Source organism: Indicator indicator, chromosome 30, assembly GCF_027791375.1.
Source record: "Indicator indicator isolate 239-I01 chromosome 30, UM_Iind_1.1, whole genome shotgun sequence".
Taxonomy (NCBI): domain Eukaryota; kingdom Metazoa; phylum Chordata; class Aves; order Piciformes; family Indicatoridae; genus Indicator; species Indicator indicator.
In genome coordinates, this window is record NC_072039.1 from 13,353,508 (window position 1) to 13,634,036 (window position 280,529).

The 280,529-nt window shown below is 49.5% G+C and overlaps 6 protein-coding genes and 2 non-coding genes across 10 annotated transcripts; 2 read left to right on the forward strand and 6 right to left on the reverse strand.

The window, feature by feature from the left end:
* Positions 1-30,641: 30,641 nt before the first annotated feature.
* Positions 30,642-120,704, reverse strand: ZZEF1 (zinc finger ZZ-type and EF-hand domain containing 1). Its single transcript, XM_054394387.1, has 55 exons — positions 120,342-120,704; positions 113,830-113,974; positions 111,546-111,740; positions 109,433-109,604; positions 106,757-106,956; positions 105,169-105,379; positions 102,421-102,537; positions 101,826-102,004; positions 100,279-100,377; positions 98,487-98,578; positions 97,020-97,168; positions 95,518-95,629; positions 94,192-94,407; positions 91,805-91,905; positions 91,316-91,485; positions 89,636-89,769; positions 89,276-89,346; positions 88,743-88,857; positions 87,358-87,517; positions 86,269-86,390; positions 86,074-86,184; positions 84,002-84,168; positions 83,355-83,436; positions 82,439-82,640; positions 80,007-80,155; positions 79,091-79,331; positions 75,417-75,496; positions 74,175-74,268; positions 72,470-72,980; positions 71,061-71,225; positions 69,352-69,471; positions 67,577-67,738; positions 66,437-66,566; positions 66,048-66,186; positions 65,685-65,850; positions 62,820-63,082; positions 60,469-60,641; positions 59,333-59,477; positions 58,321-58,460; positions 57,616-57,893; positions 56,269-56,443; positions 55,051-55,183; positions 54,129-54,325; positions 53,404-53,523; positions 50,947-51,135; positions 50,211-50,311; positions 48,388-48,523; positions 46,171-46,530; positions 42,429-42,572; positions 40,480-40,648; positions 37,777-37,875; positions 36,540-36,705; positions 34,477-34,627; positions 33,911-33,982; positions 30,642-33,351 (listed from the first exon to the last, which is right to left on the reverse strand). Exons 1-55 carry the CDS (start codon positions 120,702-120,704, stop codon positions 33,277-33,279), a joined length of 8,928 nt encoding a protein of 2,975 aa, XP_054250362.1. The 3' UTR covers positions 30,642-33,276.
* A 375-nt stretch (positions 120,705-121,079) lies between these two features.
* On the forward strand, positions 121,080-125,596 carry LOC128976902 (neuferricin). The gene is made up of 4 exons (XM_054394302.1): positions 121,080-121,332; positions 121,748-121,888; positions 122,554-122,740; positions 125,326-125,596. Exons 1-4 carry the CDS (start codon positions 121,080-121,082, stop codon positions 125,537-125,539), a joined length of 795 nt encoding a protein of 264 aa, XP_054250277.1. The 3' UTR covers positions 125,540-125,596.
* A 6,568-nt stretch (positions 125,597-132,164) lies between these two features.
* ANKFY1 (ankyrin repeat and FYVE domain containing 1) lies at positions 132,165-162,642 on the reverse strand. The gene is made up of 24 exons (XM_054394246.1): positions 162,398-162,642; positions 160,675-160,793; positions 157,533-157,668; positions 156,041-156,164; positions 153,807-153,956; positions 152,156-152,321; positions 149,838-150,042; positions 148,980-149,048; positions 148,098-148,297; positions 147,584-147,681; positions 146,462-146,681; positions 145,157-145,255; positions 143,551-143,704; positions 142,578-142,746; positions 140,080-140,198; positions 139,602-139,758; positions 138,489-138,689; positions 137,047-137,223; positions 136,047-136,194; positions 135,749-135,839; positions 135,063-135,187; positions 134,602-134,748; positions 133,606-133,696; positions 132,165-132,955 (listed from the first exon to the last, which is right to left on the reverse strand). The coding sequence occupies exons 1-24, from the start codon at positions 162,640-162,642 to the stop codon at positions 132,823-132,825; spliced, it is 3,543 nt and encodes a 1,180-aa protein (XP_054250221.1). The 3' UTR covers positions 132,165-132,822.
* A 7,352-nt stretch (positions 162,643-169,994) lies between these two features.
* On the reverse strand, positions 169,995-198,959 carry UBE2G1 (ubiquitin conjugating enzyme E2 G1). 2 transcript variants are annotated; one of them, XM_054394496.1, is made up of 6 exons: positions 198,822-198,959; positions 184,613-184,715; positions 181,580-181,677; positions 180,386-180,564; positions 176,252-176,375; positions 169,995-170,495 (listed from the first exon to the last, which is right to left on the reverse strand). In XM_054394496.1, the coding sequence occupies exons 1-5, from the start codon at positions 198,865-198,867 to the stop codon at positions 176,289-176,291; spliced, it is 513 nt and encodes a 170-aa protein (XP_054250471.1). In that variant the 5' UTR covers positions 198,868-198,959; the 3' UTR covers positions 169,995-170,495; positions 176,252-176,288. The 2 variants fall into 2 exon arrangements, with proteins under 2 accessions (XP_054250471.1, XP_054250470.1); XM_054394495.1 differs by lacking the exon at positions 169,995-170,495 and adding an exon at positions 172,743-174,028.
* A 44,534-nt stretch (positions 198,960-243,493) lies between these two features.
* On the forward strand, positions 243,494-243,575 carry LOC128977120 (small nucleolar RNA SNORD45). The gene has a single exon (XR_008489402.1). It is a non-coding gene; the product is annotated as a small nucleolar RNA SNORD45 (small nucleolar RNA).
* Positions 243,576-247,204: 3,629 nt separating this feature from the next.
* LOC128977119 (small nucleolar RNA SNORD45) lies at positions 247,205-247,286 on the reverse strand. Its single transcript, XR_008489401.1, has one exon. It is a non-coding gene; the product is annotated as a small nucleolar RNA SNORD45 (small nucleolar RNA).
* Positions 247,287-248,357: 1,071 nt separating this feature from the next.
* ACADM (acyl-CoA dehydrogenase medium chain) lies at positions 248,358-255,851 on the reverse strand. 2 transcript variants are annotated; one of them, XM_054394120.1, is made up of 12 exons: positions 255,828-255,851; positions 254,893-254,992; positions 254,098-254,195; positions 253,921-253,990; positions 253,555-253,655; positions 253,389-253,469; positions 252,561-252,691; positions 251,520-251,628; positions 250,532-250,672; positions 250,334-250,429; positions 249,033-249,281; positions 248,358-248,717 (listed from the first exon to the last, which is right to left on the reverse strand). In XM_054394120.1, exons 1-12 carry the CDS (start codon positions 255,849-255,851, stop codon positions 248,646-248,648), a joined length of 1,272 nt encoding a protein of 423 aa, XP_054250095.1. In that variant the 3' UTR covers positions 248,358-248,645. The 2 variants fall into 2 exon arrangements, with proteins under 2 accessions (XP_054250095.1, XP_054250096.1); XM_054394121.1 differs by lacking the exons at positions 253,921-253,990; positions 254,098-254,195; positions 255,828-255,851 and having other exon boundaries at positions 254,893-254,901.
* An 808-nt stretch (positions 255,852-256,659) lies between these two features.
* On the reverse strand, positions 256,660-261,029 carry IMP4 (IMP U3 small nucleolar ribonucleoprotein 4). The gene is made up of 9 exons (XM_054394267.1): positions 261,005-261,029; positions 260,347-260,455; positions 259,548-259,628; positions 258,831-258,940; positions 258,461-258,593; positions 257,650-257,804; positions 257,305-257,399; positions 257,136-257,206; positions 256,660-257,030 (listed from the first exon to the last, which is right to left on the reverse strand). The coding sequence occupies exons 1-9, from the start codon at positions 261,005-261,007 to the stop codon at positions 256,918-256,920; spliced, it is 870 nt and encodes a 289-aa protein (XP_054250242.1). The 5' UTR covers positions 261,008-261,029; the 3' UTR covers positions 256,660-256,917.
* Positions 261,030-280,529: the final 19,500 nt, after the last annotated feature.

Genomic DNA, 280,529 nt, shown 5'->3' on the forward strand with positions numbered 1-280,529 from the left:
ACAAAGGGAAGCCAGAAAAATCTCCTCAGCCCCTCTGCTTTGAGGCAGAGAAGCCCACAAGGAAGGGGAAAAACATAACCCAGCAGTATTGGGTGTGAATTGGGAACATTGCTGCCCAGGGAGGCTGTGGCTGCCTCCTGCCTGGAGGTGTTCAAGGCCAGGCTGGATGAGGCCCTGAGCAGCCTGGGCTGGTGGGAGGTGTCCCTGCCCATAGCAGGGGCTTGGAGCTGGGTGAGCTTTAAGGTCCCTTCCAACCCAACCCATTCTGTGATGCTATGGATTCTGTGGGGGTGAAAGGGACTGGTTTGACTGAGCACTCAAGCTTAGAGGAAGAGGGAAAACTAAAAAGCAGCTTTGTTTGTTTGTTTGTTTGTTTAAAAGTTACCAGGTATTGTTCCAACACTTCCTTAAGAAACAACCAAAAAAGCATTTTTTCCCCTTTAAGTTGACAGAGATTCACCTTTGTTTAAGAAGAGGAGTGATCCAAATGGAAGGTTTGATTTGCTGCAGCTCCCTTTCCCCCAAATTTTAATTTATTCCATCTAAACATGAGGAGAATCTTCTGTGCTAGAGCCTGGAGCAGGCTGCCTAGGGAGGTTGTGGGGTCTCCTTCTCTGGAGAGCTTTCAAAGCCACCTGGGAATTGTGACCCTGGGCAAGCTGCTGTGGGTGCCCTGCTTTAGCAGGGCGTTGGACTGGGTGATCTCCAGAGGTCACTTCCAGCCCCTGACTGTCTGGGATTCTTTGTCCTGAAAGGCAAAATCCAGCCACCACCCCTGCAATTTAATGCTCACACCACAGAAAATTTCCCAAACACCTGGAAGTTTGCCCTGAATGACCCAGAGATACCTACAGCTCCAGGACTCCTTATTCTTCTGAGTGCACCAATACCATGAAAAGACACATCCCAGCTGATGGGATTGGCCAGACAGGTCCAGAATCCCATTCTCTTTCCCTTCAAAACAGAAAAAAACCCAGAGAATCATAAAGGTTGAGAAAGCCTCTCAAGACCACCATTAAACCATGTCCCTAAGGGCCACATCTATGCACTTTTTAACCTCTTCCAGGGATGGGGACTCCACCACTGCCCTGGCAGCGTGAGCCAGGCCTTGACAACCTTTCTGAGGAAGAAATTGTTCCTCATGTCCAACCTAAACCTCCCTGGGTGCAACTTGAGGCAGTTTCCTTTCAGAGAAGAGAAGGCTGAGAGGGGATCTAATTGCTATTGACAAATACCTTAAGGGTGGTGTCAAGAAGGGTCCAGGCACTTTGCACTGGTGCCCTGGGACAGGACAAGGGGCAGTGAGCACAGACTGGAACCCAGGAAGTTCCCCCTGCACAGGAGGAGAAAGTTGTTTGGTGTGAGGGTGCTGGCTGCCCACAGAAGTTGTGGAGTCATCTTCTGTGGAGGCTTTCAAGACACACCTGGATGTGTTTCTGCGTGACCTATTCTGGGTGGCCCTGCTCTGGGAGAAGGGGGGTTGGAATCCAAAGATCCCTTCCAACCCCTACCATTCTGTGATTCTGTGGTTCTGAGAAAACTCTGACAGCTTCCTGGCTCCAGCCTCCTCTCAGGGAGCTGTAGAGAGCAATGAGGTCTCACTCAGCCTCCTCTCCTCCACACTGAACACCCCCAGGTCCCTCAGCTGCTCCTCCCCAGCCCTGTTCTCCAGACCCTTCCCCAGCTTTGTTGTCCTTCTCTGGACACTCAATACAAAGCATTTTGATGCAAAATGTTTTGCAACACCATGCTTTGGAGAGCCGAGTGCCAGCTGCTGGTTCAGTGCCTGTTTTTACAGCTGGAGACAATGTCTGTGTTGTGGAGGTATCTGCAAGGAAGGGGACCCAGGATGAGGGGGAGCTGTGAGTGTGTTCAGCTATATTTAGCTCACACATCTATCAGCACTGCCCACACAGAGCTGTTTGCCAAACACTTAACTGGCTGCTGTCATCTTCTCTGGTGCTCATCCCTGAAAAAAAAATCCTGTATTAATCAGAAAGCAAATCTATAGGGTGTGAGGCACAGCTTTTGGCTCTGCAAAGGGAGAATCATAGAATCAACCAGGTTGGAGGAGACTTCCAAGCTCATCCAGTCCAACCTATCCCCCAGCCCTATCCAATCAACCAGACCATGGCACCAAGTGCCTCATCCAGTCTCCTCTTGAACACCTCCAGGGACGGCGACTCCACCACCTCCCTGGGCAGCACCTCCAAATGGGCAATCACCCTCTCTGTGAAGAACTTCCTCCTAACATCCAGCTTAGACCTCCCCTGGCACAGCTTGAGACTGTGTCCTCTTGTTCTGCTGCTGGTTGCCTGGGAGAAGAGCCCAACCCCCACCTGCCTACAACCTCCCCTCACGTAGTTGTAGACAGCAATGAGGTCACCCTGAGCCTCCTCTCAGGGTATAGAAGGGTTGTGACTGCTCAGCTTGCTGTGATGCTGAGCATAGAAGTGTTGCCCACACTGAAAGTGTTGGCCTTTGGGTAAAACCTTTTTTTCCACCATTTTTTTGCCTGTTTCTTTTCTCCCCAATATAAGGTATTGGGGATGGTTTCCAGGTTTAGACATCACAGCTTAGCATTGGGTGTTGGTTTCTTCTCTGAAAGAATAAGTGACAAGGCAAGAGGAAACGGCCAGGAGTTGCACCAGGAGAGGTTTAATATGGATATTAGGAAAAATTTCTCCTCTGCAAGAGTGGTCAGGGATTGGCTCAGGCTGCCCAGAGAGGTGGTGGAGTCCCCATCCCTGGAGGTGTTCAAGAAATCTGTGGCCATGGCACTTGGGGAAATAGTCTGATGGCCATGGTGGTGTTGGGCTGATGGTTGGACTGGATGATCACAGAGGGCTTTTCTAACCTTAACAATTCCATGATCCCTCCATATCAAGTGCCTTTAGTTGTTCTTGCCTTCTTGCTGGGCTTGGGTCAAGCAAGATCAGGCCATGCCCATGCCCAGAAACCAGGGCCTAAGGATTTAAAACTAAAGAAAATGACCAAAGAAAACTGAGCTCTTTGAAATTTTTCTATGTGCACAGTTGCAGGTCACTTCTGCTGCTTTTATTCACAGAATAATTTTGGCTACTAAAGCCCTCTGAGATGATTGAACCCAACCATTCTCTAACTCTGCCAAGGCTGGATCTGAACCATGGTCCTCAGCACTACATCTCTGCCTCTTGGAAACCCCTTCAGGGATGGGCATTCAAACACCTCCCTGGGCAGCCTGGGACAGTGTTTGAGAAGCCTCTCAGTGCCCTGTTCTCCAGACCCTTCACCAGCCCTTCTCTGGACCTGCTCCAGCACCTCAAGTACATTGGTTTCATGCATGGCTTGCTTTGCTCTCCACCTCTTGCCTGAGTGCAGAAGCCCATGTGGCTGCTCCATCCAGCAAGCTCACTCCATTCCAGGATTTTCCTAAGAGCTAAGTTATTTGCACACAATTCCCTGCCTTGGGAGGTAGCTCCTGAAGACCTCTGCAGGGCTGCAGCTACTGTGGCCGTGCAGGGATGACAGGAGGATGCCAGTGGCCTGGCAGAAAATTCGTCCACCTTCCCCTGGACAATCAGAGGGTTCCAAAGCAAGCTGAAATGTCCTCCCAGCTCGTTGGTCAAAAGTGAGGAGGAGCTCTGGGACGGTGGTGGGATGGAGCCAGGCTTCTCTTGCTGGCACCAGCATGGCGGCGCTGCAGTCAGATGGCAGAACCACCTTGCCTCAAAAATTGAAGCCAGGAGTCTGAAAATAAAAATACTAGAGATGATGTCAGGCTGGATGAAAGCAGGATGGACGCACTCTCGTCTTTCCTCCTGATCCTGGTGACTCAGCCCTGGCACAGCCACAGTAGCTGCTCCTGGCTCCTGCCCTCACTACATGAGTGGGAAATGCCCCCTTGGAAACACCAGCAGCACGGTGAGCCCAGCACTCGTGGGGCCACCCAACAGCTGCCAACTAAAACAGAGCTGGTGGCATGCTCCCATGCTCAGCCCAGGTGGACATAGCACTCAGTGGTGGGAAAACGTTCTGCATTGCTCTGCATTGTTGAACTTCAAACCACCAGGGCTGAGAGGGCTGAGGATGTGGAGTGGCTCTGCTGCTGGGCACGGGGATCTGGGCTGCCTGAAGGACATGGGGGTGGGAAAGCTGTGATGCTTAAATTGCTACCAGGTCGAAGTGCTGCTGCCATAGAATCATATAATGGTAGGGAATGGAAGGGACCTCTACAGATTGTGTTCAACCCCTCTGCCAAAGCAGGATCACCTAGGGCAGGTCACACAAAAATGCATACAGATGGGTCTTGAAAGTGTCCACAGAAAGAGAATCCACAACCTCTCTGGGCAGCCTGCTCCAGGCCTCCAGCACCCTCACACCAAACAAGTTCCTCCTCCTCTTCAGGTGGAACCTCCTGGCTTTCACTTTGTGCCCATGGATCCTTGACCTGTCCCTGGACACCACTGACAAGAGTCTGTCCCCAGCCTCTTGCCCCCCACAGCTCCTTTAGCTCTTGCTGAGCATTGCTCAGATGCCCTCTGGGGCTGCTCTTCTGCAGGCTCTCAGCCTTTCCTCATCAAACAGATGTCCCTTCGTCATCCTTGTAGCCCCATGGAATGTCCTCAGCTTCCAGTGATAGCTATGGGAAACATTCCCATCAGCACAACTCTGTGCTGGACTCAGCGTTCAGCAGGACCATGAGTGTGGAGGAGAGCAAAGCCCGAAGCTGAGCTGATAACTCATCTCCCACAGGCACTTTCTTTATCTGTGTGTGGAGCTGCAAAGAGCCAAAGCAAGGCAGCACCACAGGAAGCATCAGCTCTGCAGTGAGAAACTAGAAGAGAGACGGCCAAAAAGCTGAGGACAGACTCCTGAGCATGGCCTGTGGTGACAGGCAAGGGGTGATGGTTTATAAACCAAAAGAGGGAGATTCAATCTTGGTAGAAGGAGAGAGTGTTGAGAGCCTGGCCCAGGTTGCCCCGAGAGGTGGGAGATGCCCATTCCTGCAGCCACTGCAGGTCAGGGTTTTTGTGGGTCTGAGCAACCTGCTCTGGTTGCAGATATCCCTGCTGACTGGATCCCTTCCAGCCCAAACCATTCTGATTCTGATGAGCACAGCCCCAGCCTCATCCCTCCACTGCTCCATCTCCACCTCCCAGTTGTGCTTTTGCTGGGCCCTTTCTGTCCCCCTGCTCCTCCTGGGGCATCCCTCTGCCCACAGCCGCATTTCCTCACTTCTGCTACTCTGTACCTGTCCCCCAGCACTCTGGTGCAGGATCCTCAGCATCATGCTGCAACCTTGACAGCATTTGGGGTCTGCTCAGTCCCCACTGAGTGAGGGATAAGGATTTCACATGGGTCAGTGTGCTGCAAGCCTGCCTGCTGCTCCTCCTGGAAGCAGCTCTCACCGGTCTTGGCTTGGACATGAGTGTGGTACTCCATGTTTCTAGCTGCAGACATGCAGCAAGCACTCTCCAAATGTGGAACTCAGAATTTATACATTCAGATTCCAGGCATTATTTTAAAACCCTCCACATTCATTGCTCCAAGGCCCAAACTCACAGCTCTGGAGGGAGGACCACACAAGGCATCTCCTGTTGGCGGTGGGATGCAGCAGTGGCCTTGGCTTCCTTCAGCCTCCCTGAGCAGCAGTGCCTGGCTGGAGGTCAGCCCTGCTGGGAATTCCCTGTCTCTGAGGGATCACCAGGAACCTGACCTTGACTACTCTCAGCTTTACATGGTGCCAGCACAAAATCAAGCTGGAAGAGGCCCAGCTCCTGCAGGCATGGCAGAGGCTTTTCCATCATGGGTGGATTTTCCCTGTGGAGATTCAGTACAGAAAGGAGGCCAGAAGCTCTCTCCCTACACACAACCTGAAGACAAGATCGTGAGTCCTCAAGTGCACTTTCAGTAGAATACAAAGAGCCAAACTGACTCTTAAAACATCTACCCCCTTTGGTTACACCCCACCTGGAATACCATGTCCAGCTCTGGAACTCTCCAGCACAAAATGGAACCATTGGTGCAGGTCCAGAGGAGGCCACAAAGGTGGTCAGGGGGCTGGAGCACCTCTCCTACGAAGGCAGGCTGAGGGAGTTGGAGCTGTTCAGCCTGGAGAAGAGAAAGCTCCAGGGAGACCTTGTAGCAGCTTTCCAGTACTTAAAGAGGACCTAGACGAAAGATGGGGAGGGACAGGTCAAGGAGTAATGGCTTGAAACTGCAAGAAGATGGACTTAGATTAGGTATTAGGTGGAAACTATTCCCCATGAGGGTGGTGAGACACTGGAACAGGTTGCCCAGAGAAGCAGGTTGAATGAGGCCTTGAGCAGCCTGGGCTAGTAGAGGTGTCCCTGCCCATGACAAGGAAGTTGGAACTGGATGACCTTTAAGATCCCTTCCAACTCAAACCATTCTGTGATAAGCACCCAGATGCACACAAAATCTCAGGGGCTTTGCAAGCCACCCAATCTACCTCTCTCTGAAGATGCAATGGAGCTGAGTCCTCATCTCCCACTTCAGTAGCAGCCTGTGATAAAAGGAGTGTAAAGAAATAAATCACAAGAACATTTGCTGCTGGAAGGTGCTCCCGGGAAGAGCCTGCTGCCTGGGGGGAGCCTGTGCAGACAGCCTGTGCGGTGGGAGGGCACGAGAAGTGACATCCCCTGCATAGCCGCGTTCCAGGAAGGTGCAGAGAGCAACCCCTGGTTTGGGGCCACCCCAGGCTCCAATTGGGGCACTCAGAGCCCCCCACGAGCAGCCAGAGAAGCACAAACCAAAGAGCTGATCACATTTGATATGAAGATGGTGAGGAGGCGTCTCTCTGCAGATGGCATCAGCGCCTGCTCCGCTGCCAGCCCCGCATGTGTCACCCGCTCTGCTCAGCCCCCAGGGATGCAGATATGGAAAACAAAGTCATTGTTGCTAGGCTTTGGGGGCTCTGGCTGCTGACCAGGCTGAGAGAGCCTTGTGGTGCTGGAGAAGGGTGGCCATGAGGAACGGTGGTGTTTTAGATGAGTAACTTCTGCAAAGGCTCACTCATTTCGATGCACTTTGAAGCAGCTCAGCTCTCAGTTATCAGCAGAAGTTTTGGCTACTGTGGGCCTCAAGGCCATCAAAGGGTGTGTCTGCTGGCAGTGTTGGGATGGTGGCAAGAAGCACCTGAAATGACCTAATGCACTGGGCTTGCTTAGCCCCAGCCCTGAGCTCCAGACTCATGGGAACATCTCGACATGCAAAAAGACCAGAAACTGGTGTCTCTCCAGCACCAGAAATACCCATTCACCCCTGGAAGTCTCCTCCAGGCCCAGACAGGTCACAATGGCAGGGTAGCAACAAGGGGTGAAGCCCCACTGACATCCCCACATATGGCACAAGGCTTCATGTTCTACTTGCTGTCCCACAGCAGCTACCAGTGGGCAGAGCCTTCCCTGTCCAGGGGTTGCAGTGATACAACAGGCAGCCTCCAACCAGCCATCAACATCCCCCCAGCTCTGCAAAACTGTGCCAGTGAGGCCAGTGCACAGCCCTGGGTTCCAGAGACAGCAAGAACCAGAGTTTCAGGGCTCATGATGCCCCATCCTGAAGTGCTGCCAGCCCAGCCTCAGCCTGCCCTGGGCTGATCCCCAGCAGTGTCGGCAGCAGGGGCAGGGAGGGGATTCTGCCCCTCTGCTGTGCTCTGCTGAGACCTCCCCTGCAGTGCTGGGGCAGCTCTGGAGCCCTCAGCACAGCACAGACAGGGACCTGTTGGAGCAGGGCCAGAGGAGGCCACAGCAATGCTGGCAGGGCTGGAAGCTCTCTGCTGGAGCCAGGCTGAGAGAGTTGGGCTTCGGCAGCATGGAGAGAAGGCTCCAGGGAGATCTTCTGGTGGCCTTGCAGGGCTTCAAGGAGATATCAAAAAGCTGGGGACAGAGTTTTTCTCAGGGCCTGTTGTGACAGGACAAGGAGGGATGGTTTGAACTCAAAGAAGGAGATTGAGAGTGGAGAGAAGGAGAAATGTTTGATACTGAGGGTGGGGAGAGCCTGGCCCAGGCTGCCCAGAGAGGTGGGAGCTGCCCCATGGCTGGCACCATTGCAGGTCAGGTTGTGTGGGGCTGTGAGCAACCTGCTCTGGTTGGGGATGTCCCTGCTGCCTGCAGGGGGGTGGACTGGAGGAGCTTGAAAGGTCCCTTCCCAGCAAAATGATTCCATGATCCACAGCAGGTTTGGGACTTTTTGGAACCTGAAGCAGACTTGTTCCTGGCCCCATTTTTTCTGGGGAGCTGTGGGCAGCACCATCACTGCACTCAGAAGTGGGATTGCTTTTTTAGAAGCTCTGTGCCCAACAATTACTGTCTATGAAGAGCTCAGGGTAGGGGGCACACATCTCCTGGGGCTGATGCACCCTGCTCACACACCACACACTGCCAGGAGATGCCAGGAAGATTCATTCCCATCTAATCACCCACTGGTCCCTAGCATGGACTGGCAATAGGGGTCAGAGACTACTTTGGCTGGAAACTGCCAACCACTTTGCTCTGTCCATCAGCAGTGGAACACAGGACATTCCTAGTGTGGGGAAGGGGAAGGGGAAAGGGAAAGGGAAGGGGGAAGAGGAAGGGAAAAGGAAGGGGGAAGGGGAAGGGGAAGGGGAAGGGGAGGGGGAAGGGGACAGGGCATGATCGGCCTGACACAGGAAACATTTGACAACCAGCCCCAGCCCAACCAGCTTAGTGTCCCTAAAAATACTCAATCCTGACCTGTTTCCAGGGAATGCAAGTTCCCAGTTAAAAAAATCCCTGATAAATGAAGGCAAGAAACCATTTCCTCCCCATTTCCTTCCATTAGAAACCAAGGCTGCCATCAATCACCAATAAAGAAATAAATCCCCAAACACCCTGCTGGTGATGGCAGCAGCCAGGTCCCCCCCTGCAGCTCACTGCAGACCTGAGCAAGGCATGGCAGGGCTGATTCTTAACTCCCTAGTCCCAAGAAGCCATCACTCTCTCCTACCATCATGGTATGAAATAGAAATGCAGCCTTCTGGAGCTCATTCAGTCCAACCCCCCCTGCTAAAGCAAAGTCGCCCTGAGCAGGTTGCCCAGGCTCATGATGGCCAGCGGGGTGTCCAGAACGTGGCACCTGCCAGGGGTAGCTGCTGCTCATCCCTGTGTGCCCCCCTCCTGCATCACTCAGAAAATGCTCTCACTCATTTATGGGTTTAACTCCAATTTAATTTCTTTTTTTTTCCCTCCAGGAACACTTCTGTGCAAAAGATATCAGACCCCACTTCAGGGTCTTTTAATCAGAGCTGTGGTTCTGCAAAATGCTTTGACAGCCTTCAGCCACAGTGACCCTTCAATCCCAGGAACATCTGAATATAGTTAATAGCTCATTGTAGGTCTTGTTTTCCTTGGCTTGTGGTGTCGTGGTCACTCCAAGGGGTAAATCCTTGGTTCTGTTGAACAAAATCCACATATGAGATGATGAATCCATGGTGACTTCACTGGAGCAGGCTGCCCAGAGAGGCTGTAGAGTCACCTTCCCTGGAGAGATTGCATCCCCCCTGCCCATTGTGATCCTGGACAAGGTGCTGTGGGTGCCCTGCGTTAGCAGGGAGGTTGGACTGGATGATCTCCAGAGGTCCCTTCTAACCCTACCATGGTGGAATTCTGGGATCTAAAACTGAATCCCACCTCTGAAATGGCATCAAGCAACCATCTCAGTGCTGTGAGGGTGCTGCCGTGCCTGGGGAAGCAGCCAGTGCCTGGGACACGATGTGCTGGCCAAGTGCTGCCAGCAGCAGCTTGCTGGGAGCTGGAGCAATTACTTCCAGCAAGGAGGGCAGAGGCTGTTCAGTAGATTGCAGGGATTTTTCCTGCAGACTTGGCCTGGACAGAGAACTTTGGGCTGGTTTGCTTGTGTGGAGCCAAATTACGATCTCTCTTGTGCATCAAATGCCCACCTCAGACTCAGGGGCAGCTGTGCTGGGCATGGGGAGCTCCAAAGCTGGCTGAAAGAGGGTGCAGCACCAGAGACAGCTGGGGCAGAGAGGTCTTTTGCAGCCCAGCAACCACCCCCCAGAGGTTAGGGAATCCCAGAATCCCAGCATGGTGGGGTTGGAAGGGACCTCTGGAGCTCATCCAGTCCAACTCCTGCTCAAGCAGAGCACCCACAGCAGCTTGCCCAGGAGCACAATGCCCAGGGCAGGTTGGAAGCTCTCTCAAGGAGACTCCACAACCTCTCTGGGCAGCCTGCTCCAGGCTTCCAGCACCCTCACACCAAACAACTTTCTCCTCCTCTTCACATGGAGCCTCCTGGGTTCCAGTCTGTGCCCATTGCCCTTTGTGCTGTTGCTGGGCACCATTGAGAAGAGTCTGGCCCCAGCCTCTTGCCCCCCACAGCTCCTTTAGCTCTTGCTGAGCACTGCTCAGCTCCCCTCTGGGGCTGCTCTTCTGCAGGCTCTCAGCCCCAGGGCTCTCAGCCTTTGCTCCTTACAGAGCTGCTCCAGGCCCCTCAGCAGCTTTGCAGCCTCCCCTGCACTCTCTCCAGCACTTCTCTGTCTCTGCTGAACTGGGGAGCCCAGACCTGGACCCAGGACTCCAGCTGTGGCCTGACTAGGGCAGAGTAGACCTGCTGGCCACACTCTTCTCCATGCACCCCAGGAGACCACTGGCCTTCTTGGCCACCAGGGCACATTGCTGGCCCATGGGCAACTTCTTGTCTGCTCAAGTCCTATGCAAAGAGTGCAAACTACATGCAGCCTTTCCCCAGGCAGATGGCTGCCAGCAGTCCTGCCATGGGTCCTGCACACAGAGATGTCCTTTTCCCCTGCCCAATGTGGGGGACTTACCTCCCTGGGGTGTTGCAGGAGTGAGAACAGCACAGACCATGGGGTGCTTGTAGAATCATTGTTTGTGTTGGAAGAGACCTTTAAGATCAACAGGTGCACTGCCAGGTCACCACTGAACCACGTCCCACAGCACTACATCAACCCTTTTTGAGAAGAAATTGTTCCTCATGTCCAACCTAAACCTTTCCTGGTGCAACTTAGAGGCTACTTCCTCTTGTCCTAACACCATGATGCTCACGTTTTACCCACAGGGTCACAGCTGGGATTGTTACATGGCCATGGGGTGGAGGTGCTGTCAGATACTCCTGCCCAAGGTGCTGCCCTGCCTTCTCCTGCTGCCTACTCCAGTCCCACCACACCCATGCCAGGACCATTCCCAGGAGAAGATCTCATTGGAAAGCATGAGACAGACCCTGTGGCCATCCCGATCAGCACCATCTCACAGGTGGGCAGCTCCTTGTGCTGTCATCCCCAGCCCCCTCCATGCCAAGGAGCCTTTGGCTTGCTCTAGCCCAGCACAGCCTGAGCAGTTTCCTGCTCCAGTGCTTATCTCCATGGCCAGAGGGCCTCGAGGAAGCCCAACACCCTGCTGCTGCTGCTCAGTGGCTGCTGGCCAAGGGTGCACTCATGTTGGACACAAACACCGCAGGGCTGGTCGCTGCCGCTGTGGGCACAGCACTCAGGGTTCAGCTGGTGGCATCCCAGTGTGGCAGCATGTCCTCCACCAGCAGCACAGACCAAGGATTTTTGACCTGATTTCACTCCTGCATCCTGCAAACCTCCTTTGGACACCTCCTCACTGTGCACCCAGCCAGTCCAGCTCGGTGGATCCCATGCTCCCGGGGAAAAAGCCCTTTGGGAGATGTGCTCTGGGGCAGTGTGGGTCTTGTGCTTCGACACAGGCAGGTTCACAGCCCTACAGCTGTCATTTCCCTGTGCCCAGTCCCACCATGGTGACCTCCTCATGAGTGCTCCAGAGAATGCCAGCTACAGCCTGGAGTGCACACTGAGCACAAACTGCCACCACTCTGTCCCAAGTGGCAGTGAAGTCCCTAGAGATTCCCTCACCCATGGCACATGAAACCCCCAAACACTCCCCAAGAATTACATCTCTGGCTGAGGCACCCAGCACAGCACCCACTGCACATGGCTCTGCTGCATGGGGAACTTACAAGGGGCAGAAGACAACCCAGCCCACGTTGGGTCCCACTAATGAGCTCCACAACCCACTCACAAAAGTCCAGCAGCACGACCTAAAGCTTGGCCAGCTCATGGGGCACACCCACACCACTTGCTGTGGGGCACAGATGGGTTCTTCAGTGACCATGTACCTACCCTTGAGACTTGCTCTGTTGCACAGGAGCCACCTGCCTGCTGTCAGTGTCCACCCTGGGCCCCAAAACCTTCCTGAGAGGATGGAGCACGCAGCAGTGCTGGGCTGGGATACCAAATTCACCCCAAGAGAAAGAAGCACCAGGCTGTGCCTCCTGCAGCTGGGGTAGATCCACTACTAAACCCTCAGCACCACATCCCCATGGTTTTCAAATGCCTCCAGAAGTTGTTCTGCATGTCCAACCTAAACCTCCCCTGATACCACCTGAAGGCAAATTCCTGTTGTTTCACTGTTTGTTCCTTGGGGAGAAAAGACCAATCCCCACCTTCCCACAGCCTCCTTTCAGGTGGTTGTAGAGAGTGATGAGGTCTAAACACCCCAAGGTTCCTCAGATGCTCCTCCCCAGCCCTGTCCTCCAGAGCCTCCCCCAGCTTTGTTGCCCTTCTCTGGCCCCTATCCAGCAGCCATTCCTCACACTAACCAGCTGGATGTGACAGACTAAGCAGAGACCACATCCTTCCTGGGGCCAGACCTGTCAGCAGAGCATCCATTCCCCGTCTTGTGGCTTCAGGTGACCCTGCCTCACACCCACTGCCAGGCATCAATCATTCCATCACCTTGTGCACATACTTTTTCAGACATAGAATCACAGAATGGGTTGGGTTGGAAAGGACCTCAAAGCTCCTCAAGTTCCAGCCCGCTGCTGTGGGCAGGGACACCAGCCCAGGTTGCTCAGGGCCTCATCCAGCCTGGCCTTGAACACTTTGAGGGCTTGAGCCTCCACAACTTCTCTGGGCAACCTGCTCCAACCTGCCTTTGAACAGCTCCAGGGAGGGGGATGCACAACCTCCACATGCTAAGAGGCAGGGTGGGAGTGTCAGGAGGTGAGATCTGACACTTGGTGTCCCCAGGGTGTCTGAGTGATACAGGGACATATGCTGAGCTGCTGCCACAGAGCCTTCAGCAATCAAAGATAAGGAGCAAATGAGCATCAGCCCCTCAGCAAACCTTGGCTGACAGGTCATAATCACAGAATGGTTTGAAGATCATTCATTTTAACCCTTACCCCAGCACTGCCAGGTCACCACTAAACCATGGTCCCCAGCACCACATCTCCATGGCTTGGAAGCCTTTTCAGGGATGGGGGCTCCACCACTGCCCTGGGCAGCCTGGGCCAGGCTTTGACAACCCTTTGGGGGAAGAAATTGTTCTTCATGTCCAACCTAAACCTCCCCTGGGGCAACTTGAGGCCGTTTCTTCTTGCCCTGTCATTTGTTCCTAGGGAGCAGAGCCCAACCCCCACCTGGCTCCAGCCTCCTCTCAGGAGCTGTAGAGAGCAATGAGGTCTTCCCTCAGCCTCCTCTTCTCCAGGCTGAACAACCCCATGTCCTTCAGCTGCTACCTCACAGGACTCATGATTAGGAAAAGTGGGGAAGCTGCTCAGCCAGCTGTGCAGGGAGATGTTTGTCTCCGTGGCCTGCCCAGGAGCACAGGGTGCACCCCTCGGGGGGCTGGAGGCTCCACGGCAAGCACTGACACCAGTGCCAGCAGCGCTTTGCAGGGAGCAGGCCCCCAGTGGCACGGAGCCCTACCAAGAGCGTGGAGAGCCTCGATAAGGGACAGGGTAGGAAGTGGAGCTGCAGTGCTGGAGTTTCATAAGGGACTGTGACAATAGCCCTGGAGCTGCCAGCTTTCCTGTCAGGCACTGGGCGACAAGTGTGGTCAGAAACGTCAGGCTGTCTGCAGGGGAAGGAGCTGAGAGGAAAAGGAATGTTGCTGGAGGAGGCAGCTCTGAGGTGGCTTTGCTGAATTCCAGGTGATTGTGCTGGCAGATAGGGAAAAATGTCCCCTCCAGCAGGACTGAGCTGGGGTCTGCCCTTAGAATCACAGAATGTAGAGGCTGGAAAGGACCTCCAGAGATCGAGTCCAGCCCCCCTGCCAGAGCAGGAGCACCCAGGGCAGGTCAGACAGGAACACATCCAGGGGGTTTGGAAAGTCGCAAGAGAAGGAGGCTCCACAACCTTTCTGGGCAGCCTGCTCCAGGCCTCCAGCACCCTCACACCAAAGAAGTTTCTCCTCATGTTGAGGTGGAACCTCCTGGGTTCCAGCCTGTCCCTGTTGTTCCTTGAACTGTCACTGGGCACCACCACACAAAGCCTGGCCCCTTCCTCCTGACCCCCACCCCTCAGATATTGATAGACATTGATGAGGTCCTCTCTCAGCCCCAGCCCTGGAGGGAACAAAAGGAATTGATGTCCTTCCATTCAAGAGCAGAGGGAAAACAGAACTCTTCTGGAGAAAGCTTTGGGCTGGGAGGTCCCTGCTGCAGGGTCACCCAAGTCTCTTTTTGCATTTCAAAGTTGGAATTTTCAATGCAAATGTTGCTGAAGAGCCAAACCTGAGCCTGCCTGGGGGGATGTATGAGAACCCTGGGATCTGCTGGCCACCAGCCATAGGGTTTGCTCCAGGGGAAGCCCTCAGTGCTGCTGGAGCAGGGCATGGAGAAGAAACGCCTCTGAGGGCTTTGCTCAGGATGGAGCTCAGGTGAAGCCATTTCTTGTCCCTCATGGGCTGGAGAACTGATTGTACCACCCTGCTGGGGAAGAGACAGCTTTAAGCCCAGAGTCCTTATCTAGCAGCAGAAATGGGTGAAAATGCAGCACTTTGGGGAGCTGAGTTCTGCAGAGGATTGTGCCTTAACTGGGGCTGCAGAGACCCAGCTCCAAAGCTCCAGTGAAGCATTTGGTCCCCTGGGAGGATGCACAGGACACAAAATCTTCCCTGAGCTCCCACACTGGAGGCTGCGTCACCTGCTGTGACCTTGACTTTCGATCAAACCAGGAATGGCCTCAGGGTCACCAAAGGGCCACATCACCCTGCCACCCACTGTGGGGTCCCATCCTGCCACTCATCAGGGTGCAGACAGCATCCCCATCCCTGGCAATTGACATCACACAAGGCTCTGAGTTTGCAAAGCCTTTGGGATTTGCATTTGATTAAAATTAAGTGCTAGGGAAATGAGGGGCACCAGTTCCTCATGGCAGCTGGGCCAGGGCAAGGGCCAGGGGTGTGACTGAAAAACAGGGGCCAGGGAGGACAAACCCCCAAAACCGGAGGTGAAAAGGAGAGAGGGCAGGGGCTGGAGGCAGGGCTGTGCCTGGGCAGGCTGAACCACAGCCAAGGCAAGCATGGGCAGTGCTCGGGCTGGCTCCTGGGCTTTGTCCTTCCACTGCAGAGCAGAATTTGTATATGGAAAAAACATGGCAGGAACAGGACAGCAGCCCTGCTGCTCCGGATAAATAGTTAACCAGTAGTCAAAACAGCTGCTGCTACGGAACAGCTGCTGGGACAGCGGCGCTGGAAAAAGCCAGGGTGGGAGGAAGGAAGTGCTGGAGCGAGGGGATGTACTGGAGGGGAGGGGGCACGGCAGCGGCAGATGGTCCCGCACCAGCCGACAGCTCTCCAGCACTTCCAGAACATCCCAGTGCCCCCCCTGCAGCCTCCACATGGCTTTGCTGAGCCTCTTCCCTGGAGCATCCCAAAGAGAGGTGCTGGAGTGAGCTTACAGGATTTCTCCTTCTGGGCTCCCTGCTTCAAGGACAGGGAACTTCTTGAGAAGATACAGCAAAAGGCTACAAAGGTGCTGAGGGGCCTGGAATATCTGTCCTGTGAAGAAAGGCTGAGGGACTTGGGGTTGCCTAGCCAGGAGAAGACTGAGCAGGGATCTGCTCAATGCTGATCAAGAGCTAAAGGGTGGGGGACAAGAGGATGGGGTCAGACTCTTTCCAGTAGCTCCCAGTGTCAGGACAAGGCGTAATGGGCACAAACTGGAATGTAGGAACTTCCATCCAAATGTGAGGAGGAACTTTACAATGAAGGTGGTGGAGCCCTGGATCAGGCTGCCCAGAGATGTGGTGGAGTCTCCATCTCTGAAGTCCTTCAAAACCCACCCAGACACTATCCTGTGCAACGTGCTCTGGGTAACCCTGCACTGGCAGGGGTTTGGACTAGATGATCACCAGAGGTCCCTTCCAACCACTAATGTTCTGTGATTCTGTGAACCCAGCACCAGAGCAGATTCACCCAGGGCACAGTTGAACCCACCCCTGGAGGGGTGTCAAAGCCATGGAGATGTGGTGCTGAGGTGGTGACCTGGCAGTGGTAAGGGCTGGACTTGATCTTCAAGGTCTTTTCCAACCACAATGATTCTCTGGTCGTACACTCATCTATTGCTCTGTGGGAGTACAACCTGCATGCCCACCATGGGCTGGGATGTGGCCACCCAGCCCTTCCCAGGCCCCATTAATTGTGGTCATATTCCCATTGCTAATTACCCAACTCACTCCCACCCTCTGCAGTGCAGGATGACATCAGCAGTGCCCAGACATCTAGAAGGGCATCACAAATATACCCCTGCCACCTGGTGAGAGATGGGTTTGCAATAGGAAATGCTACTTGCAAGGTCTCTAGGTGCTATCTGCACTGCTCCTTTACTGGGGATTTCTGATTAATTTACAGTTTCTAATTAATTTACATCTGGAGTCTTGGGCCCAGTTCTGGGCTCCCCAGCAACCTACTGGAGAGAGTCCAGTGGAGGCTACAAAGATGCTGAGGAGCATCTCTTATGAGGAGCAAAGGCTGAGAGCCCTGGGGCTGAGAGCCTGCAGAAGAGCAGCCCCAGAGGGCATCTGAGCAATGCTCAGCAAGAGCTAAAGGAGCTGTGGGGGGCAAGAGGCTGGGGCCAGACTCTGCTCAGTGGTGCCCAGGGACAGCACAAGGGGCACAAAGTGGAAGCCAGGAGGCTCCATGTGAAGAGGAGGAGAAAGTTGTTTGTTGTGAGGGTGCTGGAAGCCTGGAGCAGGCTGCCCAGAGAGGTTGTGGAGTCTCCTTGAGAGAGCTTCCAACCTGCCCTGGACATTGTGCTCCTGGGCAAGCTGCTGTGGGTGCTCTGCTTGAGCAGGAGTTGGACTGGATGAGCTCCAGAGGTTCCTTCCAGCCCACACTGTGCTGGGATTCTGGGATTCTATGATTCCACTGATTCCTAGCAATGCTGGCACCAGGAGCAGCAGATACCCTGGGTGGGTTTAAGCACGGCAGGAGGAAATATCACAGATGGCTCCAGTCCCCAGAACCAGGCAGTGCAAGTCCCTGACGGATGCTCAGGATGGATTAAAAAAAATGTGGAAAGATTAATTAACCCTTCAAGAAGTATTATTATTGTTATTATTCTACACTGCAGGTGGAACAAACTGGAGATGAGAGATGGCTCTGAAAATTCTGAGATGGAAAAGTCCCCAAACCATCAACGTTCCCAGGGAAAATTAGGAAAAATGCTTTGGCCCAAATCTTTTTTTTTTTTTTTTTTTTGGTGGCAGCATGGCCACAGAGTGTGGTGTGAAACAAATCACTGCAGGCAGGAGCACAGCCCAGGGGAGAAATGTAAATATTTGCCCTGACAGAGGGAAAGAGGCTGCTCCAGCACTGCCAACAGCTCCCCTCACCCTTGCCTCTCTGCCCTGTGTGCTTTGCTTTAGTTTTGATGAGAAATCAACAGTTAGGAGAAAGCTTCCTTGGATTTTTCCAATGGAAAAGAGCTGGAAGGAGGCTTTTTGGTTTGTTGTGGTTTTTTTTCTTCTCTACCAGTTCCGCCAATTCGTGCCTGGCCCTGTGGCTGCTGAGAACTTTCCATAGCTGGAAACCTTAAATATGCAAAGGGACAGAGGGTGCAACAGGAGGATCTGACTGTGGGGCAGGTCAGGAGCCCCCTTGGCTCTCAGACACATCCAGCTGACCTCTTGGAGACCCTGGTGGCCTGGCCGCAGGTTGATGAGCAGCAGGAGAGCAGGGCTGTGGCCAGCACTCTGCAGCTGTTCTCTTTGCTTTTCCTGCTTGTGCACACCAACACTGCTCCATCCCTGCCCAGATGTGCTTGTGCTCCAGATGTGCAGCACCACTGGAAAGCTGGAGTAGCCCTCGTATCTCTTCCAACAGCTCTGGCATCAGGGATGTGGTTGTGTCATAACAAATCCAAAATAGCTGGAACCTGAATTCAGGGAAGATTTGACAGCTGTAAGGTGGAACCTGGAGTCAGCACAGGCATGGGGATGCCCAGGATGGGGTTGAAGGAGGTGCCAGACCTTAGTACCGAATCCCAGAATCTGAGGGACCTCTGCAGATCATCCAGTCCAACCCCCCCTGCTCCAGGCCTCCAGCACCCTCATGCCAAACAACTTTCTCCTCCTTGTCACATGGATCCTCCTGGGTTCCAGTCTGTGCCCATTGCCCCTTGTCCTGTCCCTGGGCACCATTGAGCAGAGTCTGGCCCCAGCCTCTTGCCCCCCACAGCTCCTTTAGCTCTTGCTGAGCATTGCTCAGATGCCCTCTGGGGCTGCTCTTCTGCAGGCTCTCAGCCCCAGGGCTCTCAGCCTTTGCTCCTCACAGAGCTGCTCCAGGCCCCTCAGCAGCTTTGCAGCCTCCCCTGCACTCTCTCCAGCACTTCTCTGTCTCTGCTGAACTGGGGAGCCCAGAACTGGACCCAGTGCTCCAGCTGTGGCCTCCCTAGGGCAGAGCAGAGCAGAAGTGTGTAGCAGCTGTGCTAAAGCCAATCTTGTTCCATGAAGGCTGCTGAAGGTCTGGTTTTTGGCACATGGTAGCACACCTCCCACATCCCCAGCACATCCTATTCATCACAAACACCATTTCCAGCACATTAAATATTTGGAAGCGACACCAAAGTTGCAGGACAATAAACAGTGGCAGCATTTGGGGTTGGATTCCTCATTTTGTTGCCAGGTAATGCTAAATTAGGACCAAATCCTGCAAACTGCTCCCTGCCTCCAGCCCATCCTTGTCACCAGGACCATCATGCCTTGGTATCCAGCTGGGGCTGTGTCCACCTGAGGCTTGTCCCCTCTCCTGTTCATAGCATCATGAGTTTGGCAGAGCCCTTTGAGATCACCAAGTGCAGCCCCTCACCCAGAGCTCACAGTGCCACCACTGCTGCTGAGCCACTGCCACCAAACCAGGGCACTCAGCACCAGAATCACACAGCTTTTAAACCCCTGCAGAGATGGAGACTCCACCAGCGCCCCGGGCAGCCTGGGCCAGATCACTTTGGGTCCAAGCAGAAGGGGCTGGAGCTCTGTTGCTGGGGACTGAAGCTTGCAGGCTGGGGCTGGATTTGTCTGCCTGGCTCCAGAGCTGTCCCTGTGAGTCAGCGGCAGTGGAGAGCCTGACTCAGCCGTGCCAGCCTTGGCGCCCCGGGGCAGGGAGAGCAAACACAAATGTGGTGCCATGGCCATGGGGCCAAGGACAAACCTCGGCTACTTCTGGCAGGGGAAGAAAAGAAACGCAGGAAGAGAGAAACAGGATCCTGTGGTCAGGTTGCCCCAGTAAATATCAAGATAAGCTGTGTGTGCTGATGGAACTGCTTTTGATAGCCACCATAAACCACCACCCTCGACCTGGGCAGCAGAAACACCCAGCACAAGGGCAAGGTGTGCAGGGAAGGGAATTTCCCAGGATCATTCTCATCTCTGGGTGTTTTCCTCTGGCTATACAGCAGCCATGACTCAGGAGGTTGGTATAGATGTTGGGCTTTCAATCATAGATTCAAAACATGGTTTAGAGTGCAAGGGACCTTGAAGTTCATCCAGTCTCAAACCCTTGCCATGAGCAGGGACACCTCCCACCAGCCCAGGTTGCTCAAGGCCTCATCCAGCCTGGCCCTGAACACCTCCAGGGAGGGGACATCCCTGAACACAAGCCCCTGGAAGGTTCCTGCTCCTGGAAACACCACAAGGCCAGGATGCCCCAAGTGGGAATAACCTTGATCCAGGGCAAGATCACCAAAGCACTGCTGTGGGGAAGTGTTGGGCAAGGAGGCATTCAGTGTGTCTGCAGAATTGCTCCTGACAGGCTTTGGAGCAGGCCCAGAGGAGGCCACAGCAATGCTGGCAGGGCTGGAAGCCCTCTGCTGGGAGGCCAGGCTGAGAGAGTTGGCCTTGGGCAGCCTGGAGAGGAGAAGGCTCCAGGGAGACCTTCTGGTGGCCTTGCAGTGCTTAAAGGAGAGATCAGAAAGCTGGAGACAGACTTTGGAGTAGGGCCTGTTGTGACAGGACAAGGGGGGATGGTTTGGGCTCAAAGAGGGAGATTTAGGCTAGAGAGAAGCAAGAGATTTTTTTTTACCCTGAGGATGGGGAGAGGCTGGCCCAGGGTACCCAGACAGGTGGCAGATGTCCATCCCTGACACCATTGCAGGTCAGGTTGCGTGGGGCTGTGAGCAACCTGCTCTGGTTGGGGATGTCCCTCCTGAGTGCAGGGGGTTGGGCTGGATGGCCTTGAAAGGTCCCTTCCCACCTAAACCAGTCTGGGATTCTATGACTCTGTGACCACCCTCCTGTGCCCTTCCCACAGTGTCTGCTCCACCCAGGCACCTGGCTGCAAACCAGGCTGTCCCCAGCCCCTCTCCACCACACTCATTTTAAGGGTAAAAGCCAGAAAACAAAGCTGTGCTGGGGGGTTCTGGCTGGGCAGGCTGGTTTGAAGCTGTTGCCTGCAGAAAACCAATCCTGGGGGAGTGAGGAGTTTGCTGAGCTGGGAAGGGTGAGGAGGGCACAGCAGCAGGGCAGGGCTTTTCTCAGTGTTTTTATTTAGGTGGCAGAGAAATCTGAGGGCAACAGAAAAGAGCTGGAAAAACAAACAGGTGTGGCCAGCAGCTTGGGGCTGTAGCTATAGCAATGGACAGGCCCTGTTGACAAAAGGCTGCACAAAAAGCCCTTCCTTGGAGATTGGAAGTGGTTTGTGAGCTGGCAGAGCTCCTTGGGAAGGCACCAGGGCTGCCACCATGGCCGTGGGACACAGAGATTGAAAAAGCAAAGGGGGAAAATGGGCACCAAGCACAAAGCTGCCAGCTCCAGCACTGTGACACGCTGCCCAGCAGAGGGGTTCAATCCCCATCCCTGGATGTATTTAAATGCCATCAAGATGTGGTGCTCAAGGATCATCAAATCACTGACCCATAGAGCTGTTGAGGTTGGAAGAGACCTTTGAGATCACCAAGTCCACCCCTTCACCCAGAGCTCACAGTGCCACCACTGCTGCTGAGCCACTGCCACTGAACCAGAGCCCTGAGCACCACAGCCATGCAACTTTTAAACCTCTCCAGGGATGGGGACTCCATCAGCTTCCTGGGCAGCCTGGGCCAGAGAGCCCTTGCTGGGAAGAAGTTATTCCTAATAGCCAACCTCAGCCTCCCCTGGCACAACTTGAGGCTGTTTCCTCCTGTCCTGCTACTTGTTGCATGTGAGACCAACCCCTACTCCTTTAAGGTAGCTGTAGGGGGAATGTGGTGTTGCAGTGGCCCTGGCAGAGTTAGGAAATGGTTGGACTTGTTGATCTTGCAGGTCTTGTCCAACCACAGTGGTTCTGTGATTCTGCAATGCTCATGGGTGTGCAGAGGCCTCCAAAGCTTGGGTGGGGTGTGCAGGTGCTCAGCTGGATGCCACTCTCAAGCCTCCCTGGCTCTCATATACTTGCAGTAGGAGAGGCAGGATGGTGCTGCTGGTCGTGTGGTCACTCAGAAAGCAAAGACAAGCCCTGAACTAGAGCAGGTCAGCTCAGCCCCTGAGCCATCACACTGCAGCTGGGCTGCAGCATCCCCAGCAGGCACAGGTCTTCTCCTCTTGTGTCTCCTGCAGAAAGGGGGCACATTGGCCCTCTGACCCAGTCAGGAGTTTGGCTGTGCCACCCAAAGAGAAGATCAGAGAGCCAAGCTGCAGAGCAAGGCTTTGGGAGCCAGCAGCATGCTGCTGTGGGACACAATTCCAGCCTTTGCCCAGAGAGTTCCATGCTCAGGTTGAGTTTTGCTGCAGGTGAGGCTCCTGAACACTAAACTGAGCCCCTGGAGGGCTGGAGCTGAGCTGCAGGTGGCTGTTTGGCCTCATCTGAGGTTGACCAAAAGCCCAGTTTGTGGTTACAGCCATTGACAGCTGTGACTGCACACAACCACTCGACACCAGACGAGGAGCTCATGGCTCAGAGGAGCCCGAACCTGCTCAGCAGGGGCATTTTCTATTCCAGGGTTAGTGTGGGAGCCTGGGGGACATTTGAGAGAACAAATGGAGATGGCTCTCCCTTTGGGACCTGACAGCTGGAGGACTGCCCAGAGCACAGCATATCTCAGCACCAGAAGATGCTACATGAGCAACCACAGGAACATTACAGGAACTGGTCCTGGAAATAGAAGAGGAGGAAAAGTCTGAAAGGAGAAGAATCCAAAGGCTGCCTTGAGCAGATGCCAGATGGCAGGGGCCTGCCAGTGGGGACATTGTGTGGAGGCCATCAGAGCAATGAAATGGCTGCTGGGTCACTCCTGTGCTGGCTGGGAGCCATGGCCTGAGGGTGTGATGGTTTGAAACTGTCTTTTTAATTTTTCCTTGCAAAGTTCAGAACAGAGAAAGTGAAAGAATGTAAATAAGTCACTATTGGGTGTAAGAAAGCAAAATAACGATTGTTCTAAACACTTCCATTGGATAGATAGAAATGTTTAAGAACTATTACCCAAAACAAAGTAGGCACTCTGCACATTCTGCGTTCGGCAGTGGGGGCAGTTGCTGGGCTGTCTGGCTGCTGTTTCTTCTTCTCTTCTGGCTGAAGATAACACACTGACCTTGGCAGCTAAGTTAACAACTTTCTGCTCTAACTAACTCTGCTTCTCTGTCCAGGGGGGTCTGGGGGGAAGCTCCTGGGAGAGAGAGGCCCCTTTGGGAGGGTCCCCTTGGGGGGGAAGCAAAGGGAGATCGATTGTGCTTTTCTGTTGATTGTACATATTTGTGAATGTTGTGAATTTTGTGTATTTGTACATATTCATTGCAGAGGGGAAGGAATGGGCTGGACACAAGCCCAGGTAAGGCCAGCCCTGCCCTCACCAGCCCTTGAGTGAGGTGAGGAGTGGTGGGCAGATTCTGGGGGACAACTGGGAGCAGGACTTGTCCCCAGGGAAAGGAAGTTCCTCCTGCTCAGGAGCCCAGGAACAAAACGTGCATGAGAAAGGGCAGAGCTGTCCAAGCAGTGGCACACATGAGCTTTGCAGCCTGGAGAAGCTCAGAGCTGCTTTTAGCCACGGAACCTGCTGCAGTCCAACCATTCTGCAAAGCAACAAGCCACAGGACAGGAGGAGTGGGAACAAGTTACACCTCAGGTTGGACACGAGGAACAATTTCTTCCCCAAAAGGGTTGTCAAGGCCTGGCCCAGGCTGCCCAGGGCAATGGTGGAGTCCCCATCCCTGTAGGAGTTTCAAAGCCATGGAGTCTGGTGCCAAATGACATGGGCTAGCGGTGCCCTGGCAGTGCTGGGTTAGCAGCTGGACTTGATGAGCTTAAAGTCTCCTCCCACCAGAAGGATTCTGTGTCTCTGTGATCCACAGTTGGATCCCCAGGAGCCCAGGGTGGTCTGTGGGCGGAGCTGTGGGAGCTGGACAGGGCTGGCAGCATGCCCCCAGCACTGCCAGGCTGCCGGAGGTGCTGCAGGAGCGTGGGGGCTGCCAGGGCCCTGTGCCATGGCTGTACCAGGAACAGGCTCTCTCTGGGCCTGGCGTGGGACTCGCTGTTCCCAGCTTGCAAGCATCAGAGCCTGGATGCCTGGTGAAGGCTCTGGGTGTGCCTGAGGCAATGAGCTGGGAGCCAAAGGCCTGGTGGTCTGCAGAAGAGACCCTCCAGCAGCAGCTGCTCAGTCTGCAACAGGAGATGGCACCATGGCTGCACAATGCAAGCAGCAGCCCTGCAACCTGGGCTGGCCCAGGGGGCATGAAGGGGCATTGGGCACTGGAAAGAAAGAGTCACAGAGTCCCAGACTGGCTTGGGTGGGAAGGGACCTTTCAAATTCATCCAGTCCAAACCCCTGCAGTCAGCAGGGACCTGCACTGGTGCCAGCCATGAGGCAGCTCCCACCTATCTGGGCAGCCTGGGCCAGGCTCTCCCTACCCTCAGTGTCAAACATTTCTCCTTCTCTCCACTCTCAATCTCCCTCTTTGATCCCAAACCATCCCCCCTTGTCTTGTCACAACAGGCCCTGAGAAAAACCGTTCTCAGCTTTCTGATCTCCCCTTTCAGCACTGCAAGGCCACCAGAAGGTCTCCCTGGAGCCTTCTCCTCTCCAGGCTGCCCAAGGCCAACTCTCTCAGCCTGGCTCCAGCAGAGGGCTTCCAGCCCTGCCAGCATTGCTGTGGCCTCCTCTGGCCCTGCTCCACCAGGTCCCTGTCTGTGCTGTGCTGAGGGCTCCAGAGCTGCCCCAGCACTGCAGGGGAGGTCTCAGCAGAGCAGAGCAGAGGGGCAGAATCCCCTCCCTGCTCCTGCTGCCCTCAAAAGCAGGCCAAACCCTCAAGGAACAGGATCTTTCCCCTGTCCTTCCAACACTGGTTTTGGCTGGGCTGAGACCTCCTGGAGCAGAGCAGAATCTCTAATCCCTGTCATGGTTGGTAGGCACAAGCAGAGAGGACAGGCAGTGGGACCTCTTGGACATCAGGCCACACTCCTCACCCACTGACCCACACACACCTCTGTGATGGCTTATCTAAAGCAAAGCTCTGCCCCCCCCAGAAGCAGCTCTGCTGGGTTTAAGCAGCATTAGTGGAAGATTCAGGGGGATTTGCTTTGCTCTCACAGAGCCTTTGAATTTCTGGTAAACAAAGCAGCTATTGCCAGCTCCCTGGGTCCTGCACATGGGGTTTGCCTCCCTGAGCCCAATGAAAAGGCAGAGCCAGAGCAGTGAGCTGGGCTGAGCAAAGATCTCCCCCTCTGAGATGCCATCAGCTTGGAAGGAGCAGAGACATCTTCAGAACAAAAAGAAGGTGCCAAAAGATCAAATTCATTGTGGTGTATTTTGAGACTGCAGAAGGAGTGGAGGAAAAGGCAGGTTTTTTTCCAGAGCAATGCAAGAAGGATGCTGATGGAAGGCAAAGTGATGGCATTTGAAAGCTTGAGGAGGACAGATTGAGACTGGAGGTTGGAAGAAATTCTTGACAGTGAGGGTGGGGAGACACTGGAACAGGTTGCCCAGGGAGGCTGTGGATGTCTCCTGCCTGGAGGTGTTCAAGGCCAGGCTGGATGAGGCCTTGAGCAACCTGGGCTGGTGGGAGGTGTCCCTGCCCATGGCAGGGGGTTGGAACTGGATGAGCTTTGAGGTCCCTTCCAGCCTAACCCATTCTGTGGATCTATGAACATCCATCAGTGTACCCAAAACTGCCCTCAAGGAGGATGAAATGATCTGCTCTCTTTAAAGATGAACACTCACAGTATGGACCAAAAAAAAAAAAAAATTAAAGAAAAAAAGGCCCAAGCTGCTACTGTGAGGAACATCACACCCAAGGTGTGGGCTGGGGGGGGATTGCTGTGCAGCCATTGACATTTTTGATGAAGGAGTTTTCTGTGGGAGGTTTATGTGAAGGAGATGGGGAAGAAACACAGACACAACTTGTTCTCCAGCAGCTGCTATGACTGAAGGTCTCCTGACTCAACACTTCTCTTGAGTCAAGAATTCTTCTATTTCTCTTCTGCCTTGATAGATTTTGATGGAAGAAGGAGAAAATTGTCCAATCTGTGGAGTTCCTAGCAAGATTCTTGTCTGATGGGGCTTCAAGGCAAAACCCCCCATTTTAAAACCTAATTTTAGATGCTTACCACATTTTATTAGGTATGGAATCCCACCTTAATTCCATAGCTAATTGGATCTAAGATAAGCATGGTGATGAACCACGTGACTGACAACCCCATCAGGCTGTGGTGCCATCCAGACAGCCCTGGAGAGTTCGACAGGGGGAACCTCATGAAGTTCACCAAGAGCAAGTGCAGGGTCCTGGCCCTGGGGAGGAACAACCTCCTGCAGCAGCTCCAAGGAGAAGGAGCTGGGAGTGCTGGGGGACAAGTTCCCCATGAGGCAGCAATGTGCCCTGGTGGCCAAGAAGGCCAAAGGTGTCCTGGGGTGCATGAAAATTGTGGCCAGCAGGGCAAGGGAGGTTTGGGTTGAAAGGCACCTTTGAAAGTTAAGCTCCTCCAGTCCACCCCCTGCAGTCAGCAGGAACATCCCCAACCAGAGCAAGTTGCTCACAGCCCCAAACAACCTGACCTGCAATGGTGCCAGCCATGGGGCAGCTCTCACCTCTCTGGGCAGCCTGGGCCAGGCTCTCCCCACCCTCAGTGTCGAATATTTCTCCTTCTCTCCACTCTCAATCTCCTTCTTTGAGTTCAAACCATCCCCCCTTGTCCTGTCACAACAGGCCCTGAGAAAAACTGTCCCCAGCTTTCTGATCTCCCCTTTCAGCCCTGAAAAGCCACCGGAAGGTCTCCCTGGAGCTTTCTTTTCTTGGTGAAGCTCACCACAGTTGAGCAAACCCTAGGCTTTTGCAGGTGTGGGTGGGGAGTACTCCCCAGAATGTCTGTGAAAAGAGGAGAGGGCATTGTCCACACTGTGTGTGTGGTATGGAACATCTCACCTGGCACTTGTGTAGGGTCAGCTACCTGAATGGCCTGGAGTCAGCTCAGTTGAGGTTGCAGCAGCAGCTTTGAGATGCTACCTAAGTGTTTCAGAACTAAGCTTGTGAGAGAAGCTCCCTCTGACAAATATTTGTAGGCACTGTCATTTTACATTTCTCTAGTTTTCTTAACGTGGACTTGTTCCATGCCATGGAAGCTTAAGTATTTGTTATTTGCACTGCAAATGTTCCAAACAACAAAAAACCCAACCCAAGGTAGCAAGATTCAGGGAGTCAAGCAAGTCAGGGAGTGAAGTGGGGATTGGAAGCAAGAAACCAGCTGAAAAAGAAGAAATTGTTCAAGCTGTCAGAAAAGCATCAGCAGGAGAAACTCCCTAGCAATGTGCCCAACACTTCAGTGTCTCCAAGACAGCCCAGGTAGCACAGACTGCTTTGGGTGGGAAGGGACCCTAAAGATCATCCAGTTCAAACTCCCTGCCATGGGCAGGGACACCTCCCACCAGAGCAGCTTGCTCAGAATCCCAGACAACCTGACCTGGAATGGTTCCAGGGATGTGCAGGGACACCTTCTGCTAGCCCAGGTTGCTCAAGGCCTCAAACACCTCCAGGGAGGAGGCATCCACAATCTCCCTCGGCAACTTGTTCCAGTGTCTCCCCACCCTCACCGTCCAGAATTTCTTCGTCATCTCCAGTCATCCCTGCACTTCTACTCCTATCCAGCTTGGCTAAAAGCAGAGCTTGAACCACTGTACCAGGGCAGGAAAGCCTCACAACTCTGGTATCAAAGCTCTTCTGTAGCCTCTCCTCCCGGACTCAAATACCATGAAGCCATCATACAGCATCACAGAATGCCAGGCTGGAAGGTGACCCCAAGGATCATCTGGCCTGAGTACGGTTGAACTGATCTGACCCAGCTGAGCCTTCAGCTGTCCAATGCAGGAAAATCCAGCACCTCCCCTGGGAGATGATTTCAGTGTCCAGCTCTTCCCATGGTGACAACTTTTTTCTGGAGTCCAGTGGGACTCTCCCCAGCAGTAACTTGTCCCCGTGGCCTTGTCTTTGCCATGGGACTCCTTGTCCAAAAGGGAACAAGGCAAAGTCATCATTTCTCCACTTCTCCCTACCTTCATTCTCAGCTCTTCCATATAAAGAGAACTAATCCCTGAAAGCTAAGGACCACCACAAACCTGCCAGAGGTTTCCATCTATCCACCAGGACTGCTTGCTGATGCTTCCAGCTGGAAGAAATAAGGGCTTTGGGGGTTTTGTGTTTGACCCTCCTTGCACCCCCATTTATGAGCCCTACCACCATGCTACAGCTTGGGGTTGAGCTGGGTCCCAGCTTTTTGTTACTTGTGCTTTCTTAGGCAAGATTAGTGCAGAACAGCCCTGATTAAAGGAGACCTGAGCAGCATGGAAAGAATGAGCCTTAATCTGACTTCCTTCACCTCCTACTTAATTCCTTCCCTATTCACAGTGGATTTCTCCCTTATTCACTTCAATTGGAACTCCTTTGCTCCAAGCTCAGAGATGGGCCAGATTGCTGTTTCCCCCCACAAAGCCCAGCACACTTCCTGTTTTTCCAGCCCATTTTCCCAATGCTCATTCTTTGTTCCCAGTACTGTTCTGCCCGACTTCCTCCCAACTGGCTAAGTGTTGAAAAGCAGCCTCACTGCACACAGCAATGTTCCAGAAGCTTTACCTGCAGGCCAGGGCAGGCTTTTTAAAGGCTACCTTGGCTGTGGTTCTTGCTTGTCCTGGTAGAGAGGCTCTGCAGAGGGACCTGGACAGGCTGAGGCTGATGGGATAAGATCCAATAAGGCCAAGTGGCAGGGTCTGCACTTGGGTCACACCAGGCTCGGAGCAGTGGCTGGAAACTGCCCAGTCTGACAGGAAATGTCCTATCCGAGATAGGCTGAGGAAACTCAGGGCACTGAGGCCACTTCTGTTTTGAGCACAGTGCAGCCCCCTCCAAAAGCAGGTTCAAAAAGGATCACCCACTTCTGAGGTAGCTTGCCGCCTAATTTTGGGCTCTTGAAACAAAAAGTCTTAATGACCTTAGTCTGAGATTCCCAAACAAATGGCTGTGAGCTCTGCCCCCCCTCCAGTGCTGGGACCACACTGAGCTTAACAGCAGATTAAAATGAATTTAGAGCAATGCACACTTGGAGCCAAGAAGGACAATGGGCTCCTGGAGTGCAGGCAGAAGAATGTGGCCAGCAGGACAAGGGAGGTTCTCCTCCCTTTCTACTCTGCCCTGTGGAGACCACATCTGGAGTGCTGAGTTCAGTTCTAGGCTTCCCACTTCAAGAAAGACAGGGAACTGCTGTAGAGAGTCCAGTGGGGGCTGGGAAGATGCTAAGAGGCCTGAACAGCTTGAGAGCGATCTGATCAATGCTAAGCTAAGAGCTAAGGGACCCGTGGTGGGCAAGAGGCTGGGGCCAGACTCAGTGGTGCCCAGGGGGGCAATGGGGGCAATGGACACAGACTGGAAGCCAGAAGGTTGCATGTGAAGAGGAGGTAAAAGTTGTTTGGGGTGCTGGAGGCCTGGAGCAGGCTGCCCAGAGAGGTTGTGGAGTGTCCTTGTGTGGAGAGCTTTCAGCTCCCCCTGGGCATTGTGCTCCTGGGCAAGCTGCTGTGGATGCCCTGCTCTAGCAGGGGGTTGGACTGGATGAGCTCCAGAGGTCCCTTCCAACTCCGCTCATTCTGTGATTCTTCAGGCACTTTTTCCTCAAGCCTAACCTAAGGTAACTCAGCTTTTACACTAAGACCATGGGACGAGGAAAGTACAAACAAACCCCATTCATCACCATGAGGTATGAAGAGACAAAGCTGAGATCTGAGACATCTGGGGCACCAGAAGTGTTTCAGGTCTGAAAGGAAATAAAGAGAATGAATCACAGAATGCCAGGTTGGAAGGGACCCCAAGGACCCCAGTGCTGAAATCAAAGAACATTCATGTGAAATCTTCAGTTTTAGGATAGGGCCACTGGAATGTAAAGAGCTGGGCTGGAATCTGAGAGATGACTCCAATAGAATTTCTCCTGCATACTTCCATGCAATGGCAGGGACATCCTGACAGAAAGGAAGGACTTGCTCATTGCTGGGGCAGAGGAGGCCACGAAGATGATTAGAGGGATGAAGAACCTCTCTTATGGGGACAGGCTGGGAGAGCTGGAGATATTCAGCCTGGAGAAGAGAAGGCTCCAGGGAGACCTTAGAGCAGCCTTCCAGTACCTGAAGGGGCTCCAGGAGAGCTGGGGAGGGACTTTTGAAAAGGGCTGGGAGTAACAGGCCAAGGGACAATGGCTTTGAGCTGGGAGAGGGGAGATTGAGACTGGAGAAGAAAAGAATTTCTTTAGAGTGAGGGTGGGGAGAGACTGGAACAGGTTGCCCAGGCAGGCTGTGGATGTTCCCTCCCTGGAGGTGTTCAAGGCCAGGCTGGATGAGGCCTTGAGCAACCTGGGCTGGTGGGAGGTGTCCCTGTCCATGGCAGGGGGTTGGAACTGGATGATCTTCAAGGTCCCTTCCAACCCATGATTCCATGAATCTGTGTCTCAGGAGCCTTGGAAATGCAGATTTACCAGAAAATCCCTGGGAAATCTCACTGCAAATCCTAGCATTTAAGAGCCAGTGAGGAGAGAAGCAAACAGGAACCAGACACTTGTGGAGGACTCTCTTTATAGAATTTTTACAATAGATTTCTCTCATTTGCATATTTCCCCTACAGCTGTAGCCTTACTTTTTGTTGTTGTTGTTTTTTGTGTAGGTTGTTTTGTTTTGTTTTTTGCACATGTGGAACTGACTGGGAATAAAGGGAAAGTTTTGACAGATTTTAACCAACTGATAGAAACTGCAGAGTAGCAAACATGCTAAGGAAAGAAATGATAAGCCTCTTGGTTTGCAGTGTTGGATGACAGCAGGTCAGGTGGAGCATCAGGAAGAGGAGGGTTTGGTTTCAGCACGTCAGAGGTGACTCAGGCAGGACAACTTGGTTTAGATTAGGCACATTTATTGTTTTGTTTTTCAGCATTCCTGTTTGCCAGGCAGTTTTAGGCTATCCAGTCTCATCCAATCCACCTGGAACTGCTGCAAGGTGTCTGAAGTGTGTTGAACGGGACTATTCATTACTGCCATTCTCTTTCTCTTATGTTAGCAGAAGAAAAAACAGGAAAAAAAAAAGGAAAAAGAAAAAAAATCAGTGTTTCTCTTCTCTTAAATCCATAATGAGAGCTTGAGTTGTAAGGCAGCAACAGATTCAGTGTCAGCTCAGGTCATAGTCCTGCAGTTCCATCTAGTGGGTAGAAATCACTGTGGAGTGGACACTGCTCCTAAACAGTCCCTCCAGGACAAGAGGGCTGACTCCTGAGGCCAGTTACTGCTGGTAGAGTAAGTTAGGTGGTAGGCCCAGTAAGGAACACTCCTGTGTCATCCTTGCAGCCTCAAGTCTTCCTCCAGAAAGCAAAAAGAGAGTCTGACAGAAACAGATGTGAGTGATGGAGCCAGGAGAGGTTCTGGGAAGGGCTTATTTACAGTCTTCATCCCTGATGTGAAAAGAAAAAAGCCTTCTTGGACTAAAGCAGGCAGATCTCAGCAGCATGCTACATGCCTTAACAAATCAGCCCATGGCACAGCCTTGATTGCTCAGCCATGGATCCACCCTGAGGCAGTGAAGTCCTGCTCAAGAGGAGCAAGCTCAGGATGCTCACCTCTCCCATCACCACAGCTCCCTAAAGGAGACTCAAGAATGTCTCATTTTTGATGGAGCAACTCCCTGCTCCCAGCTCTTATTCATGCTATTAGAATGCATGAAATGGCTCCTCAGGGATCCCTGCAAACTCAGAGAGGTTACTTGGATGTGGGAACAAATGGATCCATGGGTCAGAGATGAGCCCAATTCCCTTCCCATCATGATTTGGTTCAGGAATGATGAAGGGCTTTGACCTCCACCTGCAGGATGTTCATGGAGGGCTTTCAGAGCAGTCTCTCTCCACCTCCTTTCAGTCTTAGTTAAACAGCACTTTTTTTTTTTTCCCTGAAGTCTGGCATTCTCATTTGATGGCAGGGCCACTCCACTCCTGAAGGCAATGCCTTCAGCATGGTGCTTCTTGGCTTTCAGTTTGAAGTCTTTCAGGATGATCACATCCTGATTCCAATTCACCCCTGAAGCAGCATTCCCTTTGCATACACCTGGCTAAGCAGAAATCCAAACATCTTGAACCACAGCACTAGAGGCCATCTGAAATCTGGGGCATCTATAACTGCACTTTTCCCTCTCAGAGGGAAATCTGACCACTCCTAAAACTTCAGGTGCAGCCACCAGGTCCTCCAGTTCAGAGAGCATCTCCCAGAATGGTGCTCCTGTGCATGCTGCATGTTGTGATTCAGGCACCACTCAACTTTGGACCAAGCAAGGTCAGCAAGCACATTCCCTCCTGACAGAGGCACTGCATTCACACAACCACTCAGGTTCTTGGTGGCCTTTTTTGTATCTTAACACCATGGTGAGCAAGGGAAGGAGAAAATAATGAGCAGTCAAAGTTCTCTGAACTCATACTGGAGCTCAACCCTGTGTGCATACAAAATGCACCCCCAAATCCTTCCACATTCTTCTGAACTCTTTGAAAGGGAAGCCCCAGTGCAGCTGAGCAGGGAGAAAGCCAACTGACTTCAGCACAGGTCTGCAATCCATTCCCTGCTCACTCAGAGGAACATTGATATTGCTCTGAGATCAGGCTGGACTGAGCATTAACACCCACCCTGAATGCTGGGACTCCAGGTTCTCAGCACTGCCAAGAATAACTTCCAGAAGCCACTGGTGTTGAAATAATTCAAAGGAAAAGAAAGGCTTCATGAATCACTTCTTGTCAAAATGTGTTCAAGAAGCATGGAAATTCCTCAGCTCTTCCCACCAGCCCTGCTCTGTGAAGGGAAGCCCTCTGCTCTAATGGACTAGAACAACACATTGGAGATGAAGAAGGTCAGAAGAGATGCTCCAGCTGATGGGAACAGAGAACAGGAGGAACATCTTGCATGAGGATGCTCTGAAACTGGAATCCTTTAACTGGAATTTGGTTTACGGCTTGTAGCTTGGTAAGGACTCAAGTTCTTTCTCTTGAGTAGTAGCCTTCAAAAGCAAAAGCAACATGACAGGATTGAAGTGTGGCCCATTTCTGCCTCAGCCCAGCAGGTTCTGCTTGGCCTGTTCCACTTCAGTGACACCTTGGAGATGCTGCTGATGGCATTGCTCCGAGTCCAGCAGCACTTTCCAAGCTGTCACATTCCATCAACCAAAGATTCCTTGGAAGCAGATGACAGCAATGCTGGGGGCCTTCCATCTTCATCCTCCAGCTACCTTCTAGAGTTTACTTCCTCTGGATACAAAAGAAACTCTTGTTCTATTTACTCTAACATACTACAATAGGTGTATACATGACTGTAGGCGACAAATGAGTTGCTTCAGGATGTGCTTTTTCTGTTGAAGTGAGCTTTGAGTGGTACAAATTCCACATGAAGGTGGAAAGAAGGAAGGCTGCAGAGTGCTCATGATGCTGAAGGAACTTTTTCTGAAAGGAGTTAAGATGTTTGTTCTGAGGTTCCTATGGACAAACTACTCTATCCCATGTACTCCGGCCTGAGCCAGTACTAAACATTCCAGAGAGCTGTTGATTTGTTGGGGTAGTTAATGGCAAGGCTGATAGCAGCAATGTTCCTCAGGGCCTAGAAGAGTGAAGGAAAAACAAAAACTCACATCCAAGATTCTCCCCAGTTCAAAGCTGTAAAGACATCCTCCCTGTAACTAAACACAAATAGATCTTGGTTCTACCTGGGGCTACGAGGAGGAGGAGGAGGGGACTGGAACATCTTTGATGAGAAAAGGCTGAGAGAATTGGGGCTGTTTAGCCTGGAAAAGAGCAGCCTGAGGGGGATCTCCTCAATGCTTCAAGGGTGGGTGTCAGGAGGATGGGACCAGGCTATGTTCAGTGGTGTGTAGGGACAGTACAAGGGGCAATGGGCACAAAGTGGAACCCAGGAGGTTCCATCTGAACAGAAGGAGAGAGTTGTTTGGTGTGAGAGTGCTGGAGGCCTGGAGCAGGCTGCCCAGAGAGGTTGTGGCGTCATCTCCTCTGGAGAGATTCCAACCCCCACTGGCCATTGTGACCCTGGGCAAGCTGCTGTGGATCTCCAGAGGTCCTTCCAACTCTTGCTACTCTGTGCTGTCTCTGCCAGAAAAAACATGACCAAAGCCCACACCTGTGGGGTTGTGCAACCTCCTTACCTGTGCTGTGCAGCGATGAAGATGATCTTCAGTATTTAAGGCAAGCAAATACTCCTGTAGAGTTCCAAGCTCCTGCAGCCAGAAAGCATTCAATGAGCATCAACATTTCCAGCATAGATGTCATCCCTCTAATTAAGATTCAAATGCTGATGATTACAGCAAAAACCAAAGGCACCAGAGCTACATATTTAGTCTCTCCTGGGCACGGTTGGTGACCACAGGGATCAGTTCAGTAGAGACTGTTCATGTGTAATGCTCAAAATCAAATCAAGGAAAAACACATTCAAATAGCTCTGAATTAATGATGAAATCAGCATTACTCTCGTATCAAAGAGTGGCTGCAGGGCCTAATGTCTTCATTGCACAAGGAAAAGTCAGGGCTATTACTTAAGTTCCCATGATGCCGAAAGCAAGAGCTTGCCCCTCTAGACTCCAAAAGATGAAGATGTTAATGATTGTGGAGCACTGAATGTTTCCAAAGCTCTGAGGAACTTTGCTAAGATGAAGGCAAATTGTACTGTTTTAGCCCTGCACAGAGGGTGGCCAAACCCCCAGGAAGTGCTTACAGCAACTCTGTTTTCTGTCACGAAGAAGAGCTCTGCCAGTGCACGATGAAGAGGAAGGAGAATGCCAGGCTTGGCCATGTCTTGACACAAGTTGTTTTCCATATGGGTGAAAAGCTGCCAAAGTGGCTTCAACAAGGTGAGGTCACAGTCCCTGAAAAAAAAAAAAAACCAAACCGAAACAAAAAAACACACCAGAATTTGAATGAAATAGTGATGAGACAGTGAACAACCTCTATCTGATCCTGCTTCTGGGAGGGAAGATCAAACATTCAAGAGGAGATGATGACCACAGAGTTCTGACAGATGTACCAGGGAAGAAACACAAGACTTACCCAAGGACTGGCTGTGATGAGATTAGAGGCAATGGATTGAAGCTTGAGGGCAGATTGCGGCTGGAGATGAGGAAGAAATTCTTGAGAGTAAGTGTGGGGAAACACTGGAACAGGTTGCTCAGAGAGGCTGTGGATGTTCCCTCCCTGGAGGTGTTCAAGGCCAGGCTGGATGAGGCCTTGAGCAACCTGGGCTGGTGGGAGGTGTCCCAGCCCATGGCAGGGGGTTGGAACTGGATGAGCTTTAAGGTCCTTTCCAATCCCAACCACTCAGGGAATCTATGGTTCTATTTTAATATCTACATCCAGCCAAGTGTTTCAGCAAATTAAACTTCATTCTGGATGGGTGAAGAGGAGCAAACCTCATACCCATGAAGATGTCTAACTGACTTCCACAAAACTAAGCAGACTCCTGAAATGAGGCCTTGAAAATACCTGGAGACCTCACTGTGCTAAATGCTCTGGGAATGGCACAACCCTGTGCCACAGCACTGCCACACAGCAGACAGAAAAGATTGTATCTAGCTTCACAAAGAGTCCCAAGCCTGCCTCCTTCCTGCTCTTGAGCTCAAGTCAGCTAACCCAAATGTCACTTATCAGGCAGATAGGATGAGGAGGTTGTGGAGTCTCCTTCTCTGGAGACTTTCCAAACCCACCTGGGTGTGTTCCTGTGTTACCTCTCCTAGGTGATCCTGCTTTGGCAGGGGGAGTTGGACTCAATGCTTGGAGGTCCCTTCCAACCTCTGGTTCTATGATTCTGTGACAAATGAGCTGAGTGTCAGCTTCCCAGCATTCCAGTTTCTACCATTTCTGTGGAGTTCTTGGGACTGGACCCATCTGCACAGCACTAGAACAGCTCAGTGTCTGAGTGTGAATTTTCCTAAGGAACACCCCTGGCATCCCTAAGCATGGCTACACTTAGCTCTTCTACAACTGCCTTGCAGGCTGAGCGGTGGAACAACAACTGAACAGTTCTTTGCTTTACAGAGAGCCAGAGCAGCATTCCACCACTGCATGACTCCATCCTCACCTTAACTGTCAAGTCTGACTTGACAGACTATGCAAATAGGGCACAGTGTGACTGCTGGGTTCCAGTCTGTGCCCACTACCCTTGTCCTGTCCCTGGGCACCACTGACAAGAGTCTGACCCCAGCCTCTTGTCCCCCAGGCTCAACAGCCCCATGGCTCTCAGCCTTTACTCCTCACAGAGAGGAAATCTATTTTTTGTTCTGTTTCAGGGTGATTTTTTTTTTTATAGCATTTCAACTCAATGAGTCTTTTTTAAAAGCCAAGAAAGAATAGAAAATATCTTAAAAAAAACCCTCCCCTAACAACAAATTTCTGCCCTCCAAGCACTGTAAATTGAATGACAAAGCAAATTCTGTGTAACCTGCTGTGGGTGACCCTGATTTAGCAGGGGGGTTAGACTAGATGATCTCCAGAGGTTCCTTCCAAACCCCACCACACTGGGATTCTGTGTAACACCTCTTTCACAGAATCAGAATCCCAGAAGGCCACGTTGGAAGAGACCCAAAGATCATCTGGTCCAACCTTTCTAGGTCAGTGTGGTTGAAACAAGGTGACCCAGCACCCTGTCAAGCCGAGTTTTTAAACTGTCCGAGGTAGGAGAATCCAGCACTTCTTGGAAGCATGTCATGGTTTTCTGCCTTCTCACTTTTTCTTCTCCTGCCCTTTGCCTTTTTTTTAGAGCAGAAGACAGCAGGGTGCCCTTACCTCTGGGTGCTGCACTGCACTATCTTCAAGAGCAAGTGGATGGCCTTCAGCCGCTGGTGGCCGGTCTGGCGGCAGGCTACCCCCACCTGCCACTCCCAGATTCTGGCCAGGGGGAGGTGAGGAACAACCCTTTCCTCTGACAGCATCTGCTTCAGAATCTCAAACCCTGCAAAGAAAGGAAATTCAAACAGCTGTGACTTCGTAGGAAGCCATTCTGATCCTAGGTTCAGTCTTCTCCTCTCTCACTAAGTATTCTTAGAATTTTCAAGGTTGGGGAACACCTTTGAGACATCCAATCTTCTACCCAGCACCTCCATGGCCATTGGACCACGTCTTGAAGTGCCACATTTGTTTGTTTTTTGAACACCTCCATGGATGGGGACTCAGCCATCTCCCTGGGCAGGCTGTTCCAATGGCTCACCAAGAATGATGCCTCGCCTCTTGCTCTGGCAAGCAAGAAACTAGCAAAGAAAACACCAAAGAAAACTCTGAGATCATTCCAGATGACATCCTGATATCACAACTTTTTCCCAGCAAGAGTGGTCAGACATTGGCACAAGCTGCCCAGGAAGGTGGCTGAGTCCCCATCCATGGAGGTGTTTACAGGTGGTTTAGATGTGATGCTTGGGGATATGGTTTGGAGGTGAGCTTTACAGAATAGGTCAATGGTTGAAGGTGATGATCCCAGGGGCCTTTTCCAACCTGAATGATTCTATGAAAACTTGAGATAAAAATCAGGATGAATATTAGCTGAAATCAAAGTTTTGCCCAAATAAAGGCAAACAAAACCTGCTGTGTGACCAGCAGCAGAGGTTTGCTGATTGCCTATCACCCACCAGCCTCAAGCCTCAGCTTCATTAAAACTCTAAAACTAATGAACAAAACCTTCCCAGTTCTGTCTAGAGCTCAGACCCAGAACCAGCCTGTTTGAATGGATGACTTTTTTAAAAACAATTAGCAGGATTTCTGGTGCCAGTTACAGTGCTGACTAAATTCTGAGCGTGATGACTGTCACAGAATCAGGCTTTGAAGGCAAATGGCATCACTGGAACTGGAGGTTCCAAAGCTCTCTGAAGAAATTTCTAGCACAAACACACATCAATCAACTTGAACTTGAGCAAATTAATCAAACTCCAAAACACTGGAGAAAGCAAATTCTAAGTCAAAAAAAGCAAAGGGATAAGTACAAGTCAAATAAGTCCCCAAAGTCCTTTGAACACCTTCTGAGCTTGCTTACCTGTCTGGAACCTCCCCAGATGTCCTGCAGTCACTGTGAACTTGTAACCCCACTCAGTGTTGCTCATGTCAGAAGTGAACCTGTAATAGAGGGTGTCTCCTGTGTGCAAGAGAAGGAAGGAAAATCCAGTTACCACCTTGGGAGTGAGTTTTGCTGTCACAAATGTGACTGAAATGGCAACTTTGGTAGAAATGAATCCTAAATGTTGGGATTCCAGAGCAGGGATCTTGGGTTTGCAGATAACTCTGACATGCACAGAACTATGACAAACAGGAAGCTGAATGGTCCCACACCAGAAAGATATTTTCAAGGATAATGTCTCAACTACCCAGAAGAATCAAAGAGTTTCTGAATGGTAGAGGTGGGAAGGGACCTCCAGATAGAGTCAAATACCCCTGCCAAGGGAGGATCACCTAAAGAAGATCACACAGGAACATAACCAGGTGGCTTTGGAAGCTCTGCAGAGAAGGACACTCCACAACCTCTCTGGGCAGCCTGGCCCAGGCCTCCAGCACCTTCACACCACACAACTTTCTCCTCCTCTTCATATGGAACCTCCTGGGTTCCAGTCTGTGCCCACTGCCCCTTGTCCTGTCTCTGGGCACCACTGGCAGGAGTCTGGCCCCAGCCTCTTGCCCCCCACAGCTTCTTTAGCTCTTGCTGAGCATTGCTCAGATCCCCTCTGGGGCTGCTCTTCTCCAGGCTCACACCCCCGGGGCTCTCAGTTTCTGTTCCTATGGTCCAGGCTCCTCAGCAGCTTTGCAGCCTCCCCTGCACTCTCTCCAGCAGTTCCCTGTCCCTCTTGAACTGGGGAGTCCAGAACTGGATCCAGGACTACAGATGTGGCCTCCACAGGGCAGAGTAGAGAGGGATAAGGACCTCCCTTGCCCTGTTGCCCGCACTCTTCTTCATGCACCCCAGGACACCTTTGGCCTTCTTGGCCACCAGGGCATGTTGCTGGCTCATGGGGAATGTATTGTTCCCCAGCATTCCTAGGTCCTTCTCCTTGGAGCTGCTTCCCAGCAGGTCCTCCCTCACCTGTCCTGCTGCAGGAGATTGTTCCTTCCCAGGGGCAGGACACTGCACTGGCCTTTGGTGAACTCCAATGAGATTCCCTCTGCCCAGCTCTGTAGCCTGTCCAGATCAAGAACCCAAACCCAAACAGCCTTGGCTGGAAATAAAGTGTCAGAAGGTGAAACTCATGTTTCACAGCCAAGGCTGCTGAAAACAATGGGCCTCAAAGTTCAGTTTCTTGACAGACTTCTGTAGCTATTTGGGAGGAAAAGGAGGACAGAGAGGTCATAAAAATCAAAAACATTTCTTGAAAAGGCACATTTCTAATGTGCACCTTACAACCCAAACCCTTCTGCTAAACAAGTTCCTAAAAATCTATGTACAGCTCCTGACAGGACTCAAAGTGAAAAGCTACCTGTGGTGCTCAGTGTGGGTTAAAACACCGTGACAGAAGGTTAGGGTGAAGTGAGGTCCTTCAGCTCACTGCCATTTGCCACAGTGTTCACAGATTGCTTTGGGTTGGAAGCGACCCCCAAAGGTCATACAAAGGTCCAACCCCCTGCAGTCAGCAGGGACATCTCCAACTACATCAGGCTGCCCAGGGCCACATCACCTGTTCCAGTGTCTCACCATCCTCACTGTGCAGAGCTTCCTCCTGATGTCCAACCTCAATCTGCCATGCTCTAGTTTCAAACCATTGCTCCTCATCCTATCCCCACAGGCCCTTCTGAACAGTCCCTCCCCAGCCTTTCTGGAGGTCCCCTTCAGATATTGAAATTTCAGCTCTAAGGTTTCCCTGAAGCCTTCTCCTCTCCAGGTTGAACAGTCCCAGCTCTCCCAGCCTGTCCCTGTAGCAGAGGTTCTCCAGCCCTCTGATCATCTTTTTGGCCCCTTCTGGACCTGCTCCATCAGGTCCATGTCTGTCTTGTAGGGTCCCAGAGCTGGACACCATACTCCAGGCGATGTCTCACCATAGCAGAGTGGATGTTTGAGTGTTATCAAACCCCTGCAGACTGAAGCTGACAAGTCAAATGCCTGATTTCTGTTCAGCTGTGCTCTGCAGCACCAAGTGGAGCCAAGGCGCTGGCACGGGCTCTGTCTCCGCACTGGTGGAGCACAGAGGCAGGAGATAAGCCTGGCCGTTTCTTTTGTTTTGATAGAAAAAATGTGCTTCCTGTGGAAAGCAAGGCAAGGCAGAAACAATGTCAGTGAATGTTGTGCAGAGCAAGGACTGGCTTGGAACAGAATCAAGATCAAACTTTGTTTCCAGTAGCTAAGTGCCCGCTTTGAATGAGGCATGGAAAAAAAAGGTCAATCAGAGCAAGAGATAAGGAAGCTTTTAAGAAATAGAACCCCAGCATGGTGGTGGTTGTAGGGACCTCTGGAGATCATCCAGTCCAACCCCCTGCTAAAGCAGGGCATCCACAGCAGCTTGCCCAGGATCAATGCCCAGGTGGCTTTGGAAGCTCTCCAGAGAAGGAGACTCTACAACCGCTCTGGGCAGCCTGCTCCAGGACTCTGACTCATAGAACTGAGCAGCAACTCAGAGCAAACAGATGTGAAGAGAATCCTTCTCTTGCCCACGTATCTCATGGACAACCACATTGAACTCTCATCTTTCAGGAGCTTCTCTCAAGTACCAGATAGCAGCATCATCTCAACATCAGCACTTGGGGACACTGGAGTCACCTGGCAGCTCAAAGTCATTCCACTTCTGTGGGGACCCACTGAAGCTGTGCCGATCCTGCTGGAAGTCACTGCTGCTGGCCATCAGCAGCTCATCACAGCCTTCTTCTGTGTTACACTGGGAGTCAAACTTGATTGAGAGGTAGATAGCACCCGGAATGTGAACTTTGTCCTGGGAAAGAAACACATCACCTCTGGATACTGTAGCACCAAGAAGATATTTTCACCATACGAAAATAAAAGGAGGCCTAGTGAACAGCAGGAACAATTCCTTCCCAACAAGGGTTCTCAGGCACTGGCCCAGGCTGTCCAGGGAGCTGGTGGAGTCACTATCCCTGTGGGTGTTTAAAAGCTGCATGGACATGGTGCTGAGGGACATGGTTTAGTGGTGGTGACTTAGCAGCATGGCATTGTGAGCTTTGGGTGAGTGGTTGAACTTGGTGATCTCAAAGGTCTCTGCCAACCTCTGTGGTTCTATATTAAAGCATCTTCATGGGAGAAAACCTCACCCTTCAATGTTTGTATCCAGAACTAATTACTACTGAACCCCAGTACTGCATGGCCTGCTGTCTGCATTAGTTGGTGAGCATGTAGCAGTAGTTGCTAGCAAGGCTTTGGTGTTCTGAAAGCATGAATTGTGGCAGATGTTGATGTCACAGCCAAAACTCAAAGGTTTAGGTGCAGTTTACATCAATCAAACTCAGAAGCCTTAGAGCTGCAAGCACCATTAAAAATGCCAGGGCTGCCCAGAGGCAGTGGTTTACCTTCCCAGCTCCATCAGGACATCCAGCAGGGTTTAAAAACAAAAAAACAAAACTCAGAATGGTTTATGGCTGGAGAAGATGGTCCCAAATGAGAAATGCAAGAAAGATTCTACTCCTAGCTTGGGTCTAACAGCACCAGGCCAGCTGGAACAGACTAGTGGAGGAAAGGGTAGGAATATTTGCTCACTAAAGCCCTGAACCATTTCAGAAGCTGACCTGTTGCTGACAGGTGTGGAATGCACCTCTAGGTTATGCATGTTTCCAGGATCCCATTAGCACCAGACCCAGATGCCTGACAGAGCAGATTTCCTTACAGGGCAAGGCCTCAGGCATAGAACCAAATCCACAGGCTTTGGAAAAAGCCTTGAAGATCATTAAGTCCAACCTTTACCCCAGCACTGCCAGGTCACCACCAAACTATGTCCCTCAGCACCACATCTCCATGGCTTTGAAAACCTGCTGGGCAGCTTGGGCCAGGCTTTGACAAATGTTTTGGGGAAGCAATTGTTCCTCATGTCCAACTTAAACTGTCCCTGGGACAACTCAAGATAGTTTCTTCTTGTCCCATAAGTTGTTCCTTGGGAGAAGAACCCAACCCCCACCTGGCTCCAGCCTCCTTTCAGGGAGCTGCAGAGAGCAATGAGGTCTCCCCTCAGCCTCCTCTTCTCTAGACTGAATATCCCCAGCTCCCTCAGCTGCTCCTCCCCAGCCCTGTCCTCCAGATCCTTGTCCAGCTTTGTTGCACTTCTCTGGACCTGCTCCAGCCTCTGAATGTTCTTCTAGGAGTGAGGGCCCCAGAACTGATCCCAGGATTTGAGGGGTGGCCTCACCATTACCCAGCACAGGGGGACAATCGCTGCTCTGCTCCTGCTGGCCACACCATTGCTGATCCAGGCCAGGATGCTGGTAGCCTTCTTGGCCACCTGGGCACAGCCTGGCTCATTACCAGCTAGCTGCTGCTCAGCACCCCCAGCCCCTTTCCCTCTGGGCAGTTTCTAGCCACTCTGTCCCAACCCTGGAGCATTGCAGGGGACATCAACCTTTTCCACAACAAGACTGCAGAGACACTTCCCAGGTGCTCCAAGCATGAGTCCCATAGATATAGACATGGAACACAGTAAGACTTCTGCTCTGCCCACCATGATGTTTCTCCTGACCCCCCCTGCAGTGCTCAGCAGCAGAACCGACCTCAAAGTTGGTGTTGTTGTTGTAGGGGTGTTTGGATTCGCGCATCTGCACGGCCATGCCCGGCTCCTCCATGAACTGGCAGGCTGTCAGTGCCATTGTCCCCAGCATGCCCTCACTGCACCCATGCAGGACTTTCTGTAGAATCTGGGAAGAAGCAGAACATCCCATGAGTACCATCTGCTCCCAAAACAACACTTACCAGCCACGTCTGGATGACTGACGCGACTCATGTCCAGCCACACAACAGTTTGGAAGAGAGTCAAGCTATAAGTAAGAATGAGAGAGAATTGTTTGGGTTGGAGAAGAGCTCCAAGATCGAGTCCAACCATCACCCCAGCACCACCACGGCCACTAAACCATGTCCCCAAGCGTCACTGAACACCTCCAGGGATGGGGACTCCACCACCTTCCTGGGCAGCCCGTTCCAATCCCTGACCACTCCTGCAGCAGAGAAATGTTTCCACCTCTCCAACATAACCCTCCCCTGGCACAATTTCAGGTCATTTCCTTTCCTTCTATCACCTGAGACTAGGGAGAAGAGCCCAATCCCCATCTGGCTCCAACCCCCTTTCAGGGAGCTGTAGAGAGCAATAAGGTCTCCCCTCAGCCTTCTTTTCTCCAGACCGAACACCCCCAGCTCCCTCAGCTGCTCCTCCCCAGCCCTGTTCACCAGCTTTGTTGCCCTTCTAAACAAGCCCAGTTCACCAATGATGACTGCAGGTCTGCTCTGGAGATCTTCAAAACCCATCTGGACATGATCCTGTGTGGCCTGCCCTAAGTGGTCCTGCTTTGCAGGGGCTTGGACTCTATCTCTGGAGCTCCCTTCCAACCTCTAGCACTCTCAGATTCTCCCTAAGTGCAGAAGACTTTATCCTGTTGCAGATTTTCCAGTCTTTGCCTGACAAAAACATGAGAGCTGTTAGCTATATCTCTTTCCCCAAAGCAAGGGTAATGCACAACTAAAGCTGTAAACTAAAGAACCTGAACAGGCAGAACAGACACCTTCACAGACACCTACAGCTCTGGGCTGGTATAGAATTTCAGCTGGGTTAACATCCAAAACACCCGAGTCTGGGTATGAGAAGGAATGGTTGGGTTTGTTGGGTGGGGACAGTTTCTGGAAGCAGTGGATGCAAGAGCTGTGTCTTCACAAACAAACGTGTTGTGCAATCTTGCAGCACATCATCATCATCATCATCATCATCATCTATTTATTGTTCTTATTATGTTCTGATAACTCTTTTCAGTGAGGGTGGAGAGACACTGGAGCAGGTTGCCCAGGGAGGCTGTGGATGCCCTCTCCCCAGAGGTGTTCAAGACCAGTTTGGCTGAGGCCTTGAGCAACCTGAGCTAGTTGAGAGGTGTCCCTGCCCATGGCAGGGGGTTGGAACTGGATGAGCTTGAAGGTCCCTTCCAACCTCAACCATTCCATGAATCCATGAATTCAGAACAACCTGAGTTTCCCCTTTTTTCTTATTTTCCAAAGGCTCACAAAGCCTGGAGGGGCAGGATTCCAGTGTCAGGGCTTTCTCCAGGCCATTCCAGCCACCTGCTACCTCTCTTTGGCTGCCATTTCTTAACTCCTACAAAGTTCATACTACAGCAAAAGATCCATCTCCAAATCAGCCAAAAAACAAGTTATTGGGGAAAACAAGTTCCAAACCCAAAAGCAGCATGTGGCATAGCTTCTGGCTGTGCCTTCTGCCTCCACAGGCTTGCAGAGCAGCCCAAGGCTACACTTCAGTGTTTTTCTTCTATCAGCTCACCCTGCAATGTTCTCAGCCTGCACAAACACCCTGGGGCCATGTCAATGACACTGTGTCAGCACCCAGTTCTTTGGGTTTGCTTTGGACCTGCCAGTTATTACCTTAACCTGACACTCCTTTGTTTTCTTACTGGGAGGACCAGTGAATCACACTGGCTGTCAACTTTCATATGCTGCCTACTGGTTTACAAGGACATGGAAAGAGGAACAGACCTTGGCACTACCCTTCCTTCTCCCTCATTGCCCCCACAGAGCAAAGATCCAGGATGAAGAAGGCTGCTTGGTTCATAGAATCACAGAATGGGTTGGGTTGGAAGGGAATACAAAGCTCATCCAGTTTCAACCCCCTGCCATGGGTAGGGACACCTCCCACCAGCACAGGTTGCTCAAAGCCTCATCCAACCTGGCCTTGAACACCTCCAGGCAGGAGGCATCCACAACCTCCCTGGGCTACCTGTTCCAGAGTCTCCCCACACTCACTGGCAAGAATTTCTTCCTCATCCCCATTCTCAATCTCCCCTCTTCCAGTTCAAAGCCATTGACCCTGATCCTGGCACACCCAGTCCTTGCCCAAAGTCCCTCCCCAGCTCCATTCAGGATGCTCTAAAGTCTCCCTGGAGCCTTCTCTTCTCCAGGCTGAACTGCCCCAGCTCTCCCAAGCCTGTCCCAATAGCAGAGGTTCCCCAGCCCTCTGACCATCTCTGGCATCCTCTGCACCTGCTCTAGCAGCTCCTGTGCTGAGACACCAGAGGCGGACACAGTGCTGAAGGTGGGGGTCTCATAAGAGCAGAGCATGTTCCATGCTTTAATCCTCCCTGCACTCTTTTTCAGACCTCCTCCAGCTAAACTCTGTACTCCTATTTTTTTTAAGGTGAGATGTGGGAGGCAGGTCACATGTTGGGAGTCCAGAGGAGAGCAGACTGTTGGTTCAGTGCACCAGAGTGATGCCTTCTGGTTTGTTTTTAATTCCTTTTTGAAGATTCTCAGCACCTGATCTTCTTCAAATCCTGTGAAGCACTGAGCTGACATTTTCATCACAACATTCCATTGACATCCCCCATGGCAGCAGTCACCTCATCAATGGAGGAGCAAACATCACAATCTCCACATGGCTCTCACAGGAAGCAGCTTTCCAGCAGACTACCTCTGGCACCAAGTTCTCTACAAGATTTATTTCTCCATACAGCTCCCTCCTACCTGAGTTTTAATCCTAGAATCATGGAATTGTTTTGCTTGCAAAACCCTTTAAGCTCACCCAGTCCAACCATTCTGCAGCTTTGCCAAGCCTGGTGCTAAACCATGACCCTCAGCACCTCCAGGATGGGGATGCAACCACCTCCCTGGGCAGCCTGTGCCAGGCTTTGAGAACCCTTTCAGTGAAGAAGTTTCTTCTTATGTCCAACCTAAAGCTCCCCTGGGGCAACTTGAGGCCATTTCCTCTAAGTTCCTTGGGAGAAGAGCCCACCCCCACCTGTCTCCAGCCTCCTCTCAGGGAGCTGTAGAGAGCAATGAGTCTCCAGACTGAACACCCCCAGCTCCCTCAGCTGCTCCTCCCAAGCCCTGTTCTCCAAACCCTTACCAGCTTTGTTGCCCTTCTCTGGACCCCCTCCAGCCCTCAATGTCCTTGGAATGAGGGCCCTGAACTGAACTGATGTGGCCTCACCAGTGCTGAGTACAGAGAGACAATCCCTGCCCAGTCCTGCTGGCCACACCACCATGGCTGATCCAAGGCAGGATGCTGATGGCCTTTGTGGCCACCTAAGTGACAATTTGGAGCTCTCTCCACAGAGCCAGGTTTCCCATTACCCAAACCAGTCCGTCAAGGCTCTGACAGACTTCTGCTGTTTCTTTTCAGAACTCATTTAAATTTTGGAGTTCCCATTTACTTTAAAAAAGAAAGTGCAGTATTTGTGCTCAGCAGAGGCTCATGGCAACAGGCACAGGGCCTGTCCACATGGAGCAGTGAGATCCACTTACTTTTTCCCACAGCTGCTTTTCCTCCAGCTGCATAAGCATGTCCAGGATGTATGTCATGTGGGCTGGGCCACTAAGATCCAGGATTTCTTCACTGATTGCCACGTCATCTGGCCACTCAGCCAACAAGGATGCCAGCACATGCCTGGCATAGAGCACAGCAGTGGCCTCATTGACACGATACAGGTAGTCCCTGACAGCCCTTTTGCTCCTGGAGTCCAGCTCCTTGTGCAGCAGGATGGAGCTCTTGGTGCGGCGCTGCTTGGCGTAGCTGAGCTGCAGGTCGCTCTCTGTGTTGGTTATCAGCTTCTGGGCCACTGGGTTGCTTTCTTCTGTGGCTTTGTCACAGAGCACAGGCTTCGACTGCAAAAAAAAGAAGAAATGCAAGGTTGAAAATAGGCTCTCAACTTATCTCCTTACATCAGGGTACCTGACCTGTCCCTCAGGCTGCAAGCTAAACTGACAAATTAATTTGTCTTCTACACATGGAAAAATCAAATGCAAAGAACAGAGCAGTCAGAGCTCTGACACCCAGAGGGGCAGAAACCCTCAGAGAGACTGCTTCAGAGAACTATCATCATAGCAAGGCTGGAGTTGGAAGGGACCTTAAAGCTCATCCAGTTCCAACCCTTGCATGGGCAGGGACACCTCCCACCAACCCAGGTTGCTCAAGGCCTCATCCAGCCTGGCCTTGAACACCTCCTGAGAGGAGGCAGCCACAGCCTCCCTGGGAAAACTGTTTCAGTGTCTCCCCACCCTCACTACCAAGAATTTCTTCCTAATGTCCAATCTAAATTTACCCTGCTCCAGTTTCAAACCATTGTTCCTCATGCTGGCACTCCCAGCCCATGTCAAAAGTCCCTCCCCAGCTCTCCTGGAGCCCCTTCAGGTACTGGAGGCTGCTCTAAGGTCTCCCTGGAGCCTTCTTTTCTCCAGGCTGAACAGCCCCAACTCTCCCAGCCTGTCCCCATAGGAGAGGTTCTCCATCCCTTTGATAATTTTTGTAGCTTCCTCTGGAGCCCTCTCCAATAGTTCCATGTCCTTCTTGGAAAGCTGGGGGCACCAGGCACAAGACACCTGGCACTCCAGGTGGCGTGTCAGAAGAGCAGAGGGGCAGAATCCCCTCCTTGTCCTGCTGCCCACACATCTTTTGATGCAGCCCAGGCCACAGATGCCTTCTGGGCTGTTTCTGCCAACACATACATCCATGGCTCCACAGAGCAGTGGAAACAGCACTCAGAACTCCAACCAGAAGCATTGATTTAAGCTGACCTACAGGGGTAAAGCAGCCAAGTGCTCCATTTGTGACATGGAGTGAATCAGGTTGGGAGGAAACTGTGGAGATCCTCTGGTCCTTAAAGCTGAACCAACTTCAAAACCAAGGCTTTTGCCCAGGGAAGTTTGGAGAATTTCCAGAGGTAGGTATTTCACAGCCTCTCTATAAACTGTTTAAGGCCTATTTCCCATCTTGTAATTATGTGAAACTACTTCAGGAAGCCCCTGATCACTTTGCTGTGCAACTGAGAGAGCTCTGCTGGTGATAGCACACAGCCAGGAACCAGCAGCCACAATAAAGCAGAGCTGTGGGATCATGCTGGTATGCAAAACCTAAAGCGTGCAAGCGCAGGGTCTGCTCCACAAGAGACATCCTCTGCTTCCTAGTTCCTGCTGAAATTACTGCAAGATAACAACAAAATGCTAAAGCAGTAACACTGAGGAGATAAGCTTACAGGAATCAGATACAATCTCTCTTGCAGAAGGAGAGGAAATGACAGCCTGCAATCAGAGCTGACCTGAGACTCAAATTCTCTCATTTCCTTAAGGGAGAAATTCCAGAACCACAGCATGGTGGAGTTGAAAGGGACCTCTGGAGATCATCCAGTCCAATGCCCACTAAAGCAGAGCAGCTTGACCAGGATCCCAATGGCCAGGGGGGTTTGGAATCTCTGCAGAGAAGGAGACTCCGCAACCTCTCTGGGCAGCCTGATCCAGGCCTCCAGCACCCTCACCCCAAACTAGTTTCTCCTGCTCAGATGGAACCTCCTGGGTTCCAGTTTGCCTTGCCCCTTGTCCTGTCCCTGGGCACCACTGACAAGGGTCTGGCCCCAGCCTCTTGACGTCAAACGTTAAAAAAACAAATGATAATCCCAGGTTTGAAGCTGCTGAACAGAACTGACTGAATGACTACACAACTGCTCCTCTGTGTGGAGCTTCAAGTACCAGGCATGGCAAGATGATCATATCTGTGTCTACAGCTTTTGAGCTCTGCTCCTCCAGCCTCAGGCGCTTGCTGGGCTGCCATTTCTGAGCCAGTGTCCGGATCCTCTCGTCTGTTGTGATCACATCTCCATCAAACCTTCAGAGAGGCAAAAAGAAACAAACAGCAAAACCACAAATGTGTTTGGAAAGTAATGCAAACTACATTAGTCCTAAATCAGTCCAATTAAATGCAAATAAAATCTTCTGTTTCAGGATTCATTAAACTCTACCTATTTTTTTAGAACCATGTTTTAGCTGGACGAGACTTTTCTGACCATTGAGTCCAGCCACTATCTAACTTCATCAAGTCTGGTGATAAACCATGGCCCTCAGCACCACATCTCTATGGCTTCGAAACCCCTCCAGGGATGGAGACTCCACCACTGTCCTGGGCAGCCTGGGCCAATCCAGACAACCACTTTGAGGAATATATTGTTTCTCATGTCCAACCTGAACTTCCCCAGGTGCATCCTGAGGCAGTTTCCTCTCATCCTGTCTCTCAGTCCTTGGAGGAAGAAACCAGAACCTGCCTGGCTCCAGCCTCTTTTCAGGGAGCTGTAGAGAGCAATGAGCTCACACAGTAAGCAGCTTTCCAAGTAGACTGCCTCTGGCACCAAGTTCTCTACAAGATTTATTTCTCCATACAGCTCTCTCCTACCTGAAAAAGTTTAAATCCCAGAATCATGAAATTGTTTTGCTTGCAAAAGCCCTTTAAGCTCATCCAGTCCAACCATTCCCTAACTCTACTAAGGCTGGTACTAACCCATGGCCCTCAGCACCACCTCTCTGCTTCTTTAAAACCCCTCCAGGGATAGGGATCTAACTACCTCCCTGGGCAGCCTGTGCCAGGTTTTGAGAACCCTTTCAGTGACAAATTTTCTTCTAATGTCCAACCTAAAGCTCTGCTGGGGCAACTTGAGGCCATTTCCTCTAATCCTATTGCTTGTTCTTTGGGAGAAGAGTCCCACCCCCACCTGGCTCCAGACGCCTCTCAGGGAGCTGTAAAGAGCAACAAGGTCTCTCCTCAGGCTCCTCTTCTCCAGACTAAACACCCCCAGGCCCCTCAGCTGCTCTTCCCCAGCCCTGTTCTCCAGACCCTTCCCCAGCTTTGTTGCCCTTCTCTGGACCTGCTCCAGCCCTCAATGTCCTTCTTGGAGTGAGGGGAACATAACTGAACCCAGGATTCATGTTGTAGCTCACCAGTGCTGACTACAGAGGAACAGTCCCTGCCCTGCTCCTGCTGCCCACACCATTGCTGATCCAGGCCAGGATGCTGAGCACACTGCTGGCTCATCTTCAGCCTCTGTCAACCAGCACCCCAGGTCCCTTCCTGCTGGGGCAGACTTCCAGCCAGTCTGGCCCAAGCTGCACTGTTCTGCCCAGTCCATGCTGATAGTGACAGCACAGTTCTCAGGTGATGACTCCCTTCCCTGGTCTAAGGAGTCAGAGGTTTGAAGGTCAGACAGCTGCTCATTTCTGTGAGGACATGGTGGCTCCAGGACGTGCTTTGATTACTAGAAGCCCCATGTAAGCTCTCCATTCTTCTTCAGCTGGGATAATTTAGGCAGAGTGGATCTTCAGATGGGAGTCACCATCCTGACAAGAAGGTGCAGTGTTCCAGAGTGGTGGTTTCCATAAGTACACCTCAGTGGAGTTTAGTTCCTTACTTTGCCACACATAAAAAGCAAATCACACCCTTGGCACAGGTGTACAGCTCCTCTTCCATTTCAGGTTACCACCCACATCTAACGTTGACTTTCTGCTGGACCCAGTTTTGCACCTACCTCTTTTGCACTTCCAGGAAAAAGGAATCTGTCCTTTTCATCTGGAGCTCATACATGGCTCGGAGGATGTGGAGAGGTGCATTCAGTGCATCGTGTGTCATCTGAGGAAGGAGACAAGGAAACCAGATGACAGGAATCAGGAAGAGGAGTTGAAGGCTGACCCAGGTGTCATCGTCCCACTTATATACGTAAAGAATTAATGAACATCCGGACTAGTGAAAACGCAAAGTGATGGAGCAGAAAAGCTTGACAGTGATTTTGCAGTGTTAATTACTGTGGTTCCAGTTTATTTCCTTTAGGTAATCACAGAATGGCTCAGGTTGGAAGGGGCCTCAGAGATTATCCAGTTCCAAACCTCCCTGCCATGGTCAGGGACACCTCTCAACTAGACTCAGCTGCTCAAGGGCTCATCCAGCCTGGCCTTAAACATCTCCAGCAGGAGGCATCCACACCCTCCCTGGGCAACCTATTCCACAGTCTCACCACCGCTGCACTGAAGAACTTCTTCCTCAGGTCCAGTCTAACCCTGCTTCAAACCATTCCCCCTTGTCCTGTCTCTAAACACGCTCATGAAAAGTCCCTCTGCAGCCTTCCTGTAGGATCCCTTCAGCTCCCGGAACAATGAGCTATTGAAATCACAGCCCTCCCACACTGTACATTCAGAAGGAAACCAGCTTCATAAACTACATTTTATGTAAGTAGCAAATTCACAAGAGCCAAAAATAATTTTAAGTACCAAGAAGCATATTTTGGTTGCTTCATCCAAACCCTCAAGAGGATCAAGTTTGTTCTGCTCTGTATCAACAGAACCAACAACAGGTTGCTCCACATCTTGATCTTGTTCCCTTTCTTCCAGCTCAGTGTCCTCACGTTCAGCCAGGGAGCTGATCTCTTTCTTTGAGGAATACAACATGATTGACAAGATCTGCAGAGAGAAAAGACAGCACATGGTGAGACAGCTGGGGGCTATTTCTGGATCTGCAATCTGCATTTGCTAAGAACATTTTAAGACTCAGAGAGGGCCATTCTGAAAGATCCTAAGAAAAAAATAAATCCAAACCCTAAAGCCAAACCATTGCCCTCGGCACAAGAGTCACACAGCTTCACAGACTGCCTTGGGCTGGGAGGGACCCTCAAAGGTCATCCTGTCCAACCCCTCTGCAGTCAGAAGGGGCACCTCCAACTGGATCAGGCTGCCCAGGGCCACATCAAGGCTGATCTAGAATGTCTCCAGGAATGGAGCCTCAGCCACATCTCTGGGCAGCCTGTTCCAGTGTCTCCCTAGCTTCACTGTGCAGAGCTTCCTCCTGATGTCCAACCTAACTCTGCCCTGCTCCAGTTTCAAACCATTGCCTCTCACCCTATCCCCACAGGCCCTTGGGAACAGTCCCTGCCCAGCCCTCCTGTAGGTCCCCTTCAGATATTGAAATTCAGCTCTAAGGTCTCCATGGAGCCTTCTCTTCCCCAGCTCTCCCAGCCTGTTCCTGTAGCACAGGTTCTCCAGCCCTCTGATCATCTTTGTGGCCTCCTCTGGACTCACTCCATCAGGTCCATGTTTCTCTTGTGTTGGGGGTCCCACAGATGGACACAGCACTGCAGGTGAGGTCTCATTAGAGCAGAGCAGAGGGACAGAATCCCCTCTCTCAAGCTGCTGGCCACCTTCAAGGCTGCTACAAAATCAACTCATGTGATTAGATAAAAGTGTAAAAAAATGAAGAAAATAATGATTGAACCATTTCAGAACTTGGGAGGATTCTTCAACAAGTACAGAGCAGAGGTGACTATCCCCAAGAAGCTGGTCATGTCCCTACAAACTTCTCCTTTGAGAACATCCTCTGGCTCCAGCACAGCCTACAACAGCAGTGCCCAGCACAGGGTGTAAAGAATGTTGCAGACTGCCTTGGGACACAAACCCTTATGTCACTTGTGTGCTGAGGAACAAGGCAGGCACAGCTATGGCAAGAGGCTTTAGTGCTCAGGGCAGAACATCCATCTGGTATGGTGCTGCCCAAAGGGAAGGGAGGTGAAACACCTTTGAGCCAGGAAGATCCCACATCCTGCATTCAGGTCTGGGCACCACAGTGTAAGAGACACATTGAGGGGCTGGAGGGTGTCCAGAGAAGAGCAGTAAGGCTGGTGAAGGGTTTGGAGGGCATCATATGAGGAGCTGGGGATGTTCAGTCTGAAGAGGAGGCTGAGGAGAGACCGCATTGCTCTCTACAGCTCCCTGAAAGGAGGCTGGGGGCAGGTGGGGGTTCACACTGACGCACCAGGCTGAACAGCCCCAACTCTCCCATCCTGTCCCTGTAGCAGAGGTTCTCCAGGCCTCTGATCATCTTTGTGGCCTCCTCTGGACTCACTCCAGCAGTTCTTTATTAACCTGACTGCATTTGAAAGAAATTTGGAAGATGAGGCCTTAGCCTCCTGCTCAGAGGCCTTTAGGAATTTTATTTGGACTGTTCTTGAGTTTAAAAACTAGTGACTAACCTTGGAGGAGAACATCACATCCACAAGGTAGTGCTGACCTGCAGTGTGGGGAGATCTGCACATGGGCATGGCCTTTCTCAGGGTGTCTGAAGTGCTGGAGGACAAGTGTGGCTCAGCTTGGTTGTTGGTTATGTTGTATCATAGCTAAGAGTGGTGTCCTATGGGGACAGGCTGGGAGAGTTGGGGCTGCTCAGCCTGGAGAAGAGAAGGCTCCAGGGGAGACCTTAGAGCAGCCTTCCTGTACCTGAAGGGGCTCCAGGAAAGCTTAGAGGGACTTCTGACAAGGGCTGGGAGTGACAGAAAGAGGGACAATGGCTTTGAGCTGGAAAGGGGGAGACTGAGACTGGAGATGAGGAAGAAATTCTTGATAGTGAGGGTGGGGAGAGACTGGCACAGGTTGCCCAGGGAGGCTGTGGATGTCTCCTGCCTGGAGGTATTCAAGGCCAGGCTGGATGAGGCTTTGAGCAACCTCGGCTGGTCAGAGGTGTCCCTGCCCACAGCAGGGGGTTGGAACTGGATGATCTTCAAGGTCCCTTGTAGCCCAAACCATTCTACGGTTCTCTGATGATGGCCAGAGGAAGGTAGATGCAGGGATGCATTAGATGCAAGGATTCATTAGAAATACTCGAGACTTTCTTCACAGAAGGGCAGTGCAGTGCCATCACCTTTCATGCCACTGTGTCAAGCCTGACAGAAGTCTTCTTACCTCCAGGTCTCTCAGAAGCCAGGTCTTGCTGAAGCCAGTTCCTTTGCTACATTTCTTGACTAGAAGCTTGAGTAAACCAGACTGAAGAAAGGCAGCTTGGACCTCCTTAAAGCCATGAATCTACACAGAGACAGACATACAAGTGAATGAGTGAAAAGGGAACATTGCATCCCATGGCTTCAGATTAATTTCCTCCTCAGATGAATCAATGTTGGCAATATTCTCATGTCCCTAACTCCCCTCAAAATACAAATCCCCATTTCAATTACCTTGGGAGTCCCATCTCTGACATATACCTAGCAGTAACTGGGTATCTGTTGTGCTCTGATAGTTGAAGAAAGCCAAGATCCCCTCTTCCAATACGTCAGGAGTAAAAGCAGGGCCAAGTGAACTTTACTCCAGGAAGGGTTATCCCTAGAAATTTCTTCTTCAGCCTTGCTGAATGGTCAGCCCTCAGAGAGCAAAAGCAATTCAGCTCCCACCTTGGCCTCATAAATGCTCATTAAAGCTTAGAAATATTTTCAGCCCCCTACAGAGAGGGACTAGAAGGAGCCAGTTATGAGAGAAATGACTTTGTGTCAGCTTCCGAACTGGATCAGTCAATACCCAGGGTCCTGCAGTGCAAGTGGAACATGAACTTCAAATTTTGGATTCATTCTCTGGAGGTCACTTCCAACCCCCAGCATTCCATGATTTATCCACTACATTCCACGTGTCAAAGATACCTTAAGCGTCCTGTAAAGCCCTTTTAGAGCCAGTGACAAGACCCAGGTGGCTTCCACTGCCTCAGCATAGCTGCTGTCCATGGTGGTTTGCAGAAGGTGTGTGGATATAAGGACAAAGTGCTGGAGATACTGTCTGAGCTGGGTCTGGGGATCGCTGCCTTCCTGACCACACTTGTGAATTAGCTGATAGTCCTTCACTGCAGGAGAAAAACAGCATATGAGATGCCCCCTCCCCGGAGGTGTTCAAGGCCAGGCTGGACAAAGCTTTAAGCAACCTGGGCTAGTGGGAGGTGTCCCTGCCAATGGCAGGGGGTTGGAACTGGATGAGCTTTGAGGTCCCTTTCCAGCCCTGACAATTCTAAGATTCTATGATTTTAAAGCCTCCACTCCCAGAAATGCACCACAGCGAACGTGGAGCTTGGCTAACTTCAAACAAGGTGAAACACAGCAAGAAAATTCTCTCTGGTGCAATGAACAGGACCCAGGAGTCAGCATATTGCTCTGGGCTTTTATTGCTGTTTTCTGGAGTTTTGGTGCCACAAAGTAGGTTATTCTAAAATACCCAGATACATCTGCTGGAGGAGAAGAGGGAGGAGAACCTCTCTTTGCCTGCTGGCCACAGTCTTCTTTATGGACCCCAGGACACCACTAGCCTTCTTGGCCATGAGGGCACATTGCTGGCTCATGGGGAACTTCCTGTCCCCCAGCACTCACAAGGTGCTTTTCTGTGGAACTGCTTCCCCTGCTGCAGGAGGTTGTTCCTCCCCAGGGCCAGGACCCTGCACTTGCCCTTGGTGAACTTTCTGAGGTTCCCTCTGCCCAGCTCTGCAGCCTGTCCAGGTCCCAGATGTTCTCATGTATCCCTAACAACATTGCAGGAAATGCTCTGTGATTCTCTGACAAAACACAAACTTCACAGTACCTGTTTTCCTCTTTCTGGTTTTGATGTCCACCACAACTGCCCTGTTCTTCTCAGTGAAGTGCTTCAGGATGATGACGTTGTGAGGCTCGTTGGCGTTGTCCATGTACACAGAGCGAGTCCCCATACACAGCACCTGAAATCGCAGCAGAGGTTTGCTATGATTTGGAAGAGTTCTCTGCAGACACACAGGCACCTCTGACAAGGGTTACATTTGCTTCTGTTTGGGGGTGTAATTTCTTAGGTGAACAATCTGCTCACTGCCAGGGATTTGCAGATCTTCAGACAATGGCAGCTCACTTCTGCTACAAACAATCCGAGATGTGCCCTGGGTTGCATTAAGAAAAGTGAGAGCAGCAGGACAGGGAGGGGATTCTGCCCCTCTGCGTGGCTGACATCCTGCCTGGAGTCCTGTGTCCAGTTCTGGTGTCCCCAACAGAGAAGGATATGGAACAGCTGGAGAGATGATCAGAGGGCTGAAAAACCTCTCCTGTGGGGACAGACTGAGACAGCTGGGGCTGTTCAGCCTGGGGAGGGCTCCAGGGAGACCATAGAGCAGCCTAGGTTGTACAGGGGCTCCAGGAGAGCTGGGGATGGACTTTTGACAAGGGCTGGGAATGACAGGACAAGGGACAATGGCTTTGAGCTGGAAGAGGGGAGGCTGAGATGAGGAAATAATTCTTTCCAGTGAGGGTGGGGAGACACTGGCACAGGTTGCCCAGGGAGGCTGTGGGTGCCTCTTCCCTGGAGGTGTTGAAGACCAGGCTGGATGAGGCCTTCAGCAACCTGGGCTGGTGGGAGGTGTCCCTGTCCATGGAAGGGGGTTGGAACTGGATGATCTTTGTGTTCCCTTCCAACCCAACCCATTCTAGGATTCTATGAATCTAAACAGCCAGCTGCATAGGCAATGTGTCCGTTAGGACTATCAAGACTGAGCTTGGATTGCTTTGCTGGTAGAAGAAGCTCTTTTTGATACTCAGATGTACTCAACTGGTTTTCTCGTGATAGTTCTAAGCAGCACTGGAAGAAATCCAAGGCACAGCCAGTGACAGCCTTCTTCACGAAAGCTGAGTGTGCAAGTGGGGAGATGCGAACTCCGATACCACCGGCTTTGGACAGCTTAGAATGACGTCCCCAGGTGATGAAACCCAAAGTCTTTACAAACAGACGCCTCAAAGCTCTAACCATTTTCATTTCCTTGAGTATCCACAGACCACTCACCTCAGGAAAGCCCACCAGCACCAGCAGAGTGAAGATGTTGGTGTGCTTCAGCTGGAAGGGCAGCTGCTGGATGCAGTGCTTGGTGAAGGCGGCGATCACGTCGTGCCACTGCACGCAGGCGTTCAGCGCCCGGAGGATGTCTGCCATGGAGCTGGCCCAGTCCAGGCCCACCCGGCTGCAGACAACAGCAGGCTGCGTTAGGAGGGCTACAGACAGAAAGGGCCTGCAGTCCCAAATCAAAGTGTGCCTGAAGATTTGTCACCTTTCACTCCCAAATCTAGTTTAGGGCTCAGGGTTTTTCCTTTGCCCCACAGGAGCTGCTTTATTGCTCACCTGCTACCTGCTCTCCCTCACTATGTCTGCAGATGGCAGCGAGCTGGGTGGTTGTGTCCATCTGCTAGAGGGTAGGGAAGCTTTACAGTGGGTTCTGGACAGGTGAGACCTATGGGGCAAGGCTCATTGGATGAAGTTCAACAAGGCTAAGTGCCAGGTCCTGCACCTGGGTCACAACAACCCCATGGTGAGGTACAGGCATAGGGATGTGTGGGTGGCAAGGTGCAGCTTGGAGAGGGACCTGGGACTGTTGGTTGGCAGTCACTGACCATGAGCCAGCAGTGCCCAGGTGACCAAGAAAGCCAATGACATCCCGGCTTGGATCAGAAACAGGGTGGCCATCAGGGACAGGGAGGTGACCATCCCCCTGTGCTCAGCACTGCTGAGACCACACCTCAAGTGTTGTGTTCAGCTCTGGGCCCCTCACTCCAGGAAGGACACTGAGGAGGATGGAGAAGGACCTGGAGCACCTGGGCTACGAGGAGGGGCTGAGGGAGCTGGGGGTGTTCAGGCTGGAGAAGAAGCAGCTGAGGGGAGACCTCATTGCTCTCCTGAAGGGAGCTTGCAGTGAGGAGAGGGCATCCTCTTCTCCCTGGTAGCAAGTGACAGGAGCAGAGGAAATGGTTCCAAGCTGCACCAGGGGAGGCTCAGGCTGGATCTCAGGAAATATTCTGCACTGGAAGGGTTCTCAGACATTGGAATGGTCTGCCCAGGGCAGTGCTGGAGTCACCATCCCTGAAGGTGTTTAAGCAGTGTGGGGGCCTAGTGCTTAGGAACATGGTTTAGTGCTGACCCTGCAGTGACGGGTCAAAGGTTGGACTGGATGAGCTTGGAGGTCTCGTCCAACCAGATCTGTGATTCTGTGACTACACAAATAATAATCTAGAGAGATTGGCCTCCTTGCTCTAAAGTCTGAGAAAGTCCTCTGCTTCACTGATGCTCCATGCATGGGGTGAACATGAAAGAAAATGAGAGTCATCAGGGAAGAGCTAAGGGGTTAAAGAGAGGAAGCACCTGTCCAAACACACAGCCCCCAGGCTGAACAGAAGGTGAGTTGTCTTCCAGCCCTCTGGCACTGTAGATCCATCTCCCGCAGCGAACAGATTGTGCTTGGCTGAGAGGACTTTAGCCACTGCAGCATCCACTTCTGCAGGCTTCAGGCGCAGGATGAGCTGGCCCAGCAGGCCCAGTGTTAAATGGTAAGTTTCATTTAGGTGGCCAGCGTTTGAGATGACCACCTGAAACATCAGGGGAAGGATCTGTTCCAGGTTGATCAAAGACATTGTAGAGCCCTATATAGAAAAAGAAAATCTCCATTAGGTTGGGCAAGGAAAGCAGGGGTTGAGGCCAAGTCCAAGCACACACAAAGCTTCTGTCCTAATGAGACCAAAGGAAATGAGAGACTGGGACCCTGCTTCAGTGGTTGACCTGTTAAGCTGACCTAACACAAACCTAAGCTGATGATTTACACTTTGCAGATGTTGAACAGTTCAGAAAGACTGCTTCACAGGGAAATTAAAACTCCCTTTCCTCTCCCCCTGCCCAGGAACAAGCCCTCACATCCCCCAGCCATGTGAAATGCCTTAAGACTTCCCAACTTTATACTGTATAACCTGTAAGCAACAAGAACCATTCTCCCATAGTTAACTGGCTATGGATTCATTCATGTTATCTGTGACACCTAGAGACTGACCCAGACTGAAGGCAAAATGAACTAACTGATTTGAAAGGTGGTAACATAGCTGCCAGGAGTCCCAGGATCCTCTTCTGAGAGCACTCAGCAAAAACTTGTTCTTGGCTAGGTAGTAAAAGCTTCTCTGCTTGCTTCTGGGTAGAATCCTCCAAGAGGCAGTCATCTGCTTTGAAAATTCAAACAAAGGAACAAAATCCCTCAGATGCCATTAAAAATAAAAGAAAATCAGTGACAGCAAGTCTTTGTAAAAGATTATAAAAATGGACAAAGATTTACAGCTCTAATAAAAACAGAAGAAGGAAAGTGTCAGTGACAGATCCATCTCACCACCTCTACAGCGACAGAGTCACTTCTGGTTCCCAGTAGGTAAGAAAAAGTATTGTGCTACACCAAGAAGAACCAATCTCCATCCATGGATATACCTCAGAAGAACTCATGCAATGGTTTGGGTTGGAAGGGACATTGAAGACCATCCAGTTCCAACCCCCAGCCATGGGTAGGGACACCTCCCACCTGCCCAGGTTGCTCAAGACCTTATCCAGCCTGGCCTTGAACACCTCCAGGGAGGAGTCATCCACAACCTCCCTGGGCAACATGTTCCAGTGTCTCCCCACACTCGCTATGAAGAATTTCTTCCTTATGTCCAGTCTCAGTCTCCCCTCTCTCAGCTCAAAATCATTGTCCCTCATCCTGTCACTCTCAGCCCTTGTCAAAAGTCCCTCCAAATCTTCTGGAACCCCTCAGGTACTGGGAGGCTGCTCTAAGGTCTTCTCTTCTCCAGGCTGAACAGCCCCAACTCTCCCAGCCTGTCCCCATAGGGAATTCCACTCCCATTTGTAGAATACTTCAAACCAACTACAAGGTAGCAGCTGTTCAAAGCAGTACCTGTGGCAGGATTTTACAAAGCAAAGCAAAAATTTGTTTGGATTAAAAACATTTCCAAAAGGGAAAAAATGGGTTAGGACAAACACCACAGCTTGTCTGCTTTGCATGTGAATGGAGATTTGTGTGACAGGGAAAAGAAGAAATGACTTGTACCTGTTGGAGCAGCAGCATCCACAACTATGTCTGACTCTGGGCTCAGAGTATCTTTCTTTGCACAGACAGCTTTGCTTTCACTTCCTTGTTTTTCTACTTTATCCCCTGCAGGAGACTGGATTTCAATTTGAGTATCTCCTCTCCCCTAAAAACAGAACAAAGGCAATAAAAATTAAAACAAAACTGAATATCTGCAGAAACCACCACAGAAAGCAGCAGCCACTCATCTGCACTGGCCACACATTCTGCTTCCAATAGCACAGCATCGCAGAATGGTTTGGGTTGGAAGAGAACTTAAAGCTCATCCAGTTCCAACCCCCTGCCATGGGCAGGGATACCTCCCATCAGCCCAGGTTGCTCAAGGCCTCATCCAGCCTGGTTTTGAAAACTTCCACAGCTGGAGCCTCCACAACTTCCTATCAAAACTGTTTATTGGTTAAGAACTTCTTGCTCTGTCCATGTCTCAAACTCCCACACAGTGAAATGGATTTTGCTGTTTTGCCCCTGTCTCAGTGCACAAATTTATTTCACCGGAACAGTTTTATACAGTGCAGGAAACTTTCTTCTACCTAAAGTGTGCTAACAACGAGGGGAAATCACAGGACTTCCAGATAAAAAAAGTAATCTTTGTCCCTTCCTTCAAGGTTTTCATGTAGCAGTTGGAAGCACATAAAGCACCACCTGTGTCTGCGATCAGCTGGATCCAAAACATGAACCAGCCAACAACTGGGCCCTTGCCCCCCAATTTATACCTACAAATGGAATCATCACAGAATCATGGAGGTTAGAAAAGACCTTCAAGATCACTGAGTCCAACCATAACCCAACTCCCATGAGCATAAACCGTGTCCTGAAGCACCACAGCTTCTTCAACACCTCCCGGGATGGGGACTCCACCACCTCCCTGGGCTGCCTGTTCCAATCCCTGACCAGTCCTGAAGGAAAGAAACTGTTCATAACATCCAAGCTAAACCTCCCCCAGGCACTACTTAACCCCATTTCCTGTCATCCTAAGGCTAGTCACTTGACAGAAGAGAATCACTCTCCATTCTTTCAGCTACACATGGCAGGACAGGATGGTGAAGCTCTGAAGATCACTCATAGCCAGCAGGGGTCCTGTAGGTGACAGCACTTACACTGCAACACAGCAAAGAGCCTGTGCTGAGTTTCTCCTCTCTTCCCTTCACTGCTTTATCACCAGCAGGACTTTTTGGAGCAGCATCTGTGGGAGGACTGACTGAAACAGTGTCACTGTCAGAGAAGGATTCACCTTCTGGTAGCATGAAGAGGAGAGCTAAATTCTTCACACCTGAAAGTAAGAGAGTCATAAAAGCCGGTGAGCTGTGGAGTGGTGAGAGGGGCAAAAAGCAGAGTTGGAGTGTTTGAAAAGAGAACTGAAAACTTCCCTCACACTTCTGAGTATCAACTCCAGCAAAAGATTCACAGATTCATAAAACAGTTTGGGTTGGAAAGGACCTTGAAGATCAGCCACTTCCAACCCCCTGCCATGGACAGGGACACCTCCCACCAGCTCAGGTTGCTCAAGGCCTCATCCAGCCTGGCCTTGAACACCTCCAGGGAAGGGTCAGACACAGCCTCCCTGGGCAACCTGTGCCAGTGTCTCTCCACCTTCACTCTCGAGAGTTTCCTCCTCATCTCCAGTCTCAATCGCCCCTCTCCCAGCTCAAAGCCATTGTCCCTCACCCTGGCACTCCCAGTGCTTGTCCAAAGTCCCTCTCCAGCTCTCCTGGAGCCCCTTCAGGTACTGGAATGCTGCTCTAAGGTCTCCCTGGAGCCTTCTCTTCTCCAGCCCCAACTCTCCCAGCCTGTCCCCATAGGGGAGGTTCTCCAGCCCTCTGATCACCTTCATGGTCTCTCCTCTGGACCTCCACTAGACCTCCACCGGAGGCAGCTTTCCAGGAGGGGTCTCAGCAGAGCAGAGGGGCAGAATCCCCTCCCTGTGCTGCTGCTCTCCCTGTTTTGGATTCAGCTCAGCACACAGCTGCCTGCTGGGCTGCCAGTGACCACTGCTGACTCATGGAGAGTTTGTCACCAACTGACACCCCCAAGGTCTTCTCCTCCAGGTTACTCTCCAGCCACTGCTCACTCAGCCTGGATTTGTGCTTGGGATTGCCCCAACCCAGGTGCAGGACCTTGCACTTGACCTTGTTGAACTTCATGAGATTGGCTTGGGCCACCTCTGCAGCCTGTCCAGGTCCCTTTGGATGGATCCCTTCTCTCCAGTATGTCAGCCAGACCACACAGCTTGGAGTCATCTGCAAGCTTGCTGATGTCCCCTGTCATGTTAATTCTGTAGTTCCATTACATACCAGTAACATTTCCCACCTCACAAAGCTACCCCCAGGGCAGAAGTCTGAACAAAGAGTTAGAGACATCTCCAAACAGTGTAAATTATGAAAAGTAAATGAAATTTGTCTTTGCTTTTAACCTTTTGACCAGATAAATATAATCCAAACGGCTGAGATGATGAGTATACCAATGGATTTGGTGGTGGTGGCTTTTCAGCTCTATTGGAGCTGCTCAAAAAAACCGAACTGTCAGTGAAAGGACTGGAACATAAGTCTAGAATTTTTGATTCACTCAGCACAGGTCTTTGTTGTACCACCTCCTTTTCTGTAGGTTTCACAGAATGGTTGGGTTGGAAAGGTCCTCCAAAGGTCATCCAGTCCGACCTCCCTGCAGTCAGCAGGGACATCTTCCACTAGATCAGGTTGCTCAGAGCCTTGTCCAGCCTCACCTTGAATAGACTTCAGGGATGGAGCCTCAAGCACCTCCCTGGGCAACCTGTTGCAGTGTTCCAGCAGCCACATGGTGCAGAACTTGTCTCTCATATCCAATCTAAATCTGCTCTTCTCTCATTTCAAACCATTGCCTCTCATCCTGTCCATGCAGGCCTTTGCAAACAGTCCCTTGCAGCCTTCTTGTAGCCCTTTCAGGTACCGGAAGGCTGCTCTTAGGTCTTCCTGGAGCCTTCTCTTCTCCAGGCTGAACAACCACAGCTCCCTCAGCCTATCCTCCTTTCCAGACAAATAGGCATCACCCCCAGAAACTTCACCTTAGTTATAATACAGGATAAAGAATTCCTTCCAATAGATGCAGAATACAACCCCCCCAACATTTCCCACCAACTTATTTGCTTCCTTCAAGTCCTTCAGGTGTCAGCAACATGTTAGTAACAGGACACAAACCTGTACTGACCGATCCCTTTACAACATCCAAGATGGAAAAAGACCCAACCACCCAAGAGCTGCCAAGCTGTCTGCAATATTTATGTAAGCAGAAGATTCATTGTCTCAGAACCCTATTTCTCTTATTCCAGGGACCCTGAGCACCACTTGCTCTGCATCAGCTCTCTCCATAAACAGTTCTCAGTGAAGGACACAGCAGCTTCCCCTTTCCTTTGGAAATGTCACAGGGAGCAATCCCAGGCTCAAACCATTATTTTGAGAAGGAGGAGCTGACTCACCTTTTCCATGCTGTGCTTTCATCAGGCAGTCTCCAATGAGCTGTATGCACTGATGCTGCAGAACTCTGGCATGGCTGAGGAGCTGTGCCTCGAGCTTCTCTCCATCTGCCTGCTCCGCAGCGGCCAGATCCGCACTGTAGAGGGTAAGAGCCGCGAAGAGCAGCCAGGAGTAATTGTGCAGGTAGGGCTGGATGAGGCGCTGCCGGTCACTGATGCGGATGGTCACCATGGGGTACACTGTGATGCTGTGTGTGGGCAGGTGGCTGAAAGACACAGGGAGATGGTCCAGAACTGCAGCCACTCTCTTGCTAAAACACAGACCCTTACAGGAAACAAGGCAAACCCCAGTACATCCCAGAGGCTCAAACCGGGGGCCTTCAAATGCTGGAAACTGACCTGACAGGACTGGAGCAAACAGCCTCAAGTTGCCCCAGGGAAGGTTTAGGGTGGACATGGGGGACTGCTCAAAACGTTTTTTCAAGGCCTGGCCCAGGCTGCCCAAGGCAGTGGTGGAAACCCCATCCCTGAAAGGGTTTCAAAGCCATGGAGATGTGGTACTGAGTGTCATGGTTTAGTGCTGGGTTAATAGCTGGACTTGATTTTAAAGATCTCTTCCAACCCAAATGATTGCATGATTCTGTGACTTCAGCAGTGCTCATTTAACAGAGCCTGAACTGGAAATGGACCTTTTAAGAACTCTGGTGCCAAGGATCTTCCTTTTCTGAAGCCCACGTTGTCTACCCACAGCACTGTCCATTTCTTCTATCAGTCAGGGTGGGTAACTCTCCTCTGCAGTCTTCCCAGCCGTGGCTAGAACCCCAGAGCTGCTGAAGTCACCTCAGAGTCTGGGGTAGGTTTTCAAACTGCATGGATTTCTGCTGAACTGCTCCTATAGATCTGCTCTGCTTCCCCAAAGGTCACCAACTAGACGGCCTGATGTCAGATGCAGCCTTGTAGGAAGCAACATAGAATCAGAAGATCATAGAATGGTTTGGGTTGGAAGGGACCTTAAAGCTCATCCAGTTCCAACCCCCCTGCCATAGGCAGGGACACCTCCACTATACCCAGTTGCTCAAAGCCTCATCCAACCTGGCCTGCTCCACAGATGGAGCATCAATGACTTCCCTTGGCAACCTGTTCCAGTGTCTCTCACCCTCTGAGTAAAAAGGTTGGTTGGAAAGATTTTAGGACTTCTTTCCCAGATTTCTTTTTGATCAGCACTATTTTAATATTTTCTTACCACAGTAATTTAGGTTAGAAATGACCTTTGAAATGACTGAGTTCAACTACTAACCCATCACTGCTAGTCCCACCACTAAACCATGGCCCTCACCCCAACATCTACACAACTTTTAAATATCTCCAGGCATGGTGACTCAGCCATGTGTGTGAGGTGACAATCTTTGCTGTCATGCAGACTGTTAGAACTGCACTTTTTGGTCTTTTATCATAGACAGGAACACAAAGTAGGTAGAAATTCACAGATTCCCAGAATGCATTGGTTGGAAGGGACCTTAAAGATCATCCAGTTCCAACTACCTGCCATAGGCTGTGTCATGTCAGGGCCGTACCACGGCCCAGTACAAATCCAGACAAGCCTTAAGATGTCTAGACAAGGTCCCTTTCTCTCCCCTCCTTCCTGCAGAAAAACAGGGCAATGTGGGAAAAAGAACAAAGGGGACAGCACTCCTGCCTGTTCTGGTAAACAAGATGTTTATCTGGGGTGAGAGCACATAAGCTGATCACTGCTTCCCCAGATACAAGGTCTTTGCTTCTGCCTTCTATGGCTATAGCCTGGCAGAACACCTTGCCATTGGGTAGCTACATGTTAGCTTCAGTGCCCCATTGGACCAATCGATCTCTGGCAATTTGTATATATACAAGTGGCTAGGTAGTCAGCCTTGCTTTGCCTTGCTTCAAACCTTGCTTCAAGCCTACTTGGACCCATGTCGTAGAAGCTGCCTCGAGTTGCCCTGCCCTGCCTTGAGTGCCTGGTCCAGAGCCTGGGATGTAGCTATGAGCCATACACAGCAAGCTGGAGAAGCCACAAGCTTAGCAGTTGGATCTGCCCAGCCTGCTTCCCCTTGACACCAAACTCGTGCCATGCCTCAGTTTCCCCAGAAACCAAGCCCTGCCGTCCACTGCAGCCAGATCAGCCTGGGACCACACAGGAAACTAACACAGCAGCAGCAGCAGCATGCCCGTGTGGGTAAAACTAGCTGTGAGTAATTAGTTCATTGCCCTTTGGGTTTAACGGTTCTTATTGAGCCTCCCCCGCTGTAATCTAGCGCTATCTGCTCTCGGGAACTTTCTCTTTCTGAGTTGTTGCCTCCTAAATTGCATTGAACTATTTGTATTTTGCCCTAAGACTGCATATTCCTACTGTAAATATATCTTCCAACCATACAACGATCCTATTAATGAGTTTTGGCATATTTTTATTAATAAAGGGTTACTATTTTTATTAATACCCGTTTGCCATATCGTTTATTATTGTTGTGAGGGTAATTAACAAATAATTCCTCCCCTTGATAACAACAGGCAGGGACATTTTCTACTAGCCCAGGTTACTCAAGGCTTGGCCTTGAATACCCCCAGGCAGGGGACATCCACAGCCTCCCTGGGCAACCTGTTCCAGGGTCTCCCCACCCTCACTCTCATCTCCAGTCTCAATCTCCCCTCTTTCAACTCAAAGCCATTGTCCCTCATCATGATACTAGAACCCTTTCTGGCTAATGTGCACAAGTTCCACACCCAAGACTAAAACCAGCAAGTGTCTGGAACATGAGGGTGGCTGATTTGACTTAGCTGCTAGTCATCACTTTTCTGCCAAGGGACGTGGGGGACCAGCTCCCCTTTTAGTACCTGTCAGAGTATTTCTTTGCAGAGTAGCATCCATAGCAAAGGTCAAAGTCATCACACACATTGCAGTTCATCCTCCGGCCTATGATAACTCCTTGGCAGTGGTCACAGGCATACTCCATGTTAACCATTTCATGGTCATCCTCATGGCCTTCAGGTTTAACCCCACCTGTAAAGAAATATGTTCAGATTTCCTTGTCAATCTGTTTTGACCTTTCTTATTTTCCAGTTCATGCTCAGAAGGGAAAATCAGCATTTCCAAAACATCCAGAAGAAAGTATTTCACTTAATTTTGTTGTCTAATTTAAAAGACAATCTTTTTTACCCTTAAGCAGAAGGTGTGGAGGGTTTTTTTATTCCTCTTACCAAGGAAACAAGTTTTACACAGATCCATGTCGTTGCACTGCAGGCAGCGGTAGCGGTGCCACGGCGCAATCTCATCACAGCCGTCACAGGAGATGTCCACATTCAGCAGGTCACAGTACCGAGCAACAAACATGTGCATCTGGAGCAGGAGAGAGACTGCTGACCCCACTTACTGCCTTCTAACTTGGAAAAAGCTCTTTTTAGACACAAAGCAGAACATTTCCCCTGCACCAAAAGGAGCTTTTCAGCATTTCAGCCTTCTGAAGGCCTACAGGGAGCCAGGGATCCAACTCAAGAGTAATCAGCTAAAGCCTTCCTTTCTCTCTTCGTAGGCCTTCAGAAGTCCTATTTACCCCTTTTGCAGATAAATAAGCAAATCATGAGGTCACCTTTCTCTGCTTCTCTGGGTCAGCTTGAGCGATCTTTTCATACCAGGTCTCAAACATCACATCCTGACATTCATCCATCCACTCACAGTTTTGCTTGTAGTCAGCAATTTCATCTTCTTCACTCCACTGACTAAAAGAAAAACAAGCTCAAAATTAAGTTTGAGTGCACTCAGGCTTCCCTTTAATGTAATTTGGGATACTGTTCTCAGCTTTTTTTACAGAACAAAGTGCTCTAACGTGTTCATACAACCAGAAGTGTGGAACCCCAGTTTGGCTTGGGTAACACATGACCATGCAGACACCTGTTCCTCGCCTCTGTGACAAATTCAAGACACATGGGGACCAGAATGCAAAAGCAGAGAAATCTCCACTTCCAAACCTGCTTTTGGTACTGTTAGCAGAGCAGAGGGGACGTTAATAGCTTTTTGGCTCATGACCTTAGAGCTGCCTTCCTATACCTGAAGGGATCCTACAGGAAGGCTGGGGTGAGGCTTTTCATTAGGGTGTCCAGAGACAGGACAAGGGGGAATGGTTTGAAGCTGAGGGATAGCAGGGTTAGACTGGAGCTGAGGAAGTTCTTCAGTATGAAAGTAGAATGGGTTGGCCAGAGTGGCTGTGGATGCCTCTTCCCTGGAGGTATTCAAGGCCAGGCTGGATGAGGCGTTGGGCAACCTGGGCTAGTGGAAGATGTCCCTGCCCATGGCAGAGATAGGACAAGGGGGAATGGTTTGAAGCTGAGGGAGAGCAGGCCCATGGCAGGGAGGTTGGAGTAGATGATCTCCGAGGTCCCTTCCAACCTGAGCCATTCTGGGATGTGTAGGAAGTTCGGCTGCTCTACACCTGCACCATGCAGGTATTAACATTTGGTATTTATCCAGACAAGGAAGAGTATTATCTGCTTCCTCCTCCATTGCTGCACAACTCAGGTGTTCCAGCAATGATCAGGTTCCAATAACTTTTTGCACTGGTAATGCTGTGAAAAGAACCCAAACACTTCTGTGAAAGCTTTGGGTCCAAACCAGGTCACGCTTGTTAGTAGTGCTTCTACTGCTTGTTTCAGCACAAAGCTCAGGAGCCCTTCATGGTCAAAAATGCTGTTAACAGTCGGCACCACATGAAAGCTGCACCCTGCTGACTCACCAGATGACACTATCATGAATACTTATGTTCTCTTGTGATGTAGCCATGAGGAGATGTGGTAACTGAATCTCAACAAAGAAGGAAAGATCACTTGGTTCCCAACTCATATCCAAGAGGTGAAGGAGAGCTGTCTGCACACATGATAAGGCTGGAAGCAGAGATCTAAAGAAAAACACAAGACAATGTGACAGCTCTAACCTAGGATTGAAGTAGCACATCTGGGGGGCCAAGGGACAGGCGCTGCACACTTATTTCCAGGCTCTGCTCTGTGCTGCATTAACTGTGGCAGAAACTCAGTATAATGGATGCCTAAACTCCCAACATTTAGGGAGAACATAACCAAACCAATTTGAAATAAAGATGTTATCCTCTGTGGATCCCAGCACAAGCCTGAACAGAGCCTGTGCTGCAGCTTGAGCACCAGCAAGAGACTGTCTCTTCTCTACAGCACATTTTCTTGTCCTCTTTGGAACCTTTATCAGGCTCAGTTGAAACTGGATAAAGGACTTGAAAGATATTACCAGGAAAACGGATATTAGAAGCCCCACAGTCTCCTTTGTTTAGGACACCTGGCTATAAATTCCAACAACTCAAACCAGAACATTACCAAAACATGAGCTCTGACATGAAATCATGGTTGAAGGGCTCTGGTATTTATTGTGGCATTACTCTTGCCAAAGCATTTCACAGTAAGTTTGTTGTATCTGGAGAACAGGGCTGGTGTGGTGAGGAGGCACTGGGAGAAAAAGGAGGCTGAGAGAAGGCCTCACTGCTCTCTACAACTCCCTGAAAGGAGGTGGAGCCAGGTGGCGATTGGTCTCTTCTTCCTAGTAACAAGTGGCTCAGTGGAGACAATTCCAACTTATCACTTGGCCAAGAAGGCCACCAGCATCCTGACCTGGATCAGCAATGGTATGGCCAGCAGGAGCAGGGCAGGGACTGTCCTCAGCACTGGGGAGGCCACACGTTGAGTACTGGGTTCAAATTTGGGGGCCCTCACCCCAAGAAGGACATTGAAGGCTGGAGCAGGTCCAGAGAAGGGCAACAAAACTGGGGAAGGGTTTGGAGAACAGGGCTGGGGAAGAGCAGCTGAGGGAGCTAGGGATGTTTAGTGCAGAGAAGGGGAAGCTGCGGGGAGACCTCATTGCTCTCTACAGCTCCCTGAAAGGAGGCTAGAGCCAGGTGGGAGTTGGGCTCTTCTCCCAAGGAACAACTGATAGGTTGAGAGGAAGTGTCCTCAAGTTGCTCTGGGGGAGGTTTAGACTGAACATTAGAATAAACTGCTTCACTGAAAGGGTTCTCAAAGCCTGGCACAGGCTGCCCAGGGAGATGGCAGAATAGTGTTTCCAAGAGGCAGAGATGTGGTGCTGAGGGCCATGGCTTAGCACCAGCCTTGGCAGAATCAGAGAATGGTTGGAGCAGATGAGCTCAAAGGGCTTTGCAAGCCAATACGATTCTCTGATCCTACTCCAGGATGTGTGATTGTGTGTTTTACTGCTAAGCTCCAGAATCAATGCAGTGGCAGAACTGTAACTACAAAATGCAGTAAGTCAAGGTTTTAACAGTGATAAAAGCCTTCTGCTTTCCTGCACGGCATTAATACAGAGGTCCCTTGGCATTTTTCATCCCAAGATCAAGGCTCTTTACTTAGCCCTGTCAACAATGCAAAGCAGAGTCACAGGTAATTAAACAATCAGTAACAAATGACATTGCAAGAGGAAAGGAAGGACAGAGAAAAAGAATCTTGTGGGTGTCATGCAAGCAATGCACTGTACCTGTCATTTATAGCACTAAATGCCTTCACAGAGTTCACCAGGAACAAAATCAGCTGGTAGTAGGACTCTCGAATCTCTTTGTGTAGCTCAGCCCCACAGCCTTCCAGGTTTCCAAAGTAGCTAGAAATGAAGGACTCAGGTTTAGTAGTCTGGAATCCACTGCCGCATTTGTAGGTCGCATGATTTGTGCACATTTTACAGACAGAATCTTTGGAACACTCCCCATACATGGGGAAGATGTGTTCAAAATGCAGCCTGAAACTTTGACAGGAAAGGAAGCCTTGTTCAGGGGTCAGAAGTTAAACCAAAACAGGCAAAGAGAATATTCCATGGCACTGATGCTAGAACATTCCTTCAGATAATAAAAGTGTTTCACAAATTCTCAACAAGATCTTAAAAGAAATCAGGTAAGATGAACATAAAAACCTCTTGGCAAGTGAGAAGGCAGCCCACAGAGTTCAGACAGGACCTAATCAGACATAAGTTCATGAGCACAGAGTACCTCCTGCTTTGAGATGCTGCTTTCTAGTTGTGGTTCTTTCTAACTGCACATCAAAACCCTTCCTTAGAACAACAACTGCACATGCATGGTATCATCTTCCAGCTGGGTGTGGTGTCTATGGGCATGGCCTCCACATGGTGCACAGCTAACTGCACTGCAGAGCTCAGCTGGCACATCCATCACTCTAGGCTTTGGTGCATGAGTGTAGCACCCACAGGAACATTCCTCTTGGCAGGGATCACAGACAGAGGTGAGAAGATTCACGAACAAGCAAATGCTTGATCAACAAGATGGGTCATGCACTGGTCTGGGAAGGTAGCATTTCTGCCACACAGGGATTAGATTGATTTAAACACTTTGGAGGTATTTCGAAGAGGCAGAGATGTGGTGCTGAGGGCCATGGGTTAGCAGCAGCCTTGGCAGAGTCAGAGAACGGTTGGGCTGGATGAGCTGAAAGGGCTTTTGCAAGCCCAAGCCAGGCATGACTCTGGATCACAAAGTTCAGCTCACAAAAATGACCAATATGCAGTGAAGAGAGAGTGACAAGTCAAATGGTTAGATCACCAGAACTTTACTGGACAAGAAGGAAACCAACCTAGAATTAGACAGCAACTTAAACTAAAGCATTAACTGAAGACTCTTCGTCTTCTGACACCTGGTTGAATTGTAAAGGTGTTTCTAGGGATCCAGGCTGTGATTCAACTCCATGATACCCCCTGGTATCATTAATGATTATTCTTTAATGAATGCATAGCAGCCTACAAAATAATCCTCAGGTTGTATTTTTATCATCCACATGGGGACTGTAAGAAAGCTGGGGACAGACTTTGGAGCAGGGCCTGTTGGGACAGGACAAGGGGGGGTGGTTTGAACTCAAAGAGGGAGATTGAGAGTGGAGAGAAAGGAGAAATGTTTGACACTGAGGGAGGGGAGAGCCTGGCTCAGGGTGCCCAGAGAGGTAGCAGATGTCCCATGGCTGGAACCATTGCAGGTCAGGCTGTTTGGGGCTGTGAGCAACCTGCTCTGGTTGGGGATGTCCCTGCTCAGTGCAGGGGGTTGGACTGGATGAGCTTGAAAGATCTCTTCCCAACTAAATCAGTCTGGGATTCTATGACTGAAGACCGTTAACTTTATGCTGTTTTCACTCTTCATGCCTGGAGGAACACAAGCCTGACACATGAAATCACACAGCTGAGACATTACTTACTTTGTAAAATCTTTCTGACAGGCAAGAAGCTCCAGAAGGAAAAGCACACAGGGGGGATGGAAACAGTGGGGCTGCCCCAGCAAGTCTAGGCACTGGCGAGTTGTCTTGAGCACTTCCAGAATACTCTGCCCTTGGGATTTTCTCAAAGAAAGAACCTTTAAAACACTGAGAAGATAAAAAAAAAAACCAATACAAAACCACACCAAAGAAAAAAGCCCACCAAATCCCCAAAGAACAAAACCCCATCTATGAGGACTTCAAAACACAGTGCTTAAAATAACCCAAATAACATACAACTGCAGAATTACTCAAGTGGTTCAGCAAGAGTTTGCTATCTGTATTTTCAACTTTGTTTCAGCAGTGGTGTATTGCAGGTGCAGTGAGAAAGCCTCAAGCAGAATGTAGCACTTCCAGTCCAAGCCACATAGCCTAAAACAGGTGGTGAGGACTGGAAACCTCTCCTGACTTCCATTTTCAGAATGCCAGAAAATTTAATGAGGGATTCAGCCACTCTGTATTTGGTACCAAGAATTTCCAGTACTGCTAGACCATTTTTGGCTGTTTGGAGAGAAGCAGCAAAATGCCTCTGCAAACAGATCTCAAGAAACAAGACAAGAAACAGCCAAGGAAATGATTTTCACATTCTGAAGTTTTGTGTGATAGAAGTGAACCAATCTATAACCCACACACAGCTGTGAGTAACTGAAGCCTGACACACAAACCTGACAACTATTGATGTACAAAACTGTTTTTATTGCCAATTTGCAGATAAAAGTTGATTTATTCCACCTTAAAAGGTCTGAAGATATTTTAATCTTCTATATTTTAATGTATCTTGGGCTGCATCCAAAGACAGGTGACCAGGAGGAAGAGGGAGGTGATGCTCCTCCTCTACTCTGCTCTTGTGAGACACCACCTGGAACAAAGTGTCCAGCTCTAGTGCCCACAGCACAAAAAGGACATGGAACTTTTGGATGATTAGAGGGCTGAAGAACCTCTTCTATGGGGAAAAGCTGAGGTAGTTGGGGTTGTTCAGCCTGGAGAAGGGAAGGCTCCAGGGAGACCTTAGAGCAGCTTCCCAGTACCTGAAAGGGGCTTCAGGAGAGCTGGGGAAGGACTTTGGGCAAAGGCTGGGAGTGCCAGAATGAGGGACAATGGACTTGAGCTGGGAGAGGGGAGATTGAGGCTGGAGAGGAGGAAGAAATTCTTGAGAGTGAGGGTGGGGAGAGACTGGAACAGGTTTCCCAGGGAGGCTATGTCTGCCCCCTCCCTGGAGGTGTTCAAGGTGTTCAAGGCTGTGTGAGGTCTTGAGCAACCTGGGTGGGAGGTGTCCCTGCCCACAGCAGGGGGTTGGAACTGGATGAGCTTTAAAGGTCCCTTCCTGCCCAACTGATTTTCAATTTGCTCACCTTTCATGTGAGAGGGACTGATCCTTTATGAAGTCCAGGATGCTTTTCAACATAGGATATTTCTCCTTCACAGTGGGCAGAGCTCTGGGCTCCTCCATGGATCTAAAGGACAGCAGCCTCAGCCTTCCTCGGCTGAGCTGTGATTTTCGTGTGGGGGTGGAAGGAGGTGATGCCACATCTTCTTGTTGTGAAGCTGCATGCTCCACAGGCTTGCTATGAACAGCTTCCTCTGTTGGGAGGGGGTCTGGAACTTGTTTTATCTTTGTGTCAGAGTGTGTCATTTGGCTCCTGTCTTTTGAAACAGGTTGAGTGCCTCCGCTGGAAGACGGCGAGTGTGCTGCCTGGAAGTCCGTGTCCACAAGAGACCCTTTCCTTTGGCACTTCTCACTGACATCCTTTTGGATGTCATCAATATCTTGGGCTCCCAAACTGTCTGGGGCAGAATCTTCAATCTTTGCTCTTACAGGCAAAAAATTCAGCAACAAAAGGCTCTTCTGCATGCAAAGTTTTGCTGCAACACAAAAATTGGAGGAGTTAACACGATGACAATAAAAGACAAAACTTGTGAGCTTCTGTTTAGGAAGGAAGTAATTTCTCCTGTTTTCTCTGAGCTAAGTCACCTAACAAGTCCTGTGTTCCCAACTCTATTGATCATGAGACAATCAGGTACTGAAGTCTGGATTTCCAAATGCTACATTTGAACAATCCCTCTGAACCAGAGAAAGCACACAGCAGTCACTGAGAACATATTTTATTCTAAGAGCAACCATCTGCTATTCTAACATCTGTTAAGTGCAGCAATAAACATCTGCAAAAATAAAGGAAGTTCAGAACCAGGTGACCCAAGAGAGAGATCACTCCCTGCAGCAGTTTCTTGTGTGCTACTTCTGCAAAGAACAGACTTCAGTGCCAGGTAGTTCCTGGACTGTACACTGCTTTAGCCCTTAATTACACACAACAGTGGGGTTGAAAGGGACCTCTGGAGATAACCCAGTGCAACCCCCTGCTAGAGCAGGGCACCCACAGCAGCTTGCTCAGGATCACAACAGCCAGGAGGGTTGGAAGCTCTCCACACAAGGAGACTCCACAACGTCTCTGGGCAGCCTGCTCCAGGCTTCCAGCACCCTCACCCTAAACAAGTTTCTCCTGTTCATATGGAACCTCCTGGGTTCCAGCTTGTACTTGTTCCTTGTCCTGTCACTGGGCACCACTGAAAAGAGTCTGGCACCACCCACCCCTCAGGTATTTATAGATATTGATAAGGTCCCCTCTCAGCCTTCTCTTCTCCAGGCTAACGAGCCCCAGGTCCCTCAGCCTTTCCTCACAAGAGAGATGTTCTGTTCCCTTAATCATTCTTTTAGGCTCTCCTGGACTCTCTCTAGTAGTTCCCTGTCTCTCTGGCAGTGGTGAGCCAAGAGATGGACCCCATACTCCAGATGAGTCCTCACCAGGGCAGAGTAGAGGGGCTAGAGAACCTCCCTTGACCTGTGGTCACACTCCTACTGTACTGCAGGATACCATTGGCCCTCCTAGCCACAATGGCACATTGCTCTCTCATCCACAACTTCCTGTCATGGATGTGGCATTAAAGAGTGAACCCAGCTGCTGAATTACTTTTTGTAGCAAATACAATGGGCAGGATTTGCAAGGTCATGCTTCACTAAGCTCCCTGGGATGTTTATTCATCGGGAAAGGTAGCACTTACCAAGAGTTTCTGGGTTCATCTCGCTTGCTTCTGCATTCTGCTTCTCCTCAGTGTCACTGCCTCTGCTCATCAGGGACTTCTGCTTCATTTCCAACTGCAGACAGGATGTTAAAATAGAAAAATCTGACTCCCATGTATATCTCTGAAGGCTGCAGTGCACTAAATGAATTTAATCTCAGGAATAGATGACAGCACCATCCTCTAGTGCAGAACAAAACATCCAGGAGTCCAAAAAAGCTGATCCAACAGCCTTACACCAAGACACTCAAGGCTTGCAGGCTGAGACCCCTCCTTCTCTAGTGACTGGATGAGCAAGAGCCCTCCAAGAAAAAGAAGGCTTCCCCTGTACCCCCACTTCTCAGAAGAGAGAAAGCCAGCCATGAGCTAAGATTCTCCCAAAGCTGTCTGTGTGTGTTGTACAACCAGAGGGGACTGCCAGATGCAAACATCCCCCACCCTGCAGCAGGCACAGGGCAGTCACTCATCCAACCAAACACCTGCAGTCCCTGCACCCCTGCAGCATCAAGCTGCCAGGAGTTCTTGTAGGCAAGAAAAAGAAGGGAGTAGGACATAAGATACTAGAACAGTTCATTTGGCCAGCCCACATCCAAGTGGGGCACAGGAGTAGCTGAAAGATAGGCCACTGAGTTAGCTGTTCTCAGAGGCCTCCTGGTTGTGACATTCAGAATCTCCTGCAGGCTGGACAAATCTCAGTGAGCTTTGGCTCTCTGTAGCTGCAGGGGATGGCACAGCCACTTCTCACCACTGTGAGCTGCTGACACCAGCTCCTGACACGAGGCTTGCTTCAAGGAAAATTCCACGCAAAACACTCTGAGCTGAAGCCAGTCCCTTGCTCAAAGCAGCAACTTCTTCCTGTTCTCTTAGCACTGCTTTACTTAGAAGGGGCTTCAAGGCAGATTGATTCCTATGCTACACCTCAGAAGAACTCCAACTGCTATCAAAGAACCTTCCTAATTAACCATACACTCTTGCTGAAAAATAACACAAATTTAACTTATTTTGAGACAAATTGAGGCTCAAATACCCCTGATGACAAATGTGGGGCTAAGGGAAGCATTAATTCAGATATGCTCAAAGCTTAGAGGTGAGTTTATCTTCTTCCTACAACACCTGGCTTAGAATCACTGAGACAAAACCATGGTTCCACTCAACTCCTGAACCCTGCATCAGGAAATATTCAGGTAAATGCCAGGAATCAGACACCCTGCTGAGTGATCTTACCATCCAGATTCTAATGGAATCAGCCAGGGAATACACTTGTGCAAAGTCATCACTCAAAGGCACTTTGCCTCCACTGTTGACTGGAAAGAAGAAAAAGAAGAATCTTGTTTATTTACAGCTCCCTTTTCAACAGATGGACTATTTAACTACAGCTATGCTAGAGCCTGCCCTTTGTCTTTCAGTCAATACTTGAAATTACAGCTGGAAGGAAAACAGGGAATATAAAACCCTGCCAAGTTTCATATGCTTTAAATACATACACTGCACCTGGACAGAGTAATTTGCAAAGTTCAGCTATGAAATCTTTCTTGTCTCTTCCCAAAACCTGATGCCTGCAATCACCACAGAATGGTAGAGAGTTGGAAGGAACCTCCAGAGATCATTGAGTCTAACCCCCCTGCCAGATCAGGATCACCCAGGAACACATCCAGGCGCGTTGTGAAATGTCTCCAGAGAAGGAGATTCCACAACATTTTTGGGCAGCCTGCTCCAGGCTCTGGCACCCTCACAGTGACAAAGTTTTCCCTCCTGTTCCCATGGCACCTCCTCTGCTCCAGCTTGCCCCTAGTGCCCCTTGTCCTGTCCTGGGACATCCCTGAGCAGAGCCTGGCTCCATCCTCCCCACACTGCCCTGCACATCTTTATCACCAGCAGTGAAGGCACCCCTCAGGCTCCTCTGCTGCAAGCTAAAGAGCCCCAGCTCCCTCAGCCTGTCCTCACAGGGAGATGTTCCACTGCCTGCAGCAGCTTTGTGGCTTTGTGCTGGACTCTCTCAAGCGGTTCCCTGAGGTCCTTCTTGAGCTGAGGGGCCCAGAACTGGACACAATATTCCAGATGTGGCCTCACCAGGGCAGAGCAGAGGGGCAGGAGAACGTCTCTCACCCTACTCACCACAGCACTTCTAATCCACCCCACAATGCCCTTGACCCTCTTGGCCACAAGGACACTTTGCTGTCTCATGGGCATCCTTCTGGCCACCAGCACCCCAGGTCCCTTTCCCCTTCACAGCTCTCCAAAAGGTCAATCCCCAGCTTATCCTGGTCTATGGGATTGTACTTTCCCAGATGCAAGACTCTACCCTTGGCCTTGTGGGACTTCATTAATCATGAAGAATAAAACCCTCTCCCTACAGACGCAAGCATCACTAATGCAGACTGCTCCCTGAATGATCAAGACATCCTCAGTAGAAACCCAAAGCTCAACAGATCTCTTCAGTTATGAATATTTCTCCCCAGTATTGCATGCTATGTATTTCTGGAATGGACTCTCAAGATCAATTCACAAATATTAAAGTCTTGACAAAACAGTTTCATAGAATGGCCTGGGGTGGAAGGGACCTCCAAAAGTCATCTAGTCCAACTCCTCTGCAGTAAAGCAGGGGCATCCTCAACCAGACCAGGTTGGCCAGAATTGCTTGGGTTGGAAAGGACCTTAAAGATCATCCAGTTCCAACTTCCTACCATGGGCAGGGACACCTCCCACCAGCACAGGTTGCTCAAGGCCTCATCCAACATGGCCTTGAACACCTCCAGGCAGCCTCTCTGGGCAACCTGTTCCAGTCTTTCCCCACCCTCACTCTCAACAATTTCCTCCTCATCTCCAGTCTCAACCTCCCCTCTCCCAGCTCAAAGCCATTGTCCCTCATCCTGGCACTCCCAGCCCTTGTCAAAAGTCCCTCCCCAGCTCTCCTGGAGCCCCTTCAGGTACTGGAAGGTTGCTCTAAGGTCTCCCTGGAGCCTTCTCTTCTCCAAGCTGTCCCCACAGGAAAGGTTCTCCAGGCCTCTGATAATCTTTGTGGCCTCCTCTGAATCCTGTCCAGTCCTTCAGTTCTGGGGGCCCCAGAACCAGAGGCAGTGCTGCAGGTGGGGTCAGCAGAGCAGAGCAGAGGAGCAGAATCCCCTCCCTGTCCTGCTGCTCTCCCTGCTTTGGATGCAGCCCAGGACATGGTTGGTTCCTGGGCTGCTAGTGACCATTGCTGGCTCATGTTTCCATTCCAACTGGCCTGACAATGACTCTTCTTTTTAGGGTCTTCCCATTCTCTTATTTATTTATTTTTCACCAACTGTACATGCTTCACATGGCAGAGGTGAACAAGGGTCCTGAAATTAGCCTGCCCCAGCAAGCTTCATTATCAGGATGGACAGACCCTTATCCACTCAGTATTTCCCTGAGCTACCACAGCTTTCAATCTTACTCAGAAAATGGCCTCACGTTGCACCAGAGGAGGTTTAGATTGGATACCAGAAAAATTTCTTTGCTGCAAGAGTGGTCAGAGATTAGAACAGGGTCCCCAGGGAGGTAGTGAAGCCCTCATCTGGAGGTGTTCCAGAAAAGTGCGGCCATGGCACTTGGGGACATGGTTTAGTGGCCAACGTGGTGTTGGGTTGAGGGTTGGTCTGGATGACCTTAGAGGGCTTTCCCAACCCAAACAATTCTACAAGTCTACAAAACAACTACAGGCAATACCCACTGCAGTCACTGAGTCAGTCTCTGTGTCAATCATTTCACAGCTCAAAATGGAAGATGTTTAGCTCCAAAGGCATGACAGAAAGTGGAAGACTAAACTGAAACTTTTCAAAACCAAGAGACACCTTTGTTAGCTAACACCTCAAACACATCAATGAGCTTAAAGGAAAGATCTGCAAGTTCAAAAGTTGTTCACTGTCTCTATTGAAAATTAGCAAATTGTACTCCAAGGGACATCACTCAGGTTAGGAGCTAAGGCCCTTTCCACCCTAAGCAGTTCTATGACTCTATGATTTAGAAACAAATTTAAAAAAAAAATTGATCTGTTTTGAGGATACCAAGGTATGTTTCCACAGCATAATGTTTTGGGAAGTAATTTAAACCTCCTCTGCTCCCAGCATTTCAAAAAAAGTCTAAGTTGGTTCTGGCTTTTTACAAGAGAGAAAGGAAAAAGCAGAAAACGATGTAAGAATCTCTAATCACTGGGAACCACACTGAATTCAAACTCCAGAGGACATCACTACTTTCTAGGTACATTTTTCTAAGGCTTAGCCAATAGTTTATGATAGTTATGAACAGCTGTGACTATCAGAGGGCTGGAGAACCTCCCCTATGGGGACTGGGAGAGTAGGGGCTGTTCAGCCTGGAGAAGAGAAGGCTCCAGGGAGACCTCAGAGCAGCCTTCCAGTACCTGAAGGGGCTCCAGGAGAGCTGGGGAGGGACTTTTGACAAGGGCTGGGAGTGACAGGATGAGGGACAATGGTTTGAAACTGGAGCAGGGCAGAGTTAGGTTGGACATCAGGAAGAGGGTGGTGAGACACTGGAACAGGTTGCCCAGGGGTGTGATGGAGGCCACATCCCTGGAGCCATTCAAGATCAGCCTTCTTGTGGCCCTGGGCAGCCTGATCAGGTTGGAGGTGCCCCTGCCAACTGCAGGGGGGTTGGACAGGATGACCTTTGAGGGTTCCTTCCAACACAATGCCATCTGTGAAGATGTGATTAGTATTTGGACAGAGTTCTGAAGATAAATGCTTACAGTAACAAACCCCAAACCCTCCAGAAGCAAGCCTCCCCAAGCTACCTAAGGAATGACTTCATTGTACACGTTTTAAACTCTGCTGATGGTTCAAAGTTTCTAGACTGAACTCTAAGATAGCCTTTACAAGCTCTAAGCCTCCATTATTAAGATAGTCTAATATTAGAGTTACCATATTTTTGAAGCTTCTCATATAACTCTGGAGTGAGATACACCAAAGCAGCAAATGTGGAGTTCACAGCTTGATCAACAGTAGAACCAGCAACTATATCTGTCTTTGGGGTCTGTTTTTTACATGCCTGTGTAAGTCCTTTGAAAAGTTCAGATTTTTGCCCACTGAAGTCCTGGGCAGGATCTGATTTTGCAAAGTCAATAAGAAAGTGACGGCAGTCGTCTGGGAGAGGGCTCCTGGCCTGCAAAGAAGGGTAGAGAGTATTCAGGTTCATAGCAGCTGAAATGTTGTTGCAGCTCAATTCTACAATTAAGTCAACTTGCAGTGTATCTGCTGCAGCTGAGCAACCTGATCTAATGTGAGATGATCTAATGAAGGTGAAGGAAGTATCTCTGAAGGTCTCTCCCAACCATTTTATAGAATCATAGAATGGTCAGGAAGGGACCTCTGGAGATCATTGAGTCCATGAGTCTATGAAAATGGGAACTCAAAGGGCACAGACCAACAGTTCCTCTCATCCTTGGCAACTGAATGAAACAGACAACAACTTCACAGAATCCCAGAATGGTGGAGATTGGAAGGCACTGCTGAAGAGCATTCAGTCCAACCCCCTGCTAAAGAAGGGTCACTCACATGAGGCTGCCCAGGATCACAAGGGCCAGGGGCGTTTGGAAGCTCTCCAGAGAAGGAGACTCCACAACCTCTCTGGGTAGCCTGCTCCAGGGCTCCAGCACCCTCATACCAAACAACTTTCTCCTCCTGTTCAGATGGCACCTCCTGGGTTCCAGATTGTGCCCCCTGCCCCTTGTCCTGTCACTGGGCTCCAGAGCACCATGTACTTGAGGATGTATCAACTAAGTCTGAATGCAAGTGTGAGGAGTTCACAGCAGTGTCTCAAAAGCCATGGTGTCCATACCTCTGTTTTATCCTGGAGCAGTTTACTGCTTTGCCTGGCCCCCAGCAGTGCCTCAGGACATATCTGATGCCTGAAGACAGGCTTCCACAGAGGAGAATTAAGAACTGCTGTCACTTTCAAAGGAGACAACTCTTCTTCACCACCTAGATCTGCAAGAAATTCAGAAGAGGTACCTCAGTTCCTAAATGGTGGTGTTCATTGTTACAGAAAAATGAAAAGAATAAAAAATAATAAACAGCCAGTGGGGAGGAAAAAATGCAAATAGATTGCACAAGTCATCAAGCAACATTCCATAGCTTTTGTTTCTGTCATGTGGTGCAGGAAAGTCCTGCAGCCTTTCTTTAAAGGTAGGCTCAATATTTCATACTGACAATGTTAGATTATGGGAGGAGTTGAGTTGACATTTTTTCACTGTACTTACAACCACATAACCTCCCCAATTCACAAGAGTTTAAAAGCTTTTCACCTACTAAAGACACAGGCATTGGCTCCATGAATATGTGCTCATATTAAGAGAAGAAGAAAATGTTCAGTGAGGTCCAGAGGTCACAGAGATGCCCAGAGGGCTGGAGAAACTCTCACAGGGAGACAGGCTGGGAGAGTTGGGGCTGTTCAGCCTGGAGAAGGCTCCAGGAAGATCTTAGAGTTGTCTTCCAGTACCTGAAGGGGCTACAGGAGAGCTGGGGAGGACTTTTAACAAGGACTGGGAGTGACAGGACAAGGGACAATGGCTTTGAACTGGAAGAGTGGAGACTGAGACTGGAGATGAGGGAGAAATTGTTGAGACTGAGGGTGGGGAGACACTGGAACAGGTTGCCCAAGGGGGCTGCAGATGCTTCCTCTCTGGAAGGACAGGCTGGATGAGGCCTTGAGCGACCAGGGCTGGTGGAAGGTGTCCCTGCCCATGTGGAACTGGATGATCTTTGTAGTCTTTTCCCATTCAAACCATTCTATCCATCTATGAACAAGAACACTTCCATTAGCTCCCTAATTCCCAGGTAAGCACCTGCATGATTTTCAAAAGTAAGGACTCACCATCTGATGGCAGCAAGCTTTAACCTCCTTTACCCGCCTCACAGTGGTTGAATGAATTCAGATGTAGGAAGCTAGCCAGAAGTGTTCTGGGTTTGAAACTACAGAATAAACAGTTCTTTTAGTATTTTTTTTTTCTTTTCCTAATGGCATATTTTGTATTTTTCTTATTTCCAGTGGCCTAGATCCCAAGGGTACTTAACTTCTAGAATCAGCCAAACTTCACTGGTAAATTCAAACTGAAATCAATACCTAATGCTCATGTGAAACCTTTTACATTACTGGAGTTCTAAGCTCTGTATTTCTTTCAGGTTTCTTTCAGGCTCTGTGTTCATGCCACCACCACTGGGTGGATCACAGCACTGGTTTTAAAAGGAGAAACAGAAGATTGGGCAAATTCTGCTCTGACTTCATAAACTCAGCATAGTCTGATTGTTTCCATGTGTCCATATCTTCCTAGCACGGGCTTGTGAATATTGTAGAAATCACAGAATGCATCAGGTTGGAAGGGGCCCTCCAAGGTCATCCTGTCCAACTCTACTGCAGTCAGCAGGGAAACCTCCAATTGGATCAGGTTGCTCAAGGCTACATCAAGTCTGACCTTGAATGTCTCCAGGGATGGGGCCTCAACAACATCCCTGGGCAGCCTGTTCCAGTGTCTCACCATTCTCATTGTGCAGAATCTTCCTGACATTGTGCAGACATCTTCCTGATGTCTGACTTAAATTTCCCCTGCTCCAGTTTCAAGCCATTGCCCCTGTGATCCCCATAACTGTCTCAGCGTTGTCATACGGAAGAGCAGCCAAGCTTACCACAAGACACGAGTGACCAAACTCTGGCAAGCAATACAGCAAGTCCTCCATAAAAGCAGAGAATGTTAAGGGTTGGAAAGGACCTCTGAAGATCATCGAGCCCAAACCCTTAAACCAAAGCAGGATCATCTAGGGCAGGTGATACAGGAACGCATCCAGGTGGGTTTTGAAAGTCTCCATAGAAGATGACTCCACAACCTCTCTGGACAGCTTGCTCCAGGGCTCCAGCACCCTCACGCTCCTCGTTTGGAGGCGGAAGTTCCTGGGTTCTAGTTTGCATCTGTTGCCCCTTGTCTTATCACAGGACACCATTGAAAAGAGCCTGGTCCCTTCTTGACAACACCCTCCAGACATGTACATTCATAAGATCCCCTCTCAGGCTGCTCTTCTCCAGACTAAAGAGCCCCAGGTCTCTCAGCCTTTCCTCAGGTTCCAGCCCCTCAATTCCATCATCAGCCAAGAAAGACAGACAAGAGCAGCTCCATTTTCTGAGGGGATTTCCAGCAGCCTAGAGCCCCAGTGGAGTTAGCTCCTGGAAGGAGCCAAACAGGAGTGAAGCTGCAGCGTGCTCCCTGGGTGCGCACTCACCTCGCAGGCTGCGCGGCACCATGCTGCGGGATGCCAGGCGCCCCAGCAGCCGCGACACCAGCAGCTGCAGGTCCAGGCCCCAGGACACGGCCACGTCGGGTAGGCCGTAGGCGGTGACGCAGAACTTGTAGCCCCACTCATTATTGCTGCTGTCAGAGTGAAAGAGAAACTGCAGCCGTGGGCCAGCCTTAAAGGTCACTTTCTACAGAGCAACAAAACAGTCATTTTGCCGAGCGTCCATCACAGGAAGATGTTTCAGGGTCATGAATTCCCTTCAGCAATAGGGGTAGGGGTTCAGTGCTAGGTTCTGACCCTATCAGATCTGATTTCCCCCACCATCTGCATCAGAAACCCACAGCGCTAAGCAGGGACAATTTCTACTGAAGAACTTAATGAGGAATTCATTAGCTGACTGAGCTTTAAGAAACCAGTGCCATTAACCACCAGAGAAGTCTCCCATGTGAGCAGACGGCCACAGCAAACACCACCCTTGGGAAAAATGACGAGGGCAGAAAGTTTTACCCACATGGTTTCCTGCTATAAGCTCTGTTTATAGATTTAGACATTCTCTATATCAAAATGTTTATAGAGTCTATAAATCGTCTCATACAGAACTGAGAAATATTTGTATATCTGAATGCTTAAATTGCCAGATGTAAATTGGAACACATAGTTACAAATGATGATCCTTTGAGAGCAGCACCACAAAGGCATTCTTCACTCATTCACTCCTTTTATTTGCATTGCTGTAGACACCCTTCCCCACCTCCAGCCTCCCACCTCTGAGAGGGAACACACACACACGCACACAGAGAGGGAAGCACACATCCCTTCAGACAACAGGTTCTCCACAATCATCAGCAGAGTCTCCTAAGATTGGGGAAATCATTCAGTTCAGAACTTTCAAGGTGCTCACCTTAGGCCACTTCTCAGTGCCAACCTTGGTATCGTAACGAGTTTTTGCACCTCTGGCATCAGTGAACTCCAGGTAATCATACCTGTAAACATTGCAATTCATTACCGCATGGAATCAGGGAATGGGCTGGGTTGGAAGGGACCTCCAAAGGTCATCCAGTCCACCCCCCTGCAGTCAGCAGGGACATCCTCCACTAGATCAGGTTGCCCAGAGCCCTGTCCAGTCTCACCTTGAATATTTTCAGGGATGGAAACTCAAGCACCTCCCTGGGCAACCTGTTGCAGTTTTCCAGCACCCTCACGGTACAGGATTTGTTCCTCACATCCAATCTCAATCTGCTCTGCTCTTATTTCAAACCACTGCCTCTCATCCTGTCCCTGCAGACCTTTGCAAACAGTCCCTCTGCAGCCCCTTCTAGTCCCCTGCTGTTAGGTCTCCCTGGAGCCTTCTCTTCTCCAGGCTGAACACACGCAGCTCCCTCAGCCTATCCCCATAGTAGAGGTGCTCCAACCCTCTGATCATTTTTGTGGCCCTCCTCTGGACCCACTCCATCAGGTCCATGTCCTTCCTGCGTTGAGTGCTCCGGAACACGAATTGCCCCTCTGCAAAGGGACACTGGGATCCAACACAGCACAACATTCAATTACCTGCGTTCAGTTTCACATTTTTCATCAAACTCCACCTCAAAGTAAGTTGCCCCATGACACAGGAAGACTGAGACCTCATGGCAATTATTTTCATAGTTATGAGGTGATTCCATGATCCACGTTCGCAACACCACAGGCTGCTCCTGCTGCCAGCTCTCCATTTCCAGCTGTGGAACCAAAGCATATGGTGAGCATTCACAAATAAGAATTAAAACCAAACCCACACCCACACTAGATCTTTGTGTCTATACTTATGAGCTGCCAGATGTGAGTATAGGGTGGCCTTTAACTACAGCACTGACTCACACCTAAACTAGCTCTAAAGACACCCTTGATAACCATGGTAAGGAAGCACTTCTGCAGCAAAATCTGTTTAGTCTGCTGGTGGAGAATACAGCCTCACCCCAGAAGTCCCTGCAAGTCTCCAATGAGAACAACCCAACAACACACAACCAGCACACTAAACCATGTCCTCAAATACCATGGCCACCCTTTTCCTGAACACCTTCAAGGCTGGTGACTCCATCACCCCGGGCAACCTGTTCCAATCCCTGACTACTCTTGCAGCAAAGAAATTTTTCCCAATATCCAACCTAAACTTCCTCTGATGCAATTTCAGGCAATTTCCTCTTGTAATAGAATCATAGAATCAGTCAGGGTTGGAAGGGACCACAAGGATCATCCAGTTCCAACCCCCCTGCCATGGGCAGGGACACCTCACACCAGCTCAGGCTGGCCAGAGCCTCATCCAGCCTGGTCTTAAAACACCTCCAGGGATGGGGCCTCAACCACCTCCCTGGACAACCCATTCCAGGCTCTCACCACTCCCATGGGGAGAGAATTTCTTCCTCATGTCCAGTCTGAATCTCCCCACTTCCAGCTTTATTCCATTCCCCCCAGTCCTGTCACTACCTCATACCCTAAAAAGTCTCGCCCCAGCTTTCTTGTAGCCCTCTTCAGATAGTGCAAGGCCACAAGAAGGTCACCTCAGAGCCTTCTTTTCTCCAGACTGAACAGGCCCAACTCTCTCAGTCTCTCCTCATAAGAGAGCAGCTCCAGCCCTCTGATCATCCTGGTGGCCCTTCTCTGGACACCTTCCAGCATGTCCATAGCCCTCTTGTAATAGAGGCTCCAGAACTGGATGCAGTACTCCAGGTGGGGTCTCACCAGAGCGGAGTAGAGGGGGAGAATCACCTCCCTTGACCTGCTGGCCACACTTCTCTTGCTGCAGCCCAGGCTCTGGTTGGCTTTCTGGGCTGCAAGTGCTCACTGACAGCTCATGTTGAGCTTCTCATCCACCAGCACCCCCAAGTCCCTTTCCTCAGGGCTGCTCTCCAGCCAGTCCCTGCCCAGCCTGGATTTGTGCTTGGGATTGCCTGGACTGAGCTGCAGGACCCTGCACTTGGTCTTGTTGAACCTCATGAGGTTGTCATGGGCCCAGCTCTGCAGCCTGTCCAGGTCCCTCTGGATGGATCCCTTCCCTCCAGCCTGTCTGCTGCACCACACAGCTTGGTGTCATCAGCAAACCTGCTGAGGGTGCACTCAATGCCTCTGTCCATGCCACCGACAAAGATATTGAACAAGACTGGTCCCAGGACTGGAGTCCCTGAGGGACTCCACTTGTCCCTGGCCTCCCCTGGGACATGGAGCCATTGACAGCCACTCTTTGGGTGCAGCCACCAAGCCAGTTCTGTATCCATCTTGTGGTCCACCCATCAAACCCATGTGTCACCAGTTTGGAGACTTGATCCTAGGGAAAAGAGCCCAACTCCCACCTGGCTCTAGCCTCCTTTTAAGGAGCTGTAGAGAGCAATGAGGTCTCCCCTCAGCCTCCCTTTCCCCAGACTGAACACCCCGAGGTCCCCCAGCTGCTCCTCCCAAGACCTGTTCTCTGGACCCTTCAGCAGCTCTGTTGCCCTTCTCTGGGCAGGCTCAATGTCCTTCTTGGAGTGGGGGCCCCAAAAACCATACCCAGCATTCAAGGTGGGGCCTCAGCAACACCCAGCACAGGGGAACAATCCCTGCCCTGTCTTGCTGCACTTCACAGCTGCACTTCCTGTACCATCAGTTACCTTGTGAGGCTCACTACAAAGGCTTTTCAGTGGTTCTATCAAAGTGCTGAATCCATTGAGCAGAGTACAGTAGGGAATGTCTAAAGTGCAGAAATCCAACAAGAAGATGACCTAGGAGGAAACAGAGGTGTGATGAAAACAGAGGTGCCCAGGGCCATGCTACCCGGGGAAGGACAGCCCCCCAGTGTCACTTACCAGCTGACGAGTGGCCATAGCAAAGACAGAGTTACTTATTTTTTCTACTACTGTTTTGCCACTATATTGAGATAAAAGTGACTGCAAAATCGTTCTGATATTTGACAGGAACTGGCCCACATCTAAAGAGAAAAAAAACCCTTAATAGCCACCTTAAGGATTTGCTACCACAACCTGCTTTAGCAAATACCTACAACGTGCATGGTGATGTGCACAGGGAGAAGGGAGCAAGGAAGGTATCTGCTGCCCCAAGGCAGTGTCACTCAGGAGTGGAAACTGTTCAGAGAGGCTTTCTGTGCTATTTCTAGTGGAAACAAGCCCTGATTATCAAGGGTACTCCAACAAAAAGTGGAGTGATGAGTCATTAATCAAACACTCCAAGACTGGGTCAGCAATCTCAGTGCATCCAACAGCCTCCCTACACACTGAGAAATGCAGCTTCAGCTACAAGTGAGGCTACTCATTCTTAGCACCATCTTTACATGCAAGATGGAAAGCAACAAACTTATTTATACAGAGATAACAAAAACATGGAATCATTTGACATAAAGTTACACCTCTAAGGTCCTGACCCAGGTAACTAGTCAATACAGAGCTGCTGCATCAATAATAAAAAACACCCAGAGCAACTAAAACCACCCCAAGAAAAGCAAACCACCAAGCGCCACTTTAGCAGAACACCCCTCAGAGCTGCTCAGCTCTTTCAGTAAGTTCCTTCCTTCTTGCTGTCCCAAACATCTAGAAAAATACACAGCACCACCCAGGACTTTACCAAAATAAAGGACATCTAAAGCACCCAAAATGTTCAAATCAAGGTCTGTTCCTGTCTGGGTGGGGTTTTTTTTAAGTATTTGACCCCCAAAACCTCCTGAACTGTTTTCTGAAGGTTGTCCTAACATAAAATCATCGTTACAGCTACACTTCTGAATTGCTCAACAGGCCTACAAATTGCTAGAGAGATTAGAAATACCCTGACAGTTACAAGCCAGCCTCAGGCAAGCACTGGAGAAAGTTCACTCTGCTGCAATTTGCACAATCACATTTTACACGCCTGCATTACACCACACGTAATCCAACCCCAGCACTTACAGTTTTTCACTATTTCTGCTGCAAGATCCTTGGCTGAGTTATCACTGCCCTTGAGTTGCAGGTAGCACCATGAAAGGAGGCTACCCTGAACAGACCAGAATAAGGAAGACAAGACTGTGCCACTCTCTTGCTGTGCCACATCCAGCATCATCATTTCACACTGAAAAACAAAAGAATGGAGCAACAAAGAATGCTCTTGTGCTGCAGAATGACACACACAGCAGGCACTAAGTGACCTGGGATGGGCTTTACCAGCCCAATCCCCCATCCCAGAAAAGGCACAGTGCAGCTGACAAGCAGCACAGAAAGCCATGAGGCCACACTGCTGGATTTGGTTTTGATAAATCTCAATGCCCAGCAGGAATAAAGAGCTACAGATCAGTCACTCCATGTTCTCAGCACATTTTTTCTGCCTATGTAAATGACCCTCTTACACTTCCCTCTGGAGCATGACCAGTCCTAACCTCTCCATATGAGATGGTTACTTCTGCTTCCTAGCACTGAGAGGATGCCATAAAGACTTTTAATAGCTCATCTTATAGATGACTTACTCTACTACTATGAAATGTTAAGGCTTAAAGGAAAGTGCTATAAGTGGTTGGAAATCCTAATCCTACAGGGTTGAAGAGCCACAAATAGTGATATCAAGGACAGGAAAGGCAGCTCTCTAGCATACAGAGTAACACAGAACCCCAGCATGGTGGGGCTTGGAAGGGACCTCTGGAGATCATCCAGTCCAAACTCTGCTCAAGCAGAGCAACCACAGCAGCTTGCCAGGATCACAATGCCCAGGGGGGGTTTGGAAGCTCTCCATGCAAGGGACTCCATAACCTCTCTGGGCAAACTGCTCCAGGCCTCCAGCACCCTCACAACAAACAACTTTCTCCTCCTCTTCACATGCAACCTCCTGGCTTCCACTTTGTGCCCCTTGCTGCCTCTTGTCCTGTCCCTGGCACCACTGACAAGAGTCTGGCCTCTTGCCACCCACAGCTCCTTTAGCTCTTGCTGAGCATTGCTCAGCTCCCCTCTGGGGCTGCTCTTCTGCAGGCTCTCAGCCCCAGGGCTCTCAGCCTTTGCTCCTCACAGAGCTGCTCCAGGGCCCTCAGCAGCTTTGCAGCCTCCCCTGAACTCTCTCCACCAATCCTCTGTCTCTCTTGATCTCAGGAGCCCAGAACTGGACCCAGGACTCCAGATGTGGCCTGACTAGGGCAGAGCAGAAGGGAGGAGAACCTTCCTCAGCCTGTTGGCCCCACATTCTTCATGCACCCCAGGAGATCATTTGTCTTCTTGGCTGTAAGGGCACATTGTTGGCTCATGGGGAACATCTCAGTCACACAGCTTGTGTTTGAATGGTAAGGAAGCAGGAAGTTTACAGAGACAGTTACCTCTCTGGCTGCCACCAGCAGAAGAGTGTCCATGACTGACAGCACTTCACTTATGTCGAAGTCTGCAGAAATTCCTTTCTCTGGTAACAACAAGAGTCCACCTGGATCTTGATCACTACAAAACAAAGACCTTCTTACTAACCAGCAATCAGCAGTACATTTCCAGAACACAAATTCAGTTCTCCCCACTACAAATCTCTAGAGATCCTCCTGCATGATTACTTTAAAAGATGTGAATTTTGGGTTCTGCTGACTCTATCCTGGTTAAATCCACCCCAACTATCAATATGGGCAAACAATCACTTGAGAAATTGGAAGACAGCCCAGGAGAAGGCCAAGAGCAATACACTGATTTCAGCAGCAGCCTGAGATAATGTCCTATGCAGCTGTGCAATTAATGAACACAATATGCAGCAGCAAAGTCAGTTGATTATTTTGGAGAATTCTTTTCCAGGGCAATAATATTTCTAAGCAGTATTAAATATGGAACTCGCTAACAGCTGTGGCCTATCAGACAATTTTGTTCCAGTTACCTGAAGTGGGAACACAAGGATCTGAAGGCAAGGTGGACAGACTGCTTATGTTCCTGTTCTGTGATGTTCTTCTAGAAAAGGAGAGAGATTGACTTGTATGATATGTTCTGTTTCTGTGAGAAAAGATTCTAACTTCTGCCTTCTACTATTCATTTTGCGTAAGACAGGCAGGGTAGGGTTATCTCCTCTGTCTTTGGATAAGCTGCAAAGAGAAGGGGAATGGCAAAAAGAGCAAAGAAAAGAAGGTTTTGACTTCTGTGGGACAGTGCCATTATTTGACAAAGAGAACTCAGATCTGGCCTGGTCTTCTGCACGAAGCAAGCAAGCATTAAACAATCAATTTCTCATTGAATGCTTTACCATCATGGTGAAGAGCTGGTGTCTCCTGGTCTGTCTGTCTGGGAAGAAGACCGCTGCTCCACTGAGTAAGGTGTTCTTAACTTCCTCCTTCAGCATTTTCATTGGCATAAAGTTACTGTCCCCCATATCCACCACTGCTCACACAGAAAGGAAACAAACCCACCAGAGTAAATTAATCCTCCATCTGCTAGAGGCACAGCTGAATTCAGTGTGTTATTTGACACAACTCCAAACCTTTCCAATCCCATTAGACATACAGAACATGAGAGAAACTTTGTGACTTCTAGCAAGAAGGACTGTTCTAAGGATTTATTTATTGAGTAAATTAATTCTAGAAACATTAAGTCCTGACAACTCTCAAAGGTAATGAAGTTTTCAAGATGTGACAGAGTCAATGTGAACTGGCTTATACGGTTAGAAAAGTTTGCTTTTAGGAGAATAAGTAATTAACATAAAAAATGACACCTGAATAAAAAGCATGCCAGCCTACTTCCATGAAATCTCATCTGCAAGTCCCACTTCCTTCACTGGCTCTAGAACCTTCCCTGTAAATCTCACAGGCTCCTTATAAGATCATTTATATGGAACAGCAGAGATAAATGAGCTCAGCAACATTTAGAGATAAAGCATGCCATTCCTTGCTGGTCCCAGAAGGTGACACATTTCAAAGTTTTCTATTGCAGCTGTTTCCTGATCACAGTTTGGCAGTCTATAAAAGGACCAGGAAATAATGGGGCAAGGAGAATAAATCATGAAACAAAGGGACAAGGAAAGCTCCACTGTGGCAGAGTAATGAGCACATCCTGACCTAAAGAACAAAGGAACCAAGAGCTCCTTGACATCTTGGTCAGTGCCATGGGCAGTGGGGTTGAGGCACCCTCAGCAAGCTTGCAGACAACTCCAAGCTGTGTGGTCTGGCTGACACACTGGAGGGAAGGGATCCATCCAAAGGGACCTGGACAGGCTGCAGAGGTGGCCCAAGCCAACCTCATGAAGTTCAACAAGGTCAAGTGCAAGGTCCTGCACCTGGGTTGGGGCAATCCCAAGCACAAATCCAGGCTGAGTGAGCAGTGGCTGGAGAGTAACCTGGAGGAGAAGGCCTTGGGGGTGTCAGTTGGTGACAAACTCTCCATGAGTCAGCAGTGGTCACTGGCAGCCCAGCAGGCAGCTGTGTGCTGAGCTGCATCCAAAACAGGAAGAGCAGCAGCACAGGGAGGGGATTCTGCCCCTCTGCTCTGCTGAGACCTCCCCTGGATCACTGCCTCCAGTTCTGGTGCCCTCAGTTCAAGGACATGGAGCTGCTGGAGCAGGTCAAGAGACCATGAAGGGCTGGAGAACCCCTGCTATGGGGATAGGGTGGAAGAGTTCAGCCTGGAGAAGAAAAGGATCCAGGGAGAGCTTAGAGCAACCTTCCACTACCTGAAGGGGCTCCAGGAGAGCTGGGGAGGGACTTTGACAAGTGCTGGGAGTGCCAGGATGAGGGACAATGGCTTTGAGCCATTGTGGAACTGGATGATCTTTAAGGTCCCTTCAAGCCCAAACCATTCTATGAATCTATGAATTTATGAACAGAAGCTGACTTGGCCTCTAGCAATAAAGATATTTTCCCAATTTTTAAGTGTTTTAACACACTTGTAACCCAGAACAGCGACAGCAGTTAATCCTTTCAACATAAATTACCTTCACACAGATGTCTATAAAGCTCTTCTGCAGCTTCTGTGTGCTCAGATGTTGTGCTCTGAGATGTTTCTTGAGGTTTAGCAGTTTTATTGTGTCCAGTAAGTACAGAGAAGCAGCTCTGGAGAAGCTGCAGCAGCAGTGTTTGAGCAAAGATACATTCCTCCCTTGGGCTGTAAGAAAACATCAACCAAACAGAAGCAAAAACTGGACATGAAGCTCTGTTGCACCAAACAGTGAATGCTGTGGAGGTCACTAGCTCAGATGGATAAAAACCACCAAGCAGAGAGCAAAAGAAGCAAAGCTACCCAGCTAAATTCATCTGCATCTCCAGCTTCTACATAACAGTGGAGTTAAAAACCCACATGGCAGCAGTAGAGAAATGCTGCTCTGGCAAATGATGTCATTTAGGAAGAAGAAAATGCTGCAATCAAAACGAGCCATGGAGAGACAGAGTGGAGTGCCTCAGCAGACAGGGAAGCAGGGACTTACTTCTGGTGAAGTTTGCTGTAGAAATTCCAGAAGAGCTGCAAATCCAGGCCTGTGAAATCTAAAAAGGATTTGTACTTGAATCCACCCTCCTTCTGCCAGACCTTGTAAAGGAAAGAAAATGCTGGGTGGGAAAAAGCATTCTGGAGAGCACACAAGTAAAAAAAAAAAAGTCAATCCCTGAGCACTGGGTTTACAGCAGCTGAGTCTCCTAGAAATCCTAGAATGGCTCAGGTTGGAAGGGACGTCAGAGATCATCTCCTCCAACCTCCCTGCCATAGGCAGGGACACCTCTCAACTAGACTTGGTTGCCCAAGGCCTCATCCAGCCTGGCCTGGAACACCTCCAAGGAGGAGGCATCCATAGCCTCCCTGGGTGGCCTATTCCAGACTCTCACCACCCTGATACTGAAGAACTTCTTCCTCAGATTCAGTCTAACCCTGCTCTCCCTCAGCTTCAAACCATTCCCCCTTGTCCTGTCTCTAGACACCCTTGATGAAAGGTCTCTCTGCAGCCTTCCTGTAGGATCTCTTCAGGTATTGGAAGGCAGCTCTAAGGTCCTCTTGGAGTCTTCTCCAGGCTGAACACCCCCAGTTCCCTCAGTCATAGCGGAGGTGCTCCAGCCCTGGGATCACCTTTGTGACCTCCTTTGGCCTCACTCCAACAGTTCGATGTCAGACTTATGCTGGAGGCACCGGAACTGGGGTCTCAGCAGAGCAAAGAGGCAGAATCCCCTCTTGCCCTGCTGCCCACTGCTCTGGCTGCAGCCCAGCACACAAGCTGCCTGCGGGGCTGCATGAGGGCACTGCTGGGTCCTGGGGAGCTGCTCAGGAACCAACACCCCCAGGTCTTGTGGGTGGGGCTGTGTGAAGAGCAGAAAAGGCCTTGACTAATGCTGAGCAGTGCTTACACAAACTGAAATATTCCTGAATTATCAACACTGTTTCCAGCACAAATCCACAACACAGCCCCCTAGCAGCTCCTGCAAAGCCAACTGACTTTCCCTGAGCCCCAAGTAGCACAGAGCCAAAAGGAGATGGTTCATGGTTCAGGATGGAAGCTGAAGAGGCACAGCTGCAGGCACTGCATGAACCACCATGACAACAATTCAGCTCTAGGCTGGGGCACAGTGGCTGAAAGGTGGCCTGGCAGAAAAAGAGCTGGGGGTGCTGGTTGACAGCAGCCAGGCATGAGCCAGTGTGTGCCCAGGTGTCCAAGAAGGCCACCAGCATCCTGGCCTGGATCAGCAATGGTGTGGCCAGCAAGGATCAGGATGGGATTGTCCCCCTGTACTGGGTACTAGTGAGGCCACACCTCAAATTCTGGGTTCTGTTTTGGGCCCATCACTGCAAGGATATTGAGGGGTTAGAGGAGGTCCAGAGAAGGACAACAAAGCTGGGGAAGGGTCTGCAGAACAGGGCTGGGGGCAGAGCAGCTGAGGGACCTGGGGGGTGTTTAGTGTGGAGAAGAGGAGGCTGAGAGGACACCTCATTGCTCTCTACAGCTCCCTGAGAGGAGGCTGGAGCCAGGTGGGGATTGGGCTCTGCTCCCTAGTCTCAGGTGATAGAAGGAGAGGAAATGGCCTGAAATTGTGCCAGGGCAGAGTTAGGTTGGAGATGAGGAAAATTTTCATTGCTGCAAGAGTGGTCAGGGATTGCTGCCCAGGGAAGTGGTGGAGTCCCCATCCCTAGAGGTGTTCAAGAAAGGTGTGGCCATGGCACCTGGAGACAGGGTTTAGTGGCCATGGGGGTGCTGGGCTGATGGTTGGACTAGATCTTGGAGGGCTTTTCCAACCCAAACAATTCTGGGATCCTCAGAAGCAGGGAACCTCATGCTGACACACACTAGCCACATCTCTTAGAATCAGTGGTTTGGGTTGGAAAGGACCTTTAAAGGTCAGCTGGTCCAACCCCTCTGCAGTGAGCAGGGATGTTAACTCTGTGTGTCTCGCCCTAGATATTTACGGAATTATTTCACATAAAAACAGGACAGGATTTCATCTGCACAACCTTCCTAGCTCCCTCCCCACAGATTTGTCCATGTGCTTGCTTCGAAATAGCTGCACTGTCCAACAGAGAGTGGTGCATTCTCCCATTGCAGCTGCTTCACTCAGTACTGTAACCTCAGGCTGCAAAACGGTTCTTATCTGTCTTCTGGACCCCAAGTGAGAGGCTGAAAAATGGTTCTTAAATCCATTCTGGACCCCAAGTGAGCATATTCCCAGCCATCTCCATCAAACCCAGACAGGATGCTCTGTTTCAACTCAGCATGGTTTGCACAGTTGCCAGTAGCTGGTAGCAAGACTCTGCATTCACAATTCCTGCCAGCACACCCTTGCTGCTTTTGGCATGGTAAATACACTCTTAGAAGGAGCTAAGAAGCAAAAATACCAGGTCTTGTGCAAGGTGCCGTATGAAATGAAGTGTCTTCAGGAGAAGAGTTGTGCCACAAACTGTTTCCTCATCATGTTTTGGACACTGCAAACAGTTCATGCTCCTGCTGGGCTGGTCTCGCATGGGCCGCAGGTAGCCGACGACGCTCAGGCCCTGCACGCCCAGGCGCTCTGCTGTCTCTTGTCTTGTGCACAAGAACTTGATCATCAGGTACTGCAAGGGTATAAAACCAGCACAAGATTAGGGTTGAAAAGCTGGTACAAACCTGGCATTCAAAAGACATGAGTGCACACATGAGGAGACTCCAGGGGGAGCTGGGAGGGGCCAAGCTTACTCCAGGTCAATTATTTCCAGAAGATTAAAATAATGATCCTAGATTCAGGCTAAGTTTGAACTCTCCTCACATCCAGAACAGTCACAGTGATGGCTCTGTGACCTCTACAAGCATTTGCAAAGTTTATTTGTTATCAGCTCCATTCATTCTGCATGCTCTGCTCCTTGGTTCTGTAGTCACAGCACTTTTGCATGGTAAAAAGCTATGAGCTGGACTTAAAAGCAAGCAGAAGATCAAGATGTAAATTTCAAACACAACCTGTCCTTTGCAAGGTACAGAACACAGAAGTTCTGCCACCCAAATGTATTTAGGAGCACTCCTAGGCCTCAGGGACTAAAGGACAGACAACAGCAGAGGCAATGATGGGCTTAGAAAAATTCCCAGCTGACTTCTAACTGTGCCACGGTATACAAAAGATCTGGGGAGCCACACTCCAGCTGGCTCCAGAAACAAGATAAATGCAGGGGCTGAAAAGTAAAGTTTACTTCTTAAGTACTACAAACCCATAGCCATGTTCTGCAAACAGAAAAGTCCCACATTCCTCAAGGGAATCAGACTGATGGAACTGCTTCGTAATTGTCTGTCCCTTCAAAGAGGGGTTGAAGAAGCTGGCTCCAAAGGAGCAATGCTGTAACTGGGCAGTAGTTAATTCTCTCAGGTACTGGAATAAAGCAAATCATGGCAGACTTGACAGGTGTGTTTCCTCAGGAGAAAGCCAGCACTCTGCATGATCACCTAATGCAGCACTAAAGCTGAAGAACCACTAACCCACAGCTAGAGATGTGTAGATAGAGAGCAAAAGGATACAGCTCAGAGGATAAAACCTGATTCATCCATTTAACTAGAAACCCAGTGGTCCTACCCTCTGCCCAGAAGAGCCCTCCTTGCAGACAACAGAGCTGTGTTGATTTAACCTGGCATTACACCACAGCACAGGGAGAAGCCTCTGGTCACTGTGACTGGGCCAATGGATCTTCATGGGCTCTTACTTGGGAAACTCTGCACTGCTGCATTTTAACATCAACTTCATCCCATTCTTCTTCCACTTCAAACCAGCCAATAGGGTCATCGTCTCCCAGATCATCACAGGAACAGCTGCTTCTGTGTGAGAAAGGATGGAACAAATTGTGTCAAGAGAAAGCTTCAAGAAGCTGCCAAGCTGTTGATAAGCTACTAAAATATTTTTTGCATGTTACTTGGTAGAGTTCAGGGATGGATGGACTGCATGACCTTGAAGATCTTTCCCAACCAAAACAATTCTGTGATTCCACGTTACAGCTATAGAGCAGAAACTTTCACACAACCAAGCTCTAACTCAGGCAAGGCCAGAAAACTATGGATATCTTTTTAGTCATGGTACCTAACCTCCTGAGAAAGGAATGAAATAAAAGCTAATTAGCACCTGATCTTCCTGCAAGCGGTTTCTGTCAGCAGCATGTCCCTTACAGAGTTGGTTACATCCCTTATGAAGCAGGGCTGTGAATCAAGAGGCTGAAGATGACACCCATGTACAGATTGTGTGCCCCAGAGCGCAGGACTGCAGACACTCTTGTCCAACATCTTCATCAATAGCCCAGATGAAGGGATAGAGTGGAGCCTCTGTCAGTTTGCTGATGGTCCCAAAATGGGAGCAATGGCTGACACCCCTCAGGCTGTGCTGCCATTCAACCAGACCTGGACAGGCTGCAGAGCTGGGCAGAGAGAACCTCATAGAGTTCACCAAGGGCAAGTGCAGGGTCCTAGCCCTGGGGAGGAACAACCTCCTGCAGCAGGACAGGGGAGGGAGAACCTGCTGGAAAGCAGCTCCAAGGAGAAGGACCTGGGAGTGATGAGGGACAACAAATTCCCCATGAGCCAACAATGTGCCCTGGTGGCCAAGAAGGCCAAAGGTGTCCTGGAGTGCATGAAGGAGAGTGTGCCCAGCAGGTTGAGGGAGGCCCTTATCCCTCTCTACTCTGCTCTGCAGAGGCCACATCTGTAGTCCTGGGTCCAGTTCTGGGCTCCCCAGTTCAAGAGAGACAGGAACTGCTTGAGAGAGTTCAGGGAAGGCTGCAAAGCTGCTGAGGGGCCTGGAGCAACTCTTTGAGGAGCAAAGGCTGAGAGCCTACAGAAGAGCAGCCCCAGAGGGGATCTGAGCAATGCTCAGCAAGAGCTAAAGGAGCTGTGGGGGGCAAGAGGCTGGGGCCAGACTCTGCTCAGTCATGCACAGGGACAGGACAAGGGGCAATGGGCACAGACTGGAACCCAGAAGGTTTCATCTGAAGAGGAGGAGAAAATTGTTTGGTGTGAGGGTGCTGGAGGCCTGGAGCAGGCTGCCCAGAGAGGCTGTGGAGTCTCCTTCTCTGGAGAGCTTCCCAAGCTAGCTGGACACTGATCCTGGGCAAGCTGCTGTGGGTGCCCTGCTTTAGCAGGGGGTTGGACTGGATGATCTCCAGAGGTCCCTTCCAACCCCACCATGCTGGGATTGAGTGAAAAGGCCACACAGCCATACCTGGTTTTCAGGAACTGTTTGAACTCCTGCAGCTTCCATCGGTCATAGCTTTCGAATCTCTTGAAGTGCTCCTCTGCGTGGAACTTCTCTGAAGCACTGCTATAGGCAAACACCAGCCCACACTGAGCCCCAATGGCTCCCCTTCGAACCTAAAAGAACACACCCGGGCAACAGATTAGAAAATGGCATTCAGAGTTGTGGCTTTCACACACACAGTAATACAGCTATGGATAGGAACCAAAGAGTGACAAAAGTGATGCCCAGAGCTGCACTTTTGCATCAGGAAAATGGAACTACTTGTAGAGAAGCATTATGAAAACTTTTGTAACTCCCAGAATTGTTGATGGCTAATTAAACTATTGCTTGGCTTTCAATAAATTCAGCTGTAGAAATCTCACCAAGTTTTGTCCTAGCCATGAGGTTTAATCATCAAATCCTGCTTTTAAACCAGAGAAAACCACAGCAAGTGTTCAAATTAAGCTGATGTCTCAGGAAAGAAGATGAAAGACACTGTATTTAATTATAGAATAGGTTGGGTTGGAAGGGACCTCCAAAGGTCATCAAGTCCAACCCCCCTGCACTCAGCAGGGACATCCTCCTCTAGAGCAGGTTGCTCACAGCTTTGTCCAGCCTCACCTTGAATTCTCCAGGGATGGAGCTTCAACCACCTCCCTGGACAACCTGTTGTCCTGTTCCATCAGCCTTGTGGTGCAGAACTTCTTCCTCACATCCAATCTCAGTTTGCTCTGCTCTCATTTCAAACCATTGCCCCTGGTCCTGTCCCTGCAGGCCTTTGCAAACACTCCCTCTACAGCTATCTTACATGACCTTTGGAGATCCCTTCCAACCCAAATCATTCTATGATTCTTGTAGTCCCCTTCAGGTACTGGAAGGCTGCTCTTAAGGTCTCCCTGGAGCCTTGTCTTCTCCAGGCTGAACACCCCCAAGCTCCCTCAGCCTGTCCTCATAGCTAAGCTGTTCCAACACCCTGATCATTTCCATGGCCCTACTCTGAACCCTCTCCATTAGGTCGAGGGCTCCAGAGCTGGATGCAGTACTGCAGGTGAGGTCTCACCAGAGCAGAGTGAAGTGGCAGAGTCACCTCTCTCCACCTGCTATGTATCTTGAAAACTGTTATTCACACACTTCCATGCTTATTTTCAGTATTAGTTATATAATCCAGCCACCAAACTGAGCAAGACCACTGCCTTAGCTCCACTGGCTTGAGCACATCAGAAGACACAGACAAAGGCCATAGAAAAAAATCAATGTTTTTACTGCATGCTGGTGGCACACTGAAACAATTTAAGATCTCAATCTCCTTAAGCATCTTGGGACTTACATAAAAGCAAACTCCCAAAATAACTCTACTGAAGAAGCAATTCAACATTTTCGCTCAGAATGAAAAAGACAGTTGTTACTCAGCTCCAGCATTGAGGAGAGAAGGAAGCCAGAGGAATTCCCTACCTTTATCCTTATCTGTGTCACTTGAAATGAAGATGCAGTTCCAGTAGAAAGAATGATGCTTGCTCTGTTCTTCCCAGTCTCAGTAAGAAAACCTAAAGCAGGAGTGGGAATGGAGTGAGGTTGGGAGGGCTGCTAGTGCAAGCTGCTGGAAAGGCAAAACTTTGTGGACTACAGGGGGGAACTGAACCCACTCTGCTTCTCTAGGGAAATGTTCACTAGGAAGTGTTTCCAGACAAAAGAGTAAAGGACAAGTAAACACACTGTATCCAGTTAGTATGTGCTCCTAAAGGTGTCTGCAGCTTGTGTCTCTCCAGGGAATGCAGGCTCTACAAGCTCTCTTCAAGAATGTTTCCTCACTGAAGTTTGTTAGTAACTCCCAAATGTTACTTTGGCTTATCACAGAATCATGAAGGTCGGAAAAGACCTCTAAGATCATTGAATCCAACCATAACCCAGCTACCATGACCACTAAACTACATCATGAAGCACCACATCAACAGCTTCTTGAACACCTCCAGGGATGGGGACTCCATCACCTCCCTGGGCAGCCTGTTCCAACCCCTGACCACTCTTGCAGCAAAGAAATTTTTTCTCATCTCCAAACTAACCCTTTCCTGGCACAAGTTCAGTCTATTTCCTCTCATCCCATTACTGCTCACCTGGGAGAAGAGACCAGCACCAGCCTCACTCCACCCTATTAGATAGCTGTAGAGAGCAATAAGGTCTCCCCTTAGCCTTCTCTTATGGCTCTGTTGACTGATCTAACTCCCTGTTCCTGAGGCTGCAATCCTTAAAACATCAGAAGACAGTCTGCAAAACAGCTCCACAAACCTACCCAGCACACAGGAGCAAATGAAGGGGTACAATGAGCATTCAGAAGGGGCCTGGTTTCTATCCTAACAGCTTTTTCATTCCCCAGCAGCCCTGCACAACACAAAGCACGTGAAGGTTTATTTAAGATGTGGCATTTCATTTCAGGAGGGCAAAGACACACATCTCTTCCTCTAGGTTGTTGTCTATAAAAATACAGCATGAATAAAGACAGCTTTAAAGGAGAATGACTAGAATGGCTCTGTGCAGCCAGGGGCATCTCACTGACTTCCACCATCCCTCTCCACCAATATTTGGGATATGAGCAGTGACTTCAGCCCACACAATGTTCTCTGCTGTCATTCACTTTGTGACAGCTCATTGCTCACTTCCACAGAACAGCAGTAATTCTCCCCCACACGCACTCCTTTCCCTGGTTGGTTGGTTTGACAATCAGCTAGCTCCCGAGAAATTCACTTGCTGTAAAACACAACCGCCAGGTCGGCTTGGTTTACGTTTAATCGTTGCTCTTCCATATCATCAAACTGTTGAGTAGCTACAGCACCACTGCCTTGTTAGCAGCCTTTCTGTCTGCCTGGATATTCTGGATTACACCATTCCTTTTGGATTTGCAAAAGGATATCACCATGACCCAAACCTTCAACTGGTACCCATTGCCATAGAGAACATAAAAAGAAAGAAGCAGACTCACTGACCATCCCCAATCAGAACAATCGTCTGTAGGTAGCAGAGACTTTGTTTTTTTTAATTCTTTTCTGTTCTTTGTGGTTTTTTTTCCCCTCCCTCAAACAAACCTTGTGGGCTCCTTACAATGAGGACCAGTAACAAACTGATCAGTTTTAAGACTCAGTTTGACAAAACGCTGGATCCTCTCATTTAAACCACCTAGAAAAGCAGGACCAGATGATCCTTGGGGTTCTTTCCAACCTGGCATTCTGTGACTTTAAGTCCAGGTTCTTACCATCCCCAGTCCATGGCTCTACAAGGAGGTTTTCAGGCCCTGATTTATCTTCTTTTCCCTTCACATCACATGCTTGCAAAGTTAGTCGCAATGGTTTCCCTAAGGGAGAAAATCAACAGATTTATCAAATTCATTAAACAGAAAAGGAAGCAAATGAGAAAAAAAAAGGCTTTTACCACTGTCAATCAACCAAAACAAATGAGAAAAAAAAGGCTTTTACCACTGTCAATCAACCAAAACAAAAACAAAGAAGGAAATAAATTGGAGCACAAGAGTTACAGTGATTTGAATCAACTTTAGATACAGACAGCAGGGCAGTGAAAGCCATGGCCACTAATGTTCCTTCAGCTGTGTGCATGCTTCATGCACATTCATGACTTCACAACTCATGAACCACCCTTGGCTTGTAAAAAACAGCAGCTGCTCTGGGGAAAACGAAACCATTGTCAAAAACTGAGACTAAATATTGCTGTTATGACTATAAAATAATAACTGGAGTCTTTAGCAGAAGCCAAGAAATCCCAACATAAAACATCCTAACAGGCATGGGGGAAAATACTTCATGAAAGCCTGATGGTGATCTCAGAAGCTGACACCTGAGAAACTGCAGATTTGTTACAGGAGTGCAGTTGATGCAGCAAAGTCAGTGCCTTGTGTCAGCCCAGGCATGGCTCCACACCTGTGGCACGTTTAGATTAATTTAGAAAAGGGAGAATTAAAGAACTGCAAATAGCTGCTAGTAACAGCACACTTAAAACACATCTTAAGTTGGTGCAGGCCTCCAAGAGAGACATTTACTGAGGCTAAATGTACCCAAAAGGTGTTAGCGGAAGAATAAAACCCTTACTGTCGTTTGCCTTTTGAAAAGCACAGACACTGTCACCTTCTTGGAGCCTCTATCTAGTGGGGCCAGACTCTTGTCAGTGGTGCCAGGGACAGGACAAGAGGCAGCAAGGGGCACAAAGTGGAAGCCAGGAGGTTGCATGTGAAGAGGAGGAGAAAGTTGTTTGTTGTGAGGGTGCTGGAGGCCTGGAGCAGGCTGCCCAGCGAGGTTGTGGAGTCTCCTTCTGTGGAGAGCTTCCAAACCTCTGGCCATTGTGATCCTGGGCAAGCTGCTGTGGGTGCCCTGCTTTAGCATGAACCCCACCATGCTGGGATTCTGGGATTTACAAAGTTCACGTTTTCCCCTGGAGATGATGCCACCATTCATAGAATGGGTTGGGTTGGAAGGGACCTTAAATATCATCCAGTTCCAACCCCCCTGCTAAAGCAGTGGCACTTGCCATGGGCGGAGACACCTTCTACTAGCCCAGGTTGCTCAAGGCCTCATCCAGCCTGGCCTTGAACATCTCCTGGGAGGGGATATATTCGCAGATAGGGTTCAATTTATAGATCACAGAGAGCTGATCTGATCACCAACTTCCAAGCCTGTTTCACCTTCACAAATTGTTTTCTTGGTAACTGTTGTGAATTTCTAAGTCTTGCCGAATTCCAAACCTCAGCAGAACAACTGTGCAGCTGATGCACAGGATCAGCAATTCATTTACCATATTTATAGAGCAGGTTCTGTCTCACTGCTGCCATGGAGGTGATAAGAGCTGATGCCCTGTATGGAGTGTCCAGATGATCAGTGATTGTGCAAAGGGAACTCAGCACTTTAGCGACACTCCCTCTGGCTAAGGCAAAGGCCAACAGTGTGAGTTCAACCTCTGGAGTAGTACAACAGCTGGGGAGAGAAAGAAACAACAGGATGAGAATAAAACTCAAGACAAATAATGTCCATATGGGAAAAAAAAAACCCAAAAAACAGACCCAAACCAAGCCAGGTGCTTGCTCCTTAATGGCTTTGACATTTCTCAAGATATTAAAAAAGAGCAGATGGGTTAAAATCCTTGGACAGGCTGCCCAGGGATGTGGGTGAGGCCCCATTCCTGGAGACATTCAAGATCAGACTGGATGTGGCACTAAGCAGCCTGATCCAGTTGGAGGTGTCCCTGCTGACTGCAGGGGGTTGGACAAGATGACCTTTGAGGGTCCCTTCCAACCCAATGCAAACTGTGAAGCTGTAGAAGGAGAACTTTCATTGCACAAATTCTTCAGAACCATTTTTCACTACATCAAAGTATATTACCGTAGCCTCACCTTGTTATTCTGATAAGGAAGCTATCAACTTCTTCCAAAACATTTGGAGATAGGAAGCTTGAGAAGTCTGTAGAGCCTGGTGTGAGGGATAGAGGTGGCATGTGCTGCAGGGCTTTCCTGGTAAAGGAGACAAAAGAGAACATCAGAAAAGCAGACAGAATCAGAAGCAACAGTCTTTGAAAACGAACCAAGGTGTCTTGCAGCATGAATTTGCTGAATAGATTCTGAAAGCAAAAAATCTCTTTACACAGAGGATGTGGTCAAGAGTAAAGAGCAGGATTGCATTCTAGGTGGAGAAAGTTCAACAACTGCTCCTTAATCTTGAATCTCAGCCTCCTAACCTCAGATTTAGTGGCACAAATACATCATGGAGTTTGCAATGAAGACTGTGACAGCATTAGTAGCAGTTCAGTGTCCAAGTACTGCTTCATTTTAAATAGAACCACTTGACATTGAGAGTGGTGAAACATTGGAACAGGTTGCCCAGGGAGGTTGTGGCTGTCCCCTCTTTGGAGGTGTTCAAGACCAGGGTGGATGAAGCCTTGAGCAACCAGAGCTGGTGGCAGGGTTGGAACTGGATTATCTTTAAGGTGTCTTCTATGTGATTCTAGGTGATTCTATGAATGCCAGGTTGGAAGGGACTCCAAGGACCATCTGGACAACCTTTCTAGGTCTAGGAGAGTTGAAATGAGCTGGCCCAGCACCCTGCCAAGCTGAGTCTAACAGCTGATCCATGTAGAGGAATTGTAAGAGCCCCCTGATAAAGGAAAAATGGCTTTTAAATTCTTTCAGAACAACTGGAGAGACTAAGTGAGAAACCTGTCAGCTCAGATGAGGATTTCTGTTTGATTCCGTAAGACCTCTGAGAACAGGTATTCCTCAGCAGGCTGAAGTAATTCTGGCCAATATTAACATTTGGGATTTCATTTTACAGTTCCAAGCACTGAATTTGGAATTCCTTAATGTGTATTTTTAATCAAGACTTCTCTTCCTTAACTCTCCAGGCCTTCAGCTCAGCACCCACATTATGTTTCTAACAACTATTCCAGCAGCAGCAAGACTGAAGGCTCTCAGTTTTGTAAAACTCGGAACTATGAATGTTAGAATCATAATCACGGAACAGTTTGGGTTGGAAGGGACCTTTAAAGGTCATCTTGTCCAACCCCAAGCAGGGACATCCCCAACTAGAGCAGGTTGCTCAGAGCCCCATCAACCCTACCCTGCTACCCTGGAATGTCTCCAGGGATGGGGCCTCCACCACCTCCCTGGGCAACATGTTGCAGTGTTCCAGCACCCTCAGAGTAAAGAACTTCCTCCTAATGTACAATCTCAATCTACCCTGCTCTGGTTTCAAACCATTGCCCCTTGTCCTGGCACCACACGCCTTTGTAAAAAGTCCCTCCCCAGCTTTCTTGTAGGCCTCCTTCAGGCACTGCTCCTCAGCTGTAAGCAGGCATGAAGCTATCTAAACTTCAAAGAGGGTTCAGAGATGATACAAATTAAAGATAGGCTTGACGGACTTTAGCCTCCAGGACTCATTAAGCTGATGACAGCAGTGCGCTGAGGCAGTGACACCATGCTAACTAAGCTCTATAAAAGCTGCTGTGGGTGTGGAGTGATTTTATTAGGATTGCAATCCTTCAAGTCAGGGAGCAGAAGTGGTTGGCAATCAAACAAGGAAGCGTTGCACACAACAGACTCAATGAGCACAACCAGCCATCTGCACAGGAGTATTGCACAAACCCAGCTCTGTCCCTGCGCAAAGAAGGGCAGAGGAGGGCACAAGACAAAATCTGCTGCAAATTTTGTTAAATGAAGCTCCATTCTTGAGAAAAAATGTCCACTATTTATAATCAGTACACTTGACAAAGAAAATTCATTCAGGCTTTTCAAAATTATTACAAGGCAAAGGATAGGTGAAACATGGCACTGATGAGGATGGACTGGGTAATGGTGAGGTCACAGCTTAATTACTGGGTTAATTTTATGCCTTCACTGAAAGAAGGATATTGAGGGCTGGAGCAGGTCCAGAGAAGGGCAACAAAGCTGGGGAAGGGTCTGGAGAACAGGGCTGGGGAGGAGCAGCTGAGGGGCCTGGGGGTGTTTAGTCTGGAGAAAAGGAGGCTGAGGGGAGACCTCATTGCTCTCTACAGCTCCCTCAAAGGAGGCTGGAGCCAGGTCTCCTCTCCCTAGCATCAAGTGATAGGATGAGAAGAAACGGCCTGAAATTGCCCCAGGGGAGGTTTAGGTTGGACATGAGTAACAATTTCTTCCCCAAAATGATTGTCAAGCTCTGAAGCACAGGACAGTGGTGGAGTCTCCATTTCCTGGAGAGTTTTCAAAGTTGTGGAGATGTGGTGCTGAGGGCCATGATTCAGTGGTGCCCTGGCAGTGCTGGGTTAATGGCTGGACTCAATGATCTTAAAGGTCTCTCCCAACTAAATTAATTCTAGGATTCTCTTGTTCTAAAGTCTGTATTCTTCAGTGCCCATTCAATCCTGACTTAGCAGCTAGATTAGACACAACAGCAAGGAAAATTACACTTGTTCCAGCATGTGCAAGTGGATCAAAGAGGAATGTCAGAATTTGCACAGTGTGATAGCTGAAAAGATGTTTGAGCATCTGAATGGAGGGAGTGGAAACCAGTTAGACAAGACAGATTAGTTCAGGACAGCTGGAAGTATTCAAAAGAAAAAGAATTACAACACAAACCCCACAGCTGAGAGTCCAGGGAAGTTTGGTACTTACTGAGTGTTCTGTAAAATGGTGTGAACAAAGGCTGGATTGGTTTCCATAGAAGCTGTTACCAGAGAGGTGAGCAGAGACCAGTACCAGATAGCTGAGGCATCACCCACAGAGACTCCCACCTTCTTAACTCTTTGATAGCCAACAGCCCTGAGCCCATGGATTCTGGTGTCACACCCATCACTAAGGCATCGCTTGATGTTTATCTGTACATCTGTCAAAACACAACATGGATTTGCTTTGTTTCCTAATTTCTTCTGCTGGATGAGACCTAGAAGAATGCAGATATTCCAAACAGTGACTGCTGCAGGACCTTTATGACAACCAGCAGCAGCTCTGTAACAAGACTCCCACAGGCAGATCAGTGTGCATGTGTTTGGGTTTCTTCACCCTGATTTGGAAAATGTAGCCTCTGAATGGCTTATGGGATCCATTACAGGGACTAAAAGACCTTCAAAGTGCACAATAGATGCTAGACTTCACCAGAGCCTTTTTAACTACACACATAGGAAGTGTGTTGGGACAAAAAATGGAGACATTAGGGTCTCCAGACAGGGGAGACAGGGACAAAGAGTAAAGCCTAAAAGCAAAGTTTTAGGTTAAATACAAATTTTCACCCACACTTACAGCCATTTTGCACAGCCAACCTTGTCCTGCTTCCTTCTGAGGAACACCAGCCTTGCTCTAGAAACCATCTCAGGAAAGAGCAGCTCTGCTCTGCTTGATTCCAATACAGCACCCACAGACCTACCAGGCTTAACAACATCACTTAACCCCCTCCAGCAAACACCCTGCTTACAGGAATCATATGGACAGCCTCAGAGTTTTGCTACCAAAAAAAGATAGCTGTTGCTCCAAAGCAGATGCTTTTGCTAGCTACTATCCTCCAAAAGACTCACAGAATGTTTTGGATTGGAAGAGACGTTAAAGATCATCCAGTTCCAACACCCTTGACATGGGCAGGGACACCTCCTGCTAGACCAGGTTGTTTCAGGCCTCATCTAACTTGGCCTTGAACACCTCCAAGATTGGACATATCCACAACCTCCCTAGGCAATCTGTTCCAGTGGCTCCCCACCCTCAGTATAAAAAATTCTTTCATGCTTCAGATCTTAAAATTGACCAGGGCCTTCAAACTGAACGGCTAAAACTGCACCTTTAGTCAGTGCAGCTCTCCAGCCCCCCAGCCCAAGTCACAGACAGACACCGTGAGAAAGGCTCAGAAGGGTGGGGAGACACTGGAACGGGTTGCCAAAGGAGGTTGTGGATGTCCCCTCACTGGAGGTGTTCACAGCCATGTTGGACAAGGTCTTGAGCAAGCTGGGATAGTGGGAGGTGTCTCTGCCCATGGCAGGGGTTGGATCTAGATGATCTTTAAGTCCCTTCCAACCCAACCCAGTCTGTAACTCTACGACTCTCTTCTCAGTTTGAAATTAAACTATAATTAAAACAATTTCTGTAACCCAGGAGCAAGGTCAGAACCTTCTGCTCCAACAACTGACATTTCAACCCTCCACTCTAGCATCTACCCAGTTTTTTGCCTTCCAGCACAAAGCAGCAGCACAATACTGCAGGGGTATCTTTGACTCACACATCTGACTAATGTTAGCGTTCTCCAACAGCGTCACGTAGCCAGTGATATTGCTTGGGATGTGAACATCTCGGACCTCCTGCAGGCTGCTGGCATTCCTGCCCACTGCCACTGTTACCTGCTGTGGCATGTAGCTCTGGTCATTAGCTGCCACTGCGATGGACAGATGTCTCAAAACAACATCTGGCTTCATCTTTAAACTGCAAAGCAAAAAGATACAACAGCTGTTGGAAGGAGAAGGTAAGTTGAGCACTTCACCTTTAGCTAAACTTCACCCAGTTTCCATTTCTACAGACACAAGGAGCACTGAAGCCAAAGAAGGGCAGATTTAGCCTGGAGATCAGGAAGAAGTTCTTTACAGTGAGGATGGTGAGCCGCTGGATGCCCGGGTGGATGCTTCCTCCCTGGAAGCATTCAAGGCCAGGTTGGATGAGCCCTGGACTGGTGGGAGGTGTCCCTGCCCATGGCAGGGGGTTGGAACTGGATGAGCTTTAAGGTCCCTTCCAACCCAACCCATTCTGTGATTCTATGAAAATAAATCCAGTGGAAATGACTGAGTGCTGCACAGGCATTACCAAGCCTGAGCCATGGTGGACAGGTCAGAAAACTTGTAATTGATTTAGGAGACCTCTGAGAGTCAGACTGGGGAATCTTTTATCACTCTGCTTTTCAACTGAAAATTCATTCCTCAGTGTGGTAGTTTATGGCTGTGCCTAGAAAAATTTCCACAGATCTTGAACAGAAAGTGGTAGAATGCAAATAAATCACTATTGGACGAAAAAAGGAAAATAACGATAAGTTCTAAATAATCCCATTGGACAGATGCCTAACATAAAAGCTAGTTGTGTACATTAACTTGCTCTCTTTTCAGCTTCCTTGCTCTGGCAGATACTAACTTGTGCTGCTGCTGGCTTTGCTCACCTTTCATGAGCTCTTGTGGTTAAGTACTAACAGCAACTCTCTGCTCTTTCTCTTGTCCCATGTGCAGCAGGGGGAGGGAAGGGAGCAGGGAAGCTATTAGCAGCCCCCTGGTTTGTCCAGGGGGGTTCTTGTGTTGTTTATAAATTGTATATATGTGTAAATATTGTATATTTTGTACATATTCATTGCACTTCACATTTAGATTGTAGGTTTGCTTGTAAATACAGCGTCAGTTGCTATCAACCGAGCTGGTCCGGCAATTTTATTTTCAACCCACTACACTCAGGAACAATAACGTAGTGTTAACAATGATCGAAAGGAGATTTCTCTTTGTTTTAACAAAGAAAATCCACCAAACATTTCTGTTTCCTGGAACATTCCTGTTTCCTGGAACTTCCTAGACAGTGGCAAAGGGCTCCTGTTCAAATACTGCTCACTGCAGTTTGGGAAGCTCCACTACAGATCATAGAACAGTTTGGGTGAGAAGGGACCTCCAAAGGTCATGCAGTCCAACCCCCCCTGCACTCAGCAGGGACATCCTCCTCTAGAGCAGGTTGCTCACAGCCTTGTCCAGCCTCACCTTGAATATCTCCAGCGATGGAGCCTCAACTACTTCCCTGTGCAACCCGTTGCAGTGTTCCAGCACTCTCACGGTACAGAACTTGTTCCAATCTCAATCTGCTCTGCTGTCATTTCAAACTATTGCCTCTCATCCCTGCAGGCCTATGCAAACAGTCCCTCTGCAGCCTTCTTGTAGCCCCTTCAGCTACTGGAAAGCTGCTGTTAGGTCTCCCTGGAGCCTTCTCTTCTCCAGGCTGAACACCCTCCCTCAGCCTATCCTCATATCAGAGCTGCTCCAACTCCCTGATCATTTTCATGGCCCTCCTCTGGACCTGCTCCATCAGGTACTGGAGAATATTCTCCTTCAGTCTGTGATAAAGGCTAAGGTGAAGCAGGCTGTCCCCCATTGATGCTCACGCTGCAGATCCATCTGCAGCACATAGAGGACCCCACACTAGAGCAGGTAGATGTCTGAAGGAGGCTGCGACCTCACAGAAAGCCTGAGCTGGAGCAGGGTCCCTGCAGAACCTGTGGACCCATGGGGAGAAGCCCATGCTGGAGACAGGTTGTGACCCTGTGGGGGAACCACACTGGAGCAGTTCTGTTCCTGAAGGACTGACATATGTGGGAGGGACCCATTCAGGAGCAGTTTGTGAAGAACTGCAGCCCATGGGAAGGACTCAGGCTGGACAAGTTCATGGAGGACCAATTCCCACAGGAGGGACCCCACAGTGAAGCAGGGAAAGAGTGTGGGGAGTTCTCCCCTTGAAGAGGAAGGAGCAGAACAGAATGTGTGATGAACTGACCACAACCCCCATTCTCCATCCCCCTGCACTGCTGGGAGGAGGGAGGTAGAGAAGCAAGAGTGAAGTTGAGCCCAGGAAGTAGGAAGAGGTGTGGGAAGACATTTCAAGGTTCAGGTTCATTTCTCATGACCCTGCTCTGATTTGACTGGTAACAATTTCATTTCCACAAGCTGGCTCCGTTTTGCCCAGGTCAGTGACTGCTGAGTGCTCTCCCTGCCATTACCCAACCCACCCAAACCCTTCTGTTTTCTGACCCCTGTCCAGATGAGGAGGGCAGTGATAGAGCAGCTTTGAAGGGCACCTGGTGTCCAGCTAGGGCCAGCCCCCCACAAGACCTCACTGGCTGCAGACCCAAGACCTAGGAAGCCCAAAGCTGCTGGGGTCTCACCGTATCCAGTGGGAGCGCGCGCTGCCGTCCGACTGCCAGAAGGAGCTGGTCTCCCCATTGGTCATCTTGTCAATGTCAGCAGAGTTGGAGGAGGTCTCGATGTGGGTGTAGCACTTAGTGACAGACTTCAGTTTGTCTGACTCCTGATTCCCATTCAGGTCACTGGGGTATTCTGCAAGGAGAAAAGATCACACATAAGAGTCCTCATGGTAACTGTAGAAACCCACTTGGTGGCACAAAACCTCCTGGAGAACTATTTCTGATAGGAACTAGAAGACAGTAAAGTTTCATTTCAGATTGATGGCAATAATCAAATCAGTAAGGGAATATCTTCTTTCCCTGGAGTCACCTCCTTACTGGCCCCATCAGTGCTTTATTATTATCACGAGGGCTTGGAGTGACAGGATGAGAGGGCAGCTTTAAGCTTGAGGAGGGCAGATTTAGATTGGAGATTGGGAAGAAATTCTTGACAGTGAGGGTGGAGAGACACTGGAACAGGTTGCCCAGGGAAGTCCCTTCTAACCAAAACCATTCTAGGAATCTATGGATTATAATGCCAAAATACAAACAGATAATAGGAAAAAGTAAAATATGGTGGAGAAGAAGGGAAGGGACAAAACAAACTGTTTCCCAAGCAGCTTCATCTATTTCAACAGAAAGGCAAATATCTGAAAATAAGGAAAGCTGTGAAGTAAAGGAGTCATCCCTGGGGAGACCATGAGGACACTACCACCTGAAATACAGGCAAAGATTCACCACCTCTACCCCAAACCAATCGCTTATTTTAAGTACTTAGCAGTCAGCTTCAGAAGACATTCACCTGAAGATGGAAATTAAGTTTGCAACAACTGGAAAAATACACCCTCAGTGAGTTTGCAGATGACACCAAGCTGGGAGGCAGTCTTGGTCTGCTGAAGAACAGGGAGGGATCTGGACAGATTGGACCAAAAGGCTGAGGCTAACTGTGTGAGATTCAGACAAGTCAAGTGCCAGGTCCTGCACTTGGGTCACAACAACCCCATGAGTGCTCCAGGCTTGGGGCAGAGTGGCTGGAAAGCTGCCCAGCAGAGAAAGCCCTGGGGGTGCTGGTCAACAGTAGCTGAAGATAAGCCAGGATGTGCCCAGGCGGCCAAGAAGGTCACCAGCATCCCGGCCTGGATCAGCAATGGTGTGGCCAGCAGGAGCAGGGCAGGGAAAAGAGGAGGCTCTGGGGAGACCTAGTAGCAGCCTTCCAATACCTGAAGGATGGAGAAAGACTGTCTCCAAAGGCCTGCGGTGGCAGGATGAGGGACAATGCCTTCAAACTACAAAAGAGCAGACTTAGATTGGGTGTTAGGAACAGGTTCTGCACCATGAGGGTGGTGGAACACTGCAACAGATTGCCCAGGGAGGTGGTTGAGGCCCCATCCCCAGAGATATTCAAGGTGAGGCTGGACAGGGCTCTGGGCAACCTGATCTAGTGGAGGATGTCCCTGTTGACTGCATGGGGGTTGGACTTTCATGACCTTTGGAGGTCCCTTTCAATCCAGACCATTCTATGATTGTTCCACTGTAACTCAGCACTGATGAACCCTGGGTTCAGTTTTGGGCCCTCACTCCAAGGACACTGAGGGGCTGAAGCAGGTGCAGAGAAAGGCAACAAAACTGGAGAAGGGTCTGAAGAACAGAGCTGGTGAGAAGCAGCTGAGGGACCTGGGAGTGTTCAGTTTGGAGTAAAGGAGACTCTGCGGAGACCTCATTGCTCTGTACAGCTCCCTGAAAGGAGGCTGGAGTGAGGCAGGTATTGTAACAAGTGATGGGGACAAGAGAATGTTAGAGGTTAGAAGGGACCTCTTGGAGATCATCAAGTCCAACTTCCTTGCCAAAAGCAGGGCTCAAGTTGCTCCAGGGGAGGTTTAGGTTTGACATTAAAAGAAACTTCTTGACTGAAAGGTTTCCCAAACACAGGCTTCCCAGGGCAGTGGTTGAATCCCCATCCCAGGAGGTGTTTCAGAGAGGCAGAGATGCGGTGCCCATGGCTATGGTTTTAGCAGCAGCCTTGGTAGAGTTGGAGAATGGTTGGGCTGAATAAGCTTAAAGAGCTTTGCCAACAGAAGTGAAGTTTATTACCTACCTCTCTCTTTTAAGAGAAGTCGATCCAAAGAGTCCTTCAGCACAGAGGACCGCATGGTGCAGATGTTGTTGAAGTACTCCAGCACTGGGTAGGGGATGGCAGTGCTGGAGATGCGGTTGCGGTGCAGGAACCTCAGGATCATTGCAGCATGGAGCCCCAGGCGCTCCTTCGATTCAGAAAAGATATCAATAAAACCTGGAAAGAGATATCACTGCTGTCTTAGCTGCAACATATGGCTTCCCAAAGCAGCATCTGAGTCCAGTTCTGGGGACCCCAACACAAGAAGGACCTGGAGCTGCTGGAGCAGGTCCAGAGGAGGCCACAAAGCTAATCAGAGGGCTGGAGAACCTCCCCTGTGGGGACAGGCTGTGAGAGTTGGGGCTGTTCAGCTCAGAGAAGAGAAGGCTCCAGGGAGGCCTTAGAGCAGCCTTCCAATACCTGAAGGGGCTCCAGGAGAGCTGGGGATAGACTTTTGACAAGGACTGGGAGTGACAGGATGAGGGACAATGGCTTTTTGCTGGGAGAGGGGAGATTGAGACTGGAGATGAGGAAGAAATTCTTGAGAGTGAGGGTGGGGAGAGACTGGAACAGGTTGCCCAGGGAGGTTCTGGATGCCCCCTCCATGGATGTGTTCAAAGCCAGGCTGGATGAGGCCTTGAGCAACCTGGGCTGGTGGGAGGTGTCCCTGCCCATGGCAGGAGGCTGGAACTGGATGATGTTTAAGGTCCCTTCCACCCCAAACCATTCTGTGAAACAGTGGAAAGCAGAAGGTGTAAGAACTGAGACTCTGAGCAACTGTTTCGAACCCCTCAGGCTTTTCAGGTAACTGGCAAAACTCTTTGCCTGCACCTTTCACAGTGCTGCTGTAAAGTCTGCAAACTGGAGATGCTTCCTGTGGTGCAGTGTGGCTCCATTACTGGCTCCTGGGCTGAATTTGGATTTACCTAGAAATCAGGTGTAGGGGCCTGAAATGATCATCACAGAACAGACCAAGGCCAAGGCCCCATCCAACTTGGTCTGTTCTACAGTGAGAAGGTCTCCAGAAGAGATTTCAGCTACTGAGCAATCAGAGAGCATTTAGGTGCACACAACACCCCCCCACCACAGGAGCACTCTCCTCTTCCTGTTACCCCATTCCAATGCTTCTTGTCTGATTCTCCAAGACAAATCCTTTTTCAGCCACTTAGCATCTAAAGCTTGGCAGGAAACCAGCAACTGATACTGACTCCAGAAATTCTGGAAGCTGACACTTCCCAAACTGTCTGGGGTAAGATGTGAATCCTGTTTTAGCAGAATTTCAAATGCTGAATAACAATACAATAAAAATAAAGCTTATGAGTCACCACCTGAACCAGACTCAGGCTCCTCAGGCTGGAGGACTTATTCCTCCAGCTACCAAGTAGCAGAGCAGCTTTAGCTAGGGACTCACCACAATACTACAAGAAACCAAGGGAGGAGAAGAAGCTCCCCAGTAATAGAGATGAAAATATTGATTAGTTATGGAAGTAAGCAAGGAGAATTTCAGCTGACATCAACTTCCCTTGTTTGGATACTAGAGAAGTGAGAATGACGTGGAGTATGAGTTTGGCCCAAGAAGGACACCAGCATTCTGGCCTGGATCAGCAACAGTGTCACCAGGAGGAGAAGGGCAAGCATTGTCCCCCTGGACTCAGCATTGATGAGGCCACATCTCAAATCCTGCGTTCTGTTTTGGGCCCTCACTGAAAGAAGGACATTGAGGGACTGGAGCAGGGCCAGAGAAGGGCAACAAAGCTGCTGAAGGGTCTGGAGAACAGGACTGGGAAGGAGCAGCTGAGGGACCTGGGGGGTGTTTAGTGTGGAGAAGAGGAGGCTGAGGGAGACCTCATTGCTCTCTATAGCTCCCTGAAAGGAGGTTGAAGCCAGGTGGGGATTGGGCTCTTCTCCCTAGTCTTAGGTGATAGAAGGAAAGGAAATGGCCTGAAATTGTGCCAGGGCAGGGTTAGGTTGGAGATAAGAAAAATTTTCTCTGCTGCAAGAGTGGTCAGGGATTAGCACAGGCTGCCCACGAAGGTGGTGGAGTCCCCATCCCTGGAGGTGTTCAAGAAAGATGTGGCCATGGCACTTGGGGACATGGTCTGATGGCCATGGTGGTGTTGGGTTGATGGTTGGACTCAATTATCTTAGAGGTCCTTTTATCAACCCAAACAGTTCTGCGGTGCTATTAAAGCAATTTCTTGCAACATCATCCCTTAGGCAGGGCAGGAATTCAGAAACCATTTCTTTTGTGACTTTCTTCTCATACCTGGCACTAGAGAACAAGCCTGCAGCTGTCTGATCACATGGCTCAGCTCCCCTTGAAGATTAGCTCCACTAGAATTCTTGAGGGCCTCCAGCATGTTCTCCACATCTACGGTCCCATCTCCTTCAGCATCAAATTGGGCAAAGGCCTGAGGAGAAAGAAGAAGAAACAAAAATCTCAGCACCTTCACTTAGAGCAGAAATGGAAGGTATTTGACAGAAAGCACAGCAGCAAGTAATGCACCCCCACAAAATACAGCTCAGGAGAATCTGTTCCCTGTAGCATTGAGGTCATGAGAAGAGGCAACACCCAGGCTGGAAACCTGTGGTTTCCAACAAGGCTCTGGTACTGGCCTCCTACCAAAGTCAGCTGTAGTTACGCTGAGTTGGGGACAGCACATCACCCTGACCAGGGAATCAGCCCTGTGCATCCACCAACACCTGGGGCTACACAATCACAGGATCATGAAGGTTGGAAAGACCCCCAGGATCATCCAGTCCAATCATTAACCTAGCACTGCCAGGTCACCATCAAGCCCTGGCCCTCAGTACCACATCTACATGGCTTTGAAACCCTTCCAGCAATGGAGACTGTACCACCTCCCTGTGCAGCCTGTTCCAGGGCTTAACCACTCCTTCAGTGAAGAAGTTATTCCGCATGTCCAACCTGAACCTCCCCTGGGGCAACTTGAGGCCATTTCCTCTCATCCTATCACTTATAAGTAGGGAGCAGAGGCCAACCCCCACCTGGCTCTAGTCTCCTCTCAGGGAGCTGTAGAGCAATGAGGTCTCCCCTCAGCCTCCTCTTCTCCAGGATGAACACCCCCAGGTCCATCAGCTGCTCCTTCCCAGCCCTGTTCTCCAGACCCTTCAGCAGCTTTGTTGCCCTTCTCTGGCCCTGCTCCAGTCCCTCAATGTCCTTCTTTCAGTGAGGGCCCAAAACAGAACCCAGGATTTGAGATGTGGCCTCCTCAGTGCTCAGGGCCCCAAAACTTAACCCAGGATTTGAGGTGTGTCCTCACCAGTGCCCAGTCCAAGGGCACCATCACTTCCTAGTGCTGCTGGCCACACCATTGCTGATTCAAGCCAGGATGTGCCAGTGGGCACACCTTGCTTCATCTCCAGCTGCTATTGACCAACACTCTCAGTTCTTTCTCTGCTGAGCAGTTTCCAGCCACTCTGCCCCAAGCCTGGAGCCTTCATGGAGCTGTTGTGACCCAGGTGCAGGACACAGCCCTCGGCCTTGTTGAACCTCATCCCAGTGGCCATGGACCATCAATCACATGAAGAAGGTGCTCACAGAAGAACACTCAAAAGCTGTTCCACTGAAGTGCAAGAGGCCTACCATCCATCACTGATCACTGCTGTGTCCACCTCACTCTGCAGCCACACCAATTATTGCAGGTTTTCAGTAGTTTGTTTCTTTAAGATAAAGTTTCCCCAGAAGCAGGGTGTTTGTTCCTGTGCATTTCCTCCCATCCCCTGGCCTTCTGCACACAGCAAAAGCTAACCACAGCCTGACATAGCAGCTGGAAGAACATTGGAGCTGGATCCCTGCCTTCCAGTAGCTGAAGGGATCCTGCAGGAAGGCTGCAGAGGGACCTTTCATCAGGGTGTCTAGAGACACGACAAGGGGGAATGGTTTCAAGCTGAGGGAGAGCAGGGTTAGACTGGATCTGACAAAGAAGTTCTTCAGTAACAGGGTGGTGAGATTCTGGAATAGGCTACTCAAGGAAGTTGTAGATGCTTTCTCCCTAGAGGTGTTCCAGGACAGGCTAGATGAGGCCTTGGGCAGCAAAGTCCAGTTGAGAGGTGTCCCTGCCCACATCAGGGAGGTTGGAGGAGATGATCTCTGAGGTCCCTTCCAATCTGAACCATTCTAGGATTTGAAAGGACTTTTTTCCTTGTGGACAGGGCCTGTGGGCAGCTTTGTTAACCCTGCCCTTAAAGGACATTTTGCACACCAAGTGTTGTGTTGAGCACAGACGAAAAGCACCTCACACAGCTTCACATTTCACAGCTCTGGGCTAACTGAAGGACAGGACATTTGCAATCAGCTCAGCCTCTAAGACAGAGCCAAGCTCAGAAGTGTCAGTTTTGTTCAGAGGACTCAGGAGCCATGGCACACCACTATTAAAAAGACCAGCCAGGTGTTCACAGTCTCACTGAATTCTGCAAAAAGCTTCTGGTTAACTGCTAAAAATGACATTGAAAGGGCCCCAAAAAGAAATGTGCTATCCACTTTTCCCATCTAAACTGGGAATGTACTTACCAATCATACCTCTTGACAAGGAAGACTTCAGTCTCCCAGCCCTGAACTTGGTGTTTCAAGGTCAGTACTCAGCTGAGTAAACCCACAAGTGTCTGACAGAGGCTGGCTGCTCTAACCCAGGTAAGATGGGTGATGTTCCTGCTTAGGTTCTCAGAGCATTCTTGGCAGAGAGGAGCTAAGTGAGACTTGTACAGATACGGGGCTGACCTGCCTGGGAATGGCTTGAGTCTTGAACACAAGGGACAAGAATCATATTCACAAGAGAAAAGTGAGGATCATCTGCTCTGCCCTGGTGAGACCACACCTGGAGTATTGTGTCCAGTGGCTCCCCAGTGGGCTCTCCAGTTCAAGAGAGACAGGGATATACTGGAGAGCGTCCAGTGCATGATGAAGGGACTTGAACATCTGTGTAGTGAGGAAAGGCTGAGAGACCTACAGCTGGTTAGTCTGGAGAAGACTGAAGGGAGATCTTACTGATGTCTATAAATATCTGAAGGGTGGTGTCAAGAAGAGGCCAGGCTATTTTCAAGGGTGTCCTGTGACAGAACAAGGGGCAAAGGTCACAAACTGGAACCCAGGAAGTTCCACCTCAATATGAGGAGAAACTTGTTTGGTGTAAGGGTGATGGAGGCCTGGAGCAGGCTGCCCAGAGAAGTTGTGGAGTCTCCTTCTCTGGAGACTTTCAAGACCTACCTGGACATGTGACCTGCCTTGGGTGACCCTGCTCTGGCAGGAGGGTTGACCTCACTGATCTCTGGAGGACCCTCCCAACCCCTACCATTCTATGGTTCTTCAGGATGAAGCTATGCTTGAATCTCTTGGTTTGCTACCTGATTCTCCAACTTGATGTCCCATTAACTGCCCTATCCTAGAGAGAAATAATCCAAGATGATTAGATAGAAATACACTGCCAATTAATGAGGCCATAATTACACCACTCAAAGGAGAGCAAAGTCCTCAGAAGATGACAGAATGAAAGTGCCTTATGCCCCAGTGGCACTTCCGCAGCGCAGAGCTGAATTTTACCTTGGAGGGTTTCTAAGCTCCTCTTAAGCACACATCTAACCCCACACTAACCATTAAAAGGTTGTTCTTAGAGGCCCAGTGCTGGCATGCAGAAGGTGCCACATCTAGCAGAGGTACCTGATGCTGGGCATTGGGCAGATACTGAAGCAAAAAATGAAGACCTTTGCTTGGGGACAACGATACACAGGGAATCAGTTAATTTTCACAAACATAACTTGGTTGCCAAAACAATTCAATGTACAGCTTCATCCCACATCACTGCGGCGAGGATGACTTCTCCTATGTGAGGTCAAACTGAACAATTACTGAAACATGAGGGAAGCTTTGTGATGGTACTGTGAACACCAACCACACATAAGACAGCAGGGCTGGATCTGCTGACAGCTGCTTTAAACCACTACCTGTATTCTCATGTAAGGAGAGATTACCACAAATGTGGTTTTCTCTGCATCTTATTTTGTTATTTTAAAACTCTTCCTATGAGCTCAGGAGACTGCACCAACCCCATAACTCCCCAGTTATTTTCTGACTGTTCACTATAGCTTCATCTCTATTTTTGACACAAAAGATAGACAATTTCCACTGCTCAGTCAAGCTGTGCCATGGGGTATAAGCAAAGAATAAAAACAAAAAAGAAAATCAGATCAGTATGCAAACCACTACCCAGAGGTTTTGAGGGTTTTGGGTTGAGGGACATGACACAAACACAGCAGCAATGTCACCACAACCCAGCTGCACTGTGCTCCTAAATAAAGTGTTGAGTACACACGCTTCCAATCAAGTTCAACCCAAAGAAACACAAAAGAAACATCTTTCCTGGAAACAAAGGCTAAGGGAAAGGCAGAACATGGAAAAATCATCCCCTCAGCTCACAGACAGCTCAGGAGCTGCACAGAATCACAGAATGGTAGGAGCTGGAAAGGATCTCCAGAGATCATTGAAATCAACCCCCCTTGCTTGAGCAGGGTCACCCAGGGCAGGTCACAAAGGAACACATCCAAGTGGGTTTTGAAAATCTCCAGAGGAGACTCCACAACCTCTCTGGGCAGCCTTCTCCAGGGCTCCAGCACCCTCACACCAAAGAAGTTTCTCCTCATGTGGAGGTGGAACCTCCTGGGTTCCACCTTGTCCCTATTGTTCCTTGTCCTGTCACTGGGCACTACCACACAGATCCTGGCCCCTTCCTCCTGACCCCCACCCCTCAGATATTGATAGACATTGATAAGCTCTCCTCTCAGCCTTCTCTTCTCCAGACTAAACAGCCCCAGCGCTCTCAATCTTTCTTCATAGGAGACATGCTTCAGTCCCTTCATCATCCTCATAGCTCTCTGTTGGATTCTCTCCAGCAGATCCCCGTCTCTATTGAACTGGGGAGACCAAAACTCAGTATTCCAGGGCAGAGTAGAGGGGGAAGTGAACCTCCCTAGACCAACACAAGGTGTGGTTTGGGAAAATGTTGTATTTCATCTTTGCTCTCAGTGGAATCGCAGTATCCATGCCTCAGGTGAATGTTGCACATGTTAAATGATGGCTACTGCTCCTTTAAAAGGAGTCAGAGGTTCAGCTTAGCTAGAAAACAGAGTTTTGCATTTAAACAGAAGTTTGTGTTGCCCAGGAAGGATTCCAAGTGTGTGTTCACATATTCCACACTGAGAACTGAAATGTTTCATGGGTGGATCAACACTTACACTAGGCCAGGAAGGATTCTGAACATTAAAAAGTGAAACCTATTGACCTGCCACCCACAAACTAACTTCTCACCAATGTAAAACACATCCTGGAAATCTAAAATACCACAGCCCGTGGGCTAGTGCCAATTACAGCAAAGATGACATCAAGGTTTTCCACACAACTCCCAGTATCTCAGCTGCACAGTACAGGCCACATCTCTGTTCTGTGCTAAATCTTTTGATGAGACCAGGGAAAAAAATCCTAAGAGCAGGGAAAAAACCCAAAGCAATTGCATTGCTCATGCAGAGGATGTGCAACACGGCCCTCAAAATATTTCTGCAGCCTGCAAAGCTCTGCTGTTTGCATCATTCGTAAGAACCCCACTGTAGCAAAGGAAGCAGTGTTGTTCTTGTGGAGGAATTGGAAATGGAGGCAGCATTTTAGCAGACTCCTTTCAACAGTCTGTACAAACACACCTATTTGCACCACAAAATTAACCTCTTCCCAGTGTCCAGTAGCCTTGTTAATATGTCAGCACCGATTTTCAAGAGCCTGTGTGTGATTTAACAGCTTTCCAAGTCATTCTGCTACTCAGGAGTGATACAAAGACAGCAGGAAGTCACTGGTGAGACTCGGGAACTGCAGGCAGTAAGAAAACTGGGCACAACCAAGTCCTCAGCTGAGTGTGAAATTCCCGGCAGAGTTTTCTGCTACTTTTTAAACGCTGTCTAGAGAGCGTAGCTAAAGCTTCAATGCACTAGATGATAAGTTCTCCGTATTCCTTCCCACAGCAGAAAGGAAACTGAAAGGAAACTTCTGCCATTAAAACCTTCAGACCTGCTGTCTGTGGAGGTGAAAACTGTGTCACACTACCTCCTAACAAATTTTCCAGAACTCTTACTTTACAACTAGCAATGGGATCCCATGAGCCGATTTCACTGCTGATTTTGAAAAAGCAACAATAAAATCAAGTCTGATAGGCCTCGACGTGCTGATACCAGGAAGAAATATCTGAGAGGAATGTGCTGTGCAGAATATCCCACCTGTGCTGCCACCAGCTGCCCCAGCGGCAGCACCAGCAGAGATATTGCTGGAAATGTCCATTTCATGCACAAGTGACTGCTAAGTGGCTCACTGAAAACGGGCACGAACTGAAACAAAGAGAGCTGTGAGCTGCCAGCCCGCCGATCAGGAGCGGCAGCCGCTTGGTAGCCCTGCTGCAGAACCCTCCGCTCTGGCCTTGCCCCAGCTGCCAGGAAGGGGTGGCTGAAACCTCCACGGCCATGTCGATGGCCACGCTGCTCGGCCTCCGTGCCGCGGACCCACACCAAGGGTCCAGGAAGACCGTCCCGGCTCCCGGAGCCCTACCTCAAGCAGCACCCCAGGGGTTCCCGCCGCCTCCCTCTCCGCTGATCCTGCCCCCAGATTCCCACGTCTCACCCAGACAGGCGAATCTAGCCGGAGGGAACATTTTCTGCAGGTCCTCCGCCCCCGCGCAGCCCCTCCCGGCCCGGGCAGAGGCCTGAATTCCCCGGCCGCCTCCTCACCTCCTCGCTCTCGCCGCGGGAGCCGGCTGCCAGGCGGGAGACGCTCTCCAGCACCTCGCAGAACTGCTCCAGGCTAACGGCCTCATCGCCGCGGCTGAGGCGCTCCTCCAGCCAGCGAACCAGCGTGCTGTGGTGCCGCGACACCAGCGACTCGGGCAGTGCCGCCTCCCGCAGCCGCGCCGTGGCTTCCCGCAGCCGGGCCTGCTCCAGCAGCACTTCGGCCGGTGGCAGCGGCGGCGCCGGACTGGCGGCAGAGCTGGGCGGGAAGGGAGCGCCGGGCTGAGGCGCGGCAGCCGCCCCCTCCATGCCTTCCTCGGCACCTTCCTCCTCCTCCTCGCTGCTGTGGCTCGCCGCCGTCCCCATGAGCCCCTCGGAGGCGCCGACGCTGTGACCTGAGTCTCAGCAGAGCTGTATCTCCTTCCTCCTCTTTCGGCCGCCGCTGCCCCGGCTCCACCCGGCCCGGCTTAGTCAGCAACTTCCCGGCCCGACGCACCTGTCAGCTCCCGGCCGGCGACGGCCGCGCCACACTGCCGCCAAGCGATAACCGGCGCCGCAAAGTCTCGCCCCGCCCCGGAAAAGGGCCGCACAGCGCGACAGTCACCGTAAAGCGTAGGCCGTGAGGAGGATTGTCCCCATTACATACACACGCATATATCGCGCTGGCTATACTGCCGTCAGGCGCTGCGCGAGGAAAGTGTCGTGAAAGGGTCGGGTCTGTCGTGGCCTTGGCGCGGCCCCATGTGGCGGGGCGCGGCAGCAGCGGCGCTGCTGTACTTGGGGGCAGCCTGGTTTCAGGGCCGCGGGTTCGATCCCCGTTTCTGGCTGCTGCTGCCCCCGACCCGGAGCCGCCTACTGAGTGTCGCCGAGCTGGCCCGGTACCGCGGGGCCGCGGGAGAACCCGGCCTCTACCTCGCCGTGCTGGGCCGCGTCTTCGATGTGGAGCGTGGCCGCAGGCACTACGGTCCCGGCGGTGCCTACAGTGGCCTTGCAGGTACCGTTAGTGTGTCCCCTGGGCAATGGGCTTGGGCTTTGGTGGGGACTGTCAGGGGGTTCGGTGGGGTCTGCCAAGGCCCTGTCAGGAGTTTGATGGGGGCTGGCAGGGGCTTTGTTGAGGCTGGCAGGGCCCTGTCTGTCATGGGGCTCAGTAGGGGCCGGCAGGACTCTGTCAGGGGTTAAGTGGGAGCTCGCAGGGGCCGGGCGGGGCCCTGTCTTTTAGGGTCAGGGTTGTCAGGACTCTATCACAGGGGTTTGCTGGGAGCTGGCAGAGCCCTGGCCCCTGGCAGCGATTTGGTGGGGGCTGGCAGGACCTTGTCACAGGGGCTTGGGGGCTCGCAGGGCCTTGCTGCTGCTTGGCTGGGGCTCACTGCTTGGCTCGGGGAGGGTCTCACCACCTGCCTGCCCCACAGGGAGGGATGCCACCAGAGCATTTGCCACCGGTGACTTCACCCAGGCTGGGCTGGTGGACGATGTCTCAGCACTGTCACCGGGTGAGATGCTTGCCATCCAGAGCTGGCTCTCCTTCTACAGTGACAACTATGATCCTGTGGGTAGGTGGTTCTGGCCAGGACAACCACACACAAGGGACACACACTGGGAGGAGAGTGGGTGGGCAAGGTTAGGCCTGCAGCATGGCCTACACAGCGCTGTAGAGCACCAGGTTTCATCTAGAATGTGGCCACCTCGGAGAGGATCTTCCTTCCACTTGTGCCACAGATGGCTGCTGGGGACCTGCATACTGAAACCTGGAGCTGCTGCTAAATCAGACCAGGTTTGGAGTTTGCTTTCCTCTGATCTGAAGCCTAACAGCTTTCCTGCCCTGAGTTCTCAGATGCAGCTTTCTGCCTGGTTTTTGTTCCTCTCTGCTGAGCAAAAGGCATGAAGCCAGCACTGAGAGGACAGAAATTAGCAGGACTCAGGAGACTGTAGGAGCAGCAGTGGAGAAAAATGGTTTTGGAGAATGACGTGCATGGGTGGGATTTTCTGATCTTTAATGAGTCTGTATCTAAGCTTGCCCTGTGTGGATTTATTAATGTGGGTAAGTGGCTGTGTGATCCAAGAATGGAAGGAATGGAAGCTCAGTTTGGTTTTCAAACTGGGCTGTGATGAGATACTCTTTCTTTTTTTCTTTAAATAACAACATCTTTTTAGAACACAGACCTATTCACTTTCCTAGCCTGGAAACACTGCAGTCTAATTGATCTTTCTCTCCCAGGGAAGCTGGTGGGCAGGTTCTATGATGAAAACGGGGCACCAACAGAAGCCTTAAGGCAGGCTGAGACTGCCATTGAGGAAGCTCTGAAGTTCCAAGCAGAAAGTGAGAAGAGGAAGCAGCAGTTTCCACCCTGCAACTCCGAATGGAGCTCTGCAAAGGGCAGCCGGTTCTGGTGCTCCAGACAGAGGTAAACTCAGCTTTCTTGCTATCATGCCTGGACCCTCTGAATCACTTTTCTGCCCTGGTTTTGGGTGCCCTAGCATAGAAAGATGTCCCAGCCCCTGCAGCCATCACACTCATAGACTGCAGGTGAAGTCTGCAGACTTTTCCTAATGTGCTGAGTGCTGGCAGAGCTGGAACACGCCAGGCATGGTTCCCAGCCTTGTCTTCATCCCTCAGGCTGTGCTTTTTGAGGCAGGGCTAACCTGCAAGGAGCAGCAGAACCCTCATTCCTGTGCCAGGCTGAGCAGCTGTTGTTGTGTGAATGGGAGCTGCTGGATTTTTCTCTGCCAGTCCAGCAACTGCTGACAGCTTTAACCCAGTCCAGGGTTGCACAGAGGCATGGGCTGGACTGGTGAGAATGTTCTGCAGCTTGAGGCAGGGGAGGGGAGCTCTACTTACTGAGCTGGGGAGTGGGTAAAGAGAAAAGTCTCATCCCCATCGCTGACACTTTTAGGAATTCTGTTTCCAAGCCAAAACCTCTTCTGTCACACTGGAATCAAAGTCAGGTTTTGGGATGTGCCATGTGTGCATGGGATCCCCTCTTCTCAGAGAAACAGGATTCACATTCCCCTGGCACCACCTGCTGAACTCAGACAGGTTTGCTCACCCGCCAGGGGCATGGGGATTAGCTGGTGCTATGCAGACACTTCCACAGCTTGTCACCACCACTTCAGGCCTGACTTTGAATGATCATTTCCTTCTTGGCCTCTTTGTATTCCTCTTTGTTTAGGGACTGTTTTGTTTGAAGTAATGACAGAGCACACTGCAAAATGCTTACTCTGTGTTTCAGTGCCCCAGTAGCAGCCTGTGCTTCTCTGCATGAAAGAGCTTGGGTACAGCCATGGGACTGGCTGTTGTGTGGTAGACTCTTGTGCAAGATTTTATAGGTTTATGAGTCAGTGTGAGCTGAAATTCCCCCCACACCGACAATAACCAGGCTAGCTCAGTCTGGAAGCAAATGAGAGCTGTATTTACAAGCAGATCTACAATCTATGATGAAATGCAATGAATATGTACAAATAGACACAATTCACAACATTTACAAATATATACAATCAGCAGAAAAGCACAACCAAGCTCCCTTTGCTTCCCCCCAAAGGGGACCTTTCCCAAGGTCCCTTTCCCCTCTCCCAGGGGCTTCCTCCCCCATGCCCCCCTGGCAGAAAGCAGTTAGTTAGGTAAAAGCAAAGAAGCTGTTAACTTCGCTCGCCAAGGTCATCTTCAGCCAGAAGAGAAGAAGAACCAGCAACCAGACAGCCCAGCAAGTTGCCCCAACTGCAGACTGCCCCACTTTGTTTGGAGTAGTAGTTCTTAAACATTTCTACCTCTCCAATGGAAGTGTTTAGAACAATCATTATTTTGCTTTCTTACACCCAGTAGTGACTTATTTACACTCTTTCACTTTCTCTGCTTGAACTTTGCAAAGAAAAATTAAAAAGACAGTTTCAGACCATCACAGTTTAAAAGCTGCAGCAGGTGGGGGATCAGGTAGGATTTGGCCTGTAAAGAGACACTGAAGTAGCTGCAGAAATAACTGAGACTTTTGGGTTTTTTTGTTCTGAAACTCACTGTGTACTGTCATGGTGCAGAAGATGAGAGGAAATAGCCTGAAATTGTACCAGCGGAGGGTTAGGTTGGAGATGAGGAAAAAATTCTGTGCTGCAAGAGTGGTCAGGGATTGGCACAGGCTGCCCACGAAGGTGGTGGAGTCCCCATCCCTGGAGCTGTTGAAGAATCGTGTGGCCATGGCACTTCGGATTGGTTTAATGACCATGGTGGTGTTGGGTTGCTGGTTGGATTCAATGATCGTGGAGGTCCTTTTCCAACCAAAACAATTCTAGGATTCTATCTATCAGCAATTAGCTACCCCCAAAAGCCATTTTGCCATTAGAGATATTATGCCACATGAGGCTATAATTCCTTTTTGAGCACTAGAATGGTGGGAAGCAGAAGTTGTTTGTTCCCAGGAGGGTGAGAACATTTAGCAGCACTGATGAAACCAGGTGCAGGCCACGGGTCGCTGAAGCATAGCCAGTAAAAGGCATCAGAAGGCTGTAGCATGGTCGCTGCTGGGAGCAAAGTTGGGTTGGAAGGGACCCTCAAAGGTCATCCTGTCCACTCATCAGGGACATTTCCAACTACAGCCGGCTGCCCAGAGCCACATCAAGTCTGACCTTGAATGTCTCCAGGGGTGGGTCCCCAGCCACATCCCCTGGGCAACCTGTTCTAGTGTCTCACCACCCTTACTGTGCAGAGCTTCCTCCTGATGTCCAACCTAAATCTGCCCTGCTCCAGTTTCAAACCACTGCCCCTCGTCATGTCACCACAGCCCCTTCTGAACAGTCTCTCCCCAGCCTTCCTGTAGGTCCCCATCAGAAACTGAAATGCCCTGGAGCCTTCTCCAGGCTGAACAACCCCAGTGCTCTCAGCCTGTGTACCTCTGAGCATTATCACCTCAAACGCACCCAGACCAGCTGTATATAAGGCTTATGACCACTGTAGAGGTTCTCAGGGCTTTGATTTGTAACTGGGTTTCGTTTTCATTCTCAGTGGGGGAGTGCCCAGGGCCTGGGCTGGTGTCCCACGGAAGCTGTACAGCCCTGGTGCCAGCGGCAGCCGCTGCGTCTGTGTCAGGACCAGCGGCCCCCCGTGGGGCCAGCCTGCCTCCAGCCAGCACAGCAACAGGGGCGACCTGGATGACCCTCACCTGCAGGAATATGATGGCTGCCACCCACAGGCCCAGCAGTGTGTCCTGACAGTGTGAGCCGAGTGCTGGAGGCCTGCAAAACATTGCTCTGTTGGGGAGCAGCTCCAGCTTCATTTCTTTTCCTCTCTGAAAAGGGAGCAATGACAATTTCCTGTTATTTGTGATTCTGTTAACACGTGGAGGTGAGAGAAAATCCTTGAGCCAAGTTAGTAGTTGAACACTCGCACTGCCAGGATGCTTTCTCTGGTAGTGCTTTGTTCCTGGGGTGTTTTTACATCTGGTAGCAAACTGCACCATGCGCAGCCTGCGTTCGTCTTGAAGCCTGATTTCTTGTGCAGTCATGAAGCAGACACTTGCGTACAGGACTGGGGTGTTTTGAGCAGCAAGGTCACAATCAGAAGAACTGCTGCAGCATCACCACCCCCAGCTCCTTCAGAGCCCTCCAGCTGCTTGCCTCTGCCTGCTGTAGTGTCAGTGCTCCTCCCAATCACCAGATTTGTTCCAGAGTTTAAAGGCAGCAGGGAGAAACCTGCCTTGCTCCTCAGTGAAGGCATGGAGTACCCAGTGCAATTCAGTTCCACAAAAGCTTTATCAGATCCTTGGAATACAGAAGGCAAAGTTCACCCCTGCCTTTCCTCATGCACTGTTTGGGTTAGATCCTGTGCAAAGCTGTGGGAGCCAGCTCTGAGGAGTGTTGCTTTACCTTAACCTCACCATCCTACTCCTTTGATTCACTACATTCAGACTACTCAGGTCAGGAATTGGTTGATTTGAAGTAGGCAGTGGCAACAGGACCATTCTGCTGTGTGACATCCATCCTGTGACCTCTTTCCATCTGGTATGGGTCCATCAGACTATGACCTGAGGCTGAATATGTCCTCACAGGGCAAGTTAATAACATTTCAGCATGGAGATAAAGAGGACAAGGGAACACCCAGGTAGGGCTTAGGTGCTGTAAACCTCCTGCTGCAGGAAAGCAGTTGCTGGTTGTAGAACCCAGTTACAATCAGGTTTTAGTTTTGCAGCCTTAAAAGAGACACCAGCTGACAGAGTCCAGCAGCAGCACAGAACTGAGGAGCTTGTTCAGCTTGTTCCTTAAGGCTCATTAGTTCTGAGCTACTTCCAGCTCCAAGGCAAATCCCACAGACCCAAGTAATCAGTTAATAACCAGTGAGATCAGAGGAGGCCTGGCATCATTCAAAGCAGAAGGAACCCTGCAGTGACAAGAGGAGATATGACAGCACTTTTAGCCTCTGATGGTTGGAGGAGGCTACAACTGCCAAGGGCCATATTCATTGTCAAATGATTTGGTTTGGATTTTCTTTTTAGCTGGTTCTGTTGTGCCTTTTCCACCATAATATTGAAGAGAAATCCTCCAGAGCACTGTTGTACAGTTGTGCAATCTCTTTCTGGCCATCAGTGGAAGTTGCACATGTTGCTGAGTGGCAGCAGAGCCATTCCTTTTGGAACTGAAGCTGAGCCATGGGCCTGTCCATGTTTGGGGCTGGAGTGGGCTACATGTCAGAGTCCTGCAGATAAAGCCTGTGAGATCTACAGGGAAGAGCTGCAAATCAGTGGTCAACTGTCTCCACAGCTTGGGGGGCATGACAAGTCACAGAACTCCAGCATGTTTAGGGTGGAAGGAACCTCTGGAGATCACAGGCTCACAGGATGTTAGGGCTTGGAAGGGACCTCCAACCCCCCTGCCAGAGCAGGACCATAGAATCCAGCACAGGTTGCACAGGAAACATCCAGATGGGCCTCTGAAATTTTGTCTCCAAAGGACACTCCATAACCTCTCTGGGGAGCCTGTTCCAGTTCTCTCTGGCTCTTACAGTAAAGAAGTTCTTCCTCATGTTGAGAGGGAATTTCCTGTGCTGTAGTTTACATCCCTTGCCCCTTGTCTTAGCACAGGGCACAAATGAGCAGAGGTTGTCCCTATCCCTTCCTTCCTAACCCCCAGCCCTCAGATATTGATAGCCATTGATCAGATGCCCTCCTAGCTTTCTTCTCTCCAGACTAAACAGCCCCAGGTCTCCCAGCTTTTCCTCACAGGGCAGTGCTCCAGTCTCTTCTTCACCCTTGTAGCCTTCAATTGGACTCTCTCCAGCAGATCCCTGTCCCTCCTGAACTGGGGAGCCCAGAGTTGGATGCAGTATTCCAGGTAGGGCCTCATTAGGGCAGAGTAGATAGGGAGGAGAACCTCCCTCGATCTGCTGGCCACACTTTTCATAATGCACCCCAGGATCCCACTGGCCTTCATGGCCACAAGGGCACATTGCTGACCCATGCATATCTTGTCCACCAGGACTCCCAGGTCCTTCTCTATGGGGCTGTTCTCCAGCAGATCACCTCCCAGGCTGTACTGTTTATTTATTCCCACATGTAGGACTCTGCAGTTATCTGCATCCAGTCTAACCCCCTGAAAGCAGGGCATCTACAGCAGCTTGGCCAGGATCAGTGTCCAGGTGGCTTTGGAAGGTCTGAGAAGGAGACTCCACAACCTCTCTGGGCAGGCTGCTCCAGGCCTCCAGCACCCTCCCACCGAACAACTTTCTTCTCCTCTTGAGGTGGAACCTCCAGGGTTCCAGGCTGTGCCCACTGCCCCTTGTGCTGTCCCTGGGCACCACTGACAAGAGTCTGGCCCAAGCCTCTTGCCCCCCCCCCAGGTTTTTTAGCTCTTACTGAGCATTGCTCAGATCCCTTCTGGGGCTGCTCTTCTCCAAGCTCAACAGCTCCAGGAGTCTCAGCCTTTCCTCACAGAGATGCTACAACCCCCTCAGCCTAGTCCTAGCCTCTGTTCAACTCTCTTCACCAACCCAGGTGTCACCCTGTCACTTGCTTTTGGAGACCTTTTTAACAAAAGCTTGCAGTTAGAGATCAAACCACCCCCTCATGCCACTGGCAGGTGCCTTTCCAATTGCCTTTTTATGCTGTGTAAAAGCTGCACAATATTGCAGGTGATTAAATACTGCAAGAAGCAGTTTGAAGGGACAAGTCAGTGTCAGAAGTTGGAGTCCTAGTCAAGTTGTACCAGCTTTCATCTTGTAACACTTAAGCAGTTTGCAGATGGTGCTGAAATGCTGAGGGGGATGATCCTAAGAGCTACACAGAAATCAAAGCAGCTGCTGCAGGAATGCAGCATGGGGTAGTGCTGCCTGACCTTAGCCAGGAAAGCAACTGACAGCTCACTGCTGAGGTCAGAAGTTTGTCTTGCAGTAGGAATAGGTCATCTATTAAAGCAAACATGGAGACTCCCTCACTGACGTGAAGTGCTCCAACATTATCCTCTTTCTGCTCCGGTTCAAAAGCTCAGCTGGATTTCCCTGTGGTGGAAAAGGCTGGAGAGACAGCAATGACAGGCAGGAGTCAGGGTAGCAGGGAGCTCTTCACTGAGACTCAACCTCCATCTGTGCTTCAGGAAGTGTTACCAGTAAAAGACTAACAGCACAATCTCATCAGGACCTCCTCGTTGGTTTTACTATTGCACTGGAGCTTCCCCTTCCCTGAAGTAGAGCTAGGGCAGCTCTTTGCTGTAGGCCAGGCTGCCCCCAGCAGTGGGGTGCTGCTGAGCCTTTTCACTGGAACTGAGAACCAGTGTGCTCTGTGAGCCCAGGCTGCAGGAAGCCAGGATTGTTTTGTAAGAATCACTGTAGATGTGGCTTGTGTAAGGCAGTACAGGTGGTTTATGGAATGTAACAGAATAAACCAGAAGAGTAGAGCTTATCAATGGCTGCAGCAGTTCCACCACACTAAAGTGGATACCTGTAATCATCTCACAACAAGGAATGAAGCTGTCATGCCCAACTGAATAGCACACCCCTGGTTTTCCTTGGGGCCTGTGAAGGAGGAGAGCGTGCAGAGGGGCAGCTGGCTGCCAGGAGAGACTTGAACAAGCTTCCAGCTCACTGCAGTGTCTGGTTATAGCATTTTATTACAAGTAGAATTGTTACACAAAGGGGTGGAGGTTGGAAAAATACATTTGTACAAGGACTGCAGAGAAACAGTGCAGAGACAAAGCCTTTGTTCTAAGACTTCCTTTTCTATTTCACAGAGGGCAGTAGAAGGTTGTTATTTTTGTCATTCACACAAGCTTTCATTTCCCCAGAGCTGAATTTGCTGCAGCACGCCACTCTGCTGCCTGCAGGAAGGAGAGGACTTGCCTATTACCATTAGAGCTACAAAGTCTCCAGCCCTGGCCTCCCCCATTGTTACAGGTCCATGCCCAAGCACTACCTGAAGCTGCACAAGCCACGGGTCTCTAGCACAGCAAGTCATTAAGGCATGTGTCAGCTTCCAGCCAGCAGCTTGCTGTGCTGTTAGTCCCTTCTACACCAACATCCTCAGTGATGTGAAGCAGCAGATCTGCAGCTACCCCAGGCTTAAGCCAGACATGTGCTTGTGAACAGTGCAGAAGAAATCTGATCTCCACGAAAAGCTCCAGTGTGAGCCACCACATGCTTCCCACAGAAGTGCCTGAAGCCTGTTTGCCAGCATCACTTCCCAGGGACAGAAGTTTGCTCTCCATTGTTCAAGGCTTAGCAGACTTGAGTGTCCAGTAAACATCACTAAGGACAACAGGGGGTAAAGGGTGGGTCTGGTCACTACTGTAGGGTGCTACAAAAAGGAGAGCAGTTGTTCCCAAACCCAGAAATGTGTTGACCATCACTACCTCACTAGGTGCCTCCATTTACATTTGCAACCTCAGACATGTCCCCAAAATCTGAGGGCTGGGAGTTCAGAGCAGTGCTAAGCAGAATGCCTGAAGAACTGAGCCCCACCAGCTGGGCAGGGCCAGCCCCTTCAGTGGAACTAGAAGACAACTAAGGTGGGGTTTGGCTCCAGTTATGAGCTCTTCCCTTTTCTTGAACTCTGGCAGAAAGCTGTTTACTCAGCAGGAAGGAAACTAACCTCAAAGGCACTTTAAAACGACCAAATTTGCTGAATTTAATTGCTTTAAGTGCAATGAACACTTCAGGCTGTACATGAGGTCATCAACCTCAGCTTCCCTTTCAGACCAGTGAGCAAGCTGGTACAGCATTGGCTGTGCAGGGCATGGCACTCTCCTCCTCTTGGCCAGAGTCTCAGGCAGTTACAGTTATCCTGCTTTTGAAAAGAGCAACTAGCCAGCCACAAAGGAAATCACCATTCAGTGCAGCTGCATTTCCACCAGATCTACATTTTCCACCACTGAAAAGGTTGCTAACTCAGTACTGAGCTCCCTGTTCTCTTGCCCCTTCCAGAAGTCACTGAAAGATGTTTCAGTGCTTCAGCATTGACATTGTGGAGTTTTCCAGTTGAGCTGAAGCCCAGAGCCTGTGGCCTTAGTAGAACATTAATCTGCCACCACCTGTCAGCTTTGAGCACACACTCACCACTCCACAGCACTGCAGCTCCAAAACAAGAAGGAACCAGAATCTTACACCAAGGGATACCCCAGAGCCAAGACTCCTTTCACCAAGTACACTCACTGCCAGAGGCTTGCAGCCAGCACTACTGAGACAGCAGACAGCAAGGGACTGCAAGTATAGCGTTTTCTGTCATGTTTCACACAAACCCCCAAGCTTTAGGTTGCAGTTCAGACCATTGTTTTTCCATTTTGTTCAGCTAGAACATCATATTAGAGACACACCCTAGCATTAGTAACTGTTCCAGAGACCAGCTGTGTTACCCAGGGCATTGTTGGGACATGACAGCAACAGACATTGGACAGTGAGGCCAATTTGTATCGGTGCCCATTCTCTAGTGTTAGAAGGGTGACACTCCAGTCACAATATATCTGTAGCGGAAGATCAAAGTGCAGATCAAGTGAGACCTGATGTGAAAATCCTTGCGCAAATGTCAGCAGTTACACCCTCTCCCATCCTTTGCTTCTACAACTTTGAGAAACACCTCAAGCAAGTCTCCCTTAGAAGCAGCAGCCTGGTTTATCACCCCTCTTACCCTGTGAGGCTGACAAGCCACTGTGCCAAGCAGGGGAATGTATCACCAACCTGTCCACGTTGAACAGGAGATAACAGTCCTTAAATAAATGCAGAGCAGTTCAGCAGCAGAAATGAGGAATGCCAAGCTGAGTCCAAGCTAGGTTTATCCCCTGGGATGGAGCCAGCCTTACCATGCCATGTAGTTTTATGTACACATCTTTCCTGACTGAAGCCTATGCTCACAAAATCATTACCTTGTCTACCAGCAGAGTACTTCCCTGTTCTCTAGCAAGGTGGTGGTGGATCTGTCACAGATTCAGCATGTTTAACAGTACAACCAGCCTGCAGCTTCACCCAAGTGCCTGGCACTGCATTGCCAGTTCAGAAGCCTTCCTTCAAGGCCAGAGGCTCCCTGTTAACAGAAAGCCTTCAAGTACAACCTCACTCACCAGCAATCCTGCTGAAAATGGACCCATATTTAATGTCTATAGAGGTGCAGCACAATCTACACTGGCAGGTTACTGACCAGAGTCAGAGCCACAGGAAAGTGCTGCTCTCCCTCAGGGGACTGATAATGCACTTCAGCATTTATTGCTACATTGAGTGAACCAACTTCACCAGCTGTAGTGCTTGTGCACTCAAGCCTTTCAGCACACTCCAGTTTGGTCATACAAGGAAGGACTAGTGTGCTGGAGAACAGCAAGGTAGACTTTGACAGCTCTAGCAGAGCTACAGCCTAGCTTGAGCATTCACTGGCTACAAACAATCCTGCACTTCTCTTGAACATGCTAAAGCTAATGAGACATTTACTGAGGAGGTATCAAGATGTGGATCTGCAATTCTGACTCCTTTGCATGAGCTGGTGGAAAGCTTTCTGGTTTAAGGCCACAATTCTGGAGTTATGCTTAGAACTGCCCCCAGGCTGAAGAGTGCCTTGACATGTACAGTAGTCTAGCTTCAAAAGGAGTCTTTTCTACAGCAAGGGAACATTTCTCTGAGACAAATCAGACACATACCTGGTTACCCTGCAGCTTAATGCCATCTCTAAGCAGCCTGAAAACCACAAGACTTGGAGCTGCTCAGTGCAAAGCACCACATTTAAGGACAAACCTATTTGATGTCTATTCCAATATCAGCCTGAACAGTTTTAGCTTCCATACTCCACTATGACTAGAAGAGGGTCTAAAATTCTTTTGTCATTTAGTTTTGAGGATCCACTGGAACTCCTAGTAAAGTCCATCACAGCCCAATACATTTACAATGTCATTTATGCCTGAATATATCATAACAGGGTTTTTAATGAGTTCAGCCTATTGCAGATGAGATGTATAGGCCTCCTCTTCCCTATCCAGAGGGCTTGTAAGCAGAGCTGCTGTCAGGAGCACTGACCAGGAATCCCTTCACCTCCAGACCATACTAGGAGACTCCTCCCAGAGTCAGGACATCAAAGCAGATGTTGCAAACTCGAACTGGCTTGTTCAGATCAAATTTTATGATAGGAATTTCCTTTGTTGAGCACTTATGGCAGAGCAGGCGTCCACAGTGTCGGCTGGGGACAGAAGAAGGGTGGGAGAGAAGCAAGTTCAGAGTGAACAGCAGGGTTTGTTGTCTGAGTCCCAATCAGTGGCAGCAGCACTAATGAGGCAGAGCACAGTGGGAATGCTGCACTTCCTTTGCATCTTCTGACCTCTTAATGTAATACTGAATACTAATGCCAAGAACACGCTGCTTCTGCACTGGTCAGTCACCTGCACCCACCTCAGCTGATGTGTCTCTAGGACACCCTCTAACCCAGCCCAACCACCCTTTAACCCAGCACATTGTAGGGAAGTTCAGACTGGTTCAGGAAAGGCAGCTTGTGTCCATGTAAGAGCAGCTCCTGTCAGCATCCTTGCCCTAAGCTCCACAGTGGCTGCCCAAACCTGTCACCTCACTACTGAAAGCAGCATCTAAATGCTCTGCTTCACCACTGGAACTTTGATCTGACTCCTCACTTCCAACACATCAAGATACCAAGTGCACAAACTGCTTACTATACAATGTTAGAGCACAAGTTACTGCTCAGGGCCAGGGGAGAACGTTTTGGCTGGGTTCCTGGTTCCATACCCAAGTTAACAAAGAGGTTTCCTAAAGCACCTGAAGGAACCAGCCTACCTACATCTGGGAGAGAATCCTGAAGGACAGCAAGATGTCAATTACCAGTGATGCTTCCTTGTTGTGACTCCAAATTTGGTAGTGCATTCATAGCAGTTGGAGCCATCACACCAGGGAGGTTCTTTTGTCAGCATATCTGTTAAGAGGCAAGAATGTACAGGCAAAACGGCTCAGACACCCTGAGTGCACTAACAACAAGGAGGCTTTTTCCAGCAGAATTGATTTAAACCACTCCAGCAGCAGCTGCAGTCCTGTCTGAAGGTGATGCAGAGCTGCTTTCACCAACACGTATCCACAGCAACCAGACAGCACCAGAAGCTGGTCTCTTCTCACATGCAACAAGTGACAGGACAAGAGGAAATAGCCTCAGGTTGTACTGAGGGAGATTCAGGTTGGATATTAGGAAAAAAAATTCTTCCCAGCAAGGGTTCCCAGGCACTGGCACAGGCTGCTCAGGGAGTCCCTGTCCCTGGAGATGTTTAAAGCTGCATGGATGTGGTGCTGAGGGACCTGGTTCAGTGGCAGTGGCTTAGGAGCAGTGATGGCATTGTGAGCTCTGGGTGACCAGCTGGACTTGATCTCAAGAGTCTCAACCTCAACAGCTCTATGATTCCAAGTTAAAAAACACTATCTAGGTTTGAAGCTACATTAAACTATGACACCAGCCAGGAGTCTCCATGCCCACCCTTCCAGAACATGTTTCAGGCTGACAGGTCTGTACTGGGCAACTTGAAGTGTTAAGAAGATTAACATTTCTGCTCCCCATTTCAAATTGAATGTTCAGGAGTTCAACAGCTACTGAACTATGCAGGTCTGCAATTACTGTGGTGCAAGTCAGATGTCATACAGTCAGTTGTTTGGGTTGGAAAAGACCTCTAGGCCAACCATCAACCCAAGTCCACTGTGGCCATTAAACCATGTCCCCAAGCGCCACACCCACACAGTTCTTGAACTCCTCAGCTGTCCACAGTTCTTTCCTGCACTAAAAGCATCTCAGAAGCATAAGCTAAAAACTTCCCACCTATAGCAGGTAGCACTCACCCAGCAGCCTGAAGAGAAGCTGTTTTGTAGCAACTTGGTAGTTGAAGATGTTGACTCCTTGATTGTTGTTGACTCCGAGCCTTGCCCCAGCTCTCACTATTGCCCGACACAGGTTGGCATTTCCCTTCATGTAAGCCAACAGCAGCACTGGGAAAGAAAAGCCAGACACTGCTGCTAGCACAGAGGAGGGGCTGGGTTAACACTGGGTACAGAGCAGGATCTTGGTTAGCTTTCTGAATAATCACAGACTGGTTTGGGTTGGAATGGATCTTTAAAGGTCCCTCCAGTCCAACCCTCTGCAGTGAGCAAGGACACTGCAGCTGCAGCAGGTTGCTCAGACCTCAGAACATTTGCATCTTCCTGTGTTTAACACACTGCCACTTGCTGCAGCTTTAAAAGTGACATCTCATGAATGTGGCTTGAGGAGGTTTCCAGTATAATAGATGCTGAATGTCACCTACCTGTGTTTCCTTCAGCATCAGGTTTGTCTAGAGGGTATTCTGGCATACACTCCAGGAAGAGGTCACAGATGGCTGCTGCGTTATCCTTCCCATATTGTCCCAAAACATGCATTGGTGACTGGCCTCTGGGGAAGAGAGTTTGGTTTCTTGATCAAAGTCTGCTTGATGCTCCAGTTCCTCATCCAACTCTCCTTGGTTCAGACCTGAACAGTGCTACACCCAGGTAACTCAGTACCTCACACTCAACTGCCTCCTTCAACTTAACACCCCTAATCTTCAGTTTAGACAACTTCCCTACGGTCAGTGTAGAAACAGTACAGCCCAAGCCAGATCTTTAGGCTTCATCTAGTCATAGAATCACAGAATGGTTTGGGGTGAAAGGGACCTTAAAGATCATCCAGTTCCAGCCCCCTGCCATGGGCAGGGACACCTCCCACCAGCCCAGGTTGCTCAAGGCCTCATCCAACCTGGCCTTGAACACCTCCAGGGAGGGGATATCCACTGCCTCCCTGGGCAACCTATTCCTGTGGGGCATTCCTAGAGCCCCTTCAGGTACTGGAAGGCTGCTCTAAGGTCTCCCTGGAGTCTTCTCCAGACTGAAGTCTCAGCTCTCCCAGCCTGTTGTACCAGCACATATTTTACCACAGCTTGAGGTTCCTTCAGCCTGTTAGGACCATGGTCATTACCTAATGTTGAAGGCTTCTGCATCCACGTTGCACTCTGTGAGCAGGACCCGGATATTGTTTAATCGGCCATGCATCACTGCCAGGTGAAGAGCTGAAAAGGATGAGAGAAGCTTCAAGAATCTAAGCAAATGTCAGCAGTAATTACAGCTGATAAAATTAAGCACCCCTTCCCATCTCCCCATATTCCCTCTCCAAAACTATTTTGGCTAGCTTTGATTTCTTGGATTTTCATTCTCACCTCTGAAGAGTGAGCCTGTTGGCTCTCTCTGCCATGAGGAGACAGCATTAACAGACCTACCATTATTGCCATTTTCATCCACAGCTGCAAAGTCTACTCCATTCTCCAGGAGGACTGAACAAATTGTGGGCAGATCTTGCTGGGCTGCTAAGTGCAGAGCAGTCTGACGATGCTTAGTCAGTTCATTCACCTGGGCACCTGCAAGCAGCTGTCAAGACGCAAGAAGGAATACGTTCAGAGGTGTTCTCAGGGCCATTAGCCAACAGCTTATTTCTGTCTGTGAATGAAGCACATGAGACTGCACTGTACAGACACACTTCTGGGCCTCTAGCAGAAATAAAATGTTCTCGTTACTGAGCTGCTGCAGTCTGCATTCATGCTGACATCAGCAGCAAGTGCCAGAGCCCTGGAGCAGGTTGCCTAGAGGTTGTGGAGTCTCCTTCTCTGGAGAGATTCCAAAGCCACTCTGACATTGTCATCCTGGGCAGCCTGCTGTGGATGACCCTGCTTTGGCAAGGGACTTGGGAATGGATTGAAGCTAGAGAAGAGCAGATTTATTCAGGAGATGAGGAAGAAATTCTTGACAGTGAGGGTGGAGAGACACTGGAACAGGTTGTCCAGAGAGGCTGTGGATGTCCCCTCCCTGGAGGTATTCAAGGCCAGGCTGGATGAGGCCTTGAGCAACCTGGACTGGTGTGAGGTGTCCTTGCCTGTGGCAGGGGCTTGGAACTAGATGAGCTTTAAGGTCCCTTCCAACACATTCTATGATCCTCTCATGACTTAAGTAATTCCCAGAGGTCCCTTCCAACTCCCACCCATGCTGGAATTCTGTAAGGGTCTTCCTTTACAAGTAAGCCACACTACCTAGGGACTGCTGCCAAAGATGCTCATAAGAAGGCTACTGACAGCTCTAACAGTGCAAGCTGAGGGAGCCACCCACAAGCCTGAGCTATTTCAGAGAAGTTGTTCCACAGTGAGCTGACTTCTGCAGCCTGCAGACAGCATACATGAAGAGAGAATGTGCCTCTGAGCAGGGGAGAAGTAACTCTGCAGCCCATACCAGGTTCCGCACAATGATCTCTGAGCCAGCCTGCACAGCCAGGTGCAGAGGGGTGAGCTTGGAGGCATCCTGCACCCGGGAGTTGACATTGGCCTGGACACTGATCAGGAACAGCACGCTCTCAATGTCTGAGTTCTGCACAGCCACGTGAAGGAAGTTCCGGCCTTTGTTGTCAACCTGCGGCAGAAAGGAGATGAGGTCTGCAGGTTGTTCTGCAGGTGGGCACATTTTCACTTGTTCTACTTCAAGTGAACTGCAGAGTCCCTAAAGACTCATTTGATGGATGTGACCATCAGATAACTGAGAAATCAATCAGCTGCAAGTGCTTGCTCCAGCCTGCTCCATCTCTGCTTTATAACCTCATCGTGTCCTGACCACACACTGGAGAGTATTGACAGACAACAGGTCAGCAGCTGTTGTAGTAAGTACTGGGGCAGCAGTTAATGACCAGTTCAGTTACAGGAAACAAACTGGAATCAGGCAGATCACAGTGGAGAAGCTGGATGCAATCCTGCCACATGGATAGTGTCTTCACTGCCTCCACACCCAGTGTGTGCTGCTGTTAATCTCTGCCTTGCTGCTGATGTTAAAGCATCTTCAGAACTACCTGCCTTTGTAACTATGTTCTAGGTCTATTTCAAAAGCTCATTAAGCACTCAAATACATTATTAATAATTACACTTATGCAGGGTAGGACAACAGCTCCTGAAGACCTACAGGAAGGCTGCAGAGGAACTTCTGGTAAGAGTGTCTAGCAACAGGACAAGGGGGAATGGTTTGAAGCTGAGGGAGAGCAGAGTTAGACTGGAGCTGAGGAAGAAGTTCTTCAGTATGAGGGTGGTAGGACTTTGGAACAGGCTGCCCAGAGTGACTGCAGATGCCCCTCCCTGGAGGTTTTCAAGGCCAGGTTGCATGAGGCCTTGAGCCTTCCTAGTTTCAGAATCATCCCTGCCCATGGCAGGGGCACTGGAATAAATGATCTGATGTCCCTTCCAGCCTAAGTGATTCTGTGGTTCCTGCCTGAGTGTCACAGGAGCATGAAGATACATGTGGAGGTTTTGGAGTTCAGCAGTGCAGCAGAACATCTATTGCTCAGTTATTTGAGGTCAGGGTTTGTTTTTTATGGCTTTAGGAAAGCTAGCTCAGATTCCTTCTGACTCTAACAGGAGTTGAGTTAGAACTTCCTCCTTCCATGCACATGCCTGTCCCTGATTTAGTGCTGGCAGGATGAGGTGAGGTTTGATGCAACACAGGCTATTGCAGTTCCTTACTCCATGCACATCTGCAGCTTCCCAGGAACTCCTGCCACAGGGATCTGGTTTCTGGCAGATGTCACTGCACCATAAAGCCACAAGAGGGGAGCAGAATTTGCTTGTGGAACACCTGTTGCCACAGATTGGTGCAGTAAGGGAACCAGCATGTTCTGAGCACTCCCAGCTTACCTGCTCAGCAGCTCCTGGTTCCCTCTTTAGAATTGCTTCAGCTGCTTTGTTGTTTTTGTAGGTCATGGCACAGGCAAAGGGAGTCATCCCTTGCCTGTCACGGGCATTCAGCTTAATGTCTGGGTGGGAAATCATCAGCTGAATGATAACATTATGTTGGTTGCTAATGGCAACATGGATTGGAGTCCTTCCTTCTGCATCCTAGGAGGAAACCAGGAAGTTTATTTGAAGATTTAATAGTACACAAAATCCTTCCCCAGGTCTGAAGGGTTGAGGACACTTCAATTTAGTTCTATGACATAAAGACAGCTAGGACAGCAAACAGCTGCAGTGGGAGCTCAACACTGGAGTGTCAAGGAAGCAAACTGGGATTTTTTTTTTTCTCCCAATAGCTTGACCTCAGTCTTGTGCAGGACAGCTCAGAGTAACATTTCCCATCTAGTCAGACGTTTGGGGGTCAGAGATGAGTTCAAACAAGTGCAGTCAATTTAAACAGGGTGTTTAATCACCAGGCAGCAGTTTACTGCCCTAACTGCTGTCATTCATTTTGATGCCACTTCCACAGCAGCAGCAGCACCTAGAAACGCTGTGCACCCATTTCTTTTGTTGCTGTTTGTCAAGCTTCTGGTAAGGATTACTGTGTGATGAAAACCGAAGTAACTCATCCTTACATCACCTCAGCTTACTCAGTAACTCAAGACATTTCCCAAACATCCTTGCAAAAGACAATCTTCTGGATTTTCAGCTAGTGCTGATCTAATGATTAACTGCAGCAGAACACAGCCCTGCTCCTGCCTTTCATTCACGCTAGAGACAGAAGAGTTTAATCTCAATCATTACATCAGAAAACTAAGACTGGAAGCAGCTTTCTGCATCACTTTCCTCGGGTATAGCTTCCTGATGGGTTCATCATGCAGGCAGATAAGCACTAGATCTGGTTCCAAGGGACAGGGAAGAAAGCAGCAGCCCAGCCAGTCCCTGCACTGGCTCAGCCACAACAGGATAGTCTTTTTCCCCCATCAAGCAAAATACACAGCCCAGAGGAATTTTTGTTTACAAACAGCACAGGCAAAGAACCAATTTCAAAATAAACTCTGCAGTTCCTCTGCATACCTGAGCATTGACGTTAGCACCAAACTCCAGAAGGAACTGGATCACCTCTTCCAGCCCCCAGCAGGCTGCCAAGTGCAGAGGTGTCTGTCCATCGTGGGCTTCCTCTTCTCCTTCTCCATTTGGGCCTGGCTTCCTGGGACTATTCACATCACAACCACTGAAACAAACAAAACATGGTCCACTTACCCCAGCTAATCCTGACTAAAACCCTTACAAATACAGGTCAGGAAAAGGTTTACAAGAGCTGATCCAGAACTGCTGACACATTCTACAAGAGCACAAGTTCCTGGTTTCAGTTTGACTCCTACCATCACAATGTGAATGCAATGTAACAGAATGGGTCTTTCACATCAGTCAGATTTCTAGAAATGCCATCCCTCCCCAAAGCCCTACCAAAACAGAGACCAGTCCCAGGCTGAAAACAACCCAGTTCATGCACACATTGCTGGCACAAGGCAAGACTGGTGGAGGGGCTGACCTGCGAATAAGAAAGCAGGCAATTTGCTCACTGTTCTCATCGATGGCTCTATGAAGAAGGGTTTGGAAACAGCCACTTGGTCCTGGCCCCCAACAGGTTGAATCACAGCCATGCCTGACCTGGAAGGAGAAGCACAATGAAGCTGTGACTTTTGTAGGGTTTTTTTTGTATATTTGTTTTGGGGTTTGGTGGTTTTTTTATTTGTTGTTGGGTTTTTGTGTTTTGGGTGGGTTTTTTTCTTATGTCTCCAGCAGGCTCCTGATGCCTTACATAGGCCTTGCCTAATGCCTTTCAAACAATACCCTGAGACATAGAATTTGAAATGCTTTGCTTATTCCTGAAATTCAGTGACTGTCACAGGATGCTACTTTAGTGTCTTCTGGACCAATGCTTCATTGGCTCACTATTAGCAAGTGTTTACTAACAACTCAGATACTGCCCCATTTACTCTGGACAGCCTCAAGCCAGTCTGGCCAACAGCTACCTCATTTCAATAACAAGCACCTAGAGGAGGTAAGTAGCCTCAGACAACGTTGCCTTTGAGGGCCTGGATCATTTACCTGCTTTCTGTACATTGCGCTGAACAGAGTTTGTTCAGGACCTGGACTTCCCATATTTCATAGAATCATAGAACAGGCTGGGTTGGAAGGGACCTTAAGGTTCTACCCACCTGCCACCAGCCCAGGTTGCTCAAGGCATCATCCAGCCTGGCCTTGAACACTTCCACAGAAGTGGCATCCAGAACCTCCCTGGGCAACCTGTTCCAGTGTCTCCCCCTCCTCACTCTCAAGAATTTCTTCCTCATGTTCAGTCTCAATCTCCCCTCTCCCAGCTCAAAGCCATTGTCCCTCATCCTGTCACTCCTAGCCCTTGTCCAAAGTCCCTCCCCAGCTCTCCTGGGGATTCCAGTACTGGAATCTGTTTTGTACTACAGAACTTACTTGAAACAATATGGCACTTCAAGACTTAGCTCTACTCCTCCTTATAAGCTGTTTACAAGGTTTAGATAATCATTGGAGTCAGCACCAAAACCAAGGTTTCTTACTGAATGCCAGCACCAATGGTCCCCTACCAAGATTTCTCAAGCGATGAGCACAGCATTTGAAGAGACTGTAACTGGCTATCAGAGACAACTTTCAAATAACTTCACTGTGAAGGAGACATAAGGAGGTCTACTTGCATTTAAGACTACTGCTAGGTCACCTATGGCTGACAATAAGTAGCCTTTAAAGTCTTTAAAGGCCACCTTGATGGAACTTTGAGAGGGCTTGTGACAGGACAAAGGGGAATGGATTTTAGATGAAAGAGGGTGTGGCAGTTCAGGCTGGGTGCCTCCTGTTACTGCCACATGAGTAACACATCCAGTGTCCTGAATGTCCACCCAATAAGGTGGACACAGGAAACTGTATTTCTACCCATAAATCCTGCCCCCTATCAATCCATCTGCAAAGTCATTCTCTTCCTCTTTCTTCCCTCTCTGCCCCCGTGGGAGATGCTCTCTTATCGGGTAATGCCGGGGGAGTATCCTCTTGGCCTCTTAGGCTTGTCTAGGCCTAATGCCAGGAGGAGAATGGAGGTGGGGGCAGTCTCAGACCTGGCCAGCCTAAGACTAGCCTAGTGGGGGGGGGGGGTTTGAAGAAAGAGCCCTGGGGGTTTGTGTATACCCTCAGGTGGGGTGAAGGGAAAAGCTGGAAGTCTTTGGGTGTTATGTAAGGGACTCTGTATGCTTTGGGATGTTCTTGTCACTATGCTTTGTAGTTTTTTGTAGTTTCACCAATTGCCTTTCCATTTAAACTCTCCATCACTCTCCAATCCGTTTGTGTGAGTGTCATTCTTTTGTCCCTCTCTGGGCAAGAGATGATCTGTCTGGCCTCAAACCAGTACAGAAGGGAGATTGAGAGTGGAGATTAGGAAGAAATTCTTTAGAGTAGGGTGTGGGGAGCCACTGGAACAGGTTGCTCAGGGACACTGTGGATGCTCCCTCCCTGAAGGTGTTCAAGGCCAGGCCAGATGAGCTTTGAGCAACCTGGGCTGGTGGGAGGTGTCCCTGCTCATGGCAGGGGGTTGGAACTGGATGAACTTTAGGATGCTTTCCAATCACAACCATTCTGGGACTCTATGAATGAAAACAAGCCCGTGCTCTGAAGTATACAGATGAGTGGTTGCTTTCACTCAAGCAGATGGGCACTACACTGGTCTGGGATGCAACAGACTGGTGTTTTCAGTAGGTCCTTACTCCTGTCAGGAGCAGGCCTCCAGACAGCACATTCTGTATTTATTACTGTGCCTGAAAGATATTTGGCTGTACAGACTGTAGTGTTTGTGAAAGATTCCCCAAAAGAAAGGAACTAGTGGTAAAGAAAACCCTCTAGAAATTAGGCAGTGGTGGAGGAGTGCTCTGTTCTTTTCATACGTTGAGCCTGGGTTTGCTGCTGAGCCCTTGGCTGCCAGCAAGCTGTACAAATGTGAGAGTAAATGGAGTCAAGTGAGAGTCTTACCAGAGTTGATGCAATATCTTCCAGGTTATTTTCTAAGGCCAGCCATAAAGGAGGATTTCCTTTCTCATCTGGCACAGACATGTCTGCTCCCCTGGTGCAGATGGCATCAACCACGAGTGGGAGCTGGTTCTTTATGGCCAGCTGCAGGGCAGTCTCTCCATCCTGCGTTCTGCAACAGGTACAGTTGGAAGTGTTACCACTGCATTAGCACTTTGGGCCTCATTACAGCCAAGAACTCTGTCTTCCTGGGGATACTTTCACTGTGGTAAGATCAGATCTTGTTTCATCACAGCTCTGGGTTTTACCTTTCTTTTCCCCCTTCCCTTTAGCAGCAAGAGAAGCATGACAGAGTTGTTAGCCCAGACACAGCCATTTAACTGAACAGTTCCTGCAAAGCCTGCCTGCTGCCACAGAAGCAAACAGCCTCATCTGTACTGTGCTAACAGTTCAGCAAGTCACAAACATCACTGTTACAAACCTGCAGTTAATCAGCAGCATTAGGCAGTTTGTACCCATGTCATTCAATTTCCAAGGCAGTCTGTCAGTCACACAGGCAGCCAAATGTTTTGTTGAGTCTAGTATCAACTTGTTCAAGAGATACTCAGGAGACAAGTTTTCTTGGGATCTTGCTGCTAGAGCTGCAGCTGATTAGTTTAGATGGTACAAAACATGCAGCTCCAACAAGCTGGAAGGCAAACAGGACTACAGAAATTGAGTGCCATGCCTGTAGGACTTGAGTCTGTTAGAAGATTCCATTCTACCTAGAATTAAGTGGCACCTCCTCTTAGGCCCCAAGGGATCCTACCAGTGGAGCTATATAGAGGTCCAGGTTCCCATATGCAATGCCTCAGCCATACAGCACCAAATGCACAGCTATACATAAACAAAACCAATTTCAAGCTGTTGCACAAAGGCTGCCATCACTACTTGCTCCTAGAGAGCCAGCTGAGTGTGGCACCAGCTAAGACCTTACCTGACATTGATATCTGCCTGGTGTTCCAGCAGGAAGAGTGCACTCTTGCTGTCCTGTCTCTGTATGGCCATGTGGAGCAGAGTCTGTCCGTCCGACATGGTATCGTTGATGGACGCCCCTGAGCCCAGCAGCTGAGCTGCTATCGTGTGCATGCCTGAGGAGGAAGAGCTCATTAGGGCTGGGCCTGCAGCTCTGAGAAACACAGGCAGTGAAGGACAGTGATGCATTAAGCTCCATTTGCACTAATGATAGTGCCAGTGCCTAGTGAAGATTTACTTGCATCAGCTAAACCTCCTCCTGTATTTACTTACAGGCTTGCTGAGTCCTTTTGGTCTTGCTTGAGGACACGAGTTATGGTCTGGTACAGAGCAGACCCTAAAGTTCTGCCAACCTGAGTGTACTGGAGGTCTCCTTAACCACAGCTCACCTACTCCTTCACACACTTCAGCCTCCTGTCCAACAAACGTGGCAATGATTACTGCCATCTACAACTACCTGAAGGATGGTTGCAGCCAGGTGGGAGTTGGTCTCTTTTCCCAGGCAACTAGTGACAGAACGAGAGGACACAGTCTCAAGCTGTGCCAGGGGAGGTTTGGGCTGGATGTGAGGAAGAAATTTTTCCCAGAAAGAAATTTGCCATGGGAATGTGCTGCCCACGGAGGTGGTAGAGTCACCGTCCCTGGAAGTGTTTAAAATTAGAGTGTCATGGTTTAGTTGATTAGATGGTGTTGGGTGATAGGTTGGATTTGATCTCAAAGGTCTTTTCCAAACTGGTTAATTTTGTGATTCTGTGTAACTTTGGGATTACTTTCATAAGTTACTCCCTTCAGCATTGCTGAATTAGATGCCCAGCTTGTTCCTTCTGTATCTCAGAAGCAGATAAGGGCAATGGCAAAGGGAAAGCTGCATTTCAGTTTCCTGTCATGGGGAGGTGAAAAGCCTGGACAGTTGATGTGTTTGTTACAGACGTAACATCCAGCACTCCTGCACAGAGCAGCACCAAGCACTGCATCATCTCTACAGCCCACAGGATGTCCCCCAGACAGTTGCTGCTTCCAGCTCAGTAGGACCATACTTAAAGTGATTCAGTAGTAACCACACCACTTCTTTTGTCAGTGTCCTGATACCGCTGAAACGTCACCTGGCTGCAAACAAATGGGTTTGCTTTTCCTCAAAACCATTCACCTCCACATTTTGGGCAAGAAAACCTCTTCTGAATCATTTTAAGTCACATTCGCATGGAAAGCCACCTGAAGTAGCTCACCTCTCCTCAAGAAGGTATTGCTGCATTAATCAGCACCTAGAGGAGTTAACCATGGACAGCCAGAGTGATCTGATATGAGAACCACCAGGCAGTTCACAGTGGACCAACTCCAGACCTGCAAGTACAGTTGTGGGCAAGAGTTTAAGTCAGACTTCTAGTCCTGCAGCTTGCAATCAGCAAGTCCACACTGTTGTAGAAGCTGAAAAATCATCTAAAGCTCTCCTTGACAGCTTCTCAGTAGCAGCACAAGCCAGAGCATAAGCACTGTTGCTTGCCTTTAAAAGTTTATCCACATCACAGCTTCCATCTCTTTGTATGTTCCCATCTTGTTCTGATGCATACCTGTCCAAAGAGCCAATCCCAGCACAGTCTGGTCTCTTGAGTCCTTCAGACTGAAGTCAGGAATGATTTGCAAATTGTTGGTTGCATGAAGAGCATTGGCTACACAAAAAAGCAGGAGGAGTTAGAGCATTCTTGTTTCATTTGCAGCTGCACACTAAAAGCCACCGGATCCCATTCCTCAGTAAGCAGGTCTCTTGGCAGTCAGACTGCAAGATCTAAGCTAAACACCTTGCTGAACAGCTGGGTTGGTTCAGGTAATTGCTGCCACTACTGCCTCATCTTAGTACTTGGACTAAAAACATGCCATTTTCTAGCCAAGAGGCTTAATCTGTCTCCCTTTCTACCTCCAAGTCCAATCAGTGGCATCTACAAAGCCCTGAGTGTGAAGAGATGAAGGGGTTCTGTGAGATGGTGGCAATATCTCAGCTTCCTGGGATGCAGAATGTTCTCAATTCACCTACTCCCTTCTAAATCCCCTCCCTTATGGAAGGGTACAAAACCAGCCTTGCTTCAGCTGTCAAACTCCCTTTCTGCTGCAATAAAGAAGTTGAACTTGTGGCATTTAATAAACCATCAAGTGCCACTGTTTCAGTACTTGAGTCTCAACTCTACAAAATGCTCTTACTGGAGGAGCTGAGGGATGCACAGCAAAGTACCTTTATCCCCACCTGATTCCAGTATTCACCTGAAGTGAGTTCTGAAGGGAGAGAAAGATTTGTTGCAAAGCTAGAAAGCAGCCTGGGGCTGAGTATTCTTATCTGTTATCTACAGTGGAGAATTTAAAAAGATGATGGGCAATTTAATTTCTAGCCTTAAGAAGCAGGTGATTTGAGTTCAAGACTATGTTCAGCCAGGGTTCTTAATTGCTCTACTTAATGTGCACAGGAAAAAAAGTTTCATTATTCATGGGAGACCTTAGAGTCTTCCAGTTCCTGAAGGGGGCTACAAGAAAGCTGGGGATGGACTTTTATAAGTGAGTAGAAGAGGGGAAATTGAGGTTGGAGAGGAGGAAGAAATTCTTAACAGTGAGGGTGGGGAAATACTGGAACAGGTTGCCCAGGGAGGTTGTGGATACCCCTTCCCTGGAGGTGTTCAAAGCCAGGCTGGTTATGGCCTTGAGCAACCTGAGCTAGTGGGAGGTGTCCCTGGGACCCATGGCAGGGGGCTGGAACTGGATGAGCTTTAAGGTGCCTTCCAGCCCAAACCATTCTATGATTCTATTAGCAGTTCACCAAAACAGCTTAGATGCCATCTTCACACTAACCCACTACAGCTTCCCTGCAGGCTGAACCAGGGGAACCCCACCTTTCTGCTCCAGGATGACTGAGACCACATCTGGGTGATTGTAAGCAATAGCCATGTGGAGGGGAGTTTGCAAGTAAACATTCTCTGTTGTTGAAGACATGTCCTTCTGCCCAAGAGCTGCTTCTGCTGTCTGGATGTTGGGATTGGCTCCTTGTTGCAAAAGTTCTGCTGTCAGGTTTGCGAGGCCATGCCTGCAGGCTGTGTGCAGTGGAGTTTCCCCCTTGAACAAATAGGGCACTGGGTTAGCAGCTCGAGACATGAAGACAAGTCACTTTTAAACTATTATGCCCACAAAAAAAGGAATGAAGAACTTAATTCCTAGTAGCTGAAGCACCTTAGGACTTTGTCTTAGTTTAGGTTTTAGAGTTGACAGAAAGATATTTTACCCTTCCCCAAAGGAATAAAATAAGAACACTCCTCATAGAATGGGAAATTTAAATGGAAATAATATTTTGCATTTACGTAAATAGTGTAAATATCTGTAAACACCCAAATTCACATCTCAGCTTACAACAACCTCATTAAGCCAAACACCTTCCAAGGAACCAGGCTTCAAAGCATCCCCCAGGCCTCCTACCATTCTTCCCTACCCCTACATGCTAAGCCAAATGGAACAGCTACCAAACCAGCTTTGGCAAGGCAAGGCCAAGCCAGGTTGGAGACCTCCCCGACACTGCAGGAGATAAAAGATCCATGCCGGGAAGGGAAAGAGGCAGAAAGGGCTGAACTGATGCAGGGCTTATGGGATAAAATAACAAATGATTACAATTTCCTGTGCCCATCTAGTCCTTTGGAGGAGTTTTCAACTCTATGGTTAAGACATCCAGTCTTTAACTCACAACAGACTTTCAAACTACATGAATTAACCTACAGTAAGGACTTCATGACATCAGGCACTGAGGGAAGTGTTAAAACCATGTTAACAACTGGTGGTGCTGCACGAACAGTGCCAGGATTACACGCAGTTGTCTGATCACCAGCATACATCTGAAGAGACAAAAGCTTCAGCAGGTGTTCCAACCTCCTCTAACACATGGTTAGCAATAAGAGACCTCTGCTACCTTCTTCCTGAAGAGACATAAGGGAACTTTCAGGCTACAGTCTAGAAGCTTCTGCTTTTACCCATTTGTTTTGGTGGTTGACTTTTGCTCCATGAGTTGCTAGGAAGAGAGAAGCTGCCTCGTTTCCTGCACCAGCTGCCCTCTGAAGCAAGCAGTTTCCTAGAGAAGAACCATGAACACCATTACAGTGCTGCCCCAGCCACACTCTGATGCTGTCCAGTGCTAGCACTTTCCCCACTACTTCACAACACTCACATGTGAAGCCCACAAGGAAAATCTTCCCTACTGATAGTCCCTTTGCCACACTGGGCTACTGTTTTGCAATTACACATATTGAAACTGTAAAGAGGACATTTGGACCTGGCAAGGAGCCTGGATTTTCTGTCACTTCCTGCATGTCACACAGCTTGGGACTGTCATTGTTCCAGCCCTGGGTAAAGCTACTACACACACTACCTACCATTCCTCCTGCAGCAAATATTGCTGTAACCTCATTCAGCTCCTCAGAGCAGCAAGCATTAAGCAATTCACTTCCAAGCCTTCCACCCTCACAGAAACATAAACCTCTGCTTTACCTGTCACTGTGTCTGGAGCATCTGTATTGCTGCCTCGTTGGATCAGTCTTGCTGCAAAGCTGTTCTCATCAAAGGAGGTTCCATTTACAACAGGGGCATCCTCAAAGGGGTTCACAGACTGGTCTGATGACACGGTGATATACTGAACTGCCAGCCACAGAGCTGTACTTCCTTCATGATCCTTCAGCTCCAAGTCTAGTCTAAAAAGAAGAGTTAATGTTCCCCACTTTATACCTTAAAACATGGTTCCTGAGCAGCTGTACAAGTTTCTCTGCTAGCTCACTGACAAGCTTTGCTTGCCGAGAAGTCTGCTGCAGCTCCAGTTACTTCAGAGAATTTGTGAGGGCTCTGAAACAGGCTAGAGTTAAGTTCACTGCTCCCAAGAGAAGCATTGCTCTGAGAGTAACTGTACTGTACTAGCAACAAAGAAGCAAACCCTCTTGTGGCAATCCTTGTACACAGTTCATTCAAATTCAGCTGAAGGATACTGAGTAAAATGAATTATTCTACTGCCTCACCCTAAGAAGCTGCCTATATTAGTTTGAAGCAGAACCCAAGCCAAAGTCAAAAGATATTCAGACATGTAAAATGTCTTCTCACTCCTTTTGGCTCCAATAACTGAAGTTAGTGCTGTATTTCACTCAGCCCTCTCAAAAACAGCAATGCAGTTTGCTTCCTCTTTCCAGGAGGGCAAAAAAATGTTACTTGGCTCCTGGCATTGTTGTGGCATCTGAAACTATGCAAAGCCTCTGAACTTTTGCATCCCAAGCATATTGCTTTGTGTTTGCTATCTCTAGGCAAGGAGGCAGAGAAGAGTTGTTACAGCATTGTCTCCATTGTAGAAAGTAACCCCTGGATTCTTAGCACTGAAGTGAGACTTACTGTTTGCACAGCAGAAGCTGACTGAAGACAGGTTCATTCCTGACCACAATTGATACATGCAGTGGGGTCCTGTCATTGAAGCAAAGTGGTTATATGAGTAATTAAGACTTGTTCCATGGTCACCAACATGCCCCTACAAATTTATGGGGTCACTCTCTTTCAGAAAAAGAGCACAAACACATCTTGAAAGAAAGTCCAACCCCTTCAGTGGACATGAGTCCAACCCCTTCAGTGGACATGAGTCCAACCCCTTCAGTGGACATGAGTCCAACCCCTTCAGTGGACATGAGTCCAACCCCTTCAGTGGACATGAGTCCAACCCCTTCAGTGGACATGAGTCCAACCCCTTCAGTGGACATGAGTCCAACCCCTTCAGTGGACATGAGTCCAACCCCTTCAGTGTAAAGACTTGGTCTGCTAGCTCCCCCACACACCCCGCTAGCGCCCCCCAGCACACACAGCTGTGCTTCTTGGCCAGCTCCACCTAACCTGTGAAGCAGTTTTGGGGCCCCACACCTCAGAACCTTGCAGAAACCATTTATCATCTTAATCAGCTCACTTGCTGGTCAGTGATGAAGGCAAGATGTGTGCCATGTGCCCCAGCACAGCTCACTCCAGTGCTCTCCAGCTGGCCTGTCTTGCTGGTGAGGACAGGATACCAGCCAGTCTGTGCAGCTTTCTGCTTCAGACCTACCCACAGGCCTCCAACTAGATTGAAGAATTTCTCTTTTCTACTTCCAGTATCAGCCATGCCTTGCTGACAGGCCTGAGTAGCAAGTCCTCAGTAGGCTGCATCTGATCACTGTAGTAAGATCTGCAGTTCAGCTGGCAGCAGACCTGCCTTCACCCAGTGTTTACCTTCCTTTGCTGTCTTGCATGTTTGGATTGGCTCCTGCCTGAAGGAGGGACTCTGCTATCTGTGCCATCTCTGCCATGACATCTGGCAAATGCTTCCTGGGGCTGCAGGATGCCACAAGGTGCAGAGGAGTCTCCTGGTCTCCCAAGGTAGCAGCATTCACACGGGCACCATTTTTAATGAGAAAGCTGGCAGCAAATTTATCTCCTTTTATGAAAAAAAATGAGGTTATTTATGCACCTCTGCTTCACATACCCTATGCATACAAGTCCCCAAAAATGGACACACACTGTTTTCCTCCAAGCCACACAATCATTCCAATCCCAATTGCCTGCTCTTAGACTAGTAACTTCAAGAACATTTTGCTGCAAAATCAGGATTAAAACGTCTTCTAACAGCCCCTGCAGAAAGGGACTCAAGTTCACATAGTCCTTTGTTACAGTGATACTGAGTTCGCCAATTCCTCCATCACGAGAAAGGCTTCACTGCTTCAGGGCACAACTGGACAAAGTATGAGACTAAACACAAGTAGGTTTTGAACAAGAGGTACCATGCCAGGGTAGCAGTCAAAGGTATGTAGCTGAAGTTAGTCCTTATCTGCTCAGTCTTGCCACAACCAAGCACAAACACAGCCTTTGCTCTTGGATATTTAAGACCACAGGTAAGGACTTCACCAGTGAGGAACCCCCATGCACAGCATTCCTAACAGCTTCTCACAAGAATTTGGACTTCAGTACATAAAGCCTTAGAGTTGAAACACCAATATGCAGAAAGTGACTTAAGGGTAACATGAATTCCCTTACACCAAGACAGCTTTGAAGAGACACTGACAGGGTGCTTGTCCTGAGCATGAGAGAACAAAGGAGGCTGTTTGCCTGGTGAAGCAATGCAGACTGCTGGATTCTCTCTACCAGCAAAAGAGCATTTAGGTTGTCCAGGGAGGTGGTGGAGTCCCCATCACCAGAGGCATTCCAGAAAAGTGTGGCCATGGCGGTGTTGGGTTGATGGTTCGATGATCTTAGAGGGCTTTTCCCACCAGAGCTAGTCTATGATTTTCTGACTTCCACATCCACCACTCCCCCAGTCTCCAGTGATCATAAGGAACAAAAATCCTGTGGCAAGCTGAGATACTCTGCTTTAGCTGCACTGCAGAACATGTGACAGTTACAGTGAGGAGTTCACTGCAGCTTTGGTTACTGAGAAGCAAGCATTCACTCAGAGCTCCAGCTCAGACTGAAAGCAGACATTAAAACTTGAGGACAAGTGCCAGGATTAAGCAGGAAGAGCAGCCTGCTGCAACCCCTCTAGTGCTTAACAGGGCTGCAGCCATCACAACACTGACCTATGCTGATGGTCTACTACTCCTGCTGCTGAAGTTTCACCCACAGGATCAGACACCAGCATTACCCTGGTTAGATACGTAGGAGATTAAAGGAAGAACTCAGGAGCTGCATTTTGAGATGACAAAGCTTAAATGAGTTCTGAGAGTCCAGAAACAAAGCTCTGCATTTGTAGCATTACAGCACCCCTGAGGTCCACTCACAGTTAAGGGTCCTGTGGTTCTCAGCTTTCTGAAACAGAGCTGCCAGAGATACCACTGCAGACAACTAGCAGCAAAAGGTGTTCACTACAGACTGCTACCTGACTTTGGCCACAGGCCAAGATGCTGCTGCCTTCAGAGTACTGTGGCCATGGCAACCACATCCTGCTGCGCTCCAGTTCTAAGATGCATTATCCATGCTAAGCGAGAGAACAGCTCAAGATAACCCTGTGGCTGTAACTCAGGCTCCACACTGGTAACTACACTACACAGCAGAGCTTTGAAGGTAATCAGACTGGCACAGAAGCACCTTGACATGCTCCTCATCTTCCAGTTTTTCCTTCCCTCAAGCTGCTCTCCAGTAGCAAGGACCCTTGCTTGTTAACTATAGGCATAAAGAAGCACTGCATCCAGCCCAGGTCTAGCAAAAAGCTTCATCTTCATCACTAGGCTGCCATGCTTGACTGCACCATGTCAGAAAGACACTGAGTTATCACAAGTGAATATTCCCAGTGTCTCCCTATGCTTATTCCTGCAGCAGACACTATGGGACTGCTTCTGGAAGTCGTGTAGGGAAAGCTGTGTCCACATATCCCAAATAAGAATTTAAGGGTGTGGGGTTTTTTTGTGTTTGTTTTTTTTTTAAAGACAAAATTCATCCTTGAGAGCAGTTTTCTACCTGAAGTGCCAGCTGTGAAGTGACACAGGAACAGAGTGTGGGATACATTCCCCACTGGGAACCACTGCAAGCTAACAAGGCTTCACATCCCATTTACTTACCCCTCTGGATGGCTTTATGTAAGAGACTCCAGCCTCTCTTGTCTGCCCTGTCTACATCAGCCTTGTGGTTGACCAACGTGGTTGCAATACCTTCCAATCTTTGGGCAAGGGCTAGATCCAAAGCAAGATCTCCATTGTGATCCAATTCGTTCAGCTTCCCAGGAAGCTACAAGACAAATTCAGCCCATTGACATTAGAGGTCAATGCTAACCAGCCTGTTCCAACTAGTCCATTATTAGACCTTCAGCTCAAATGCAAAGTGCAATGTGCTGTTTACCCAGGAAAGCAATCAGAAGACCAGCACCACCACATGCAAGCCTACCCAGAGGGCTATCTGGTGAGCAAACAGGAGTGCTGTTGACAAGGCTTCTTTCACCCCCAGGAAGCAAGCCCAGTATGCTCTATATGGGCTTGTTCAACATGGCACTAGCAAGAATTACTGAATTATTCCTTTAATATACCTTAAATCAAAACTGGATTAGCACCTAAGGATGATCAGGGGTCTGGAGAACCTCTCCTACAAAGACAGACTGAGGGAGCTGGGGTTGTTCAGCCTGGAGAAGAGAAGGCTCCAGGGAGACCTTAGAGCAGCCTTCCAGTAGCTGAAGGGGCTACAAGAAGGCTGCAGAGGGACAGTTTGCAAAGGCCTGCAGGGACAGGACAAGAGGCAGTGGTTTGAAATGAGAGCAGAGCAGACTTAGATTGGACATTAGGAACAATTTCTTCACTATGAGGGTGGTGGAACACCGGAACATGTTGCCCAGGGAGGTGGTTGAGGCCCCATCCCTGGAGATATTCAACAGACTGGACAAGGCTCTGAGCAACATGATCTAGTAAATGTTGTCCCTGCTCACTGCAGGGGGGGTTGGACTGGATGACCTTTGCAGGTCTCTTCCAATCCAAACCATTCTATGATACTAACTGCTGCTACAGTCCCAGCTTCCAATTGAATCTGAGAACGCTAAAAGGCCTAATTAAGTCATTCTGGATAATTATTAATTCTTCCTACCCCCTGATTGGGGGCCTATTATTTGCTGGTTTAGAGCACTCATCCCAGCGTCACAGACCTGTTATTTCAAACAGCCAGCAGAAGAGGAAAAGCTTTTGTTCAAAGAAATGGTGCTCACTGAACAGCCACGAAGCAGCAAAGTCACTGTTACAGCAGCCAGCTTTAAATGTGCAGAGCAACATCAGGGGTTGGATGTTATTACATGAGGGAATGGCTTTGAGCTGGAAGAGGGGAGATTAAGACTGGAGATGAGAAAGAAATTCTTGACAGTGAGGGTGGAGAGACACTGGAACAGGGAGGTTGTGAATGTCCCCTCCCTGAAGGTGTTCAAGGCCACGCTAGATGAGGCCTTGAGTAACCTGGGCTAGTGGGAGGTTTAGAACTGGATGATCTTTAAGGTCCCTTCCAACCCAAGCCATTCTGTGATTCTATGATGATCTGTTCCATACAAGATGTTTTAAAGGTGTTATGAATCATTTCTGAATTAAGATTTCTACAGAGAGGTCTCCATTACATACATAGAAGTGACAAACAAGTAAGGATCAGTGACAAAGAAATCAGTAACAAGGCTCAGCCTGGGAGCCAAACTTGTTATTTAAAACAACAAATTCTAGAGGCTAGGTTGAGTCAGTCTCATCCTACCTGTGAATCCATTTCAATGAGATATAGAAAGACCACATCTTCTCTCTGAACTTTAATAGCCTTGTGCAGCGGGTATTCTGTCTTGGACTTGAACATCTTGTACAACAACTGAGCACTCATGCTGCTGAAGTCTTCTTTACGCAAGTCATCCTGGAAGCAATTAGAAAGGGGTAAGCAACACTCCTGTCCTATCTATAAACAAGGCACTGCACACTGCAATCAAGTCAGTGGAAAGCTGCCTTTTCATAACACCACAGCAAGAACGAACAGTCCAAAAGAGCCTTTTAAAAAGCAGGAAGGAATATTCAGCAAGTTTCATATCTTACATTGCAGTGTCACCATCAGAAGTTTTGTTTTGTCTACAGATGCAAAAATCAGCATCCTACCAGACACTGCTGGAGGTGTGGACATGGCACTTCAGGACATAGTTTCATGGCCATGGTGTTGGGTTTGTAGTTGGACTGGATGATAGAGGTCTTTTCTAACCAAAACAACTCTAGTGTTGCCGTAGATCAACATCGAGTCTCTAAACTCCTCCTCTGCCTAGGCTCAAATCACAGGCTGGAATTTTCTGACAACACCACCTGCCACTCCTGAAGACTGACAATTCCACAGATCTCTGAAAAAACTGAGTAACAGTAGAACAAAAGCTTAAAGTACAAAGCCCTTAGGTTAGCACTCATTTCACTAAAACTCGTTTTGAGGTAGAACAGCGACAAAAGGAAGAACCAAAAGCAGTAGAGTGTTCAAATGGCTGACCTGCAGGTTCAAGACTTTATATACCCACAGATCAAATCAGTTCCCCCTCTGTGCCATTAGCCAAAGAAACATCCACATCTAGAACATGAAAATGGTTCTCCTGCTCCTCTACTCTGCCCTGGTGAGACCACACCTGGAATACTGTGTCCAGTTCTGAGCTCCCTAGTTCAAGTGAGACAGGGATCTGCTGGAGAGAGTCCAACAGCAGATTGGATGTGAGATATGAGGATGATGGACTGGAATATCTCTGCCATGAAGAAAGTCAGAGACACCTGGGGCTGCTTAGTCTGGAGAATAGAAGGCTGAGAGGGGACCTTATCAATGTCTGTAAATATCAAGGGGTGGGTGTCAGGATGAAGGGTCCAGGCTCTGGTGGTGCCCAGTGACAGGATAAGCAACAACAGGAAAAAGCTGAAATTCAGGAGGTTCCACCTCAAGAATAGGAGAAACTTTCCACTGGAGGGTCCTGGAACCTTGGATCAGGCTGCTTAGAGGTTGTAGAGTCTACTTCTCTGGAGACATTCAAGACTCACCTGGATGTGTTCCTGAGTGACTTGCCCTGGGTGATCCTGCTCTGGCAGCAGGGTTGGACTCAATCTCTAGAGGTTCCTTCTAACCCCTAACATTCTCTGACTCTGTAGTTCAGTTTAGAATAATCTAAATCCTCACACCATCAGTCTTCTGTGGACAAGTCTTATTTTAAAGACTAATCCATTACTCAGTTAATCAAAACTTTCCTCAAGGTAACAGATCAGAGTGAAATGTCCAAGTTGGTTGCAGGATTCCTTGCCACTCTCTCCAGAGGATAAACTCTTCCCTGGCTTCCATAGATTTTCTTTTTTTTAGAGGTAAGAGCAGGCCTGGGATTTGTGACCTGTACAGACAGAGACCAACTACAGAGAACTTCAACAGTTCAGAGCTGATAAGCAGCCCTCTTGCTCATTAGATGCAGTCCCTTCGGCTCACATTCAGGAGCTTTTCACAGTATATTATTTCTACGGAACACAACTCCTCAGGCTATAGGCAAGACAGTCACACCAAGACAGACAGAACCTTCCAAGACAACAGAAAGGTCTTTGAGAAGGAGCCATTGAACAAGCTTTGTTTCCAACATATAATTACGAATTACTGTGGAGAAAACCAAATACCAGAGTGCCCAAAACTGAGACAGGTGGGAAGGGAAAAATCCCTCCTGCCTCAGAAGCAGCCCCTTGATTCACACCAGGGGACAGGGCAGGGAGATGACAGCTCTGAGCTGTGCTCCTTAAAAACACCCAGGGGTCAGCAAAACAGGTCACTTCAGTCCCAGGAAGTTAGGAATCCAGAGAATCCCATCCCAGCTGGAATGGTTCAATGCAAGCACATTGAGACACTTCTGAGGTTACACAGCACAGCAAGTTAAACAAAATCCTACTGAGTACAGTTCCTGCACTCCGCAAACATTTCTCTTCCTGCTGCCTTTTGGCAGTACTCACCCAGTGACTGGCAATGATCTCAGCACAGTAGTTGAGCAGGGTGCTGGCATTCAGCTCCTCAGCAGTCTGGTAGAAGCGAATGCAGTTCCTGACATTGACTAGGGACATGACTCCTTTCTCACACCTGTCAAAACAGGAAAGCCACTGCTCAGTTATCAGGGAATCACTGGGATCACTCCCCATGCTCTAAAAGGCACCTAGATACTACTCCTTCTAGATGGCAGCAGAAAACAGCTTGGCCTTCCTTGGATGTAAGGCCGAGCAGCACAAACTTCAATCAAAGCCCTGTAAGACAGCTTCCAGCAGAGCAGTCCATCTAAGCTAAGGTCCCATGACACCACCACACTGCAGTAGCCTGCAAGTGGAGACAGACATCCTGGTTCTCCCTAAGGAGCCAACTGCAGTTCACTCACTGTTAGGAAGTAGGGAAGCTGTCTTCACAAAGACTGCAGTGATCACAAGCAGCTTTTGTGGCAAAGCTAGAGAAAGGCAAACCAGAAGGCACAAGTGGCTCCATCTGATCTCTATATAGGTGTGGAGCTATCAGTTTATGGGAAGGAAATTCAAGTAGCTCAAGATGAAATTAAACACAGCAGTAATCTCCAAGGAGATATTCAGACCAAGAAAATGGAAGGTCTCATCTCCAGGTGCAGATATCCACCAAGACAGCTAATGATTACTAAGAACATACTGAACATGGACTTGGCACTGGACTGCCATGACCAGCCAACAGCTGAGAAACGTTCAGGAGGTCCAACAATGCTTTAGGCTGATACAAAGCTTGAGGGCAGTTTTAGCATTGACCTTACAGAGGTTACTGTCTTTGAACAGAAGAATTGACAACCATTTAGTGTGGCATGTGAAGCCACACTTCAGTCACAGGTTGTCATGTACTGCTACAGCCTCAGACACCCCTGGGGCAAAAGATTGCATCAAAGAGTATTCTGACTACATCCTAGGCTTTGAAGTTGTCCAAAACCTGAAGGTTTCAACATGTACATTCAGACTTCTCTCTAAATGGTCACTCAGCACTCTATATTCAAGATAAGAGCCCATTCTCTACTAGAATGGTGATCTCCCCAAAACAGCAAAGCACCTTTCTGAAGGGAAGTTGCCACCAAGATGCAAAGAACAGCTTTAAGTTAAAAATGTTCCACCTGCAAGCTCTTGCCATTGACTCTTCCCAGCACTGCTTTTAATTTCTTGCAGTTCTTCAGAGCTTGTTATTAACACACTGATCTCTACTTCCTCTTCGTGCCAAATCAGGGTTATTACTTTGGGAGAGGAACTGCAAAGCAAACAAGACTTAGCAGTTTTTCCTTATAGCTTTTAACTGCAGTTAACTGCAGTGCTTCATTTTCCTTTGAGAAACTGTACATTAGGAAAAACTTTGAAAAAGCAAAATTTTACCCTACGGGCAGCAGTTTCCATCTTATTTCTGGTCAAACAAGACTGAACAGTTCAGGAGAAAACGGTGATGCCCAAGACTCACCTTTCCCTAAGCAGCTGGAGCTGAAATTTATTAGCTAATCTCATAAGCTGTGTCAAGAAGATATCATCTTCCCTTAGCTCCAGGTCATCTGTATAGATCCACCGCAGCATTGCCATGGTTACCTCTGGCTCAGCATCTGCTGCAGGGAACAAGAGGCATTAATTAGACACCCAGAGAACAATCACCTGTTCAAGGAGTTTTAAGTCCTCTGACTGTTAAACTAACAGCTGCCCTGTTGGAACTCTGCTGCTTAGCGCAAACCAAATATCAAAACAGAGGCAAGACTGGTCAGAAGTTGAAGCTAACAATGCTGGCAGCAAGCAGGAAGCCTTTTGCCCACTGAACACTGCACAGAATGCAGGGAGCTCTGCCTTCTACCCACTACACAAATACTGCATGGTTAGGGGCCAACAATGACCCTTTAGAGTCTAGGGTCCCTCTCAAAGGGCTAAAAATCAAAACTACATTTGACACGCACAAATCCCCTTTCAGACTGCCAAATGCTCTCCCTTTTCAGAGAATCCCAGAATGGGTTTGGTTGGAAGGGTCTCCCCACCCTCACTCAAGAATTTCTTCCTCACCTCCAGTCTCAATCTCCCCTCTCCCAGCTCAAAGCCATTGTCCCTCATCCTGGCACTCCCAGCCCTTTTCGAAAGTCCTTCCCCAGCTCTCCTGGAGCCCCTTCAGGTACTGGAAGGCTGCTCTAAGGTCTCCCTGGAGCCTTCTCTTCTCCAGCCCCAATTCTCTCAGCATGTGCCCACAGGGAAGGTGCTCCATCTTCATGGTCTCCTCTGGACCTGCTCCAACAGCCACATGTTGCAAACAGCTGTGGTGCAGTAATGGTGCATACAACTTGGTCACCACTTCAGAGTGCTTAATTTCACCACACTGATCACAAGCCTGATGTTTTTAAACAACAAGAAAACTAGAAGCCTACCTCACAAGAGGATATAAACAAGCTCAAGGGCCAGAGACCTTTGTCACTTAGTCAGAAGTAAACAACCACCCTGCTTCCAAGGATGCAGATGAGAATTACTCCAGATGGTAAGATCAGAGCAATTACAAATACCATCATTTATGTAGGAAAACAACATTAGTCTCTTAAGCTTTATTTAGTTTTAAAATGAAAACATGTTTAAGACACTGAACCAGCAATCCCAAAAGGTCTTTTTTACTTGAAGAGCCACCCCAGACTATTTTCAGAGTGCTAGAGAGTTCCAGGCACAGCACAGACTAAGACACAGGAGGTTATAGCAAGGTAAATATCTTTAGGTATCAGCAATGGTGTGGCCAGCAGGACCAAGGAAGGGATGATCCCCTCGTACTCAGCACTGGTGAGGCCACACCTCAAATACTAGTTTCAGTTTTAGGGTCCTCACTCTATGGACATTGAGAGCCTGGAATGCATACAGAGGACAAAGCTGGTGAGGGGTTTGGAGAGCAGGGCTGGTGAGGAGCAGCTGAGGGGGGTTGTTTAGTATGGAGAAGAGAAGGTTGAGGGGAAAACTCATTGCTCTCCGCAACTCCCTGAAAGAAGGCTGGAGCCAGGTGGGGGTTGGTCTTTTTACCCTAGGATCAGGCAATAGAAGGAAAGGAAATGGCCAGAAATTGTGCCAGGGGAAGGTTAGGCTGGGGATGAGGAAAAATTTATTGCTGCAAGAGTGGTCAGAGGTTGGAACAGGCTGCCCAGGGAGGTGGAGTCCCCATGCTTGGAAGTGTTCAAGAAACCTGCAGCCATGGCACTTGGGGACATAGTTTAGTGGCCATGGTGGTGTTGGGTTGATGGCTGGACTCAATATTGGAAGGCTTTTCCAACCCAAATAAGCAATAGGACAAGAGGAAGCAGCCTCAAGTTGCACCAAGGGAGGTTTAGGTTGGACATCTGTGCTGGTTTGGGGCCAGACAGATCGTCTCTTGCCCCGAAAGGGACAAAAGAATGAGACTCACACAAACGGATTGGAGAGTGATGGAAAGTTTAAATGGAAAAGCAATTGGTGAAGCTACAGAGAACTACAAACTACAAAGCATAGTGGCAAAGAGTATCCCAAAGCGTACAGAACCCCTCACAGAATTCCCAAAGCTTCCCAATCCTTCCCTTCTTCCCACCTGAGGGTAAACCCAAAACCCCAGGGCTCTTTCTTCCCCCTCCCGCTGCTAGGCAAGTCTCAGGCTTGGGGGGGGGCCATGGGTCGGAGGTACTGCCCCCCGCTCCCACCGACTGGCCGATCGTCTTTCACTCTGGACTTGAACGACAAGGGGAATGGTGGGAAGTGTATGGAAGTTGTGGAAGGGTGGTGTAGAAAAAGGATGGTAAAGTGTTGTGTGGTATGAGAAAGGGGTGATGTGTGGGTTGTTTGTGGTTGTGTTGGTAGGGGATGTGGGAAGGTGTGGGGGATGTGGTGGTGGGGGTTTTGTTGGAGGGAAGGGGGAATAAAAGGGGGGGGGATAAAGGTATAATGTGGGGTAGCGCTTTGCAGGGCACAGTGGGGCTGGGGCGCAACCCTGCCCGTTTAGGAATGATTCCGATTTCTTCAGAGAGGCTTAGACTTCTGCGTCCCTCTCAAGGGCTTACTCGAGAACAATCTGCTGCGACGGGCTGCCAACTGAGCACGTGGTGGGGGGGATGCCCCCATACGCCTGGGGGGGGGGGTGGGTTTGCGGGGGTGCAAACTGAAGGGGGGGTGGGGTTTGGTTGGGAAGGGTGGGGAACAAATGGGTTCTTGCAACCTGCCTTGGTGGGAGTTTAAGGTATGATTGGTGGACTGGCCATTTATTAAGAAGAGGAGGTTGTGCCTTTGTTCAGGCGCGAGGGGGACCAATGGGTTAGGGGGAACCTCCACGTCCTGAATTGAGTATTGGTATAGGGATAGGGGGCTTGTGAGATTGTGCAGAAGCTCTAAGGAAACCAAAAGCTCATAAACAAGTTATACCCAACACTGGGTCCACGGTTAATTGATACGGGAAGGGCTCCTGTAGCGAGTGTGTAAGGTTTAAGGCGCGCGTCCTGTTGGTACAGGACATTTTAGCCTGAAATGGTGTCCAGATTTGGAACTTTTTCCCATGCAGGCACATTGTCGGGCGGAAGGGTGCTGTCCTACATGAACAATAGTGCACAGCATTATGTTGCTCTGCAGTGACTGACCTGACAGATCCAGCTCCTCCGTTGAAGCCAGGTTGGCCAGACTCCAAGTGTCACTGCGTGCCGCCAGAACGAACTTGTGAGCGCTGATGCAGCTGTCCCCAACCTTTATCTTCAGATCACTGGCAAGAGAGGGAAAAGAGGAAACATGCACCTGTGTGCCAGGGACTTCCCTATCCTCACAGACATAAGGATTCAGCATCTCCATAGTGCCTGTGTCCTGGGAGCCACGGTTAAGTTAAGTTGTTCAGACAGCTAAACACATCGAACTGGTTAACTCTGTTGCCAAGAGGCACAGTTCTCATTTGCTAGGGAGAAATGCAGGAAGTCACTAATGAGGAAGTTGTTGGGGGGGTATTTAACTATTTTTTGAAAAAACTGCAAGGGAAATATTGCAGAAGGGAGAATCCAACAATCTTGAGGTTAAATATTTATATTGCAGTGTCTGCACCCATTATGTCAGCTAAGCACCACTGGTTCCAGGCAAGCCCAGCAAGAGCACAAAGGATGCTTGACCAGCAGTCTGAGCACAAGGCAGACCCCAAGAGCCCCCAGTTCCCAGAAGACCGGCTCTTAGGAACAGATTTCAACCCAAGCCCTTTCACACCAGGTTATCCTTTCTAATTAGAAAGGACCTGCCCTGTTTATCTCAAAGCCTCACAGTTCACCAGTGCTCTGACTCTGGAAGTGCACTTTCCAGACTATTTTCTGCATCACTAAGCTACAGTACAACCTCCAGATCACACTGAAAACTTACTCTGAGATTTGCTGCCTTGGTCATTCTATGGCTTGCAGATCCTTTTAGACTACTTTTCTATGTCTTTGAAACTCAAAAGCTAAAATGCAGCGATTCAACTTTTCTGGCTTGTGCCACCTAACAAATCTTTTACACATCATACTACAAGTTCTTTCCAGGCACAGAGCCTTTTCTCAGGGAGGCTCAGGAAGAGATGTTAGGGGAAGGAAATTTTCATCAAAACTATGCATTTTCCCCTGACCTGACTAAATTCCTTTAGTATCCTGGCATTGCTTTCAAGAATAACAAAGAAATGAGTGCCACTGTAGCCTCAGAACCAAACCAGTTAAAGGATCTGGAGCATTGAGGGTGATCCTTAACTTGCCTATGGAAAAGCAACAATTAAACCTCATTTTGTGTTGAGGTTCAAAGACATCATTTATAGAATCACAGAATGGTTTGGAAGGGACCTCCAAAGGACATCTAGCCCAAGCCCCCTGCGGTGAGCAGGGACAACCTCCACTAGATTCATACTACTAAGTGCCATGTGTCACCAACACCTGTCACATCAAACAACTCTGGGCAATTTCATCCAGCTGCTTCACAGCCAGCAGGAGAATAGAACTGGTTTCTAGGCCACGTCCTTCCAGGAGCAGAGTTGGTAGAAGATGCATTGTGTAATTAACCCATCAGGTAAGCACTGAGCAGTTAAAATGCCCTCTTTTGAAAGGGAGTTTTGCTGCTGGCAGTGAAAATGGTCAGCTTTCATTACGCCTCTCAGATGTCAGTCTCACAGCTGAACTTCTCAGAGCTCTTGATCCAAAGATTGCATTCACCTTGCCAGCTGACCTTAACATGGTCTTCCAACTGCAGCCAAGGATCCCAAGCACGCCAGAAAAAGGATTTTCCTTTGTCTAAGACCAGCACCCACTGCAGTCAGTGAAGTCAAAGGCTCCTGCATGCCCCTGTCTGCAGAGGGGCATTCCTTACCTGTACTGCTCCTGCTGATAGAGCTCAGCTACAATGGCCAGAAGCCGACTGATGAAGGTGTCACTGGCATTGTCCTGGTTGGCCTCAGCAGCCAGAAGATTGCATCTCCTCTCAGTATCAACCAGTTTCTTCTGCAGCTTCACATACTCCTGGCGGAGAAGCATCAGGTGCTTTTCCAGCTTGGCCACCTCCTCTGCAGAGGCACAGAAGGTGAAGGTTGAAACATGCACATAGTGGTTTTGCATCTGAGGATAACCCTAACCCTACCAGCACACCGCACACCAAATATTTACTACCTGGAAGTCCCTACTACAAGCACAGACTGAGCTCTACACCCAGTGTCCTCTCCCTGTTTCTGTAGGAATGTTCTGCAGCATAGCTCATCTTGGCCTTGCTGCAGCACAGGCCCCCAGGGCACCCTTCCCTAGAGCCAGACAGACAATGCCTCACGTTTTACTATTGTAATGGATCAAGAGCAGGGAACTTCCCCAATGCCACACTTCAGCTAACCCTACTCTAGCAGGCTTGGCAGTGAACTTCAACAGCCTTTTACTTTGCTTCATCCTGTAAAAGTAAACAGACACCATCTCCTCTGGGAAAGCCTTCCTGATCCTACTGAAACAGAATCACAGAATGCAGGAGTTGGAATATCAAGTCCAACTCCCCCTGCCAGAGCAGGATCATCCAGGGCAGGTCACATAGGAGTACACCTAGGTGGGTTTTGAAAGTCTCTAAAGAGCCTCCACAGCCTCTGGGCAGCCTCCTCCAGGACTCCAGCACCCTCACACCAAAGAGGTTTCTCCTTGCTGAGTTGGAACCTCATAGATTCCAGTTTGTCTGCACTGCCCCTTGTCCTGTAACAGGACACCATTGAAAAAGAAACTGGTCACTTCTTGACACCCACCCATCAATAAGATCTCCTCTCATTCTTCTCTTCTGCAGGTCTTGCAGCCTTTCCTCATCAGACAGATTGTGATGGTTTTAAGACTGTCACAAAGTTCAAGCAGAGAAGGTGAAGAAATGTAAATAAGTCACTATTGGGTGTAAGAAAGCAAAATAATGATTATTCTAAACACTTCCATTGGAGAGGCAGAAATGTTTAAGAATCTCTACTCAAAGTTGGGGCAGTCTGAGTCAAGGACTCAGCTTGCTCACTCAGTTTTTCTGTCTGGCTGCTGCTTCTTTTCTGGCTGAAGCTAACTCACTGACCTTGACAAGTTAAGTCTAACAGCCTCTTTGCTTCTTGATTCTCTGCTTTCTGCCAGGGGGGCCCTGGGGGCATTCCTTCTGGCTGGGGGGGAAGCCCCTGGGGAAAGGCCCCTTGGGAGAAGCAAAGGGAGCTTGGTTGTGCTTTTCTGTTGATTGTACATATTTGTAAATGTTGTGACTAGTGTCTATTTGTACATATTCATTGTATTTCATCATAGATGGTAGATTTGCTTGTAAATACAGCTTTCATTTGCTTCCAGATTGAGCTAGCCTGGTTATTGTCAGTGTGGAATGGGGATTTCAGCTCTCACACTGTTACACAGATGTTCCAGTCCCTTCATCATCCTCACAGCCTCTGCTGAACACTCTCCAGTATATCCCTGTCCCTCTTGAACTGGGGAGCCCACAACTGGACCAGGACTCCAGACATGGTCTTACCAAGGTAGCATAGAGGGGAGGAGAACTTTCCTTGACCTGCTGGCCACACTCTTTTTAATGCACTCCAGGATAACATTGGCCTTCTTGGCCAAAAGGGCACACTGACCACCAGCTTACTGACCATCAGGCCTCTAAGTATCTTCTCCCTGGAGCTGCTTCCCAGCAGGTCCCCTCATATGTCCTGGTGCAGGGGATTGTCCCTCCCCAGGGGCAGGACCCTACACTTAATCTTGTTGAACCATGTGAGGTCCCCCTTTGCCCAGCTCTCCAGCCTGCCCAAACCTTGCTGAGTGGCAGCACTATGTGGACATCATTTCAAAAGCGTGATACCAACATCACAGCAACCTTCAACCAAAGGTGAAATCCTACACTGGTCTTTCTTCCCATTTAAAGATAAACACAGTTTTGTTGTTCCCAGTCTTGTGACCAACAGCTCCTTCCCAACTGACTCCTATGGAGGGTATCAACAGAGAGCACAAGTGAGAGACAGCAAAAGTCTGATAGAAGCAAAGAGCAAGCACTGGAAGATACTTTGAGAAGCATGAACACCAGTCTGTGAATACCACCATTGTCCATACAGAGATTTTCAGCAGCCATGCAAATCCAACTGCAAGGAAACAGAACTTGCTGACTGAACCTCACAGTATACAATGACTGAGTAAGCAGGAGTGGAAAAGACCTGCAAAACCCAGTCCAGCACTGCCAGGGCATCACTGACCCCCCCCTTATGCCCTACCCCCCTGCCCAGCACCACAGATACATGTTCCGAACACTTCAAGGGATGGGGACCCCACCATTGCCCTGCACAGCCTGGTCCAGAGCTTAACCATTACTTCCATGAAGAAATTGTTCCTCACATCCAGCCTAAACCTCCCCCTGGCACAACTTGAGGCCATTTCTTCTCCTCCTGTCACTTGTTCCTTTGGAGGAGAGACCAACCCCCTCCTGGTTCCAGCCAGACAGGTGTGGTCCCTCAGATGTGGTCCCCAACCCTGTTCTCCAGACCCTTCACCAGTCTCATTGCCCTTCTCTGGACACACTTCAGCACCTCCATGTCCTTGTAGTGAGGGCCCCAAAACTGATCACAGTGCTCTAGGTGTGGCCTCACCAGTGCCGAGTACAGGGGGACAATCCCTGCCCTGGTCCTGCTGATCACATTACTCTTGATATAGGCCATGCATCACCCTAAGAAAAGGCTGCATCTTCCAATAAAACAATGAGAATGTGAAGGTGGGAAAGACCTTTCAGGGAGGTGCTCCTCAGTTACACTCAGCAGATCTGTTAGGCTAGCACAATTATTAGGCAAACAGAAGTTAGACTCCCAGTACTAGGAGGAGGGAAAATGGCCTCAAGTTGTACCAGGGGAGGTTTAGGTTGGACATTAGAAGAAGCTTCTTCACTGAAAGGGTTCTCAAAGCCTGGCACAGCCTGCCTAGGGAGGTGGTTGAATCCCCATCCCTGAAGGGATTTCAAAGAGGCAGAGATGTAGTGCTGAGGGACATGGTTAGGAGAGACAGAACAGTTGGACAATGATCTGAAAGGGCTTTTCCAACCCAAATGGTTCTGTGATTCTAAGACACTGAAAAGGCAGCCTCACTGGATGGTACCCTAAGGCCCTAGCTAAAAATCAGTCGAAGGAGAAGGACACCTGGGTTCAGCAGAAGCATGCACAACAGGACTCCTTTCTGAGCTCATGCTCCAGGTATAGAGTTAACAGATGAAGAAAATAAAAGCAGTGTCCGTTAACAGCTTTGCAGCAGACTGTTACGAGCTGGCAGAAGTTCACTCTCCATAGCAAAGACTTTAGAGATGCCTTCACAAAAGACTACTGACATTTCTCTTACAGAAGGCACAGCAGTACTCAAGAGCAGCCAGATGGTTAAAACAAAAGAGATAGGCAAGTAGGGAGGCAACAGGCAACAAGGTGACAGCACAGACCAAAAACTAGAGGCAGGGCCAGTGGAATCCATGGCACTGCCCATCCCACCCATCAGATCCAGCCTCAGAAGCAAGATAGCTCAGTTTCTGTTTATTGTGAACCGGACCTGGACAAAATATTTCAGGCAAATGCATCGTTTCCTTACCCCCCTCAGCTTAGGTCCTTCTTACAAGGCTTCACACTGACTCTTTCTCCCCAAAGCTTTGGTGTTCCTCTTCATTTTTGCAGGCTTGTTGATGTTTACCCTGACAACCACCCTGAAGTGCCACACCTGTTGCTTTAGACTCAACCATTAATCCAACACTTTGCACCCATGCCTGCATTGTAGCCCAGCACCCTCTAGTACAGAACTCCTGCAGAAATTAAAGATAAGCTCAGCTCTTGTCTTTATAAACTGTTAACCAGCTTTTAGCTGGCAAGTGCAACAAATCTGGTTCAGGACTTCTGTACACAGGCAACACTTCCATAAGAAAAGGCACCCAGCTCCTGAGCAGGCAACCAGAGCTTGCCAATCTCCCTTTCTTAAGCCTCCACTTTTCAACTGACTCTCCAATACCATCAGCTCTCAACTAAAACAACCCTGCTGCAGATGAGTGCTTTAAGGGACAAAGAGAGCCCCTAAGCCCAGACATCACAATGGACTGAGTAGGGAGAGCTAACTCCAGCTTGTTGCTCCTGGGCACACAGGATCACTCCCTGCTCATCTGCTTCCTTTAGCCAAAAGATAAGAGAATTACTTGAAGTATGGAGGAATCTTTGAAAGCACAGAAACAGGACTTGCATTAGCTGCAGGTTCATTCTACAGAGCAGGACCCTGAACCACAGCCTTAAGGGTCTCAATGGGGAAGCGACCACCTGATGACATCTTTAACATCTAATGCCCACCAGAACTGGGTCAACAATATTTAAAAGCAAGCCTAAGAGGCTGTTCAGCTAAACACCAAACAGTGGCACTTCAGCAAGCCAAAACTTAAGAGCAGCTCAAAGAATTTACTTAACCAGCTTGATCGCAGCATGCCAGAAGATCAGCATCTGCTACATTCTAGTTAAATCTTCCACAAGTGGTTTGAAAATTCCACTTCAGGAGTTGAAGTTGTGCTTGCAATGCTTTATGTTAGAGCTTGCACTTCACTTGTAACTTGGGGCATTTTAAAAATCTGTTTGCCAAATCAGTTTCTTCCAGAAATAAAAAGAGGAAGCTTCTGCCTTGCAGAAAGGAGGACGACTGTGAAACTCCAAATGCTTTGCCAAAATTCATTATCTCAATTAAATGACTTTTGAAACGATGCATCTGATAGCCTGCGAGCAAAACCAGAGCAGCCTCTGCAGACCCCTTCAGGGCTGGCACCTGACTAAAGGACTCCCAGCTGCGAGCGACCAGGAGGCTGTAGCGCTGCCTCCCCGCCGCACTCCCAACACAAGTCGCCGCCTGCAGCCGCTCGGACAAACCCGGCCAAGCTCATCACACCCCGGCAGCCCCGGGGCACACGGCACCAGACACCGCCGCTCCCGGCCGAGCCCAAAGCGCCGAGAGGGAGACGGCGGAATGTCCCAGCGGGCTCCTCACCAGGCACAGCAGCCACAGCTACTCCAACCCGCACCTCCTGAGGGGCAAAGCCGCCGATGCCAGGCCAGGCCCGCCCCGCGGCGATCGCCAGCGGTCCCGAGCAGGGAAGAGCCCCGCTCCCGCCATTTCGGATCCAACTCGGGGGCGGCCTGCTCCACCCACCGCAGGCAGAACCAGGCCCGTGCCACGCTAAGAAGCGGCAAGAGCCCCCCGCTAGAGCTGCCCCCGCTCCCCTTTAAGCGGGGAAGCCACTCCGGGCAGCTGCACTCCCAGCGGCCGCGGCCCCGCCCGGCCCGTCGCCCGGGCTCCCCCCCTCACCTTCCGCCATGTTGGGTTCGGGGCCGAGCTCTCGCGAGAGCCGCCGCCCTCCTGCGCCCGGGGCTCTCGCGAGAACTATGCCGTGTCCCGGCCGCCGCCTGTGGCCCGTGAGAGCTACGCGCACGCCGGCACGAGGCCGCCGCGCCCCGCCCCGCTTTATGCCGCCGGCCCCGCCCTGCTGTCCGGCTGCCCCCGCTGCCTACCGCTGACGCGCGCCCCCTCGGGCGGCGGTGGAAGGCCGGTCGCCTGGGTCTTGCGCCTGACGCGATTGGCGCAGTCGCGGCAGGGTACAGCCAGCGGCTGGTGTGAGCGCCTCTGGGGTTTTTTCTCTCCCGTCCCTTAGACATGACCCCCGGCGCGGGACATCCCGGCTGGGATCGCCTTTGAACAGCCCGGCCTGGGAAAGGCTGGAGAAACCCGCCCACACGCCGGCAGGTGGCACCCGGGGCCAGGGGGTATGGGCGGCCTTCAGTGGCCTGGACGCGCACGGAAAACCACCTCCAAAGCAATCTGAGCCTTCTACTGCTCAGCCGATTCCAGCGCAGCTGCGGAAGGGCCAGCATTGATGGGGTCTCCAGCACAGCCATCACTCCTGCCATGGCTACTGCAGCTCCTGCTCCTATTGCTTTGGTTCAGAGTCAGCCCGGATCTGTGCCTGCTAGGTTCAAAGTGTAGCCGGGAGTGGAGACAGGCAATGACCAAGAGACAGTGACGAGATCCTTTCCTCAAGCCACATGTCCAGCATATCTGCCCCTCAGTTGTTCCTGATCTTGACCTTTCCTGCCTAGATGCCGCAGAAATGCCAAAATACTCTCCACAGACGCATCAACTATTTGGTTGTTTGAAGAACAAATTTCAAATTAATGTTGGCATACATCATGCACGGGATTGTTTTAAAGACATCATTTTGGCCTGACCATTAAGTGATCTTTGAAGAATAGTCCTGCCTCAAGTAACAGTTAAATCTGAGAATTAGAGAACTATTTTGTTTGGAAAAACCCTCTAAGATCATTGAGTCCAACCCTCAACCCAACACCACCATGGCCACCAAACCATGTCCCCAAGTGCCAAGGCCACATCTTTCTTGAACACCTCCAGGGATGGGGACTCCACCACCTTCCTGGGCAGCCTGTGCCAATCCCTATCCACTCTTGCAGCAAAGAAATCTTTCCTAATCTCTAACCCTCCCCTGGCACAATTTCAGGCCATCTCCTCTCCTTCCATCACCTGATCCTAGTGAGAAGAGCCCAACCCCCCACTTGGCTCTAGCCTCCTCTCATGGAACTGTCGAGAGCAATGAGGTCTCCCTTCAGCCTCCTCTTCTCTGTACTTAACACCCCCAGGTCCATCAGCTGCTCAACCCCAGCCCTGTTCTCCAGACCCTTCCCCAGCTTTGTTGCCCTTCTCCGGACCTGCTCCAGCCCCTCAATGTCCTTCTTAGAGTGGGGGGCCCAAAACCGACCACAGGATTCAAGGTGCAGCCTCACCAGGGCCCAGCAGTTTTTCTGTGCCTGGGGCCTGGTTTCTAGTAACCATGGCCCAGGTTTTTCACAGCTCAATGACAAATGTGCAGGACTTTGCTATGTAGCTAAATAACTGCTGCTTTATGGGTGCTATTGATCAGCTGCTATTGTAGATGTAGTGTTGAGAGACACAGTTTGGCAGTGGCATGGCAGTGCTGGGTTAATGCTTGGACTCAGTGACCTTAAAGGTTTCTTCCAACCAAAACAATTCTGTGGTTCTGCCTGAGGAACTGTGAGGAAAGAGTCATCACTGCCTGATGGGGCTTGGTCTGAGTAACGACAGAGACCAGATTCCATTCTGCTGCTATTTTGCATCTAGGAAAGCAGTAATCTCACCTTCTGCTGAGGATCTGCCTGGGCAGGAAACTGTCTTATTACAGCCTCTTCACAACCCAAGCACCTCCTGGTTTGGTCTGGAGTCCCTCATGCTTCTGAAGATAGGTAGGAATTTTTAAGACTTGTGCTCCTCTGCAGTGTGATGGCACCATACCAAGAGCAGTGCACCAGGTGATACAGCTGCAATAAAATGTCCAGCCCCCATCAGCCTACCAATAAAAAAACCCAGAGTACATTTCTGATCACTTCAGAATTAATGTTCTCCATTTATTGACCTTCTTTCAAGAAGCACTTTCTAGGCATCAGAGCAGGAGAGGATTTTATCATGGTGGCTCAACAGCCCTTCTGATTTTTGTAGGCATCTTCTCTGATGCATGAGGAGAAATACAAAATTAATTAGGGTGGCCACATTAGTTTGATCATTAATAAAATTCCATCCTTTGTTCTTCCTTTTTTCCTGGTTGATGTGGTTATCTGGCAAGTAGGCCAGCAGGCGTTGGGGGAAAGAACAGCACAAAGCCCTCAGGACAAGCCTGCAGGGAACTAGACAAGGTGTGACTGATCACCCAGCATGCTGGCAGCCTACACAAACCAAACCAGACACAAGAGCTTGGAACAAGTGGAACTGTGGCAGATGCTGTTTGCTTGAGGGCTCAACAGGTGTTCCAGTACTACTTGTAGGCGCTGCATCTCTTCAGTGGTGTTCCTGGCTTGAGGCCAAGCAGAAATCTCTGGTCACAGCAGTAACCATCACAGGCAGGTCTGTCACTTGTGGGGTAGGAACAAAAAGCCAGCTGTGATCAGAGAGAAGTGAAACATGCCATGGCCATGCCTGTCAGAGGCTTTCTACAACCTGGACATTTGGCACAAGACTCATAGCTGCTTCTTTCATTAAGTCCCTGCGATTAGCCAGACCTGCTGCTTGGACATCTGAACAGCACCCACAGCAACGCTCCTTCTTTGGAACAGCTGGGCCAAGGGATTAAGGGACCGGAACATCTCTCCTATGAGGAAAGACTGACAGACCTGGGGCTGTTATTCTGGGCAAGGCTGAGAGGAGACTTTATGAATGTCTATAAATACCTGAGGGGTGGGTGTCAAGATGAAGGGGCTAGGCTCTGCTTGGTGGTGCCCAGTGATAGGACAAGGAACAACAGGGATAAGCTGGAACACAGGAATAAACTTGTTTGGTATGAGGGTGCTGCAGCCCTCGAGCAGGCTGCCCAGAGAGGTTGTGGAATCTCCTTCCCTGGAGACTTTCAAAACCCACCTGGGTGTGTTCCTGAGTGACCTGCCCTGCGTGATTCTGCTCTCACAGGAGAGGTTAGACTCAATCTCTGGAGTTCCCTTTTCAACCCCTAATATCCTAACATTCTGTGACTCTGATCAGGTAGGATCACAAACCTCTGTGTAAGTCCAGCAGTGGTGGGTTTGTATTTCAGTAATTCAGAGAGGCAAAGCTGCTCCCTGCTGTGGAGTTAAGAGCTCTTCCACCCCCCCACCCCACCCCCCCCCGATGCAAACTGGCATTTCCAGGCCGCTCAATAAGCAGCTCTCTTGACAATAAATAAGGGAAAAATAAAGCTTTAACCCACTCTGTGAAGTTCACAGACGAGGCAGTGGTGATCTGCTCATCTTACTGAGGAAGACAAACAGGGACCATGGTTGAACTGGCTGGAAGCAGCAAGTACAAACTACCTTAAACTGCTGCCAGCTCTTTAGATAGGTGCTGGAAAGGAACAAGGGCAGCTCGTGGGAGAAGGAGTCACTGCTGGGTTTAGGAAGGGTAGCTTCTTCTGAAGGTCTTACAGTCCCAGCTCCTGGGTGAGAGCAGCCAGCTGGGGTGCAAGAAACCTCACAAGCAATTTCATCAAAGGGGAACTCAGCTTCTGTCTGGGAATTCATAGCTCTGAGGTACTGCACACAGCTGCTGCCCAATTAAAGCAAATTTAACTAATGAGGTCTCACAGTAACTGGTTCCCATCTAAACATGGGTATTGGACACATCCATGTGGCTTTAACGCACCTGTAGAAGGAAGCACACCTTTACTTGTAAGGCTGCTGGTACTTTACCACAAGGCTCTGTTGTCCCATGCAGCTGGCTAGTGACTGTCCACTCCCCACACCCCCACCCTCAGGAACCTCCAACTTTGACTGTTGAGATGGTGCACAACAAGCTGAAGTCCAGCCAGCTAGGAAATCAACACTGAAGGCTTCTTAAAAGAGGACTCTTTAACACCGGAACTGAATTATAACTGGGTTACTCTGTGCTGTTAAAAGCCATGGTAAACTTGTGATAGAGCAGAGAATAGGCAAGAGGTTAAACTTCACAGAGGAAGTTTGCAGCCCAGAAGGCAACCCTAGCCTGGGCTGGATCAAAAGCAGGTCAAGGGAAGTCATGCTCCCCCTCTGGTGAGGCCTCACCTGGAGCATTGCATCCAGTTCTGGTGCCCCCAGCATAAAGACGACATGGAACTATTGGACAGGGGCCAGAGGAGGCTACAAAGACCATCAGAGGGCTGGTGCACCTCCCCAACAGGAAGAGGCTAGGAGAGTTAGGGCTGTTCAGCCTGGAGAGAAAGCTCCAAGGAGCAGCCTTCCAGTACCTGAAGGGGCTACATGAGAGCTGGGGAGGGACTTTTATAAGGATGAGGGGCAATGGCTTTGAGGTGGAAGTGGGGAAATGAGGAAGAAATTCTTTCCAGTGAGGGTGGGGAGACACTGGAAGAGATTGCCCAGGGAGGCTGTGGATGTCCTCTCCCTGGAGGTGCTCAAGGCCAGGCTGGATGAGGCCTTGAGCAACCTGGGCTAAGGGGAGGCGTCCCTGCCCACAGCAGGGGGGCTCAAGGTTCCTTCCAGCTACTCCCAGGATGAGTATTTGCTCACTAGAGAGCCAAAGGAGTGTGTTTTGGTTAGTTTTTAATCATTCCAAGGTGAAATACAGCATGTCAAAGCCAACAAATGGTTGCTGATGTGATGATGTTGAAGATGTTTGAGGAAGCTATGCTCCAACTGCAGTCACCCTTCCTCTTTCAATACTCAAGACAGCCAGCCTGACACATTATTATTGGAAAAAAATTATATTTTGGAAGAACTCACTACAGAAGGTGACAGAACTCCAAAAATCAAATTACATGAAAATATACATCGCCATTTTCTTTGTACATTAGGAGAGGGAAACTCTGAAGTAGAAGGCAGAGAAGATGAAGGGCCACAGAAGAGAGGAAAGGGAAAAAGGAGGCAAACTATTTTTGATACCAAACCCAGAAGTTCGTCATTTGAAAGCCTACAGCTGTGCATGCTTGAAGTCAACCTTGAGAAATAAAAATCAAGCCTCCCCCCCATACACCCCACCTCACAAACAGGCAATGAAAAAGGCAAAACCAAATTAAAATTCACCCACAGAAAGCAGCTCATTACTATCTTGGACTAACTTTAGTCAACTGAACTTCCAAATGAAAGCACAAGTCCCTTGGAAGTTAAAAATCCAACAGGCTGCTCAAGGGCCAGGATTATTGCTATACCCAATTCAACAAGTCTGTGCAATTGGGTTTAAAAAAGGGTGGGAAAGGAAAAATGAAAAAGCACCTTTGAGACTATGGAGGTCATCAGAAAAGAAGAGACAAGGAATTCATAGCCAATCCCGTCAGGGTTTCATTGGGGAAAACTTCAGGTCTGCTGAGGGAAGTAAAAGGGAGCACATTTCCAAACCCCCCAAAAAGATACTGAACTTTCATAAGCAAAAGATTTTAATTAAGCCTCAGTGGGTCAAAGGAAAATTAAGGTGGGTGGGAAAGAAAAAAAAAAAAAGGGCAAAACAAACCCCAAAACCTTTCTCCTAATTGGTTTATAGTTTAACATGCTTCACAAGTTGTGTTGGGTTGTTGCTTTGCTTTAAACTGATAGGAAACAATGAACAGGGGAAAGGAAAAACCTGCTAAAATCTTTCCAATGCACATTATTCTATTCCTACCTACAGACAGCATCGGTTGGTACAGGTGGATGTGTGGATGTACATGGACAGTAAATATATTATCCGGATCATGTTGTGCTATGTACACATCTTTACAATTCTTCCTGAAGGTTAAAGCAGTTTTTATTAGATTTCAAAATGCGTAATCATCTTGTGTTGGCACTTGTTAGGCTCTTGTCAGCATTGATAACTGGCATGTTTTATTGCAGCCCAGTTCCAGCCAGTGTTTGCCAACTTGTAACAACAGAAGTCCAGCAATAGGTGGGTAGAGTGCAGGAAAAAAAAAAAAAAAACAAAAAAAACAGTGCCATGTTTCTCAATTGGAGACCTACAAAGAAACCACAGGTATTAAAACAAACCCCCTCATCATCCTCAGTTATGGTAAAGAAGTTAAAGAGTGTTTCAAGCTCAAAGAGATAATCATCACTTGTGCAAGAACTTTACATACCTCTGGAGAGAAGATGGACAAATCCTACCTCATCACCCAAGAGAGACTTCAGTTAGTTCAGCACTCTGAACCTCCAAGCCCAACTATCAGACTGGCAGGCTCCCTGCCACTCATGCTGGTTGTCAAGCACAGTGTGGAAACCTCGAATTGTTCCCACACAGGGCTACAGCTTGGTCACTGCCTCTCCCATGCAGCATTTACTGTGAAGGATGGACTCTGCTTCCCCAGCCAGGTGTGGAGCAAAATGGCACACCATAGCTCCACAGCCAGGCTGTGCTTGTGCACCAGCTCTGTGGCTCCTTCTCACCCAATTCACTGCCCATCACTTACTTAGGAGTCACCAGGACTTAGAAAAGCTCTCAACACAGACGATTACTGAAATACTTGTCACGAGCCTTGCTTCACCATGGCCAAGTCTGACATGGCAACAGAGCTGAGGTTAGCTAAGGACACTCTGCAGCTTTACTCACAGCTACTCCCTTTCTCACAGAGAGAAAACACTGCATTAACAATTTGTACACCCTGGTTATAAGCAGCTGTATAAAACATTCAGTTCCTTTGCTTAGGCTTTTGATCAATATTAAGCTTTTTTCCATGCTTTCCCTGGACTGGAGAAAGCTCTGCTCAATCAAAGCATTCCTGCAGAGCAGAGACCACAGTGCTGGTGTGTCACAGATGGAGCCTTCCCCCACCCTTCTTACAACAGGATGAGAGAAAGGAGGATCTCCTGTACAACCCTGGAGAAGAAAAATCCACTAGCAAGAGCATTTAGCAAAGCTGCTGCAGTTGTTCAGACAGTACAAGCCCTGTAAACAACCACCAATGACGCACTGCTCCCCTCTCCAGCTTCTGTACCCTGAAGCTAACCAGCACTCATGGCTTTGGACTTCTCAGGCCACTTCATCTGCCAAAGCAATCACTGAGCAAAGGCAGCTTTGACAGGAATCTCTGTTTTGCTTTCAAAAGCAAGACTGGGCAATTACTAGCTAGTTGAGGAAGTTTTTCCTTGGCATACTAAGATTAAAGTGACCAAAGGCCAGGTATTTAAGGGCCATGTTTGAATACAGTTTCTTTTATAGGAGCTTTATTCATTATTATTATTATTACAGTAAGCCTCATTCCTCAATGAGGATGGGACTGTTCAAATTACAGCAGGTATCTTGAGTCATATCACATCAGCTCTTCTCAGGTTAGAACTTGTCCAGGCTCTCAGTTCAGTTTCCAAAATATCACTGCTTTGCTGAAGCTATTCCTAAGCCTTCATCAGCATAAAAGGTTTCTTGGCTGAAAAAAAACTTCCACCTTTCCTGATATTACTGAAGGGCAATAGCTCAGTTGATCCTTTCTGATATGCTAGCAGACATTCTAGTAAAATTCCCACCCAGACCTGAGCAAGCTTCCTAACAACCTCACCAGTGTCGTATTTCAAACCTACATGCAAAATGCCACCAATACCTGCATGGTATCTCCATAGAGCTGTCAGCATTTGAGACAGCAAGAATTTTTTTTAATAGTTAAAAAAGCATTCTTCACAATAATCCCAGAACCCCAGCACAGGGGGGGTTGGAAGGGACTTCTGGAGATTACCCAGTCCAACTCCCCTGCTAAAGCAAGGTACTCACAGCAGCTTGCCCAGGAGGACAATGGGGGGGTTTGGAAGCTCTCCAGACAGGGAGACTCCACAACCTCTCTGGGCAGCCTGCTCCAGGGCTCCAGCACCCTCACACCAAATAGGAGTTCCCTGATGTTCAGGTGGAAATGAAGGAATTATTCCTCCTCTTTCATTACAGCCCTGAGTGCTATTAATAAAGCAGGGCCAATACTGATAAAAGAATTTCAACTTCTGAACAGTGTAAATGCAAGAGAAGCTCCACAGCCTTGGCAGAAGGGGCTGCTCCTGCACTTGAAAATTAGTCTCTGGTATCACATACAGGCACAGAATTCCCCAGGGACCACACAGCTGACAAGAAAGGTCTGGGGGTTGATTTTGGAGGTTTGGTGGGATTTTTTTGTTTTTCAAGAAAAAAGAAAAATTAGTTCAGCACCACTAATGCAGGAAATTCTCACCTCAGGTAACTGACTTGTCTTGAGAGGGATACTTACCCTGAAAAAAGTGAAGCTACTAGCTGCTGAATAAGTGTCACTCAAAAGCAGTTTCTTGGCTTTTTCTTACACAGCGGGCAACTTTCCTTTTGAATTCTCCGTTTCTGTCTTCTCTCCATTCTTTCTGTAATTGAACAGACAGCTTTCAGATGTCAGTCCTACAACAAGGCACAAGCTCTAGGATGGCTTTTGGTGGTTACATCTGCAGGCATTGGCCATCTAGAATCACCTACATTTGCTTACAGTCCTTGAACTGGTCACTGAAAGCCTGTGACAGTCAGCACTTCTGAGAGCTTGCTGTGGGTTTCTCTCTAATCTGCTCACCAGCCAGTGAGGATGCAGCCTTTTTCCCCCTTGGATTTCAGGCATTTTTCAAGACTAACCTGGTGGCTACCAGTATATCACAACATCTAAATCTATTTACTTCAACCTGCAGAGTAGCAGCAAACTCCAATTGTAGACCACAAGCTCTTGTTAAAAGTTAGAGAAAATGTCCTCTACTGCAGTGCTGAGAAGTGACCCAGCTACTGTGGAGCCAGTAGTTACTCTGAGATTTTTAGGACAGTTTCATCTAGCCAGGACACTCCAGGATAGCAACACAGAGGTCACAGTATTCAGAAGTGGATCAGTGTCCTGAGAAAGACACCACCTTCTGGTTAGGTATGGCTGCAAGATATTGGTTCCACAAGAACGACCTTGACAGACCACTCAGCACAACTATGGGGATGGTCTTGGTGAAAAGGAGTTGATTTCAGAACTGCATAGATGAAAAACAAAGATAAAAGACAGGAAGACAGGCAAGAGGCACCCAGAGATGTGTACAGAATCCCAAAAACTCTCAGGAAAAAGTGCAGCGAGTTTTGAGCTTTTTGTGCCAGCCTCTTGGTGAGTTGAAAGCACAGGAGCATCATATGGCCTGCCTGACGTGCTGGGCACTGCCTTAGGCAAGAAGTGGTGGGAAAGTATAAAGAACTCCTTAGTTCATGAAGCAACTTCTATAGCTCTTGATTTTTGATACAAGCAACAAATTCTTACCACAAGGGTGAGGGAAAGGGTTAAAAACCCCACCACCAAACCACTAGTTTTACCCAAAGCTATCTAGCACACACCACCTTTTCATCCCCTGCATGGCATGAAGTTTGTGGCACATTTGAGGAGAACTGGCATATCCTAGCAGCTACCATCTCCAAGCTCACCTAGTGAGCTCTAAACCAGGACACCTAGCCAGTCAGCACACTGGCAGTGTCTAGTGCTTTCCAGTGAAAGCACAAATAAAGCTATTCATTAATTTGTTTTGTGTTTTTTTTCCCCCAGCAATTAATACAGCCAGCATTTGGTTCCTTGGAGTGGGACACAGGACAGCTTATAAAAGCTAGCTTAAGGCCAAGGAAAGCATTGAACCTGTGCTCTCTGAAGTTCAGATTCTTAGGTTTTGTTTCTACCTTTTATACTTGTAGCTCTATGAAGCCTGTCTTCAGAGCTGGATAGCAAGGAGAGCTTCTAATTTGGCAACAATCTCTCAAAAGCTCTCATTTTAAGTCAGAAACTGCTCTACTTGCTTCTCCCAGAACCTGTTCAGGCTCCTGTCCCTTGTTGTTGTCCTGCTCCAAGAGATAATTCCTTTCTCTAGGCAGCAGCTATATTCCCGGTTTCTGTAATGTTGTGACCTGCCTGTAAGCCCTTATGCTCTAAACTCATTTAAAACTAGAAATTACCCAAAGCAAGGCTGTCATTTAGTAACTGCCAAATACTGCTGTTGCACTGAACTTCCACTTATTCAACCAAGTAGAAGGCATCTTGACAGCAGCTCAAAATAAAAATACCTGAGCTGCTGATTCTTTGTTACCCTGATGAGTATTCTGGTGAATATGAAGAGGCTGCAGATGACAATCCAGCAGGAACAGCACATGAAGTTTAAAAGTTACTTGGAACACCTCTTACCACACTCAGAAAAACAATTCTTAACAACCCAAGTGATGCCTCAGTACTGTCTTCAGTCAGATCTGGATTTCAGTTCTTGGTTCTTTCAAGCTGGGCTAGAAAACACCACGTTTCATCAAGACATTTTCAACCTTTACCCTAAGGTTTAGGTAAACAAATTCCTATTTTTTTACCTAACATCTCTCTGAGGCAAACAAACAAAATCATTCCTCAAGCAGCAGACAGAGTGGTGCACAGCACAGAAAGATTAAAAGGCCTTTGATACTGAGATGGTGACAAGCTAAATGTAAAAACTTTCTCCAGTGTTAGGGCAGCTGCACTCAGCACACAGGAGCTTGTCAGCTGAAGAACTCTGACTGTACTTCTAGCAGTTCACTGACAAGCTGCTCCTTCCAGTGCTCTCAGGCTTGCCAGCAGAAAACATCCACATGTCTGAGGTTTTATTTCTACCAGTAAGGTGAGACAAGGGGAGGTCCAACACTCAAAAGAATGCTAAAACTGGGAATTCTTCACTGTAGCTTTGTGTTTGCTTTTCTTCCCCCATTAAGTTTGTTCCACATGAGACTATTTTCATGATGAGCTTCCAGCACTGCTCAAACACGTCTGGAAATACCAACAAGCACAGCAGACCAGACGTTTCAGGAAACTCCACTCCCACTCACTCTGTAGCAGGTAGGCCTTTGGGAAGGCATCACTAGCTTCACAGAGCAGGTTAGCATGCCTCTAAAAACTCTGCATCTTAAGATTACCATCTCCTTTCTCCCTACTCCCATAGTTAGAAGCCCTAGAACTTCTCCTCTGTGAGAGGACAGCATAGATTGGTCACTGCTGAACTACAAGTCAAGAGCAATTCGAAGTGTGCTGGCATACCTCAGCTGAATGGGGCCTCAAGTCTGCTCCCCTTCAGAAATTACATTTTTTTCCCTCCCCACCACAGATGGTTATCAGTCCAAATGTTGTTCTGCTATGAATGCAGCTCTTCTAGAGCTGACAGATGTGTTTACACACAGGACAGGCCATGCTTAGGGACACTGCTGCATGAGAACACTTCCACCTCTCTCAGGACAAAGCCCTCACTGTAGTCTTGTTCTTCATCACCTCTTAACCAGTAACTCCAGTCTGGCACAACACTTCCTCTGGAGTTCAAGACCAGATGCCCAATGAAGCTCATGAGCACATTCTCCAAGTACACACATGAGGAAGAAATTCCTTCCAGTGAGGCTGGGGAGACACTAGAGCAGGCTGCCCAGGGAGGCTGTGGACATCCCCTACCTGGAGGTGTTCAAGGCCAGGCTGGATGAGGCCTTGAGCAACCTGGGCTGGTGAGAGGTGTCTGCACTTGGCAGTAGAGTTTGGAATTGGATGAGCTTTGTGGTCCCTTCCAACCCAAACCATTCCACGAATCTGTGAATCTACAGGTCAAACCTACTGCTTTCATCTGTGATCCTAGACAACTTCTCTAGAGAGGTGGATGCAAAAAAGTCACCCCACCATGACACTGAAGGACCCCCCCACATTTTCTTCTCACATTCAATAGCTTAACAGATAAATCCATCTTCCAAAACAACAATGTTGGTTTGCTGTGCATAGCTGGAACCAAAAATGTTCCAGAAGATGTTAACTTCTACAGCTAAGTTTAATGGCAGAGGTAACCACTCCATGTGCACAGCCATTTTACAGCCAGCTTCCCTGAATTTAAGGCTGAAGAAGTATCTCTGTGCACTAGTTATCTACTATAAATAAATGTCTCATTGCACAGGAGAAGTTAAAGCATTGCCTATGAAAACTGACAGCATCTTCCCTTCTGTTAGCACCCTTCCAGGGTAAGGACTAATTCTGTTTCACACCATGACCGCTTTTACCAACAAAAAGCAGCCTGTGACATAAAAGGTTCTTCCAGAAACTACTGTTTGTCAAAAGTGTATCACAGAATGGCTCAGGTTGGAAGTGACCTCAGAGATTACCAACTCCAAGCCTCCTCCCATGGGCAGGGACACCTTCTGGACTTGGCTCCTCAAGGCTCATCCAGCCTGGCCCTGAACACCTCCAGGGCAGGAGGCATCCACAACCTCCCTGGCCAACCCAATCCAGAGTGTCCAGGAACAGGGCCGTCACCACATCCCTGGGCAGCCTGTTCCAGGTTCTCATGGCAAAGATGACAAACAGCAGACCAAGAAAAAAGGAAAATCTTACCGCTGCATCCACATTGGCAGGAGAATCACCATTGGGATCTGCCAGCATGGAAATGACACTAATCATGATGGTTTCCACTGTGTGAATGGGCAGCCAGCGTTCCTCAGGTTTTTCATACCCATATTTGTCTTCTCCAGGCTCGTGAAGAATTGAAATGCAAACATCACCATTCTTGTCAACTATAAAGCAGAACAAGGCATTTTTCAGTCATGATCAACAGGCTGGCAGGGCTTCAGCATACTTATGGAGCTGCTCATCTTCACTCCACCTAGGCTGGAAAGTTGGTAGTGAAGACACTTCATAAAAAAGGAAAGTCATTAACTGTTGCAGAACTGCATCTGTACCAAAAGGGCTCCAAGGAAGCCTGCAATGCTTGGACCTCAGGCAGACAGGGCACATAAGGAGTGAGAACTTCTAACATCATGCTGCAACTTTCAGGCTTCCACTAAAGCTTTTTCTCTTAAGTTCAGCAAACTAGAGTGATTTTTTTTCCACAGCAACAGCATCAGATGGATTTTACTGCAGTATATTGTACTATGATTGGGCTGCTGGAATTAGAAACTGCCTGACAAGTGCTCTGATATTTCCAGAACTGAAACTAACAGCAGGAAAACATTCCCTCTATCCCTTATCAGAGGAGCACTGGGTGGGTCTCCTTTCAGCTTTCAACCCCAATAATGACTTTAGAAACTAAAGAGCATTCCTCCTCCCTGTAAAAACCTTCTTCTTATCTATTTTACCTTCCCATCTACAGCCAGCAGTCCATAAGTAAATGGCACATTAGGAGTCATCTTATTTGGAGGGACTAAAAAATGCTGTTACTTCTTTTCACACTTCAGAGGACAGCCTTGGCCCTTCTAGATTGAACTGCCAAATTTGTAATACCAAGGTGAAATATTTGCAGGTAAAACAGAAGGCAGCTAGAAGTCAAGTTGCTTCTCAGATCAGAATTTCACACTTGGAAAAATAAAAAAATCACTGAGCAGCTACCAAGAATTCAAGAAGCTCCTTTCAGGAGCAGCCTCTCCGAGCTCTGTTAAAACTCCACCATGCTTACTGCTTCATTCTGAAGTGAAGATGGCAAAGTAAATGTTGAGTTTCACAATTCTAATAGGAACAGCAATGAATCCATTTGTCTTCACCACATTTTAGTTCTTAATGGCAGAAAGAAATCGAAACGTTGACAGTTCTTACCATTCGGATGCCAGATTTCTGTGATGAATTTCATTTTTGGTGGCCTCAGTGGGTAGTCTTTTGGAAAAGTAAGATGAGCCTTGAACACACCACCTTCACTGGGGAATCAAAAACATCTCAGTAGAGTTTCTTGTAAGCTCAAGTCAAAGAATGGAACTTGCAGATACACCAAAAACTCTTAAGTTGACCCCTTACACAGCTTAACATTATGTTGATAATTAACAGCACCAGCACTTCCATATGCAATGCAAATGGATTGAGAAGATCTTTTCACAAGACACTGCCAGCTCCCCAACTCTGTAGCTTTAATTAGAATTATGTTCCAGAGGGGAAAAAACACACACAAAAAAGCACTGCCAAGGAATTTACTATCTGGAATTACAACTTAAACTTCTCCTCCTAGTATATTTATTAACAGGGAAGATATGTATCTATTGCATTTAACCTCCCTTCTCAAGAACAACCCCTTAATCTTCCTCCTTTAGACACCTCAGCTCTAATTTCTTGCTCTCAGTCTGCAGCAGTGAGCCTCAATGGGAAATTAGAAAGCTTTACTGTCGTTCTACCTTTCTGAAAAGCCTTCCAAAAGTACCTTTTCAACACTAAGCCAAAAGGACTCAACATGGCAGTGATGTGTTCAGCATTACAGTTATCCATTGAACTGGGGAACAGTAAGAGTTAAGAGACTTCCAGTTCTTAGCTGGAGTTATAGCACATTAACTCAGACAAGTCCATTGTGTTTTTTTAAATTATCCAGGCTTTAATATTCGGGGACAGTCCCTTTTCAGGTGTGGGAAGGTCTTTCTTAAACAGAAAACCTTAGAGACCTTACTAATATACTATAACTACATATATATACACACACAGTAATTATAAACCCTCTGACATGTGCCCAGTTACTGTCACTTGTCATTGGGGTTTGTGGGAAAAAAAAAAAAAAGGAAACTGCAAAGGCAGAGATTCCAAAAACTGGAAGGTAACCTGCCAAGAAGGTGGCACAAGATGTGCAGCATGACAAGCCATTCCTCAGCAGCCACAGACACAAAAGAATTGCTGTAAAGACAAAGCTCTTGGGTGCAATGCTTTTTCCCCTGTGTTTCCAAAGCAGTAGCAGCCAGTATCTAAAGCCCACAGACTGCTGGGAAAATAGCAAGTTTCACCATCACTAAGCAAAGCTGTGCAATTCTAGTAAGTGTCTCAAAAAACCCCAAGCCAAACCCAAAATGCACTAGGTATGACTTGACTCTTAGGATAAAGCACCTGAGGGGATCTGAACCCACAGCATTCATTTTCCACAAGTTTTAGAAAAGGCAGGCAGTTTCCAAAGAATCCCAGGTAGGGTAAGAATTCCAGACACACTGACTACTTTAACACCCCTATGAGTTAAGACAAAGGAGAGTTGGTAGTCCCAAACCAGTTCAGGCATTTCTTTCAAAGTGAAAGAGTTGTTCTTTCCCTCTTTAAAGCAGCAGATCCTCAAGCTACCTGGGTCCACCCTCCTTGCAGGGAGCTTTAGAGAGCAATGAAGTCTCCCCTCAGCCTCCTTTTCTCCAGGCTTTTCTCCCTCAGCTGCTCCTCATCAGATTTTTTTTAACTACAGAAAAATACAGCTCTTGAATTGGACACATTAGAAACCAGTTAATGAAGCACAGCTGTCAATTAACGGAGATCAGTGCCATTTTCAGCAATATTGCTCATCAAGGGGTCAGTAGAGTCATGCTCTGAGTTTGAAGTCTTTAGGTAAACTGTGAATAAAGTAGGAGCAGGAATGAGATTCAAGTTTGAAACTGTTGAACCACCTGGTTAAGTTCAGCTCTCGTGTTCTGATGTCTTCATAAACAGAGCATGAAGAATTCAGTATAGTACTACCCTGAAAAGCAGCAACCAGAGACTAGAAAAGAACCTCAAAACAAGCTCAGCACCTTATTGAAATGGGGAAAACCGATACTGCTGCAACTTTTAACATCTAAGAAGGGGTTCAGCTAGAAGCAGGATTTCTTTACTGACAGTATTTATATAAATGGCCATAAGAATGTAATGGAGCTGTTCAAAAGAGGTCAAAGTTGGAGAACTCATCTTGTGCAAGACTTGAGAATCACAATGCAGTGAGATTGAGGAGAAGCTAAGCAATTTGATTACTATGCTTGAGCTCCTACTCAGAAGTCTGCAGACAGAGGCTTGCAACAACTTCAAGTTGGAAGTAAAATTGACCTCAGGAAAATATCACTGGGCTTTTTGTAACAGTAATTTACCACTGGAAGAGCTTAATGAAAGGGAATAGAGTTCATCAAGAGATACATTTAAATCCGACCTCCTCTGGGCACAGAGCCTTTTCCCAGGATCTAGAGCATGTATGTAACATTTATGAGAAAGAAATAATTCTCTCAGTTTTATATGATATAGCAGTGCAAAAAACAGTGAACTTAAGGCCCAGGAGAAAAAAAACAACTTACAGTATGAACTGCATGGGTTTGTGTTCACATGCCAAAACCCCAGACCTTAGGATAAAGAGAAAAGCTTTTTAAAGCCCACTGTGCAAGATTTGCCAACAGTTCAAATTTGATTAATACTGAAGGTCTCTGGGTCACTAGGAATTTCTCCCATCTCATGGTGACAGGCCTAGAGGCTAATTCTATGGTTTGCTGAAGGTTTCCCAGCTACATCCCATTTTAGTTTTTCCTACAACCACCAGCATGAAGTTGTAATGGTTTAAAATGGTACTGGCAGCTCAACTAGAGCCTTATAGCAATAACAGCAAATAGTGGATTTCACCTGCCTTAAATGGGTAAGACAACAAGCTGCATCTGAACAGAGCCTATTTTCTGATTTCCACCCAAGTACAAAGGACATTCCCAGGACCTCAAAGCACTTGACAACTTCTTTATAGCAAAGTCAGATATTTACAGGCATTTTACTAGCAACAGAACAGCAGCACCTAGCTTAGTATGAAGATTTGGGTTAACTTTTACTCACTTAGACCAAACTAGAACTAGGAAATCCAAGTTCAGGTTCTGTATAAGTGTCAGTACTTACTAGAGTGTATCTGGAGGACCAATAATAAGGACTTCCCATCGATAAAGATCATTGTCATCTATTAAGCCTGCTGAAAAGCCTTCCACTGGATTTTTGTTGAGCTCTGTGTAGAAAAAGAATTTAAGAGTGACTTTAGGTGTCTGATACATGTTCGCTGGTTTTGCACATGCCTCTATACCCAACCAAAAGATCACATGACTTGGCACCTACTGAGGGACTCATGGCCTGGGTGAAGACCCTCAGCTCCCTACCACACCCAACAGCATGCTGCCAGAGCTGAGATCCACCAGCTGCTCCAAACTGTCAAAGTCCATCAGAAGGGGGGCCAAAACACCTCAAAAGTGTAGGACTAGACACCAACAGGTATGTGTGCAAGTCAGGAAACAGATTTTCTACTAATAAAAAAGCCATACTGCTTTACAGGAAACCTGTGGAGCCAGATGAAACTACAGTCCATCTTCAACTCTAGGACTGAGAAGAGAAAAGCAAAGTCACATTATGCTTTTATTTAAAACTAGCATCCTGCTTTCAGATTCTGATGGAAAAAAAAAATTAAGACCTGTGTCCAGTGTATCCTTGACAACCATTTACTGCATGCTGAACTATTAGAAGAAAGCACAGAAGATAAGCTGTTAAGGTTTTGGGGATTGTATTTTGTTTCACACTTTTATCCACTAGTGATAAGCAACATAGGACTCTGCGTTCCAAGGCTACTTCATGCAGCCCTTGCCAGGTAGCAGGCTTAGCTGGAAATAGCCATGCAGAAAACCAGGCTTAGACATAGACTCCATTGAGTTTGTTTTCAGCTGGCTCCAGGAAAAAAGGACAAGGTTTGGAAATAAATACCTCATAGGAGTTCTGCCTAAAATTCACCGTGGAGGTGGCAATGGGGGAGAAAAAAGCCTTTTAACTGACAGCTATAGGTTAAAAACTAAATTTAAACACCGTATTGATATCAAGTTGAAATTCTTGATACAGCATTTCCAGCAGTACATAGAATGATAGAATGATTTGGGTTGGAAAGGACCTTGAAGATCACTTAGTTTCAACTCCCTGCCCCATCCAACCTAACTTTGAACACTGCAGCTGAAGCCTCCGCAAGTACTCTGGGCAACCTGTTCCAGTGCCTCACAGGGAAGAATTTCTTCCTAATGTCTCTTATCTAAGTCATGCTTCTTCCAGTTTGAAGCCATCACCCCTCATCCTGTCACTCTATGCCTTTGTCCAAAGTCCCTCCCCAGATCTCCTAAAGCCCCTTCAGGGACTGGAAGGCTGCTCTAAGGTCTCCCCAAACCCTTCTCTCCTCCAGGCTGAACAGCCCCAACTTTCTCAGCCTATCTTCACAAGACAGGTGCTCCAGCCCTCTGTCCATCTTTGTGGAAATAAAGTCCTGATGGATTTGGGGTATTTAGGATAGGGGAAGGTGAGAAAAAGTCATTTCTTCAACAGGTCACTAATTTCCAGATAAAATTAGGGGATTTTTGGTTAGGCTTACAGCTACTATTGCATTTATTTTACATCCTGTCAGACAACACGTGGTCCTCATTATTATATTCTACAGTACAGCTGGTCTACATAAACCCCCCTTGGTAAACCCAAGGCCTGCAATTTGTGTCGATTTTTAGGAATGACAGACTTGAGTTCAGAGGCCTTTGTGATACCTTCAGGTACATGCAGAAGGATTTCTCATAAGAACCTCATACCTTTATGGAGTAAAGGCTACCAGGAAGTCCAAACCCACTTGCCCATAAGATTGCAGACACTCTTTGCCAGTTAAGTTCTTAACTATTCAAAGCAGAGTTTAAGGGGCAGGGGGGAAGGGGAACACCAACAACCAAAAACAACCAAAAAACCCCACAAGCAGCAATCAGTTCAAGCCCTACAACAGAGGAGTAAGTCCACACAAGTTAAAAGGTGTGCAGCTCACTAGCAGCACCAAGGTCCTGGAGAAAGAGGCATTAGGAATACCTGTTTTATTTGGCCACTAGTAATTCAGAATCAAATCTGTTCAGAGGTAATTCAATGCTAAAATCCCCAAGAATGTATTGGAAGGGCTGCTCTTAAAGGCTGCTCAGCAGAGGGTTAGTCAACAAGGAGATCAACCATTTGTTCTCCCGAGTTGCAGGACAAAGACTTAGGTATTGAACCAAATACATATGTTCTCATGACAGTGCCTGAAACAAAAGGTGCTATTGCAGGCTGATTAACCAAGAGCAAGCCTCAAAACCAAAGCCCACAGCATGGCCACTGAGCAGGCCCAGTTTTCACCCTCCAGCATCTATGAAACTTGGTGGAAACAAGAGCATGGGCTTAAGTAACAACTCTAATTTTAGGTCAAAGGGGCAGAACTATTAGGCAAGTGTCTCAAATGACTTCAAGTTCCTTACTACCTCCCTACTACAGATATTCCTCCAGCAACAGATATTCAAAGTTCCACAACATCAGTAGTTGAACATAACCTGCTTTTTCATGCAGTCATTCAAAAGTTTAAATACTAGATTTGGGTATCTCACCTTACAACTTTCAGACTTGAATTTAAGCCTCCAAAACACAAGCTCCCTCATTTCTGAATTTTCCACAGGGAGAACATGGTTCATGCCAATCTCTGTGTAAGCTGCTCTAACTAAAGCTGCTCACATTTGCCAGTTACCACTCCTCAGTGATAAGACTGTAAACAAACCCACCAGGAGTTAAGACTCTAGCAAATTCAGTGTGCTTCTATCTAAATATACCACACTGTTCTCAAGTCCACCACATATTTTCTTCTCTGCTTCCTGATTCGTGTTATTTCAAATTTCTTTTTACATCTGTTTCAGCCTCCAAACAACATTCTTTATCCATGTTTTTCATGTACTCTTTCCCAGAAAAAGCCAGCTCTTGCACTCTGACTCATACGTAACCTCACAGCACTATACTGCAATAGATCTTACAAGAAGGAGTAAGATTGCTGGATGTCAAAGCTTGGAATGCAGAAAATCTGTAGACAGCCATTGACAAAAATCTGCAGTTATAGAAATCTGCTTAGTGGCTACTGCCTATAAAGCAAATAATAATGTTTCTTTTTTCACAGAAGGTGGCACCTTCTCTGCTTGGAGAAGGTTGCAATTTTCCTTCCACAGCTGCAGTACTGAAGCATAGTCAAATAGCCACTGCTTGCACAGATACTTTAGTCTGCAGTAAAACAGTGGCTATATGGGTAAAATTCAGGCCCCCTCTCCACTAGAGGTATGCAGAATTAGCATAGGCAAGTTAAAATTAACTTTTCCATCCAGACTATTTATGCTGAACTGCTGGTTGGCAGACAAAAAAGGAAGTCTCAGGAAAGCTTTGCACTGGGATGTGGAAAACATCATCCTTGGCTGCTTTATCATGGCTAGCTAAGAGCTGCTACCCATTAAAACACCTGCAAACACTGAAGCCTGGGGTTTGTTTGGGTTTGGCATTTCCCCCATGGCTATAGCCAATGCTGCATAAGGGAAAAGTTAACTAGTTAACTACTACTCTCTTACCCATCTCTTCATGAGTTGAGACTCACAGCAGGGAAATCCATGCACCCAAATCCCAAACCAACAGCAATGCCACCATGATGAGAGGATCACACAGTCACAGAGAGCTGCTGCTAGGCAGGGGGACTGCTACCCACCAACCAGAGCCCCTGGTGACAGTTGACAGGGCACTCAAAAAAGAGACACCTGTTCTCTGCATCTGTCATTTCCTACCAACTACAGCAGTTAACCACCTGCAGCCTGAACAGGAGCACACAGATGGGGAATATGCTTCACCAAGCAGAGGATTCGATTCCCTCCTGCAGGCAGGGAGAGGGGAAACAAGCTCTTAGTACAGGTCCCCTCCAAAACCCTGCTGAAGACCTAGCCTACAAGCCCTAGAAAAGCAGAGAAATCAGACACCTACAAAGAAACAGATCCTTCCACATTTTTTCCCCTTCATTTTCTTTTGAGATTTTTTTGTTTAGCTACAGCTATGTTAGGCTTTTAAAAACATAAATGAACACATTAACACATTCCCATCGTATCTATGACTAAATGAGTGCAATTTACCTGCTCCTGCTGTGTATTACACTCTATGGTTTAGTCTTTCTGCCAATATTTTCTTCATTTCTGATAGATTAACAGAATTTTTTTCTTCCTAAAGGAAAAACAATTCTTGCATTCAGTCTAGAAGCAATTTCAGGTAGAGTCCTTCACAGCTCAAGCAGCAGCCGACAGCCAAAGCAGCACAAACCTGGAGAGTTGCCAAGCAGCACCATACCGGCAGCAGAATCCTGTGACTGCTCATAAATTAGACATTCAGTTCCTTTAATCCCAGTTCTGAACCAATACCTGATTTGGGAGGTGAGGAAGACTAAAGGCCTATAATCCAACAGAGCAGTTTAAATCGAGCAGACTCTAAAGGCCAATGCCCACTCTCCCATTCAATCTATCCACAATACAGTGCTCCTTTAGCAGTGTAGCTCTTACTAAGGCTGAACTAAGTCACCATGGCCCTAAGCTTGAGTCAACACAGTATCATAAACTGGGCTTCCAGTTCAATGTTTAGTTTACACCAAGCTACTGCCTTTATATAAGCCAAGAGACTTTTGCCAATCCAAGAGCAAACCAGCATCAACAAAAATGACTAAGCAGAAAGAGACCCATGGCTATGTGGAGCAGCTATGTATGGCATCTAAACTTCTCAGCTTGATGTTTTGCCCTGCCAGCCACTGCACAGGAACACGTCAGAGTATTTTAAGCTACATTGCAGTAAAAAGCTTTCAAAAATATAAGCTTCTACATTATTAGCATTAGTCCAGGAGCTTCTAACAACAGTACAGCCCAAAGCACCTTCTCCTAGCCACCTTCTCCATAGCCCAGGCTGTGATTTCTATGTACTTACATGACTTAACTGAAGTCAGCTATGCTTTTCAAGACTCTCCCTTCTGCCTGCACAGCCAAATGGAAGCCTCCAATTCTGGAAGATTAGAGCTAAGATAATGGTACAAGTAACATGATCTCCTTGCACAGATGTACTCCCAGAGGTCTCCATACTACCTGCCTTCATCAAGCTCATACAAAGAGTTTAGACAAAACGTAGCACAAGATATGCAGATACTCCTGGTAGCCACTTCAGCAGTCACAATTAAGATAAAAACTATTCTATCTCATGACACTAATTATCTTGGAGTGAGACTGAAGCAGTAAAGACAAACCTGTCTTAAGGAGAGATTCTTCCAACCAGTTCAGTAGCAGCTTTAGACTTGACTCAACTTCAGCCTGGCAACTAATCTGCACTGCTCCAAGCATCATGCCCTGTTGGTAAGGGCAGGATGTTGGTAAGGACTTCTACAAACCAAATTCTCCTCTCAGTTCAGAGAATTTCCAGGAAGGGCTGCACAGTTACAATTAACAAGAAAGCCACTCACAGAGGTCATCTCAGCACAGTGCTACAGAGCTTTCTACACTGCTGCAGCAATGTGCTTTGCTTGCCACCTCCTCAGCTATACCTGTAAAGCCTTCCAAGGTTTTAGGATGGAGGCCGGCCAAGGTGGGGTTTCTTGTTTGATATTTAGTTTTTACTCACAATCATCCTCATAATCAGGGCCACAGTTCAGCTCTACAAACAAGAGGGCTGCACTAGCCAAAGTGAAGAGACAGAAGCTCCTCTAACTGAACTCCAGTACCAGAGAAACCCAACTAGACAAACTGTTACCAGTGAGGTGCCCCATTATTCTAGACATAAGCTAATAACAGTTTCTTGACTGGGTATGCTGTGCAGCTCAGTGTTCACTTGAGTTACAGCATATCTGAAGGCAAACAACTGGAAGTTTCAGTTAGCTACTGAGTTGAAAACTGACCTTAAAGTAATCAGAAGCTTGCAGGTCTTTGGTAACATCTTGGTTCTTAAGGAGTCAGATGTAAATCAATGGAGGTGGACACCAATAGACCTTGTCAGTGCTCCTTTAGACAGTCTCAAAAGATTTCATAGCCAGCTCGCTCACACAGCCTCAGTTAGACACCAGATAGTAGCTGCCCCTGCTTGACTGGCAACCCAGTTTACCTAGCCCACAATCTGCTCCCATGCACCATTTTACCTGGGAATCAAAGAACAGGAATTACCTATTTTAAGACATTTTCATTCTGCAGCACCCTTCATACATAGAAGCCTTTTCTGTCCTTTTCCAACATCCAGCCTTACCATACAGAGGAGAAAGGACTCTTTCCCCCTCCAAATGATGTGTTTGCCGTTAAGCAAATGTCTAAACTCAGAAACAAATACCTGTGGAGCAGTTACTAGTAAATTAGTGCTTACTAAGCCCAGAACAATATTGTCTCAAGATGAAGGTGGTGGTCTAGTTCCTTTCCTGTCCAAACCAGCTTCCACAGAGCACTGGAAATACAAAACACCCTGATGAAAAACTTCAAATTTTGTAGTATTGTTTAAAATTTTGAAATAGTTCTGCTATCAGAATTAAGATTGTCAGCAGTCAATGTAGAACATATGTCCAAATTAATAGAAATCAGGTCATTTTGTTAGAAATTCACAGTAACTGTTTCCTGAAGAGCATGCTCTCTGGCTCACTGCTTGAAGCATGCTGTGTATCCCATCACACTGGCACAGAGCAGTTATATCCCTCAGGTTAAAATGGAGGTTGAACTATGGGTCTGTTAAAAAAAAAAAAAAAGAAACTAAACCAAGAAAATAAAAAAGACCCCACCACACCGAAGCAAAACAACCCTTCTCAAAATGGTCTGAATTTGGAGGGGGAAGTGGTATGAGTAAGGGAAGAACAAGGATAAGCAAAGAGAGAACAACCCTGGATTCTGAAGCCCACATCTGAAAACAAGGCAGTATGTCACCAGGAAACACTCAGTGGTTTGCCCGAGAGTAATGTGCAGAGCTGGGCCACACTCCTCTTTCACCCTCAGTGCAGCAGAAACACCGCCTTCATTTTCTCCTGATGTGTGTTTCCAGACAAGTATTAGGCAGGTACATGCCTGTATTTGAGACTCACTCTCAGCAGCGTTCAGCAGAGACCTTGCTGAAAGTCTGGTTATCTCATTCCAAAGCAGATGTCAAGAGGAGGTCAAATGAATTACACTCTACCTGTACTAATTTCTCTCACCTACAAATCTTCAGCTGTTTACTGCATACAGCTGCCAGGATTTACCCTAGTTGCTAGTCTTATCATATGAGTTAAGCATGGACAGCAGAAGTTAACCAGCTTCTCAACAGCTGTCTGCAAATTACCAATGCCACAAATAAAGTCCATCCAAGTGTCTTCTGAGCAGTTATACACACAAGTCATGAAGCAGCACTGTTGAAGCTAAGAGCTCTGGGATGAGTGGGTTCTCCACTGGGGAAGAGATTCTAGGAAATACACTAGAAAGCCTGGATCACAAGACTATGCCATAGGGAGCTGTCAACATCTAAAGAGTTCAGCAGAAGCCTTCCTCATCACATGCTAAGTTTCTGTGCAAGGTAAGGACATTTCTCCAACTTTTCTCTCTCACTTATAATATGAAGAGCAGGCTTGCATATCCTAATTTAAGATGATATTCAGAAGTTTTAAGACACTTCTCTAAGTGACTCCTGACAGCAGCATCTTTCGTATCAGCACTAAGTACAAGCCAGCTAAAAAAAAAAAAAAAAAAAAAAAACAAACACCACAAAACACCTTCCAGCTTGACCTCCTAGGTGCTGGGATGCTGGGATAACTGCATGCACATAAGCTTCCTTTGACTAACAATTTCCCTACAGAAAAACTGTATGGGAAACCCTTTACCAAGGGTTTCTATCATTCTAAACTCATAGCAGCATGGCTAACATTCACACCCAGGAGAACAGTTATTTTTGTGGAATCCTATTTCAATCAGATTGCTATACTTAGTGTTCTTGCAAGGGCTGGATATCTGATCTCCCTTCCAGCTGATATGCCTTGGACCTGACAGCAGGAAAGAGAAGCAGATATGAACACTTACACTTGGAGAGTGGCCTAAAGCTCAGATCCACTACATTCTGTAGGTGAAAGATCTTGCCAAGACCAGTCTAAGGACAGATACCCACACACCACTGAAAACTGCAGCACATAGCTGGTGCAACATGGTGATAGCACAGGCCTGCACGCAAAGGGTCACCCAGATTCTGTTCCCATATGCTGGGACAAAAAGCAGACACTGAGCTTCAGGAGTCACACGTCCCCTTCCCCATCCAAGCCACCTGCTCGTCTTTCTCCAGGCACCTAAGTTTGTACACTATCTTAGCATTTGGTTAGTTCATACTTTCAGAACAGCAGCCACCTTCCAGTGCAGCTCCACTTTGTTAGAACCTAGTCACTGTGCTACAAACAAAATGCTGTGTTTTAGATCAAAAGAGAGATCACATTAAACACACCAGAAAAAGCAAATTCAGCACAATGTCTTTCATGCCAACAAGTTTTACCTACAAAGTTCACTTGTTTTCAGACTGGTTAGGAAAGGGCATTGGGAAGAACTGAAAAACAACTTGTACTAACCACAAACAGGACCAAGTAATTCTGTCCCAGTTGGATGTATGTGCTCTGTTCCGAGCCTTTCTTGCATTAAAAAAGTAATGAAGAGATACAGAAGAGTCAAGGCAGAATCCATTGTAATTATAATACATGCTTTTATCTTAAAACTGTTCACTCCTCTTGATTTATCTCAGATCGGTTTCACTTAAACCAAAAAGAAATTGCTAACAAATCAACAAACCCTTACAGTTTCCAGTTCTTCAGCAGTTAACTCCAATACCACAGAAGGAATCACTATCAGTCACAAAGCAAGAGACTTTAGTGAGATGTGTGATTTTAAAATCTCCATCCATAAAACAGGAATTATTTTAATGAAAGTATTTTCTCAATGGGATTATTTTTTCCTCCCTACTTCACAAGATCTCTAGCAGCATTTTACCATTCACTATTCTCTAATCCAACAGAAAGAAATCTATCCACTGTTAGATGTTCATACTTCCGTGTAACTTACAATGCTTTGCTTTCGGGGAAGCAGAGAAGGAAAGAACTCAAATTCCAGTGACAGGTTCTTTCCCTGAAAGGTTCATAAGCTGAGCTAGCCAGAGCCAACTGTCTGACTGGAGCCACCCCATCAAAAAGGAAGCTCATCAAGGTTGTTACTGCTTCATCCTGTTCAAGCAACTGGTTGAGTCATCAAGCCCCTCCATTCTGAGGTTTAGCTAAGCCTCATTGCCAGCATCCCTGAATTTTTGCTCATGGGAATATGTCATAAATATTGTTTTCTTTGAAGAGGCAGAGCTCAGCTTGTTTCTGCAAGAGGAACATTTGGAAAACTAACACATGCAGTTAGTGAAGTTTGCTACAAGTCACATCCATCATGTCATTTGCAGAGCAGAAATCGATGCTGCTTGTGCTGTCCAGACTGTAGTCACTAAGAGAACTCGTGTTTCAGTAACAATACCATTGTAAAGTCAGCATGAGCAAGGTAGCATCCTCACAAGTAACAGGATTATCTCACCTGTCATAATACACTGGAAGAGCATTAAGGTGAGTGGCACACATGCTGTATCTAAGCACTCCCAAAATCATCACAGCAATGAAGACCAATAGTTACCTGAAAATAGGAGTCCTTAAATTTTACAGGGGTGAGGTGGGATTATAGCATTTTAGGTGGTACTGAAATTAAGTTTGATATGTCCAGGACCCTGGAGTCTTAACTGTTCAGGGTAATACAGAAAGTCACTGACCATACAAAGAGATCTCTCCAAGGAAGAGAACAGGCAGACTAGCAGCAACTCAGTATTTCAGATCAGTGCTGTTCAAACGATTATCTCTGACAAACCTACAGTACGCCCATAAGTAGCCAGCACTCAACTGTAAACAAAGGCTCATGTTGGGATAGAGAATTAGCATGGATTTTTCTGTATTCTGAGTTGGGGAATATGCACAAGACAGTATAACTGCAGCCAGGAAGGGCAGGGTTATTCCCCTCTTCCCAGTGCTCCATGGTTATATTGTTAAAGAGGACTCGCTCTTCTAGTTTCACTGTGCTACCCATTTAACATGTCCTCCCTACATGAATTTTCCTGGTTAAACTAGACAAGTCTGCCTACTCTTAACAAGTCCATGTCAGCAAGGATTTGGGAAAGATGAAACAAAAGCATTCAGAGAAATGCCTCAGCCTGCAAACCCTTGGGCTTGACAGCTGTGGAGACTGGAAGGGAAGCTTTATACTCTCAGTTGTCTGCTGTCTCTTTTTAAAGAGCAGTAAGTTTGTGGCTCTGGAGAGAACACATTTTATCCTCCCCCCCACACCTCCTTGAGGGCAAACCCCGTTTATTGAATTTTGAGACATTTCCAGAAGCTTCTACAGCTTACAATTAAATTGATTTGAGAAGGAACAGCTATTTAACTTCACATATCCATACAGATGAACCTTCCTTCAGCTCTAGCTGAAGAAAGTCAGAGATCCTCACTCACCACTTCCTTTAAACACTTGAAGAAAACAAATGAAAATTACCCAAAGTTCTGACTGTTGAGATTTGAACTGTTCTTGTACCTAAATGGGAGTAAGCCCAAGTCAATATAAAACCAGCTACTATACTAATTCCCTGGTGATATAGTTGAAGGTTTCATTAGCAAAGGCATTGTGAAGCTACTTAACATTTGGGGAAAACAAAACCAAAAAGAACACCAATCCACATCCAGATGGTGGGTTCTATTTTGTGGCTGCCATTACATATCCCTTCTCTTAGAGCATCAGCAGCACCCAGAACATGCCACTTAGCTGACAAGCATTTTGCATATATGGTGCTGTGCTACATCACCTGCTCAAGTTACAGTGTGAACTGCCTCACTCCAGAAAAAAAATAGAAATGTCTTCATATACAGAGCAACCTCAGGTTATGTTGGCAAATTCTGTTCTGTCCTTTTGTAAGAGCCTTGGCTTTAAGTCTCACTGACAACCAAAAAGTACTAGTTGACCTTCACTTCAACAAAGTCTTCAAGAATTAAAACAACACCTTTTTTCCCCTTTATTATGAATGCCTTTATTAAGAGCCAATATACATGGAGAAAAAATAGGGAATCACTTAGAGAACTACTTTTTAACTTTCATTTCTCCTCCTGTCATTCTTCCCCCCCCTCCCCCCAACTTGGGTCTCACCCAGTAAGGGGTTTTTATATTCCTCAACTGCTCCACCATTATGTGGGTTTCAAATTCCTCCTTCAGCCTCCCTCCACTTTTGGATATCTTGCTCCCAGTCTAACACCTTCACTTCAGACCTCTTGTGCTTGAATAATTCTAATGTGATGAGTGATCTAGAGCAATTTAAGCTAGTTTAGATCATGTAACTCGTATCCACTGCCTGTTTGCTGTCCTCCAAATTCCAACTACTAGGCACAACCCAGTGACTCACCACAGTTGATACAACGAAAAGCTGCATGTAGCTGCATGGGACTGAAGTATCAGCCCCACCAGGGCAATGAATATCACAGTGTTGAGCTTTGTTTTGAGGTAGAGTGTAGGTGTAAACAAAGGGGCACATTGGAGCAGTTGAGACTTGGAAGACAGCAGTAGGGAAAGAAGATCAGACATCATGAAGCTCAGTCTCTGCATTGCAACTTCAAGTAGCCTGCCATTAAATAATACAGTGCGAGTCTAGTTTCAGCTCAGTTCAGATGTTGCTTAGGTTATCACACATGGAAAAAATTATTTTCTTTCTCAGGTCAGTTACTTCAGACGAGACTTCTGAAGAGTTCAAGACTCTTCTTCAGTACTCACAACACAACTACTTTTCAACCTGGTTTTGGTAGTTTGCGTAAATGTATCTGAAAGGATACCAAAGGTACTAATATTACTGAAAACACTAAAACCACATAGAAGAGTTGGATGTTACATGCAAATACTTCCAATAGTTGAATAATTACAGCTGAATCAGTGTCATTAATAGGGGCAACTGGAAAAGCTTCCCAGTTTTTAACTATAACACATCTTCAGAAAGAAAAACAGAAATGAGCCTCCAAATCTAATAGTCTACACATCTACTTACACATCCAACCAGCCGGTACTGACAGAAGGTCTTGAGACCTCACAAGACAAGGAGAAAAACATCCCTACACAACAAAAGCCAATGCTTATTATAAAGCCAATGCTTATTATAAAGCGGTTTCAACTAAATGTCAAAACTTTCTATCTCAGAGCACAATTAGTCAGATCAAAGAGAAATTCCAGGCAGCCAAAGAACTCTATTAGGTTACCAAATCTTCATGTTTTTGGCAAGTTCGAGAGCAACCATTCTACACTACTGCTTCCCTACAGGGATCATTTACAGGGAAGAGCAGCTTTGCATCAAATCCAGTCTGGAGCTCCTGCAGTAAGCTTATACCTACTGTCATTATCATATGCAGACTCCTCATAATGTCACTAACAACCTCAGCACCAACAACCTGCTTGTGTTCAGGAGTACGTATGAAGTTTTGTTTTTACTCTCAATGGGGTAAAAGAATCCTGTGCTACTAGTTACCATGTTGATGTCTATCAAACTTCTCATCAACTAAAACTAGAAGATTGTGCTGGAAACATCATCTAGCTTGCTGGACCTGGTTACACAACTTCACCTCCTTCCAGCGAACAATGTTGGGTTCCACTCTCACGCTTTCCAAGACACAGCTGAGGTCCCCGACCAAAATCCTCCTCCGGGAATTTCCGCAGCACTTTGTGACCCCGTCCTTTGTATGGCCACTCAGCAAACTTCAGCCAGCGCTCTATTTGTCCGAGTTTAGGTACACCTAACACACATTTCCTTATCTGAGTATGAGGCAATTTTTACGTAAGGGCCGAAAAAGGCAACCAGATTCGCCCCAGGTGCCGGGCAGGCCTGTGCGTTTCTTCGGGGGGATTACATTCTGCCGGCCACGGAGATCCAGATGGCAGAGGATGCGGGGTACCGTGGGGGATGGAGAAACGGCAGCTGCGGGTCGTTTCTCTTTAAATCTGGCAGCCAGCGACACATGGAGCTGCATTGTGAGCCACGCCGCCCGGGCGGCCCCGCGCATGCGCTCGCCCGGGCCCGGCCGAGCCGAGCCGAGCCGAGCCAGTTCCCCTCAGCAGCAGCGGCCCAGGCAGGGCCAACGCGCTCGGCCGCCCGCCCGGGGACAAAGGGAGAGGGCGGGGGAAAGCGACAACGACTGGCGACGTGGAGCCAAGCTGCCACCCCGCTCTCCTCCGCCGCGAGCCCGGCGCTCCAGTCCTTCCTGTCTCCGATTCCAGCCTCCCAACTCCTCCTTCCCCGCACCCGTCCCGCCCTCTCGCCCCCGGCGGACCCCCCCTCGCCACAGCAGGCAGCCCCGATCCCCCTGCGCAGGGCCGGCCCGATCCACCTGGATTCCAGTGTTGCCCGGTCCTCTCTCCCCAGTAACTGCCAGCAGTCCCCGATCCTTCTCCTGACAACAAAGGGGGAAGCAGCCTCCCCCTACCGATCCGCCCTCCGCGGCGCAGGGCACGGGAGGTGAAGGTGGGAGCCGGCGAGGGGAAGCGGGACGGGGGCACCTCAGGTCCCCACAGGAGGTGTGCGTAGCAGGGCGCTTCACCCCGGGCCTGAAGTACCGTTTCCAGGAGGGGGAACCCTCCCTCCTCTGCTTCTTTACGGGGCCCTACAAATAGCCCCTCACACCGCGGAGACTTCCCCGCGCACATCCCCCACGCTACGGGGAGAAAAGTTCCAGCTCCCTTCTTCCCATTGCTCCGGAAAGACAGGGCCGCGAGAGATCGGGGAAGCTGCCAGGCGGGGTTGGGGGAAAGAGGAGAGTGGCACGGGACAAGCGAGCAGGCCGTTGCCAACCCCCACTTCCCTACCGGGACGGGGCAGCGAAACGCTCCCCCCGAGCCATGACGGCCCTCCGCACCCCTCCCCCCGGCTCCCCCAGCAGCGATCGCCAGGCAGGCTCCCCCTCCCCCTCTCGGCCTAGTTCCTTCAGCTCCCGGCTGGGCAGGAGAGCGGCGAGATGGGGGGGGCCGCAATCTCCCCTTCCCCCTCACACACACCTCTCCACACACCCCGCCGCCCGCCCCCTCCTCCGAGACAGCGCCCCCTCCCCCACCAAAGGCCCCGGCCCATCAGAGGCAGGCCGGCCTCTACTCCCCTCCCCGCCGCTCCGCCACCCACCCCCTCCCCCCGCAACGGATCGCCTCTTTCCCTACCCGCGGGATCCCAACCTGGTTACCTGCTAGTTGTCTCCGCAATAGCAAGGCGGACTGGAGCTCCGTCATTCTCCCCGTCTCTGCCTGGGGAGGGAGTCCCGGCAGCGGCGCGGAAGGCGCGGCTCCTGGTGTTGCGAGAGCCCGAGGCGGCGGCGAGTGGCCCTCAGCCCGCCCGCACCGCGACCCACGGGGGTCTGGCTTCGCGCCGACCGCCGCCACAGCACGCGGGGTCCCTGGCAAGGGCGCACGGCCGTGGTCCGTGCCGCCCTCCTCCTCCTCACCACCACCGCCGCCACCTCCTCCTCCTCCCCCCGCCCGCCAGGAATTTCACTGCACTTCGGGCCGCGGCGCGCAGGCGCACTCCGGAAGGCCCGCCGGCCCTTCCGCGACGCCATCTTGAGAAGGGGATGCAGGGCGCGGAGGCGGAGCTAGCCGACCTTCGGCCGCCATCTTGAGAAGGTCTGCGTAGGGCGCCTTGCCCGCCCCCTTCTCCTTCTTTTAAAGCCTTAGGCAGCAGTCCGGGACCTGTTGCTGAGGAGGAGGAGCACCGCGCTGTCCCTCCACAGCAGTATAGGTGTGTTGTTGGGTGCCGTCTTGGCTGCCTCTTCTTGAAACCTCTGAAGGCAGAGAGACTTCTCCTGAGGCTGCTCCCTGTGAGTGTGACATCTTCCCTCACTTCCAGAATCACAGAATCATAGAACTGTTTTCAGTTGGAAATAACAACTGTGATCATCCAGTCCAACCATCAACCCGACACCACCATGGCCACTAAACCATGGCCCGAAGTGCTATGGCCACACCTTTCTGGAACACCTCCAGTGATGGGGACTCCACCACCTTTCTGGGCAGCCGGTGCCAATCCCTCCTGACCACTCCTGCAGCAAAGATTTTTTTTCCTAATATCCAATAAACCTCCACAAGACTATTAGATAAAGATCACCAAGTAACAAAAGCTCTGTGGGTTTTCTGCCTTTCCTCAAAGCCCTTCTTGCCGTTAGCCTGCGGCCATCTACCGAGTCCAGTAAAATACATGAGTTTTAAAGGAGATACTATAAAGATCAGCTAAAAAGAACAGGCTAAAAAGAGTTAGAAGCTGCTAGATGGAAGTTGTTCATGCAGGACTGCTGCAATATGTAGATTTTGTCTGTGGGTGTGATGGGGATGCTTGCATGAGGGAGAGTGTGCTGCTGTGTTGAAGATGTGCCCAGGAAAGGAGGAGGTACGAAAGGCCTAAGTCAAAGTCCTTCTTGTGCTTGTGAGGTGAAGGGATTCTCATGTGTTAGTTTATCCGTGAAGGACATAGACCTGATTTTGGATCTCTGGCAAAAGCCTTCAGAAGAGACAACTACAAATCTGAGGACAGGCACTGCTGAGAGGAAGAATTATCCCAAAGAACTAAATAAATGGCCAGGGAAGAACTGATAGAAATACCGACTGTATATTCCTGTGTTGGCTGTGAAAAATATCCTGTGATAAATAAGTGTGTCAGACTCCACAATAAAAGGTGTGTGCCACTCAGCTCCTCTGCCATAGGCTTTGAGCATCATACTGGATTCTCTGATTTTACATTTTACCTCTCAAGGAAATGCAGTTCCTGGATAATTGGATGAACCATCATTACCAGTGACAGAAAGTAGGAAGCTCCCTGCTCTAGTGCAGAAAGAAATTATCCAAATGGATTCAATCTGTTTGTCAAAATATGTGAATCCCTTACAAGCCCAGCTCTCTTTATTTTTTTTCTACTAAGAGATTTGATTGTGAGCACCAAACTTGGCTTGCAGTGAAGGAAAGAGAATGAGTTTATAAAGAGATGCTTTTAGTTGGCAATGCTCAGATCATTTCCCATGCTGCAAATTCGATAGCCTAGTATAGTCTGAGAGTTTCATTACTGTGCTAGAACAATTAATCAGAATACTATTCCCAGATATTCTTGCAATTCTGATTAAGTCTGTGTCCTCTTTGATGATTAGTTGGATGATACAAGACATCCCACAGTGTGTGATACTATTGCCGAAATTCATCTCATAAATTGTATTCTTTGCCAAAGAATGTCTCTGTGAAAATCTTTCTCCTTTGTAGGCTAAGTCTCATTCTTAAATGTATTTTCTATTTGTATTTTATATTGCTTCAGCCAGGTTCATTCAATCTTAACAACCAATCTGTTAATTTAAACATGAAAGGCTATAATGTACAAGTGCATTTTGTAAAGTTATCATGCTGAGAGACAGTCACCCAGATTGGAATTCATACGTATTGATGGGAAGTGACACTATTGTGGGTGGTATTTCTCTTTCAGGGATAAAAGGTAGGCTTTGTTCACTATGTCAGATAAGCCAGCACTGAATTCCCTTACTCAATTTTCTGTACCTGATGTCAATTCAGGCATGTGTACACATCTCTGACAGTTCTATTAATAGAGGACCTAACTGCAACACTGGAGACTGAAAGGTTATATGAAACAATTCTATTACATTCTATTAATCAAAATCATCCTAAGTTATTCACTACTGGGTCACTTGCTGGCAGTCATCTTACTTGAGAAGTTTTCTATGGTCTCCTGTGGCTTGTGTATGATTTTCCTTGTAAGGAACAGAGGAGGCTATGGGATAGGAAGGAAAGGATGTGGTTTAAAATGGCACAGATGACCTGGATTGGTTTATTCTGGCAGCAGATTCAACCCTAGTTTATAAAAGCAATGTGCATTTCATTATAGGAAGCACTGGCAACTTAAAATACTCAGACATTGCACTATCAAATCACCTTGTGTGCAGCTGCACAATATAGAACATGACTATTGCTGGTGAGAGCAAGTATGTGACTGAGATGTAAAGCAGTTTAGTGTTTCCTTACAGCAATGAAGACTCTGTGGAATCTGCTGTGCCACAGCGGAGTGGGAACTCTGTTGGCTCACAGTTCATGTTGCCTGTCCTTAAACACAACAGGACATCTGAAAAGAGATAAAAGCCTTTCCTCTGGCTGGCTGAAGCAACCTTCCATACTGTCACTGTCTATTTTCTGTATTCCCTATGCACAAATACCTTATCCTACTGTCTGCTGGGGCACCATGCAGGTCATTTTAGGGAGATATAGAGCAGGTCCAGAGAAGGCCACAAAGATGATCAGAGGGCTAGAGCATGTCTCCTGTGAAGACGGGCTGAGAAAGTTGGGGTTGTTCAGCCTAGGGAGGAGAAGGCCCCAGGGAGACCTCAGAGCAGCCCTCCAGTACCTGAAGGGGCTACAGGAGAGCTTGTGAGGGGCTTTTAACAAAAGCTTGGAGTGAGAGGATGAGGGGTGATGGCTTCAAATGGAAGAAGCTGGATTTAGATAAGGAAGATATTCTTACTCATGAGGGTGATGAGGCACTGGAACAGGTTGCCCAGGGAAGTTGTGAAGGCTGCAACCCTGGGAGTGTTCAAATCCAGCTTAAATGAGGCTTTGAGCAACCCGGTCTAGTAGGAGGTGTCCCTGCCCATGGCAGCAGGCTTGGAACCAGATGATCTTTAGGGTCTGTTCCAACCCAAATCATTCTATGATTCTGTGAAAAGGTCTCAAGATGGGAGGGACTTTCCTTATAGTGACAGGACTAGGGGGAATAGAACAAAGCTGGAAGTGGGTAGATTCAGGCTGGACGTGAGGAAGAAGTTCTTCACCATGAGAGTGATGAGACCTTGGAATGGGTTGTCCAGGGAGGTGTTGAGGCCCCATCCCTGGAGGTGTTTAGGGCCAGGCTGGATGAGGTTCTAGCCAGCCTGATCTAGTGTTGGGTGTCCCTGTCCGTGGCAGGGGGGTTGGAACTGGATGATAATTGTGCTCCCTTCCAACTCTGACCTATGATTCTATGATTCTACATTTGTTTTAACGTCTCTGGCACACAGCCCCTGTGCAACCATCTCTTCCATCTCTTCATTGGAGGGAAGGGCAACAAGGACTCAGATTTCTCTTTCCTGAGACTATTTCTAGTATAATGGCTTTTCAGATCTTACAGCCATTTGCTGTGGTTCTTACTGCATTAATCTTCTCCCTTGGCAAGGGGATATTACAATATTCAGTCATCTTGTGGTTAGAATAGGAAATCTTGGAAGTTTTGCTGTTGCCTGAAAAAGGATCAAGGTGCAGCATCTCACTTTGCTTGACTGTGGTGTCTTCTCTTTGACTTTCTCCCCTAGTTCCTCATTCATGACACAAATCACAGACTAACTAGGAGATAGTTTATGGCTAGCAGAAAGTTAGAAAGTCATCCAGCTGCATTTACAATGGTGGCAACATTGCCCTCACTCCAAGAAGGACATTGAGGGGCTGGAGTGTGTCCAGAGAAGGGCAAGAAAGCTGAGGAAAGGTCTGGAGAACAGGGCTGGTGAGGAGCAGCTGAGGGAGCTTGGGGTGTTTAGTGTGGAGAAGAGGAGGCTGAGGGGAGACCTTCTGGATCTCTGCAACTCTCTGAACGGAGGCTGGAGACAGGTAGGGGTTATTCACTTTTCCTTAGTAACAAATGATAGGGACAAGGGGAAATGGTCTTAATTTAGGTTATACATTAGAAGAAACTTCTTCACTGAAAGGGTTCTCAAACCCTGGCACAGGCTGCCCAGGGAGTTTGCTATATCCCCATGCCCAGAGGTGTTTCAAAGAGGCATAGAGGTGGTGCTGAGGGCCATGGTTTAGCACCAGGCTTGGCAGAGTTAGAGAACGGTTGGACTGGATGAGCTTAAAGGGCTTTTGCAGCCAGGACAGTTCTATGATTCAACGCTCTGCTGCTTCAGCTTCTTGGCAAAACCAAAAAGCTGATGGTGAGATAGACACAGCTCCCTATAACTTGTTTCTGCAGTGGTCATCTGTTTTTACAGACTGGAGTTGGTGAGGAGGTATTTGAAATGGTAGCAACATGGGGTATCAGTTGTTAGGCTTAAAGTTCCTGTGAAGCAAGGGACAATTTATATGTCCATTATAACATTTGCAGGCTTGAGTTTCTTGCAGTTTCTACCTAACCATTTGTTTCCTCAGCAGTGAAGGCTAAGCATTTTTAAGGGCTTCTATTCTGGATCCAAACTGTCACAAGGACAAAGAATGAATTTGCTAAGCTGTGGTGTACTGCTCTACCCCTTTACCCTTATTTTTGCTGTGCATTCACCAGTGTGTGAGTAGTTTGCTCTAAGGAGTCTCTCTCTGAATAAGCCTTGACTAAGTTTGTGTGTGAGTAGTAAAATCCAAATTATTCCTTCATATATTGTATGCCAAGATAGCAGCTTGCCAGGCATGTGTATCATAAAGGCAAATGCCCTGAAAATTCCTTGTGAAGAGAGAATTTGGGCAAAAGGAAATAGCAATTCACTGTATTTTGTCTTTGATTAATTTTCCTGCTGGCTTGAGTAACAGCATAACAAGGACTAAAAGCTGGTTTGGTTCCAGTTAGGAGTGACCTAGAAATAAAGCAGGGGACTAAACGGGGGCTGAGCACGGCAGCCTGGACAGAATAATTTTGCCTAAATTCAAGGCTACTCCTACATCACAAGTTCAAAAGTTTAACTGTTACTCAAATGTTGTTGGGCTCACATTTCACTGGGAAGTGGAAAGGGGGTGGGGAGCTGGGTGTGAAGAAGGGAGGTTTCCTGGAAGAAAATGGACATGTGAGTCAGCAGCAGGGCAAAGAGAGAGAAGGCTGGTATGGGAATTGCTGCAGCTGCTGCAGCACATTGCCAGAACGTTCCTCCATGCAGAGCACCGTGGACTGTTTCTATGTAATTGTATTGTAGCAATGTTTAGCTTCTCCAGCTAAGATCACAGTCCCACTGGTTAACTTTAAACTTTGATGATCTCCTGTAGAGGTAAAAATCTTCATGCTTCCCTAAGAGTCCAAATAGGATGGATGTGTGTGGCAGCCCATGGTGATGAAATGTCTTGCCCAAGATGCCAGAGCAACCCTGTACTGGAGCCAGAAATAAGAACTGGGCCTTGACTTCCATTCCCTGATAGATGAAACCACAATGGCTTTAATGTTCAAAACTCACCACGTGTTCTGTCATTCCTTAATAAATCCAGCAGTATTCCACCTAGGTCACTGACCACAGACGAACCTGTCACTTCTGGCATCAAGTGTGACTTGATCCAGGGAGGAGGTATGCAGATGTAGGCCAAGTTGTTCAGTGAAAGGTAAGACCTAAACCAAATGTTCTGACATGACTTTTGGGTAAGATTTCTGATATAAGTCAACCCTGACAGGAATGGTCATGGTGAAACGGTCTTTGGAACTGTAGAAAATTCTTATGGATTCTTATGGTGCTGTTGGCTCAGGCTTTTGGCAGAAAGGTGCTATTTAAGACTTGAGTAAACCAGAATGACCTTGCTCTAAACTTTATTTGTAAATATTAAACTATTAGTTAATTTGTGAGCATTCTCAGCTGGGAGCTGAGACTCTGCCCAGTCATGAATGTTAGGGTCAGAGGGAGAAGGTTTTTGTCACAGGAGTTGGCTGGGCTCATCAATTGAGCTTTAAACTAGATTTGAAGGGGGAAGGAGGAAAGGGAGAAAATCAGGCTTGCTGGAAACAAGCCTGAGACATTTGTGGGGTGGTGTGCCAGCTCCAGTGCCGTCTCAGGGGAGGTAGGGAACAATGAGCCATGTGTTGTGGAAGATGCAGGGGCTATCAATGAGCTAGGACTCACAGTAGAACCTGACCAATGATCAAATAGATGTGAAGGGGAAGGGGGATGATGGTAACATCAGGCCTTCATGTGATAAGCTGAGGAATGACACACCAGGGGCTAGTAAGGGCCTTCAGCTTGTTGCCTGGCAGTATGCTAGGGACACAACAGCACAGTCAAAGTCTCACAGAGTCTCCCACCCCCCAGGGTAGAATTGTTGTGCTCAGCTCGCTCCCTGCACTGCCTGCACACCAACACACGCAGCATGGGGAATGAATGGGAGGAGTTGGAAATCCATCTGTGGCCAAGGGGCTGTGATCTGGTGGCAATTACAGAGACATGGTGGGACAGCTCACATGACTGGAATGTGGTCCTTTCTTTTTGGGAAGGACAGGTCAACAGCGCAAGGTGGTGGAGTTGCTCTTTATGTGAGGAAGCAATTAGAATGCATTGAGTTCTGTCCAGGGGTGGCTGAGGGGCAGGATGAGAGTTTGTGGATGCAGATTAAAGGGCAGGCATGCACTGCCACTGTTGTGGGTGTTTATTACAGACCACCTGATCAGGACAAGGAAGTTGATGAGGCCTTCTACAGGCAGCAGACAGCATCCTTGCAATCACAAACCCTGGTTCTCATGGGGGACTTTAACTCCCCAGATATTTGCTGGAAGGCCTCCTCAGGCATCCATCCACAGTCCAGGAGGCTCCTCCAGTGCATCAATGATAACTTGATGCAAATGGTGGATGAGCCAACTAGGAGAGGAGCATTGCTGGATCTGATACTCACCAACAAGGAGGGTCTGGTTGAAGTGGTGAAGGTTGAGGGCAGCCTTGGCTGTAGTGATCGTGAGATGGTGGAGTTGGAGATCTTGTGCGGTAGGAACAGAACACCAAGCAAGATCACAACCTTGGTTTTCAGCAGGGCCAAATTTGGCCTTTTCAAGCAATTGCTAGGGGAAATCTCATGGGACAGGGTACTTGAAGGCAAAGGGGCCCGTGATAGTTGGTTAATATTCAAGGACCTCTTCTTCCAAGCTCAAGATCAGAGCATTCCAACAAGTAGGTAATCATGAAATGGAGACAGGAGACCTGCATGGTTAAGTAAGGAATGGTTGAACAAACTCAAGTGGGAGAGTCTACAGATCATGGAAGGAGGGGCTGGCCACTTGGGAGAAGTATAAGATGGTTGTCAGAGGATGTAGGGAAGCTACTAGGAAGGCTAAGGCCTCGTTGGTGTTCAACCTTGCAAGGGAGGTCAGGGAAAACAGGAAGGGCTTCTTCAAGTGCATTGAAGGAAGAACTAACACTAGGGGCAATGTAGGCTCAGTGCTGAATGAGGTGGGTGCCTTGGTGATAGAGAATACAAAGAAGGCAGAGTTACTAAATGCCTTCTTTGTCTCCAGACCCCTGAGGCCACAGAGGAAGACATGATAAAAGGGAAGGTTTCCTTGGTCAATGTGAACTGAGTTGATGAGGACTGGGTTAGGGAACAGTTAAGCAATCTGGACATCTATAAATCCATGGGTCCTGCTGGGATGCACCCAAGGGTGCGGAGGGAGCTGGCAGTGGTCATTGTCAGATGACTCTCCACCCTCTCTGGTTAAGTCATGGCAGACAGGAGAGGTGCCTGGGGTCCCAAGGAGGGCAAATGTCCCTCCAATCTTCAAAAAGGGTAAGAAGGAGGACCCAGATAACTTTAGACCAGTCAGCCTTACCTCCATCCCTGGAAACATAATGGAGCAACTTATCCTCAGCACTGTCCTTAGGCATATCAAGGACAAGACGGTCATTAGGAGCAGTCAGCATGGTTTTACCCAGGGGAAGCCATGTCTGACCAACCTGATAGCCTTTGATGAGGACATAACCAGGTGGATAGATGATGGCAGAGCAGTGGATGTGGTTTATCTTGATATCAGTAAAGCATTTGACAATGTCTGCCACAGCATCCTTTCAGCTAAGCTGAGACAGTGTGGTCTGGATGATCAGGAAGTGAGGTGGATAGGAACTGGTTGAAGGAAAGAAGTCAGAGAGCTGTGCTCAGTGGGACAGAGTCTAGTTGGAGTCCTGTAACTAGTGGAGTCCTTCAGGGGTCAGTGCTGGGACCAGTTCTATTCAATATATTCATCAATGACCTGGATGAGGGCACAGAGGGCACTGTCAGCAAGTTTGCTGAGGACACCAAACTGGGAGGAGTGGTGACACTGGGTGGAGGGTTATGCTGTCATTCAGCCAGACCTTGACAGGTTAGTAGGTCAAGAGAGATTCTCTTCACCCTCTACTCTGCCCTGGTGAGGCCACATGTGGAATATTGTGTCCAGTTCTGGGCCCCTCAGTTCCATAGGGACAGAATGAGTCCAGCACAGAGCCACAAAGATGATGAAGGGAGTGGAACATCTTCCTTATGAGGAGAGCCTGAGGGAGCTGAGGGCGCTGTAGCTTGGAGAGGAGGAGCCTGAGAGGTGACCTCATTGCTGCTGATAAAGATGTGCAGGGTGAGTCCCCAGAGGCTGGAGCCAGGCTCTGCTGGGTGATGCCCAATACCAACACAAGGGGCAGTGGTGGAAATTGAGGCAGAGAAGTTCCATGGAAACAGGAGGAAGAATTTTTTTCATTCTGAGGGTGACAGAACACTGGAGCAGGCTGACCAGGAGGTTGTGGAGTCTCCTTCTTTGGAGATACTCGAGACTCACCTGGATGTGTTCCTGTGTGACCTGCTCTAGGGATTGGACTGGATGAGCTTTTGAGGTCTCTTCCAGCCCCTAACATTCTGTGAAAATACTCACTTGAAAGGTGTTCAGTTTCCACAGCATGGATATGATTTCTTCAGAATACACTGGAGTTTTAGGACAAAAGGCAAGGGACACAAACTGGAACCCAGGAAGTTCCACCTCAACATGAGGAAAAACTACTGTGAGGATGAAAGAGCCCTGGATCAGGCTGCCCAGAGAAGTTGTGGAGTCTCCTCCTCTAGATTCTTTCAAGACCCACCTGGATGTGTTCCTGTGTGACCTGCCCTGGGTGATCCTGCTTTGGCAAGGACATTGGATTCAATCTCCAGAGGTCCTTTCCAACCCCCTGCACCAGGACAGGTGTGGCAGTTTAGGCTGGGTGCCCCCTGCCACTGCTACATGAGACACACCTCTGATGTCCTGGGTGCCCGCCCAATAGAGGTGGACACAGGAAATGGCGTATTTCTACCCATAAATCCTGCGCCCTATGAAGCCATCTGCAGATTCATTCTCTTCCTCTTTCTTCCCTCTCTGCTCCCATGGGAGATATCCTCTCTTATCGGGTAATGCCAGGGGGGTATCTCAGGCCTCTTAGGCCTGCCTAAGCCTAATGCCAGGAGGAGAATGGAGGCGGGGGGCAGTCTCAGACCTGGCCAGTCTGAGACTTGCCTAGCAGTGGGAGGGGGGGGAAGGAAGAGCCCTGAGGGATCGGGTAGACCCTCAGGTGGGAGGAAGGGAGGATTGGGAAGCTTTTGGGAATTCTGTGAGGGGGTTCTGTATGCTTTAGGATGTTCTTTTCCACTATGCTTTGTAGTTTGTAGTTTCTCTGTAGCTTCACCAATTGCTTTTCCATTTAAACTTTCCATCACTCTCCAATCCGTTTGTGTGTGTCATTCTTTTGTCCCTTTCGGGGCAAGAGATGTTCTGGCTGGCCTCAAACCAGCACAACAGGTGAGAGGGTGACCTGCTGGAAAGCAGCTCTGTGGAGTAGGACCTGGGAGTGCTGGTGGACAACAAGGTGCCCATGAGACAGCAATGTGCCCTGGTGACCAAGAAGGCCAAAGGTGTCCTGGGGTGCATGAAGAAGAATATGGCCAGCAGGGCGAGGGAGGTTCTTCAGAATACACTGGAGTTTTAGGACAAAGGAAACAGGTAGGAAGTGCTTTGCCTTTTCTGAAATGTTGGCATGTTGCTGAGGGAAAAGAAACATCACTATTCTTGCCTGTAGATGAAAAAGGAGACATATCTGAGAATGGTTGTTTGTCTATAAATTTGAGATTAAAAGTCCAAAACTATTTTCACAATTTCATTTCTCTGTTGTTGGCTTCAGCCAGAGATGCAAATAGTTGATTCAAGCAGGAAATCTTCCTTTCTGTGATTTATTTTAATCTTATTTTACATTTACAATTATTTACTCTTCAATAAAAGCAGAATCCTTGCTTTTACAATATGCTACTTTTTGTCAGTCAGGACAGGAGTACTCAATGATTTCAGATATGTCAACATCAACACTCCAGTGGAGGGGAACCTCATGAACTTCAACCAGGGCAAGCACAGAAGCCTACATTTGGTGAGGAACAACCTCCTGCAGCAGGACAGGTGAGAGGGGACCTGTTGGAAAGCAGCTTTGTGGAGAAGGAGCTGGGAGTGCTGAGGGACAACAAATTGCCTATGAGGCAAAAATGTGCCCTGGTGGCCAAGAAAGGTGTCCTGGGGTGCATGAAGAAGAGTGTGGCCAGTAGGGTGAGGGAGGTTCTCCTCCCCTCTAGAGTCTGCCCTAGCCGGGCCACATCTGGAGTCCTGGGTCCAGTTCTGGGCCCAGTTGAAGAGAGACAGAGAAGTGCTGGAGAGAGTGCAGGGGAGGCTGCAAAGCTGCTGAGGGGCCTGGAGCAGCTCTGTGAGGAGCAAAGGCTGAGAGCCGTAGGGCTGAGAGCTTGCAGAAGAGCAGCCCCAGAGGGGAGCTGAGCAATGCTCAGCAAGAGCTAAAGGAGCTGTGGGGGGCAAGAGGCTGGGGCCAGACTCTTGTCAGTGGTGCCCAGGGACAGGCCAAGGGGCAAGGGGCACAGACTGGAACCCAGGAGGTTCCATCTGAGCAGGAGGAGAAAGTTTGTTGTGAGGGTGCTGGAGGCCTGGAGTAGGCTGTCCAGAGAGGTTGTGGAGTCTCCTTCTCTGCAGAGCTTCCAACCCCTCCCTGGTGATTGTGATCCTGGGGCAATGTGCTGTGTGTGCCCTGCTTTAGCCCCACGGTGCTGGGATTCTGGGATTCTCTGAACAAAAAGTAGAAAAAAGAAAAGTTCTGTTTGTGTATGCAGGGGTGGTCTGCATGCTGGAGTGGCCATATTTTAAACACATTGCAATGGAAGAAAATTTCTAAGTCATGAGATTCTGCAAATAATTGCAACATGGATTGCTGCAAGACTTAGTCATTTTAGTGACTTCCAAGATCAGAAAAATGAAATTTAATGTCGTTTTGGTAGACAGCTTAATAAATGCATGTCTGGATTTATGTGAAATACTCCAAGGAGATTCAAAGACAAGGAAAGTGACTATAAAAGAGATGCAGTGACAGAGACTGGGGTTTTTAAGGTTTGTCACCACTGTTGTCTCTATTTGAACCAAGGCTGCACAATAAATCAACTTTGATTTTGAACTCAATCTTCAATGATCAAATGTGAAGACAATCTTGGATCTAGATTCACAGGTTGCATTGGGTTGGAAGGAACCCTCAAAGGTCATCTTGTCCAATCTCTGCAGTTTGCAGGCACACCTTCAGGTAGATCAGGCTGCCCAGGGACACATCAAGTCTGACCTTGAATGTCTCCAGAGATGGGACCTCAACCACCTCTCTGGGAAACCTGTTCCAGTATTTTACCTCTCTCATAGTAAAAAACTTCCTCCTAATGTCCAATCTGAATCTACTCTACTCTAGTTTAAAACCATTGCCCCTTGTCCTGTCACCACAAGCTCTTGAAAACAGGCCTTCTCCAGCCTTCCTGTAGGTCCTCTTCAGATATGGAAATGGAAGTATAAGGTTTCCCCAGAGCCTTCTCTTCCCTGGGCTGAATAGCCCCAACTCTCCTAGTCTGTCCCTATGGGAGAGGTTCTCCAGCCCTCTGGTCATCTTTGTGGCCTCCTCTGGACCCACTCCAGCAGGTCCATGTCATTCTTATGTTGGGAGTCCCATAGATGGACACAGTATTTCAAGAGAAGTCTCACCAGAGGGCAGGATCCCCTCTCTCCATCTCTGGCCACACTGCTTTTGATGCAGCCGAGGCTGCCATTGGCCTTCTGGACTACCAGTGCCCGTTGCTGGGTCCTGTCCAGCTTCTCACCCTCCAGCACCCCTAAGTCCTTCTCTGCAGGGCTGCTCTCAATATCATCACCCCCCAGCATGGATTGATATTGAAGGTTGCCCTGACCCAGGTGCAGGACCTTGCACTTTGCCTTAATGAACCTCATAAGAATACTAATATCTGGGCTGCATGTCTGGAGACTGATTTGACACAAGAGCAGGCTGCTGCAGTAGTGTAATGATGTGTGAACTTGCATTTGAGTCCTCTGGACAGAGGCACATTTGCAAAGTTGCTGTTACCTTGGAATACAGAACCTGGACCAGCCAAGAGGGAGGGAACCTGAATGCTCTCCTTCCAAGGAAAGGTTGAGAAACTCTGCACCTGAGGTTTATTTATTCTGCTCTATCTCACTGCAGTGCTTGTGGCCTTGGCTAGTCATAGATTCATAGATCCATAGAACGGTTTGGGTTGGAAGGGACCTTAAAGCTCATCCAGTTCCAAACCCCACTGCCATGGGCAGGGACACCTCCCACCAGCCCAGGTTGCTCAAGGCCTCATCCAGCCTGGCCTTGAACACCTCCAGGCAGGAGGCATCCACAGCCTCCCTGGGCTACCTGTTCCAGTCTCTCCCCACCCTCACTCTCAACAATTTCTTCCTCATCTCCAGTCTCAATCTCCCCTCTCCCAGCTCAAAGCCATTGTCCCTCATCCTGGTGCTCCCAGCCCTTGTCCAGAGTCCCTGCCCAGTTTTCCTGGAGCCCCTTCAGGTACTGGAAGGCTGCTCTAAGGTCTCCTTGGAGCCTTTTCTTCTCCAGGCTGAACAGCCCCAATTCTTCCAACCTGTGCCCATGGCAGAGGTTCTTCAGGTCTCTGATCATCTTCGTAGCCTCCTCTGGACCCACTCTAACAGTTCCATGTCCCTCTTATGCTGGGGGCACCAGAACTGGCCACAGTCCAGTTATGATTAACATTCAGTTAGCAATTCCTAATACTACTAATAATATATAATTATAATACTGTTCTGCAATATTCAGTAGTAGCTGAATGATCTGGACTAAATTACTGGCAGTTTTTCCTCAAACCTTTGCAAGCAGAGCTAGCAGTAAGAGTTCAATTCATTTGTCTCCTGCATACATCTTGTGGAACACATAGGTCGAAAGGGACTGAAGCATCCACACTAAAATTCTTCATGAGTCCATCACACTTCATCAGCAGTCTTCTCTTACCAAAAGCTTCAATAAAACCATCTGGACCACCTCTCCCACTACACACTTATTTGGAAAATGCCTGCTTGGAAGATTGACAGCACCGGGAGAGATTTAGATTGGACATTAGAAGAAACTTCACTGAAAAGGTTCTCCAACAGTGGCACAGGCTGCCCAAGGAGGTGGCTGGATCCCCATGCCTGGGGGTGTTTAAAAGAGGCAGAGATGTGGTGCAGAGGGCCATGGTTTAGCAGCAGCCTTGGTAGAGTTAGAGATTGGTTGGACTGGATGAGCTTATAAGCCTCTTCCAATCAAAAGGACTCTATGATTCTATGATTCTCATTCTGTGATTTTCAATAGACACTACAGTTTTAGTTACCACCTCCTTTTTACTTTCTCATCCTGAATTCCCTTTTAAAATGCTTGCTATCCTATTGCCTGGGGGAGTAGCACAAACACTGGTAAACACACTTTAGTCTTGGGACAGCAGCCAACTGTAAATGACAAAATCCACTTCTTTTTTGGTTTTTTTTTTTAATTTATTGTGGAAAAATAATACAGATGAATACAAACTACAGATAGTTTCAGCCTTCATGGAATGCAGATGCTGCTTTTGGTTGGGTAGGAAGGCTAGTTCAGACTGTTCTCCTACATATTTTTAATCAGGAATCAAACTGCAACTTCATGAAAAATTTCTTGGGGTACATACCTAAAGAACTCATTTCACAGGTGACATTCTCCTTGCTTATATCCAGATGTCCTGGCTTCGGCCATGCCAGTAATTGTGCCTCAAATGCATAGAAAAAGAGGTGACAGCTTCTGCAGGTAATCAAAGAGCAAGAAAAGATGGACACACTCCAGTTCTATTATCTGTGCCCTCGTTCTCTGGGAAAATAAAACCAACCTTCTTGGGAAGTGAGAACATTCTGCATTAACATCAGACAAAGGAGGAAGCTGCACAATGCTGGAACAGATCTTTCTCTTCTAGCTGAGATTTATTCAAGCACAGAACAGCTCATAGAGGTCAAGAGAAAGGAGGCGTTAGAGTTCCTATGCACCAAAGATACTATTTTGCTAGCCAGCGTAACTGCTTTTGCCTTTTTAAGCTCAAGCTTATTTTTATTGATGTATCTGATAACTGGATTTCTCATATTTTAGGATTCTGGATGCTTCTGCCCACAATGGTAGCAGAAAAGGGCCGTGAAATCTCCATGGATTTGGGAAGAAAACTGTGGGATCAAATGTCTGTTTAACCTATGTTTTGACCTTTACATTACAATGAAACATTCATCCCCAGGAGGACCATTAGCTGACCACTGCAGTCTTCAGTTTTATACACCAGAGCCCTCTTAATTAAGAAGAAATCATAATAGATTATTATTAGGAGTAATGATAAAGTGGCAAGCATTGACAGAACAAAATTGCAGGCCCTTCTCTATGAGACTTTTTTTTCCCCTAGCTTTGCTACCTCCAGACTGAAAGAGCAGATGCAAGGGAACGCAGGATTCATAGATTCACAAAATGGTTTGGGTTGGAAGGGACCTCAAAGATCATTAATTTTCAACACTCTGCCATGGGCAGGGACATCTACCACCAGCCCAGGTTGCTCAAGGCCTCATCCAGCCTGGCCTTGAACAACCCCAGGGAGGGGGCACCACAACCTCCCAGGGCAACCTGTTCCAATGTCTCCCCACCCTCACTGTCAAGAATTTCTTCCTCATCTCCAGTCTCAATCTCCCCTCTTCCATCTCAAAGCCATTGCCCCTTATCCTGGCTCTACAAAGCCCCCTCCCAGCTCTCCTGTGCAGGAGGTACTGGGACGTACTGGAAGGCTGCTCTAAGGTCTTCCAAGAGCCTGCTCTTCTCCAGGCTGAACAGCCCCAACTTTCCCAGCCTGCCCCTATAGGGGAGGTTCTCCAGCCCTCTGATCATCTTTATGGTCTTGCCTGGATCTGCTTCAACAGTTCCCTGTCCCTCTTATACTGGGAGCACCACTGGGCGTGCTACCACAGTTGGGAGTCTCATGATGATTCAATCACTACAGAGAATGTTACCATTAAGGTTAACTAAAAACTTGAATGAACACAGGTACACCCTAAGAACAGTCTCATGTAGTATTGAGAATGTCTTTGCTTCCCAGAAGAGTGCCCTGCACAAACAAATCGACTGTCACTCTCAATGCCTCGAGCTGTATTCCTCCTTTTGAGAAGTACATGAAATTGTTGGAACTGGGAAACAAATTCTGCCAGCAGTGAAAGAAAACTTTGTTTTGAAGCTCTTAGTCTGGTGTGCCCATCATAAAAAGGACACAGAGCTATTGGAGCAAGTCCAGAGGAGACCACAAAGATGATTGAAGGGCTGAAGCACCTCTGCTATGAGGATAGGCTGAGGGAGCTGGAGGTGTTCAGCCTGGAGAGGAGAACACTCCGGGGAGACCTTAGAGCTGCAGAGGGACTTTTCATAAGGGACAGGACAAGCAGGAAGAGTAAGGTTAGGCTGGATCTTTGTGCTGGGGCACACCCATCCTGGATGGGGCTGAGAAGAACCCAGCTCCAGGTGGACAAAAGATATTTAATCTGGGGAGGGCTTGGCCCCTCCCCTGCTGGGAGAAGGTGGTCCCCTGACTCAGAGGTGGTCTATTCCACTTCCCCTTCCTGTCCAGCAAGCCTATAAAAAGGGCGGACATCGTGCTGCTCTCCCCTTTTTCCTGCCTCATCTGCTCGAGAGGACTTCCTGATGCTGTTGCTGTCACTGTCTCCTGCACCGGACCACGTGGCTGGGGCCCTTTCTCTCTCTCTCAATTGAATCCACTGACATCCAGGGGAACACAAGGCCATCCAGGCTTGGTTTTGTATATTTTTTTCCCACTTACCCTCATCCCTCACCTCTGTGAACCCCCCCCTGTTACTGATATATATATATATATATATATATATATATATATATATATATATATATATATGTAAAAAATTAATTTTTTCCTTTCCCTTTTGTGAAAAAAGAAAAAAATTTACTCCTCCTACTTCCAAACCGACTTCAGAATATTTCTTTCACAATTTTTTTCTTTCCCTTTTCCCTACCCCTTTTCTTTTTTCCTTTCTTCTCTCTCTCCACCCTGCCGAGAAAAAAGGGAGAGGGGCAGGGGGAGGAATTTATATCTATTATCATTTGAGCTCCTAAACTCAGAGCTCAAACTACCACAATATTTCTTTTGTCGCTTCCAAAGTGAGGCTTGGGAAATAATATTTTTTTCTTTTGCTTGAAAATAACACCTGATTGGGAAAGAAGGGTTTGGAAGTAGAGATGGTAATTTTACAGATTCTTATGGTTCAAGTTATGGTTCAAGATGGGCTGTTGGCTGGATCTTTTGGACACGTGTATAAACTACTGACTTACCATGTGCTTTGGTTAATTATAGAGATGCTGCTTGATTGGATAAAAACTCTGCCAATGCAGTTTTGCATGTACCTCTTGAATTCCATCAATCCTACTGGCGGTGGGCACTTCTCAAACTTTTCTGACATAAAGAATTTCTCTGAAACCTATTATGAAACTAAACGTGTGGATAAAAATATTGCTGAAGGAGAATGGGACTATGTAAAAATATGCTCTGTAGGTTTAAATGTAATCTTGATAATCATACTCGCTCTGGCCATGTGGGGAAGGGGGTGCCCCAACCCATTAAGAGCTATCTGTGGAGGGACAATCGGTTTAGGGAATTCTTTTGTAAGCCTTAATGGCCCAAAGGTGGAGAGCTGTAAGCACTGCAGGCACTGTGATAATGTTTATGAAAACAGGAGGGAGGAGTCTGGCTGCTGTGAATGCTGTCCAGCCCGATGGAGGCTGGCCAAACCTGAGGCCCAGCCCCGAGGGTTTGACCCCCCACCAACAGCTTCACACATAACCCCTGATGCTCCTCCACCTGTAGTTTCCCTAGCACCGGTTACCACACGCAGGAAAAAGATGCAAAAATCAGCTCCAAATACGGATGGTGAAGAAGGCACCTCAGCAGGACCCAGCACATCTCAGAACCCACCAGCAGATGGAGAGGACTCAGATCAGGAGATCATAACCATCACATCTCTGCCCAGAAAAGAATTAAGGCAAACTCGTCTGGACTACCCACGGAGAGAGGGTGAGACAATACTAAACTGGACCCTAAAATGTTGGGATGAGGGTGCAGAAACTGTAGATCTAGATAAGAGGGAGGCGAAGCTTCTAGGCTCCCTGTCTCATGATGCCGGTCTGAATAAAGAATTAGCAAAACTCGATGGGACACACACTCTCTGGGCCCCGATTACTAATGCTATAAAGCGCAGGTACCCTACCAGAGAGGATTTGCCTTGGGCCCCAATTAAATGGACGGCTATGGAACAGGGCATTTGGTACCTGAGACAGATGGCTGTGCTGGAGATCATCTATGGAAATGGCCAGCTCCCCTTGGACCCAGATCAGGTGTCCATGAAACGGTCCTTAGTAAAGAAACTCACCCAGGGTGTCCCTCAAAGATATGCACATACACTAGGAGGGATGCTTCTGACTGGACAGGATGGAAGTCCTAAAACTCTGGGTGAGTTTGCTAGTGACCTGAGGGAATATGAGGACAGTGTCAGTCACAGGCCCGTAATCTCAGCCATAGAGGCTATGACTAAAGACATCATCAAAGAGATTAAGGCCTCCAAGCCTGAACTGAAGGAAGGGGATGACACCTTTTCCTCCCCTTCACCTTATCCATCAGAATGGATCCATGTTTCAGCCATCAGGAATAAACGTCATTCTCCTCCCCCTAGGAGATCACCCCAAGCTAATCAGGGGATGTCAAGGGTGGCTCTGTGGAGAGCTTTCTGTGACCATGGGGAAAACATGAACCGCTGGGATGGCCAACCCACCTCTGCACTCTGGGCCAGAGTACGGGAACTGCAAGGTGGCCCCAATGGGAATAACTCGCCCAGGAGAAGGGCAGCCCCAGTTTCCCAGGGTGGTTCCTCCCGTTCAAGAGACCCTTCTCCCAGTAACACAGGGCCCTGTGACAAATGTGGGCTTCGCCGCCAGCATTAGAGGTGCCCTGCCTCCAGCCAGGCGGAGGTCAGGGACAACAGAGTGTACTGGGATGTGTTTGTGAAATGGCCTGGCACTTCAGAAGCCCTGAAGTACCGAGCTCTGGTGGACACGGGCGCAATGCACCCTAATACCATCAGGCTACAGAGGGACCGAGCCCATAACCATTCAAGAAGTCACAGGGGGCTCACAAGATCTGACTGTACTGCAGGCTGAGATAAGCCTGACTGGGAATGAGTGGGGAAAACACACCATAGTGACTGGTCCAGATGCACCTTGCATTCTTGGCATTGACTTTCTGCGGGAGGGATGTTTTAAGGACCCTAAGGGGCACAAGTGGGCATTTGGGGTAGCAGCTGTAGGGACTGCAGACAGGGAACAGCTGTCTGCCATGCCTGAGCTGTCAGATGACTCCTCTGTAGTTGGCAGCCATAAGGTGCAGGATTTGAAGTTACCAATTGATTCTCGCATAGTGCATCGCAGGCAATACAGGACCAACCGAGACTCTCTGCACCCCATACATCAACTGATTCGACAACTGGAGAGCCAGAAGGTAATCAGCAAAGCTTATTCATCCTTCAACAGCCCAATATGGCCAGTGCGGAAGGCAAACGGGGAATGGAGATTGACTGTGGACTACCGTGGCCTGAATGAAGTGACTCCTCCGATGAGTGCTGCTGTGCCAGACATGTTGGAGCTCCAGTACGAACTGGAATCGAAGGCGGCCAAGTGGTATGCCACAATAGACATTGCTAATGCTTTCTTCTCCATTCCCATTGCAGAATAATGTAGGCCACAGTTTGCTTTCACCTGGAGAGGTGTCCAATATCAATGGAATCGTCTCCCCCAGGGGTGGAAACACAGTTCTACCATCTGCCATGAAGTGATCCAAACTGCACTGGAGAAGGGTGGAGCCCCTGAGCACCTGCAGTTCATTGATGACATCATTGTATGGGGTGAGACAGTAGAGGAGGTCTATCAGAAGGGTAAGAGGATAATCGATATCCTGTTGGAGGCTGGCTTTGCCATAAAGAGAAGCAAGGTAAAAGGGCCTGCCAGAGAGATCCAGTTTCTGGGAGTTCGATGGCAAGATGGCCGTCACCACATCCCTCAGGATGTGGTGAATAAGGTAGCCACTATGGTGCAACCCACTAGTAAGAAAGAGACACAATCCTTTTTGGGGCTTGTGGGCTTCTGGAAAATGCACATTCCTGGGTATAGTCAAATAGTGAAACCCCTCTTCCATGTAACACGGAAGAAAAATAGTTTTGTGTGGGGATCTGAGCAAGAGGTAGCATTTGACCAGATAAAACGAGAAGTGGTCCATGCTATGGCTCTGGGACCTGTTCGAACTGGGCCAGAGATCAAGAATGTGCTGTATACTGCGGCTGGTGAGAGTGGTCCTACATGGAGTTTGTGGCAGAAAGCTCCTGGTGAGACAAGGGGCAGGCCCCTAGGTTTCTGGAGTAAGGGGTACAAAGGTTCTGAGGCCAACTACACTGCAACAGAAAAGGAGATCCTAGCTGCCTATGAGGGAGTCCGAGCTGCTTCTGAGGTAATTGGGACCGAGTCACCACTCCTTTTAGCTCCAAGGCTTCCAGTCCTGACTTGAACGTTTAAAGGGAGGGGCTCAACTCCACATCATGCCACAGATGCCACCTGGAGTAAATGGATGGCCCTGATAACTCAGCGAGCTCGAACAGGGAACTTTGAACGCCCTGGCATAGTAGAAGTGATCACGAACTGGCCAGAGGGTGCTGACTTTGGGTTGCTACCAGAGAAGACAGTGACCTGTGCTGAGGAAGCTCCCCCATATAATGACCTCCCTGCTAATGAAAAGGGCTATGCTCTATTCACAGATGGATCTTGCCGTCTTGTAGGGAGCAAGCGGAGATGGAAGGCAGCTGTCTGGAGCCCAACAAGGCAAGTGGCAGAAGCAAGGGACGGAGAAGGTGAATCCAGTCAGTATGCAGAGGTAAAAGCTGTCCAGCTGGCCCTGGATATAGCAAAATGGGAGAACTGGCCGGTGCTTTACCTATATACTGACTCCTGGATGGTGGCAAATGCCTTATGGGGGTAGCTGAAGGAATGGAAGAAGAATGGATGGCAGAGGAAAGGAAAGGCTATCTGGGCCACAGACCTGTGGCAAGACATTGCTGCCCATCTGGACAAGCTGCCAATAAAGGTACGGCACATCGATGCGCACATTCCCAAAAGCAGAGCCACTGAGGAACACCAGCACAACCACCAAGCAGATCTGGCTGCTAAAATCTCCCAGATAGACTTGAACTGGGAACACAAGGGTGAGCTATTCCTAGCTCGCTGGGCCCATGACACTTCAGGTCACCAAGGGAGAGATGCCACATACCGGTGGGCTCGGGACAGGTCAGTGGACATATCCATGGAAGCAATCTCCCAGGTTATTCATGAGTGTGACATCTGTGCTGCCATAAAGCAGGCTAAGCGCATGAAGCCTTTATGGTATGGGGGGAGATGGTCAAGGTATAAGTACGGAGAGGCCTGGCAGATCGACTGCATCACCCTTCCTCGATCTCACAGTGGCAAGCAGTACGTACTGACCATGGTGGAGGCAAGTACAGGGTGGCTGGAAACCTACCCAGTACCTCATGCCACTGCCCGCAACACCATCCTGGGCCTGGAGAGACACGTCCTGTGGAGACACGGCACCCCAGAGAGGATCGAGTCGGACAATGGAACCCACTTCAAGAACCATCTCACAAGGGACTGGGCAAAGGAACATGGGATTGAATGGATTTACCATATCCCATATCATGCACCAGCTGCAGGGAAGGTTGAACGCTACAATGGCTTGTTGAAGACCACCCTAAAAGCCATGGGGGGTGGAACCTTTAGGAACTGGGAAAGACACCTAGCTCAGGCCACTTGGTTAGTCAATAGCAGAGGGTCTGCAAACCTAGCTGGTCCTGCCCAGTCCAACCTGCTGCAAACAGTGGATGGAGATGGAGTTCCTGTGATCAATGAGAAAAACCTATTAGGAAAATCAGTATGGGTTTTCCCTGCTGTTGGTGGGGGCAAACCAACCCGAGGGGTGGTCTCTGCTGAGGGGCCTGGTCACACATACTGGGTCATGCTAGAGACTGGGGATATTCAGTGTGTGCCACAACGAAACGTGACGTTGGCTGAAAAGGTATAGCCTCTGAAGGTAACACCAATTAATGTAATGTAATCACTGTATAATAGTTATAAGTCGTTGTAAGTTTTCTCTCCCAGTTTGATAACAACCTGGTGTCCAGGATCCAGCATGAACCCACCGCACACAAGCATCAGCTCGAAAGGACTTCTGCATCATCTCGCCTACACCTGCTCCTGCTTCCCATACAGCAATAGACTGTTCCTGACTCCCCTTCAGAGGTGAAGATGGTTTCCTGTTCTCTCTTATTCTTCTCCATGTTCCTGCCCAGCTCAAGCACCACCTGTATCAACTGGCACCAGAGAGAGAGACTGCCCTGAGAGAGAGAGACACACAGCCGGGATAAAGAGGGACTTACAGCATGAACTCTAATACCACAACTCATGACTGGATAAAGAAACTGTGACAGGAAAGTGGAAGTGAAATAGAAGGGGTGGACTGTGCTGGAGCACACCCATCCTGGATGGGGCTGAGAAGAACCCAGCCCCAGGTGGACAAAAGATATTTAATCTGGGGAGGGCTTGGCCCCTCCCCTGCTGGGAGAAGGTGGTCCCCTGACTCTGAGGTGGTCTATTCCACTTCCCCTTCCTGTCCAGCAAGCCAATAAATGGGGCGGATATCTTGCTGCTCTCCCTTTTTTCCTGCCTTGTCTGCTTGAGAGGACTTCCTGATGCTGTTGCTGTCACTGTCTCCTGCACCGGACCACGTGGCTGGGGCCCTTTCTCTCTCTCAACTGAATCCACCGACATCCAGGGGAACACAAGGCCATCCAGGCTTGGTTTTGTATATTTTTCTTCCCACTTACCCTCATCCCTCACCTCTGTGACCCCCCCCCCCCCTGTTACTGATATATATATATATATATGTGTAAAAAAAATTTTTTTTTCCTTTCCCTTTTGTGAAAAAAGAAAAAAAAATTACTCCTCCTACTTCCAAACTGACTTCAGAATATTTCTTTCACGAGTTTTGTTTTTTTTTCTCTTCTTCTTCTCTCTCTCTCCACCCTGCTGAGAAAAAAGGGAGAGGGGCTGGGGGAGGAATTTATATCTATTATCATTTGAGCTCCTAAACTCAGAGCTCAAACCACCACAGGGACCACCTATGGATGCGATCTATCTGCACTGCTGCAAGGCCTTTGACACTGTCCCACAACATCCTGCTCACCAAGTTGGAGAGATGTGGATTTGCTGGGTGGACTGCTCAGTGGGTAACGAATTGGCTGGATGGTTGCATCCAGAGGGTGGTGCTCAATGGCTTAAAGTCCAGATGGAGAGCAGTGACAGTGGTGTCCCTCAGGGGTCTGTACTGGGACCTGTGCTGTTTAATATTTTTATCAATGACACAGACAGATTGAATGTACCATCAGCAAGTTTGCAGATGACACCAAGCTGAGTGGTTTTGTCAACAGGCCAGAGGGATGGGACCTCGCTATCAGACTGGGGGAGGAGGTGTTACAAAGCAGCCCTGAGGAAAAGACCTTGGGGGTGCTGATGGATGAGAAGCTGGACAGAAGCAGGCAGTGTGAGCTTGAAGCACAGGAAGCCAATGGCAGCCTGGGCTGCATCAAAAGCTGCATTGCCAGCAGATCCAGAGAGGTGATTCTGCCACTTTGCTCTGGTGAGACCTCAACTGGAGTACTGTGTGCAGTCCTGGAGCCCTCAATATAGGAAGGACATGGACCTGATGGAGCAGGTCCAGAGGAGGCCATGAAAATGATCAGGGGGTTGGAGCAGCTCTGCTGTGAGAATGAGCTGGGGGTGTTCATTCTGGAGAAGAGGAGGCTCCAGGGAGACAGCATCCTTCCAGTACCTGAAGGGGCCTACAAGAAGGACAGAGAGAGACTGTTTTCAACGGCCTGCAGAGACACGACAAGGGGCAATGGCTTCAAACTAGAGAAGGGCAGGTTTAGATGGGATATCAGGAGTTCTTTACTGTGAGGGTGGTGGAACACTGGAACAGGTTGCCCAGGGAGGTGGTTGAGGCCCCATCCCTGAAGATGTTCAAGGTGAGGCTCGATGAGGCCCTGGGCAACCTGATCAGGTGAGGATGACGCTGCTGACTGCAGGGAGGTCTGACTAGATGACCTTTGGAGATCCCTTCTGGCCTGGACCATTCTATGATTCTATGTTAATCAAGACTGGTCCCAATACTGATCCCTGAGAGACTCCACTTGTCACTGGCCTCAACTTGGACATGGAACCATTGACAGCCACTCTTTGGGTCTAGCCATCAAGCCAGTTCTTTATCCACCCAGTGGTCCATCCATCAAACCCAGACTGCACCAGCTTGGAGAGAAGGATGTTGTGTGGGACAGTGTTGAAGGCTTTGCTCACGTCCAGGTGAATGATGTCAGCTGCTTGGCCTTCATCTATTAATGGTGTGACCTTGTCATAGAAGACCACCAGGTTTGTCAAGCAGGATTTGCTCTTGGTGAAGTCCTGTTGATTATACCAAATCGTTGTTCTTTTGCCTCAGCAGTGCCTCCAGGAGGATCTGCTCCATGATCTTACTGGTCAGAGGTGGGACTGACTGGCCTGTAGTTCCCTGGGTCATCCCTCATTCCCTTTTTGAAAATGGTGGTTATGTTTCTCCTTTTCCGGTCCGTGGGGACTTCCCTGGACTGCCATGACTTTTGGAATATAATAGAGAGCGGTTTAGCAACCTCATCCCCAGTTCCCTCAGCACCTGTGGATGTACCTCATCAGGTTCCATGGACTTGAACACTCTCAAATTCTTCAGATGGTCACAAACCTGATCTTCACTCACAATGGGAAGTTCTTTCTTACAGCCCCTGCCATCATCTTCCGTGATTCCAGGAGTGTGGCTGGAGCTCTTGCCAGTGAAGACTGAAGCACAGAAGTCATTGAGAACCTCATCCTTCTCCATGTCACTTGTCACCAGTTCACCTGTTTCCTTTCTGAGGGGGCCCACACCTTCCCTAGTCCTCTTTTTACCATTAATATACCTATATAAATTTTTGTTGTTCCCCTTGATCTCCCTGGCTAAATTTAATTCTAACTTAACTTTAGCTTTCCTAACCACGTCCCCTGCTGCTTGGGCAGCTTCCTTATATACCTCCTATTCTAGCTGTCTTTTCTTCCCCTCCTTGTAGAGTTTCCTTTTCTATGACAGTGTGTCCAGGCGCTCCTTGCTCATCCAGGCAGGTCTCCTAGCATTCTTTCCTGCCTTCCTCTTTGTTGGTATACTTTGCTCCTGGACACAGAGGAGGTGATCCTTGAATACTGAGCAGCTGTCCTGGGCCTCTCTTCCCTCTTGGGCTTTGTCCCATGATACTTTGGTCAGCAGATCCCTGAAGGGATCAAAGTCTGCATGCCTAAAGTCCAGGGTTGAAAGCTTGGAATATATCCTCCTAGTTGCCCTGAGGATCTTAAATTCTAGTGCATCATGGTTGCTGCAGCCAAGGTGGTCCCTGAGCCTCACATTGGTCACCAGCCATTACCTACTGGAGATAACAAGGTCTAGATAGAACTCCATGCCAGAGAGATAGATCTCCAAGCCAGGAAGGTAGAAATCCAAGCAAGGGAGGTGGAACTCCGAGCCAGAGAGGTGTGTGTCGGTGTGAGCTGAAATTCCCCCCCCACCAACAAGTAACCAGGCTAGCCCAGTCTGGAAGCAAATGAAGGCTGTGTTTACAAGCAGAGTCTACAATCTACGATGAAATGCAATGAATATGTACAAATATACAAAAATTCACAACATTTACAAATATATACAATCAACAGAAAAGCACAACTGATCTCCCTTTGCTTCCCCCCAAGGGGACCCTCCCAAAGGGGCCTCTCTCTCCCAGGAGCTTCCCCCCAGACCCCCCTGGACAGAGAAACAGAGTTAGTTAAGCAGAAAGTTGTTAACTTAGCTGCCAAGGTCAGTACGTGTTATCTTCAGCCAGAAGAGAAGAAGAAACAGCAGCCAGACAGCCCAGCAACTGCCCCCACTGCAGAACGCAGAATGTGCAGAGTGCCCCACTTTGTTTTGAGTGATAGTTCTTAAACATCTCTATCTATCCAATGGAAGTGTTTAGAACAATCAGTATTTTGCTTTCTTACACCCAATAGTGGCTTATTTACACTCTTTCACTTTCTCTGTTTTGAACTTTGCAAGGAAAAATTAAAAAGACAGTTTCAAACCATCACAGTCCACCCCTTCTAAACAATTCCATTGGCTGCTACTACCATTTATCTAATCTAAAATAATATCTACAACAATAGGTGAATAAAGATCATAGTCCATTCTGGCTATCTCAGATGTAGGTGATTCAAAAGAGTCAAATCAAAAAAATCAAAAACAGCAGACAGCTTGTTTCCTCATAGATGGAGCGAAGGAAGGAACAGGGACTCTCAGGTGACTCAGGGCTCTCAGGGTTCGTGCACCGTAGATCTCATGAACTCTCCTCTTGGGCGCGATGCTGTATCTGCGCAACACTCTGAATTTAACCTCTCTCAGCCAAAGTTAGATTTCTTTGTGGAATACACTGAACTTCACCATTTTCTTGCATCACCCAATAGGTGTGACCAGGACCTTCAGCAGAAACCATCCCTCGGACAGGTTTGGCCTCTCCTGAAGGAGAAAATACCCAAACAGTTTTGCCTAACAGATTCTTTTCTCTGATAACAGGAACTCTATCACCTTCCTCCTTTTGCAACAAATCTGATTGGGCAGGTCCAGCTCGGTTCACTGAACCTCTACTATTCACTAACCAGGTTGCTTGTGCTAAATGTTTCTCCCAGTTTTTCAAAGATCCACCCCCCATGGCTTTGAGAGTGGTTTTCAGCAAACTGTTGTAGCATTCGATCTTCCCTGCAGCAGGTGCAGAGTAAGGAATGTGGAGTATCCACTCGATGCCGTGCTCTTTGGCACAGTTTTTTACAAGATTGTTTTTGAAATGAGTTCCATTGTCTGACTTCAATCCTCTCTGGAGTTCCGTGTCTTCACAGGATAATAGGGCTGATAGTGATAATAAGGGTAGTGATGATAATAATAAAGATTATGGCAACTGATACTAGTAAGTTCGTAGGTCAAGAGTTGCCTTTAAGTTTGAATGATTTAGGAATTTTGCTATTTCAAGAGAGCTCTCTGTAATGTAATATCTTTTTTCCCCCTTTTTTCCAGAAATTAATTTGATGTTTTAGTTTTAACGTAGCTTTTTGTTTAATATAAGTTTCTAGTTTTAGCATAGGTGAAGTAGTTTAAAGTAGGAATACCATAGAATGTATTTGGTCTTTTCTTTTTATCAGTGATAGTGCTTTAAGATACAGATTATGTGGAGATGTAACAAAATAGAGAAATTGTGATTACGGTGCAGTGGCAAAAGTTAAAGGATTTGTTTTCAAGCATACACTGAGATCTAATCAGAAGCATACCAGGTTAGGTACTAGCTCTCTTAAGTAGATAAGCAAAAAGACTTGATGCTTTGAAAAAGTAACTGAATACATGCCCCTGCAGCTGCCAGAGAGAAAGATCACACCTATGGAGTCATTTGTTGAGCTGTTTTGCAATCATGAAACTGCTGAAAGAAATTAAAATAGGTAACAAACCTGGCTATACAAAACATAAGATACAATTATTTTACAGCAATGGCAATTCGTCACAAGCATTCCCTACAACATCACAGGACAGGCTATAATCATACATGCTCATGCTACGTTGAAATCCCTGCTTTTAAAACACAAAAGAGAGGGAATTGGCTGAATACATCACACAGGGAGATCCAGCCTAGAGAGGGCCAGTAGTTTTGTTAGCATAGGGAAGGGATGTGCTTGTGTTTTATCACCTACAGGTCCTTGGTAGACACCAGCAGGAAAAGTTAAGCCATATCATGAGCTGGAAGGACTAGTCCTGCAACCTGACACCTCAGATGTCTCAGCCTATGATGCAGAAATCGACAAGTAGGTGACGCACTCCTAGGAACCCAGCTACTGCAGCTGTCACGCGGGGAAGCAATTACAACAGAAAACAGAAACCATGATGGCATAGGTAGGAGTGATGCCAGCACCAGAAAATACCTTTGTTGCCTGCCTAGCTCTTATTTCAACCAACTCGACAGTAAGTATAAGTTTTGCTATTTTGATTGTGCAAAGAGCAACCGGTCACTGCATCAGGTACATCAGCAACCCATCGTTTTCTGCCCCAGTAAGTGGGTGGCATCCCAATACACTAGTAGCCAGTGGTAACACAAAAACAACAACAAAGGAAAAACAAAAGAAAAACCCAGGTCAGCTTGGCTCCGTGTTTGGGATGCAGAGAGTCAGAATTGCTGTATCCAGATAAAATATAATGGCATGAATGAAGGCCCAATACAAGAACTAAGATGTATTTGCAAAGAGCCTTGCTAGCAATCTGCAGCAGCAGGTTGCAAAGCTACACGCAGAAGTTAATGCACAATAACACTGTGGAAGTCAGACGTAAGTCTTTACTGGCTCAACCCTAAGCACTGCTTTACAGGTTGGAACTTAAAAATGCTGGGTTTGGTTTAGTTCATAGATCTCACCATCCTGTGAAGCACCCAAAGTCTCCTGCCCATGGTGCAGGTGGCTAGACAAAGACTGACAGCAGTGATGGAGGTGCACATGAAGCCGGAAATCAACTGACCTGAGACTGATCTCAATGACTGCCCCGTAAATGAAAGCAGAACACAGAGTGATCACATGGTAACGAAACTGGAAAGCAGGCTAACAGAAACTGAACTGAGACTGGTTGTGCTGAATTGAAACCAATTGCGCGGAACTGAGGCTGATTGCGTGTAAACAAAACCAGAAGACCTCTGAATCTGGACTGAATACCATGATTGCCACATACTCTGATTAAAAAACAAGAAAGGGGGAGATGTGGGAACCCACGGTTGGTAGATAATAAGATGGTTTGCTGACCTTCAGATCCATATGAGAGCGGATGAGAAAATGCAGCAATACTGGGATGTATGATAACCAGGCTGGGAAACTGCCTAGTAGAGTGAGAGAGGGTGTGTTTTTATGAACAGTGACTCCAAAGGTTGGTAGGCAGTGGAAGTAAAGCACGTAAGCATGTCCCAGTAAACAGAGGCTTGCCCCATGGATCAGAGCCATTTGCCCCACTGCAACAAGTGGTCACCTCTCCACAAACAGGTCTATCAGTTTGTATTTCAGGTCACCATATTTGTGGTAGGGAGGGAGCCCCCATGGAATTATAGCTGCACAAAATGGCAGCAGGGAGGGAGCTCCCCTCAAGGTATAGCTGCACAAAATGGCGGCAGGGAGGGAGTTCCCTTCAAGGTATGGCTGCACAAAATGGCAGTAGGGAGGGAGCTCCCCTCGAGTTATAGCTGCACAAAATGGTGGCAGGGAGGGAGCTCCTCTCGAGGTATAGCTGCACAAAATGACAGCAGGTAGGGAGCTCCCCTTGAGTTATAACCACAAAATGGTGGCAGGGAGGGAGCTCCCCTCGAGTTATAGCTGCACAAAATGGCAGCAGGAGGGAGCTCCCCTTGAGTTTTACACCATGAGGGTGGTGAGACACTGGCACAGGTTGCCCAGGGAGGTGGTGGAAGCCTCATCCCTGGAGGTTTTTAAGGCCAGGCTGGATGTGGCTCCAAGCAACCTGATCTAGTGTGAGGTGTCCCTGCCCATGGCGGGGGGTTGGAACTGGGTGATCCTTGAGGTCCCTTCCAGCCCTAACAATTCTATGATTCTATGAGTTGTAGCCACAAAGTGGCAGCTACATCTCTTTTTGCCCTAAAAAGCACCATTTTAAGGCCATTTTTCCTTCTTACAAGCACAATTTTCACCCTTATTTTCCCCTTTTCTCACATTTTTTTTCCTTTCATAAACAACATTTTAATGCCTGGTCCCCTCAAAACCCTGATTTTGACCAACATTTGGAGCCTTTCTTCCCTCACAAACCAAATATTGAAAACTTTTTCCCTCATTTTAGTGTGATTTTTCTCTTCAGCCTGTCTTTGTAACAGAGGTGCTCCAGAGGTGCTGGACGTGAGCAGACAGTGAGCACTTGCAGCCCAGAATGCCAATGGCAGCAGATGGAAAGGGGATTCTGCCCCCCTGCTCTGCTAAGACCTCACCTGCAGTTCTGTGGCCAGCTCTGGAGCCCTCATCACAGGAAGGGCATCGACCTGACGGAGAGGGTCCAGAGGAGGACCAGGAAGATAATCAGGGCACTGGAGCACCTCTGCTGTGGGGACAGGCTGGGAGAGTTGGAGCTGTTCAGCCTGGAGAAGAGAAGGCTCCAGGGAGACCTTAGAGCAACCTTCCAGTAGCTGAAGGGGGGTGCAAGAAGGCTGCAGAGAGACTGTTTGCAAAGGCCTGCAGGGACAGGACAAGGGGCAATGGTTTGAAATTAGAGAAGAGCAGATTCAGACTGGATGTGAGGAACAAGTTCTGCACCATGAGGGCGGTGGAACACTGCAACAGGTTGCCTGGGGAGGTGGTTGGGGCCCCATCCCTGGAGATATGCAAGGTGAGGCTCGATGCCCAAATCTGTCTTAAAAAATCCCAATGACTAAAAGGCCAGGTTGCATCAGCCCCACTCCCAAACCAAGATCTCTGTGCTTTCACATTTGGAGGACACTGCCAGCTCAGCCTTGCTCCAGCTTTTCCCAACAGGACTTTCCTCCAAGGCAAGGGGAAAGGGCTTTTCCCCTGGCTGTTTGTGTGTGGAATGCATTCACATTTATCCAGACAGGTGTCTGTTTTGGCACACCTACACATAGCCACAGACACATCTACATGGTTTGCACACAGAGAGATTTTGATGCACACAGAATACATTTGATTGGAAGAGACCTTCCAGACCATCCAGTCTAACCTGAGAGACAGCACGGAAGGGTCAAAACTAAACCATGTCCCTAAACACCAAGTCCACAGGCTGCTTAAACACCTCTGGGGGTGCTGACTCCACCACCATGCTGGGCAGATCACTCCAATGTTTGAGAACCCTTTCAGGGAAGAAATAATTCCTAATATCCAGCCTGAAGCTCCCCTGGCACACCTTGTATCCATTTCCACTGGTCCTGTCCCTTGCCACCAAGGAGAAGAGGCTGGCCCTCTGCTTTCAGGGAGCTAGAGAGAGCAATGAGGTCTCCCCTCAGCCTCCTCTTCTTCAGCCTGAACACCCCCAGCTCCCTCAGACCCTTTCTCAGCCCAGGGGCTCCAGGCCCTTCTCCAGCCTTGTTGCCCTTCTCTGGACAGGCTCCAGCCCCTCAGTGTCCTTCCTGCAGTGAGGGCCCAGAGCTGAACACAGCACTCGAGGTGTGGCCTCCCCAGAGCTGAGCACAGGGGGATGGTCACCTCCTGTCCCCACTACCCTCCCTTTCTCTGAGCCAAGCCAGGATGCCAGTGGTTTTCTTGGCCACCTTGGCACTGCTGGCTCCTGGTCAGTGACTGCCAGCCCCAGGTGCCTCCCCAGGTCGGAGGTTTCCAACCACACAGCCCCAGGTCTGTAGCTCCCCATGGGGTTGTTGTGAGCCAGGTGCAGGCCCTGGCCCTGGGCCTTGTTGAACTTCATTCAGTGAGCCTTAGCCCATGGGTCTGTACTGTCCAGATCCCACTGTAAAGCTTCCCTACCCTCTAGCAGATGGGCACAGCCACCCAGCTCGCTGCCATCTGCAGACTGACTGAGGGAGCCTCATTGGCCTCACCCAGCTCATTGATAAAGACCTGAAAGAGGACAGGCCCCAGCCCTGAGCCCTGGGGGACACCACTGGTGCCTGGCTGCCAGCCAGGCTTAGCTCCATTCCCCAGCACTCTTTGGGGCCATCAGCCAGGTTTGAATGCCGTGCAGGGGGCTCTGGTCCCAGCCTTGTGCCAGGAGAGCCTGCAGGAGCCTGCTGTGAGAGGCAGTGCCGAAGGCTCTGCTGGAGCCAGCCAGACAATGTCCAAGCACACACACACGCGTCCCACGCCTCTCTGCCCATGCTCTGCGCACACACAGCTCCGTGTGGATGTTTTGTGCTGCACACAGCTCCCGGCCCGGCCGTGCCGCTCCTCCCGCCAGCGGCAGCGCTCGGGGCTGGGCCGTGGTGCGTTCCCAGTCAGTGCTCGGTGAGCGCCGTGGCCTCTCTCGCCGCCGGCCGGGCCGGAGCGGGGCCCAGGTGAGAACAAGAGGTTGTGGGGGCGGTGGGAGCGCTGCGGAATCGGCAGGGGGCGTCCTGAGAGGTGTGGGAGCGGCCCAAGGCGTGGGGCGGCCCAAGGCGTGGGGCGGCCCCGGCTGCGACCCCGCAGAGTGGTGAGTTGGCAGAGGGGGGGTGGGGGCACCCTCAGCCACGCCGGGAGAAACGTTAGAAGTACGGAGTAGAGGTTGCCCTGCTGGGAGGCTGCCCCGGGGAGAGGACCTGCGAGTCCTGGTGGGCAGCAAGTTCTCCGTGGCACAGCAGTGAGCCCTTGGGGCTGGTTTTGGGCTCTCCAGTTCAAGAGGGACAGGGATCTGCTGGAGAGAGTCCAATGGAGAGCTGTGAGGATGAGTGGGTGCTATGAATACGCTAGCCAAAAAAAGTATCCTTTAAAATTTTATTGGGAATAAAATTGGCAAGCAAAGCAGCGTGCAGGGCTGAGAAAAGGGACAAAACCACAGCAACAGCAATAGCTTTTTTTCCTTCTTATATAGCTATCTCATTTACATAAACAGGCTTATGTTAAATAGAAGGCAGGAATATGATAATGATAATGAGTTCTTAGAATGTTCTGGGGTGCTCAGGAGGAGGATGGGATCAAAGGATTGAAGTAATCTTTCTCACAGAGTGCTGAAAAGCCTCCCATCTTAAACATGCACCGTTCCCAAGGTTTCTTATCTGAAATCCACACATTCCGAGGCAGAGCCAGCACTGCTTTTATCTTTGGTTTGTCTTGTTAAAAGTCAGTTCAAGCTTTTCGAAAACGGCTCCTTGAACTTTACTCCTAACTCACCTTTTGACACAAATCACATATTCCTGACAGTGGGGGACTGGAAGATGTCCTGGGGTTGTTTAGTCTGCAGAGAATGCTGAGGGGGGATCTTACCAAAGTCTAACAGTATCTGAGGGGCGGCTGTCAGGATGAAGGGGATGGTCTCTTTTCTGTGGTGATGGTGACAGGGAGAGGACAAGGAACAATGGGGAGACTGCTTGGTGGTGAGGCTGCTGGAGCCCTGGGGCAGGCTGCCCAGAGAGGCTGTGGGGTCTCCTCTGGAGACTTTCCAAACCCTCCTGGATGTGTTCCTGTGTGACCTGCACTTGGTCACCCTGCTTTGGCAGAGGGGTTTGCACTCGATGATCTCTAGAGGTCCCTTCCAATCCCTCCCATTCTGTGTCTGTGATCCTGTGCAAAGACTCACCCAAAAGCTTGGATAAGTGCTAATCCCTTTCACCTGTGTGTCTGTCCAGAATGTCCAGCCACCAGACTGAAAGTGTCATCAAGAAATCGTCCAAGAACACACTGCCCAGGGACAAACCGTGCTGGACATCTTGGTGGCATTGCTGGTAAGCCCAAGTTTGATCACCTTCTATGATCAGGTGACTGCCTGGTGGATGTGGGGCAGGCTGTGGATGTAGTGTGCCTGGACTTCAGCAAGGCCTTTGACACCATTCCCCACAGCAAACTCCTGGCCAAGCTGATAGCCCCTGGCCTGCACAGGAGCACTCTGTGCTGCGTTAGGAACTGGCTGGAGGGCCGAGCCCAGAGAGTGGTGGTAAATGGTGCCACTGCCAGCTGGCAGCCAGGCACTAGTGCTGTCCCCCAGGGATCAGTTCTGGGCCAAATCCTGTTCAATATCTTTATTGATGATCTGGATGAGGGGATTGAGTCCACCATTAGTAAGTTTGCAGATGACACCAAGTTGGGAGCAGGTGTCGATCTGTTAGAGGGTAGAAGGGCTCTGCAGAGGGACCTTGACAAGCTGGACAGATGGGTGGAGTCCAACAGGATGGCATTTAACAAGTCCAAGTGCCAGGTGCTGCACTTTGGCCACAACAACCGCATGCAGAGCTACAGGCTGGGGTCAGAGTGGCTGGAGAGCAGCCAGGCAGAGAGGGACCTGGGGGTACTGGTTGACAGCCGCCTGAACATGAGCCAGCAGTGTGCCCAGCTGGCCAAGAGAGCCAATGGCATCCTGGTCTGCATCAGAAATAGTGTGGCCATCAGGAACAGGGAAGTCATTGTACCCTGTACTCATCTCTGGTTAGTCCACACCTTGAGTCCTGTGTCCAGTTCTGGGCTCCTCAATTTAAGAAGGATACTGAGACACTTGAATGTGTCCAGAGAAGGGAATAGGTTGGGAATAGGTTGGGAATAGGTCTCAAGCACAAACCCTGTGAGGAGAGGCTGAGGGAGCTGGGGGTGTTTAGCCTGGAGAAGAGGAGGCTCAGGGTGACCTCATTGCTGTCTACAACTACCTGAAGGGAGGTTGTAGCCAGGAGGGGGTTGGGCTCTTCTCCCAGGCAGCCAGCACCAGAACAAGAGGACACAGTCTCAAGGTGTACCAGAGGAAGTTTAGGCTGGAGGTGAGGAGAAAGTTCTTCACAGCAAGAGTGATCTGCCATTGGAATGTGCTGCCCAGGGAGGTGGTGGAATCACTGTCCCTGGAGGTGTTCAAAAAAGGATTGGATGTGGCACTTGAAGCCATGGTTTAGTTAGTCATGATGTGCTGGGTGATAGATTGGACTTGATGATCTCTGAGGTCTTTTCCAACTTTGTTGATTCTATGATAAGTTAAATCTCTAGGGCAGGTTTTTTTGGGGGGAACATTGTAAGAGGGGGGTGTTGGTCTCTTCTCCCAAGTAACTAGTGGCAGAACAAGAGGGAATGGCTTCAAGCTGCACCAGGGGAGGTTTAGGCTGGACATTAGGGAAAAAGTACTCACTCAGAGGGTTGTTGGGCATTGGAACAGGCTGCCCAGGGAGGTGCTGGAGTCACCCTCCTTAGAGGTGTTTCAAAGCCATGCAGGTGTGGTGCTTGGGGATATGGCTTAGCACTGGACTTGGCAGAGTAGGGTTAATGGTTGGACTCAATGATCTTGAAGGTCTTTTTCAACCTAAATGTTTCTATGATTCCATGATTCTAGTCCTGCACGCTGTAGGTTTTGGCTCCAGTGAAGACACAGAGTCATGGGATCACAGATTTTTTTCAGCTGGAGAAGACCTTTAAAATCATTCCATTCAACCCTAATCTAACTGTACCAAGGCTGGTGCTAAACCGTGTGCCTCAGCACCGAATCTCTGAGGCCTAGAGACACCTCCAGAGATGTGGATTCCACCACCTCCCTGGGAACCCTGTTCCAGTTTTTGAGAACTCTTCCAGGGAAGAAATTTCTTCTAATCTCCAACTTAAACCTCTCCTGCCACAATTTCAGGCAGTTTCCTCTCTAGGAATACTAGGATACTAGGGAGAAGAGGCCAACCCCCACCTCACTGCAACCCTCTGTCAGGGAGCTGTAGAGAGCCTCCTCCTCTCCAGACTAAACACCCCCAGGTCCCTTAGCTGCTGCTCCCCAGCCCTGTTCTCCACTCCCTTCCCCAGCATTGTTGCCCTTCTCTGGACCTGCTCCAGCCCCTCAATGTCCTTCTGGGAGTGAGGGGCCCAAAACTGACCCCAGTAGTCAAGGTGTGGCCTCACAGAGGGGTCACCCAGCATGGAGCTTTCCAGATGCAGCCACCCAGCCCTGAAGGAGGATGTGGGTCAGTGTAAGCAGCTCTGCAGTGCTTGGTTTCACCCTTACGTGGCCTGAGACCTGATTTATTGCTCAGCATGAACAGTCTGAGCTGAAGATGGAAAGAGAAAGTACCCTGCAGGCTCTTCTGAGGTCTCATCCTGATGGTGTCTTGAAGGTGTCACAAGCATTAATTTTAGGAAACCCTTCTGCAGCTCTGTGACCTTGTGCAGATCTGGAGTTGGGGGTTGTGTGATTTCTGAAATCTCCCAGTTTGACTTCTGGGGTGGAAAGGAAGTCTCCTGGGGCTGCTGATTCGTTGTAACTGAGCATCACAGAGGCTTCACCTGCTCAAGGCACAGCTTTTTACTCTTTTTTTCATGCAAATCTCCTCTGTGCAAAAAGAGAGTGCGTTTTGCTGGCTTTTTATTTGAAGTGTTCCCAGCCAGTGCTTTTCTTTTTAACAAACTAACACAGGACAGGACAAGTATCAGGGAAAATTCCAACTGGAAGTGCAGCTGGGTTTGTCCATCCTGTGGGTCCCACAGACTCAGCCTGGATGGCCCCTCCTTGGAGGTGTTCAAGGCCAAGCTGCATGAGGCCTTGAGCCAACCTGCTCTAGGGAAGATGTTCCTGCCCATGGCAGGGAGGTTGGAACTGGATGATCTGTAAGGTCCCTTCCAAACCAAACCATTCAATGATGCCAGCACCAGGGCTGACAGAGGGCACAGGGGCAGCTGTGGTTTTAATTTTGAGCTCACAATTCCCTGTGAATGCTGAAAGGACACAGCAAGTGCTTCAGCACCACAAATCAAGCAATGCAGGGTGGGTGTCTCAAATGAAAGGGCAGACAAAAGAGGACTTCTCCTCACCTGTTTAGACCTTACTCATCGTTTCCTTTTATATTACATCGTCCTGCAGTGCTACTCTTATTTATTTATTTGTTTTCCTCTTCAAGCCTGTGCCCTGAATGTAGGGAACCAGAGGAGCAATTTGTTCTGCAAAGCACCCGGAATGTGTGTGGCCCTGTGTTTGAAGCCCTGCCCCAGTTAGGGGCTGATAGAACAGGTCCAGCCCATGCAGCAGACAGAGCTCAGACTCTCCCTTGTGTCTGACACAGCAATTTTCCCTGAAGAGTGTTTATCTGCTGTCATTTTATTCCCTGGTTTGTTCAGTGGAGAGCAACACAGAACATAAATACAGGAAAAGTAAGGCTTTTTTTAGCTGATTGGTTTTTTTTCCTGAGCCTGATGGCACTGGGAAATATCCTAGTTGTTTTTAAGCAAGGTTTTAATATTCTAGTTGATAGCTACATTGAAGGGTGGAGGGTGGAAAGAAGTATTTTCTAACAAGAACAGATAGAGCTAGGGATGGACTTTGTAGAGCAGGGATGTCCTTGGTCTTTTCCAACCTGAATGTGATTCTGCAATTAAATCAGAGTGCCTGATGCAGAGAGCAGACCCATGGCCCTGTGCTAAAGGTGCTCCTGGCCAGTAGAACAGGAGAAGAAATGGACTCTGCCTGTAGGGAATACTCCTTAAAACTGGAATAGCCACAGATAATTTTTTTTTTTTCTCTAGAAGTTGCTTTCTGGTACCTGAGCAATGCAAGTCTTACAGCTGCCAAGAAATATTTTTCCATGCATGTCTTTCATTTTCCACTAGTGAAATACGTTCAGTTTTGGTCTGAGCTTGCAGTAGAGACACAGAGCTCTGTGACTGTCAGGTCTATATATTTTGCCTTTTTTTTCCACAAGCTTTGTTACTTCTTCCCAAAACAGACTTCAGCTTAACAAGCTGTGCTTTGTGTTTATAGAGCTGTGCCTCTGTAAAATTGTGTGAATGGTTGTGTTCAACCTTGGGTTGACTTCTCTGGATTTTGAGTGGCTATTTTGGGAGGCCTGTGTAGGGTTTGGTAAAACATTCTAGAATCATAGAACCATTTGGGTTGGAAAAGACCTTCGAGATCGAGTCCAACCATTGTCTAGTTCTGCCAAGGCTGGTGCTAAACCATGTCCCTCAGAACCACATCCTTGCTTCTTTTAAACACCTCTAGGGACAGGGTTTCGACCACCTCCCTGGGGAGCCTGTGCCAGTGTTTGAGAACCCTTTCAGTGAAGAAGTTTCCTCCAATGGCCAATGTAAATCTTCCCTGGTGCACTTTGAGGCCATTTCTTCTCCTCCTAGCACTCGCTACTGGGGAGAAGAGACCAAACCCCCACCTGGTTCCAACCTTGTCTTTATCTTTTTCTGTCTGTTGCTAAGGCTGTGTGGTGGTTTTGGCTGGGGTGGAGCTAATTTTCTTCATAGCAGCTGGTATGGGGCTGTGCTTTGGCTTTGTGCTGGAAACAGTATTGCTAATGCAGGGATATTTTGATTACTGCTGAGCAGTGCTTGGGAAGAGCCAAGGCTCCTCATAGCTCCCATCAGTGAGAGGGCTGAGGTGCACAAGCAGCTGGGAGGAGACACAGCTGGGACAGCTGATGCCAGCTGACCAAAGGCAGTTCCGTACTCAGTAAGGGTATTCCATACTGAGCAAGGATATTCCACACACTCAGCAAGAAACCTAGAGGGCAGGTTGGCCAGTGGACTGCTGCTCCAGGACCGGATTGACATCAGTCAGCTGATGGGGAGCCATAGTGTTCATTTGCATTTCTTATCCTTCTTAGGATTATTATTATTAATTACTATTATTATTACTATCATTATTACTATTATTATTACTATTATCATTATTGCTATTATTATTATTATCCCAATCCATGAGTTTTCTCACTTTTACCCTTCCAGTTCTCTTCCCCAAATCCTGCTGGGTGCAGGGAGCAGCTGTGTAATGCTTAGTTGCTAGCTGGCAAGTGCCCTCAGGGCTGTGATGAGCATGGAGCCTGCTCCTGTGCTCTTCCCAGGCACACTTACTGGAATACAGCATTCAGACAGATGCTGTCTGCCTGCAGAAATATAAAGTTGGGCTGATTCAGTCCTATAAATGTGATTTCTGCACTGTAGCTCTGATTTGGCATGTTTTCCTGAGCTCAAAGTGATACAGCAATAAGACTCCTCTAGGTTCAGAAACTCACATGCTAAGAGCGATCTGTGGCAAAAGCCATGAACAGGTTAAATTACACAGAATTAGGATTTGGACACAATGTCATGGAAATAGCAGTGAGACAGAAGCTCCAGTTTCAGAAGCCTGTGTTTCATGTTGTGAGGGGCTTAGCAGTGTGTCATTCTACTGCTGAACACAAGAACCATAGAGTTCAAACAAAATGATTTCCCTAGCTTATCCGAATCCCAGATCTCATGAAGTTCAGGCCTATCTTATTATAGTTTTTGATCTCTTAAAGAAAAAAGGGAAGAGAATTAGAATTCTTTAGCTTTCTCTTTTTATTTTTTCTTGATAGACTTTATCTTGCTGGGCTTTGAGTTACAACTGTGACAGTTAGGTGGTGAAAATGTACTTGTGGGTATGACATAAAAAAAAATCACTTGTCATAAAAATACAGTTCCTGTAGGATTTCAAGTTCCTTTATAATAATATAAAGCAGTTTGTGCTTTGTATTTTTTTCTTGTCCTGCAAAGATATTGATGGGAATTTCTAGGTGTTAAATACAGCCAGGGCAAGCCTCTAATTGGCCTATGAATGCAGTGAAAACCTTTTGGGAATTAGAACAAAGTGAGAAACTTTTCAGTTAAAGCAAAAAGCAAGCAAGGAGTGGCCTTTGTTGATTCCTGTAGCTTTTATTGCAAGAGCCTCCATCTAAGCACACTTACTGTAGTATCTCTTTCAGTGCCTCAGTGTAAATGCTCCATGGAACCCAGCTGGCAGTGCAAGTGCTGCCCAAGCTGCCAAAAGCACCTTCCTGCCTTCCAAACCAGTCCTCTCTGCTTCCCTCATCATGGCTGAGCAATGCTGCTCCTTATTAGCCTAGCTTTGCCCCCCCTTCTCCTCCCCATTTGTCTTCATTTCTCATCCTTTTCCTTCTTCCAGGCTTGTCTGGATCACAGCTCTGGATAAAGAGCCTGGCAAAATGTGCTGCTCGAGAGAGAGGAGGGCTGAAGGGAATGGCTGTCTGAGCCCAGATAAGCATCTAAGGAAGCAATTCCTGAGAGGGTTGTGGTCATCTAAATCAGGACACTCTGCTTTGAAGAGTGCAGACACAGCATTCTTTTCACGTCCTGAAAATGGTCTCATCTGTAGCTGTTGGTTCCTCTTTGAGGCTTTAACCACTTTCCCTGCTTGCAGCTAGGTATAACATTTGAGCAAATTTTTACTTCCAGTGACAGACTTCAGAATAAGTCAGAGTTTGTGTCTTTTCTGACTGGTGCAGTATTCTGAATCTTCACCTGTACAATCTTATTATGTGCTCATCGTGTTCCTTTCTCCCTTCTACCCAGCTCCCCGAGTCTGGGTAGAAAAACTCACAAAAGGATATAGAATCAAAAGTTTTAAAAGTCTGGAACCAGGCAGTTTATACAATTGAAACTGTTGTGTATGGGGGATGTCCCTGCTCACTGGGGAGGTTTGGACTAGATGACATTTGGAGGTCCCTTCCAACCCGACCCAATCTGTGATTCCTTTCAGGGAGCTGCAGAGAGCGGTGAGGTCTCCCTTCAGCCTCCTTTTCTCTGGACTAAACAACCCAGTTGCCTTGGCTGCTCCTCAGACCTGTTCTCCAGCTCCTTCCTTCCACATAACGAACACTGTGAGTTGTGAGTAGAGTGTGGAGAGTGGTGTGCTTGCTAAAGAAGATGGAAATGGATTGTAGGAGTAGGAATATCATCCGATGCTCCTTGTGGAAGTGTTTAAGTTGTCCTTTAAGAATGAGTACTTCTAAAATAAAGTGTAAGTAGCCCACATCTGAGCAGAAAGAGAGCTTTTGGTTGAAGCAGCTGGAGCCTGGGTAGTGAAAATGTTTTACAGCTTTCAGGATAAAAGAACTCTTGACCTTCCCAGGGAGCTCTCAGCTGGAGGTAAGCTGTTTGCTTTGGCGTGGGGTGATACAAGTTCTGTGTAGTTTGTGACAACAGCAAAGTTAACTTTGTTTTCAAATTGAGTGGCGGTGATGTAACCCTTCCTGATTTTTCAGGCAAGGAGAGAAAGGTTGTGAAGGGATATTTAGATTAAATAATAATTCCAAGGTTCTGCTGTGTTCCTACTAAAGCTGTTAACACACACAGAAAGTCGTTAAAGCAGTTCCTTTGTGCATTCCAGGGCTGGTGTGTTAAACCTCACGGTATCTTCCTGCGCTATCCGATGACAATTTGTTGACACTTTTCAGAGGTCAAATCCAGTTTACTGACAAACTGTGTTGGGTTGGCAGGTACTGGCAGCGATGGTTTTCCAAAGAGGAGCTCTAAGGCCAGTTCTGAGGTTAGGTTTGGCTTCTCCTGGGGTTTCACACAGAACGAGTCTCACGATTCTAGTGTTGTGATTCCAAAGCTGGATTTTCTTCTCTCTGCTTAGGTGACGGGAAGACCTCACTCATGAAGAAAGACACCTTATCAGCAGAGGAGACACAGTTTTACCTGCCTGAAACTGTGTTGGCCACAGATGCATTTTAGCTGCTGCCCATCAGAGTGGACCTTCAGAGGTCACGGACTTGGCAGTAGAAGCCATCAGAAATGAGAGTTTGGGGGGAGGAAGAAAAAATCAAAAAAAGACCAAAGCAAAAGAAGAACTAGTCACATTCTTTCCAAAGAGTCAAGCACAGCCTCTCTTCCCAGAGCTGCTGGCATAGCTGTGACAGTGGAGCTGTCACAAAAACATGTTCCTCTGCGTGCTTCAGTAGGGGTCAAAGTTTCAAATCTGCTGCTCCTTTTGGGATTACAGCACTGGGCAGTTTTATCTGGGTTTATTTTGTGTTGTTGGGTGGTTGGTTGTTTTTTTTCTTCTGGATGTAAAACCATCTGGGACATCTCTGAGCTCACTGATCCTTTTCAAGTTATAAATTAAGCTGTACCAAAAACGTTAATAATCTAATTTACAGCCTGACTTGTGTTGTTTCAGCAGTCACTGCCAAAGAGCAGACCCTTTGCCAGGGGTAGTACTACAGAAAGCAGAAAAAGAGCTTGATAAGCATCTGAAAGGATCATTTTTACACAAGAGAAACAAACACTGCCATTTTCAATGGCACTTGAAGAGCTCCTCAAACAACAGCTTTCCACAGCCAGCTGGAAGCCAGAGAACAGATATTTATGCAAGTCTTCTGCTGTTTGAAGGGCTCCACTCTCTTTCTGCAGCCTACTGACCCTCTGTAGCATTTTTCCAGCTAACAGCTTGCAGCTAAATTCTAAGATAGAAAATCCATCTGAGCCAACACTCCCCTGTTCCCCTTTTTCCTCTCTCTCTCTCTCTCTCTTTTTTTTTTTCTTTACCACAGAGCAGAGCAAAAGAAGTTTTGTTTAACAGCTTGGAGCAATCTCAGAATCAGAGCTCAGGCTGTGTCCATGTCAGCTCTTCCAGCACCGAGGCTGTTCCTTCAGCTGATCTGCATTTATTTGTCCAAGGTCATTCAGCAAGATACAAAAGGTGAAGTGCAATGTTACAGAGCCCAAAACCCCCCAGCTCCTTTGGGACCCTCCTAAGATGCCCTCCAGAGGCCCCCAGATGCCTTTACATGTCCCCAGAATCCTTCAGATGCCCCCAAAGTCTGCTCCCAGTAATTCCAAAATCCCTTTCCAGGGCTCCCAGTAACACCCAGTGACCTCCCAGTTCCTCCCGGTGTTCTCATTAAAGCCCACATCCCCTTCCCAGTGCCCTCCCAGACCCCCCAGTGCTCCCAGTAACTCCAAAATCTCTCCCCAGTGCTCCCAGTAACACCATGTGCCTTTCTAGTCCCCTCTACTGATGCCAATATGGTCCTAGTGTCCTCTCAGTCCTTTCCAGTGCTCCAAGCAACCCCCAAATACCCTTCCCCATCTCGCCAGTGATCCCTGTGTCCTCTCAGTCTCTCCCAGTGTGGTCCCAGGGTCTTTACAGTCCCTTTCACTACCCCAAAATAGGTTTCAGCACTGACTGTAATCCCCAGTGATCCACAGGCCTTCCCAGTGTGGGCCCAGTGTTCATTCAGTCCCTCCCACTAACCCCAAATTCCTTTCCTAGTGCTCCCAATGTCCTCCCAGTATCCCCAAATCTCTTTCCAGTGCTACCAGTAACACTCAGTGCTGCTCAGTCTCTCCCAGCATTCCCGGTATGCCCCCACTGTCCTCCCAGTGTTTCCAGTATGGCCCCAGTGCTCCAAACTCCTCCCAGTGATGTCAGTAAGACCACAGAACACTCCCAGTTCCTCCCACTGCTTCCAGTAACCCCCCCCCCGATCCCCTTCCAGTGCTACCAGTGATCCCAGTGTCCTCCCTGTCCCTCCCAGTGCTCTAAGTATCTCCAAAATCACTCCTAGTAAGACCCTGGTGTCCTCACTGTGTCTCCCAGTGCTCCCAGTAATACCCAGTGACCACCAGTTCCAGTGCTCCCAGTATGGCCCTAGCATCCTCCCAGTCCCTCACAGTGCTCCCAGTGTTCTCCCAGAAGCACAGTGCTCCCAGGAACTGCAAAATCCCATTCAAGTGTTCCCAGTAATACCCAGTGACCCCCAGGCCCTCCCAGTGCTCCCAGTACGGTTCCTGTGTTCTTCCTGTCCCTCGCCAGTGCTCCCAGTGCCCTCTCTCAGCATGGATGCCAGCGGTGGTGCAGCCTCGCCCTCACAGGGAATCTCCTTCTGCTCAGCTTGTGTGGGCTTCAGGGAGGGTTTGATCTCTGTCAGTCAGAAGGGAAAGGCTGAAAAGGAAATTGTTCAGTCAAAGCTTTCCCCTAGGAGCTGAAGTTTCTGTCAAGTGTAAGCTCTAACAGAGCAGTTAGGCAAGAAAGCCTCTGATGGAAATCCTGGGGTTGGCAAAGAGACTCCTCTGGTTTCCTTTGTGGAACGCTTTTGTTTGTCCCCTGCCACTGGGAGATTCTGCCAGGGGCTGTGTTCCTTTTGCAGAGGCTGTCGGCAAGGCTGCGCTCAGCACCTCGGGATGCCACAGCCGGAGCAGAGAAGCTGCGCTCCTGGCAGCTGTGTCTCATCTGGATGCGGATGAAGGTGCAGGCCCTTTCTCTGCAGCTGCTGACGAGGGCAGAGAAGGCTTTGTCTCTAAGGCCAGCGCTACCCGGCAGAAGAACCAACATTTCTCTGCAGGTGTTACCCAGGGTTCCTCAGCTGCTCAGGATGCCCAGCCCCAGTGCCCGTGCTGTGTCTAACAGAGGCTCCATTGCTGCTTTCTCAGGTGGCAGCAGCTAACAGTGCAGAGCTGAAGCTGTGGGACCAGGAGCAGCCCTGCTGAGCTGCTGGACATTGGCACAGGGCCTGGCAGGCTCACGTCAGTACTGCCTCAGACCTCTCTGTATAATTGTAGCAGCAGTGTTCTTCTCATAGGCTGTGTGTTATGGTGTTTCCAGATGAAGACAAGGCCAGAAGACTCTTAAAAGGCAAAAGCATTTATTGACTAAGCAACTAAGCAAAGCACTAAGCACAAGCAAAAGCAAAGCAAGAGCTTCAGCATAAACCTAAGCCTTCTACTCTGTTACATAGTCACCTTATCTACTTTTGTAGTACAGAGTTGTCACATCCCCATTGGCTATCCTTTCACTGACATGGGTCCAAGCAAAGCATACAATAGGTTAATACTGACAAACAAGCTTCTCAACATATCCACTCAACTTCTGCCTAGTCTTTCTCTTCAGTTACAAGGTGTTTAAATCCTTCCCAACTCAAAGACAAAACATAGCCTTCTCAAAAGTTGTTCAAAGGTTTGCTGTCTTCCTACATCTCTGTGCCCTGCTGGGGCTCGGCCTCCTCACCCTGCACCTCAGGGGGGTTCTGGGGTCCCTGCAGCTGGCCCTGGCTGCTGCTGCTGCTGGGGATGGCATCCAGGTCTGCTCTGTGCCCCTGGCCATGGCTGGCAGAGTTGGCACCTTGGGTGGCCACAAGGCAGGACCCTCCCTGGGTCAGTGATGATTCTTGGCATGTATTAGCTGATGCCAGCTGATGCCTACTCTCTTCAGCTCTACAATTACTCTGAGACCCAGAGAGCTGCAGGCCTTTGGGCTGTTGGCACCTTGGAGGCCTTCATGAGCCAGGTTCCAGCTCCTGTGCCAAGCTCTGACCCCAGCCTGAGCAGAAGGGGCACAGCTGGGGCACAGGGAGTTCCCCAGGAGTCATCAAGGTGTCCTATGGCCAGGAGGGCCCCAGAGGTCTGCTGGGGTGCAGGCAGCAGCTGGGGGAAGCTTCCCCTGCCCCTCCGCCCTGCTGAGCCCACAGCTGCAGTTTGTCCTCTTGGGGTCCCAGCTCTGGGGGCTGCTGCTCTCCTCTGGAGGTGCTTAGAGACCATCCCAGAGCCTCCTGCTACAGCAGGGCAGCTGCTGGCAGAGGCTCTGCTGGAGGCTCAGCTGCACCTTGCCAGCCTGGCTGCTGCTTCTGCTGCCTGCAGAGCCCAGAGCTGCCTGGGCAGCCAAGGTGCTCCCAGAGCCCTGCAGATCCCTTCCACAGGCACTGAGCTGTGCCCAGAGCCCACTCAGGATACCTTTCAGCCCTGCAGCCTGGCATTGCTCTTGCCCACAGGCAGGCAGAGCTGGCCACAAACCTTTCTGTCTCTTCACCCCCAGGTTGGTTCCACTCCTGCCCTGCTGTGGATTCCTGCTCTGCCTTCCCTGGGAGAGGAGCTTAGCTCCCTGCTCTGACACCCCCTGCAGGGCTGTGTCCAGCTCTGGAGTCCTCAGCAAGGACCTGGAGCTGGTGGAGAGAGTCCAGAGGAGGCCACCAAGATGATCAGAGGCTGGAGCAGCTCTGCTCTGGGGACAGGCTGAGGGAGTGCAGCCTGGGGAAGAAAAGGCTCCAGGGAGACCTTAGAGCAGCTCCCAGTCTCTGAAGGGGCTACAAGAAGGCTGCAGAGGGACTGCTCCCAAAGGGCTGCAGGGACAGGAGCAAGGACAAGGGTTTGGGCTGAGAGCAGAGCAGATTGAGATTGGATGTGAGGAACAAGTTCTGCACCAGGAGGCTGCTGGAACACTGACACAGGTTGCCCAGGGAAGTGATTGGGGCTCATCCCTGGAGGTGAGGCTGGACAGGGCTCTAACAATCTGCTCCAGCTGGGGATGTCCCTGCTGACTGCAGGGCTTGGACTGGGTGACCTCTGGAGGTCCCTTCCAGCCCAGGTGATTCCATGATTCTGTGTTGTCACTGCCTTTAAACTCAATGTCAGACTGAGCTGCCCTGGGTTGTGTTCTTGTGCCAGGGGCTCAGCTCCCTCTGGTGCTGCTCAGGGTTGCCCAAGTTGCTTTCTTTGCTGATGATGGAAAATGTTTCATTGTCTTCCAAACAGCAACAGCTGCCAAACAGTTTCCTGGTTCACAGAACCATAGACTGCTTGGGCTGGAAGGGACCTCAATGCTCATCCAGTTCCAACGCCCTGCCATGGGCAGGGACACCTCCCACCAGCCCAGGTTGCTCAAGGCCTCACCCAGCCTGGTCTTGAACATTTCCAGGCTTGGAGCCTCCACAGCTTCTCTGAGCAACCTGCTCCAGTGCCTCAGCAGCCTTTGGCAGTCAGCTTTGGAAGTTCCTTCCAGCCCAACCCCTTCCAGGATTCCATGATCTGGGTATGCCAGTTGATGGGAAACACTCCACCAGGCACTAGGATCTGCATATAAATATTGACAAAGGTTAGTAATACTTTAATATTAATAAAAATAAATTTTTGCATTTGTTCATAAATGATTAATAACCTCGTTCCTTACACAGCGTCCCTCTGCAGAGCCCTGCTACCCTCTAACAGATCAACATGCCCTGGGCTCCAGGCAAACCAAGTGCAGGAGTTGCACGTGGGTCTGACCTGGTGCCACAGCAGTGTCCAGCAGTGCCCAGGTGGCCAAGAAAGCCAAAGGCATCCTGGCTGGGACTGAAAATCTGTGCCCAGCAGGAGCGGGGAGGAGATTGTCTTCTGGTACTCAGCCCTGGTGAGGCCACACCTGGAGTGCTGTGGCCAGGCCTGTCTGGCCCTACCACTACCACCACACTTGTGGGGTGCAGGCAGCTTCCCAGGGTGCAGTTCTCTCAGAGCTGCTGCTTGTTATGGGTTGAATTAAATCCTCCCCAATCATTTATTTTTTCTTCAGCAATCTGCCCCAGAGAGCAAATCTGACCACACTCAGAGTCTAGGAAGTCAAAATGGAAACGTATTTACAGAAAGCAACTAAATCCTACAATGTAAAAGGAAAGGGCCAGAGTGCATTTACATTTATATAGACACAGCAGAACAGCAGAACAGGACACTCCTGCACCTTGGATTCAGCTCTTGGTCCCCACCTGAGGACAAAGGGCCCCAGTAGAGCTCAGCCACAGTTCCCTGTACCTTTTACAGAAGCCAGTAGAAAGAGCTGCCAAGAATCCTAGAATCATAGATTGGTACAGGTTGGAAGGGACCTCTGGAGACTGAAGTCAGAAGGCAGGAGAGCACAGCTCAAAATCCCAGCAACAGAGAGACCAAACGGAACTCTGCTGCGAGATCAAAGGTTTCCAACACTCCACTGGAACTGCCTTAACATCTCTCCTGTTCTCATTCTGCATCCAATCCCTTGCACTCTTCATCTTGCACTCAGAAGTCTCTGGAAGTACCTATTAGGGTTGGAGTTGATGATCTCTGGATGTCCTTTCCAAGCCCTACCACCCTCTGGTGCTATTCACAGCCAGTACCTCAGCCAGGGACCAGCTCAGGACCACTACTGCTGCTCTGTGGCAGCCTTTCACCGGCTCCAGTACAGCCTCCTCGCTGCGGCTTGGTGGTGGTGGTCCAGCGGCGGCTCGGGTCATGCTGCAGCTTGGCAGTGGTGCCCTAGCTGTGGCTCAGTGGCAGTCTTCCCGAGGCTCAGCTGTGGTCACTTCCATCCTGAGCCTCTCCCCCAGGCCTGGCTCCCAGGTCCAGGCTGTGCCCTGCTGCCTGGGGGCAGCTGCTGGCAGGCCCTGCAGGGTTGGTGCTCTCCAGGGCTCCTTCAGAGAAGGAATCCACAGCAGGGGAGGAGGGAAGGAAACCAGCCTGGAGGGGGAGAGACAGAAAGGCTAGTGGCCATCTCCAGGAGCCCCCCTGCTCTGCCTGCCTGTGGGCAAGAGCAGTGCCAGGCTGCAGTGCTGAAGGAGACCCTGAGTGGCCTCTGCACACAGCTCAGTGCCTATGGAAGGGATCTGCAAGGCTCTGGGAGCACCTTGGCTGCCCAGGCAGCTCCGAGCCCTGTAGGCAGCAGCTCCTCCTGGCACAGGGCAGCAGAAGTAGCAGCAAGGGCAGCCAGGCTGGCAAGGTGCAGCTGAGCCTCCAGCAGAGCCTCTGCCAGCAGCTGCCCCGCTGCAGCAGGAGGCTCTGGGATGGTCTCTAAGCACCTCCAGAGGAGAGCAGCAGCCCCCAGAGCTGGGACCCCAAGAGGGCAAACTGCAGCTGTGGGCTCAGCAGGGTGGAGGGGCAGGGGAAGCTTCCCTCAACTGCTGCCTGCACCCCAGCAGACCTCTGGGGCCCTCCTGGCCACAGGGCACCTTGATGACTCTTGGGGACCTTCTTGTGCCTCAGCTGTGCCCCTTCTGCTCAGGCTGGGGTCAGAGCTTGGCACAGGAGCTGGAACCTGGCTCACAAAGGCCTCCAAGGTGCCAACAGCCCAAAGGCCTGCAGCTCCCCGGGTCTCAGAGTAATTCTAGAGCTGAAGAGAGTAGGCATCAGCTGGCATCAGCTAATACATGCCAAGAATCATCACTGACCCAGGGAGAGCTGCCCCAGGCTCTCCAAGCCAACCCTTTCCTGGGCCCTGCTCTGCCCACGGCCGGGAGATTCCTCTCGCTCCTTGGGCGGCTCTGCTGGCACTCACCCGAAGCCTTCCTGCGATCCGAGCTAAGCTGACGCGGCCGCTCCCTGCTCCAGCGGGGCCATGCCCGCAGCTTCGGCCGTGCTCATCTCGCCCTTTCCCGGGGTCTCCTCCGACCGCACTGAGCCCCAGACGGAGCAAAGCTCCCTCTCGCCGCTGGCGGCTCCGGTCAGCAGCAGCCAGAGACGCCACGGAAGGGCCAGGCCTGCCCCACCGGCGCCTCCCTGAAGCTCTCCGCCGTCATCCCTGCTGCGGCCGGGACCGAGATCGGCCTCCCTGCCGGTACCGCCGGAGCCCCTCCCGCGCTGCAGCCGCAACAGTCCCGACCAGACCCTGCTTGCCCCACGCGGCAGCCGCGGGAAAGAGGCAGGCGGGCGGGGCGGTGCCCAAGGAGCATGCTGAGGCCCGCGCCAGGGCTGTGCTCGGTGTTCGCCTGGGCCGCTGCCAGGCGCAGGCAGTGCCGAAGGGCCCACGGGACCCGGCGGTGAAGCTGTACAGCTCTGGGCACCCAAAGGCTCCACCCGGAAGCGGCGGCCGCGGGCAGAGGCTGCGCTCGGAGCGGCAGCTGCGCTTCCCCGGGCAATAAATGCCTCAGCTTCCAACGGGAGCTGCGAGATCCAGGCTGAGTGGGAGCATCGCTCCGAGGCCACAGCTTTGCTGCCTGTTTCCCTTCCAGGTTTTTGCTTGTCCTGCCCCTGAAAGCCGCAGACTTGGGCGGCTGCTGTCAGGCTCTCATTTGCTGCCCTTGGGCTGATCCCCGAGTGAAGAGCAGCGCTGGGAGTTCTGCAAACAATGCAAGCGACCCACAGGCTCCTTCGGATGGGATCAGCTGAAATGAAAACTGCTGGTCCTGAGGGGTTCCTGGGAGCAGCTCCAGAGCAGCTCCTGGCAGTTCTTCTGCAGTACATCCAGTGGAAACCACCCCAGAGCTGGGGACCAAAGAAGGCAATCAGCATTTTGCTCCTTTTTTAATCACAGAGATTCACTGGGCGGGGATTTAGCTCCCACGCACAGCCATTGCAAGGCCAGAGCCCAATCGGTGCCCTGGCAGCCCACAGCTGCCCAGCAAGCACCAAGGCAGCCAGGAGAAAGGGAGGCAGTGGCTGGGGCAGGCACAGCTCCATCCTGTGCCCAGTGCCAGGGCTGGGACACAAAAGGCTTTTCCCAGGCCTCTGCTGGCCCCGATCAAGGCCCCCAGAGCCCTGCCCTAGGCACAGGTGGCCTACAGCAGCCCCAGCCCTGCTCCAGGCCTCTCCTCAGGCCTTGAACTTTGCCAGGTGCTCCCGAGCTATGATCAGCCTCTGGATCTGGGCAGTGCCCTCATAGATCTGCCAAGGGAAGGGGCAGCAGAGTCATCTGAGCAGCTCCCCAAGGCCCAACAGCTGCTGCCACAGCTGGGACCCTGCCCAGCACCCTGCAGTGTGCAGCATCAGCTGCAGGGCAGCAAAATGGGCACCTGCCAGCAAGAGCAGAGGGCCTGCAGGGAGCTACGTGCAGGCAGGCAGGGGCAGAGCTGAGGATCAGGCAGGGGTTGGGGTGAGAGACAGCCAGGGGCAGTGAGGGGCAGGGATCAGGGGCAGCCTGATTCCCCAAGCTCTGCCACACAGTGTCCCCTGCAGGTCCCTTCCTCCCCTGTTTCTCACCTGGAAGATTTTGGCATCCCTCATCAGCTTCTCCACAGGGTACTCAGTGTTGAAGCCATTGCCCCCAAAGATCTGCACTGCATCTGCAGCCACCTGGTTGGCCACGTCGCCGGCGAAGGCCTTGGCAATGGAGGCCTGGAAGGTGTTTCTGCAGCCGGTGTCCACCTCCCAGGCAGCTCTCTGGTAGCTCAGCCGAGCCAGCTCCACCTTCATGGCCATCTCAGCCAGCAGGAAGGACACTGCCTGGTGCTGCCAAGGAGACACCGACCCCACCTGAGACACTGCCCAGGGGCCTGGCCCATCACAGCACAGCAGAGGCTGCTCCAGGGCTGCCTCCTGCACTTGGGCTCCAGCTGAGTTCTGCAGGGCTGGGAGCAGGCTCTGGGCTGCAACTGAGCTCTGCAGTGCTAGGAGCAAGCTCTGGGCTGCCTGCTGAGCCTGGCTGCCAGGGGCTAAGTTCTGCAGGCACAGGAATGCAGCCTGGGATGCTGCAGCTGAGCTTTGATGCTCTGAGCTTTGGGTCTGGCTCGTTGCTGGCTCCTGGGGAGGACAAGGCTCCCAGGAGACCTCACTGTGGCCTTCCAGGGTCTGTAGGGGGCTAGAGAGACCTGGGGAGGGACTGTTTGGGATGTCAGGGCAGGCTGGGAGCTGAGGCAATGGATCCCAGCTGGAGGAGGGCAGATGTCAATTGGACACTAGGGAGAAGCTCTTACCCATCAGGCTGGGGAGGCACTGGCAGGGGGTGCCCAGGGGGCTGGTGGAAGCCTCATCCCTGGAAGCTCTCAAGGCCAGGCCAGATGTGGCTCTGGGCAGCCTGATCCAGTGGGAAGTGTCCCTGCCCCTGGCAGGGGTTGGCACTGGATGGTCCTTGAGGGCCCTCCCAGCCCTGGCAATTCCCTGAGTCCAGGACTGCTGTGCAGGGCTGTGCCTGGCCCTGGGTTCGGACTCGCTGGCTCTGGGCTGCTCTGCCCCACAGAGGCCTTTTCCTCCCCTGCAAACCACTCCTGGCTGCAGCTGAAGAGCTCAGCCCTGCCCTGGCAGGACAGCAGCCTCAGTGCCTGGCCTGGGCCTGTCTCTGTGCCTGGCTTCGAGCAGCAAAGGGCCAGAGGAGCACCCCAGGAGCTGCTGCAGTGCTGCCTTCACCCAGCCAGGGCTGAGCTGTGCTCTCGGGAAGCCAGGCAGGGGCAGAGCTGTGCCAGAGTTCCCTGCTGAATGCCAGGGCACAGCCCTACGAGCTCCCTGCTGGCACATCTGGCAGAAGGCAGCTCCTGGCCCCCTGCCTCTGCAGGCTCTGCTCTAACCTCCACCAGCAGCTTCCCAAAGGTTTTCCTCTCCAGAGCATATTTGGTGGCTTCGTCCAGGGCCCTCCGTGCCAAGCCCACGGCGCCAGCTGCCACCTGCAGGGACAGGGCAGAGCCTCAGCACTGGCAGCCACCGAGACAGCTCCGCCGGGACAGCTCCTCCGGGACGGCTCCCCTCGGGCTGTGCCTGCAACTCACAGGCGGCCTAGTCTTGTCGAAGGCTCCCATGGCGATTTTGAATCCTGCTCCCTCTGCTCTCAGGACGTTCTCATGCGGCACTCTCACATCTTCAAAGACAATGCTCCTGGTGTCTGAGCAGCGCTGGCCCATGTTCAGCTCCTGCGGAGGGCAGGGGGCAGAGGGACAGCTTCCTGGGGGCTGCCAAGGCACAGTCCCAGCACCTCAGCTGCCCCCAGGCACCAGCCCTGAGCTTTTTGGATTGGTTTCTGCCCAAAGGCTTCAGTTCCAGCTCCAATTCCCTGCCCACCCTCACCCCAAGCCCCAGCTCTGCCTTCCCCAAGCCTGCCCTGGAGCTGTCCGAGCTGGGCAGGTTCCTTCTTCTGCTCATTCGTGGGGCTGGAATCAGTCCTGGGGCTGTGCCCAGCTCAGCTCTGTCCTGGGGGCTGGCAGAGGAAGGAGCAGAGCCCCCCAGAAGCAGGCAGCAGGGAGCTGCAGCTGTGCCCATAGTAGGGCAGGAAGGAGATTGGCAGCAGCTGCCCAGGGCCCTTCCTCATGCCCCGGGCTGAGCTTTGGCTCCCACCCAACTGCTGCTTTCCTGGCTGCCCCCAACACAGCCCCAGCCTGTGCCCCCTGAGGCCTCTTCCTTGGGCAGGAGCAGCTCAGGGCACATCCCTCAGGGGGTAGTGGCTGCAGCTCTGCCCCTTACTGCTGGCAGTGCCAGAGCAAAGGGCTCCACACTGCCTGGCACTGGTTGGTGCTCCAAGGTGCTCTGGCAGCTGTGCCAGGCCAGCTCCCTTCAGCTCCTGTCGAGGAATCCCTGCTCTGGGCCCATCCCAAGGGAGCCTCCTGGCTGCTGTCTGTGTGCTGGGGCAGTGCCAAGCTCCCTGCAGGTGGGCACAGGCCAGGGGCATTGTTCCAAGGCCTCTCCTCTCAGGACAGTTTGGAGCCTGCTAGGGTGAGGAGCAAAGAGACTCCTGTGCTGGTAGGACAGGGCCCTGCTCCTCACCTTCCTGCCAACCTGGATGCCAGGGCTGTTGGCTTCCACAATGAAGCCAGTGAAGGCTTTGCTTGCAGGAGCTTTGGGGTCTGGGTGGGTGCGAGCCAGCAGGAAATACCTGGGGGGAAGCAGAGAGCAAGGGTCAGCAGCTCCTCAGCCAGAGGCTGCTCCAGCTGAGGCTGGAGCAGGCACTGAGTCTGTCCCTGAGAGAAGCACCCTGAGAGAGAGTGCAGCCCTCACTGCAGGAGCCCAGAGCTGCTGCAGCTCCCTGGCAGCAGCAGGCCAAAGCTCTGCCCCTCCTGCAGCTGTGCCAAGGCTGCAGCATGCAGCTGGCTTCAGGAGCACCAAAGGAAGCTGCTGAGAGCAGAGAGGCTCCAGGGGCTGCTGGGGACCTGCTGGCAGCCTCCTGCCTGCACAGCTCTGGGGCTGAGCCCAAGGCAGGAGGATTTGCTGTGGCAAACCACTTATGGCTGCAGCAGTGCCCAGGGGCACCAGGGGGGTCCTCTGATGGCTCTGCCTGGGCCAAGGCCACAGAGGAGGAGGAAAAGCAGCTGGAGATGGGAAGGGAAAACCTTTTCCCCTTGGATGGCAAAGAATAAAGGAGCTGGAGAGGAGCAAGGGCTGGGAGGTGGTGGAGGAGGCTTGGGATGGCAGCAGGAGCAGCTCAGCTCAGTCCCCACAGCCACCAAGCCAGGCCTGGGGCTGGGCAGAGCCTCCTGAGCTCTGTGCAGGAACTCTCAGTGCTGCTGCCCTGCCCTGAGGAGAAAGAGAACTGCCTGGGGCTGGCAGCAACAGGCACTGAGAGCCTCTCCCAGGTGCAGATGGCAGCTCCTGGCCCAGGTCCCAGGGCTCCAGGGCCCAGGTTCCCCTTCAGGCTCTGCCCAACCCCAGGGCTGCTCCCTGGCCCCCAGTGGGAGCTGGGCACCGGCTGCAGTGCGCTGGGGCATGAGGGCCCTGCCAGAGCCTGCCAGGGCCACCAGGCTCTGCCCTGGGGCCACAGCTGGGTGCCCAGCAGGCACAGGGCACCTCCCCCAGGCAAAGCCTTCACACCAATTGGCTTTGCCCCCGTTGGTGATCCACATCTTCTGTCCATTGATGATGTATTCATCTCCCTTCTTCTCAGCCCTGGTCTGGATGCCAGCCACGTCAGAGCCTGCCCCAGGCTCTGTCACACAGTAAGCCTGGAGGAGAAGCAGAGCAAAAGCCTCAGCAGCAGAGCCTGAGCTGAGGCAGCCTCCAGCTGCTGCAGGATCCCCAGGCTGAGCTGGGACAGATTGGAGAAGCCCAAAGGGCTCCAGCAGGAGCCACAGCAGCTGCCTGAGTAAGGATCCAGTTCTGGGGGGGTTCATTGCCCTCAGAAATCCACAAGGATGCTGAAAATTGGCTTTGGAATCTGACCAGGAGCAGCCTGGAGCCTGTCCCAGGCCACCACTGCCTTGTGCTGCCCAGGCCCTGCTGAGCAGCTCCCAAGCCTGGCAGCAGGGAAAGCTCTGGGGGCTCTCTGCTCTGCCCCTGAGGAGCCTCAGCTGGGCAGCTCTGAAGGCCCTGCCCAGGGCTCTCTGCTCCCTGCTGGCTCCCAGCCAGCCCCGGGGGAAGGTTTCAGCCCCAGCCCTGCAGCTCTCTGCCCCTCGGGGCTGGGGTTGGGCTAAGGCCATCCTTGCACTTCCCTGCAGCTGCTGGGGGAGGGGGCAGCAAAGGCTCTGCCGTGCAGGGTGGGGCTCAGGACGGCTGCCAGGCTCCTGTTTGCTGGCTGCAAGCAGCCACTCAGCATCCCCTGCCTGTGCCCTCCGTGCTGGCAGCGGCCAGAGGGGAGTCTGAGCCCCCCAGGGAGCCAAGCAGCAGCCAGGGGCAGGCTGCAGGGCTCTGGGCTGTACTCACACACATCAGAGGCTCCTCTGTCATCCTGCCTAGGTACTTCTGCTGCTGCTGCTGGTTCCCTGCTATGATCACTGGCATTTGCTGCAAGGGAATACTGAAAGCTTGAACTCAGCTCGGGCAGGGGCCCAGGATGTGGTGCGGGGAGGCAGGAGCAGGCAGCACTCACCCCAAGGGAGTTGGCACCGATGGCACTTCGGATCCCTGAGCAGCCATAAGCCAGCTCCTCGGTGATCAGGCAGGCATCAAAGGTGCCCAGGCCCAGCCCCCCTGCAGGGGAAGGGTGACAATGACCCTTAAGTGCCCCCAGCCCTCTGAGTGCCCCCCAGCCAGGAATGCTCCACAGCAGAGGGTCACAGAGTGCTGGGGTTGGGAGGGAGCTCCAGATCCCATCCAGGGGCACCCAGGGCAGGGCTCCCAGGGCCACATCCAGGTGGGGCTGGGGAAGCTGTGGGGGAGGAGGTTCCACAGCCCCTCTGGGCACCTCCTGCAGAGCCTCTGGGGAGCAGAGGAAGGGCCCCAAGGGTTTGCTCACCACAGCTCTCTGGGATGTGAGAGTTCATCAGGCCAAGCTCCCAGGCTCGTTTGATGAGGGGCACAGGATACTGGCAGAGAGAGGGTAGGGCAGGCAGCACTCAGCATGGGGCACAGCCTGCCCATGCCAGGGGGCAGCTGCAGGGCTGCTCTGTGCCCTGCTGCAGGGCAGCTTTACCTCTCCAGTCCTGTCATACTCAGCAGCCACAGGAATGATTTCCTCCAGGGCAAACTTCCGAGCCGTGGCCTGGAACTCCTTCTGCTCCTCAGTTAGCTCTGCCAAGCCAGCCCCGGGCATGGCACAGTCACTAGGGCTGCCAGCTACCAGCCTACCAGGCAGGGCAGGCAGGGCCCAGCCCAGCAAGTAGAGTGGCTCAGCTCCCTCTGGCTGCCCAGAGAAAGCTTCCCCAAGCCCCCTGGGGCCCCCAAAGCCTCCCCCCCAGGGCACCCTCACAGCATGGCACTGGAGTGGGCAGTGCTGGGGCAGCTGCACTGCAGTGCCCCAAGCCAGGAGCTGCTGCCTGGCTGAGAGAGGGCAGGAGGAGCTGGAGGCAGAGCACTGCTCCTGCTGTGCCCATTCTGGCTGCTCAGCTCCAGCTCCTGGCTGTGCCCCACAGCAGCTGCAGTGTCCCCTGGAGCAGGCCAGGGGCAGGGGAACCTCTGCCTGCCCTGGCACTCTGCCCAAGCCCAGCTCAGGCCACAGGCAGCCACCGGAGCACTGCAAAAGCCAAGCTGGGGACAGCTCCTGCAGGCAGCTCTGGCAGCCCAACAGCTCCAGCCAGAGCCTGGCCCAGGGCAAGAGCAGCTCCCACAGAGCACCCCCAGGCCTGAGCCAGGCAGGAAAAGACTTTGGGGTCCCAAAGCTGTAAGAGCAGCATAGAAACCTACCTAGAGCCAAGCCCTGCCCTGGGCACTGCCAGGGAGCTGCAGCACAGCTGAGCTCTGACCCTGCCCTTGACCACTCAGCACTCACCGAAGCTGAAGCCAGCCCCAGCTATGCTGCTGTGCACATCTGGAACAGCTCTTCTGGTCAGGGATCTGCATCCATGCCCTGCCACAGCTCGCAGCACCTGCTGGGGACAGCAGAGCCAGGGGGGTCAGAGGCTGGGGGATACAGGAGTCCAGGGCAAGGCAGGGGAGGTCAGAACTCTCAGCTCACAGGGATCTCCTGGCTGCAGCAGGGAGGCACAGGGGGAAGGAGCAGGGCAGGAAAGGGTCAGCACAGGGGAAAAGGGTTTGGCAGAGCAACCTGGAAGCACTCAGGGAGCAGGGATGGGCACAGCCTGGAACCAAAGGGCAAGGGACACAATCCTGCCGTGGAGGGGGCAGAGCTCAGCTGCCAGGAGCTGCTGGAGTCTCCTTCTCTGGAGGCTTTCCAGCCCTGCCTGGACTTTGTGCTCCTCTGGGATCTGCTCTGGCAGAGGCTGCCCTGGGGGGGGGGGGGGGGGGGGGGGGGGAAGGGGATTGCAGGTTGCAGAGGTCCCCTCCAGCCCCCCCAGCCTGACCCTGGCTGAGTTTGTGCCAGGTGGGACCTGGCAAGACCCAAACCTGAGCACCGTGCAGGAACTTTACTGCTGGTGCCCCGAGCTGCCCAAAGCCTTCCCAGAGCAGCCAGAGACTGAAAACGGTCCTGCGGTCACAGAACTGCCCTGGGGACTCTGCCGCTGCCTGGGCACACAGAACTGCCCTGGGGACTCTGCCGCTGCCCTGGGCACACAGAACTGCCCTGGGGACTCTGCTGCTGCCGAGCGCTCCGAGCTGGCAGCGCCCAGCCGGACCCCGCCGAGCCCCTCCCCAGCCCTGCCTCGGCCGTGCCGGGGGCGGCACCGGGATCGCCCCGAGGCCTCCCGCGGCCCTTCCGGTCCCGTCCCGGTTCCCGCTAGCCCCTGGGGCCCGTCCCGGCCTCACCCGGCCGGCTCCGAACGCTGCCATCTCGGGGAGGTCACTGGGCGGCCGCGGAGGCTCTCGGCAGTGCCCGGCCGGGAGGCACCGAGGGCGGGTCCCAGTCCGTCCGCTCCTCCCGGCCCTGGCTCTCGGCCTGCCGCCGCCCCTCGGCGTCTCCGTGGCCTCTGCTGCCAGCCCCGGGCAGTCCCCGGGCGTTGCTCCCCGGCCGCTGCTCGGTCCCGCTGCCCACTCCCCGCTGTCCCCTCTGGGCCGCTCTGAGCTGTCCCCGGAGCCTTCTCCCCCCGAGGCTGAGCAGCCCCACCGCTGCCGGCTTGGCTCTGCACTCTCAGCGTCTCCACCGCCGCTGCTCCGTGTCCCGGTGCCAAGGCAGTCAGCGGTGGACTCGCCTACCCCGGTCCCAGCCCCTCTGCGGCCACTGCCGCCCAGCTCCCGGGGGGCGCTCCTCTGGCTGCTGCCGCAACCTGTTCTCTTCCAGGCTCTCTCCAGCCCTTCTCCACCCAGCCTGGATCGGTGCTTGCAGTGGCTCTGCCCCATCTGATGCCCCTAGTGGGGCTTGAAGAGCACCCCGGGAAGCAGCCTCGGTGCCCAGGAGGGGACTGAGATGTCCAGGGGGGATACCTAAGACATCCAGGGGTCTCCTGCTCACCCCCAGCCCCTTGCCTCCGGGCTGGAACCTCGAGGTTGAGAAGGCCAAAGGCCCACAGGAACCCCTGGAGGAATGGTCCAGGGTGTGAGGGCAGAGCCCAGAGACCACCTGGATCCCTCCCCCTGCAGCATGGAAGCCAAAAGGATGGATTTGGACCCAAAAACAGAGAAGAAAAAATACATTGGGACAGAAAAGCTGAGCCTGAGGGACCCGGGCAGCACCAGGAGGGGACCCCAACATCTTGACGGGGACCAGGAGGGGACTCAGGTGCCCAGGAGGGGTCCCAGGCATCAGGACCACCCATCTGTCCATAAGGACACCCAAGCATCACAAGGGCACCCAGGTATCAGGAGAGGACCCAAACATCAAGAGGGAACTCAGGAATCCAAGAGGGTCTCCAGGTGTCCAGGAAGGCACCCAAGCATCAGCAGGGTGCCAAGGCCCAGCTCAGGTGGTGCTGAGCAGGCGGCGCTTGGGGGCAGTGGCAGTGTAGGGGTGCCAGCGCCACTCGACGTCGGCAGCATCGCCCTGCTCCAGTGTGCCCAGGCGAATCAGGTAGGCTGTGGAGACACATTGGGGACATAGGGGGGCAGGTGGAGGAGGTGAGGTGACGTTGCTGGGGGACAGCTGGGGACACAGAGGGTGAATGCTGGGGAGACACTCACGGCGCAGCTGGAACCGGGGTCCAACCTCCTCCAGCTCCACGGTCCTACCCTGGCGCTTGTAGACGTGGTTCCTACAGGGGAGGGTCAGTTGGTGGGGGTGGGGGGTGTAACCCTCAGCATCCAGGGATGTCCCCCAGCGTCACCTTCCCCCCTTTTCCCTCCTCCCCACCTGACCAAGATGATGTCGTCCTGGTTGGCAAAGGTGACCACTCGGTGGCTGTCTGGGCGGGGCACAGGGAAGAGATGCTTCAGGATGGTCCCAATCTGGGCAGGGCACAGGCAGCAGCTCAGCCTCCTCTGGCCCCCTGGCTCCTCCTGTCCCCTCCCAATGTCCCCAGCATGCCCCAAACATCCCCCATGGCCCCACTGTGGCCCCCACACCCTCTCACTGTCTCCCATGTCCCCATCACCCCGAAGACCCCAGCCCCTGTCCCCCAACACCCCAGAGTGTCCCAACCCTCACCCCACACCCCCCTTGCTGTCCCCACACCCCCACTGTCCCCCTGCCCCTTACCCTTCGGCCCAGGGGGGAGTCCAAGTGGAGCAGCAGCAGGTGGGGAGCAGCCAGAGGAGCCCCCCCGAGGCCCGCAACCTCCTGCCGCAGGATGACGCCACTGAGAGTGAAGTGAGCGGTGGGGCCATGGGGCAGGTGGCACAGGACCAACCCATCTGGGACAGGGGGACATGGGACAAGGGACAGCGAGAGTGTCAGGAGGTGGCCCCTGACCAGCAGGCACCACCTCATTAGCCCCCACCCTTCATTAACCACACCCCTCCCTCATGAGCCACACCTCTTCATGAGCCACACCCCTCTCATTATCCCTGCCTCAGTCACTAGCTCCACCCCTTTGATTAGCCATGCCCTATTAGCCTACCCCTTCATTAGCCCCACCCCTCCATTAATCCCACCCCCATTAACCCCATCCCTTTGTTAGCCCCACCCCTGCACTGGCCCCACTCCTCCTTTAACCTCACCTCACATCTGCCTCCCCATCCCCACACAGGGCCATACTGCCCCCAGGGTGTGTGTCCCCCTCCCCACAAAGCGTTCCCTGTGACCCCAGAGGGGAACTGGCCCTGGGTGAGCGGGACAGGGACAGAAGGGACATACAGCAGGGAGGGACACAGGAGGGGACAATGGATAGTGGGGGAGATAAGGGACTCAGATGGGAACATGAGAGGTCACAGGGGACATAGGGGACTGGAGGGGACACAGAGACATGGGGACACAGATGGGAACATGAGGGAACAGAGAGGAGACACAGGGGCCATGGACATAGATAGGAACACAGGGACATGAGGGCAGAGGGGGCACAGAGGCTCACCAGGCCGGCCGCGAGTCTCATGCACCACCAGCAGGTCGCTGACCCCCGCAGCCTGGCAGGCCCCGACCAGGGCCCCCAGCTCTGCCCGGCCGCGGTTCATGCGCCTGGCACCAGGCAGCAGCAGGCACAGCTCCTGTGGGCACAGCATGGTGGCACCGACTGCAGGGACAGCACTGGGGACACCACCCCCACCCAACCTCTTGGTGACACCAACCCCACCTGGTGGCACGTACCCCACTCAAAGCTCCTGGTGGCACCGACCACCCCACCCCACAGCACCCTCACTACCCCACCCCATGGCTCAAACCCCACCCAAAGCTCCTGGTGACCCCAAGCCCCTCCCAACAGCCCCACCCCAAGCCCCACCCACCTTGGCAAAGACACGGAGCCGCGAGCTGGGCTCCCGGGATGTGGTTACCATCACCTTGGGGGGCTCCAGACCTGCCCAGCGGTACTCATCATCCTGGCTGCCAGTGCCATCTGCAGAGGGCACAGCACGATCCATTTCGGGGGAGTTTGGGCCTATTCTGGGGCTTTTCAAGGCTCTTTGGAAGGGGGAAGCAGCTTGTGGGCAATTAGAGCAAATCCAGGAGTCTTTGGGGGAGAATTTGAGCTAAAACTGAGCAAATCTGATGCCCATTTTGAGCTAAAACAATTTGATGCCTATTTTTGAGCAAAATTGAGCAAATTGGATGCCTGCTTTGGGAGCGATTGGGGCAAATCTGTTCCCATTTAGAGGCCAAAGTTCACCTCCTTTTCTGGGGGAGAAAAAGCCAAATTCCACTTTCATTCTAAAGGGTTTTAGGGCAGACCTTTGTTCCTTTTTGGGGCTAAACCCTGGGAAATTGGGTAAATGTCCAAATCTGATCCTCATTTTCAGGGTGGACGTGGGGAAGCCTCCCTATCCTCCCCCATTTTCCAGCTGAATTTTCCTGCCCCTTTTGGTGGCATTACAGCAAACTACAGCTGGATTTTGGCAGCATTCAGGCAAATCCAATCCCAATTTTTGGGAGGATTTAAGGAAAACCTAGAAGCTTTTTCTGTTTTGGGGTGAAATGAGGCAAATCTGGTCCCTGGCTGCCCTCACCCAGCCCTGGGGTGTCCAACTCCAGCTCCTTCTGCAGGGCCAAGGCCTCACGCCGCAGCTCCGTGGGCAACAGACGGTTCTCTGGGGGGGGACAGGACACAGGGCATAGATGGATGGACACAAAACTGGGGGCCTCAGCCCCAGGTAACCCCCCCTGGCCCACACCTCCCCCTCCAAACTCCTCTTTACACCTCTTTTTAGCCTCCCCCAGACCCACCTTTACTCCCCCCAAGCCCCCTCATCCCCCAAACCCTTCACCTCCATGAATCCCCTTTGACCTCCTCCCAAGCCCCTTTAACCCTCCCCCCAATTCTCTTTATCCCCCACCCCCCGTCTTCCTTCTTCTCCACTCCCTATCACCCAACCCCAGATTTACCCCCCAAAACCTTTACCCCCTCAACCCCCTTTACTCCCCCAAATCCTCTTTATCCCCCCTAGCCCTCCCTACTTAACCATCTCATGCCACTCCTTATCCCTTGCTTTACCCCCCCCAACCTCTTTACCCCCTCTGAAGCCTCTTTTACTCCCCTAAACCTGACTTGACTCTGCTCAAACCCTCCTTTTAACCCCTCCCAAATCCCACTTGATACCCCCAAACTGCTTTACCCCCTTCACTCCCACCTTTAACCACTCACCACCCCCCCAGAACCCTTCCAGATCCCCACCGTGCCCTGCTCTCCCCCACTCCTGCTCCCCACCTTTCCCTGCTCTCCCACTCCTCACCTCTCCCTGCTCCCCGACACTTCCCTGCTCCTGCTCCCGCTCCCCTCCCTCCTCCCCTGTTCCCCTCCCCCCTCACCATCCAGTGCCTGTCTCAGTTTCTGCTTCTTCTCCTCCTGCCGCCGCAGTTGCTCCTCTTGTGCTCGGCGCTGCAGGTACTCACGGCGCTGCCGAGCCTGCCGCCGCAGCTGGGACACAAGGACAGCAGAGATGGACAGACATCAGAGAAGGACACAGGGACAGCAGGGAGGGACCTCACAGAGGGACACAGTGACATCAGAGACGGACAAGGACAGCCCAGAGGGACATCAGAAAGGGACAGGAAGAGCATAGGGGGACAGGAACAGCCAGGGGAACATCAGAGACATGGAGGCAGCTCAGGAGGGACAGGAGGACATTGGAGGGGACACTGAGGAGGACAAGGAAACACTGCGAGCGGGCGCGGGGGACACCATGGGAAGGTGGAAGGTGGGACGGGGAATGGACAATGAGGACACCGGAGGGGTGTGGAGGCACCAGGGAAGAGCGCATAGGGGACAAGACACTGGGAAAACATAGGAGGGGCCCCGTGGGGCCGACATGAAGACAGCAGGGTCTGGACTTGGGGGGGGGACGGGGCAGGGCGGGGGACGGATGTGGGACACTGGGACACACGCGTGGGGTCCCGTGAGGACACCGCGGGAGGCGGGAGGATACAGGACGAGCCTGTGGGGCGCCTCGCTCCGACTCTCCCTTACCATTGTGGTTCACGCTCCTCCGCCGCACTCCGCACGCCAGAACCTCCCAACACCGTCGCCGCTGACTGGCTGGGCGGTGGAAGACCAATGGGAGCGCCCGGTGCTGCCAGAAAGGAGCGAGCCGGAGCGAGCTTCGCCTCCATAGGCGGAGAGGGGATGGTGACGGCTACGCCCTCACTCAAGATGGTGGACAAAAAGAGGTAAAGCTGCGCCCTCACTCAAGATGGCGACTGAGAAGGCTTCAGCACGCCTCAACGCTAGCATCCCAAGGAGAGCGCTGATTGGTGGACCGTCAAGTGTTAGGGTGAGGTGGTAGATTTAGGGTTAAGTTTAGGGAATCCTGGAATGGGTTGGGCTGGAAGGGACCGTCAAAGGTCACCCAGTCCAAGCCCTGCAGTCAGCAGGGGCGTTCCCCAGCTGGAGCAGGTTACCCAGAGCCCTGTCCAGCCTCACCTTGAATATCTCCAGGGATGGTCCCCAAGCACCTCCCTGGCAACCTGTGGCAGTGCTCCAGCAGCCTGCTGGTGCAGAACTTGTTCCTCACATCCAATCTCAATCTGCTCTGCTCTCAGCCCAAACCCTTGTCCCTGCTCCTGTCCTTGCAGCCCTTCCCTCTGCAGCCTTCTTGTAGCCCCTTCAGGGTCTGGGAGCTGCTCTAAGGTCTCCCTGGAGCCTTCTCTTCCCCAAGCTGCACACCCCCAGCTCCCTCAGCCTGTCCCCAGAGCAGAGCTGCTCCAGCCTCTGATCATCTTGGTGGCCTCCTCTGGACCCTCTCCACCAGCTCCAGGTCCTTGCTGTGCTGAGGGCCCAAGAGCTGGACCCAGCCCTGCAGGGGAGGTCATAGCAGGGAGCAGAGCAGAGGGGCAGGATCCTTTCTCTCCATCTCCAGCCACACTGCTTTGCATGCAGCCCAGGCTGCCTTTGCCCTGCTGTGCTGCCAGTACCCATTGCTGGCTCCTGTCCAGCTTCTCCTCCACCAGCACCCCCAAGTCCTTCTCTGCAGGGCTGCTCTGGATCTCCTCATCCCCCACCCTGGACTGATACTCAGGGCTGCCCTGCCCTGTCGCAAGACGGAGCTGCACACAGACCAATATGATCGGCAGAATCCGTTTATTGATTTCCAAGCTCACACTTATATATGCTTACAGTTAATTATGCCTACTAGTCAACTACTGATTGGCTTACAGCTAGGTGTCAACCCCACCTCTTGTAGGTTAAACATTCCATTCGGCTTAATCACAACATCCTGTTTTTCTCAGGCCCGTTACTTTCCAGCTTTTCCCTCCTCTGCCCAAGGACACCGCAGCCCTGCAAGTTTGCAAGTCACAATGATTCAGCTAAACCCATCTTGTCCTAAGGCGCTGTATATCTTCTTCAGTAAAGTCCATCAGGCCTTCATGTCCTTTCTTTGCCAACCATTCCTCAACAATTCCCCCGTTGTTTTTAAGGGCAACAAAATTCCGTGTTATTTTACCAAGTAGTTTCATTATACATTGATACACAATTCTTAAACATATTAATACAATAAAAATTATTAACAACAACCTACAACCTTCCTTAGAAAGTGGTAACAGCCATCCTGACCAAGATCCAAACCAAGATGATAACCATGAGTCCCAAGGACCATCATTCTTCTTGATTTTTTTAAATCCATCCTCTAAATTTTGTAAACTACGATAGATAGATACAGATTGATCAGAAAGATTCACACAACACATACCATCAAAATCTTCATAGCCATGTCCCTGCGCTAAAAGCAAAAATCTATTGCTGCTCTATTTTGTAGCGTAGCATGACGAACACTATCAACATCTAATAAAAGGTTAGAAAGTGCACTACTAGTTGCGTTATTTTGCTAAGCAAGCGTAACCCACACATTAGTCTTTGGTAAAAAGAGAGGGACAAAAGTTCCCCATGATCCTATAAACCCTATCTCTAATACAATAAAAACTATTAAACAAAACACCATTAAGTTCAGTTTCATCTTTTAGTCGTCTTCAGGCAGTGGCCGCGCAGATCTTCCTTCCTCAGGCGCAGGTCTTATCCACTGACTTGGTATCCACGTAGGTCCTGAAGCAGAATCAACACACATATACCCACGTCCTACAAATATAACCATTGCAGGACCCTTCCATTTGCCAGATCTCATTAGCCTGCAGACCTCGAGGATTAACTCCTAGGCCAAGACCTTGCCCTTTGTTGTGAAAACTACAAATCGGACAGGCCTTGACTATAGCCTTGGCATCAGCATATGATATTTTAAAGCCTTTGGCTAATCCTTTTGCATTTTGATGAAACGTTGCATGAGCTTCCTTAGCCTTCTGCATTGCTGATGCTGGTACTGCAAGTGAAACTAAACGATCTACTCTGTCATTACCTTCACCTAGGCCTACATCCCAGAGATGACTTCTAACATGCAATATCGAATACTCTGCTGTCCTTTGCTTGATTGCCTGACGTATTTGCAAAAACAGTTGATATAACCTCATATTATTAACTTCTCTTATTTCTGCATCCTCAATTCTGCTGACAACTCCTACCACATACAATGAGTCTGATACTACATTAAGGGGTAGATGTATCCATTTCATCAAAGCCCAAGCTACAGCAAGTAATTCTAATGTCTGCAATGAATCACTGGCCTCTGCTTCTAATATTTGATGTTTCCAAGTCCCTTGATCTTTCAACGTAATAGCTGCTCGTCTAGATCGTTTGCCTGCATCAGTAAAAACTGTCACAGCCTCAGGAAGTGGATTAACACTATATTTAGGTTTCTGAACCCAAGACTGATTTGTCATCCAAGAAAGAACCTTGTCCTTAAGAGGAGACACATTGATACTGGCACCTATTTCCAGCAATGCTGTTTGAAGTGCTTCAGACTTCTGTAAATACCATTATAAATCAGCCTGTAACATGGGAACATAAATAGTACCAGGTGGTTTTCCCCAAATCTGTAATAACCTGTTCCGACCTTTACAGATCAACCCAGCCAAAACAGAAATTTTTTGTACTATTGTTGTTTTTGGTTGTAAAGGTGGAAACAACCACTCCAGTACTACAGTCCTCCCATTTCCCCCCGCTGTTTTTAAAAGCTGAGTGATAGCCCCTATTATTGCTTGTGGACCACACAATATCGTTAGATCAAGAGGCACGTCCATCACCCGCCGATGTACACTCTTGGAGGAAATCAATGATGCTATGGATTGCAAGGCCGTCTGTTGGGGTCAGCATCCAGAGGATGATGAAAGCACTGGGACCCAATATGGTCCAAAATCTGTTTAGATACAAGCATATCCTCCACCCGAGGTTATTAATGCACTGGTGGTAGTCAAACAATTAAAATGACGTGTCATTGGGGTTTCCTGGGAATCATTAGGACGCTATAAAATTTTTAAATTTTAAAATGTAATACATATGTCTTTAGTTTTTGCAAAAGTATACTGTGTGGGGGAATGAAAAATACAGGGAACATGAGCGATACCCCACAATTGCAAGAATGAATTAATTTTACCAGATAAATAGGATGGGCTATTTGTCTATTCCTGGGTAACCACTGTTTAACTATAACATTCTGGTGAGTTAACATATAAATCTACATAAACATATTCCCTAATTACATAACATTAAGACATTGAAACATTTAGTCCCAAATGAAATGTTTCCTCCAGGGACACTTGTGCAGTCAGCTTCAGATCGACGCTTCTGATCTCAGTTAAACATTCCTCAACACTGCCCTAGATGCAGGACCCTGCTTTGGCCTTATTGACCCTCCTGAAGTGCTCTTCAGCCACCTCTGCAGCCTGTCGAGGTTCCTCTGGATGGTTTCCATTCCACCCTTCAGCCTTACCAACCTCACCACTCATCTTGCTGCCATCTGCAGACCTGCTGAGGGTGCCTCCGATCTGTGTGTCACTGATGAAGGTTGACCCCTGAGGGATACCCACTTGTCCCCTGTCTCCACCTGGACATGGAGCTGTTGCCCACCACCCTTTGGATGCCTCCATCCAGCAAATTCCTTCTCCACTGCCCAGCCTGCCCAGCAGATCCTCAGCTCTGCTGAGAGTGAGGATTGTCCCCATCCAGCTGCAGGACCTTGCATTTGGTCTTGTTGAACCTCCTGAAATTCACCTCGTTAGGGTTGGCATTAGGCTAGGCTTAGGGTGGTAGGTTTAAGTGTTGGGGTTAAGGTAAGAGCTCAATTTAGGGTTAGGGTTTGGGGTTAGGGCTAGGCTTAGGTGTCAGGATTGAGGTAAGAGCTCATTTTAGGGTTAGGGTTAGCAGTTAAGGCTTGGCTTTAGTTTAGGGTTAAGGATAGGGTTAGGGTTAGGCAGCGTGCAGGAATCCAGTGGATCCCAGTATCCATGGAAACACAAACATATCTGTGACCCCAAGTAATAAGGTTAAAAGGACCTTCCCTATTATGGGTTTGTGAATTGCTGACCCAAAGGGTTTTCTGCCAAAGGGTTGCTCGCTGACTGTAATGACAAGAAATGAGTCAGTATGACAGGGTTCGTACTATTCTGAGAAACAGTTAAATAATTCAAGGTATATACTGCTTTACATGGCCTGCTGTGTAGTGTCTCCCCTGAGATTCCCCCTTTTCTGTTTTTAGAGGAGTGGGTTGAGCCATCCTGATAAGCTATGAGCTTGTGCCATTTCCCCTTTAACCATTTGAGAGTACTACTTGACTATGACATTCTGGCAAGTTCACACACAAATCCATGTGAACATATTCCCCAATTAGATGACATTAAGGCATTGTGATATTCAGTCCCAAATGAGATGTTTCCTAGGGGGACACTTGTGTGATCAGCTTTGGGTTGACGTTCTCAACCTCAATTAAACAGGACAAGCACTGTGAGCAGTCTTAGTGGCCAGTGGATTGTCAGCGCAGTTAACTGCCTTCATTCGACTGTGGTGATCTGCCCCTGCAGTGACTTCTGCATGGTCAGTTCATGACATGGGTGGGCTCTGCCATGCTGGAATCACAAAAACCTGTAGGGAGGAAAAGATCAATCCCTTCCCTAGCCTTTGCTTTTCCCTAGCGTAAACCTCTGTCTGGAAAAAAAAAATTGTTTTATATTCTTGTAATCCTTATCTTAAAACTTTTGTGAACACAAAGACCAAAACAGCATTCTATAACGTCCCTAAGATAAACTCCTAAGTCATGCTAATACCAAAAATTCCTAAAAACCTAAAGAATGATGTGAAAATGGAACCATCCAAGTAATATGCCGGAAAAAAAACAAAACAACCCCAAAAGATGTTACATTACACATAAAGTGTGCTTACACATAAAGTGTGCTTTTCAAAATGAGAACTTTTTCACCATCTAGAGAGCTCTTCTGATTGCTGGCATACTCAAAAAAAAAAAAAAAAGGAGGTTCAAACCAGAAAGAAGAAGGAAAAAAACCTGTAACCTATGAACTTGTGAAGCAGCTTATTCCAGTACCCAGTAGCACTCACATGGTATCATGCTCATGCATTAGGGAACATACCTTAACACAATCACTAAAGACCTATTACCGTCATGTTACCTATAGCTTAACATTCCTACGTGTCACCTAACACACCTTACCACAAACACTACATATGTCTTACAAGCACTCATTAATCATTATGCCTACTGTGAGAACACAATGATTGCAAATATGAAAACAATAAATTTTCAAGATCCCTCAAAATTAGAAACAATTATAAAAGAAATATATGTATGTATCAAGTTTGCATTCACAAGAGAGTGAAATACCTTGCCTAACAAAATGTAACATGGTTACTCCAAAAGCAGAACAAAGGTTCTTACAGACCATAAACAGCTGCAAACAAGGGACTGAGAAAATAAGGGGAGAAGGAGGGAATGGCAAACTGCAGTAGAAAAGGTACTTTTTTCTGTCGTTCACAAGCTGAAATGTGCAGAAATGTGCAGATTGTCAAGTGTGAGAATGAAGGTTCTGTTTGCCTGTTGTTTCACTAATTTCCTGGTGAGGAAAAAACAGAGTGATGTTTCTTGAAAGAACTCCAAGGTTGGCAAACTGCTGTGGCTTGGTGTAGGAAAGCCACGGAAAGTTGCCGATTGCCCCCATTCCCGTTGAGGTTGGCAACAATGCTTCAGGGCCTGGCCAAAGCCATGTTGCATTCTAAGAAGAGTCATTACAGTCCACGGGATCGGAGTCCACTCGGCCAGCCGGTCAGGGCATGGGATCACCGGGCAGGCAAGGATAGATGTGAATAAGTCCATTTCTTCCGATCCTTGATCTTTTCCAAATTTTAGCTAGACCAGGGTCTTGGGTTGATACCGTGGCAGGTTCTACAAGTGACAAATTCTGAGCAAGAGTTCCAGCCGGGGCATACCTGCCACCTGCAGTGTGCGGGGAAAATAAATCAATGAGCAGTGCCTCCTCACCACTCTCTCGGAGTTGAACTGTAGGGTCTAGCAAGGGTGCAGGGGATGTGATAGGTTCGTGGGGTCTAACTGGAGAGTCCATCAGAGGGACAGCAGGTGTTAGAGGTTCACGGGAGCTGACTGTAGGGTCTATCAGATGTACAGAGGGTGGTATGGGATCAGGGTCGCTAAAGTCTGTGAAATCGTTGTGTGAAGACAGCAGGCAAGCTTCAAAGGGAAGAGATGACAGAGGCTCTAAGGGTAATTGATCCTTTTAAGCCTCCTCCAAAGGTGCTATTTCCACCACGGCCACCGCAGCAACCGTTCTATGCACTTATTACAGCTGCTGTAATGAGTCAGTTACTAAGTGCCAAGGTGTAAGAGCTGAAGCGGCAAGCACATCTCCCTGTGTCGTGGCATCAAAGAGAGGCTTTCCTGCTTCCTCCCAGGTTTCCACAAAGAAAGCAGTCTGCACATCAGCTGGCACCCCATTTTTCTTACACCAAACAAGCAAGAGATGTAAAGCCAGCTCCTCAAACTTAACACTGCGCTTTCTGAGTATGTGCACAAATACAAACAGAATTGACTTCTCCCCTGCAGAGATCTTCACCCCCATTGTCCCATACACGACAGCTCACCTTGTCAGAGTTCTGAGGCTTTTAGAATCCAGATTGTTTTGGCTGAAAGCACAGATCTGTGAGATTCACTTTGACTGTGACCATTGATTTCTTATCTTAATAGTAATGGGCAGCTGACCCCATGACTGACACAGTCCACCTTGACTGACACAGCTGTGAACACCTGTGTTAATATTAATTACCAGCTGAAAAAACGCTGGATCCCGGGACATTCACTGCGACTGGAACTGCCACCAACACCTATTTTAGTATCAACGACCAGCGAAAAGCTTTAGATTCCATAGAACAACACAATTTGAATATTAATGGCCACTGAAACGCCTGGATTTGTGGAATTCACTCCTGTGGAACTCACTGTGACTGCAACCATTGCTAACACCTGCTCCTCAGGTGTATGGATCCGCTGAAACAATATTCTAATTCCTTAGCCTGAAAAAGCAAGGGTTGGGGAGCGCCCTGCAGGGAGGGGTGGGGGAGAAACCTGAGTTTCAGACTGAGCTATGGCTGCTGCATGCATCACCATTGTCATACCCTGTCGGGGTTATCAGATTACTGTGGAGCAGAAGAGTCTGCTTTCGAAAGCACCAAACATGGCCTTCCACCCAGGGCTCCGCCATTGGTTGGGGTCTGGTCCGTGGGTCTTCTACCCCATAGCAGTAATATTCAGTGGCAAGCCGGTGCACATCAGGAGGAGCGTTTGCACCAACAACTGCCAGCACTGCGCTGAGTTTGGGATGATGTTAAGGTCAGGGCTTTAGGGTTAGGGTTAAGTGCAAGGGTGAGGGTTAAGCTTAGTGTTAAATTCAGTGGTTGTATTAGGGGCTGGGGTAAGGGTCAGGCTTTGGAATAAGGGTCAGAGGTCAGGATTAAGTGACTAGGTTAAGGTTAGGTTGTTAGTGTGAGCATCACTAAGGTTAAGGTTAGGGTTCAGTTTAAGTTAGATTTAGAGTTTAGTGGATAACTTTATAGTTAGGGGTTAGGGTATGGGTCACAGCTGGGTATAGGCATTAGGGTTATGGTTAGCATTTAGGCTTTAGGATTCGGGTTTGAGGTTATTGTGGGGGACTGCAGCAGGTCCGCAGATTCCTTGCCTGAGAAAGAAGAACTTGACCTTGGGCAGATTACTGTGTATCAGTAAAGATATGGGAGGTTCCAGCGATGCAGGTGGTTTGCAAGGACAAAGAGCGCCTGGAAAACTGTAAGATAAAAGGTTTGAATCATCCCATGTGTAATTTAACAAAAATAGCTATTACTATAGTGATGTAGCAATAGCCAACAAGAATATTAAAAACAACTTGTTAACCAATTAGAAGTAGCCACAGTAGCATAGAAAATGTATAAATGTGTGTTGTTAATGAGAATGAAAGTCTCTATTCTCTACTCTGTCAATGACTACAAGTGTGTACATGTCACTCAGTCTGTCACAACAGTGACATATGGTGATCCCTGACGTGATTTGGTGAGCCCGCTGGCAATTGCGGGGGTGGTGGAGCCTGGTGATGCTTTGAGAGCAGAGGGGAATCTGCGTGGTCCAGACCTGAACCTTGACACCTATTAAAGTGAGCCACCAGGAACATAATGGGGCAGAATTTAACAAAGGAAGAGGACTTAGTTCTTGGAACTTGGAAAACGCTCCTGAAGCATAGAGGTGTAAAAGTTAGTGACTATGGTCTAAGGAGGCTGCCTTTATGAGGTAAGCAGCAACGGTTTGAGCCCTCTTGCAGCACTGCCTTTAGTGTTGCTGCATGGCAGAAGCTGGGTAGTCATTTATGGGATGCCGTAACAAAAGGAGATAAAGAAGTTGTGGATATGGCTACTACCTGGCAAATATTTAATGAAACGCTAAAAGACACCAAGCGAGAGCAAGATAAAAAGGAGGAGGAACTGAACATGGAGCTGAAAGAAAAGGGAATTGAGTTGGGTGTGGAGGAGATAACTAAAGCGCTAGCGGGAAAGCCGGCATCTTCTTCCCCCCCTGCCCCTAGCTGCCCAGCCGCTTTGTTGGCGCTGGAGGAAAAGGGCTCTGGTGAACAGAAATATCCTTCTCCTAAGGAGCAGCTTAAGATCCCTATGAAGTAGAAAAGTCCCTGAGACTTTGCTCAGTTGCCATTGGTCTATCAATCTCCACACGATCAGTTGAAGGAGCACTTGACAAAGGATTGTGATGAGCCTAATGATCCCCAAAAGCAGCAGCAATTTCCTCCCCTGCCATCTGACAGTGAGGAAGAAGGTGAGAAGGAGGTTTCAACCCGGGCTGTGCGGTTGCAAAAGACTGTGGGGGGAGGGGGATGTCGACCTTCCGGCGCGTCTGCTTCAAGGACTTTGTCTCCCTGTGGTGTACCTGTGACCCTTCAATCACCAGCAAGATTTCGGCAGATGCAATCAGAACCTTCATTTCAAAACTCGAAAATCTGCACATTTCGGAAAACAACAGCTTGTGAACAACGAAAAGAAAAAGGGGCTTTCTCTACCGCCGTTTGCCAGCCCTGCTCCCTTCCTTTTCACTCCTCCCCTTTCCTTCTCCCCCCCCTTCCTTCTCCCTCCTTATCTCACTCCCTTGTTTGCAGCCGTTTACAGTCTGCAGAAACTTGTGTTCTGATTTTAAAGTAACAGTGTTAAGTTTTGTTAAGAAAGGTATCTCACTGTTTTGTGAATGCGAACTTGATATATATATATATATTGCTTTTACCATTATTTCTGATTGTAAGGAATTTGGAAAATTTATAATTTTAATGTTTGCAATCATTGCATTTTCACAATAAGCATAATGATCAATAAGTCAAATCTGTCAATGATCAATAAGATAAATCTGGTACTTGTAATAAGTGCTATAGATAATGATTGCTTATAAGTCTTTAGTGATTGTGTTAAAGTATGTTCCCTAATCAACAAGCATAATACCATGTAAGTGCTACTGGGTAATGGAATAAGCTGTTAATGATTTTATAGGTTAAGGGTTTTTTTTTCCTTTTTCTGGTTCGAGCCTCCTTTTTTTGAGTGTGCCAGCAATTTCAAAAAGAGATTTATATATATATATGGTAAATAAGTCTTCATTTTGAAAAGCGCGCTTTATACAATATACCATCTTTTGTTGTTGTTTTCCTGCATATTACTTTGATGGTTTAATTGTCATGTAGCTTTTTAATTTTTTAGGATTGTTTTGGTATTAGCATAACTTAGGAGTTTATTTTAGGAACGTAGAATGCTGTCTTGGTTTTTGTGTTTATAAAGGTTTTAAGATAAGGATTATGAGAATATGAAAAATGACAACATTTCCTTTTCCTTTTTGTTATAGAGGTTTACCCTAGGGAAAAGTAAAAGCTAGGAAAGGGATTCATCTTTTCCCACCTACAGGTTTTCCTGATGCCAGTGTAAGGAAAAATTAATCTGATTTAGAAGTTCCTATTCACAGTGGAGACAGAGCCGTCTTTTAAAGCTTTATTCAAATAAAGGAAGAGTCCATAGGACAGTTCCCTGTGGGGTCTCTCAAATTACTGGCAGACGCAGTTCTGTCCTAAATTCCCGGACGCGAATTTCCCTCTCCCTTTCCCCATTGGCTAAGGTAATTAGGATTTACATTCTTTCCCGGAACGCCTATTACATGTCCCCCTTCACATGCAACCCCCCTGCTTCATACATCGTATGTTCATTTAAATTAGGTTCTTCGATTCTCTGGGTGGAAAAGTTAATATTCAGTAGTCTATTAAGCCTGTGCTCTGTCCTAAAAGGTCAGAAGTTCAGGCTGTATTCGGTGTCTGTCCCCTTCTGGCAGACCCCCCAACGATTCACAGCAAGGTTAAAGATAAGGTACTAAGTAGGCCCCTTTGTTGTTAGCATGCACATAGAGTAAACTGTCTGGAGTAAACTTTCTCTTCCAGCCCCTTCTTAGGCAATTCTTCCTGTGTAAAGACACTATGTATTCTTAATCCCATCACCAGCATGGCAGAGCCCACCCATTTCATGATCTGCAAAGACTGGTTCTGCAAACATCTCAGTAGAAGACAGCACAAGACTCAAAGGATTGGACAAACAGCAGTGCCTGTGAAACAATCATCTGACCACTGAGACTGATCACAGTTCCTGTTTAACTGAGATCAGAAGCGTTAATCTGAAGCTGATTGCACTAGTGTCCCCCGAGGAAACCTCTCATTTGGGACTGAATGTCTCAATGACTGAATGTCATGTAATTAGGGAATATGTTCATGTGGATTTATATGTTAACTCAATAGAATGTAGGAGTTAAACAATGGTTACCCAGGAACAGACAATGGCCCAGCCTACCTATCTGGTAAAGTTAATTCGTTCTTGCAGTTGTGGGCTATCACTCATGTTCCTGGTATTCCCCATTTCCCCCACATGGCACACTGAAGCGACTTTTGGAAAAACAAAGAGGGGGAATGGCAGGTGATTCTCTAGAGGCCTGGTTAAACAAAGCTATGTGTGTTTGAAATGTTTTGAAGCTCTCTGATGATTCCCAGGAAGCCCCAATGACACGTCATTTCAATTCTTTGACTACCACCAGTGCAGTGCCATCAGGTGTCAAAGTAAAAGTTTGGGATCTAGAAACAGGTCACTGGTCAGATCCCTGTGAATTAATAACCTGGGGTGGAGGATATGCTTGTGTCTCAACAGGTTTTGGACCACATTTGGTCCCAGCAAGATGGGTGTGTCAGTGTGAGCTGAAATTCCCCCCACACCAACAATAACCAGGCTAGCTCAGTCTGGAAGCAAATGAAAGCTGTATTTACAAGCAGATCTACAATCTATGATGAAATGCAATGAATATGTACAAATATACAAAATTTACAACATTTACAATCAACAGAAAAAGCACAACCGAGCTCCCTTTGCTTCCCCCCAAAGAGGACCTTTCCCAAGGGGCCTCTCTCCCAGGGGCCTCCCCCCCAGACTCCCCTGGCAGAAAGCAGAGTTAGCTAAAGCAGAAAAGTTGTTAACTTAGCTCGCCAAGGTCAGTATGTTATCTTCAGCCAGAAAAGAAGAAGAAACAGCAACCAGACAGCCCAGCAAGTTGCCCCAACTGCAGACTGCAGACTGACCCACTTTGTTTTGAGTAGTAGTTCTTAAACATTTCTATCTATACAATGGAAGTGCTTAGAACAATCATTATTTTGCTTTCTTACACCCAATAGTGACTTATTTACACTCTTTCACTTTCTCTGCTTGAACTTTGCAAAGGAAAATTAAAGAGACAGCTTCAAACCATCACAATGGGTTTGACCAGTGCTTTCATCATCCTTTGGATGATGACTGCAACAGCGGCCTTGCAGATCCCAAAGCAGCTGCAGAAAAATGTGTGGGTCATGCCACAGGACAGGACAGGCTGTGCCTCTCAGTGTCTGCCTTTTCACTGGTCATGCTCTTCTGGGGAACCATGTGCATGGAGAGAGGGAAGCCAGCTCCTCCTCCCCTTTGTCCACGTAACCCCTTTGAAGACCATGAGTTAATTTTGTTGGCAAAATCTGCAAGTGAGGCCTTTAATTTAAGCAACTGTTGGGTTTGTGGAGGACCTATGGGCCTATCCAGCTGGCCTTGGACCTCTACACCCCTCACACCAGGACAAATCATGAGTAATTACAGTGAGATTAATGACTCCACTTGGGAGGGCAGTGAAACATGGCCTGTTAAATTCCCTGCTGTACAGAAATTTTGTTTAAACTGTACCCAAGAGGGAGGAGTTGGTGTAGGGAGGAGCCAGTGTCAGCGGACACTCACCTATAAGTTGATTAACAAAAGGTCTGGTCTTGGTATGTCGCAGGGGCTTAATAAAGCTAAGTGTAGTAGAAATTTTTGGGAATTTTGGTCAAACAAGAAGGGATCCTTAATGAATTTCATAGCAAAAGGTAAACTTTATTGTAACGTGTGTGAACCATTAACAGTAATTAACAGTTAACAGGAACTGTGGAAACAACTTAATTGCAACAATTGTTGAAATAACAGATGAAGCTAGTAACAAAAATAAGAATAGCAGCACAAAACCTAACAGCGAATAAACTAACACTCTAAGTCGCCTCTGATTGGCCACCTCAACATCTTGGTGTGAAGTGACACGACGACCAACACGGTCTCTTCCCTTGAAAGCCGAGAAATGACAGAAAGGACATAACCTTGAGTTCTGTTGAATCAAACATGTAGAGTAGAAAAGACTTTAGAGCCTTAACAGTACTAACCTCACTGGTTGTTCTGAAGGACAAATGAATGCTCGTTTAAGTCTCTCCCTTCCAGTGGTTGGTGGAGGCCTAGAAGCCTAATGGTGAGAAAATATTATAGTGTTATAGCCAAGATAGGAAATTTTCCTTGTGGCTTAGTTATGGTACTGTAGGGTAGAAACGTTACCATTGGTGGACTTGAAGAAGAACTGTGGCGGCAGGTCTGCAGATTCCTTGCCTGGGAAAGAAAAACTTGATGTCAGGCAGATTACTGTGTATCAGTAAAGATATGGGATGTTCCAGAGATGCAGGTGGTTTGCAGGGACAAAGAGTGCCTGGGAAACTGTAAGATAAAAGGTTTGAATCATCCCATGCGTAATTTAACAATAGCTATTACCATAGTGATGTAGCAATAACCAATAAGAGTATTAAAAACAATGGCATAGAAAACATATAAATGTGTGTTGTTAATGAGAATGAAAGGCTCTATGCTCTACTCGGTTAAAGACTACAAGTGTGTACGTGTTGCTCAGTCTCCCACTTCAGCAACAGTTAGGGCTACGCTTATGGTTAGGGTTGAGGCAAAAGCTTGTTTTAGAGTTAGCTGTTATGGGTTGTCTTTAGGTGTCAGGGTTAGCCTGAAAGGTTAAGTTAGGTTTAGGGGTTAAGGTTAGGTTTAAGGAGTTAAAGTTCCTGTCAGGGGTTAGGGTTAGGATTCTGAGCTGAGTTGCTTTACAAGCCGTACAGAGACAAAGAAAAGCATTGGGGGCTAACACATGAAGGGAACCTCCTAGCACCAAATTTCTTTTGCCAATTAGTGTATTTTGAGGAGAGAGACTAAATGGAGCTTGCAATTCTGGACCTCACGAAGATGATGCCTACCTCACCAAAATGGCGCCGACTCACGAGAATAGCTCCTACATCACGAAGACGGCGCTGAGCTCACAAAGATTGCACCGACCTCAGGAAGATGGCAGCGACATCAGGAAGATGGCGCCGACCTCACCCAAATGGCGCCGACCTCACCTAAATGGCGCTGATCTCACAAAAATAGCGCCCACCTCACGAAGATGGCGCCGACCTCACGAAGATGGCGCCGAGCTCACAAAGATGGCGACGACGTCAGAAAGATGGCGACGACCTCACGAAGATGGCGCCAACCTCACCAAAATGGCGCCGACCTCACCAAATGGCGTCGACCTCACGAAAATAGCGCCAATCTCACGAAGATGGCGTCGACCTCACGAAGAAGGTGCTGATCTCACCAAAATGGCGCCAACCTCACCAAAATGGCGCCGACCTGACGAAGATGGTGCCGACCTGACAAAGATGGCGCCGACCTCTCCAAAACGGCGCCGACATCATGAAGATGGCGCCTATGTCACGAAGATGGCGCCGACCTCACCAACATGGCGATGACCTCACGAAGATGCCGCCGACCTCACGAAGATGGCGCTGACATCACCAAAATGGCGCCGATCTCACCAAAATGGTGGATATCGCACGAAAATAGCGCTGACCTCATGAAGATGGTGCCGAACTCACGAAGATGGTGCCGACCTCACCAAAATGGCGCCGACCGCAGGAAGATGGCGCAGACCTCACAAAGATGGCGCCAACCTCACGAAAATGGCACCGATCTCACCAAAATGGCTCTGACCTCATGAAAATGTCACCGACCTCACCAAAATGGTGCCGACCTCACCAAAATGGCGTTGATGTGACAAAGATGGCGCCGACCTCACGAAGATTGCGGCGACCTCACCAAAATGGCGCCGATCTCAGCAAAATCTAACCTACCTCACGAAAATAGCGCCGACCTCATGAAGATGGCGCCGACCTCACGAAAATGGCGCCGACCTCACGAAGATGGCGCCTACCTCACCAAAATGGCGCCGACCTCATGAAAATAGCACCTACCTCACGAACATGGCGCTGACCTCAGCAAAATGGCGCTGACCTCACCAAAATGGCGCCGACATCACCAAACTGTCACCGAAATCACCAAATGGCGCCGACCTCTCGAAAATAGCACCGACCTCACGAAGATGGCGCCGACCTGACGAAGATGGCGCCGACCTCACCAAAAGGGCGCCACCCTCAACAAAATGGCGCCGACCTCACCAAAATGGCGCCGGTCTCAGGAAGATGGTGCTGACCTCACGAAAATGGCGCCGACATCACCAAATGGCGCCGACCTCACGAAGATGATGCCGACCTCACAAAGATGGCACCGACCTCACAAAGATGGCGCTGACCTCACCAAATGGCGCTGACCTCACCAAAATGGCGCCGACCTCACCAAAATGTCGCTGACCTCACCAAATGGGGCTGACCTCACCAAAATGGCGCCGACCTCACCAAAATGGCACAGAAAAAACCAAATGGCACCGACATCTCAAAAACAGCTCCGACCTCTAGAAGATGGCGCCGACCTGACGAAGATGGCGCCGATCTCACCAAAATGGCGCCGACCTCACGAACATGGCGCCTACCTCACAAAGATGGCGCCGACCTCACCAAAATGGCGATGACCTCACGAAGACGGCGCCGACCTCACGAAGATGGCGCTGACCTCACGAAGATGGCGCTGACCTCACGAAGATGGCGCTAACCTCACCAAAATGGCACCGACCTCACGAAGACGGTGTCGACCTCACGAAAATAGCGATGACCTCATGAAGATCTTGCCGACCTTACGAATATGGCGCCGACCTCACCTAGACGGCACCGACCTCACCAAAATAGCGCCGATCTGACGAAGATGGCGCCGACCTCATGAAGATGGCAACGACCTCCCCAAAATGGCGCCGATCTAACCAAAATGGCGCCGACTTCACGAAAATAGCGCCGACCTCACGAAGATGGCGCCGACCTCACGAAGATGGTGCCGACCTCACGAAGATGGCTCCGACCTCACGAAAATAGCGCCGACCTCACGAAGATGGCGCCGACTTCACGAAGATGGCGCCGACCTCATGAAGGTGGTGCCGACCTCACCAAGACGGTGCCGACCTCATGAAGATGGCGCCTACCTCATGAAAATGTCCCCGACGTCACCAAAATGGTGCTGAACTCACCAAAATGGCACCACCTCACCAAAATGGCGCCGACATCACCAAATTGGTGCTGACCTCACGAAGATAGCGCCGACCTCACCAAAATGGCGCCGACCTCACGAAGATGCCGCCGACCTCACGAAGATGGCACCGACGTCACCAAAATGGCGCCGATCTCACCAAAATGGCGCCTACCGCACGAAAATAGCGCCGACATCATGAAGATGGTTCCGACCTCATAAAGATTGTGCCGACCTGACCAAGATGGCGCCGACCTCACGAAAATGGCGCCGACCTCACCAAAATGGCACCGACCTCACGAAAATGGCGCTGACCTCATGAAGGTGGTGCCGACCTCACGAAGATGGCGCCGACCTCACCAAAATGGCGCCGACCTCACGAAAATGGCGCCGATCTCACGAAGTTGGCGCCGACCTCACGAAGATGGCGGCGACCTCACCAAAATGGCGCCGACCTCACCAAAATGGCACCGAAATCACCAAATGGCACCGACCTCTTGAAAATAGCTCCGACCTCTAGAAGATGGCGCCCACCTGACGAAGATGGCGCCGATCTCACCAAAATGGCGCCGACCTCACGAACATGTCGCCTGCCTCAAAAAGATGGCACCGACCTCACCAAAATGGCGCCGACCTCACCAAAATGGCGCCGACCTCATGAAGACGGCGGTCACCTCACGAAAATAGCGACGACCTCACGAAGATCGTGCCGACCTTACGAATATGGCGCTGACCTCACCTAGATGGCGCCGACCTCACCAAAATAGCGCCGACCTCACGAAGATGGCGCCGACCTCACGAAGATGGCGCCTACCTCACCAAAATGGCGTCGACCTCATGAAAATAGCACCTACCTCAAGAAGATGGCGCTGACCTCAGCAAAATGGCGCTGACCTCACCAAAATGGCGCCGACATCACCAAACTGGCACCGAAATCACCAAATGGCACCGACCTCTAGAAAATAGCTCCGACCTCTAGAAGATGGTGCCCACCTGATGAAGATGGCGCCGATCTCACCAAAATGGCGCCGACCTCACAAAATGTCGCTGACCTCACCAAATGGGGCTGACCTCACCAAAATGGCGCCGACCTCACCAAAATGGCACTGACCTCACCAAAATGGCGCCGACCTCACGAAAATAGCGCCGACATCACGAAGATGGCGTCAACCTCACGAAGATGGCGCCGACTTCACCAAAATGGTGCTGACCTCACGAAAATGGCTCCGACCTCACGAAGATGGTGACGACCTCACCAAAATGGCGCCGACCTCACGAAGATGCGCGACCTCACCAAATGCCGCCGACCTCACGAAGATGGCGCTGACCTGACGAAGATGGCGCTGACCTCACCAAAATGGCGCCGACCTCACGAAGACGGCGTCGACCTCACGAAAATAGCGACGACCTCACGAAGATCGTGCCGACCTTATGAATATGGCGCCGACCTCACCTAGATGGCACCGACCTCACCAAAATAGCACCGACCTGACGAAGATGGCGCCGACCTGACGAAGATGGCGCCGACCTCACCAAGATACTGCCGACCTCACCAAAATGGCGCCGACCTCACGAAAATGCGCCGACCTCACGAAGATGGCATCGACCTCACGAAGATGGCGCCGACCTCACGAAGATGGCGCCGACGTCAGGAAAATAGCGCCGACCTCACGAAGATGGCGCTGTCCTCACGAAGATGGCGCCGACCTCACAAAGATGGCGCCGACCTCACAAGATGGCGCTGACCTCGACAAACTGGCGCCTACCTCACCAAAATAGCGCTGACCTAACCAAAATGGCGTTGACCTCACAAAGATGGCACCACCTCACCAAAATGGCGCCGACATCACCAAATTGGTGCTGACCTCACGAAGATAGCGCCGACCTCACTAAAATTGCGCCGACCTCACGAAGATGGCGCCGACCTCACGAAGATGTCGCCGACCTCACCAAAATGGCGCCGACCATACCAAAATGGCGACAACCACATGAAAATAGCGCCGACCTCACGACGATGGCGCCCACCTCACGAAGATGGCGCCGACCTCACCAAGATGGCGCCGACCTCACAAAAATTGCGCCGACCTCACCAAAATGGCACCGACCTCATGAAAATGGCGCTGACTTCATGAAGGTGGTGCCAACTTCACGAAGATGGCACCGACCTCACCAAAATGGCGCCGACCTCACGAAAATGGCGCCGATCTCACGAAGTTGGCGCCGACCTCACGAAGATGGCGCGACCTCACCAAAATGGCGCCGACCTCACCAAAATGGCACCGAACTCACCAAATGGCACCGACCTCACGAAAATAGTGCCGACCTCAGAAGATGGCGCCGACCTCCCCAAAATGGCGCCGACCTCACCAAAATGGCGCCGACCTCACGAACATGGCGCCTACCTCACAAAGATGGCGCCGACCTCACCAAAATGGCGCCGACCTCACCAAAATGGCGCCGACCTCACGAAGATGGCGTCACCTCACGAAAATAGCGACGACCTCACGAAGATCGTGCCGACCTCACGAATATGGCGCTGACCTCACGAAGATGTCGTCGACCTCATCAAAATGGCGACGACCTCACGAAGATGGCGCCGACCTCACGAAGATGGCGCCTACCTCACCAAAATGGCGCCGACCTCATGAAAATAGCACCTACCTCAAGAAGATGGCGCTGACCTCACGAGTATGGCGCTGACCTCACCAAAATGGCGCCGACATCACCAAATGGCACCGAAATCACCAAATGGCACCGACCTCTAGAAAATAGCTCCGACCTCTAGAAGATGGTGCCCACCTGATGAAGATGGCGCCGATCTCACCAAAATGGCGCCGACCTCACAAAAATGGCGATGACCTCACGAAGACGGCGCCGACCTCACAAAGATGGCACCGACCTCCCCAAAATGGCGCTGACCTCACGAGGATGGTGCCGACCTCACCAAAATGGCGCCGACCTCACGCAAATAGCGCCGACCTCACCAAAATGGCGCCGACCTCACGAAGATGGCGCCGAACTCACAAAGATGGCGTCGACCTAATCAAAATGGCGACGACCTCACGAAGATGGAGGCGACCTCACCAAAATGGCGCTGACCTCACGAAAATAGCGCCGACGTCACGAAGATGGCGACGACCTCATGAAGATGGCGCGACCTCACCAAAATGGCTCCGACCTCACCAAAATGCGCGACCTCACCAAATGCCGCCGACCTCACGAAGATGGCGCTGACCTCACGAAGATGGCGCTGACCTCA

Coding starts and splice junctions, on each gene's coding strand:
- ZZEF1 (XM_054394387.1), bottom strand. CDS start 120,704: ATGGGGACGGCGGCGAGCCACAGCAGCGAGGAGGAGGAGGAAGGTGCC. Junction 88,858..89,275: donor TCCTTGTGTTCCCACTTCAG/GTAACTGGAACA, acceptor TTTGTTTTGTAG/TGATCAAGATCCAGGTGGAC. Junction 83,437..84,001: donor AAATGTGAAACTGAACGCAG/GTAATTGAATGT, acceptor CAATGTTTACAG/GTATGATTACCTGGAGTTCA.
- UBE2G1 (XM_054394496.1), bottom strand. CDS start 198,867: ATGACGGAGCTCCAGTCCGCCTTGCTATTGCGGAGACAACTAGCAG. Junction 181,678..184,612: donor GGTCCTCCAGATACACTCTA/GTAAGTACTGAC, acceptor TTGATTCCCCAG/TGAAGGTGGTGTGTTCAAGG. Junction 176,376..180,385: donor CTGCCAATGTGGATGCAGCG/GTAAGATTTTCC, acceptor GTTCAATTACAG/AAAGAATGGAGAGAAGACAG.
- LOC128976902 (XM_054394302.1), top strand. CDS start 121,080: ATGTGGCGGGGCGCGGCAGCAGCGGCGCTGCTGTACTTGGGGGCAGCC. Junction 121,333..121,747: donor TGCCTACAGTGGCCTTGCAG/GTACCGTTAGTG, acceptor CCTGCCCCACAG/GGAGGGATGCCACCAGAGCA. Junction 122,741..125,325: donor TTCTGGTGCTCCAGACAGAG/GTAAACTCAGCT, acceptor TTTCATTCTCAG/TGGGGGAGTGCCCAGGGCCT.
- IMP4 (XM_054394267.1), bottom strand. Junction 257,400..257,649: donor ACTCCCCCCTGGGCCGAAGG/GTAAGGGGCAGG, acceptor TGCCCTGCCCAG/ATTGGGACCATCCTGAAGCA. Junction 257,031..257,135: donor ACCCCGGTTCCAGCTGCGCC/GTGAGTGTCTCC, acceptor GTGTCTCCACAG/CCTACCTGATTCGCCTGGGC.
- ANKFY1 (XM_054394246.1), bottom strand. CDS start 162,642: ATGCAAAACCACTATGTGCATGTTTCAACCTTCACCTTCTGTGCCTCT. Junction 147,682..148,097: donor TGCTCCAGACACAGTGACAG/GTAAAGCAGAGG, acceptor GTTCTTCTCTAG/GAAACTGCTTGCTTCAGAGG. Junction 135,840..136,046: donor GGATGAAAATGGCAATAATG/GTAGGTCTGTTA, acceptor CATCCTTTTCAG/CTCTTCACCTGGCAGTGATG.
- ACADM (XM_054394120.1), bottom strand. CDS start 255,851: ATGGCAGCGTTCGGAGCCGGCCGG. Junction 254,196..254,892: donor TGGGGCTGGCTTCAGCTTCG/GTGAGTGCTGAG, acceptor CTGGCTTGGCAG/AGCTAACTGAGGAGCAGAAG. Junction 250,430..250,531: donor TCGACAAGACTAGGCCGCCT/GTGAGTTGCAGG, acceptor CTGTCCCTGCAG/GTGGCAGCTGGCGCCGTGGG.